Genomic DNA, 235,098 nt, shown 5'->3' on the forward strand with positions numbered 1-235,098 from the left:
CCCTGGATCTATTTCCAGGAATATCCTCCCTCAGCACAGCTGTAATGCTATCCCTTATAAAATATCCCTTATCAAAAATTGGTAAGGCCATTGTTAGAATATTGCGTGCAATTCTGGTCTCCTTCCTATCGAAAGGATATTGTGAAAATTGAAAGGGTTTAGAAAAGATTTACAAGGGTGTTGCCAGGGTTGGAGGGTCTGAGCTATAGGGAGAGGTTGAATAGGCTAGAGCTGTTTTCCCTGGATCGTCAGAGGCTGAGGGGTGACCTTATAGAGATTTATAAAATCATGAGGGGAATGGCTGGATAAATAGACAAAGTCTTTTTCCCTGGGGTGGGAGAGTCCAGACCTAGAGAGCATAGGTTTAGGGTGAGAGGGAAAAGATATAAAAGAGATCTAAGGGGTAACTTTTTCACGCAGAGGGTGGAGTGTGTATGGAATGAGCTGCCAGAGGAAGTGGTGGAGGCTGGTACAATTGCAACATTTAAAAGGCATCTGGGTGGGTATATGAATAGGAAGGGTTTGGAGGGATATGGGCCAGGTTGCCAGCAGGTGGGACCAGATTAGGTTGGAATATCTGGTCGACATGGATAAATTGGACTGAAGAGTCTGTTTCCGTGTTGTACACCTCTATAACTGTATGCATGAGAATGTTATTCATCTTGAGCCACTTCTCGCATGCACCCTTAGTATACCAAAGTATACTTCTGTCAGTTCCTTTATTTCCTGGTTAAGACATTTATATTTACTTTCTCAACCCAAGCTTTTTCTATTGCTTTCTTGTCATTCTCGAACTGAACTGCAATATCCACCGCCCACAGTCACTTGGTTTTTCTTAAATATTATGTCCAGTTTCCAAAACAATCCACCTGTGTCTTTTCGCCATGTTTCAATGATTGTCATCGAAGCATATTTATCGACATATTGATGTCATTTCATTACAACCTGATTGAGATGTTTTATCTGTGCCTTTCTAATAAATGGGCAGTTTCCAGAAATGTGAGCTAATGTTTCTAGTGAAGCCTCACATTTCTGACACTCTTTATACATGTCTGAGCATCTGCTTGATAGCGTAGTCCTCATGACGTATAGATTACACTGCAATAACCAGCTATTGATTAGCCTTGAAGGTTTGATGTCATACCATGTTTTGATTTGTGATCTTACAACTTTCATAATAATTGATCCCAGATCCCTACCCTTTTAGTTCCAACCATTTTATCAGTTCACACTCTATCCATGCCTTGTAGCTAGTCAGTAACCATGCTTTGTCAATATTTGTTCAAGACCAGCTTGATTTATGGACTGGGAGGATAGCAAGAAGATTTTTCCCAGAGTGGGGGATTAAATTACTCGGAGTCACGAGTTCAAGATGCGAGGAGAAAAGTTTAAAAGAGATATGCATGGAAAGTTTTTTATGCAGAGGGTGGTGGGTGCCTGGAACGCGTTGCCAGCGGAGGGAGGTTTGATAGTGTCATTTAAGATATATTTAGACAGATACATGAATGGGCAGGGAGCAGAGGGATACAGATCCTTAGAAAGTAGGCGACAGGTTTAGATAGAGGATCTAGATTGGCACAGGCTTAGAAGGCTGAAGGGCCTGTTCCTGTGCTGTAATTTTCTTTGTTCTATTGTAAGGTTATGCTTATCTTGCTCTTGAAAGGTCTCAATTTCCTGCAGGACCTTGAGCTTGCATAGTCTTTTCATTCTGTCCAAATTATTCTTTCGAAAGAACTGGAATGAAGCCTCTATCACTACGGCTGTGGATGCCTCAAGTGACTCCTATTTTCAAATAATTGCAGCCGGGATTTGAACTTCTAGTTTTGGCATACCTCGTCCCCCATCTCTGTTTCTAGCATATAGAAGACCATCAGTTGCTTATGGTGAGAGATGTAAAATATGTTTGGTTGAGTTATCGGATTATTAGATCCTGTTTACAAAGTGTTTTCTGGGAATGTTTCAATAAGGATCAAGTAGTAATACAACCTTGGGGAAATATGCATGCTTAAGAGTTCAGTCTTTTACATTGATCTAAGAGCGGCAGTTTCCAGGCTTTGAAAGTCAGTTCCTGAGCCTCTCTTCCTAATCTCCTGCAACACCTGCCCATAAGTCAATCCAGACTCCCAGGTCTCTCTCCGTTTCTCTGTTTTTCCTGGGGTAATATATTCAACTCTTAGCATTCGTGTTCTTTCTGCTATTACATGAAAAGGTCATCTCTTTATAAATAAAATGGAAGCCTTTAGTCTTAGAGACATTGATTGTGAGACCAGTGTTATCACAATCTGACTGGACAATTCTGAGATTTTTCTCCATTCACTCACAAGGGCAAGATCATCAGCGAAAGTCAAAACAAAACATTTAATCCTTTGATAATTAACTATCATGGCCACTCCTGAATTAACTTTCTCCAGGGCGCACAACTCCCAATCCAGCACAATGTTAAAGCATTTTGGAGATAGGGTGTCCCCTGCTTGACTCCAGTCTCAATTTTTATTGGATTATTTTTCAACCAGTTGCCTTCAATTACAGTTATATTATCTGTACATAAATCATTGATTAGCTGTATGAATTTTTTTCAACAGGCAGACACCTACAGTACTTTAGTGAGTAGTTTATGACTGACTGAGTCAAATGCCCTTGCAAGATCAACAAAAATAACTGTGAGATCCTTTCTGGGTTTTTCTTTTGGCGCCTTTCATAATATTTTCCATGTCTGTGGTGTTTTTGTTAAAATCTGGAGTCAAGCTAAAAAAAAAAACACTTCTGCCTAGGATTTATGTGAACTGCCTCATTTAATCTTTTAGCCATGATCTTTGTAAACTGGCGAAGTAGCATGGGTTCAATCATAATGGGCCTCCAGTAGTTAGTGACGTTTATCAAGCGCTCCTTATTCCTTTAGGACTCGGTAGTGTAAGATTGAGCAAGAATCCCCGGTATTAAAACATATGGACAAAACCCTGAATTTTTCACAGAGTCTTGGGCGTTCAAAACTTTTTATAACAGAAGTGAAAGCTGGAATGAGTCCAGCAGCCCGGGAATAGTGATTGCTGTCAGGGACTATTGGTTAGCCTGGAATCCCAATTTACAAATCCTCTCTAAAAGAACAATTGACCGAAGCCAAAAGACCCTAGCCTGAGACAGCTTTTTACACTTTGAACTTTTACACACAGCGCAGACAGTCTGGGGCCTACAGAGATTTTGAACATTCAAACTCGATCAAAATCTATTCATGCATACTATAACCATCAGAAGGCCAATTAACTTCAGAACAGAACATCAATTTATAACTGCCAGCCCTAATCTCACCTGAAATGGCCTTTTTCAACAACAAGCTTCTGCGTGAACATGTTGTGCCTGCCACACAATATGCTTAACTCCCATATCTAGCAAACAAACTGCGAGTTGACTCTTAATAATAACAAACAATAGTATTTATTTATTTAACACAATTAATATATAGCAACAATATACACGATAAACCAACAATTTATACTATAAATCTAATCAACTATCTTGTGCTTTAACTTAACTCTGGATGATCGTATACCATCACACTAGATCTTGGCCTTGATCCATGTGGTGGTCCCAGGGGTGTTTTCTCTTCACAGTGGTTGACCTCAAGTTACTGCCCTGAGGATGGTGTTGCAGCGATTCTTAGACTTAGTGGTTGTTCCAACCCTTTTGAGCGGGTCTTTAGTGTGCTCCAGTAGATCGATCAGGGCTCAATCACCCCGATTGATCAGACCCAAGCAGGCTTTGACGTATCAATGGCAGGGAGGTCCTTGGGCATCCATTCCTGGAGGTGTTAGGTGCACATAGGTCAGGTAGCCCTCTCCAAATAAGGGTGTGAGGCACCCCTGTCTAGCAAACAACTCAGGGTTCCGATTGTGCTAGGGATGGCATTCAGATTAATATATTCGGTTCAAATTCAAGTGTATATTATATTGTCTGCAGCTTACTGTCTGCAGCAGCAGCCTGTCTGGATTCTGCAGCATGTTTATTAGCACAGTCATTTTGGTCAAGGCTTCTCTCAAGTTCCCAGCATGCTTCATTTATTGTCTGTTTCTTGTAAATTCATCATTTTGAATGGCCCATCGACCACAAACATCTTCCCCACAGGTTTCCATCCCCAACAAGCAGCTTTGGAACCAAGAGCCACAGAGGCCGAACTGACAACAGGAAAGCCAAACCAACGGCCTCATCAGAACAAGAGACATCCAAGAGGGGGGGAGCCAACCACTATCCAAACAAGAGCCATGAGACACAGCCTGTTCTGAACCAAGAGAACCAATGGTAAGAACCTCAGCAACCAACCACGAACAACAAAATTAAAAACTGACAGTTTAAAAACAACCAACCACAAGTCCTCAGACACAACCTGGGGTGAAAACCAGGCCCACAAAACCAGCAGAGAGTAAAGATAACCACGTACTTATCCGACGCATCTAATATGCACCTTACCGCATCAGCAGACTCAACCCAAACTGAAAAGCCTTCGCAATCCAAAGTCTACATCGAGGATCTGGATATGGCAAGTGGGAACAGCCAGGCACACTTCAAAACCATGTTTCTCAATGGTGAGCTTAAACTCCCAAGATCCCATGTTTCTGACCTAGCTAGCAGGGAGGGGAAGGTGGGTGGTGACTGTGCATTGGGAGCCCAAGTGTAGGGATTCTCATTAAAGAGTCTGAAATTAAACACTGTTGTTTTCATGTGTGTGTCAGTAGGATAGAGTTTTAATATTGTTATTCTTGTTAATAGCATTTTTAAGGTATTACTGTTCTCTGTATAGTTGATTGTGTTAATTTCCTTGATTTATTGCATTACCGCGTTTCTGATTATAATTACCTTTTGTATTTTAAATAAATGCATATTCTTTTGCCCTGAAACATCTGTATACTACCTCTTCATTTCACATTCCCTAAATAAGTCCAGCATCCAGAACCAGGGGTCTTGAAGTGATTTGAACCGCTTAAAGATCAGAAAATAACTTATTGTAAACCAGAACTCTACAGCAGATACTATTCTTTATTTATATTCACACTCCTCCAAGTTCAAATTCATTTGCCACTTTCTGCACACCTAACAAGCCCATGAATATTTATTTATTTGTTCGTACTGAGGATCTCCATCAGTTATGTGCTTCTAAAAAGGGAATGCTTATTTTTGTTTGATGACACTTGAGCACCCTAGCTAGTTAATTAGAATCATAGAATTCCTAGAGTGCAGAAAGAGGTCATTTGGCCCATTGTGTCCGCACTGACCATCCAAAGAGCATCCCATTCAGACCCACTTCCCTTCTCATTCTCAGCAGGTCGTGAAGAAGGCTAATAGCATGCTGGCCTTCATAACAAGAGGGATTGAGTATAGAAGCAAAGAGGTGCTTCTGCAGCTGTACAGGGCCCTGGTGAGACCACACCTGGAGTACTGTGTACAGTTCTGGTCTCCAAATTTGAGGAAAGACATTCTGGCTATTGAGGGAGTGCAGCGTAGGTTCACGAGGTCAATTCCTGGAATGGCAGGATTGCCTTACACGGAAAGACTGAAGCGACTGGGCTTGTATACCCTTGAGTTTAGAAGACTGAGAGGGGATCTGATTGAAACGTATAGGCTTATGAAAGGATTGGACACTCTGGCAGGAGGGAACATATTTCCGTTGATGGGGGAGTGCCGAACCAGAGGACACAACTTAAAAATACGGGGTAGACCATTTAGGACAGAGATGAGGAGAAACTACTTCACCCAGAGAGTGGTGGCTGTGTGGAATGCTCTGCCCCAGAGGGCAGTGGAGGCCCAGTCTCTGGATTCTTTTAAGAAAGAATTGGATAGAGCTCTTAAAGATAGTGGAGTCAAGGGGTACGGAGATAAGGCTGGAACAGGATACTAATTAGGAATGATCAGCCATGATCATATTGAATGGCGGTGCAGGCTCGAAGGGCAGAATGGCCTACTCCTGCATCTATTGTCTATTGTCTATTGTCTATTGTCATTCCCATAATCCCCCACTTACCATGGCTAAATTTAACTACCCAGCACATCCCTGGAAACTACTAGGCAATTTAGCATAGCCATTTCACCTAACCTGCACATCTTTGGACTGTGAGAGAATTAAGACAAGGAATCTCCGGGGAATGTTCCAGTTTAATTCTATCACCTTTCATCAGAACCAGCCGACTTATAGCTGAAACTTTAAATTCATCTCTATTGCTGCTGTTCTTGGTTTTTGGGATGGGGGTCACAGATAAAGAAAGGCAAGATAGGTTAAGAATGCGAACTAGTACAGAATATAAAACAGTTAGGAAAAAGTTTTTAAAATATACAAAACCACGGTGGCTCAGTGTTTAGCACTGCTGCCTCACAGCACCAGGGTCCCAGGTTCGATTCCAGCCTTGGGTGACTATCTGTGTGGAATTTGCACATTCTCCCCGTGTCTGCATTGGTTTCCTCTCACAGTCCATAGATGTGCAGGGTAGGTAAATTGCACAAAGTGCTAGGTGCATTAGTCAGAGGGAAATGGATCTGGGTAGGTTACTCTTCAGAGGGTTGGTGTGGACTGGTTGGGCTGAAGGGCCTGTTTCCACACTGTAGAGAATCTAATCTAAAACAAAAAAGGGTGGCTAAAGTGGACATAGGTCTCTTGCAGGATGAGAAAGGGGAATTAATATTGGGTAATGCTGAAACAGCCGCGGCCTTGAATGACTATTTTGTGTCAGTCTTCACAGTAGAAGATGCGTCTGACATGTCAAAGAATGATGTTATGGATAAGATGGGAGGTGGAGACTTCAATTAAATTGTTATCCCTAAAGGGGGAGTGTTGAGCAAACTTGATGGTCTAAAGGTAGGTAAGTCCCCTGGTCCTCATGGAATGCATTCCAGGATGCTGAAAGAAATGGTGAAAGTTATAGTAGACGCATTAGTGGTAATTTATCAAAGTTCACTGGAGTCCGGGCAGGTCCCAGTGGACTGGATGACAGTGAATGTCATACTGCTATTTAAAAAAGATGTAGGAAAAAGCCAATAATTATAGGCTAGTTAGCTTAACATCTGCAGTTGGGAAAATGCTGGAGACTATCATTAAAGAAGAAATAATGAGACATCTGGATGGAAAGGGTTCCATCAGGCAGATGCAACATGGATTCAGTAGGGAAAGCTGTGTTTTACAAACTTACTGGAGCTCTTTGAGGATGTAACAAGTGTGGTGGATGGAGGGGAACAGGTGGATGTTATACACTTAGAATTCCAGAAGGCATTCAATAAGGTGCCGCATTAAAGACACATCCATAAGATAAGAATGCATGGAATTATGGAATATGTACAACCATGGATAGAGGACTGGTTAACCAATAGAAAGCAGTGAGTTGGGATAAATGGGTGTTTCTTTGGTTGGAGATCAGTGGAGAGTGGGGTGCTGCAATTGTTCATGATATATATAAATGGTTTGAAGACGAGATCGAGTGTAATGTATCCAAGTTTGCTGATGACACGAAATTGAGTGGAAAGGCAAACTGTGCAGAGGATGTAAAGGATCTGCAGAAGGGTCTGAGATTTAGATAGGTTAAGTGAGTGGGCAAGAGTCTGGCAGATGAAGTACAATGTTGGTAAATGTAAGGTTATCCACTTTGGAAGTAAAAATAGTAGGTCAGAGTATTATTTAAATGGTGAAAAATTGCAACATGCTGTTGTGCAGATGAACTCGTACATGAATCGCTACAAGTTCATTTACAGGTGCATTGGTAATCAGGAAGGCAAATGGAATATTGGCTTTCATTGCTGGAGGGATTGAATTTAACAGCAGGGAGGTTCTACTGCAATTGTGCAAGATGTTGGTGAGGCGCATCTGGAGTATTGTACACAGTCCTGGTCTCCTTACTTGAGGAGGCATATACTGGCTTTGTAGACAGTATAGAGGAGGTTCGCAAGGTTGATTCTGGAGATGAGGAGGTTACCCTATGAGGAGAGGTTGAGCTACCTGGGACTGTACTCGCTAGAATTTAGAAGAATGAGAGGGGATCTTACAGAAACATAAAATTATAAAAGGGATAGATAGGACAGAGGCAGGAAAGTTGTTTCCATTGGGGCTAGGGGACATGGCCTCAAGATTAGGGGGAGTAGGTTTAGGACAGAGGTGATGAGGAACTAACTGTTTTTCCCAGAGTAGTGAATATATGGAATTCTGTGCCAAAGGAAACAGCTTCACTAAAAATATTCAAGACACAGTTGGATGGGTTTTTGCATGGTAGGGGAATTAAGGGTTATGGGGATAATGCAAGTAGGAGGTGCTGAGACAATGGATGGATTAGCCATGATCTTAATGAAAGGCGGAGGAGGCGAGTCGGTCTCAAAAGGTTACTCCTGCTGCAAATATCACGAATTCCCAATTTTATTTTGATTTTCCATCAACTGGGGGATTGCAATCTGGCTGTGGCACCACAGCGCCGCCCGCGGATTCTGGAGGTATTGTCTTCCGATCTCCTGCGGTTCCTATTGGCTTCAGGCTGAGCCAATAGGAAGGACCCGTATTGAGGTGTGGCCGAGGCGGGTTTCCTGAATGTTGTCGGTTGCCGCCGCGGGCCGCCGAGCTGAGTTCGCTCGGGAATCAGCCTCGATTCGTTTGGACTCTCTTTCAGGGGTAAGTGGTGGAGCCTGTGTGACCTGGAGATGGGGAAGTGGCTGCCATCCCCCCCGGTTGTTGTGGAGAGGTTAGGGGGCCACCTCTATCGCGGGTGTGGATGTGTCTGGCCCGTCTGTCAACAAGCGGCCCTGAGAGCGCTGAGGAAGTCTTGTCCTCTTTAAAATCCTGGCGTACTTCATGCTGCATGATTACCTGCGGAGCTCCGGAACCGAAGTTTTGTTTTCTCGCCATTGGTTTCCGTCCAATTCTGCTTCTTAAACGGAGTTGGATTTGCCCCGCCCACGTATTTGACCTTTTGTTTTCTTGTCAAACTTCGGAAAATAGAAGTTAAAGCAGAAGTTGCATTCTAATGATTTATTCAATAATCCAAGATATTTTCCACGCATAGGACTATCCCAGTCCAAAGATGTGCAGGTCAGGTGAACTGGCCACGCTAAATTGCCCATAGTGTTAGGTAAAGGGGTAAATGGAGGGGAATGGGTGGGTTATGCTTCGGCGGGTCGGTGTGGACTTGTTGGGCCGAAGGGCCTGTTTCCACACTGTAAGTAATCTAATCTAAAACAATTCCCTACAAGGTTTGGAGGTGCTGATGTTGGACTGTGGTGCACAAAGTTAAAAATCACAACGCCAGGTTATAGTCCAACAGGTTTATTTGGAAGCACTAGCTTTTGGCTGACAACCACCTGATAAAGGAGCCGCCCTTTGAAAGCTAGTGCTCCCAAATAAACCTGTTGGACTATAACCTGGCGTTGTGATTTTTAACTTTGTATTCCCTACATGGTTTGCCTTTGACAGGCAAATGCATTTGGCCACATAACCTAGAAGTTTTGATGGGATAGGCTTTTGTCAACTGGAGTCTTCTTCAACATGGAGTGCCATAGATAGGATTTTGTTTTGCTGGGAGGTGGTGGTATCCCTGGAATGAGCTAGCCAGATCAAATAAGTCTACTTAAAATATCTGTTTTCAATAGCGAATTTCAAAATGTTCAAATAGATTGGTTTGATCAAAAATAGTAACAAATGGATGAAAAGAAAAAAAAAACATCTTATTGAAGTCAAGAATCATTGATAACTTTACATTCACCAGTGGACATTTTCAAATGGCAATCCCAACTGATCTATTTTAATAAATTGTAGCAATTTTGGTAAGTGCTTTTACTCCATCATGCTGTCTCCTCCTTTCATTGTCTCACCATCAGATCTACAAAACCACCCATCAGGAAAGTGCTTCAACGCAGTGCCAATATTTACAAATATGGAAATGCATGAATAAGGAATACTTGTGTTAACTTCACTTTTAAAAATGGTTTATGCTTCACTGAATTTATTGCTCAAGAATTTGATCCTCGTTTGTAATTGATGATAATAGAGCAGTGATAGGAGCTTGCAAATTACTTGTGTGCTCCTTGGATAGCAAAAGGAGCATCAACCAGGGTTTTCATTCTAATTGCTATCTTTTAACAACTAAGTTTTTCAAATAGATATTCGATGATGGCTAGATTGGGCTTGACAGTGCTTTCCTCGATGAATTACTTTTGCTAATATTCTCTATCTAAGCTGGCACCTTTGGATAATTGGTGTATAAGCTGCTATGCTGGATATTTTCTGATACCTGTCAGGGTGAGAGGGGAAAGAAATAAGAGACCTAAGGGGCAACTTTTTCATGCAGAGGGTGGTACGTGTATGGAATGAGCTGCCAGAGGATGTGGTGGAGGCTGGTACAATTGCAACATTTAAGAGGCATTTGGATGGGTACATGTATAGGAAGGGTTTGGAGGGATATGGGCCGAGTGCTGGCAGGTGGGATTAGATTGGGTTGGGATATCTGGTTGGCATGGACAGGTTGGACTGAAGGGTCTGTTTCCATGCTGTACATCTCTGACTCTTGTGTCCTGGAAAGGACTCTTCAGCCGAAGAATGTTCTCCTTAGAAGCCTAGATTCATTTGCTGCATTAAAGTGTGTATTTTTAAAACATACTGAATAATTCTTTAATTCATTTTTGATTCATAGGCTACATGTTGTAGAAAGTTTATTTTTGTAAAACACTTAAATTACATTTTCAAAACATAGTACATTCCATTTTAAAATTTTACAAATTTTAAAGTACAATTGAAGGACTGGAAATTCACAAATTTCATGGCTTCGTTAGAAATCATTGTAATTAAATCCAATGCTGTAGATAGTTATCAATGGCTCAAATTTTGAAGGAATTGCTATCTTGAAAGAGAATGTAGAGCTTTAACTTACTTGATTTGTTTTAGTGTTACCCTCTTTGATTTTGTTATTTAACATAAATCTCAACAATTAATCTGTCTGAGTGCTGGATAGCATAGTAGAACAATACATTAGCATTATTCAATAGTGCATTGTAACAATTTGAGTTTCAATTCCCCATTAATTTTGTCTCATTGCCTATGTGACACTTAAACTAGATTCTAATTTGCACCAAGTCCTAAATATTCATCACCCATCAGCCCTGTACTTGTTTATCTTCATTGACCCCCTTTCTGGCATCTACTCACCTTAATTTTAAAAATCTCTTGTTTTCAAACTTTTTTTGTAATCTCATCCTTTGGTCAACTCTAACTTCTTTTGCCCTAAGACCCTCTGAGAACTGTGTAGTCCTCCAATTCTGACCTTTTGGGAAACAATTAAAATTAACAGGTGCTCCTTTTGCTGTCTGGGTCCAAGACACACTTGCCTGAAAGTTTTAGATTATTGCAGAAGGCGCCACGGTGGCTCAGTGGTTAGCACTGCTGCCTCACAGCACCAGGGTCCCAGGTTCAGTTCCCACCTCAGGCAACCGTCTGTGTGGAGTTCTCCCCGTGTCTGCGTGGGTTTCCTCCAGGTGCTCCGGTTTCCTCCCACAGTCCAAAGATGTGCAAGTTAGGTGAATTGGCCATGCTAAATTACCCGTAGTGTTAGGGGTAAATGTAGGGGAATGTGTCTGGGTGGGTTGCTCTTCGGAGGTCAGTGTGGACATGTTGGCCCAAAGGGCCTGTCCCCACACTGTAGGGAATCTAATCTAATCTAATCCCAAAAAAAAATCCACACCGTGAAATTAACATACTGGCATTGGCAGTAGATTGCCTAGAATTGGCATGAATGGGTCATTTTCTGTTGGGCAAATGTAATAATTGTGCCACAGGGATCTTTGCTGGGGCCTCAACCGGTTACAATTTCTATAAATGATTTGGATGAATGAGTGAGGACATCGTTTCTACATTTGCTGATTATGTAAAGATATGTAAAAAAGTTGTCAATAGGTCACAAGGAGGCTGCAAAAGAGATAGAGTTTGAATTGATAAAGATCTGACAAATGGAGTATAATGTGGGAAAACGTGATAGGACATACAAGAATGGGCCCTTCGGCCTACGATGTTGTGCCGAACATGCCGGCAATTAAACTAAAATCCCTTCTGCCGGCCCTTGGTCCATGTACCTCCATTCCTTGAATATTCATGTTAAATACCACTATCATGTCTGCCTCCACCACCATCCCTGGCAGTGCCCTCCAGATTCCTATCATTCTGTGTGTAAAAGAAAAAAACAACTTGCCCCTCACATCTCCTTTGAATTTTCTCTCACCTTAAATGCATGCAATCTAATCAAGATAATAAATCAGCTCAGTTTGGTTGGTCACCTGAGTCATATAAAGTTTTGAATTGAACGTCTATTTGAACATTTGATCTGGTATTGTCCATCTTCTGGCAGGGAGAATTTAAAAAAGCAGGTTGCAGATTTGAGTGTCCTACTGCATCTATCACAAAAGGTTAGTATGCATGCAATGTAAATCATGTCTCTCAAACTTGATTGAGTTTTTTGAAGAAGTAACCAAGAGGATTGAGGGCAGAGTGGTAGATGTGATCTATGTGGGCTTCAATAAGGCATTCGACAAGGTTCCCCATGGGAGACTGGTGAGCAAGGTTAGATCTCATGGAATACAGGGAGACCTCACCATTTGGATACAGAACTGGCTCAAAGGTAGAAAACAGGGTGGTGGTGAAGGGTTGTTTTTCAGACTGGAGCCTGTGACCAGTGGAGTGCCACAAGGATCGTTGCTGGATCCACTACTTTTCATCATTTATATAGTTGATTTGGATGTGTGGGCATGAGGTATAGTTAGTAAGTTGCTGATGACACCAAAATTGGAGGTATAGTGGATAGCTCTTGAAAGTGGTGTTGCAGGTAGATAGGATAGTGAAGAAGGTGTTTGGTATGTTTTTCTTTATTGATCAGATTATTGAGTACAGGAGTTGGGAGGTCATGTTGCAGCTGTATAGGACACTGGTTAGGTTAGTGTTGGAATATTGTGTGCAATTCTGGTCTCCTTCCTATTGCAAAGATGTTGTGAAATTTGAAAGGATTCAGAAAAGATTTACAGGAATGTTGCCAGGGTTGGAGGATTTGAGCTACAGGGAGACGTTGAATAGGCTAGGGCTGTTTTCCCTGGAGGGTCAGAGGCTGAGGGGGTGACCTTAGAGGTTTATAAAATCATGAGGGGCATGGATAGGGTAAATAAGCAAAGTCTTTTCCCTGGGGTGGGGGAGTCCAGAACTAGAGGGCATAGGTTTAGGGTGAGAGGGAAAAGATATAAAAGAGATCTAAGGGGCAATGTTTTCAATCAGAGGGTGGTACGTGTATGGAATTAGCTGCCAGTGAAAGTGGTGGAAGCTAGTAGAATTGCAATATTTAAAAGGCATCTGAATGGGTATATGAATAGGAAGGTTTTGGAGAGGTATGGGCCAGGTGCTGGCAGGTGGGACTAGATTGGTTAGGATATCTGGTCGGCATGAACAAGTTGGACCGAAGGGTCTGTTTCCGTGCTGTATGTCTCTATGATTCTATAAGTGATTGGGAGAGGTAATAGAATGTTATTGTGGAATTGAATACAGACACAAGGCAATTATGCTCAGTTACATAAGGCATTGGTGAGGCCACATCTTAGTACCATGTATAGTATTGGTCTTATTTAAGTAAAGGTGTAAAACATTGGAAACAGTTCAGACAAAGTTTACTAGACTAGTATCTGGAATCAGTGAGTTGACTAATGTGGAAAATTTGGTCCGGCTAAGCTTGTATCTACTAAGGTTATGAAGAAGAAGTCATTTGATTAAAAGACATAAGATCCTAATGGGTCTGAACAGGTTGGATGTGGAAAGGATGTTTCTTCTCGTGGCAGATGGCGACAGAGTTGGGCTCCTCTCCAGAACTCATCCATTCCAACTGCTTTACTTTCATTTCTTCTTTTCTCGCTTATTCTCTATTTTTAGTCCTTTAGTCTTTAGAGCTCATTTGTCGCCTCGATGGCAGCGGCTGGCTGTCTTCAGTCGGCCATGAGGCAGCTGGTTGAAATTGGTGGCATTGCCCAATGCAGGAAAGCATGCCCAGCACAGGGGAGAGCGAAGTCTGGTGGGGAAAGCCCAGCTTGGAACGTTAGCAGGCCCATATCTTAAGAAAGGACTGTAATATTTGACTTTACCTTCATTTCTTTCATTTTTCCACGTTTACACTAACACTGTAGTGCTGAACTTTTTAAATTGTATCTTTATTTTTCTACTTCTGTAATAAAACGTGCGCTTAGGTATTTTGGATCTAATGGTGCAGTGTGTGGCGACGTTGTACGCTTTTCACTGTACTCTAAATGTAAGTGTAAACCTGTTCAAAAATTGAGTTGGTGATGAGAATTTTCGAATTTTTATGATCAAGGTATCTTCGAAAGGCAGTGAAAAAGATTATCGGAGTCGGCAGGAATGTTGTGTAATCAGATCAGCTATCGAATGGCCTACTCTTATTCCTAATTAATATTGATAAGATTACACATGGTTTATTCTTTATATTATGTTGAGCTTTGCTACGTTTTAATAATATCCACGCGACATACTACAGGCCGTTGCAGATTGTTCAAATCTTTAGTCATATTATTTGAGAAATGTTCACTCTTTCTCTCTCTCTCTCGATAGATGATTGAACTGCAGAGTTTCCCCAGTCCTTTCTATCTCAATCTGCTGTCTCCAGAAACTGCAGTATTTTTATTTTTGTGTTCGACTCTTAGTGGTTTACACATCGCAATACAATTGTCCTTCAGAAATAGCATACTAAATAAAACGTGGTCGGAATCCATTAAGGAATTGGGCCGAGGTAGAAGACTGCATCAGGCATTTGTTACACTTTTTCAGTCTTGGCAGTTGTTTCCTACTGATTCAAATTTACGTGAGCAGCAATCCGTGGAGAACGTGATGTTCATTGACTATAATGTTCTCTGATACAAGCTGTTCCCGCCTTTGTGAATGTACACTACGTGCACCGACGACTAATTCTCATGGCGGTTCCAAGATGTAAATAATCTGAAGGCTTCTGAGCCCACGTGAAATCATATCCCTTACTCAAGTATGGCTAAAATTAACCGTGCTTAGTTTACGACTAAATCTGTGCAATTCGGATACATTTTTTAAAACATAATGTAATCGACATGCTCGTTTGAGAGAGTGTGACAAATTTAAACTTTTTAATGTAAAAGACTATTCCACGTGTCAGTAAGAGTCGATCTTTCGAACATACTGGAGTGAAGTTAAGATTGGGTAAAATAATACATTCAGGGCTGTGAACTCATTTGTGAGTGAAGCAGTTGAACTTTTCCCCCAGTTGGCACTGTCCCAAAACGGGTTTACATTTTTTTAAGGCAATGTTTTGAATTTGTAATTAAATAAGCTTCAGTTCCCCCATCCTCTTTCCATTGCAGTGCCTCTCCCCACACTCCAGGGTGTAGTTCCTGTAGCTGAGGTTCTTCTTGACCCAGAGATTTATACGGCTGGGGGAAGGGGAGGGGACGGAATCTTCGTTGTGTGACATGCTCTCTGGCTCCTAACAGTGGCTACATAAGCCAATGTACCAGCCAATCCGTAAGGACAGCACACTGTTCATCCATACTAGTAACTTGTTTATATGGTTGCGGTACATGGGAATGCTGTATGCTTCGATTGTCCAGAATTATGACTTCAGTGGGTGATCATTTCATTGCAGATACTATGAAACTCCAGTGTGAAGTGGAAGTCATCAATCGGATGCTCCCGACCTTCGGTATGCGGAACAGAGGGAAAGGAAACAGAGCTGTTCTGTCTATAGGGAAACACCACGATCGGAGTATCAAAAACAACTCTTCAACCATTCATCTTTTGATCTGTACCTTAAAAGACAAAGCAGGCTGTAAATACAAGGTGAGATTTACAATATCGTACAAGTCAATCGAGTGCACTTTGCAAAGTATTCAGCTAACAAAATATATTTTCACAAAAAATTCTGCAGCTGAAAGAAAATATAGAGCAGTTTTTCACCAAATTCGTGGAAGAAGGAAAAGCAACTATCCGACTGAAAGAGCCTGCTGTGGATGTTTGTCTGAGTAAGGTATGTGCTGAATCTTTTATATAATTTTAATAAAATTTTAATTTGAATGTTTTACATTAGTGTTTGTTTCTTTTAAAAACCATTTGAGCACCTAGCTGTTTCTGTGGTAGATTCCTCTGTCCTCAGATGTATCAACTGTAAAATCTTTACTTGTATTCAAATACCTCCAAAACCTTGCTTCAACATACCACCTTTGTGTCCTATTTCATGCTCTTTTTGATTCTTTGCATATTGTTTTATTTCTATGCTACAGTAACTGATTCAGCCTTCAGGCAGTATGCACTCAAGAATTTTCTTCCTAAACGTCTTTTTACTTCTCCCACATTCCAAAATTTCTTGTGCCTTCCATTTTCTACTTTGTAAGTGAAAAATATAAATACATAAATGATTTGAATGCGAGCATAAGAGGTACAGTTAGTAAGTTTGCAGATGACACCAATATTGAAGGTGTAGTGGACAGTGAAGAGGGTTACCTTAGATTACAACAGGATCTTGACCAGATGGGCCAATGGGCTGAGAAGTGGCAGATGGTGTTTAATTCAGATAAATGCGAGGTGCTGCATTTTGGGAAAGCAAATCTTAGCAGGACTTAAACACTTAATGGTAAGGTCCTAGGGAGTGTTGCTGAACAAAGAGACCTTGGAGTGCAGGTTCATAGCTCCTTGAAAGTGGAGTTGCAGGTAGATAGGATAGTGAAGAAGGCATTTGGTATGCTTTCCTTTATTGGTCAGAGTATTGAGTACAGGCGATAGGTCATGTTGCAGCTGTACAGGACATTGGTTAGGCCACTGTTGGAATATTGCATGCAGTTTTGGTCTCCTTCCTATCGGAAAAATGTTGTGAAACTTGAAAGGGTTCAGAAAAGATTTACAAGGATGTTGCCAGGTTTGGAGGATCTGAGCTACAGGGAGAGGCTGAACAGGCTGGGGCTGTTTTCCCTGGAGTGTCGGAGGCTGAGGGATGACCTTATAGAGGTTTACAAAATTATGAGGGGCATGGATAAGATAAATAGGCACAGTCTTTTCCCTGGGGTCAGGGAGTCCAGAACTAAAGGGCATAAGTTTAGGGTGAGAGGGGAAAGATATAAAAGAGACCTGAGGGGCAACCTTTTCATGCAGAGGCTGGTACGTGTATGGAATGAGCTGCCAGAGGATGTGGTAGAGGCTCTTCAATTGCAACAATTTAAGAGGCATTTGGATGGGTATATGAATAGGAAGGGTTTGGAGGGATATGGGCTGGGTGCTGGCAGGTGGGACTGGATTGGGTTGGGATATCTGGACGGATTGGACTGAAGGGTCTGTTGCCATGCTGTACATCTCTGTGACTCTATGTGGCTGGGATGGTACCATCAAAGATTCAAGTTAGAATCCAGAGTCTTTAGCATGTAGTGTACATTGATACTGTAATAGGACAGTGCTACATTTTTGGTATCATCTCTCCTGTAAGATGTTAAACAGCGTCCATCTGCTGGAAGATAAAATATCCCATTGTACTGTTTGAAGAAGTGTAGAAAAGATCTGGTCAATGTTTATCCCTTGCCATTACCACTAGAATGCATTATTTCTTTATTATCTTGTTGCTTTTTAAGGAACTTTGCTGTGCATAATTTAGTTAATGCTTCCTACAGTGAGCATTGACTGTTTTCAACTTTGAAACTTTTTTCTGATTTTGACTTGATGCTTCATTGTCTCCATGATTCCAGCAAATATAATTTTAAAATATATTTATTAAAACTTCCAGCTCAGCACTGTCCCCAAGACTTGTCCTACATGCCTATCTTCTTTTATATGCTACTTTCTCCCCACCCCCCACCCTCCTCTCTCTTATCTCTCCACCCTTCAGACTCTCTGCCTGTATTCCTGATGAAGGGTTTTTGCCCGAAATGTCGATTTTACTGCTGCTCGGATGCTGCCTGAACTGCTGTGCTTTTCCAGCACCACGCTAATCTAGACTCCTTATCCAGTACCCATTGTCTACTTCTGTTTTGAGCTCCATTGGGTCTTCTGTTGGAACTGGTTACCGTAGCGGGCTTTGACAGAACTGTTCAACCTTCTTGTAATCCAATTGGCCATCTGGTTGAAAGCTGAGAGTCTTACCACTGAGGGACAGAGGTCCCAGTCTACACTAATATAATGGGGAGAAAGTGAGGACTGCAGATGCTGGAGATCAGAGCTGAAAATGTGTTGCTGGAAAAGCGCAGCAGGTCAGGCAGCATCCAAGGAGCAGGAGAATCGACGTTTCGGGCATAAGCCCTGAAGAAGAGCTGACGCCCGAAACGTCGATTCTCCTGTTCCTTGGATGCTGTCTGACCTGCGCTTTTCCAGCAACACATTTTCAGCTACACTAATATAATACCCATTGTAGGGTAGGCTTTTTTTGAGTCTGACTGCCAATTTTCCTTTAGCTCCCTCCCTTTAACTTTCTGCTTGAACATTCAATAAATTCAACAAATTGCTGCTTGATTTTTCCCTCCTTCCTGAAGCTATGCCACATTGATACCTGGTCAGAAATCACACAACACCAGGTTATACGCCAACAGGTTTATTTGAAATCGCAAGATTTCAGAGTGTAATCCTTTCAGGTGAAGTGAGAGGGAAGCACATAGAACACAGATTTTATGAGGAGAGAGATCAAGGACAGAGAGATCAAAAGGTCAGACAAACGGTGAGTGGAATGTGGAATAATAAATCTCTACAGGTGACCAAGGGTGTTTGTTAGTGTGAGTTAAGTGTCAAATGCTGAATAACAACTGAAGAGCTGACCTATAATCTGATTAAATGAGGCAGAGAGATAATTTAAAAATAAAGGGGTGCTGGAGACAAACAAAATGACTGGGATAACATGGAACACAAACAGAACCCACTGGAAAAGCTCAACTGGTCTGGCAGCAGAAAAACCAGAGGAAGGGTCATCGGACCCAAAATGTTAATTCTGATTTTGCTTCACAGATGAAATAACATGACAGATATAACAGTCTCATGCCGAGGGAAGGCTCTACCTTATTTAGTTTGTACAGCTTTGGATTATTTATTACTCTGGTTAGACTCTCTGCATGTTAGACTATCATGTTAGTCCTGTCAAATAAAAATCAAAAGAACTGTGGATGCTGTAAATCAGGAGCAAGGGCAGATGTTGCTGGGGTGGGAGTGGGTTGCCAGTGTTCAGCAGATCTGGCAGCATTTGTGAAGCAAAATCAATTAACATTTCGGGTCCGGTGACCCTCTGGTTTTTCTTCACAGATGCTGCTGGACTGGCTGGACTTTTCCAGCGGCTTCTGTTTGTGTTCCATGTTATTTTAGTCATTTGGTTTGTCTCCAGTATCATCTTATTTTTAATTTTTTGTAATTATTTCTCTGCCTCATTTAATCAGATTATAGGTCATCCCTTCAGTTGTTATTCAGCCATTGTACTTTACTCACCCCATCTAACACCCGTCTGGATTAGTGGTGCTGGAAGAGCACAGCAGTTCAGGCAGCATCCAAGGAGCTTTGAAATCACCTTGGTCACCTGTCAAGACTTACTTTTGATACTCCATTACACCATTTGTATGATCTCTTGATCTCTCTGCCCGTGAATTCTGTGTTCTGTGTGCATCCCTCTCACTTCACCTGACAAAGGGGCCACGCTGTGAAAGCTTGTGATTTCAAATAAACTGTTAGATTATAGCCTGGTGTTATGTGAATTCTGACTTTGTTCACCTCAGTCAACCAGCATCTCCACAACATTGGTACCTCAATGCGAGACTTGGCACTGAGATGTATCAATTTATTTGAAGTTGTGGTACTGTTATGATAAACACAGCTGATAAAGTCAGGGCTTTTCCATTCAAATGAAACCAATTTTTAACAGTGTAATCAGCCTTAATTACTATGTAACAATCTCTTTGCACTGAAAGTTAATTTTAAATGTGGAGTCTTAGTCCTTAAGACTTTTATTAGATATTTTTTAAAGTACAAGCATTCACTGTCTTCTACTCAACTATCTCTTAATCTCTTTTTTTTTACTTTTTCTCTCTCCATTTTCTGTACATTATACTTTGTTGAATTACACATGATGACTTGCACTTTAATTAAACCTGAGAGTTGTACTAAGGATTCTTCAATCTGATTGGTTAGGGAGAGACACCACTGCTTCCTGTATTCACCCTAATCCCACCCAAGCTCCATATTTCTTAATCCCTTTAGTCATAAGAGCTGTATCACAACTTTCTTGAAAACACAACATTTGGCCTCACCCACTTTGTGTTGCATAGTGAATTGCATAGGCTCACCATTTGCTGGGTCAAGAAATTTCTTCTTATTTCAGTCCTGACAAATTTACCCCTTAACCAGGTGTCATAGTTTAAAGCTCTGGACTCCCCCACCGATGAAAGCATGATTTCTGCATCCAACCTGTCTAATCCTGTTAGAATTTTTATAAGTTTTCTATGAGGTCCCTCCATCATTTTTCTAAACTTCAGTGACTACAATCCTGACTGATTCAATTGCTCTTCATGCCAGTCCTGCCATCCCAGGAATAAATTTGGTAGACCAAATTTTGCTGCACTCCCTGTAGCAAGAACATCCTTCCTCAGATAAGGATACCAAAGCTGCACACAATATTTTAGGTGTGTCCTGTATAATTGTTCTTGAACATCCTTGTTCCTGGACAAGAATCCTCTTGCTATGAAGGCCAACATACAGTTTGCCTTCATTGCTTGCTGTATTTGTGTGCTCGCTTTTAGTGACTGGTGCAAAGATCTCATTGAACATTCCCCTCTCTCAATTTCCAGGCATTCAAACACTAATGTGCCTTCCTATTGTTACTGCCAAATGGATAACCTCCCATTTATCTACAACATATTGCATCTACTATGCATTTGCTCACCCATTCTGTCCAAATCAAACTAAGATATCTGTATCCACCTCAACACAACCTTCCATGCAGCTGTGTTATCTACAAATTTTGAGAAATTACATTTACTTCCCTGTTCTAAATCATTAACATATTTCGTGAATAGCTTGAGTCCTGGCACCAGCCCCTGTGATATCCCACTAGTCACACCTGCATTCAAAAAAAGACCCATTTATTCGTGCTCTTGTTTCCTATCTGCTAACCAATTTTCTGTCCATCCCAATACACTACCCCAATCCCATGCAATTTAATTTTGCACATTAATTTCTATGTGGGATTTGAAAGATTCTGAGAATCTAAATAAACCACTTCCGCTACCTCCCCCAATCAATTCTACTCACAACGTCTTTGAAGAATTTTATTAGATTTGGTAAGCATAAGTTCCCTTCTGTAAATCCATGCCAACTGATTCTAAGCTGTTTTGTAAGTGCTCTGCTATAAAATCCTTTTTAATGGAATCTAGGTTCTTCCCCACTACCGATGTCACTCACTGACCTATAATTTTGTGATTTCTCTCTCCCTCCCTCTCTAAATAATGCTCCAGTATGTCGGAACTTTTCCAGAATCTAAAGAATCTTGGAAGATAACCTCATGCACCCACTATTTCTTGGGCCACTTCCTTAAATGCTATGGGATATAGATTATTAGGGCCTGGGGATTTAACAACGTTCAATGGCATCAATTTCTCTAGCACCATTTCTCTACTAATACAGTTTTACTTCAGTCCTTCCCTCTCACTAAACTGTTTCCCCATCATTTCTGGTATTATTAGTGTCCTCCATTTGTGAAAATAGAAGCGAAGTCTGAATTTAGCTCAGCAGCCATTTCTTTGTTCTGGATTATATATTCTCCTGTTTCTGACTATAAGGGATCTACGTTGGTTCAAACTTGTTGTTTTTTCTTTACGTACCTATTGAAATTTTCCAGTCAGTTCTAGTGTTCCCTGAAAGGCTACTTTATACTCTATTTTCCCCTTTTTATCAATTCCTCAGTCCTCCTTTGCCGACTTCTGAACAGTTCCCAATCCTCCAGACTATTGTTGGTTTTCTTGCCAATTTGTTTTTTTTTTTCATTTTTGCATCTCGCACTATTTCTAACTTTCTTTCTAAATCATGGTTTGGCCACCGTTCTCTTTGCACTCTTGTGCCAGACAGGAATAAACAATTTTTGTAGTTCAGTCATTTGCTCTTTGAATGTTTCCTATTGCCTATCCCCTGTCATTTCTTTCAGTAACATTTCTCGAGCCATCAGAGCCAACTCGTACCAGCATAGTTTCCCTTCAGATTCAGAGGGGAAAGTCTCAGAATCAGCTACCTTACTTTCATCTTGATGTGTTCTGTCATCCCCAAGGGGTGTCTCTCAAACACATTACCAATTATTCTTTTAATATTGTATAATACACAGTCTAAGATGGCCTGTTGTGTGCTTGATTCCTTGACTTGGGTTGGAAACAACTGTGCTCAGGTTAAGTAAGGATAGTTATAAAGAAATGAGGGGAGAGCTAGCTGGATTAGACTGGAGATTAGCAGCAAAGATGGTTGAGGAAGAATGGCAAATTCAGGGTTTGATAAAGATTTGTAGCTCAGGTGCCATGTGCCATTTGCCATAGTTGTGGGTATGTTCGCCTTCCCAGCTCAGCGATCATACCTACAACTATGGCAGAATGCCACATTCTTAAGAAAATAGTTTGTCTCACATCAAAGATATATTCTATTATAGAAGGAGGATTCTAGAAAGGAGATGAGCCAACAGAGAAATTAAGGATAGCATCAGATTGAAAGATGATGCAGTGGTTGGACCAGAGGTAGTCAACACCTGTCATGGCATGGACGAAGCAAACATCCTTGCAGTCCTTCAGTCGGACAATGACATGATTAAATAAGTGCTAGTGTCTGGGGTGTGTTGCTATGAGGTCTTGTAATTGACTCTTCACTTGATATGACTAGGCCATGCTCCAGGGCATTTTGACAGGAAAAAGATTCTGGTGTTTGCCTTTCCAGAGATTTGTCTCTCCCAACTCAACTGAACTCACCATGAAGAAACCTGTCCGGTTACTTAATGTCCTTTAGGGAAGAAAATCTATTATTCTTCCTGTTTTGGCCTACATATGTCTCCAGCTTTAAAGTAATGTAATTGACACTTATAATTAGGAATGGGCAATAAATGAATACATTTAAAAAATATTTTCCTTATTTCCCACTATATAAATAAGAAGTGGACATGAATGGGTATTAAACATTTTATGTTGTGTTGGTACAGAAAGCCTTGGATTTAATAATTTGTATTCTGAAAATAAGATGTGGATATGTTCAATAAAACACCAATGCCTGGATAAGGAAGCAAAAAAACACAGGCAGAGTTTTTGTTCATGATTTCTACTTTACTGTTGGATATATGGTTGAAATTTGAAATAGGCTGTGATGCACCCTGCAGCCATATGACTTGGAGGTGCAGGTGTTGGACTGGGGTGGGCAAGGTTAAAAATTGCACAACACCAGCTTATAACCTTCACAACCACCTGATGAAGGAGCGGCGCTCCGAAAGCCAGTGCTTCCATTTAAACCTGTTGGACTATAACCTGGTGTTGTGATTTTTAACTCTGCAGCCATGTAGACTTTTTAAACTTGTGATCTATGAAGAGTGACCACTTAGCTGAGTTACTGGTGTGTCATAAGCAATCACTGAATCTACAACAGCAAAAATGATCATCTAGAGAAGAATGGAGAGAATTCAGGTGAATAGTACTTAAGTTACTACGTCTGAATGTTAATTACTGTTGTAACTCCTAATAACATAACTCCAACATATTATATAATTCAAACTTTTGGCATTTATTTTCTGTTGTCAATTTCAATTATTGCAGTACATTTTTTGTCCTGAGGCAATGTCTGAATGTTTCAAAACACTGCTCACACATAACCTGCTTACTTATAACCTTATTACTGTTCACATACTATTGTGCCATAGATTAAATTCAGCTTTTCTGTTAACACATGATGAACTGAATAAATACCTGCTATATTACAGTAATGCTTAAAGTAGACTTTGAAGCAAGATGAATACTAAACAGATAACAAGTAATTTTGCTCTTAAACACTGACTATGAATGTCAGTTGTATTTTAATTATCTTAATGTAAATGTACAGAAAATCTCCTCTTAACAGTTATGATCTCTTCTTGTGACTTGGTGTTTGGTGTTATATGCTTCTAATGAAGAAAATAGTGAAATGATCTGCTATAGCTGGCACTCCTTTTCAGAAAGAAGGAAAATGTGAGGACTGCAGGTGCTGGAGACCAGAGTCTAGTGTGTATTGCTGGAAAAGCACATCAGGAATGAATGATAAAGGGCTCATGACCGAAACATCGATTTTCCTTCCCTTCAGGTGCTGCCTGACCTGCTGTGCTTTCCTAGCAGCACGCTCTCGACTCTTTCAGAAAGGTACATTCTAGCAAGGGGTGTTTTTAAAGATTGGTCACAGCTTTGCTTTCTAATAATAAGGGAGACTGAATGATAAACCCTTGACTGCAATATTACAGGAATGATCTGTTGGCTTCTAGGAGAAGATAGTACAGGACACCTCAGTATTTCATTTGATTTATTACTATTGTCACTGCGATACTGTGAAAAGTGCTGTTTTGTGTGCTTATCAGACAAATTATACCTTACATAAGTACATCAGGGTAATAGAATGCAGAATGTAGTATTACAGCTACAGAGAAGGTCCAGGGAAAGATCAACTCTAAAATATGAGAGGTCTGTTCATAAATCTGTTAACAATGGGTAGAAGTACGGGAAGATTGAAGTTCCAAACAAATAAAAATTGAAGATAACTTTTAAGTTATGACAGTGCACAGTAAACCGTTACGTTATTTCATCGTGTATTGATTTTTTTTTCTGTTTAACAGGCAGATGTCAATAATTTGAAGAACTTCCTTTCCACTTTAAGGCTGGCTCACCGAGGTAGTGAAATAGACACTATACCGTTGTCCAATCTGGCTCCAGTTAAGACCTCAGAAGTTGAAAAGCCAAAAGCCAAAATGGTAATCACATCTAGGAAAGATTATCCTCTTACCACAAACTTCCCTTACTCTCTCGAGTTTCTACAGGTGTCCTACTGCAAATTAGCACGTGTTGATATGCGAATGCTCTACCTTCGAAAACTGCAGAAGCTGGATCTTAGTAATAACCACATACGCAAACTTCCAGCCACCATTGGGGATCTTTCTTGTCTGTCTGAGCTTGTTTTGCATAATAACCACTTGGAAACATTCAGTATTGCATTGTGTACCTCCACATTGCAGAAATCTTTGCAGTTTTTGGATTTGAGCCACAACAGGTTGCGTGCATTGCCTATTCAGTTCTGTCAACTGCGAGAACTTGTACATCTAAAACTTGATGACAATGAGTTGCTCAGGCTCCCTTACAGGATTGGGCAGCTGACTAAACTACGCTTCTTCTCAGTAGCACGCAACAAATTGCCTTATCTTCCATGCGACTTCCAGAAGTTGTGCCTTGAGAATGTAGATCTATTCGGAAACCTTTTTGAACAACCTAGCCCTTTGGCTCCAATGATTCAGCTGCAGATTCCAATGACCCTATTGGAGATAGCAGCTAGAGCAACAGTAAATTACAGGTAAGAGATTTTAACTAAATAAATAGATGCAGTATTTAATAATGGCTTAAACCGAGCAGCAGTTAAGCTGACTTAAGATGAGTAGCATCTTCACTTAGTTTCAAGAATTTAATTCAGAGCTGACCATGTTGTTTCCCTTTAAACTTGGCCAAGTATTGTGGGAGCATACAAAGATTAAGTATTTCACACAGAAAAACAATAAATTATATAAATAGATGTGATTAGGTTGTTTAATTGCAGCTTAGTGATTTGCAGAATTCTATTACTTCTATGCTTCTGTCACCTCCAATGTTGATTCTGGGGGGAACAATACGCTGAAAGAACAGGTTGTAAGTTTGCTTGCTGAGCTGGTAGGTTTGATCTCAGACGTTTTGTCACCATGCTAGGTAACCTAATCAGGGAGTCTCCAGTGGAGCCTTTGTATTCTGTCCCACTTTCTATTTGTTTATCTTGATCTGTTAAGTGGGTGGTATCATTTCCAGTTCTTTTTCTCAGAGGTTAGTAAATGGGGTCCAAATTGATGTGTTATTGATGGAATTCTGGTTTGAATGCCAGGTCTCTAGGAATTCCTGTGCATGTCTCTGTTTAACCTGTCCTCTGAATGTGTTGTCCCAGTCAATGTGGTATATTCCTTCGTCTGTGTGTAAGCATACTGTTGATAGTTGATGTTTTTCGGTGGCTAGTTGGTGCTCACATATATCCTGGTGGCTAGTTTTCTGCCTGTCTGTCCAATGTAGTGTTTTTTGCAGAAGCAGTGACGCAGAGACTAGAACAAACAGCCCTCCCCAAGATCCAACTCAAGCTTTGGGTCTGACATATGGATGACACCTTTGTGGTTAAGAAACAGAACAAATCAGAGGAAACCTACAATTTCATTAACAACACCCTTACTTGCATAAACTTCTTCAAAGAGGAAGAGAACAAAACAGATTCCCCTTTCTAGATGTCACAGTGGAACAGTCAATGGAGAACTGCAGACCAGTGTCTACAGGAACACAACATACTCAGACCAGATACTCAACTGCAGGAGCAATCCTTCTAACACCCACAAAACAGAGCTGTATCAGGACATTATTTAAATAGGCCACAATACACTGCAGCATCCAGGAACTACGCGCAGCAGAAGAAAAATACCTATACAGCGTATTCAAGAACAATGGGTACCTGATAAACACCGTCCGCTGATTCTTAAACAAAAACTCAAACAAGAAGGCACAACATGCCTAGAAACTCTAGCCACACTGCCTTGCATCAAAAACATCCTTGAGATGGCTACCAGACTACTCTGACCTTTTAGCTTCATGGTAGCCCACAAACCTCCTACTACACTGAAACAGCTACTGATGAACCAAAAGCACACTGTACCAACAACCAGCAAATCAAATGTCATATACAAAATACCCTGCAGACAGACGGGCAGAAAACTAGCCACCCGAATACATGAGCACCAACTAGCCACCAAAAGACATGCGGAATATCCTTACGCACAGATAAAGAAGGACACCACTTTGACTGGGACAACACAATCATCCAAAGACAGGCTGAAGAGAGACATGCACAGAATTTCCTAGAGACCTGGCATTCAAACCAGAACTCCAACAATAAATGCATTAAATCCCATTTACCAACCTCTGAGGAAAAGAACCGGAAATGATATCCTACATCTTAACAGACCAAGGTACACAAATAGAAAGCGGGACAGAACACTAGTGCATCAATGGAGGGTCACTGATGATACCTAGCATGATGGTGAAACGTCTGAGAACAAACCCACCAGCTCAGCATGCATACTTAGAACCTGAACCTGAACCTCAACCTGAGCTACAAATCCTCTCAAAAATCGCAAACCATGAAAGAAGTTATTTTAATTGGCAATTTTAAATAAAAAGAATAGTCACTAAAAAGAATTTTGTCTTTGGGAAGTACTCGATAAATAAAAATGAACAAAGTCGTATTTAATATCCAGAGCAAATTTTATTCTATTTTACAACTTCTTTCAACTGAGATTTTCAAAAAAAAAACTAGTACTATGCTAAACCAAAAAATCTCCCACACAGTATCCTCTATCCAGAAGGCTGATTTTTATATTTTCAGGCTAGTTTTATAGATGTCAACAAATTTCAAAATACCTGTGACAGCTGTCTTGATGGTTGTACTTTTATTAATTTTTATTATTATTACTACCACCATCACCACCATAGCAAGTTATTTAACTTTGAACTATGGGGTGACAAGAGTTGATCATATTTGGAATTTTATTGATGTTTTTCAATGTGAGTGCATTCTTGTAGAGATCCTCAGGCAGAAGTTGGGATTTGAAGAAGTCTTTAGTTGAGTTTTGTATCCTTTTCTGACTAGTTTATTCCATCAGCCAAAGCCTGAGGGTCTACAGGACAAGCAAACTGTCTTCAGTGTCTCCATGGCTGAAATTGATCAATACAAAAACTAAACCTGAGAACATTCTTCTGATGGCATTGCCCAACTAAATGTGTCAGAGCTACCAGGTAGGCTCTTGACAAACTGAAAATGCATTTTTGCATTGAAAGAAACTAGTTTCTCCCTTGGCTAAAATGAATCCTATGTGACTAAGCGTGTGGACTTTTGACTGTTGGGGAAAGCTTAGACTCAAACCTAGACTTGAATGGGAATCTGACAGTCAAACTTGTTTTCAGATTTTGAGCTGTCTTTTAGGGTCTTTGCAAAAAAAAATCATTCAGAATGCAAAAATGGCATAATCTGATTCTTCAAACGTTTGCTAAACCAGGAGCTTTATGCATTCCATTATGTAAATAAAAATAACAAATTGTGGAAGCTTGGCGGAACTGTTTAATTTTTATTCATTTGCTATGTTGTCAATTATAGCCATCAGCAGAATTACCTGGAGTGGAGTCATTGTGGTTTAGAATGCATTCTGTCTTTTGACACTTGCTCATTGTGCATCTTGCACTTAAACTGTTTTACTGTCTCTTTTTTTCTTATAAACTAATGGCATTTTTTTTTACTTGTAAAGAATTGCTTATGGACCATGCATCCTTCCAGCCCATTTATGTCAGGACCTGGATTTGACTAAAACCTGTTTTTGCAGAAGACCTTGCTTGAACTCCTTCATTCAAGTGGTTGTAAATTTGAACTTGCATCAAGTCTCCCATACGGTGGTCCTTGTGGATAACATGGGTGGCACTGAAGCCCCAATTCTCTGTTATTTCTGTTCATTAACTTGCTACTCTGAGTTTCTTGACAAATATCACCAACGCAACAGATGATCAATGTGAAATATTGTAGCCAACTGGTGGATTGCAGAATATCTACCAAACATACTAATTTTAAATATTCATTGAGGATGAGCAAAAGCTTTGAGAATCTACACCTATTCAGCACTGGTGAATATTCCTATGGTGAGTGAAATAGAACAAAATGGATATTTTAGGAACACTACAAACAATTTGAACTCCAACTCCCATCAGTGACTGGAACAATACTTTTAACTTTAAGGTTTTTTTAAATTCCTGATTTTAAATTAATGTTCACTTGTTTGGGTAGTATATTTTATAAATTTGGAATACTTGCATTGTTTTGATAGGAAGAAGTACTTTAGCACTGTTTGTTTGCAATAATTATAAAAATTAAATTTGTAAACTGTATGTCTGTATGGATTAAGTTCTGCACAACTACAGTTAATACAAAGGAACATAACAGTATTCAGAGTATATAGACCATTTGGCAGTATTATTTTCTTAGGGCAATGTTTAAGCTTGAAGTTTTCAATTGTCTTTTTTAAATTTGACATTAACGTTTAAGGAATTTGTTGCAGTGTACTTAGCTTGTCATTTTATATTTAATAAAAATTAACTTAATTCAGTGTGTCCACTAGTATTACAGCAGATAGACCAATATTAAGGCCAAGTTCAATGTGACAAGTTCTGAGAAATTTTAGTTCCCTTTGTAGTTTTTGGATTTCATATCTGTTTTATCATAAATGATTTTCTATAAAGGGAAAGTGTGTTGCATCGTCCAACTTAAGTCTGTTAAAAGTTTACTCCTTGCAGTTGAGAGATCTGTTCTCAATAATTCAGATTTCTGGTCTGTCCAGTTTGACCAATACATGTAAGAATAATCATTTCACATTGTCATGTGACACAATTAATGGTTCTCTATATTTGACTTATTTTATCATCAACTCTGTCAACACTTCACAATTCCTAGATTTGAGCAAGTTACATGTCTGGAATGCAGTCTTTGGTCAGAAAATAATTCCTAATAAATTACATCTGCCATAAAGGACTCTGAATCTAATCTTCAGTCTTCGTTGTTTTGAGACTAGTGGTGATTTTATTCATTATATTTACTTTATTCATTAATTCCCGTGGAGCTGCAAAGTTGAATCTGAGTGTTATACTTTGGTGAAATGAAGTGGAGAAGTCGGGTGAATGCAATGACTGGACCAGGGTCTACAAAAGAATATTTTTTAGTAAGAGATATTAGAGTTGCTTCACTGTATGCTTAATAAGGAATTACTTTGAATGTGCTAAATATTATGTAGAATTGACTCAGCTGTCTGGTGCTCCTATTTAATGTTTGACTTAAATTCTTTTGTTGAATTCACTCAAAATGCAAGCTATTGACCTAAGTATGGGAAAACACCAGTCTGAGTGGAAGATCACTGCAGATAGGTGATTGCTAATTTAAAGGAGAAGAATGTTTGGCAGTAAAGATGAACAAAGTAGAAGTTCCTCACTGAATGGCTATTTAAAATTCTTTTGTGACACAACTACATTACGGACCACCTTGGGTTGGAAGTACAACTCAGTACTGAGTTATGAAAATTAGTTTATTAAAATACGTACTGGGCTCTGCTGGTCCAAGCTTTCACAGGTGTTCTCCTTCTCCTCCAAGATGGAACTATCTCTTAATATTTTAAGACTTGGAATAAAATTTGTGTTTGCTAAAGCACCTGTGATGTTTACTGAGAGACAATTTACCATTGAAAGATGCTATATGTAAACACATTATTTGTGTACATTGTTGTCTCCATAAAAACTCCTGCTGACAAATAAAACCCACACTAAATAATGCAGCATAACTTTAAAATAATATTTGTTTGTTTTCCTTCCCTTTATTCCAATGTTCTTCAATTATTCTCACTTGCACCATCTGCTTCTGTTTTACACTATTGGTAGAGGTGTTATTTTTGTTTTCCAATAGTGAAAACAGGAAACTTGATTTGTGTCCAACTTGTGCTGAAGCTTAGGGATGTTAGTGCTGGAATTATATTCTATGTTAGGAAGCCTCAGCAATGAGCTGTCACTTCAACAGATCCTGCTGGGGTACATCTTAAGAGACAAAAAAAACTGCAGATGCTGGAATCCTGAAGAAGGATTACATCCTCAACACTGACTTATCCACCTCCTGATGCTGCCTGGCTTGCCAGGATACATCTTAAAGCCTTAACAATAATATAGTAATGTGGCTAGGATCCAAGCTCAGATGATTACCGTCTGTTGCACTAACACTTCTTTCTTTTGCCATCCTCTGGTATGCCTGACTAAAATTGGCAGTTCGTCCTCAATTAGAGGCAACTTTGCATTGTAAGCCTGTATCCTCAGGGAATATAGTTGAGACTTTTAAATCAGAGTTTGAATTCTTAAAAAAAAAAAGCATGGATTATGAGGATAGATCTTTGCCTTACTTTTTTATATATTTTCTAATCAACATATTCAGAGATGCTGTTAAACACCTCTGGAGTAGGTGTGACTTGAACCTGAGTCTCCTAGCTCAGACATAGCAACATTACTACTGCACTACGTTATTCGACCTGTTATTTGCACATCTTTGGAGCAGCTGGGACTTGAAACTGGGCCTCCCTGTTTGGAGGTAGGGATACTAACAGTGCGCCTCAATAACCGCAGTCTTTGCTTTACTAGATACTTTTCTAATCAACCTGTAGGAGAGATATGACAGACCTTTGGAGCAGGTGGGAACTGAACCCAGATCTCTGGCCCCAGAGCTAGGGACAAGGTCCGAATCTTTGCCTTGTAAGACCAATAACATTTTTTTTAAACAGAATAAAGCTATTTGATGCATTGGAGCATAGCACATTTCACCTGTAATCCATCGGAGAGCAAAAATATTTCTAATATAGATACTCACTAGGCAAGATAAATAATAATTATGTTAAAATTGTAGTGAATATTGTTTTACACCTCAATGGCAGTGTTTTGAAACTGGGATAATTGCAAGCAGATATTAAAAATGAAAATGACATAGGATGAACTCAAACTTAACAAATCTGAACTTTACAGCTATACATAGTCAACTACAGAAGTGTAGCTGCCATCCAATATAAAATATTCCTTTTTGGTCAGATGGCTAGAGGAGGATAGCTCCTTCCTTCAGACAATTAATGCTAGTGGAAATATCAAGATAATTTATCAAGTAGTGAAGCAATCTATCCCAAATTCACCAAAACAACTGCACAATGTAAAGACTGGAATTGATTGGTACAAGTCATAATTATGCCCCACAGGTTTCACTGAATGATTAACTCCAGGAATAAAACCTGAAGGTCACCAGCGACTGGAAATTCAACTGGACTTACCACATTGGAGCAGTTCAGTGGCATTGGGTGCATGAAAACAATAACTATATTCATTTCCAAATTGCATATCATACTTAGGCATATATCACTGTAGTCTAGTTGTAATTGTGCCAGAATTCTCAAATTTCTTCATAGCGTCTTGGCAACGTTATCACCACATAGACTGCACCTGTGTAAGAATGGCAGGTGTCAACTTCTTAGAGCACTTTGAGATGCTGAGGTCAATAAAATCCTTACTATTGAATTGCACATTCATAAGCAGTAGAAGACCCTGAGAAATATTGTCAGCAGCAGCACCTAAAGAAAAGGTAAAGCTAACCTTCACAGAGGCAAATCATAGTCGTAGCCTGATGTGTGTGCCAAGCCAAGTTGTCAGCAATGCCTAAAGGACTCTGAAAGTAAAACAAGTAGCTAGTTATTTCATTACTTATCTTACTCTTGAGTGGTAAACTTTATTGGATTCTAAAGTTAGACACTCCTAGGTAGCAGTGACCGTGATTGAATTTTCTGTTTAGTGTGAGGGAAAGAGGACTGGGTCTGAGACCTGTTTTAAAATTTAAGATATAATGAAGGCTTGAAACTGGCTCAAGTGAGCTGACAAATTATTTTAAGGAATGGTTCAATTAAGATGCAATATTCGATACATAACGGGAAAGTTCACAATACATGTGCAAATTCCAAGGAATGGTTCTAGCAGCCATGATTAATTGGAAATGTTAAAATAGAAAACTAGACAAAATATTTTTTTAAATCAAAAAAATTAATGAGAATACAGTGCAAGAGAAATTTAGAAATATAAAAACAGTTTCTATAAATATTTAAAGACAGTTAATATAGCATTGATCCCATAGAAAGTCAGATTGGAAAATTAATAGTGGAAATTAGAAAATGACTGATTAATTGAATGGGTATTTTGTCAGTCTTCGTTGTAGAGAATACAAGCAACAAGAAGTAGTAATGAATCAGGAGATGCAAGGGAGGAACTCTGGGAAATCTGAATCACCATGCTGAGTAAATTGTTGGAGCTGTTGGACAAGTGCCCATGTCCTGATGGGCTACACTATAGGATCTTAAAAGAAGTAGTTATTGAGATTTGGTTTTAATTTTGCAAATGTATAATATATCTTCCTTGATTTGGGGATGATTATTTTCGATTGGAAGATGGCAAATGTAACTCATTTATTTAAAAAGGGAGAGAAACCGCAAATAGGAAACAACAGCCTGTTATCTTAATATCGCTCATAGAGAAAATATTGACGCTATTATTAAGTAAGGTCATTTACTTGAATTAATCTGTTGGAGTGCTTTGAGGAGGTAACATGTGAATAAAGGGGAACTGGTGGATGTACTGTACTTGGATTCCCAGAAGGAAATTTAAAAGATGCCACATCAAAGGTGGTTGTGTAGAGGGATAGAAGATTGCCTGGCTAACAGGAAGCAGAGAGTAAACATAAATCAGCCTTTTTCAAGTTAATAAAATATAATGAGTGATATACCACAGGGATCAGTGTTGAGGATTTTTATAATTTTTATAAGTGTTTATAATTTGCGTAAACACTTATAAAAATTATTGCAAGTGGAATTGAGCACAAAATTAGAGTAAGGGTATGCTTTACTTATATGCATTAGGAAGACAACATTCACAATACTGTGTATAGTATTGGTCAACCTATTTGAGATAGAATGCATTGGAAGTAGTCCAGAAAACATTTACTCGACTAACACTTGGAATGGACAGGTTGCCAGATGAGGAAACGGTGGACAGCCTAGATGTGTATTTGCTTCAGTTTATAAGAGTAAGAGACAAGTGAATTGTCTGAAATGCACACGCTGCCAAGACCTCTCAGAATCTCCTATGTGGAAAAGATGTATCTGCTAGTAGAATAATCTAGAACAAGGTGTCACTGTTTCAACATAAGGCACTACCCATTTAAAATGTTATGATGGGACGTGGTAAGGTGGGATAATGAAATCTGCCACAAGTTGGATTTTTTTTTAATTGCAGCACAAATTCAAGGGGCTAAGTGTTCCTAATTCCTAATTTGTCTGTTTATAGAAAACTAGAATTAAACAGCAATTTATTCCTCACTCAGAATTATTAAATACATCATGTGTGCCTAGACAACCAAAGGGAATATTTAATATTCATTCCCAATATAGTTTTCTTTGCCTGATAAGTGATCTACAAAGATGACACCAACAAAGTACTTTCATGCTTTCTGAAAGAACAAAATCCACCACAAAATTTGTATTGTGATGCTAACTAGACAAACTAGAATTTGCTCCGATTGTAGTTACTAGTGAACCACAGAATCCCTATAGTGCAGAAGGTTCAGGTCAGCCCATCGAGTCTGCACCAACCTTTTGAAGAGCATCCTATCCAGATTCCCTATCCCCACATTTACCATGGCTAATCCACCTAGCCTGCACATCTTTGGAATGTCCAGGAAATCAGAGCACCCAGCGGAAACCCATGCAGACACTGGGAGAATATATAAATTCCACACAGACACCCAAATGCTTAAACCTGATTTCAATGAATCCCTGCAATTACATTTCAGATGCATCTAATTATGCTTTTAAATAATGCTAATTAGGGACAAAATCCCATGTGACTGAGAACAAGGAAAAACTTGTGTAAAATGTTGACTTTGGCACTTGTATTCTGTACTGTTTAAATAGACTTGAAATGTGACAATGGGAAATATTTGTTTCTCCTATTAATTAGGACAGGTTAAATTGCTCTCATGGAAAAGTAGCATAGAAAGGATGGGCTAATAGTTGGTCTCTGTACTTTATCCATCTTATTATTACATGAAATAAAAAGGCTAGGAATGAATTCCTGGCTCAAGCAACAAGAAATGTAGGTAAATTAGAAAAGGGAAGTTAAATGCAGTAAAATCTTATACAACTAGACCAAAAAGAAAAAATAGGTTGTCCTCTGCAGAGAATGTAAATTAAAAATAATCTTCAAATACACATTCCTGTAACAGGGTTCTTGGGTTTCTGATTTGGAAGCTTTGTCATTGTAACAAAAATTATCAGGGTTATAGTTTATTCATCCAGTCTTGTGGGATCCTTAAAGGTGACAGATATTAAGACCATAAGACCGATGAGTAGAATTAGGCCATTCAGCCGATTGTGTGTGATCCGTTCATGGCTGACGTGTTTTTCAACCCCATTCCCCTGTCTTCTCCCCATAACCTTTGATTCCCTCATCAATCAAAAAGCTGTCTATCTCTATGTTAAATACACTAAATTACTTGGCCTCCGTGGCAATGCAAACTGAGCATTAACCACAGTCTGGCTGAAGAAATTCCTCATCTCAGTTCTAAAGAGTCATCCCTTTACTCTAAGGCTGTTCCCTCAGTTCATTGTTTCTCCTACAAAAAGAAAATTTCCACATGGACTGTATGTAAGCCTCTCAGTATCTTGTCAGTTTCAATCAGAATCCCCCCCGTCCTTCTAAAGTACAGATCCGGAGTCCTCAACCACTGCTCGTATGACAAGCCTTTCATCCCGGGTGTTATTCTTGCAAGCCTCCTCTGGAGCCCCTCCAACGCCAGGAATTCTTTCCCTAGATCCAGTGCCCAAAACTGCTTGATATTCCAAATGCGGTCTGACCAGAGGCCTTATATAGCCTCAGCAGTACATCTGTGTTCATGTATTCTGGCTGCCTGGAAATGAATGCTAAGATTGCATATACCTTCCTAACTGAAAATGTGTTGCTGGAAAAGCACAGCAGGTCAGGCAGCATCCAAGGAGCAGGAGAATTGACATTTCGGGCATGAGCCCTTCTTCATCTATTTGCTCCACCCTTCTGGCCGATCTATCACCTTCACCCCCACCTCCATCCATCTATTGCACTCTCAGCTACCTTCTCCCCAGCCCCCCATTTATCTCTCCACCCTTGAGGCTAAGAGCCTCATTCCTGATGAAGGGCTTTTGCCCGAATCATCGATTTTCCTGCTCCTCAGGTGCTGTCTGACCTGCGTGCTTTTCCAGCACTACTCTAATCTTGACTAACATCCACTCTATGTCAGCCTTTCAGTATCTTGCTACAATCAGACTCCTCCCCGCCTCGTTCCTGCATTGCTAAACACCAGGTAGTCAACCATCCAAGCTATAATTTGGAGATGCCGGTGTTGGACTGGGGTGTACAAAGTTAAAAAAAATCACACAACACCAGGTTATGGTCCAACAGGTTTAATTGGAAGCACACTAGCTTTCGGAGCGACGCTCCTTTATCACCTGATGAAGGAGCGTCGCTCCGAAAGCTAGTGTGCTTCCAATTAAACCTGTTGGACTATAACCTAGCATTGTGTGATTTTGATCTTTTGTTTTTGTGGCAGTGTATCAACAATCCCACACCGGAACACGCAGCCAAAGGAAACAGTCACAACTTCATCTTATGAAATCTTGCATACCCATATGAAAATCATCTCCATTTACAAGCTTTTAATTATAGCTACCAGATCAGTATCTGGTTCAGTACATTGTGATCAAAATCATAAGTGTTGGCGGAACACGGATGTCAAATCTGCAATGCTGGCTCACCCTAGGTAATTGGATATTGTTTTAAATGTTGACCTTTCTTCCCAACACGATTTTGGGAGGGACATTTTTTTTCTGCAGCACCAACAATTGTGCGTATTCACCATTTCTGTGTCTGCTGTGTTCGTGTTTATTGCGATTGATATCCTTCCTTTAGATAGAGGGAATACATTGCTGTTGCCCAACAATTGTGGAGAACAGTAAAACTGGTTAGTCAACTTCAAACCCAGTCAGCGAGGTGAGATTTCCGAGCGGACCGCGATTCATTGGTTCCCCCAACTGTAATTGAGATACAAAATAAAAACAGAAAAGGCAGTATCCCTGGAGAAGGAACCGACGTTAATGTTTCGGAGAGTCGGAGCATTCAAGATTATAGAGTGTTGCTGGAAAAGCGCAGCAGGTCAGGCAGCATCCGAGGACCAGGAGAATCGACGTTTCGGCCAAAAGCCCTTCATCAGGAATTTCCTGCTCCTCTGATGCTGCCTGATCTGCTGCGCTTTTCCTGCATCCCACTCTAATCTTGACTCGGCACATTTTGGCCCAGTTGACGGTAAGTTTGCCGACGAGCCGAACAAACCGCAGTAAACAGAAGGTGGGGGAGGGGAGGGGGGCGGAGCAGGCAGCTGACATCATCCGCCTGCGCCGCCAGGAAACTAACCAATAAGGGTCAGGCGGGGACAGTTGATGGACAGGCGGGCTGTCCAGTGGAAGCGTCCCGTGTGTGACAACGCACGCGCCTGGGTGGGTGCGGGAGGGAGGCCAATCGGGTGGGGGTAAAGGGGCGGGCTCTGGGTGACGGTTGGCAGATGTTGGAGAGAGCGAGGCCGCCGTCGGCAACGGCCGGGAGGGGGAGGCGAGGTGAGGTACCATGTCGGTGTCGGTTCAAATCGGGAGGCGGAGAGGAGAGCGGGGGCCGAGCACCATCGGATGACAGAGAAGGACGGGCCTGCCACCTCATACCCCACACCCTTCCCTCCAGGAAACGGATATCCTCCCCTTGGCCTGCTGCACCTCTGTCCGCTTTCTTCCGGGAGTCGTCCTCGCTGCCGGTGTCCCCCCCGGCCCGGAGTCTTCGACCTCGGTCTAAATTGTTGCGGCTGTGCCGGCTGGCAATGGTCCCGTGTAGGATCGCAGTGTGCCTGAAACTAGGCTGCTGAGAGTGCGGCCGATTTAACAGGGGGGGGGGGGGTGCTCGTTACCCCGCACCTTCACAGCCCGCCGGTCTGTATTGTGTAGTTTGTTATTGTCAGCAGCAGCTCCGCCGTCGGTCACGAAACCCGGGGCTCCGCCGCTTCCTCGACGGTCAGCATGAGGTTCCGCATTTACAAGAGGAAAGTGCTGCTGCTGGCTCTCGTCATGCTGCTCGCCGCCTTCGTCTTGTGGACCGGCGGAAAGCAGAGGAAGAACGAAGCCTTTCCGAGGGACGACCAAACTTCACGGAGCGGCGGGAAGGCGGGCGCCGGGAACCCGACCCGGAAAGTTTCCAACGAGTCGCAGGCGAGCAAGTTCGAAAAGCCCGAGGTCGACAACCTGACTCTGGTGTACCGCGGCATCGTTTTCCAGCTGAACTTTGACCAGACGATCAGAAACCAGGAGACCATCAAGACTCGGTCCCCAAATGATTTGGTGGTGGTGGTCCAAGTGCACAACAGACCGGAATACCTGCAGATCCTCGTCAACTCGCTCAGAAAAGCCAAAGGAATAGGGAACGTTCTGCTGATCTTCAGCCACGACTTCTGGTCCCCGCAGATCAACCAGATCGTAGCCAGCGTCGATTTTTGCCAAGTGTTACAAATATTTTTTCCATTCAGTATCCAGTTGTATCCCAACGAATTCCCTGGACACGATCCCAGAGATTGCCCTCGTGACATAAGCAAAGCGAATGCTTTCAAGCTGGGCTGTATCAATGCTGAGTATCAAGATTCATTTGGCCATTATCGAGAATCCAAATTTTGTCAGACCAAACATCACTGGTGGTGGAAGTTGCATTTTGTTTGGGAAAGAGTAAAAGTTTTGGAAGATCATAAGGGGTTAGTGCTTTTCATTGAAGAGGACCATTATTTATCACCTGATTTCTATCATGTCATGAAAAATATGTGGCGTCTGAAGACTGAAAGTTGCCCTGACTGTGACATATTGACCCTTGGTACATATACACGTGTCAGTGATTTCACAGATAAAGCCAGTAAAGTGGAAGTGAAAACCTGGCGATCAACAGAACACAACATGGGCATGGCTATGACTCGAGAGACATATCAAAAACTGATAGAGTGCACAGATGCTTTCTGTGAATATGATGACTACAACTGGGACTGGACATTACAGTATTTAACCGTATCCTGTCTGCCTCGGTATTGGAAAGTTATGGTCTGTGAGGCTCCTCGTATTTTCCATGCTGGCGATTGTGGCATGCATCACAAGAAAGCTTGCATGCCATCTGCTGAAGTTGCTAAAATTGACAAGATTATAAGTAGCAACATACAGCACTTGTTTCCAGAAACAATGGCAATAAGTGAAATATATCCTTTGGCTGCAATCGGCCCACATGTGAAGAATGGAGGTTGGGGAGATATTAGGGACCATGAACTTTGTGCAAGTTACCGCCGGCTACAGTAATTGTGATAAATCTCTATATAAGATCATGTCTTTAATAGTATTTAGTTTTCTTCTGTTATAAAAATACAACAATGGGATACAATCGTTGACTGTCACGATTAAAAATAAATGGCTAACTGATGGCTTGGTTAATAACTACACCCAAAAGAAAGACCCCAGATGATATCTGGTCTGTGATGAATTCGCCAATTTTTAGCTAAGGTTGCCGTAGGGGGGTGCTGCAATTGGGTTTGGCGTTCCCTGGGTTATGTAGAGGAAAGATCAGCCATGATGCTAATACCTGACTATCCAGTGACTACACTGAAAAATTTATTTTGACAATGCTGGATGAGGATAGATTAAGCTTCACTGTATACTGCTCTAAGTTTACTGACTGGGCCCACATTTGAAGAGTGCTAGAGAACTATTGGTGCCTGTAGATCTGTACACAGTCATAAATTACTGTCTTTACAAATAAGAGCAGCAGAATTTTGTTTTTGCTTAAAGAAAAATATGTCCTTGTAGCAAGAGTTACCATTTTCTTCATTAACTTTATATATGTTCTGGGTGACTGAAGAGAAAATGGTATAATGCAGCTATAAGAAGGCAAAGAAGCCAAAGGTGCTCATTTCATGTTATGGGTGTAACTTTTTAAGAATTCTGTTTTCATCATTCAGTTTATTTTACAGATGGGTCTTGTTTAGCTCAATATTGTCACTGCACTTAGTGTTTCAGTTAACAATAAGAAAATCCCATAGAAATATGCCTTAATGGGTGGTGTACGCGTGTCAGCCTGTTTATCACCTAAACTACTTCTGCCATCAGTACCAAACCTGCAGCAGGAAATATGAAGCTCAAAATGCTCCTTCCATATAATACCCAGAATTTTCAAAATTCAAATAAAATTATTATGAAAAAGTAATCAGCACTATTATTTCAAATTGTCATAAAAGAAAACACCCACAATGCAGCTGGCTGAAAATTTCACCCAACGTAAGTCTTGGTGACAATACTGTTCACTTAAAGCACAAATCTGTAATTATTTGAAACAGCAATGCAAATTTTCAGTTAAATATTTGCAGTGGCATTTAAGAAACCTGGCATGTATTCCCTTACCCCATTCACCTCAGTTGTTTGTCAGGCTCAGCTTACTTAACTGTTGTTGCTTCATGGCAGTTTGAGACACTGTTACATACCTGAAACTTTCCATTGTTCAAAGCAAATGCCTTGGTTGAATTTTAAAAAATATTTCCGTGTAAAACCGCCTCAAATAAAAGGAATAGAAAAGCAATTCTTTGTGAAAATGGAAGAGATATTTTACCAAAACGTACCTTCAATTTTTTTCTTAAGACTTTGGTTTACACTATTTTGCTTTTTAAGGACTTAAAAGTGTCCCCAAAAAAATGAATTATTATGATTTTAAACTATGCATGGGAGGAAACAACTATGAAGCATTTTTTTGATTTATGTGCGTGTGGATGTTATCAGCAAGACCAATCTTTGTTGCCCATCCCCAACTGCCTTTGAGAAAGTGACGAACTGTTGATGCTGTTTTCGATATGCCCATAGTGCTGTTAAGAGCTATAGGTTGTTTTCATATGAATATCTTTTATCCACATGGAAACTTAAGTAAACGTTTGTGTCATTCTAATGATATCACCTTTCAGAAGCACCTTGATTCAGCATGACTACATAAAACAACAGTAACCACAACTTTATTTTAAAAATTAGAAACCTGAGACTTGCGGTGCAATAGTCCAAGGCACTTTACAAGTGCCTTATTATATAAAATAGGGCAAGAAGCCAGAGATTTTATGTCAGACAACTAAAAGCTTTGTCAAAGAGGCATGTTTTATGGAATATTTTAAAGAGGGAAATGGAGGCTAAAGAGATGTGGAAGAGTATTCTGCCGCTCGAGGCCATGACACTGAAGGCATGGCCATCAATGGTGGAGCAAGTGGTGATGCAGATATGGCCAGAATTTGAACACAGAATCCGAACACAGAATCGGTACTTAAAAGAATTTTTGTTAAAAAGGTAATTTATTTGACAGAATTAATGACAGATTCTTTCTCTCATTCAGACTTTTAAACGTTTCTTTCCCTCTTTTATTTCAAAAACATTAAGCTTGATTTCATTCTAGATTAGGTTCCGTGTTTGTAGGTTAACCAAATTCACATCCTACATGTTTGCAAGGGGTATTGTTGGCATTTATTTGACTGCAGCATGTCCTCAGAATACTGAGTAGCATTATTTGCTTTCTCAACTGATGCTGAGGACACCTTAGATCAGACTTGAAACATTAGTCAATGTGATTTAATTAGTCTTGAGAATTATGTTTTTATACATACAGACAATCAATATTTATAAAATGCAAAATTCAGACTAAAAAGTACAAAGTTTAAATTCAATAAGGGAAGCATAGTCTGATAACCTGCAAGGAACAAAGACAGCAGTGAATCGTGGCGCTATAAATGTGTCAAAGTTCCTAATTCACGTCTCTACCTCTTTGGACTTTCCTGAACATTTCAATTTTAGAAAAATGTCGTTGTTTGATCTAGTCACTTTGTCAAAAAAAAAACTGAACACATCTACATTATCAATCTATATAAATGTTTTGGAATAAGAACATAGGTATGGTTTGTAGATAACACCAAAATTAGAGTACTGGACAGCGAAGAAGGTTACCTCAGAGTACAACGGGATCTTAATCAGGTGGGCCGAGGAGTAGTAGATGGAATTTAATTTAGATAAGTGTTACATTTTGGAAAGGCAAGTCAGGGCAGGACTTATACATTTAATAGTAAGACCTTGGAGTGCAAGTTGATAGCTCCTTGAAAGTGGAATTCCAGGTAGGTGAGTGTAGGTGGTGTTTGGTAAGCTTGCTTTTATTGGTCAGTGCATTGAGTACGGTTTGATTTGGGAGGTCATATTGTGGCTGTATAGGACATTGGTTAGGTTCCAATTGTACTGCATACAATTCTGGTAGTCTTGCTCTATGAAGGATGTTGTGAGACTTGAAAGAGTTCAGAAAAGATTTACAAGGACGTTGCCAGGGTTGGAGGGTTTGAGCTATTGAGAGAGGCTGAATGGTCTGAGGCTAATTTCCTTGGAGTATCAGAGGCTGAGGGGTGGCCTTGGAGGTTTATAAAATATTCGGGGGCATGGATAGGCTGAGTAGACAGGGTCTTTTCCCTGGGGTGGGGGAATCCAAAACTAGCGGGCACAGATTTAAAGTGAGAGAAGAAAGATTTTAAAAGCATCTGTGTTCATGTTGTACAACTCTATGGCTGAAAACCTGGACTAACATTTACTTGAACCCCTCCAAGATTAAAATGTGGAAGGACAGAAAAATAGTTAGATAATATATGTATTGAGTAAAAAGATTTTCTGGACGTCATTGATTTTTTCAACAGTTTCCATAAGCTCTTCTTCCTCTGTTCAATTATCTGTCATTGGCAATCAATGTCAGCAATTCAGGTCAAGGAAAGTAGTGGTCCAAGTGCTGACCCTCGGGACCTCCATTGTATTCCTTTCGCCCAATCTACATTCAACACTGCTTTGTCTCCTGTCACTCAGTCAACTTTATATTTATTTAGTCACTGCCCTTTTATTCCAATGGCATTGACGTTGTTGGCAAATCATGTCATTTTATTAGACTCCCGTAAGTCTGTGTGCCTCACATGCTCATCAATAACTTCATCAAAAAAAAATTAGTGGATTTCCTTAATTTATGCACACCTGTCCAAGTAACCTAATTTTGTCCAGGTCATTGTTTCTAAAATCTTTCTCACCATTCTTCGCACCCTTTCTTTTGAGAAGGACAAAAGATTTCCAATTTTTCTGTACCCTAAGTACAATTTTGCCCAGTGCACTCTTACTTCCTTCAGCATCCTGGGACGCATCGCATTCATATTTGATTATTTTTCAACTTTTATGTAGAACCAATCTTTCTAATACCTCCTCTAAGTGTTTACTTACTTCAATATCCATACTACCTCTTTTTTCACTATAATTTGGATAACTTCTTCTGTTGTAAAAAGTGCAATTAATGTACTTGAGATGAAAATGCTCAACTTAAAAGAATCACTTGACAATTGAGTGCACTGCAGGTGACTTATGAAATTGGTGCAATAGTCTCCTTCATCCAGAAGTCCAACAGCTCTTCCTCATTTATCCCAGACAAAATCTAATTTCCATATATTCAGATTCTTCAAATGTAATATTCTAAAAACTTCCAATTTTCAAATCTTTATTGCAGTCATTCCTCCCAACCTTTGAAATCTCTTCCAGTCAATTTGCCTGTGCCAAATTTCTACCCCTCCAGCCTTGAATTACTCTAGTCCATTTCCTTGTTTAATTCTAATTACTTCCAGCTTGAAGATTCCTCCCTAAAATACCTGTCTCCACCTTCCCTAGTACCCATCTGAAGCTCTTGTCAAACAGATAGAGGAGCAGCACGTGAAACCTGCAATTCATATTGGCAAGATTTAATCCATCAGAAGGTTGAAGAATAGTGTATGTAATTTCCCATGAGTATTTTTGTTTGTAACTCTTCAATTAAGGAACCAATAAGTTTGAATATTGATATTACTAAGAATATTGGTGGCAGTGTCTTTTAGCTCAAAGTGAATTGCTGTTTGAACATGCTTGTTTTCTTCTATGCATGTTGTAGCTGGAGCTTCAGATAGCAATGGGAGAGGCTGCAATTTTCGTTTTAGCATGGCATGCATTGAAAGGATTAAGGTTAATCATCACGTTTAGCTGAATTATGAATGACTTTCCATGGCCATCAAGTCTTGAGGTGGAACTCAGATCCACAGCTTCTGGTGCAGAGGTAGGGAAGATGCCCACTGCATTACTACTATAATCTTAAGATAACAGTGATCACAAACTCTCCAAAAAACAACAATTTTGGAATCACTTGATAATTTAATAATAAATTAGTTTTGGCATTGTAAATCCCTCGATCAGATGCAGAAATAACAATTTTAACAAACAAGATAAACAAAAATTATACTGTAAAGTTAATTGCAAGAGATGCAACAAAAACAGAAATGATAATACATAGCCGAAAAATCCAGCTGTTCCTGAGAAGTCTGCAGACTTAATTACAAATCACAAACTATGCTAGCAGTATGTCACAAGGATCAATGCTGGGTCCACTGCTTTCGTCATTTAAATTGAAGATTTGGATGTTAACATAGGAAGTACAATTAAGTAAGTCTGCAGCAAAAACGGAGCTGAAGTGGACAGTGAAGGTTATGTCCGAGTATAAGGGGATCTTATTCAGATGGGCCGATGAGTGGCAGACAGGGTTTAATTTAGATAAATATGAGGTGCTGCATTTTGGAAAGGCAAATCAGGGCAGGGCTTAGACACGTAATGGTAAGATCCTGGGGACTGTTGCTGAACAGAGACCTTGGAGTTCAGATTCATAGTTCCTTGAAAGTGGAGTTGCAAGTAGAGAGGATATGAAGGAGATGTTTGATATGCTTACCTTTATTGATCTTGCATTGAAGTTGGGAGGTCATATTGCAGCTGGACAGGACATTGGTTAGGCCAATATTGGAATATTGCTTGTAGTTCTGGTGGTCTTACTCTCGGAAGGATGTTGTGAAATTTGAAAGGGTTTAGAAAAGATTTACAAGGATGTTGCCAGGATTGGAGATATAGGGAGAGGCTGAATAGGCTGGGGCTTTTTCCTGTAGTGTTGGAAGCTGAGGTGTGATCTTATGGAGGTGTATAAAATCACTAGAGTAAATAGACAAGGTCTTTTCCCTGGGGTAGGGAATCCAAAACTTGAAGGCATAGGTTTAAGGTGATAGAGGCAAGATTTAAAAGAAGCCTAAGGGGCAATTTTTTCACACAGAGGGTGGTACATGTATGGAATAAGCTACCAAAGTGGTGGAGGCTAGTACAATTACATTTACAATTAAAATTACATGAGTATATGAATATCAAGGATTTAGAGGGATATAGGTCAAATGCTGGCAAATGGGACTTTATTTATTTAGAATATCTGGATAGCATAGATGAGTTGAACCAAAACGTCTGTTTCCGTGCTGTACATCTCTGACTCTATGGTCACAAATTGCCAGTTTGGCTGTTATTACATGGCCATAAGCTAAACAAAAATTAAAAGTTATTTTGTGATTTGGAATGCAATTTAAAATGCAAACTAACCTATACTAATGTATCACAGTTTTAAACTTCAGACACAATCTTGGTTCATTCAGACCCCTACAATGCCAAGCCTTAAATCAGGCACAATAAAGTTAAAGTTTCCCTTCTAACCATTTCAAACATTTCTTTAGTCTAGTTGATACAACTCCATACTTTGGAAATTGAATGCAGATTTTGTTTTATGGTCACTTATAATCTTAAAACTTTGGTCATTGGGATTGATTTCCTCAAGAATTTGCAGTGGAGCCGTAGTATTAATAAACTCGGGAGTGTTCTCATCTTTCTGGTTACTTGGAAGGTCATCTTCATCAAGTACATTATCATCTACTTCTGTACACTGTTTAAAATGTACTGATTTTTCACAGTTTACAAGTAGAGGTTCATCATTTATAGATAGTGGCTTGTCAACATATATTGTACTTGCGTGAGAGGGTGACATATTTGACTCGCTTTTCATTTTAACCTCACTAATAAGTTTACTCGCATTAAGAGAAGTCCAACAGTTACTGTGCGTCAATTGATTCATGTCATAATTTGGAACTTCATTATTTGTTCCTTCTCCTGCATTAGTTGTCTCCGAAAAATGATCAGTGCCTGCCATAGCAGCTAACTGGTATTTGTCATTAGATACAAATTCAACAGCATCATTTGCCAATGGTGTCTCTTCTTCCAATATTTTACCTTCTGCAATAGATTCAGAGAAACTGGTTTCTTCTGTCTGTTGTTGAACGTTTGCAGCATTACACGCTTCATTGTGGTTAACTCTGTCTGGTTTCAGAGAAAGTCCATGGGAACTGGTATTCTCACTCTCTTGTTGCTGAAATTATAAAAATCAACAATATTTAGAGTCATTGAGATGTACAGCATGGAAACAGACCCTTCGGTCCAACTCGGCCAGGCCGACCAGATATCCCAAGCTAAACTCATCCCACCTGCCAGCGCCCAGCCCATATCCCTCCAAACCCTTCCTATTCATATACCCATTCAGATGTTGCAAATGTACTTGTCTGAATTTTAAAAAAAATTAACATTAGTTGTAAAAAGAATCACATCACTGATCAATTTCTATTTACAAGGCCTCCAAACAAATGCCAATAAAAGGCTGCCAAGGATTTGGCAGATTTCAGTTTACATTGTAATGGTTCCTCGGTATGATATTGCTGTTTCTGTGGTTACTTCTGTTTGTTGGCTTTGAGGGAACTGTTTGATATGTAAGAATGATAGCACTAGACATCATTACAGCATAACAACATTACATTGCAATTTTAAATTTCCTCTGAGTGTTATCAAAAAACTCAAGTAGAATATAAATTTATCATTTTCAGTCTGAAGCAGATTCAACAGTCTTAGCTCTCAATTCCTCAATAATTTCAAAAATCTATCAAACAATGCACTAACAATTCAAGTTTTTAGTGTATGGATGTGGTTAGAGTAACTTTCAAAATAAAATTGCATACCTATTTGAAAAGGAAAACACTGCAGTGATAGAGGAAAGAAACAAAAGAGCGGGCTAATTGGACAATTCATTTATAGAGCTTGCATGAGGACAATGGACCAAAAGGCCTGTAAGATTCAATGATTTCACATCAAGTGGTGGTGGATGTCAGTTTCCTTACAGTGATGACTATGAAAAATTTAATTGAATGAAGAGTAGCAGGAAATGATTAATTCCAAATGCAGTATATCTAATACAGAAAGTTTAAAAATATCCAAGAGCAAGAGTGTAAAATAGTAAATAAATAAAATTAGCATGGAATCAAATGTGAGAGTTACACAAAGGAAGTTCCAGTTTTTAAAAAAAAATATTTGAACAATGAAAGTACTTATATAAGCTAAGTCTTGAACTATCTATCTAAACCTACTTTTTTTGGAACACAACAAAAATCTAAATTACAAACTAGAAAAGTAATAAACAGATCAAACTTATTAACCATGTGCAAACATACAAAGAGAAGTGAATTTCTGGTTTAACGGAGATTCATCATTTCCTCAAGATGTTTGGTTCAGAAGGTTCAACATTATTTTCTTAATTAAATTGAACAAATTTTATACAAAATATAAAATAGAAGAAATAACAGCCCCTCAAATCTACCCTGCCATTCTGTAAAATCATGGTTACTCTCCCTCAGTCCTGAACTCCTCTTGCATGCCAGCTGCTTAAAACCCTCAATATCTCAACATTTGAAAATCTATATTAAAAAAACCACTACAATTTAATTTGATCTACTTTTTAGTATACTAGTTTGGTTAGAGTAACAAGGATTTCTATCAAATGCAGTGTCTTTATGTGATAGGATAGTGAGCTGAATAGCTCCCTGACTCCTTTGCCATGCCATATAGAGATGTACAGCATGGAAACAGACCCTTTGGTCCAGCTCGTCCATGCCGACCAGATATCCCAACCCAATCTAATCCCACATGCCAGCACCTGGCCCATATCCCTCCAAACCCTTCCTATTCATATACCCAATATACTTGAAGTGAATTTCTGCCTCCAGATGATATATGGTTAAAAATATAACATTAGTTGGGGCAATAACTGTCTGCAGTTTTCCTTTGTTAAATGGTAAATAAAACAGCTCAATTCACTTTATACGTTCTTGCATTTGGATATTGGATATGCATTGATTTTACACTCAGCCACAATGTTCACTGCCAAATACATAAATCACTGCAGGCTAACACAGGAAGAATGCTCATTCTTCAGTAGAAATTTAAAAAACGGAAGTACAGTATTTGACAGAACATCATCTGGCGAAATAATAATTTTGAATCTTCTTACTTAACATACAACTTATTTCTGCTCTGTAAAGCACTGCCATGACTTTTCTGCAACATTTATCTCAATGGTTAAAAACAGACAGCTTGTGAATAATGTTCTGTTCTTGTTGAATCTTTAGATCTGGTTTTATATAACTCACCTTAGAATGAATAACAAGGCCACTTTCACTGATTTCCACAACATTAATTAAAGGATGTTTTTCTGGTAGCTCATTTGTGACTGGATCCTCCAAACTGGTACTCAAGAATTGATTGATATTTTCTGAAGTTACACACAGATTTTTCTAAATAAAAAGAACATTTCATGTTCACGCTTAATACAACATCAGACGAAACAAAATTATTTATGCACTTCTACAAATCGTGTTGATGAAACAAAACATAAATCATTCAAGCTTAATTCCTACAATACTACAGTATCTTTACAAAGTATCAACCTATATTAATAAGGATTTGGTACTGTCTTTTACTGGTATATAGTATAAATGAATAAAGAGCGCATATAAATTTAACTGGTCAATGTTTAAACCCAACAAACATTGAATCTTTCACTAAGTACACAGAGGCAACAAACTGATATTGTTCTAATAAACTGAGATCAAATTACTTTCAATGAACCAAGTGTCTTGAAATTTACATGTCCATTTGCATACTTGTAAATCTACAAGACAATAAGACATTGGCCTAATTTATGGTCCTTTCAGCCCATTAAGTCTGCTCTGCCATTCAAATGGCTGGTAAGTTTCTCAGTCAAAGAGTGTGGTGCTGGAAAAGCACGGCCGGTCAGGCAGCATCTGATGAGGTGACCCAAGGGGTCTGAGAGATAAATGGGGGGAGTGGTGAAGAGGTAGCTGGGAATGCGGTAGGTTAGCGTTGCTTAGTATGTGTGTCCCAGAGATGTTCTCTGAAACGTTCCGCAAGTTGGCGTCCTGTCTCCTCAATGTAGAGGAGACCACAGTGAGAGCAACAGACACAATAAATGACATATGTGGAAGTACAGTTAAATCTTTCTTGGATGGGGAAGGATCATTTGGAGCCAGGCGGAGGTGAGGAGGAAGTGTGGGCGTAGGTTTTGCACTTCTTGAAGTGGCAGGGGAAGATGCTAGGAATGAAGGGTGGGTTGGTGGGGGGCATGCACCTAACAAGGGAATTGTGGAGGGAATGGTCTCTCCAAAACACAGATAGGGGGTGGGGGGGGGGGGGGGGAGGGGAAGGAGAATATATCCCTAGTGGTGGGGTCTGTTTTTAGGTGGCAGAAATGGCAGAGAATGATGTATTGTATCCGGACATTAGTGGGGTAGAAGGTGAGAACCGGGAGGTTCTGTCCTTGTTGCAATTGGAGGGTGGGGTTCAAGGGTGGAGGAGCAGAAAGTGAAGGAGATCCGTTGGAGGGCATCGTTAACCACATGGGAGGGGAAATTGCAGTCTTTGAAGAACAAGGCCAGCTGGGATGTTTTATAGTGGAATTGGTCCTCAGGGGAGCAGATGCAGCAGAGGTGGAGGAGTTGGGAATAAGGGATAGCGTTTTTACAGGAGGCAGGGTGGGAGGAGTTGTAATCCAAGTAGCTGTAGAAGTTGGTGGGTTTGACATAGATGTCGGTGTTGAGCCGGTCGCTGGAAATGGACAGGTCCAGGAAGGAGAGGGAGGTGTCTGACATGGTCCAGGTGAACTTGAGGTCAGGGTGGAAGGTATTTGTGAAGTTGCTGAACTGTTAACTTCCTTGTGGGAGCACAAAGTGGTACAGATACAGTCACCAATGTAGCGGAGGAAAAGATGGGGAATGGTGTTGATGTAGTTACGCAAGACGGACTGGTCCACATACCTGACGAAGAGGCAGGCATAGCTGGGGCTCATGCAGGTGGTCTGGAGGAAGTGGGAGGATTCAAAGGAGGGGTTTCTCAACCCCATTCTCCCACTCTCTCCCCTTAAACCTTGATAATCAAGAACCTATCTATCTCTACCTTAAATAAAAATGACCTGGCCTCCACAGCATTCTGTGGCAATGAATTCCATCGAATCACCACTTTCTCACTGAAGAAGGTTCTCCTTCTCAGTTTTAAAGGCTCTTCCCTTTACTCTAAAAGGTTCCATTCCGGATGAAGGGCTTTTGCCCAAAACGTCGATTTTCCTGCTCCTCGGATGCTGCCTTTACTCTAAAGCCATGCCCATGGGTCCTAGTCTCTCCTACACATGGAAACATTTTCGCAACATTAACTCTGTCCAGGCTATTCAGTATTCTGTAAGTTTCAATTAGATTCCCCCCTCATCTTTCTAAACTCCATCAAGTATAGACCCAGAGTCCTCAAATGTTCTTCATATGTTTTGCCTTTCACTTCTGGGATCGTGAACCACATCTGGTCTCACTCCAGGACAAGTACATCCCTCCTGAGGTATGGGGCCCAAAATTGCTCACAATACTCATGTGGTCTGACTAGAAGCACATCCCTGTTTTTAATATTCTAGTCCTCTCAAAAGAATCTGCCTTCCGAACTACCAACTCAACCTGCAAGTTTATCTGAAGAGAATCCTGGACTAGAACTTCCAAGTCCCTTTGCACTTGAGATTTCTGAATTTTCTCCCCATTTGTGCATGGCCTCTCACTTTCCCACGTTGTATTCCATTTGTCACCTCTTTGCCCACTCTCCTAACCTGTTTATATCCTTCTGTAGCCTCCCTGCCTCCTCAATGCTCCCTATCCCTCTACCTTTGTATTATTTGCAAACTTAGCTAGAATGCCCTCAGTTCCTTCATCTAGATCATTAATATATATTATGTACAAGTGGGAAACTACTCAATCCCAACAACCATTTATAGTATATTTAAAAATATAATCAATTATGTGAGGTTTTTGCCATATAATTGTGTATGAGATTGTGCAGCATAATATGGGGATATTTTAAGATGGAAAGAAAGTATTCCTGAATCACTACAGCACTACTGCCTTTCCTAGTCAACAATTTTCTACGTAAGACATACCTGAATCCATTACACTGTATATAGCTCACAGTGTGGTCCACTTCAAACTGGAAACCCACTCAGCTCAAAATCTCTATTGCAGGTTTAACCTTTCTGTGATGACACATTGACTTCTCCCATTCCCATACCTTGATTTCTACAATACTGATATGTAAAAACTCAATTTTTTTTGTATCTTTGATTATGGACTGAAATGGGGAAAAGACAGTTTTAAAAAAAAAACAAGGATTGTGGGAGATTGTTGCATTCTATGAAAGCAAGCTACCAGCACTAATCAAATTGCTGTTTATGCTGTTATTTGGTCAACCAGTGGAAGGAGGTTTAGTTGCAGAAGAGCTAGAGCCAGGGAATGAGTTAAAAAATTAGGTTCAGCTAGCAACAAGTAGCTAATTGGCCTGTGGAATGATGAGCAGTTTGCTTATCAAAAACAATGTGATTGGTTAACTATCTGGAAAGTCAGTTTGTGGGTATAAACAATTGAACATCCATAAAGAAAGAAGCTGCCTTTGCAGTTAAAAAAAAAATGCCTGAAGAAAGCCTGCTTAATTTCCCTCACCAATTGCTGGGTGCTATGACTTTTAACCACAAAGTCACAGACCATATAATCTGTCAATCTGTCACACTCTGCCTCCCACAAGAACATTAAAGTATCTGAAGACAAAGAGGGATTGCCAAACAAGCCCGAGCAAGCCAAAAGGATTACCTCAGAGATCCCTGTGAATGAGGAATATTGAACTGCCTTCCCAATTTTCTCCTCCAACGGCAACACCCTTTTGTTTTATTTCTATAACTGCGTGTGTATATGAAGACTCTATAATAGGTATTAAAGTTTTAACTTGAGTTATATGTTTGCATTTCATAATTGTTTACTTCATCAGCACTGGGTCCAACCTGAAAATTCCCTTCCAAATGGGATTGTGGGTCTACCTACAGTGCAGCGATACAAGGAGGGCAACGAGGGACAGACAATAAATGGTCAACCAGCAATACCCACGTTTCAAAAAAATAAACTGGCTAAAAGGTGTATTCCAGCAGTACACAAGTTACTATATATGCTAAGCATACACAATGTTTGCAATGGGCAGGTGTTTTTGAAATCAACTTTCAATAGGTAAAGAGACAAAGATATTGCAATTTGCATTATTTCAGGGAACCCAGATCATCAGGGATATTTTTTGTAATTACCACACATCAGTTAAAGTTATGGCAAAGATATGACTAGATAAATGCTTTTCTAATATTGATGGTCCCTGGGAGAGCACTGTCCATCAAAGATTACTCAAGCAAAACAACAAGGCATTATTTACCTAAGAGACAGCTTACGTTATACCCAAGAGAACAAATCTCCAACAATGTTTTAAAATTCATTATGAATGTTCTTTTAGGGTATAGGAGATACCGGTTTGCTTTTCATGAACCTAATGATTACTTTGTCCCTAAAAACAAAAAGCAGTAGTATAATTTTCAAACGTTTTCAGTATTTGTTTCAGGAAAGTTACAAGAATGAACAGATGGAGGATGGGAAAAATTTCTGGCTGTAACAGCTGCTGGAGGTGATTTCCTTGAATTCCAGGAGCAGTAATTCGTGTTTTCTATGCTGTTGCATTGTTTTGGAACCTTGGGGGAAAAAAAAAGTCAAAACAACAGCAGTTTTAAAAGGGAGAAGAACAGACAAAGGAAGCACATGGTGAGGACAGTGCAGGAGAGAGAGAGAGAGAAAGAACTTGCACAGTTACTGCCTTTGCTGTTGAATTCATGTATCGCTGGACATCGGAGTGCATCTGGAAAAATTAAGAAACAGTGAAATTCACAACTAATCTTGGAGGAACCTGTTGGTCAAAGTTCACAACAGAATCAGATAAGTTAATTGTTGTTTTAAGTCTGTCCAATGGAAAGGTTGCAGTGGTGAGTACAGTAGGTTCTTTCTTGATTATGTGTTTTTGGAGATGTCTCTTCATTAAACTTAATATAGAAGCCATAACTATTAATTTAACCTGGTGCAGTGTTTTGTAGAGGAATAAGACGGTGTTATTTTCTGGGTCTATAGATTGTGAAGGTGCAAAAATGGCCTTCGCAGTGATATGTACTTCTTGTCAGGTGTGGGAGTTTAAAGAGAGTTTAAGGGTTACTGCGGATTATATCTGCCATAAATGCTGTTGGATGCGAATCTTATCAGATGGAATGGGAGATAGTGAGGAAAGAGATCAATCTGAGACTGGTACAGTTGAGAACAGAAATGAGTCAGTCAGGGCAGGCAGGGACAAGGTAGGACTAACAAATTAAACTGCATTTATTTCAATGCAAGGGGCCCAACAGGGAAGGCAGATGAACTCAGGGCATGGTGAGGAACATGGGACTGGGATATCATAGCAATTACAGAAACATGGCTCAGGAATGGGCAGGACTGGCAGCTTAATGTTCCAGGATACAAATGCTACAGGAAGGATAGAAAGGGAGGCAAGAGAGGGGGAGTGGCATTTTTGATAAGGGATAGCATTACAGCTGTGCTGAGGGAGGATATTCCCGGAAATGCATCTAGGGAAGTTATTTGGATGGAACTGAGAAATAATAAAGGGATGATCACCTTATTGGGATTGTATTATAGACCCCTATCCCCCCCCCCCAATAGTCAGAGGGAAATTGAGAAACATTTGTAAGGAGATCTCAGCTATCTGCAAGAATAATAGGGTGTTTATGGTAGGGGGTTTTAACTTTCCAAACATCGACTGAGACTGCCATAGTGTTAAAGGTTTAGATGGAGAGGAATTTCTTAAGTGTGGATGTATCTACTCGAGAAGGTGCAAAACTTTACCTACTCTTGGGAAGTAAGGCAGGGCAGGTGACTGAGGTGTCAGTGGGGGAGCACTTTAGGGGCCAGCGACCATAGTTCTATTCTTATGCAAAATACTCATTTAGTTTAATCAAGAGACATAGTTTTAAAATAGTGATGGAAAAGGATCAGGGCGGCACGTTGGCTTAGCGGTTAGCACTGCTGCCTCACAGCACCAGGGTCGCAGGTTTGATTCCAGCCTCGGGCGAATGTGTGGAGTTTGCACATTCTCCTCATGTCTGTGTGGGTTTCCTCCGGGTACTCTGGTTTCCTCCCACAGTCACAAAAATGTGCAGGTCAGGTGAATCGGCCATGCTAAATTGCCCATACTGTTAGCTGTATTAGTCAAAGGGAAATGGGTCTGAGTGTTTACTCAGGGTGAAAGGAAAGGCTGGTAGGTATAGGGAATGCTGGATGACTAAAGAAATTGAAGGTAAAAACAGGTTTGGTTAAGAAAAAGGAAGCATATGTCAAGTATAGACAGGATAGATTGAGTGAAACCTTAGAAGAGTATAAAGGAAGTAGGAGTATACTTAAGAGGGAAATCAGGAGGGAAAAAAGGGGACATGAGAGGTCTTTGGCAAATAGAATTAAGGAGAATCCAAAGGGTTTTTTACAAATATATTAAGGACAAAAGGGTAACTAGGGAGAGAATAGGGCCCCTCAAAGGCGGCCTGTGTGTGGAAAATGGGGGAGATACTAAATGAGTATTTTGCATCAGTATTTACTGTGGAAAAGGATATGGACGATATAGACTGTAGGGAAATAGATGGTGACATCTTACAAAGTGTCCAGATTACAGAGGAGGGAATGCTGGATGTCTTGAAACAGGTAAAGGTGGATAAATCCCTCGGACCTGATCAGATGTATCCAAGAACTCCATGGGAAGCTAGAGAAGTGATTGTTGGGCCTCTTGCTGAGATATTTGTATCATCGATAGTCACAGGTAAGATGCCCGAAGACTGGAGGTTGGCAAACGTGGTGCCACTGTTTAAGAAGGGCGGTAAAGACAAGCCAGGGAACTATAGACCGGTGAACCTGACCTCGGTGGTGGGCAAGTTGTTGGAGGGAATCCTGAGGGACAGGATGTACATGTATTTGGAAAGGCAAGGACTGATTAGGGATAGTCAACATGGCTTTGTGCGTGGAAAATCATGTCTCACAAACTTGATTGAGTTTTTTGAAGAAGTAACAAAGAAGATTGATGAGGGCAGAGCAGTAGATGTGATCTATATTGACTTCAGTAAGGCGTTCGACAAGGTTCCTCATGGGAGACTGATTAGCAAGGTAAGATCTCATGGAATACAGGGAGAACTAGCCATTTGGTTGGAGAACTGGCTCAAAGGTAGAAGACAGAGGGTGGTGGTGGTGGAGGGTTGTTTTTCAGACTGGAGGCCTGTGACCAGTGGAGTGCCACAAGGATCGGTGCTGGGTCCTCTACTTTTTGTCATTTACATAAATGATTTGGATGCGAGCATAAGAGGTACAGTTAGTACGTTTGCAGATAACACCAAAATTGGAGGTGAAGTGGACAGCGAAAAGGGTTACCTCAGACTACAACATCATCTGGACCAGATGGGTCAATGGGCTGAGAAGTGGCAGACAGAGTTTAATTCAGATAAATGCGAGGTCCTGCATTTTGGGAAAGCAAATCCTGGCAGGACCTATACACTTAATGGTAAGGTCCTAGGGAGTGTTGCTGAACAAAGAGACCTTGGAGTGCACGTTCATAGCTCCTTGAGAGTGGAGTCGCAAGTAGATAGGATAGTGAAGGCGGCGTTTGGTATGCTTTCCTTTATTGGTCAGAGTATGGAGTACAGGAGCTGGGAGGATATGTTGTGGCTGTACAGGACATTGGTTAGGCCACTGTTGGAATATTGTGTGCAATTCTGGTCTCCTTCCTATCGGAAAGATGTTGTGAAACTTGAAAGAGTTCAGAAAAGATTTACAAGGAAGTTGCCAGGGTTGGAGGATTTGAGCTATAGAGGGGCTGAACAGGCTGGAGCTGTTTTCCCTGGAATATCGGAGGCTGAGGGGTGACCTTATAGAGGTTTATAAAATTATGAGGGGTTTGGATAGGATAAATAGGCAAAATCTTTGCCCTGGGTTCGGGGAGTCCAGAACTAGAGGGCATAGGTTTAGGGCGAGAGGGGAAAGATATCAAATAGACCTAAGGGCCAACGTTTTGACGCAGAGGGTGGCGCGTGTGTGGAATGAGCTGCCAGAGGAGTGGTGGAGGCTGGTAAAATTACAACATTTAAGAGGCATTTGGATGGGTATATGAATAGGAAGGGTTTGGAGGGATATGGGCCGGGTGCTGGCAGGACTAGATTGGGTTGGGATATCTGGTCGGCATGGACGGGTTGGACCGAAGGGTCTGTTTCCGTACTGTACATCTCTACGACTCTATGAACAGACTAATTAGAGAAGGCAAAACAATTAATGTAGCAATTTTGAATATGGCAGGACATTTTTGGAATCAACAAAGTTACCTGCAAACAGTTGCATGATTCTCCAGCATGAAAGCTTTGCCACAAGCCTCGACACTCAGGTGACTTCATTAACACGACTGCAGCATTGTCTTTAGATATATTAACTACACTTTCTGTGGTGTCCAGCTGATGTTCTGGAGGAAATTGAACAATCAAAGAATATAAAACATCAGAGTCCTGAGTCCCAAATACAACCCTATAGTCATGAGTGTGAAGTACTGACTTGAAGCTTTCTTCATTAACATTTTGCACATGTAGTACGAATGTTATAGAGTCTTTATTTTGATGGTAATGGAAATCAGGACATACCGGTTCTGTTTTCTTTAAATTGTCACCATAGTAGACTGCAGTGTTTGCAGATGAATCTGCACCTACATCTACCTGTTCACCTGCAGAATGATTGCATACCTTTTCCAAAGTCCCAAGAGATTCTTTACCACTCATTGCAATAGCACCTTCTTTTACAACATTTTCCTGTTCTTCAGGATCTACCTCTGAAACAAGTTTGGAAGTAGCAATTACATCATTTGGTTTTCCTAAAGTATTATTATTAGCAGTTGACTCTGTAAAGGTTTTGCTTTCGCTCAGTTTGAACTGTTTATTGTTCTCAGATTGTACCAAATTGGAAACCTGCAAGGTGCTAAATTCAAATTCATTTTCTGGTTTCACACCATCACCAAAATGCCCTCCATTTTGTTGATGTGAATGTCCTTCAAGCTGACAATCTGATTTACAAAGTAACTGGCCACTCTCTGTGGACTCATTCTTGGTTTGTTTAAAGTCACCAGCAGGAAACTGTCCCACTTCTAGGGCTTGCCTCATAGGTAGCACAGGCAAAGTAACCACAAGCTGCCTCTTAGATTTGTTAAACATAGCTGACCCCAGATTTTCATCTACTGGATAAGGTAGATGCAAATCAAGCTTGTAAGCTGGTTTCTGTGACTCCAAACTTAAAAATTGTTCAGTTACATCTAAACAAGCATTCTCAGCAGACTTAAGCAAAGGGAGGTCGATAGCAATCACCAGCTCTTTAGGTCTGGTGGTGGAAGCAGCTTCACGAGCATATCGGTAATCTTGCATATCAATATGTGACCTGTGAATAATGGAGTATTTGGGTTGAGTAGATTTGCTGTCTTGTGATTTTGTATTCTTGTCCTTCATTGCAGATTCTGAACTTTTGCTTGTTGTTTTAGACTTTGTGTCATGCCCAGAGGGAGTTTCTGACTTTAGGGAACCAAAGGGATAAGGAAACTGTAAAGGGTCATCATCATCTGGAGGCTTCTTGGGAACACCAGGAATAGGTTTTCGAATGACAGCAGCCTCGGGCATTCCCTTGTAATTTACTTTTAAAGTTTTAACATTTCTTGAATCTAGTTTGGCATTTAGTTGCTTCTCTATCACTTCAATTGAAGTTTGATCTACCATTGTTTTGAACTTCTTGTTTTTATTCGCCATGTACAAAGTGTCTGGATGAAACACCACATCATATATCATGTGTTTTCTGCCACCTTTATCCAGATCTTCTCTCCCCGGCGCCAGACTGTATGGAAGAGACCAATGTTGTCCGACCGTCCCGTTGGCACCCTTTTCAGCTTTGCAAAAGGGTTTATGTATCAGGTCGTTGCTGCAGACGTTGATGAAACATTTCTGGTCCCCGTTAACGCTGGTTTTGAGGACATAACCAGGTTTGGGATGCACGAACTTAATGTCCATGCCCCTCTCTTTTTCGAGTTGAGTGATTTCCTCTTCGTACTTTTTCTTATTTTCCGGACTGGAAATTTCCTCCGCGTATTCGCACAGCATTTTTCTAAACTTTTCATCTTTAAACGCTGTGGAAAAGCGCTCCACTTCGTCCCGGGTCAAGTCCAACTCCTCGAGTTTCGAAAAAGACGCCATGTTATAGGTCTACATCCGCCGTCGCAGACATTTGACGTCAACACCGCACGAAAGTTTGGTCATTCTTTACCTTACTCTCCCCTTTATCCAACTCTGAAGGTATTATGTTTGACTTTGTTTAGTAACTTGTTTTAAAGAACGGTTGAAGTTAGCGTCTTTTTATACTTAGGGGATGTAGTACGTTGGGTATCTACGTGATGCGTACTATATGGCGGATTTAGGTAGGAATCAACCCGACGTGATGTGTCCTGTTTGCCAAGGAGATGTCTTCAAAACCCAAACACAGACCAGGTCTCAACGTTGCTTTGTTTATAATCCTATTGTTAGCATGTTGTAAATAAAATTTCGGTCGTTATTATGCAACTATTTCCGGCAGCTGGAAATTGCCGAGGCAAATAGTTTCACTAGTGACCCTGCTGGTAGGTTCTTTTAAGTTAAGAAGCCAAGTTGAACAAGAACATGTCTCAGGAGCATAATTATATGGATGCTGGATCTCCAACTTTAGCTGCTTATCAACTTTCAACGACAATTTATCTCAAGTAGTTAGCTGTTGATGTCAAGCATTAGAAACGACCAGTTTTCCTACTCTCAAATGTCAAAGTTTGGATATAACTCTAGACTGTCAGTTGGATTAATGTGAAGGCAGTGTAAAAAGGGTACAGAAGTGATTTACAATAATTGTCCTCTGGTTCAAACATCTCACTTACATACTTGTACTAAATAAGCTGGAGGTGTTCTTATTAAAAATAGAAGATTGTGAGGGGATTTGATGTGTTCAAACTGTGATGTGGAGGTCCTAGTGTTGGACTAGGATGGACAAAGTCAGAAGTCACATGACACCAAATTATGGTCCAATAGGTTTCTTCAAAATCACAAGCTTTTGGAGCACTGCTCCTTCGTCAGGCACAGAATTTATAAGCAGAGAGATAATAGCAAGATAATTCCAGGCAATTAAGAGTGTCAAAAGACTTAAGTATAAAGTCTTTTGACACTCTTAATTGCACGGAATTATTTTGCCATTACCTCTCCACTTATAAATTATGTGCCTTTGCGCTTCCTCCACTTCACCTGACAAAAGGAGCAGTGTTCTGAAACTTGTGATTTTAGATAAATCTGCTGGACTATAATCTCGTGCCATGTGACTTCTGACTGTTCATATGAGTCAGGACAGAGAAGATAACATCAACTTATTTGTTGAAGTATTTTTAACATAATAAAATGGCCCAATACACTTCAGAGGAGCACTGTAAAACAAAGTACATCAGTGAAGTCCACAAAAAGTTATTAGATGAAGTGACAACAGGGGTCAGTTTTATATAGTGTCTTAAAGAAGGAAAATCTTAAAGTTGCAAAGTAGGTTGAGAAGCAAAGAGGTGTGGAGAAAATATCCTAAAGCTTAGGACCTAGGCAATTTTAGATGCTAACCCCAATGGTGGAGCAACTGCAATTGAGAGTGCACAATACAATAGAATTAGAAGAGCAAGGACATGAAGGGAATCTGCAAAGCAGGACAAGAATGTTTTAGAACGTTGTTGTTCGGCAGTTTTGGATGCATGTCACAAGCACAGAATAGGAAGACTGAACGTGATGCCACTTGTTGCCCCTAGGTAGCAGCAAACATAAAATTGAATTTTACATTCAAGGATAAAGATAGTTTTAATTGAAAGTGTAGGAGAAATTAGCCCAATAACTTAGAGATCACAAAGCACAGTTCAAAGTGAAATTAACAAAGAGTTTATTAGTGAGGCAATATTGCGGAAGAGAAATTGACTAAGCTGAAACAGCACAGACAGTCTGTCCAGGTAGCGGAAAATACTCTTCCTCAAGCTGAGGATGAAGCCAGGTTTGATAGGAATCTTGTACAATTAGTTTAATTAAAATGGGGAAAGATACAATGTATTTGGAAATTGAGTAATCCAATTACAATGATGATAATTGAAAAACAGTTGTCAGAAGAATGCCCTGATTGTCCAAAAGCCACAACACATAGGAGTGGAAGCTACGCCATTCAACCCATTGAGTCCACTCCACCATTTAATCATGGCTGATGGGCATTTCAATTCCATTTACCCACATTCTCCCTGTAGCCCTTAATTCCTTGCGAGATCAAGAATTTATCAATGTCTGCCTCAAAGACACCCAACGTCCCGGCCTCCACTGCTCTCCATGGCAATGAATTCCATAGGCCCACCACTCTCTGGCTGAAGAAATGTCTCTTCATTTCTGTTCTAAATTTACCTATTCTAAATCTAAGGCTGTGCCCACAGGTCCTAGTTTCCCCACCTAACGGAAACAAATTTCCAGCATCCACCCTTTCTAAGCCATGCATTATCTTGTAAGTTTCTATTCGATCTCCCCTCAATCCTCTAAACTCTAATGAATACAATCCCAGGATCCTCAGTCATTCATTGTATGTTAGGTCTACCATTCCAGGAACCTCCACTGGACACGCTCCAGTGCAAGTATGTCCTTCCTGAGGCGTGAGGCTCAAAATTGGACACGGTATTCCAAATGGGGCCTAATTAGAGCTTTGTAAAGTCTCAGAAGCACTTTGCTGCTTTTATATTCCAGCTCTCTTGAGATAAGTGACAACATTACAATTACTTCCTTAACCTGCAAATCAACCTTTAGAGAATCCAAAGATGTGCAGGTTAGGTGAATTGGCCATGCTAAATTGCCCATAGTGTTAGGTAAGGGGTAGATGTAGATGTAGGGGTATGGGTGGGTTACGCTTCGGCGAGGCGGTGTGGACTTGTTGGGCCGAAGGGCCTGTTTCCGCACTGTAAGTAATCTAATCTAATCTAATCTAATCTAATCCTGGACTAGCACTCTCAGATACCTTCGTAATAGTCAATACAATGTAACATCCTGACAGTATCAATGAGTTTTTGATGGGATCAGGAGATTTCAGCTCACTTTACACGTAGGTGAGAATGTCTCTTTTGAAACAGTAAGGTGATTTGGAGATGCCGGTGTTGGACTGGGATGAACAAAGTTAAAAATCACACAACACCATAGTCCAACAAGTTTAATTGGAAGCATTAGTTTTCAGAGCGCGACTCCTTCATCAGATGGTTGTGGAGTTCACAATTGTAAGACACAGAATTTATAGCAAAAGTTTACTGTGATGTAACTGAAATTATACATTGAAAAGTACCTTGACTGTTTGAGTTTCTCATCTGTTAGAATGAGCATGATAGTTTCACTTCTTTCATATGTAAATCACAAGACTTTTTTAAAAAGTTACATTCTCAGGTTAACTGTAACAATTGGTGTCAGCCCAGATAAGATGTAGATGTTGAAGATGTTAGCCCCCTGTGTTCTGTTGTCTGTGCCATAATGTTTAGACGGATTCTAATCTATAAAATGAGGTAACAGAGTCTTACATGGATTCATGCAGTTTTTGAGCAAAGTACAATGTAACACTGCAATTACAAATTCACCCCACAAACGTATATGTGTATGTGTGCATGTGGGTTTTTGTGTGTGTTTGTCTGTCTGGGTTGGGGAGTTGTGAGTGTGAGTGAGAGTGTATATGTGTGTGTGAGTGTAAAGTGTCTAAGTCTGTGAGGGGATGCATGTGTGAGTGTGTGTATGTGTCTGTAGGAGTGTGTGTGTCTGGGGTGAGGGGGTTGTGAGTGTCTGTGGGAGAGTGTATCTGTGTATGTGAGTATAAAGTGTCTAAGTCTGTGAGAGGATGCATGTGTGAGTGTGGTAGTGTGTGTGTCTGTAGAAGTGTGTGAGTGCCTGTGTGTGTGTGTTTACGTGTATGTTTAGGAGTTTCTATGTGTGTATAGTGCAATGGTGGTCACCTGTAGTGTGACATGAACTCAAGGTCCTGGTTGAGGCTCTCTCTATGGATATGGAACTTAGCTATCTGCTCGGCCACTTTTTGCTGCTGCCTGTCCCGAAGTCCGCCGTGGAGGATGGTCACCCGAAGGTCCAAGGTCGAATGTTCTGGACCACTGAAGTGTTCCCTAACTGGGAGGGAACACTCCTTTCTGTTGATTGTTGTGCGATGCTCATTCATCTGTTGCTATAGCCTTTGCTCGCTTTCACCAATGTACCATGCCACAGGGCATCCTTGCCTGCAGCATATGAGATAGACAACATTGGCTGAGTCGCATAAGTACCTGCCACATACATGGTGGGAGGTGTCCCCATGTGTAATGGTGGTATCCATGTCCACACTCTGGCACGTCTTGCAGCGCCTACTGTGACAGGGTTGTATGGAGCTGTCCTGAAAGCCGGGCAGCTTGCTACAAACAATGATCTGTTTGAGGTTTGGCGGTTGTTTAAAGACGAGCAGTGGAGGTGTGGGGAAGGTCTTGGCGAGGTGCTCATCATTAAGAATGTGTTGCAAGTCACGAAGAACTTGAAACAGTAAGGTGCTTCCATTGTTCCTGTCCTGGGTGCAAGGTCCTTGGTGGTGCCTCTCCACCTGACCTGTTCTTTGTGTGGCTTTGGTATTGCTGTGTTTGAGACTACCCACAGGGCTTTGAGACAGCTGTGGTGACCAGGTATTGTGAGTGTGTTTTGGGAAGTGTATTCCCTTGTCTGCGAGTATTGCCTGGTTTCACTTGCCAGACTGTGTGCTCACTGCTGAGGCATTCTGGGTGTTTCTGGTAAAGTTTGGCCAAGTTTGCTTTCCTATGTTCTGTGTGGGCCTATTATGGGTAGGCAGGGTGGCAGATCTTTTCCCACAGAAAGAAAAAAGCATATTGTTATGCAAAGAAAGGTGGCAGATCAGAAGATAAGACAGATATTTAAAAACACAAAAGAATGATTAAAAAAAATTAAGAACATAATTATAGAGTACAAGAGAAAGCCAGTCAGAAATATTGAATCACAAAGGAAGAGTTTCTATAGATACTTCAATGAGAAAATAATGAGACTGTTTGTCCTATAACAATTTAGACTAGACAATAAGGAAATGTCAGATGAAGTGAACAGATATTTTGCATCTACCTTCAATATAGAAGATACAAGAATTAACCCAGAAGTAGCAATACATCAGGAAATGGAAGGGAGTGAGGTCAAAGGAAAATCAATCACCAGAGAAGCGATGCTGAGTAAATTGTTGGGATTGCAGGCTTAAAATGTCCAGGCTCTCATGGGACTTCACTCTAGAGTCGAGATAACTGATGTATTTGGTTTTAATTTTCCAAACTCTCTTCGTTCAAAAATAGTCCCATTAGCAAAAGGGAGCAAAAAGGAAGAAACAAAGCAGGAAACTACAATCCAGTTGGCTTAATATCAGTCATAGGAAAAATGATAGAAGCTATAAGAGTTCAACCTGGACAAGTGTGAAGTCATTCACTTTGAAATGTTGAATTTGATTGCAGAATACAGGTTAAAGGCAGGATTCTTGGCAATGTGGAGGAAGAGAGAGATCTTAGAGTCCAGGTCCATAGATCCCTCAAAGTTGTGACCCAAGATGATAGAGTTGTTAAGAACCATTGGGTGTATGGTGCGTTGGCTTTCCTTAGCAGGGGGATTGAGCTTAAGAGCAGATACATTATGCTGCAGCTCTATAAGAGGCCTGGTTAGACCACATTTGGAATTTGTTTGTTCAGTTTTGGTCATCTCATTACAGGAAAGATATGGAAGCTTTAGAGAGGCTGCTGAGGAGTTTATCAGGATACTGCCTGGTCCGGAAGGCATGTCTTATGAGGAAAGGTTGAGGGGGCGAGGGCTTTTCTCATTGGAGCAAAGAAGGATGAGAGGTGACTTGATAGAGGTGTTTAAGATGATGAGAGGCATAGACCTAGTGGATAGCCAGAGACTTCTTCTGTGGTGAAAATGTCTATCATGAGGGGGCATAGTTTTAAGGGGAGTGGAGGAGGGTTTAGGGGAGATGTCTGAGGTACGTTCGTTACACAGACATTGGTGGGTTCATGAAATGCACTGCCAGCAGTCATAGTAGAGTCAGGTACATTAGGGACATACTTAGATAGGCATATGGAAGTTAATAGAATGAAGGGTAAGTAGGTTAGTGTGATACTTGCATAGGATAAAAGGTCAGCACAACATCAAGGGCTGAAGGGCCTGTACTGTGCTATGTTCTATTATTAAAGGAAGGCAATTGTATAAGTTTAAGGTCATCAGGCAGAATTAGTACAACAAGGGAAATAATTGACCAATCTATTTTCGGATGTAACACTTGACATGGATAAAAGGGAACTGGTAGATGTACTGTACTTAGATTTCCAGAAGGTATTTAATAATCTGTCACATCAAAGGTTATTGTGGAAAATAAGAGGTGTGGTAGTTCATATTGGTTCACTAACAGGAAATACAGGCATAAATGAGTCCTTTCCAAGTTGCAGGAGGTAACAAGCAGTGTGCCATAGGGATGTGTGCTGCGATCTCAACTGTTTGCAATTTATATAAATGATTTACATGAAGGTTGGGAGGATATGATTGTCAAATTTTCTGATGTCAAAGATTTAGGAAAATAAGTTGTGAAGAATACACAAGGCTATAAAAATATATAGATAGGTTAAATGCATGGGCAAAAATCTGGCAAATGGGAGTATAATGTGCATGAATCATGAAACATTAGAATGCATGTACAGTAAATAATTGGGCAAGCTAACAGAACATTATTCATTGTCCCAGAGGACCATTGGGTTTGTGTGTGTGTGTGAGAGAGAGAGAGAGAGAGAGAGAGGTGGTGAGTTTAACCAGAGGGTCACCACACCTCAGGTGAGGAGCAAGGGTGAGAAGGGAGAAAATTCATGGTAACCTGAACCATTGCAGGAATTGAACCAGTGCTGGTTGCATCACTGTGCATTGCAAACTAGCCCAACTGAGCTAACTGACCTCTCATCAAGTGATATTTGCAAAGGGATAATCTGTTGACTAATATTCTATGTGGGTTCCCCACCATGACCACTTGACTCCTGGTATTACAGCCTTGTAAACATGGACAAAAGGGATGATGCTCAGAGTGACAATGAGGGTGACTGGTTAATATAAAATAAACACAACATGGAATGGAATACAGAAGCAGAGAGGTTGTGTTTCAGTTATATGGAGCACTCGTGAGACAGTATCTGGAGTACTATGCAGCCCCGTACTTTCACTTAAGGGATGATGTACATGTATTTGAGGCAATTCTGAGATGACTTTTCTTATGAGGAAAGGTTGGACAGGTTAAGTTTTTATCCATTGGAGTTTAGAAGAGTAAGAGGTAACTTGATTGAAATACAGAACATCCTGAGGGTCTTGAAAAGGTAGATGTGGAGAGGATGTTTCCTCTTATGGGAGAATCTAGGACTAGGTCACTGTTTAATAATCAGGGGTAACCCATTCAAAACAGAAATGAGGCCAAAAAAAATTTGAGGGATGCAACTCTTTGGAACACTCTCCCTGAAAAGTGTTCCAAAAGGAACAGAAGCAGAGTCCTTGAATATTTTAAAATCAGAGGTACATAGATTCTTGTTAGGCAAGGGTGTGAAAGGTTATCACGGATAGACAGGAATTTGAATTGAAATTATAATCAAATCAGCCATGATTTTATTGAATGGCAGAGCAGGTTCAAAAGGGCTACATGGCCTACAACAAGTCCTAATTCACATGTTCATGAGTAAATGTATGTGTGGTCAACTTTGGGTGACCAAGTAGAATGCAGGAAACCAATAAGGAATAAACTGCAATATCCCCTGTCTCGAGGTAATGAAGAAATGAATGAGGGTTTCAGTAGGAGATGAGCTCAGGTAAAAATGAAGTGGGGCAAATATTTATCCCCGCTAACAATTCTGAGTATCCTTTTCCCATCGCAGCAACATTAAGATACCTGAAGTATATTATAACAATAAATTGAAAGGTGTGTCACACAGGTTTTCTGTAATTGTACAGAATGTAAAAAATACAAGTTTAATAAATTCTGATAAGATAAGTCTAGACTTAAAAAAGAATAGTTCTTATAAAGGGACATACTTACAAATTTTAGTTTATTATCAATCTTTCGAAAAAATATGGATCGTTATTAACTAAACCAGACAGACATTCTAAGTTTAATTTATAAACAAAATCTCCAATATAGATATGTACAAATAAACAAGAAATGATCAAAAATAGAAAAGACATTAATGTGCAAATCTAAGTCTTCAATATCCAGTCTCTTCTAAGTTTTCAAATTTCGCAATCAAAGATTCTGAAGTTTACTGAAATGGAAGAAAAATATAATCAGTATCTTTATAAGAATTATAAGAAACTAATTTCTCGATCGATTGAAATGCTAAGTAAAACTAATACACTTTTGGAACAAATTTTAACAAAAACATTTTTTATATCAAGGAATCTAAACATAATTGTGAATTCTTAAAGAGACTTTTAAACAAATATTTAATTTCTGTCTCCTGACATATCCTGAGATATAGTTTAGAGGTTTGTCCATTACCTGTCCTCCACAGTTCTATTTGAGGGGTAGTATACCTTGAAGCAGAACCCACTTCGAGGAAATGAGCCCTAAAACAAAGAAGTAAAATTTCTATTAAAAGATATACAATTAATACTATAGCTCCTGCCACTGCACCAAATTGGGTGTACATGCTTAGCTGGCACCCACTACAACCAACAGCACATGCAGTCTCTTCCACAGGTAACCACACTGTTGTTATGTTCATTGTCAGATTCTGCTTATGATAACAAACAAAAATTAAAAGAAAAAGCAGAAAGGAAAAAAAAGATGCATTACAAATGACAACAGATGCAGGTGAGAAATTTGAAAGAACCTGAAGGCAGTTTGGTCAATTAGTATCGTGCTCAAACATTAATTAAAACAACACTTTTACATTGAATTCTGAAAACTCACTAAAGTTATTGGAAAGAAACGTGAACATTTTTAAGAGAGCTATATAGATTAGTTATTTTGCTTACATTAGATCAGTTTACAATATAATAAAACTTTGATGTAGTGGTTCTTACAGGATTGATGCAAATACAATCTGTATGGACGATGTTGAATGGATCGTATTTGTCAGCAAACACAATCAAGTCAGGTACCGGGTATACAGAAAGAGCATAATCATAGGCCCAGTAAACTGGACTAACGAACAGTGGGAGTGGTGTTAGATGTCCTTGTGCAATGATGGTCTTGACAAACTACCAAGAAAATTGAAGGAAAAATGTTAGTGAACGGATCTTTTACAATCACAGAAAACCTTGACAATGACGTAATATATATTTAAAAAACTAGTTTATAGGAAAAATAACTGCACATTAGCTCATCAGTTACTAAAAGATTCTTGTTGAGCCTACAGCCAAAGATTAGATTTCCCACCTAAGTGGTAAAGAGTCACTAATGAAGCTTTGAAAAATAAAGTTACAAGTTAAAGGGTGAACAGATAGATAAAAAGTACACACAAAAAGTCCAATATCAGGTTACATTTTATGTATAGAAAGTTTATGACTAATAGTTTTAATGAATGAGATACAGTAGGAAGGAAACGCTTACTTGGACACTGCAGCAGGCTTTTTTAATCTTACAAAGAGATATTACTATAATATTGTTATGCTTTCTTGTCAAAGATTTTTTTAAAAATAGTTTAAGTAGCTAATTAATGTATGGAACATCAAAACAGTTGGTGCAGTTTGCAATTTGCAAAAATAAATAATATGCAGTGGGGATGTGGGGAGGTCTGTAGACCTGTAGGTAGAATGGTTCCTGAAGTCAAATAGCGTTACAAAAGAGAAAAATATTCTGTGAAAGGCACTTGGTGTTTACTTGTGCTAACTTCAAGGTCAACAACAAAGAAAATGCTACCTGTTCAAACAAGTATAGTAAAATTTATGGGAAAGCCAAAAAAATTTTCACCGGAGCTGCCACCCTGCGGCAATTAGAAAAGGGTATAAAGCATGTAGACATACAACTAGGAAAGAAATAAAGAGGATTCCTCCACAGGAGAGGCAAGCTGCAGATATTCACTATATTTTATTCATATGATTGCCCCAGAACTTAATACACACTTTGGTCACTAGCACTGGAAATTTTCAAGTTTTAAATTTAGAACCAGGTTCAATGTTGTACCACCATTTTAGTAAAATTTACAAATGAAAATATCTGCAATAAACTTTCAATCCAGTTTTGTTAAAGTGTTGATGAGGTCAAACTTACATAATCAAAGTACTTCCTTGCTTCTTTTAAGGACAAGGATTTTAATGTTGCAAATACTAGTTTTCTGATTAAATAAATTATTTACAGTTTGTATTTAATGGATTTTAGCCCAGATTGCCATAAACTGATTACAATAAAGGGATAATTTAATTTGAATTATGTTACTACATAAAATTTAACCATTAGGTTCTAGTGCACAATAGTTAGGAAGCTTACATTTATGAAGAAATATGCTAGTGTGTGCCCTTGACAGAGCAATAGCATTGAGCCATCAAATCGCTGTTCCAGACATGATGTGATGTAACATGTCAACTGACCACTACACTATGACATCTACCAGAAATGCATCTATTGACGGATGTCAGAAAGAAACAGTATTTTGCTTGGTCACTGATAGCTGATTCAGTGCTCACTGACTTCAGATCATTTTAAAAACAATACTGGAGACTGGCTGATTCATAGAGAATACTACCCAAAAATTAAACATGCTCTTCAGTAAAAGGTAGAGGAAAGATTTAATACCCCCCTCAACTGAATTCTTTGCTGCAAATGGCCTTTAAAAAAGGTAAGAAGTTTGCTGTGAGAAAATGAAAATATTATTGAATGCATATGATTAATGATTTATTTATTTTCTATCAGTTCACATCAGTATAAGCTTTTTAGAGAATTATGTAAAATCTTAAGCACATAACCAAACTATTCAATCCCAATGAATTCTGATAGTGTTCATGTTGCCCATGAGCCTCCTCCTACTTTAATTTTACACATCCGTATTCATCAAGATTTCTATTATTTTTAGACTTTAGACTACAACGATTACAGGTTAGTTCTATGAGAATATCAAACAGAAAATAAGAGGATCAGCTGGCTATGCGGCCCATTGAACCTGGTCTGCCATTCAATACATCAAGGCTGATCCTTTATCTCCATACCCCTTGACACCTTTAGCTTCTGGAAATCTGTTATTTCTTTTTTAAATGTATTCAGTTACTTTGCTTTCACAGTCTTCATGGGTTCACCACAGCGTGAAGGAAATTTTTAAACATCCCAGTCTAAAATTGCCTCCCACTTACCTGGAGACCATGACCTCTTGATCTGGAACCCCATGCCTCCACATTCTCCATCACATTTAGAGATGGACAATAAATGCTGGCCTAACCAGCAAAGCCCACATCCCATGCACATGTTTTTTTAAAAATTGGCAACAAATAGAACATTTGAGTATGCCAGCATACTCTGGTAAGAAATAAAACAAGGAAAGTGACACTCTGAATCATGGCAGAATTACAAATGTCATCCAACAGTAATGGCTGATAACACTGAACCAGAACATAAATAATTTTGTATAAAAATCCAAAAACTAATTAACAGTTACTCACGTGGTTTGGAATATCCAAATTGCTGCTAGGAAAACGAATACAATTTCTGCACATCTTATTGACCAAATCTTCACGAAAAATGATGATTTCCTGTGTACAATATTGAATCCTAACAATAATAAGCACAGAAAAATAATGTTTATCTGTTTTGAAGAAAACTAGAATGTGCTCTCAATAATGTGGCCAGTGAACTGTGAAATGATCAATTGTATTGAACATTTACCTGCAGGGATTTGTAGTAAATACAGAAAATGGAATCCTCTTGCTAAACTCTTCTGTGATATAGTCAGCAAGCGGAGGTCTTTAAACAAATAAAAATAAAATGATAAAAAGTTTCTGCAATTGGTTCTCTATAAAACCAATTTTACGTAATCTAACAACAGTGATTTTGCTTCTTTGTGTATTCAGAAGAATCTTAGTGTTTTGATAGAAAACCACACTTAAAAATTTGTATTGGGAACATTTCAAGAATGTAAAATTGCTCGAATACCTTTCATGACCCTGAATACTACAAGGTACATGGAGCAAAAAGTCAAATACTACCAAGAAATGATGGTGAGCATATCATTTGATATTAGACTCATAGGGTTAGAGCTGACTAAAATGACTAGGAGGTCAAAAACCGATAACAATGGAATTATTTCATTTAGTCCCATCATGACTCAAAGCTGATGAATGGGAAATAGTAGGAATTGTACTGTTGGGAAACCAAGTCCAATGGAAGTGGACACCATTAATTTTAAAAACAGAAGGAATACACTAAGAACTAGTGATTACCTGGGTAAGATAGAACCGGGACCAGGATCGTCAGGGCCAGGAACAAAAACAAAGCGGCTACTGCAAAACAAAAGAACATATTCAGATTCTATTATCAAGCATAACGTAGTGAAAAAAAATACAGGTTGTTCTGCTATAATGTGTGTTTCATTAGCGAGAATTCGCTATAACAGTTGACGAATTGAGGACACTGTTTCTAAAGTGCAAAGTTTTAAAGCATGTATTGGTTATAACACTATTCCAGCCTTATTACTTTAAATGGTACTGCTATTACACAATTTTCTTATAGCATGGGATTGCATGAGAACGGAACTACCGTATTATAGCAGAACTGACTGTATCTTCGGAATTTTTTGAAGGATGACTTTTTTTTAAAAAGTCACACGATGCAAAAATATTCTACATTGTATTAAATGAAATGTTTTACACTGAATAGTAAAGAAGGATCTTTATTCTAATTTTTCCGTAATATAAAATGATGCTGGGATGTACTTTGTTTGAAAGTCATTTAGCTGGAATCTACCAACTATGAGTTTTCAAAGTCCAAAGTTGCCATTGCTAAATTTCTTATGGAAAGCCTAACAACTTCCAGCCCTATATCTTCACACATCATTGCCTTTCAGAATAACATTTAATGCCAAAATTCTCATCCATTTCTTTTGTACTTCCAGACTTTTAATATTTCAAAATATTATCTAAACTGGAGAACTGCCATCCTACAACCTTCATAAATTTCAGCCTAAAACCACACCTCTCATATCATAAATGACACAAAAGCTTATTTCCATATCACCTCAGTGCTCACTGACCTTTTGGTTGGCTCCTGAATTTAAGATACTCATCCTTGTGCACAGTGATTAATGTTTGACACAAGGACATAAATTGTTAGGTCTGTAGTCAGGTGATGAAAGATTGAACAAGGTAACTCAAATAAATCTATCAAATTTTACAGAATTCAAAAAGAAAGTGAAATTTAGAGGATGAAACATCAAATCTGTCAAAACTAATGTTTTGAAGATGAATATTTTGATGATTTGCTTCCTCCATTATTTTAACAAGAATAACTACATTCTACTAATGGGCTGATTGTAGGTTTAAAGCACTTACTTTTTATGGATATTCGGATATTCACAGATAATATCTGCAAGTGTTTTCAGAGATTCTGAAAATGTGATAAGATCAAATTAAAAATCAAGCTGGAGTTCTAAACAAGTCAATTAAAAGCTTATAAAAATTGTATCTCACCTATTAGAGACTTTATTTGGTTGTTTCCATAGGGAGCAGAGGAAAAATTGCCACAGAAGATGAAGCAAGTGGGCGGCATGGAAGAATAACCTGCAGAGCACACAGTGTAACTATATGTGGTCTACACCATGACTACAGCAATGTTTAATGCAAATGTATACATATCAAAACTGTACATTTTAATTGACTATATGCTGGAACAGTCAGTTGAAGTAAATTATAAACTTCTATTCAACTTCCTTTGTCACCATTTCTTAAATTGAGATAACCAATCAATATGTATTAAAACAAAACTATTACATTATAAGCCAGCAGACTTTATGTCAGCAAGCATACTGGTTTCAAGGAAGGTTATAACTCGGTCTTCTTGCGCCCCCCCCCACCCAGCAACCAATACTCAGGTTTCCAAAAACATTACAAACAAGAAAAACAGTAAAGTGGAGAAAGAAACTGTGTGAATATTGGTTAAGGGCAGGATTGGGATTAATTTCCAACTTTATGAGTTTAGATAAATTCAGCACCCAATGACAAGTGGAATTCTATATAATGTGGTAAACTATAATCATGTTTCACAGGTTGGCGCAACATCGAGGGCTGAACAACCTGTACTGCGCTGTAATGTTCCATGTTCTGTGTGATTAAATGAATGCAGTAAATATATTACCTGAAAACATCATATGAAGTTTTTCAAGTACTTCCACCTGGTCCAGCCATAAATCAGAGACAAAAACAAACATGGCATCTTCATTTTCTTCCTCCAATTGCTTTAATTTTGATGAAGATTTCACTGACGTAGCAGAGGGACCGCCAAAAAAGTTAATGTTGCCATAATAAGATCTATGAGACAAAGCATGAAAAGTTTCAAGGTCCTTAAGTATAAGCAATTGAGTAACCTTGAATACCAAGAACCATAATCCTACGTCAGCAATTTGAACTTCTAATTAACACAAGTTTTCTTCTAAACTGTCAAATGCCAATTTATGAACAGGAAGAATGCTCCAGTTTATTTTCACTATTTATAAATTTAGTTAATAGATTTAAAACAATTCACACAAAGCAGTTTAGTAAATTAGAGTCACAGAGATGTACAGCACAGAAACAGACCCTTCGGTCCAATCCTTCCATGCCGACCAGATATGCCAACCCAATCTAATCCCACCTGCCAGCACCTGGCCCATATCCCTCCAAACCGTTCCTATTCATATACCCATTCAGATGCCTTTTAAATGTTGCAATTGTACTAGCCTCCACCGCTTCCTCTGGCAGCTCATTCCATACATATACCACCCTCTGCATGAAAATGTTGCCCCTTAGGTCTCTTTTATATCTTTCTCCTCTCACCCTAAACCTATGCCCTCCAGTGCTGGACTACCCCACCCCAGGGAAAAGACTTTGTCTATTTATTCTATCCATGCCCTTCATAATTTTATTAACCTCTATAAGCACACTCCTCAGCCTCTAAGGTTCCAGGGAAAACAGCCCCAGCCTATTCAACCTCTCCCTATAACTCAAATCCTCCAACCCTGGCAACATCCTTGTTAAATTTTTCTGAACGCTTTCAAGCGTTACAATATCCTTCCAATAGAAAGGAGACCAAAATTGCAAGCAATATTCCAGAAGAAGATATAGACTGTAGGGAAATAGATGGTGACAACTTGCAAAATGTCCATATTACAGAGGAGGAAGTGCTGGATGTCTTGAAATGGGTAAAGGTGGATAAATCCCCAGGATCTGATCAGGTGTACCTGAGAACTCTGTGGGAAGCCAGAGAACTGATTGCTGGGCCTCTTGTTGAGATATTTGTATCATCGATAGTCTCATGTGAGGTGCCACTGTTTAAGGGTGGTAAGGACAAGCCAGGGAACTATAGACCAGTGAGCCTGACCTCGGTGGTGGGCAAGTTGTTGGAGGGAATCCTGAGGGACAGGATGTACATGTATTTGGAAAGGCAAGGACTGATTAGGGATAGTCAAAATGACTTTGTGCGTGGAAAATCATGTCTCACAAACTTGTTTGAGTTTTTTGAAGAAGTAATAAAGAGGATTGATGAGGACAGAGCAGTAAATGTGAACAATATGGACTTTAGCAAGGAGTTCGACAAGGTTCCCCATGGGAGACTTATTAACAAGGTTAGATCTCATAGAATACAGGGAGAACTAGCCATTTGGATACAGAACTGGCTCAAAGGTAGAAGACAGCGGGTGGTGGTGGAGGGTTGTTTCTCACACTGGAGGCCTGTGACCAGTGGAGTGTCACAAGGAGCAATGCTGGGTCCTCTACTTTTTGACATTTACATAAATGATTTGGATGCGAGCATAAGAGGTACAGTCAGTAAGTTTGCAGATGACACCAAAATTGGAGGTGAAGTGGACAGCGAAGAGGGTTACCTCAGATTACAACAGGATCTTGACCAAATGGGCCAATGGGCTGAGAAGTGGCAGATAGATTTTAATACAGATAAATGCGAGGTGCTGCATTTTGGGAAAGCATATCTTAGCAGGACTTATACACTTAATGGTAAGGTCCTACGGAGTTTTGCTGAACAAAGAGACCTTGGAGTGCACGCTCATAGCTCCTTGAAAGTGGAGTCGCAGGTATATAGGATAGTGAAGAAGGCATTTGGGTATGCTTTCCTTTATTGGTCAGAGTATTGAGTACAGGAGTTGGGAGGTGTTGTTGCGGCTGTACAGGACATTGGTTCGGCTTAAGATTTGCTTTCCCAAAATGCAGCACTTCGCATTTATCTGTATCAAACTCCATCTGCCACTTCTCATATCAAATGCCAGCAAACTTCCTTGAAACAGATACTTATCAGAAAATAACGTGGTGAAAATTACCTTGTAATGCTGGAAGGTTCAGTGGGTGGAAAACCAAACCCATTGACATGAAAAACTCCATCTTCGTACCATCCTGAAAAAGGATTCTAATAATAACTGCCATTTACAGAGTTTATACTGATCATTACAAAAGAAGGTTTTATGAACAATACATCAAACTGAATAATCAGATTCTGTCTTGTCTGGCCAACATTCATCCATCAATCTAAAATACGGATTATTTGGTCACCAGTTACTATCTGAGGAACTTTGCTGTGCACAAGTTGTCTGTCACTTTTCCACTCAACAGGGACTACCTTTTAGAAGTACTTATTTGGTCGATGGTACTTTGGGATATTCTGAAGGTACAAAATATACCATATAAGTGCAAGTTTTTGCTTTATTGCAATAGCTTTGTGATAAATAGTCATGATTGGGGTTCAGGCTGTGCTACTATAATGACAGCAAGGTTCAAATTGACCATCACTTAAGCAGAACTATTAAAATTCAAGAACAAAGGTGATTTATGATGCACATCTAAAAGCGCATCACACCAGTTATTAATAATTTAATAACCTATTATTATGGATGGAAAAACAGAGAAGGCTCATAAAGCAATGACCTTTGATGACAGAAACACATGAAAGTTGCTGCAAGCATTGTGGAGATAAAACAAATTCTTCATTACCTTCTGCAAGAACGAAGCAAGATTCTGTATATAAGCCACTATGAAACTGGTGCTTTCTGGTTAAAGAAATTCAGGATAAATTACAGAAATGCCCTTTAATACCGGTGGAAAATGATTTTTTAAACACAAAGCTTTGATCATCTGAAAGAGAAACTGAACTTATTTCTTTTAAAAAAGGGAATATGTAATAAAAAAGCAAGTTGCTTCAGGTCATAATTGTGTTTGTGATGTGCTTAATGCAAAAGAGTTTCAATCATCATGAAGAACAATTCTCCATTGGTTCTGGGGCCAAACATTTTATGCAGTTGATCTGAAAAATGGAGCAGTACAAAAATGGAGCTTTTCATGTCTTTTGCATATATTTTCTTTCTTTTCATTCTCAAGAAAACCCATACTCTTGTTAACATTTGTAATTCCATTCTAAGAGTACTAACCCTCCAGGTTCACACCATTTAAATGTTTCCTCTTAGTTCCTTCAAATTGTGTATCACAGAATTGTCACAATGCTGAAGCAAAGCATTTGGCCCAATTTATCTGCACTCATTCTTCAAGTGAGCATCATCATTTTGTATCATCCTCCCTCTCTTCACCCATAAATCACTATAGTCTTATGCTTCACTTCATGCTCAGTTGGTGCCATTTAGTATTACTGCACAAACTACCACTCCAACTTTTAATAAAAATCTTATGAAAGATTTTATAAAAATAGAATTCCTTCACTCTTGTTTGTTTTTCATTCTCTCTTTATGCTATCTTTACATCTACTTTAAATTTATCAGTTGAATGAGATTATACTTCACTTTTCATGTGAATGCGATTTAAACTGATTTGGAGATGCCGGTGTTGGACTGGGGTGTACAAAGTTAAAAATCACACAACATCAGGTTATAGTCTAACAGGTTTAATTGGAAGCACACTAGCCTTCAGTGCGATGCTCCTTCATCAGGTGACAGTGGAGGGCTCGATCGTAATACAGAATTTATAACAAAACTTTGCAGTGTGATGTAACTGAAAAATTGATTGTCTGTATCTCCTTTCATCTGTTCGAATACAGTGATAGTTTCACTTCTTTCATGTGTAAATCACAAAGCCCTTTTTTTTAAAGTTGCATTCTCGGGTTAGCTGTTAACAATGGTGATAGCTAGACAATGTGTTGAAGTTGAAGATTTAAACTGCGTAGGTGAAACACAAAAGGATATAGCTTTACTAAGATTGAGTTGAACAGTTCCAGTTGGATCTTCAAGAAAGAATTTTCCCTGAAACGGTAAATATAATTAAGTGATCATTCAGCATTATCAACATTGAAAAAAAGCTCCATTTCAGATTTTGGTTGCACTGGACTCATTTACAGAGTCATGGAGTCCAACCAGTCCACACCGACCATGTTGCCAGGCTAAACTAGTCACATCTGCCTGTGCAGATCTATATTCCTCCAAACCGTTCCTATTCATGAACTTATCCAAGTAATCATTCCTATTCATGAACATATCCAAGTAACATTTAAGCCTTCATCCACCATTTTCTCACAGTTTATTCCTAAACAAACCACTCTTGTGTTAAAATGTTACCTCTCGTGCCCTTAATCTTTCTCTTCTCATTTTAAAAATATTTCCCTCTAATAAACTTTGCTTTGCAAAGGGTTCAGTGGAGATTTACTAGAATATTGTCTGGTTAGGAGAGATGGTCTTATGAGAAAAGGTTGAAAGACTTGAGGTTGTTTATGTCAGAGAGAAGAAGGTTGAGCGATGACTTAATGGAGACATATAAGATAATCAGAGGGTTAGATAGGGTGGACAGTGAGAGCCTTTTTCCTCTGATGGTGATGGCTAGCATGAAGGGACATAGCTTTAAATTGAGGGGTGATGAACATAGGAAAGATGTCAGAGGTAGTTTCTTTACTCAGAGAGTAGTAGGGGCGTGGAACACACTGTCTGCAACAGTAGTAGGCTTACCAACTTTAAGGGCATTTAAATGGTCATTGGATAAACATATGGATGAAAATGGAATAGTGTAGGATAGATGGACTTCAGATTAGTTCCACAGGTCAGTGTAACTTTGAGGGCCGAAGAACCTGTACTGTAATGATTTATGTTCTAATTTTGGACTCCCTCAACCGAGGGAAAAGACCCTTGTCATTCACCTTATTTTGATTCTGATAATTTTAAAACATTGACAAAAAGTGGCAAGCAATAGTGATAAATATTAGAATTTTCTCTTAAATCTGTTATGGACTAGGCCAGACCCCTCAAAACACTTTAAGAAGGTGGCCCAGACCCTTACTTATTCCTTTTAGGCAGATGTAAAGTGGATATTCCAGGAGTGATGCAGCCTGTCAAACCATTCAGTTTTAAACAAAACAGAATTTTAACACTATGGATGAAACTCAAATAAAAGAAAACAGGATTTAAAATAACTTATTTGATAACCCAACCAGCTCTATCACAACTTAACAAAGCTGTTCCAATTCCTGCAACATCCCATAAACACTCCTCTTGGCAAAAGGTACATTCCAACACAGGTTCTTAAAGGCAGGAGAGATGTCAGAGAAAAAGTTCAGACAAGACCTCTACTGAAGCATGGAACCTCTTTTCACTGTAGCTGCTTCTCTAGGTCCCCACCAGTCATTTTTCACTGCTTGCTAAAACAAAAGCTAGAAAAAAAACTCAATTGGGAGGACTGGCCACTCCCCTGTCATTGTCCAAAGTAACCATTTCCAGACAAATCAGCACCTCTGTCTTTATGATGCCTCTTGAAAACAAAAACAAGGACAACATAACCTTATTAAAGGGGAAACAGCATCACAAATCCTCCTTTCCCACCCCATGGTGGGGATACAATATTAGAAGGTATCAATCCCACCACTAATGCATCATACCTTTTGTACCCATGAAGTGAATGTTTACCTGAGAATCACAAGAGTGAACTTAAACCACTTCTTACATATAATGCACAATTCCAGCAGATGTGATTTGGAGACACCGGTATTGGACTGGGGTGTACAAAGTTAAAAATCACACAACATCAGGTTATAGTCCAACAGGTTTAATTGGAAGCATTAGCTTTCGGAGATTGCTCCTTCATCGGGTGATTGTGACGATGACAATCACCTAATGAAGGAGCAGCGCTCTGAAAGCTAGTGCTTCCAAATAAACCTGTTGGACTATAACCTGGTGTTGTGCGATATTTAATTAAATTCCAGCAGAGGTTAATTAATTAATTTATTTATTTATTAATCTGCAGGAACCCTACTCAACTTGAGATGCTGAAGAAAACAGCATGGTTTCCACCAGCAAAGTTTGAAAGTTAATATATGCCAAATACCTGGGAGCCCATTACCTTGTACAGTTCGATCTCACATCATTTACTAAGTATTTTAAGCAACTTCATTGCGATTTCATACAAAATATCCAAGTTCCACTGCATCAATTCAAAATTGAAAATGTGGGTAAAATTCAGAAACATCCATACCAGATTTCACTATACAAGCAATGCAATGGTCAGTTTTTCAAGTGCACAATTAATTTACCACTCATACCTACCCTACCCTTGTTCATTTTCTGGCTCTCAGAATACTGGCAGGGCAAAACTGCTGTATTTCAGTATAACCTGGAGCCATAGTTGAGGTAACAAACTCTTGATTACTAAGCTTACCTCTTTCAGTTGTGTTATCATCCCCAGAACAATGACTTCTCCAACCTTTGATGTGCTGCCAAGGAGCATTTCTATAGTTTTTAGCTAAAACAATAAAGAAAGTATGAAAGCTCAACAATACAGCTATAATACATCTTCTTCCTTACTCTGTATTGTGGAATTACTTGAAGGCCATCTCTCCTAGTAGTTTAAACTTGTTTTACATTAATTGAATTTGATTTACTGCAAAATGCCACCTCAATATTGCCTTGCCAAATTTATCAATTGAGGTAGCAGAAATTGCAGAATAATGTCATCATTCTCAAATTACTATATCTGTTTTCTTCATAGATGCTGGAAAGGATCAATAATTATCTGTCAGCCCACCTAATGCAAGATCATTGGTTCGTGGTAATCATGTGAAAGTAAACACGTTTTAAAAATTACCAGCATTCTTTGTTAAGTGAATTCTTTATGGCATACAATCCTAAACTGAATATTGTTATATATGGCCTCCCCCCTGAAAAAGGGAAGCTCCCTGGTTCCCATCTCAGGATCCTACCCAAGATGGTGGTTAACTGAAGATGGGGTGTTAAATGTTCCAATGCCATTTTCATGTTGCTCCCACCCTGTTTATGCCAGAAATGTGCAAAAAAATGGCAAAATAGATTGAGAAAAATTATAGAGACAGACAAACAGAAACATTTTTAAGAAACTTAAAATTTGTTTGCCTTTTGTCCATGGGAGGTAACATAGTCCAACTGACAAAGACAATTGTATTTGAAAGACAACTGTTGACAAACATTTGGCACCTTACTTGAAATTTATTTCTGTTCTCATCAGGATGTGATCCTGTCACAGGAGGTGTAAATAATTCATGTCTATGAGTTCGCTGTAAAATAAAGTATTAATATATGAGACAATTCATTTATCAATTCTGCAGATACCCAAAAATTGAAAAAAGTTCTGAATTTGGATACCACCTCCATAAATACAACTTATGTTAAATGGAATTCGGTAACTCTTCCCAAGTCTCTCCCCAAGAATTAGTATAAGCAAAATAAGCCATTTTGCTTTCTCTGGGTTATATGATTCTACATAGTGAATCTAACCATTCCTTTGAGATATCAAACTTATTAAATGATGCTGGTATTGTATAGCTATTCAGAATTTGTATGAGAATGCTAAAATATCTACAACTTGCTTTGTCAAAGTAACTTTGTTTATATATGCACAAAACAGATTTAAAACAAATACCGTTCAGGCCAAAATATGTTGCTGCAATGAATAGCGTCATTCTGTAAAACGTGGCTCCCTCAATAATAAATCACATTTTTCCTGTTATCCATAATCAATAAAGTCTTTATAAAACTGAAGAAAGTTGAATCCACTCTGCAATTATGATTTTACATTTAACCGAAATATGTTCTATGGTCAAATGTTTCCCATAAATTTTCAAAGTGTGGGGGCCAAGAAAGTTAGATGGCAACCAACACATCATTCATTTTTTCTTTGTTTTTTTTTTACAAGCAGTGCCCTTCACATCAAAGGGCAATGCTGTGTGAACTCCTCTGTTAATTTTTTTTAAACTATCGTTTTTTTTTTCTTTTTTTCCCTTTAATTTAATAACCCCTACACTACTGCCTAACTGCGGTAGTGCTTATTTTTTCCCCAGCACCCATGTGTGTGCAGATGTGAGACACCCAACACATCATTCACACGGGTGAGATAACTCAACTGATTGGTTCCTTAGTTAATTTTTAGCAATCAAGACCTCAGCACTGATTACCTGAATCATCAGTTGCCAATTCTGGATTCCAAAGTCTGGCAATCAAGGCCTACTCCTTAGGAGATCCAGCAGCCAGAAGGCAAGATAGATTTTTACTCTTTTCATGGAGTGGGGTTTTACAGGCCACTCACTGATACCATCTCTACCTCCAACTGCCACCAGACTGAGGCAATTGGAGATCCTCCATCACTTAACTTGGCAATCAGAATGCCATGGCTTCCCAAACAGGAAACAAGCCACCTTTCTCACTTGTGAAGGTGGCAGGTGACTGGGGAGGTGGCTTGTTGAGACCCTTAAGTGGCTATTAATTGACTACTTAAGGGCCTTAATTGCCTGTGCATTGAGAAAATCGCCAATGGACCTTATTGCCCAGCACCTAACTACAGAAGTAGCAAGAAAGGGTTGAATTTCTGTCCAGGCCACATGCCCAATTATATCTCCTCCTCGCTAATTCCAGATTGACAAGTCAGGCCCTATTTTTTTAAGTGAGATAAAGAATAAATTGCCATACTGAACCTGGAACTTACATAATGATTATTTGGAGTTCTCTATCCTTTTATGCACATGCATCACCTTCCAAAAAGTACTAGGACCGTACACATTGAAATTATTTGTTTTCAAATTATGTTCAACCCAAAATTACAAAAAAAAGGCAAGTAATGAAATAAAAGATTTCCACTTGAAACATGGTCAAGATTTATTTTTGTCTTTCCTTTACCTGTTGCATAATAGTGTAGCGTTCACAAAATAGTTCAGCTTTGTTTCGCGATGTTCCAAACAGACAAGGTGCACTGCGATCTGTCATTGCAAGACTACGGTACACAAACAAGGTTTTACTTAAACTGCATTTCATTAAATAAACCCATTTATTTTGCATATGATTTTCCAAACTCACAACGAAAATAACAATCTGGTGCACAGGAACACCTGGTGATGAAATGAACCAAATTAGCATGTCAATACTTTACATTCCATTCTTATCCACCAGTTTGCTTTATTTATTGCTTTTGAAAACACTTCTGTGATTACGTAAGAGTTGGATTCAACCAGTAAAACTACACATTTTAGTTTTCATCTTATATGAATGTTTAATATCTTTCCTCATGGTATCAGGTTGTATTAGCTATTACAATATTCTTATCTTCCTATGCTGGTGTAAGACATCAGAACCTACACTGGAGATATGCAACAAAGAGAAAACGTCACAGCTTATTAGTTCATTGCATTTGAAATTAATGAGACTGAATCTAGACTTTGTGACAGTGATGAGTTAAAATACAAAGTTCCAAGAGCAATTGAGATGCTTAATTTTCACAGTGAATGAAAGATCGAAATTATTCCTTTTAAAATACAAAACTATGCCACTGTGATATTGTATCTCAGGAATGATCAACACCTTTGTATCCTATGTAACCTGAAAGAGGCCAGCTGGAGGTGAACAGGATACGTAGAATCATACAATCCCTACAGTGTGGAAGCAGGCCTTTCGGCCCATCGAGATAACACCAACCTTCCAAAGAACTTCACACCAAGACCCCCTACCTGAAGCCCTGCATTTCCCATGACTAATCCACCTAGCCTGTCCATTCCTGGACACAATGGGCAATTTAGCATGGCCAATCCACCTACACTAAGAATCTTTGACAAACAAAGGCAGCAAAGGATATTTTCAAGAAATAATAGCTGAACATGTGAAAGAAAAATGGAAGTTATGATAAGTTATCTACTGACAAATATTCCAGTGGTTTATCAAATGTCGTAGTTCCACTACAAAGCCCATAAAAATTATAATAAATCTGAACCTTAAAAGTACAATATTTCCAACATACGTCACATAAATACAAAATCATGAACTGTTCAATTGTCCCAATAAACAGAATTAGTAAAACTCACGGTAAAAATTTCTTCCTTTCTGAATTGTAGATATAACGAGGAACATCAAATGCACCAATTATGTTGAAGACATGTTCTCTATCAATATAAATGAACAATTATCAATACTAAATTAGTGAAAGATACACCTCCGCATTTTGCCATTATAATTGATCAAACAGATGAAAGCAACATAAATCTTCAGTAATGACTAGCTGTGGCCTTGCGAAAAAAAAAGGTAGTACTCTGTTCCTCTTCTATTCATTTATAATTTACTTAATCTGTGATATTTAATTTTATATGCTTCATGCAACAGTTCGTTGTATTTTTGTTTTTCACTGAAACGTTTTTCCTCTTACAATGGCATGAATGCCAGAAGTTAATGCTGGGACAAAAAGTATCGCAATTTCCCCCATTCATTAGCTAGGCATCTGATGTGCATGGAAAATCTCACCACATTTTAAGATACTATGTCAACCATTTGATTGAGATATTCATACAGTTTGTCTTTAATGACAAGGCAATCACAATTGCCAAGGTGTTGACAGGGTATCTTCATTGTGCATGAGATGCATTTATATTGTTGACCTCGCACCAATCTTCACTTAGAATGTGTACTGGAGGCACACTTTAGTGAAAACAGAGATTGGGAATGAAAGGCTGGGTCAAGAGGTGAATTTAGGGAAAGATTGAGGATGAGAAGCAAGATCAAAGAACTCTGGAGTCATGATAAAAGAAACAAATTTTACATGTGTGCACTGGGTTATTATAGCCCCAATTAACATGTAACTAAATTTGAGGATAATGGAAATCTTAAAATATGAGTGAATGGATATTCCCCACATTAAAAATATTGGACTTTTGTTTAATAGGTGCAGAAATGTGCCATTTCCAAGGTTTTTATCAGCATACATAAAAGCTGAAAACTTAGTGAGATCGCCATCCACAATATCTGGTCAATCTAACATATAAATCTTTAATTTGACCTACATAGTTTCATCACAAGTCTGACTGCACTCCTGGACTGCTGCCTCCACCATTGATTGCTCTATCATGTTGCAGTTCACTGAAAAGTAAAAACACACAAATCAAACAGCTCTCTTTGTGTTAAATTGTTTCTACTTTTAACAACTAACTCTGGATTTTAAACAGGTATCGAACACACATGAATCCCTATCATCTGGGTAAAGAACTCCAATGTAAACTATTGCAAAATCTACAACTTCAAAATGCTGATGACCACAACCTAAGCTCACAACAAGTTATTTACCTGTCACTCCTGAAATTACTGACCTACACTGACTCCTGATCCAGAAATGTTTGTTTTGAAATTCCTATCTGATTCTGTAAATCCCTCCATTGCTGCACTACTCCTGAGCTCTATAATCTTCTTTGAGATCTCTGCACCCCTCCAATTCTGGCTTAATGTGCATCTCTGATTTTAATTACCCATCACTGGTGACTGTGCCTTCAGCTGCCTGGGCCGAAACTCTTAACGCTAATCTCCTTACTCTCCTCTTTCAAGATGCTTGTTAAAATGTGCCTCATTGACAACTATTTACTTATCTATCCTAATATTTCATATATGGCCTGGTATCAAATTTAGTCTGATAAAATTCCTACAAAGCATGTCATAACATTAAAAATGCCATTCAGCCCTCAAGCCTGCTCTTCCATTCAATATGATCATAAACGATCTGAATTCCTCAAATCTACTTTCCTGCCATTTTCCTGTAACCCATGATTCCCCAAGTGATTTATTTCAGCCTTAAATATACACAAGTGAACCTTCTCTGAACTGCATCTAATGAAATGTTTTTTCCTTAAATGAGGAGACCAAAACCGATCACAGTTCTCCAGATGTAGTCTCATCAGCACAGTTGACATTCTCATCCTTATACTCCAACCCCCTTGAAATAAGGGCCAACATTCCATTACAGGCACACAATACTTCCCAGTTAGTACTCAACCAACTTAGCAGGTCTGGCTTAGGGCAGGTTGTTAGAGCCTCAACACTGGATTTCCCAAGTGGGTGCAGGGAAACTATTAGAATCCAACCATTTGCCTACCCTGTTTTCACAAGTAAAATCCTAGTACAGGTGCATGGAATCCAAAAACAACTCTGGGCCAAAGGCACAGATATCCCTCCCAACAATGCCCCAGAAATCTACCACAGTTATTGCATGCAGCAGAATATTCTTCCCTTCACAAAGTTGATGCTGAAGATTGAACACTGTACTACACACAACTTGAAGCTGATTAACAATAGATTTCTGGGCCTTAATTGCTACAATTTTAACTAAGTACTTACATGGCTGTTTTTCAACTGCATCAATGATACGTTCAATTGCATCTTCAAGGTTCAACTCGTCGACTGTCTCAAGAACATTCACGAGAAATTTTGCAGCATTACTGGTCAGAGAGAAATAAAACAGATGGCTTTGAATCTCTTGTAAAGTATTATATAATGCCATGGTTTGTTGTAGTAGGAAACATTTGTTTAGAAAGCAAAAATGAGGAATTTATCCATGACATATGCCACTAATTTCCTTTTAAAAGGTTATTGTAAGTCAACAAACCTTCAAAACAAAAAAGGCATAAGTGAGGGTAGTGTGGTAGATGTGATCTACATGAACTTCAGTAAGGCATTCAACAAGGTTCCTTATGGTAGACTGCAAGTTTAGATCACACGGAATACAGGGAGAACTGGATATTGGATATAAACCGGCTCAAAGATAGAAGACAGAGGGTGATTTTTGCTTTTCGGACTGCAGGCCTTTGACCAGTGGTGCGCCATTAGGACCGGTGCTGGATCCACTGCTTTTCGTCATTTATAAAAATGATTTCGACGTGAACATAGTAGGTATGGTTAGTGAGTTTGCACATGACACCAAAACTGGAGGTGTAGTGGAAAATGATGAAGGTTACCTCAGAATACAATAGCATCTTGATCAGATGGGCCAATGGGCCAAGGCAGAGAGAATTTAAATTAGATAAATGTTAGGTGCTGCATATTGAAAAGGCAAATCAGACCGGGATTTATACACTTAATCATAAGGTCCTGGGGAGTGTCACTGAACAAAGAGACCTTGGAATGCAGGTTCATAGTTCTTTGAAAGTGAAGGTGCAGATTGATAGGACAGTTTGGTATGTTTGCCTTTATTGGTAAGTGCACTGAGCATAGGAGTTGGGAAGTCATGTTGCAGCTGTACAGGACATTGGTTATGCCACAATTGGAATCCTGCGTGCAATTCTGGTCTCCCTACTATAGGAAGGATGTTGCAAAACTTGGAAGTGTTTAGAAAAGATTTACAAGGATGCTATCAGGGTTGGAGGATTTGAGCTATGGGAGAGGTTGAGTGGACTTGGTCTATTTTCCCTGGAGCATTGAACGCTGAAGCGTAACCTACTAGAAGTTTATAAAATCATGAGGGGCATGGAATAGGGTAAATAGACAAGGTCTTTTCCCTAGGGAAAGGTGAGTCCAAAACTAGAGGCCATAGATTTAAGGTGAGAGGGGAAAGAATTAAAAGGGATCTAAGGAGCAGCTTTTTCATACAAAGGGTTGTGCATGTATGGAATGAGCTGCCAGAGGAAGTGGTGGGGGCTGGTACAATTACAACGTTTAAAAGGTATCTGGATGGGTATATTAATCGGAAGGCTTTAAAAGGGATATGGGTGAAGTGCTGGCAAATAGGACTAGATTAATTTAGGATATCTGGTTGGCAGGGACAAGTTGGACCAAATGGTCTGTTTAAGTGGCCTCCGAGCGCTCAAGAAAAGTAGTCTTCAGACATACATTGGGCATGCACAATTGTGGTTCCTAACAAGAATTCTCCCTCAAACGTCAGAACCCAAAAGGTGCAGCAAAATGGCATTCACCAGGTAATTTTACCCTAACCCTTATGATGGAGATCAGAAACTAAGCAAAACGGAAAATCATCCTGTTGCTTTCCATTTTGCATCACTTTGGTACCTCCAGAGTACGTTTCAGTTTCCTGAACACAAGGTTATGATCTTGGTAGAGATCAGGAACTATTAAAAATAAGTGCACATTGATTCTTTTCATTGTCATTGCAGAGGACAGGAAGAGAAATTCCAAATAAAAGTAAATTCTTTGCTATATATTTTTCTTTAAATTCTATATCTTTTGAAAATGGACAGCCTTGCTGAACTCATAAAATAGCTGAAACTGACCACATGATCATACTTTCAGAAGCTTCTGAACTTCCTGCTAAAGCTGTCACAACAGACATGAAGAGAACTCATCAGCCTCCAGCTGGCTATGCACAAAGAAAGGCATCAGTATCCATTTTAACTTAATGGGTGAAAATGCTTTTCCATTAACCTCTTTACCTTGCAAGGAAACTCTGATGAAGAAAGTAAAGCAACACTGTTTGCTTAAATGCCCTTGTAATTAATCCACTGTGAGGGTCATCAATACCTGAAAAAGAAGTCTCCATTTTCCTGCAAGAAGGAAAACTACCAGGACCAGCTTACTGAGAAATTCTGATTGGATACGAATGTGGATGATGCCCAGATCTTGTAGTATATGCATATGGATTGCTTCCATATTTGAGGAGTTGTGAATGGGAGTAAAAATTGCACAAACATCAGTAAACATCCACATTTCTGACCTTGTGAAAGAGAGAAGGCCATTATGAAGTAGCTGCAAATGGTTAAGCAAATGACACTACGATGAGGAACTCCTGCAAGTGTCCTGAAGCGGAGATGATTGGACACAAACAGTCACAAACACCTTCCTTCTCATTAGGTATCACTCCAATCAGTGAGGAATTGTTTCCCTTAATTCCCATTCATGTAATTTTTCATTTGCTTGTACAGAACTTGAATATTGCTTAAAAAAAGATAATTTTGTCAAAATATTTTATCCAACACTTGACAGATCATATCCTTTCAGCTGTTCACAACAAATAAAGCACTGACTGTGATTAGATTAGATTACTTACAGTGTGGAAACAGGCCCTTCGGCCCAACAAGTCCACACCGCACCGCCGAAGCGCAACCCACCCATACCCCTACATCTACATCTACCCCTTACCTAACACTACGGGCAATTTAGCATAGCCAATCCACCTGACCTGCACATCTTTGGACTGTGGGAGGAAACCGGAGCACCCAGAGGAAACCCACGCAGACACAGGGAGAACGTGCAAACTCCACACAGTCAGTCGCCTGAGGCGGGAATTGAACCCGGGTCTCTGGCGCTGTGAGGCAGCAGTGCTAACCACTGTGCCACCGTGCTTAACCATTTTTGTAAAACTCAAAACAGAGTCCAACCACAGACACAACTGGAATAAGATTATTTAGCAAATGCTGTCCAAAGTGTGCATATAATTACGTTGAGAACCACTAACATTTTTTTAATTGGGTCCATGGTGTGGTACATTTGATCATACTGAAAGCTACACATGTTAATAAATAGGGCCATGTTTAATGTGGACAGAAATACAATGCATACACATTACTCCAGTTGCAATATAATGATTTGTCAGTTTATTTCTCAGGACAATGCCTTAGAATATAGAACATAACAGCACAGAACAGGCCCTTTGGCCCACGATGTTGTGTCGAGATTTAATCCTAATATCAACTTAACCGTCGCACCCCTCAACTCACTGCTATCCATGTGCATGTCCAGCAGTCGCTTAAATGTCCCAAATGACTCTGCTTCCACCAACACAGCTGGCAACGCATTCCATGTATTCACATCTCTCTGCGTAAAGATTTTTTTTAAGCAGAGGATGGTTGACAAGAGTCAACCTGTCAGGTTTAAAATTTAAACAAAGCTTGGCAATTAACCATCAGTCACCATCTAAGTGGTGCATTCTCCATGTAATGCCTCTACCAATCAGAGGTATCGGTGTTGGACCAGGGTGGACGAGGTCAGAAGTCACACCTCATAAGAACAGGATACGATGCTAAACTTATCAATTACAATTCCAATGTGTCACAGCGAAAAACCGCAATGACCTCCTCAGAAGACAGACACAGGACACAATTGATAGAATACCCTTCACCACCCTGTACTTCCCTGGAGCACAGAAACTATGTCATGCTCTTCACACCTTCAACATGTCATCGATAAAACATCTTGCCAAGATCATCCCTACGCCTCCACTTCTCGCCTTCAAACAAGCGCCAAACCTTAACCCAACCATCATTCACAGTAAACTGTCCAGCCTTCAGGACAACATTGACTACAACACCACACAACCCTGCCACGGCAGCCTCTGCAAGACATGTCAGATCATTGATATGGATACTATCATTACATGTGGGACACCATCCATCACGTCAGTGGCAGATACTCATGTGACTCAGCCAATGCTGTCTACCTCTTACACTGCATGCAAGGATGCCCTGAGGCATGGTATGTTGGCGAGACCATGCAAGATGTTATGACAATGGATGAATGGACACAACTCAATAATTGCCAGACAAGAATGTTCCTCCTAGTTGGAGAACACTTCAATGGTTAAGGACATTCAGTATCCGATCTCCAGGTGGGCTTCGAAATACACAACAACGCAGAATAATTGAAGTGCAGTCAGTTATCCAACTTATACACGTGGGTCCTTGGATAGATATTTGAAAGGCAAGAAGGATAATCCTGGGGACTACAAACTAATAAGTGCTACGTCTGTGGTGGGCAAATTATTGGAGAGGACTTTTAGGGACAGGATTAATGATTATTTGGTAAAGCATAACTTGATTAGAGATAGTCAGCATGGCTTTGTGAGGGGCAGGTCTTGCTTCACAAACCCTATTGAATTCTTTGATGATGTGACAAAACACTGTGGTGAAGGTAGAGCAATGGGTGTGTTGTACATGGATTTTAGCAAAATGTTTGATAAGATTCCCCACAGTAGACTTATTCAAAACGTTAGGAGGCATAGGATACAGGAAAATCTGGCTGTCCCGATACAGTATTGGCTGGCCAGAGAATTCAGAGGATGGTAGTAGATGGAATGTATTCAGGTTCTGGGACCTCTGCTCTTTGTGATTTTTATAAATGAGTTAGATGAGGAAATGGAAGGGTGAGTGAGTACGTTTGCTGATGACACAATTGTTGGTGTAACTCTCTCTCTCTCAGAATTATCTTTTGATGTTCTTTCCTCCTGGATTGGAGATCTGCATGTGAGATAATCTTCTCTCAGAATTTGCCTTTTGCCAAGGCTGTGTGTATGCGATGTTACAATATTGGAACAGTTTCTGTTTAGTAGTAAAATAATCTATTATGCTGTTAAATTTTCCAGTTCCTCTTTCTTCAGTTGCATTTTAACTATCGTGTTTGAATAAATTGTGTTTTGCTTAACGTCATGTAGTTTGACTAATCGGATTGCATCTGGTGCACAGCACCTCACATTTACCTTTTCTGAATAGGTTAAGGTCTGGGTTACCTTCTTAATATATTTTGAGGGGATGTGGTCTGGTCCATAACACTGTCATCTCATAAACATCAATGTGAAAGAAAGAAGATATCGAAAGGAAGTTGAGGACCAGAAGAAGCTGGAGGCACATGTTCCAGGATCACTTAAGGTGGAAGGGCAAGTTGAAAAAGTGACAAATAAGGCAGAATTTGAAACCTGAGTTTAGAAATTGAGGCGTTTGGTAGAAAAAGCAAGGAGGTTATGGTGAAGCGTTCTTCCCCCAAGTCATCAAGCTCCTTAGCACGGTATGATAGGGCTCTTTTCGACCTGAAATTCCTTACATGACTTCAAATTGCTGCTAGAACATTCTTCTGTTATACTGTAACTTGCATGCTTTTCACTTCTTACGCACTTTATGCCATCCTATGTATGATCGTGTCGTTTGTGCTGTCCATGTAGCACCTTGGTCCAGTTATATACAGTAGCAATGACAAATAAAATCTACTCAACTCTACTCTAACTCAGCTGCAACTGGAGTTTTCTGACTGCTTCTGGACACTGCACTTTAGGAAAGATCTTGGGTTCATGTCACGCTACATGTAACCTCACCATACTGTCCTGTATCTGTATGGTGTTTGTTTCCAACACCATCTTACTTTTAATTTTTTGTAATTATCTCTGCCTCAATTAATCGGATTGTAGGTCATCCCTTCACTTGCTATTCAGCTGTTGACACTTTGCACACACTGTCTGACCCTTATGATCACCAGCAGAGAATTCCTATTCAGCCTGTCAACACTCCATTCACAATATTTATATGATCTTTTGATCTCTCTACCCATAAATTTTGGTGCCTGTCTTCACTCCACCTAACATCGGGGCAATGCTGCAAAAGCTTGTGATTTCAAATAAACCTGTTGGACTATTACCATGTGTCATGTGACTTCTGATCTCTACCAATCAAAATCCACTTATCCACAAAGTCTTCTCATATAGGACAAATCTTGTTTTATTTTTACGTTGATAATTCTTGCAAATTGTCCTGACGAGTGCAAATTAAAAAGTGTAAACAAATTGTATCTTTTTCAGCAATACTCAAGTTCATTTTATTAAGTCATACATAGTCAAATGCTGCTTTCACGTCCTGAACAATGACTCTTTTGCCCAGCTTTTTTGTTTACATGCAGATCAAGACTGTGATAAGATCTGGTGACAAGTAGCCCTCATGAAACCCAAACCAGGGGTCAATAAGTAGATTATTGTATGACAGCACTGTCACCAATACCTTCCATGACTTTGCTGAATTACCCTTGTTTCATTTTTAGATTTATGCACCTTCCTGACACAATTACTGTTAGGGAGCCTGACAACTACTCCCACCCATGTTTCCTGTTCCTTGTTGGTTCTGAGCTTTGCCCAAACTGATTTTCCATGATGATTTTTCAAAGTTGTGATTTTTATCTTCCCTTAAATATCTTGTTTCTTGCCCTTTATTTTAAGGGTATATCTGTCGAAATACCATACTTAAATTTCCAGAAGATTTTTAATAAAGTATCACATCAAACGCTATTGTGGAAAAGAAAAGCTCATGCTGTAGTAGGAAACACATTGGGCAGTGGTCAACCAGAAAGATTGTAAAGTCACCCTCACCAGATAACCAGCTTCATGTTAACAACTCATTTGCCTTTTCTGATTCCAGCTAAAAATCTTGTTAAAAAAACTCATGGGGTTCAATTGAGAAAAATGGGTAGATGAGGGTAGTGTGCTAGAAATCACGCCCTGTTATTCCCATAGTAGTCACAACAGTTAATGAAATCATGCCAAAAATGTATCTATGTTTTTTAAAGACCTTGTTGATCGAAAGCACAGACCAGGTTTCTGTACATAATAAGAATTACCATTTATTACAAATAAATATTCTTTAGCCACAGGTAAACAGTCAAGAACAGGACATAAAATTCCAGTAGTTAAAACGTTAACCTCCATCACCCCTTCATAAAACATCCTTGGCACCACAAAAACCGACAGACACAAAGAAAATTGTGTTGTGTGGACTGTTAAACTGGCAAGGCAGTTTACTGGACTCTCTCCATTTGGAGGTGTTTAAGATAGACACATGTACAGTTAGAGAATAGAGGAATACGGACTATGTGCAGGCAGATGAGATTAGTTTAGAAAAGTACCATGGTCAGCACAAAAATGGGAGGCCAAAGGGCACGTTGCTGGGATGTACTGTTCTGTGTTTCACCGGATTCCGCTGAGATGATCCTTTAAGACATGCCAAAACTTGTCATGTAGCAATCTCTCCCTTCTACAGGTACTTTCACTTGCTTGCAAGAGGCACAGAGCAACTGACTCATAACTCAAAGCCTCTAATTTATTGGTTAAAAGCAATAACTGACAGTAATTGGTGAGGGACAATACACTGGCTTTCTTCAGGCTTGAGGTTTTTTTTCAACTGCAAAGATGAAGACAGCATCTTCCTTCCACAGGTTCAAATGCACCTATCTTGTTTACATTCACAAGGTGCTTACCTGCCTGGGAGCAAATCATACAGTTGTTGACAGGAAGAAGGCTTTTGTCATTGACAACTGGTCACCACTTCTCAGATCAATTAATTGTTGTCAGTCAAATCTCCTTTGTACACACTCCCTGGTTCCCTTTCATCTGCATCTAAACTTCCTCACTGGTTGATCAAACAACAATGTAAACATCATTTACAAAAAGCGCTGGTACTTATCTTTTAAAAGGTTCAGCAGTCCCTTCTGCAGTCCTTGGTTTTTAAAAACCCCTTTCCCCATTTCTGTCCACAAAGGACAGAAAAATAAAAAATATACAATCTTTACAGTAGCGTGATGACTAGAGCTCCATAAAAGAGTTAGGCAGGAAAGTGCCTCAACATCAAGGCACCAGGCTTTTAGCATCAGGAACAATTAAAAATTGGGCACTGCGCAACTATGGGGGCGATGACCATGGAAGAATGAGCCTGAAAAAGAATGGTGTGCAGTCAAGACTGTCATATCCCAGTGGGTTTGTGTGAAGGCACCAACAGTCAGCCACCAGGGAGGCATGTCCAAGCTGTTATCTGGTTTAGGACTCAACAGGTCTCTACATTTGAACCTACACCTGAAAGATTTCTTTGGTATGCCCACCCTGTTCCAAGTGGGTCCTTAATTGGTTTAATTGGCTACCTTTTGCTACCCAGACAGGTAACTGGTGTTGCAACCCTGCCTGCAGCAAAAGTGTTCAAAGTTAGAAACATGTTGAGTGAGCTATTTCCAGAATTTACTCCAAGCCTTACCTCTGGTCCCACATCCTCAAGGCCAGAAACTTTCAGGCACAACTATTTCAATATTTGGAACTAGACTCCCTTCTTTTTGTCCCTCATAAACTTCAGTTCATCGAAAGCTCTGCTTGGTACCCTACCCTACACCATCTCACTCATTGGTGCTTGCAAACCTAATTCCAAATTACTCTCATTAGACTCTTAAGCTTTGAACTGATGAAAAAAAATCCTTGTCTTTAAATATCTTTATGGCTTTAACGTTCTGTATGCTTGTAGCCTTTTCTTGCCTCACATTGTCCAAAACTTTTGTTGCATTCCTCAGATTTTGGCTTACACAGTGCCCTTACAAGCTCTCTCAGTTGTTTCTGTGCTGATGGGGGCTAATGCCTGAAACCTCAACTCTCCTGCTCCTGAGAAGCTGCCTGACTTGTTTCCAGCGCTACACTTTATCACCTCTGTACTGTATGATATTCTGCAATGGCCCCCTCAGATCATTCCTTCGGATCCTCCTTTGGAAACTATCTTTGAACAACCTTTTAGACTTTCCTCTGACTTTTCTCTATTTTAATCTGAGTACGTATTAGTCTGATTTTAGTCTAAAACAATTTTTCTCCGTGTTTAAGGCCTCCTCATAAATATAAATTGTTGAATAGTTTTCAGCATGCAGAGATCTCGTATTTGAGAAATGACTGCAAAAAATATAAAATAATGTACCACGGAAGAGTCTGACTTGTGAACTCGCAAAAATCTTTCACCAAAATCAAGCCAAGTTCATTATTACACGTATTACTTAAGAGACTTACTTATGGGTTCCATACCTATAGGAAGGGCCTCAACCGGGATCTTGGGCTCATGTCACACTACAGGTAACCACCATTGCACTATACACACACAGACACTCCTTTACACACACATACACATGGACACACATATACACACTCACACACACCCTTACAGACACACACACTCCCACATGCATCCTCCCAGAGCCTTAGACCACTCTACACTCATGCGCACACATATACACTCTGTCTCACAGACACTCACAACTCCCCCCCAGACACACACACACACACTCCCACACGTACCCCCTCACAGACTTAAGACATTCTACACTTGCATACTTACACATATACACTCTCTCTCACACTCACAACCCACCAACACAGACAGACACAAAGACCCACATGCACACATATACATATATTTTGTGGGGTGAATTTGTACTTGCAGAGTTCCATTGAAGTTTGCTCAGAAACTGCATGAATTCTTGCAAAACTCTGTTATCTCACTTTTTAGATTAGAATCGATCTAAACATCATGGCATAGACAGAGAACACAGGGGGCTAACACCTTCAACATATTGTCCAGCTAACACCAATTGTTACAGTTAACCTGAGAATGCAACTTTTTTAAAAAAGTTTTGTCATTTACACATGAAAGAAGTGAAACTATCATGGTATTTGAACAGATGAAAGACTCAACAGACAATCAAGGTATTTTTCAATGTATAATTTCAGTTACATCACACTGTAAATTTTTGCTCTAAATTCTGTGCCTTACAATTGTGCCTTACCTGATGAAGGAGCAGTGCTCCAAAAGCTAGTGCACTTTCAATTAAACCTGTTGGACTATAACCTGGTGATTTTTAACTTTGTACACCCCAGTCCAACAGCGGCATCTCTAAATCATACTTAAGAGACAGTAGTGATATAATGTATTTTATATATGAACATACAGGTATGGTATACAGCTTTAGACTAACCGACATAGAAACAGGTTAAGCGAACCATTTTAACAAATACCAGCTAACACTAACTAATGAAGAACATTTGAAGCCAACCAATGTTAGTGTTAGCTTCTAATTTTTTAAGATTACTTACAGTGTGGAAACAGGCTCTTTAGCCCAACAAGTCCACACCGAAGCGCAACCCACCCAGACCCATTCCCCTACATATATCCCTTCACCAAACACTGCGGTCAGTTTAGCATGACCAATTCACCTAACCTGCAGTTTTTGGACTGTGGGAGGAAACTCCACACAGTCAGTCGCCTGAGGTGGGAATTGAACCCGGGTCTCTGGCGCTGTGAGGCAGCAGTGCCACCTAATATTCTCCAATTAAAGTAGTTGGTTTTGAAATCACTGACTTCCTACTTACGATCTCAAGATTAACCCGTGCATTTTAAAAGCAGCTGAAACTTTGTTCTTCACTTTAGTCGCCATCCTGCCCTTTTGGCGCCAAAACGCAGCTTCGTCACAGAACAGAACGTAACGTAACCAGACTCTGAGAATAGCGCCAACCTACTCATTCACAAAAAGAAACTGCTGTCACCTGTCAGACAGCCACCGCTTACAACTGCAATCACCTCGATTGACAGATATCATCAGCCACCACCACTTTAGTCGGCGCTCACTGAGGTCTTAAATCTGCATCTGTATTCAAATAGAGAAGGACGATGCGGGTATAGAAATCAGGGAGGGAGACTGTGATGTACTTGAACAAATTAGCATTGAGAGAGATGAGATATTAGCATTTTTACTAGACTTGAAAGTGGATAAAATCCCCGACGCAAATGGGCTGTATCCCAGGTCGGAGGCAAAGGAGGAGATTGCAGGGGCCCTGACATTAATTTTCAAATCTACTTTGGCCACAGGAGGGGTCCCAGAAGATTGGAGGAAAGCCAATGTGGTACTACTACTCAAGATGGACGGAAAGGATAAACCAGGAAACTGCACACTATTGAGTCTAATATCTGTGGTAGTGGAAACAAATTCTAAGGGATAAACTTAATCTTTACTTGGAGAGGCATGGATTAATCAAGGATAGTAAGAATGGTTTTGTCTAGTGAAAATCATGTTGAATAAGTTTGATTGAATTTCTGAGGAGTAAGTGCAGATGAAGGCAGAACAGTCATAGAGATGTGCAGCACGTTAACAGACCCTTCAGTCGAACTCGTCCATGCCGACCAAATATCCCAACCCAATCTAGTCCCACCTGCCAGCACCAGGCCCATATCCTTCCAAATCCTTCTTATTCATATACCCATCCAGATGCCTTTTAAATGTTGCAATTTACCAGCCTCCCTCACTTCCTCTGACAGACCATTTACACACGCACCACCCTCTGCATGAAAAAGTTGCCCCGTAGGTATCTTTTATATCTTTTCCCTTTCAACCTAAACCTATGCCCTCTAGGTCTGGACTCACTGACCCCAGGGAAAAGACCTTGTCTATTTACCCTATCCATGCCCCTCATGATTTTATAAATCTCTATAAGGTCACCCCTCAGCCTCCGACGCTCGAGGGAAACAGCCCCAGCCTATTCAACCTCTCCCTATAGCTCAAATCCTCCAACCCTGTCCACATTCTTGTAAATCTTTTCTGAGCCCTTTCAAGCTTCACAACATCTTTCCGATAGGAAGGAGACCAGAATTGCACACAATATTCCAAAAGTGGCCTAACTAATGTCCTGTCCAGCCACAATATGAATTCCCAAATCTTGTACTCAATACTCTGACCAATAAAGGAAAGCATAATAAATGCCTTCTGCGCTATCCTATCTACCTGCAACTCCACTTTCAAGGAACTATGAACCTGTACTCCAAGGTCTCTTTGTTCAGCAACACTCCCTAGGACCTTACCATTAAGTGTATACATCCTGCTAAGATTTGCTTTCCCAAAATGCAGGACCTTGCATTTATCTCAATGTATTCTACATGGACTTCAGGAAGACTTATGACAAGGTATCCATGTGGTAGACGGGTTATGAAGCTAAGAGTCTGTGAGATCCAGAGCAATTTGGCAAATTTGATCCAAAATTGGCCTTGTGGCATGAGCAGAAAGTGACGATCGAAGGGTATTTTTGTTGCTGGAAGCCTGTGTCTAGTGGTGTACACATAGGACTCAGTGCTTGGTCACTTGCTATTTATGTACTAAAAACAAATGCAGGAGACATTATCAGTAAGTTTACAGATGACATGAAAATTGGTGGTGTGGTAAATAGCGAGAAGGAAAGCCTCAGACTACAGCATGATATGGATGGGTAGTTCAAATGGCTGATCAGTGGTAAATAGACTTTAATCCTGAAAAGTATGAAATGATGTATTCTGGGAGGACTAATAAGGAAAGGGAGGACACATTGAATAGTAGGATCCTAGGAAGTACAGTGGATCAGAGGGACCTTAAAGTGTACACACACAGATCCTTGAAGGCAGCAGGACAGACAGATAAAGTGCTTAAGAATGCACATGGAATACAGCCTTTATTAGTTTGTAGTAGTGCATGGAGTACAGTTGCAGTTAAGGTGCCACACTATAGTAACAATGATATTACTCGGTGTGGACTTGTTGGGCCGAAGGGCCTGTTTCCACGCTGTAATGTAATGTAATCTAATCTAATCTAATAGATTCACCACGATGTTGCCTGGGCTGGGGTGATGCAGCTATATAGAAAAACTAGGTAGGTTGAGAAAAATAATAGAAATTTCTGGAGAAACTCAGCAGATCTGGCAGCATTTATGGACAAAAAGCAGCATTAACATTTCATGCCCAGTAACCTTTTTTCAGAACTGTTATGAAGAATTTGTTTTTGTTTTAGATTTCCAGCGTTAAAGATAAAAGGGTAACTAGGGAGAGAATAGGGCCCCTCAAAGATCAGCAAGGCAGCCTTTGTGTGGAGCAGCAGAAAATGGGGGAGAGACTATATGAGTATTTTGCATCAGTATTTACTGTGGAAAAGGATATGGAAGATATAAATTGTAGGGAAATAGATGGTGACATCTTGCAAAATGTCCATATTACAGAGGAGGAAGTGCTGGATGTCTTGAAATGCATAAAGGTAGATAAATCCCCAATACCTGATCAGGTGTACCCTAGAGCTCTGTGGGAAGCTAGAGAATTGATTGCTGGGCCTCTTGCTGAGATATTTGTATCATCGATAGTCACAGATGAAGTGCCGGAAGACTGGAGGTTGGCAAACGTGGTGCCACTGTTTAAGAAGGGCAGTAAAGACAAGCCAGGGAACTATAGACCAGTGAGCCTGACCTCAGTGGCGGGCAAGTTGTTGGAGAGAATCCTGAGGGACAGGATGTACATGTATTTGGAAAGGCAAGCACTGATTAGGGATAGTCACCATGACTTTATGCGTGGGAAATCATGTCTCACAAATTTGATTGAGTTTTTTGAGGAAGTAACAAAGAGGATTGATGAGGGCAGAGCGGTAGATGTGATCTATATGGACTTCAGTAAGGCATTCGACAAGGTTCCCCATGGGAAACTGATTAGCAAGGTTAGATCTCATGGAATACAGGGAGAACTAGCCATTTGGTTGGAGAACTGGCTCAAAGGGAGAAGACAGAGGGTGGTGGTGGTGGAGAGTTGTTTTTCAGACTGGAGGCTTATGACTAGTGGAGTGCCACAAGGATCGGTGCTGGGCCCCCTACTTTTTGTCATTTACATAAATTATTTTGATGTGAGCATAAGAGGTACAGTTAGTAAGTTTGCAGATGACACCAAAATTGGAGATGTAGTGGACAGCGAAGAGGGTTACCTCAGATTATAACAGGATCTGGACCAGATGGGCTAATGGGCTGAGACGTGGCAGATGGAGTTTAATTCAGATAAATGCGAGGTTCTGCATTTTGGGAAAGCAAATCTTAGCAGGACTTACACACTTAATGGTAAGGTCCTAGGGAGTGTTGCTGAACCAAGAGTCCTTGGAGTGCAGGTTCATAGCTCCTTGAATGTGGAGTCGCAGGTAGGTAGGATAGTGAAGAAGGCGTTTGGTATGCTTTCCTTTATTGGTCAGAGTACTGAGTACAGGAGTTGGGAGGTCATGTTGTGGCTGTACAGGACACTGGTTAGGCCACTGTTGGAATATTGCGTGCAATTTCCGAAAGATGTCGTGAAACTTTATAGGGTTCAGTAAAGATTTACAAGGATGTTGCCAGGGTTGGAGGATTTGAGCTAAAGGGAGAGACTGAACAGGTTGGGGCCGTTTTCCCTGGAGCATCGGAGGCTGTGGGGTGACGTTATAGAGGTTTACAAAATTATGAGGGGCATGAATAGGATAAATAGACAAAGTCTTTTCCCTGGGGTCGGGGAGTCCAGAACTAGGTTTAGGGTGTGAGGGGAAAGATATAAAGGAGACCTACAGGGCCACTTTTTCACACAGAGGGTGGTACATGTATGGAATGAGCTGCCAGAGGGAGTGGTGGAGGCTGGTACAATTGCAACATTTAAGAGGCATTTGAATGAGTGTATGAATAGGAAGGGTTTGACCATAAGACCATAAGACATACGAGTGGAAGTAAGGCCATTCGGCCCATCGAGTCTACTCCGCCATTCAATCATGGCTGATGGGCATTTCAACTCCACTTACACATCGCCCTCAATTCCTTGTGACATCAAGAATTTATCAATCTCTGCCTTGAAGACATTTAGCGCCCCGGCCTCCACTGCACTCCGCGGCAACGAATTCCACAGGCCCACCACTCTCTGGCTGAAGAAATGTCTCCACATTTCTGTTCTGAATTTACCCCCTCTATTTCTAAGGCTGTGTCCATGGGTCCTAGTCTCCTCACCTAACAGAAACAATTTCCTAGTGTCCACCCTTTCCAAGCCATGTATTATCTTGTAAGTTTCTGTTAGATCTCCCCTTAATCTTCTAAACTCCAATGAATACAATCCCAGGATCCTCAGCTGTTCCTCGTATGTTAGACCTACCAATCCAGGGATCATCTGTGTGAATCTCTGCTGGACACGCTCCAGTGCCATATGTCCCTCCTTGAGGTGTGGGGACCAAAACTGGACACAGTACTCCAAATGGGGCCTATACAGAGCTTTATAAAGTCTCAGTAGCACAACAGTGTTTTTATATTCCAACCCTCTTGAGATAAATGACAACATTGACGCTTTCTTAATCACGGACTCAACCTGCATGTTTACCTTGAGAGAATCCTCGACTAGCACTCCCAGATCCCTTTGTACTTTGGTTTTATGAATTTTCTCACTATTTAGAAAGTAGTCCATGCTTGTATTCTTTTTTCCAAAGTGCAAGACCTTGCATTTGTTCACATTGAATTCCATCAGCCATTTCCTGGACCACTCTCCCAAACTGTCTAGGTCCTTCTGCAGCCTCCCCACTTCCTCAGTACTACCTGCCTGTCCACCTAACTTCGTATCATTGGCAAACTTCACTAGAATGCCCCAAGTCCCTTCATCCAGATCATTAATATATAACGTGAACAGCTGTGGCCCCAACACTAAACCCTGCGGGATACCACTTTTCACCGGCTGCCATTCCGAAAAAGAACCTTTTATCCCAACTCTCTGCCTTCTGTCAGACAGCCAATTCTCAATCCATACCAGTAGCTCACCTCGAACACCATGGGCCCTCACCTTACTCAGCAGCCTCCTGTGTGGCACCTTATCAAAGGCCTTTTGGAAGTCTAGATAGACCACATCCTCTGGATTTCCCTGGTCTAACCTTCTTGTCACCTCTTCAAAGAATTCCAACAGGTTTGTCAGGCACGACCTCCCCTTACTAAATCCATGTTGACTTGTTCTAATCCGACCCTGCTCTTCCAAGAATTTAGAAACCTCATCCTTAATGATGGATTCTAGAATTTTACCAACAACCGAGGTTAGGCTAATTGGCCTATAATTTTCCATCTTTTGTCTTGATCCTTTTTTGAACAAGGGGGTTACAACAGCGATCTTCCAATCATCCGGGACTTCCCCTGACTCCAGTGACTTTTGAAAGATCTCAACCAACGCCTCCGCTATTTCCTCAGCCACCTCTCTCAGAACTCTAGGATGTAGCCCATTGGGGCCAGGAGATTTATCAATTTTAAGACCTTTTAGCTTTTCTAGCACTTCCTCTTTTGTAATGGCAACTATACTCAACTCAGCCCCCTGATTCCCTTTAATTGTTGGGATATTACTCATGTCTTCCACTGTGAAGACTGACGCAAAGTACTTATTAAGTTCTCCAGCTATTTCCTTATCTCCCATCACTAGCCTTCCAGCATCAGTTTGAAGTGGCCTAATGTCTACTTTTGTCTATCGTTTGTTTCTTATGTATTGAAAGAAACTTTTACTATCATTTCTAATATTACTGGCTAGCCTACCTTCATATTTGATCCTCTCCTTCCTTATTTCTCTCTTTGTTATCCTCTGTTTGTTTTTGTAGCCTTCCCAATCTTCTGATTTCCCAGTGCTCTTGGCCACTTTATAGGATCTCTCTTTTTCTTCAATACATTTCCTGACTTCCTTTGTCAGCCATGGCTGTCTAATCCCTCCCCGGATAATCTTTCTTTTCTTGGGGATGAACCTCTGTACAGTGTCCTCAATTATACCCACAAACTCCTGCCATTTTTGTTTTACTGTCTTCCCGCTAGGCTCTGCTTCCAGTCTATTTTCATCAGTTCCTCTCTCATGCCCTCACAATTACCTTTATTTAACTGTAACACCATCACATCCGATTTTGCCTTCTCTCTTTCAAACTGCAGACTGAACTCTACCATATTATGATTGCTGCTTCCGAAGTGTTCCCTTACTTTAAGATTTTTTATAAAGTCTGGTTCATTACATAGCACTAGGTCCAGAATAGCCTGCTCCCTTGTCGGCTCCATGACAAGCTTTTCCAAAAAGCCATCCTGTAAGCATTCCATGAATTCACTTTCTTTGGATCCACTGGCAACATTATTTACCCAGTCCACCTACATATTGAAGTTTCCCATGATCACCGTGACCTTGCCTTTCTGACATGCCTTCTCTATTTCCCGGTACATGTTGCGCCCCTGGTCCTGACCACTGTTAGGAAGTCTGTACATAACTCCCATTATGGTTTTTTTTGCTTTTGTGGTTCCTCAGTTCCACCCACACAGACTCCACATCATCCGACGCTATGTCATTCAGTGCCATAGATTTAATTTTGTTCTTAACTAACAAGGTAACCCGCCCCCTCTGCCCGCCTCCCTGTCTTTTCGATAAGTTGAAAATCCTTGGATGTTTAACTGCCAGTCCTGACCCCACTGCAACCACGTCTCTGTGATGCCTACCACATCATAATCATTCACGATGATCTGTGCCATTAGTTCATCTGCTTTGTTACGAATGCTACGAGCATTCTGGTAAAGTGCCTTAATGCTAGCTTTCTTATCATTAGAGATATTGGAAGTCATAAGATGTCCTAAGTTATCCTTCCTTTTTGCTGCATTCCCAGTCTGCCTCAAGTTTAAATCCGCCTGGACACATGCTATCCTGCTGCTTATCTTTCCATTTAACTCCATACTCCCTGTCGCTTTCACTTTCCCTTCCCCCCAACTCAGAAGTTTAAAGTCCTACTGACTACCCTATTTATCCTCTTCGCTAGAAGATCGGTACCTGATTGGTTCAGGTGGAGACCGTCCAACAGTACAGATACCCCCCCCCCCATGGTTCCAAAACTGATGCCAATGCCCCTTGAAGTGGAATCCCTCTTTCCCATTCAGTTTTGGAGGGAAATGGGCTGGGTGCTGGTGGGTGGGACTAGATTAGGTTGGGGTATCTGGTCGACATGGATGGGTCTGTTTCCATGCTGTACATCTCTATGACTCTATTTACACTTTGTCTTGTTCTAGATAAGCTGGGTTTGTTTTCCCTAAAGCAAAGAAGCCTGAGAGTGAATCTGACTAAGGAATACAAAGTGTTGAGGGGTAGAACAGGATAGATAGGAAGAAATGTTTCCTTTGAGTAGGAGGATTAATAACAGGGCACACAGTTTTTTGGTAAGGAGTAGGAGTTTTGGGGGGAATTTGAGGAAGAACCTTTTCATCCAGAGGGCTGTGAGTATCTGGAACTCACTGAGTGAAAGGGTGATCAAGGCAGGAACTGTCAAAACATTTATGAAGTATTTAGATGCCATTGCATACAAGAATATGGGCCAAGTGTTGGAAATAGAATTATAATAAATAGAGAATTGGATTCTGGGTAATCCAAGATGGAGGATGGGAAAAATTTATGGCTGTAACAGGCTGCTCCTTTTTCGAGATATTTTAGGTGTTGGAGGTGATTTCCTCAAATTCCAGGAGCAGCAATTATTGTTTTATATGCTGTTGCATTGTTTTGGAATTTTTGGTTCCAAAAAATTGGCATTTTTAAAAGGGAGAGGAACAGACAAAGGCAGTACATGGGCAGGTACATGAGGGACACAGAGGGTAGAGAGACAGAGAGAGAAAGAAACCCACACTGCTAACTGGCACAGCAGTGAACCTGGGCAGTTACTGCCTTTGCTGTTGAATTCATGTATGGCTGGACATCGGAGTGCGTCTAGGAAAATTAACAGTGAAATTCACAACTGATCTTGGACCAGCTGCCAGGGGAAGTGGTGAAGGCTCATATAATTGCAGCATTTAAGAAGTATCTTGGTGGATATATGAATACGAAGGGTTTGGAGGGACATGGGCCAGATGCTGGAAAGTGGGGCTAGATTGGGTTGGGATATCTGGTCGGCATGGACAAGTTGGATCAAGAGTCTGTTTCCATACTGTACATCTCTATGACTCTATGAGATGTTAATGACCTGAGTGAACATGATGGACTCAAGGACCTCCTTCCACATCGTAAAATCACTGAATCATCGTTCACAGTAGCAATAGCAATTCCGGCAGTCAGACAATCACTCCTCAGACAGGCACCGTCCACAGTAACAGCAGACACGCTGACAGACAATTACTGTTGTGTAGCAACAAAACGCCCAGGAAACAGAGGGATGCCGTCTGCAGCAACACCAACAAAGACTTTACCTGACAAAGTCTTCTATTACCCATCTTACACGACAACCACTAATAGTCCATCATCCACCTTCATTTCATGTTTATTTTTCATGTTTGGGAAATGGAGTGGTCAACATTGACATTTAAAGTCATAGTCATAGAGATGTACAACATGGAAACAGACCCTTCGGTCCAACCCATCCATGCCGAACAGATATCCTAACCCAATCTAGTCTCACCTGCCAGCATCCGGCCCATATACCTCCAAACCCTTCCGATTCATATACCCATCCAAACGCCTCTTAAATGTTGCAATTGTACCAGCCTCCTCCACTTCCTCTGGCAGCTCATTCCATACACGTACCAGACTCTGCGTGAAAAAGTTGCCCTTTAGGTCTCTTTTATATCTTTCCCCTCTCACCCTAAACCTATGCCCTCTAGTTCTGGACTCCCTGACCCCAGGGAAAAGACTTTGTCTATTTATCCTATCCATGCCCTTCATAATTTTGTAAACCTCTATAAGGTCACCCCTCAGTCTCCGATGCTCCAGGGAGAACAGCCCCAGCCTGTTCAGCCTCTCCCTGTAGCTCAGATCGTCCAACCCTGGCAACATCCTTGTAAATCTTTTCTGAACCCTTTAAAGTTTCACGACATCTTTCAGATAGGAAGGAGACCAGGATTGCACGCAATATTCCAACAGTGGCCTAACCAATGTCCTGTACAGCTGCAACAAGACCTCCCAACTCCTGTACTCAATACTCTGACCAATAAAGGAAAGCATACCAAACGCCTTCTTCACTATCCTACCTACCTGTGACTCCACTTTCAAGGAGCTATGAACCTGCACTCCAAGGTCTCTTTGTTCAGCAACACTCCCTAGGACCTTACCATTAAGTGTATAAGTCCTGCTAAGATTTGCTTTCCCAAAATGCAGCACCTCGCATTTCTCTGAATTAAACTCCATCTGCCACGTCTCAGCCCATGAGCCCATCTGGTCCAGATCCTGTTGTAATCTGAGGTAACCCTCTTCGCTGTCCACTTCACCTCCAATTTTGGTGTCATCTGCAAACTTACTAACTGTACTTCTTATGCTTGCATCCAAATCATTTATGTAAATGACAAAAAGTAGAGGGCCCAGCGCCAATCCTTGTGGCACTCCACTGGTCACAGGCCTCCAGTCTGAATACAACCCTCCACCACCACCAGTTGAGCCAGTTCTGTATCCAAATGGCTAGTTCTCCCTGTATTCCATGAGATCTAATCTTGCTAATCAGTCTCCCATGAGGAACCTTGTCGAACACTTTATTGAAGTCCATATAGATCACATCTACTGCTCTACCCTCATCAATCCTCTTTGTTACTTCCTCAAAAAACTCAATCAAGTTTGTGAGACACGATTTCCCACACACAAAGCCATGTTGACTATCCCGAATCAGTCCTTGCCTTTCCAAATACATGTACATCCTGTCCCTCAGGATTCTCTCCAACAACTTGCCCGCCACTGAGGTCAGGCTCACCGGTCTATAGTTCCCTGGCTTGTCTTTACCGCCATTCTTAAACAGTGGTACCACGTTTGCCAACCTCCAGTCTTCTGGCACCGCCCCTGTGACTATCGATGATACAAATATCTCAGCAAGAGGCCTAGCAATCACTTCTCTGGCTTCCCACAGAGTTCTCGGGTTCACTTGATCAGGTCCTGGGGATTTATCCACTTTTAACCGTTTCAAGACATCCAGCACTTCCTCCTCTGTAATATGGACATTTTGCAAGATGTCACCATCTATTTCCCTACAATTTATATCTTCCATATCCTTTTCCACAGTAAATACTGATGCAAAATACTCATTTAGTATCTCCCCCATTTTATATTAGATTTATGTTGATGTGGCGTGCAAAATACTTCATGCAAGATACAACAGATCTATTTCATTGACGCAAATAAATTACAAACCAATGAGGGAAATTATTGTATAATAAAGAATACATATGACTATTAAATTTAATAATCAGCTTCAAAACAAAAAGTAATGATGTGAAGCTGCAGAAGTTCCTTCCTCAAGCTCAATCACTAGGTCAGTATAAAAAGACCGGATTAGTGGTGCTGGAAGAGCACAGCAGTTCAGGCAGCATCCAACGAGCAGCGAAATCGACGTTTCGGTCAAAAGCCCTTCATCAGGAATAAAAGCAGTGAGCCTGAAGCGTGGAGAGATAAGCTAGAGGAGGGTGGGGGTGGGGAGAGAGTAGCATAGAGTACAATGGGTGAGTGGGGGAGGAGATGAAGGTGATAGGTCAAGGAGGAGAGGGTGGAGTGGATAGGTGGAAAAGAAGATAGGCAGGTCGAACAAGTCCGGACAAGTCAAGGAGACAGTGCTGAGCTGGAGGTTTGAAACTAGGATGAGGTGGGGGAAGGGGAAATGAGGAAGCTGTTGAAGTCCACATTGATGCCCTGGGGTTGAAGTGTTCCCAGGCGGAAGATGAGGCGTTCTTCCTCCAGGCGTCTGGTGGTGAGGGAGCGGCGGTGAAGGAGGCCCAGGACCTCCATGTCCTTGGCAGACTTGTCAGTGTCAAGTCGGTCGTCACTAATGGAGATGGAGAGGTCCAGGAAGGGGAGCGAGGCGTCAGAGATGGTCCAGGTAAATTTAAGGTCAGGGTGGAATGTGTTGGTGAAGTTGATGAATTGCTCAACCTCCTCGCGGGAGCACGAGGTGGCGCCAATGCAGTCATGAAATGTTGGGCCACGGGGCGGTTTGGTTGATTGGTGCGGGTGTCTCGGAGATGTTCCCTAAAGCGCTCTGCTAGGAGGTGCCCAGTCTCCCCAATGTAGAGGAGACCACATCGGGAGCAACGGATACAATAAATGATATTAGTGGATGTGCAGGTAAAACTTTGATGCATGTGGAAGGCTCCTTTAGGGCCTTGGATAGAGGTGAGGGAGGAGGTGTGGGCACAGGTTTTACAGTTCCTGCGGTGGCAGGGGAAAGTGCCAGAATGAGAGGGTGGGTCGTAGGGGGGTGTGGACCTGACCAGGTCGACATGGAGGGAACGGTCTTTGCGGAAGGCAGAAAGGGGTGGGGAGGGAAATATATCCCTGGTGGTGGGGTCTTTTTGGAGGTGGCGGTAATGTCGGCAGATGATTTGGTTTATGCGAAGGTTTGTAGGGTGGAAGGTGAGCACCAGGGGCGTTCTGTCCTTGTTACGGTTGGAGGGGTGGGGTCTGAGGGCGGAGGTGCAGGATGTGGACGAGATGCGTTGGAAGGCATCTTTAACCACGTGGGAAGGGAAATTGCGGTCTCTAAAGAAGGAGGCCATCTGGTGTGTTATATGGTGGAACTGGTCCTCCTGGGAGCAGATACGGCGGAGGCGGAGAAATTGGGAATACGGGATGGCATTTTTGCAAGAGATAGGGTGGGAAGAGGTGTAATCCAGGTAGCTATGGGAGTCGGTGGGTTTGTAAAAAATGTCAGTGTCAAGTCGGTCGTCACTAATGGAGATGGAGAGGTCCAGGAAGGGGAGCGAGGTGTCAGAGATGGTCCAGGTAAATTTAAGGTCAGGGTGGAATGTGTTGGTGAAGTTGATGAATTGCTCAACCTCCTCGCGGGAGCACGAGGTGGCGCCAATGCAGTCATCAATGTAGCGGAGGAAGAGGTGGGGAGTGGTGCCAGTGTAATTACGGAAGATCAACTGTTCTACATAGACAACAAAGAGACAGGCATAGCTGGGGCCCATACGTGTGCCCATGGCTACGCCTTTGGTCTGGAGGAAGTGGGAGGATTCAAAGGAGAAATTGTTAAGGGTGAGGACCAGTTCGGCCAAACGAATGAGAGTGTCAGTGGAAGGGTACTGTTGGGGACGTCTGGAGAGGAAAAAACGGAGGTCTTGGAGGCCTTGGTCATGGCGGATGGAGGTGTAGAGGGATTGGATATCCATGGTGAAGATGAGGCGTTGGGGGCCGGGGAAACGGAAGTCTTGGAGGAGGTGGAGAGCATGGGTGGTGTCTCGAACGTACGTGGGGAGTTCCTGGACTAGGGGGGATAGGACAGTGTCAATGTAGGTCGACCAGGGTGGTCAGGCTTGTGGATCTTGGGAAGGTGGTAGAACCAGGCAGTGCAGGGTTCCCGGACTATGAGGTTCGAAGCTGTGGGTGGGAGATCTCCTGAGGTGATGAGGTTCTGTATGGTCTGGGAGATGATGGTTTGGTGATGGGGGATGGGGTCATGGTTGAGGGAGCAGTAGGAAGAGGTGTCCTCGAGTTGGCGTTTGGCTATAAAAAGACCACTAACCCTGAAACAAAAGAATACGCCAATAGCACAGATACTTTAATGATCTCCTGAAAGGTTTCCTGAATATCCCTGTCAACTCATGGGAGCACCTAACCCGTTATCGACTAACATGGGGTTGAATTGAGACGACATTGAACACGTCCGAGATTTTATCCGGAATATGCGAGGAGACAAGTTCGAAAGGTCAGCACAAACCTCCGAGAAATTCTGCTACGTGTCCCTCCAGTCACCAGCTTCCCCACATATGACACTATCTGCAGGTTATGAACTAAACTAGCCATATGGAAGCAAATCCTTGATCCTAAGGGACTGCCTAAGAACATATATTATCAAAACATATGTTGTATTATTATTGGAGCAATAACAACATAAAAATAGGAAATGCATTTCTGCATTCAGCGGCATGCACAGGCATAAGTCATGTTTCTGTAATTATAAGCAGCTGATGCTGCCGCTGCAGTATTTAGAGACGCTTGGTTTCCCGGATCGATCGTCTTCCCTGTTGCCTATTGCCCGGATGGAGTAGAGGCGCGGAAATGGCCGATTCCGGCATTAACTGGGTGGCGGAGGAGAGAAGCGGCCATTGTGCGGTTTTGGTTGGGAACCATCTATATGTGTGGGGTGGTTATGTGGTAAGTTTATGTTGGTTGGCGAGCAGAGTCCAGCTTGGATCGTGTTACCCTTTGCCCAGAGTCTCTGTCCTGTCCCTTTCATATCTTCATCTGTTCGGCCTTTGTAGACTCGAATCCAAGGCGAGTATCACCTCGTAACCTCCATTCTCGGGCCAGGTTTATGATTATTAGTCTCTGGTTCGCGAAATGGTTGGGTACGGGTTTGAATTGTGTGAAGGTGGGAAATCAAATAGCCCCTGCCTGATGAAGGGCTTTTGCCCGAAACGTCGATTTCGAAGCTCCTCGGATGCTTCCTGAACTGCTGTGCTCTTCCAGCACTACTAATCCACAATCTGGTTTCCAGCATCTGCACTCATTGTTTTTACCTTGCATTGGGTTCAGACGTCACTTAAATGTCGCCCTGCAACATGACCGCTTCTGTTGTTCAGGCTCCAGCATATATACAGTAACTTGCTCCTGACCACTTCTGTTGTTGTACACTTGGTCGCTTCAATTTTTGGAAAGGTTTGAAGTGTTTACAGAACAGCGCATCGCAATTTGCCCTTTATTTTGGGCCACAATCTAATGATATGAATGAGGGAGCAGAATGGGGGTTGAGGGGGAGGGAAATAATTGAAGCGGGATGTGGGAGGGTTGAGTGGATGTGGAGGGGAGCGATGCGGCGGGGAGAAGGCACTGTCAATAATTGGGCCAAAATGCAAGTCCCGATAAATCATGAAGGCAGATGGGTTAATGTACCAACAAGAACTTACCAGTTGTTAATTTATTTTTATTTGTTTTCAATGACTTTCTCCACACTTCTTGCTGCTTTTCAGATTTTTTTGGTGTCTCATGTCTCGGAGAAATAGAATATAATAACGTATTATTGAAACAATTGACATTGCGTTGTAAAACGTACGTATAACATACCTCTAAAGCCACAAGCATTGTAAAAGTTAATCACTTCTAACTTTTTTTTACAAATAAAGATCACTATTATTAAGTGGAGGATTATATAAACTTATCTGGTTTCTGTGATTTGGGGAAAAAACCCACCATATTACAACGACAATGTTGGTTAGAGCTTGGACAATCATCTGTAGAGTCCGTTATTTGTATAGTATCTTGAAGGAAAGTTAATATGGAAAATGTATTTCTTGCTCCATAAGAATTACTATCTGATCACAATTCATGCAACCAACCCATAAAATCATTTTTGTTTCTGAATGAAACAGTGCAGAACCGATTGTAGCATTGTGAGTGTAAAGAAGTCTACACATTTTTAAAATGTTGACTGCATGACAGTATTCCATTAACTAAGCTTTACAGACTAATTTGCACCAGCTATACTAAGACAAAACTTTGCCTTTTAATAAGTATGTTTACCATGCATATTTTCTCCTTTAGTCACTTGGCATTCCCCATAGCTGCCCTATGTGACAGTCTTTATGCTACAAATAACAACATGAGAAATGTTTTGGAGTGAGATGGATGTGAGCAGGGCAATTAAGTGAATTGATAGAGAGGAAAAGAGACATTGGGGACTAACGGGAATTATGCTTGTCAACTATTTGCATGCTGTGATAGTGTTTGGAACTTCTTCCTAATTCAGGGTTTCTAAATCAGTAAAAAGATAGTTTCAGCTTTACACACAAACTTCAGAGTGCTTTACCTGCTACAGATTTAAAAACTTTTATGCTGCATACTGCATCATTCCTTGGTTTCTGCAGTCTTTGATCAGAAGGAGTTGTGGCTTAGGTGAAAATTAGCAGAAGGGACTCTTGTGGTGCTGTGAAAGTGTCTGCTCCTATAAGCCAGGAGGCCTTGGTTCAATCCCACCTGCTCAGTGGTATGTAATAACATCTCTGAACAACTTGATAAACCAAAGTAGCAGATGTCTGGTTCATCTCATGAACAGAAAGGTGACATATTTGCTTGTATTCTTTTTTACAATTGTTAGTTAAAACAACCTTTTATTAAATTGCATTTTTCAGCATTATTAATAATTTGGAATGTATGCCAACCATCCATCACAAAAGTCAACCTTTATGGATGATGTGTAGTGACAAGTTCAAACATCCTAACAGTTGTGGCAACAACACCTACTACTACAGTTCTGCTTTTAAGGTGAATGCAATTCCATTTCTAATGAACCTTGCAGTGTGGAGGGGCCTTTTTCCTTTACTCTGCACTCAGGCTGGTGTCTGGGGTTTGCTGAGTACAGTGGTGGTCTCACTCTCGAGCAAGCTCTGAAACTTAAATCCTGGAATGCCATAATAGGGCAACTCCCCTGGAGAGACAGCGCTGAACAGAACTCACTTTATAGAATGTGAATGTAGGTTTGCTTGTTGAGCTGGAAGGTTCATTTCCAAACATTTCGTCACCTTACTAGGTAACATCTTCAGTGGGCCTCAGTGAAGCATTACTGATAATTCCTGCTTTCTATTGAAATGTTTGGGTTTCTTTGGGTTGGTGATGTCATGTCTTGTGGTGATGTCACTTCCTGTGTTTTTTTTCTCAGGGGGTGGTAGATGGGGTCTTACTCGATGTGTTTGTGTTTGTTGATAGAGTTCCAGTTGGAATGTCATGCTTCTAGGAGTTCTCATGTGGGTCTTTGGCTTCTCCTAAGATGGATGTGTTGTCTAAAGAGGAGGAAAACAACAACAAACTGCCATTCCTAGATGTCACAGTAGTGCAAATAGCCAATGGGGAACTTCAAATCTGTATCTACAGGAAAACAACACATACGACTAAATATGAACTACAGAAGCAATCATCCCAATATCCATAAACTAAGCTGCATCAGAACATTATTTCAATGAGCCAACACACTGCAGAGCAGTGGAAAATCACATATACCGTGTATTCAAAATGAATGGGTACCCAATGAACACGGTCTGCCAATTTCTCAGCAATAAACCCAAACAAGCAGACAAAACCTGTCCAGAAACCATAGCCACTCTCCCCTACATCAAAGACATCTCAGAAATGACTGACTGCCAGACTACTCAGACCTCTTGGCATCTTAGTAGTCCACAAATCCACCAACATGCTAATAATGAACTATTACAGACAATAAGCAAAACTCATGTCATTTACAAAATTCTCTGCAAGGACTGTATTAAACACTACAGAAAACTAGCCACCAGGATACAAGAACACCAACCAGCCACAAAGACATGATCCACTCTCACTACTATCCTTACATGCGGATGAGGAAGGACACCACTTTGATTGGGACAACACATCCATCTTAGGAGAAGCCAAACAAAGACCCGCACGAGAATTCCTAAAAGCATAGAGTTCCAGTTGGAATGCTATCAATAAACACATTGAGTTAGATCCCATCTACCGCCTGCTGAGAAAAAGAACAGGAAGTGACTTCACCACAGGAAATGATATCACCAACCCAACCATTTCAATAGAAAGCAGCAATTATCAGCAGTGTATCGTCTGAAGCCCACTGGAAGATGTTTTGTCACTCTACTAAGTAACATCTGGAAATGAGCCTTCCAGCTCAGCGAGCAAACCTACATCCAGAACCTCAATCTGAGCTACAAATCTTCTCAACTCTGTTTATAGCTTAACCAGAAAGTCGGAACTTATCTCCATACAATAATTGCGACTGCCATCAATACCTGGGTGATTACCTCTCGTCGGTGGGACAACGACCATCTAGTACTTACCCACTTGGGCAGTACCCCCAAGAGAGAGAGATCAAACAGCTTATCCTGACCAGCAATCGCCCAGATCACCATTCGGTTCTTGACACTGGAATTTTAGTGTAGGATCTGCTGTGATCTCAGCCAGAATTGGTGTACCCATAAGGAGCATAGATGGACTCCAATGAGTTCAAAATTACCAATGAGCTTTATTACAGAAGAAAATTCAACTTTCCCAATACTTCAATGAAACTTTTACTCTATGCTATGATCTTAAAAAAAAAAAAAAATTGCTGTACATATCTATGATTCTACAGAGTGGAGACAACGTAAATCTTTAACCTTGCACAATTTACAGGGTACTTGTATTTTAAGGACTACACAACCACCCACCCCCTATGCCTAACCAACTACTCCAAAGTACGGCTATCCCAGGCCTGAAAAGGGTTCTCACAGTCTCCAAGGAACTTGCTGCTTATCTGGTGGAGCTCCCTCTCTGCCCTGGATGTTTTGAGACTTCTGAAGTCACAGACAGTGTCAATATCTTCAGCCCCAAAGTATTGGTGTCCAGAGACTCGGCGAGGAGAGTGAAAAAGAAAATCTGTTAGCTGGCCCTGCTGCCCTTTGTCCCCTTGTGATTCCAAAGTATCGGCCAGCTCCACCCCTCGGGTAATTACATTTCACAAAGCATCTCTGGTGATTGCTGAGGTTGGTTTGATCTCATCATTCGTGGAAACAAAAGGGTCGATACTGTCCCAAATTTACTTGACTGAAGTTTTGATGACTTCATGGAGCTTCCCAAACTGTTTTCATATTAGAGTCATTATTCCCATTAACTAGATAGGTTCCATTGTTCACAGTTTCAAGGATCTTTAGTATTTTTATGCTTGTCCCTTGCTCCGATGTCTGGCGGGTGCTGTTGTGTTGGTTGAGTTTTCTTATACCTCTGACTATCTCAGTCCCTAGAAAAAGGTCTGTCCTTATTCGGACAGGCCTGCTGGGGAATCCTGCCTGCAAAGATGCTAGGTTGACAGTTTTTCACATGGCCATTTTCTTTCAGTCTTTCATTTTTAAAACTGGTGATTGCCCTGAAACCGATATGAACACTAATAAATAGTGGAAGGATAGTTACACTGCTATAGTTATTAAATGTTTAAACTTTAGGGAACTATTGATTTTAAATTTCTAGGTAAATCCTTATTTTTAATGTCTGGATTTAGGGTTAAATTTAAAAGTTAGTTTTTTTTTTTTATAACACGTTAGTTAATATAATCATAATTTGCTCACTGAGGTGGTTTGAGAGACTGAATTGGTTTTAAATCTCAGATTTCTGGAAATTAATTCAATTAAAATGTTAAAATTCAAAAATTCTTCACTGGAGCTCAGTATTTGAGAAGTTTTTAGCTCAGGTTGTGGGTGAGGTTATTGACTTGCTGAGCTAGTAAGTTTGGTCACAGATGTCTTGTCACCATTCTAAGTAACATCAGTGTGCATCTGGTGAAGCATTTTTGTGTGTGTGTGTGTGTGTGTGTGGTGCAGCTGGATTGGTGGTTCTGTTTCTTTAGTGGCTGATATATGGGGTCCAACTTTACATGTTTGCTAATGGAGTTTTTGTTTGAGTATGGGATTCCAGGAATTCCTGTGCATGTCTCTGTTTGATTTGTCCTAGGAGAGATACATTGTTCCAGTTGAATTTGTGTCCTTCATTGTCCGTGTGTATGGATCCAAGTGATAGCTAGCAAGTTGTATCCAATTGACAAGCTCTCCTTCATTTCCATGTGATCTTATTTTACGGATTTTAGTCTACCATGTGGAAGTTTGTTAAAGGTTTTACTAAAATCCAAGTTTTTAAAAAAAAGTCTACAGCTCTGCCCTCATCAATCTTTTCAGCTACTTTATTTAAAAACTCGATCAATCAAGTTGGTGAGACATGAGATTTTCCTTGCACAGGTGATCCCTGATGTCTATATCTAATATGATTTTTTTTTTATTCTTTACTAGAACTTCAGTCTTTAATCATCCATTGTTCCTAAATCATACCAGTTATTACCTTTTCACTCTGACAGGAACATAATGCTTCTGTACTCTCATTTTCACCCTTTTGAATTGGGTAACTGGAGAGAATCTATTACCAGTCACCAGATGACACTGATTTTTTTATATAATTTGCAAAGAAGCAAATGTGGTATGTGAGAAATATTTTTTACACAGCAAGTGCTTAGTGCATTCCAAATGCTATGTGGAAGTGTGGCAGAGGCAGGATCATTCAAGTGATTAAAGATGACATTAGATGATCATTTGAATAGGAAAAATGTGTACATTACTGGAAGAAAAGGCAGAAGAATGGCATTGAGTCACAATGCTTATTCAGACAGCTGGTGCAGATGTGAATGGTCAAAGGCCTTCTGCATCATAACAGTTCTGTGATTGTCCATAGTATAAAGAATTGCCAGTGTTTGTTGATGAATGGGATGCCAATCAAATGGGGTGTTTTGTCATGTGTGCTGTCTTTAGAGCTGCATTCATCAAGTGAGCTGGAGTGTCTTCTATCAGCATGCCTAACTTGTGCCTTAGATGTGGACAGGAGGTCAGCAATTCCCTGCAGAAATCCCAACAAATTTGACCTGGGCAAAAATATATTTGCCAGTGATGTTCTATATTAATATTGTACCTTTTTTTTTAATGTAAGCAACAACTGCCACGTAGAAAGGCAATAATGTTGGAACTTGATATGGCAGAAGATTGCTTTTTACTGGGAAGTTATGAAAAATTGGCCTCTTTCAATTTTCATTTCCTAAAAGGGGTAACTTAAATTGAGATTTAGTACATTGGATCATTGTGGCCCTTTTGTGAACACTTAAATTGCAGTCTGGCCTTGCATACCAAAAGTAGTGCGCGAGCCAGGATATAACCATCTTTGTTGCCAACCAAAACAACCGTGCATTTTCTATTGGTTGCTTTCTCCTTCTTTCCCTTCCCCGGCCATTGTTGTTTTTCGAGCAGACTTTTCGAAACTGAAAGTGTACCATGAAGGTTAGAAGAAACTGATGGTGACGTACCAAGGAGCACACCACACGCCCAATTTTAAACTCCAACGGCTACCACGGCAGCGCGTGCGGTCTCCGTCACTGTTGTGACGTCCCATGAGCAACTGTGCGGCCGGTACCTGATTGGCTCGGGTACTGAAAGGGAACGGGCTGAGGGTGCTGATTGGCCAGGCGGTGTACTGCGAGGCAACCGCATGTGATTGGGTGTGGGTGTCACGGAGACAGGCGTCGAGAGTGGGACTAGCAGAAAAAACGACGCCGGAAGGTTGACTTGAGGGGAAAATGGCTGAATCCCAGTATTGGTCACGGAGAATACAAGAAAACCACCACCACGCGGTTTTTAACGACGGATTTCTTTATGTGTGGGGTGGCTACGTGGTAAGTGCCATTTTACTGATCCAGTAAAGCCGTGTTTGCGCCTTGAGAAAGCGCGGGACTGCTCAACGCCCAGTATTTTACAACTAATGTTCCAATATATTTCAATATAATCTGGATTATATTGGATTAAACATTGGATTAAATACTGGATTAAACATTCTTTCAGCTGGTCAAATAGTTGGAACCTTAAAATCAGGGTTGTTGGGTTACACATGACCAAATTGTTAAATTGCCACGTTAGCCTCTATTAAGATACACGGATCTTATTTTGTACCACCTGCTCTTGGAAGAAATGAACCTGACAACTATCGTGTGTTGTTTGATCTAGGTCCCCGATTTTGGGAAATGTGTGATGCCACCATCCTAACCTATTAAATTTCTGTTCTCAGTCGTCATGTTGGATGAATTATTAAATGAGGCATATCAGATTGTGAACCACCGCGGACCTCTGCTAGAAGAGGTGTTGATTTGGGGGGTGGGGGTGACAAATAAAAGACGGAAAAAAATCGTCATTTCAGGATCATTTTGGCAATACTTTACATATAATGAGTTGTAGATTTAAGTTCATTCAGGATCTTATTACTTGAGTCACTAGTAAATACCAAATATCTTAAGGTAAATGGTATAATTCAGAAGAAAATAGATTTTGGTGTGTTTAGAAAGTTACCTTTCAGGATGTTGAAATAGTTAATGCAGTTGAGCCTCTTTGTGATGTCATGAAAGGTGAGTTGTTACAATTACATTGTAGAGTAATGTAAATACCAAAAATGATTTTGTTTCATGTAAATTTAGCAATTGGTAATACATGCAGTTCTTGGATAATATTGATTTGAATAGTAAAAGGACACTCATTAACATAACACCTTAGCCTCAGCACAAACTGAAGTGCTTTACAGCTGGTGCAGTATTAGATGAGTGAGGAAGGTAGAGGAATCCTGCAGTCAGGAATAGAGGAGCCTCAGCTGTTGACCTTGTCTAACAAGTATGAGGTACTTGCTTCCTATGTGGATGAGCAAGAGGGCTGCAGGGAGGAAGAGCCAACTAACCACTAAGCCTTGTACGGGAGGTCATTCAAGAGGGGGGAGCAAAAAGACAAGTGGCAGTTTTAGCGGACTCTATAATCAGAGGAATAGATAGTATCCTTTTGTAAGCAGATCGATAGCCTTGTATGGTGAGTCTGGTGCAAGGATAAGTGATATCTCTGACTGGAGAGGGAGGATCCAGTTATTGTATTGTACTGTACATGGGCAAGACTAGGAAAGTTAACCTGTTTGGGGATTATCGGGAGCTAGGAGCCAAATTAAAGAACAGGTACTCAAGGTTTATAATCTCTGGGTTACTGCCCGAGCCACATGCAAATTGACACCAGGATAGAAGAATAAGGGAAGTAAATATTTGGCTAAAAGAGTAGTGTGAGTAAGAGAGGTTCCTTTTCATGGGGTGCTGGCATTTGTATTGGGACAGGAGGGATCTATATGTCTCACCTGAACCAAGCTGAGACCAATGTTTAAGCAAAAAAGGGGTAAATATGCTGGTCAACAGGACTTTAAACTAGAAGTGGAGAAGAGAAGGCTAAAACTCTTGTCTTCTCTTATGGTCTTATGATGGAAGTGAATATACTGTAGAAATTTGCTTTTTATTAAAATAAATCTTTGGCAAGTTGACAGAGAATTTAAAAATATGACAGTTATCACCATAAAAAACTTATGTTTATTCTCTGTAACCACTATGTTTGAATAAAGCTGTCATTTATTCAAAGATTATCAACTAAGTGACAAAATGTCTAATTAATCTATCTTGTCCCTGTTTTTTTATTTTAACTGTTGGCATAGGGTTGCCAACCTTCCAGAGCAACTTTGTGGACCTGCAATACATGCTTCATTGCATATCTGATTGTCCTTGCTCAGCCTAAAGAAAGTCTTCTAAGCTAGAAGCCACTCATTATTGAGAACCATATGACCATAAGAAATAGGAACAGAAGTAGGCTATTTGGCTCCTCATAGAACAATACAGCAAAGGAACCACTCCCTTCAGCCCACCATGTCTGCATCAATCACATAGCCATGCAAAACTAATCCCTTGAGCCAATCAGTAGCATCATGGCTGGTCTGACCATTTTCATGTCCACTTTGCTGCCTTCGTACTGGGATCAGTCTAGTGAACCTTCTCTGAACTGTCTCTAATGAAATATCTTCTCTTAAATAAGGGAATCCAAGATTTGCTCACAGTACTCCAGATGTGGTCTCACCAGCTCTTTGTATAGTAGTGGTAAGATTTCCATAATCTTATACTCTAACCCCCTTGAAATAGGGGCCAGCATTCTATTAGTCTTCCTGTTTACCTGCTGAATCTGTGTACCAGTTTTCTGTTTTGTACATAAATACCCCAAAGTGCCTGTGTGTTGCAGCTTTTTGCAGTTGCTCTCCATTTCAGTAATACTGTGGTTTTGTCTTCCCTTCCAAATTGAACAACTTTGCATTTTCTCATATTCTACTCCATTTCCTAACTTTTTTTTTTTTTCACAACTTCCTTAACCTAAAAATGTCTCTGAAAATTTGTTTGTATCCCTCTTGTACCTGACTTTCCACATTCTTGTGTCATAAGTTTGGCTTCATAACATTTGCTTCATTCCTCCAAGTCATTTAAACTATTATTCTGAACATTTTTAGATCCCAGCACTGATGCCTGTCGACCCCCACTAAGCCTGGGTCACCAACCTGACAAAGAATCGCTTATTTCTCTTTCCTCCTCCTCCCCCCCCCCCCCAAGGCTGTTTTCTGCCCATGATGCAGTTCTCTATCCATGCTAATATACTGCTTCCAACACCACGGGCTCTTAGAGGTAACTTGTTGAATGCCTTCTGGAAGCAGGGTGGACAAAGGGATGATAGAAATGCTTTTTTTTAATGGCTGAACAGTGCAAACCATTGTTTTTGCTGAGCCCTTTGATGAAAGAAGACACTGCTTCATATATGGCTTAAAGTTACATTAGAACAAGATGGAAGGAGACATTCATGTTGATTTGAACTTTCAAAGTAGCACTTGGAATGGGCATGGCTGATTACATGCCACAAGATCCAACTGCTCATGGGTGCAACAGAGCTAACATTCCAACCTCTTATCACAAAATTGTGAGCTTCAAATGTTAACTCTGTTTCTCTTTTTAGACCGGAGTATTTCCTGTTGTAGGAATATGACGTTTTATTTTTTTTGACAACATTTCAGAGAATGGGCAGCACTCTGGGGTGGTATGGTGGATCACAACGCTGAGGACATGAGTTTGATTCTCCCCTCTGGTGACTGTGCAAAGTCCACACAGACAGACCTTGTCCCCATGTCTACGTGGGTTTATTCCAGATGCTCCAAAGCTGTGCAAATTAGGTGGATTGGCCATGCTAAATTACCCCGTAGTTCCAGGGATGTGCAGGTTAGGTGCATAGCTGTGAGAAATGGAGGGTTACAGGGATAGGGTGAGGGGATTGGTCTGGTGGGATACTCTTCAGAGACTGCGTGGATGGGTTGGGCCAAATGGCCTGATTTCATATTGTAGGCATTGTATTTTTTTTAAATCTGAAAATAGAAGTTACCACTTATTACCACAAATGAGCTGAATGTTGGACATTTTTGTTATTTTATGACAGGTAAAATAAAAAGTCCAAGATAAGATTGACAATCCAATGCTAACATTGTCAACCTTCCAGGATTGTTCACGAATTAGAGATTAATCTCATGAACAGAGGAGTTTTGTGAATCTGCAACATATGCATTCATTAAGCATCTGTCTGATTGTCCTTGCTCAGCCTAAACATATGTTTCTCTACTCCAGTAGAAGGGGTTCTTATCAGTTACAACAGTTTTTTAAAAAAAAATTGCGATTCTTTAGGAATTTTATTAACTGGAACTAAACGATGCATTTTGAGTGAATAAAGTGTTGTGCTAAAAAGATTGTCAAAAGATGTAATACCAGAACTAATACGTATTGTATTTAACACTTTTTCTGAATATCTCCGAAAAGAATATCCATAAACATTTTAAGTTTGAGAACTTAAAGCCTATGTGTGTGAAATATCATTGAGTGGGAAAACATTTCTGTTGGGAAAATTTTAAGGATTTCTAGAACAGGACATTCATGAGAAATACTTTTCTAAGAAGGATATTATCAAGCTGGAGAAGGTTCAGAAGAGGTGTGGTGTGTGGCAGTGCCCCGCACCCCTGTTCTATATCTGTCGGCCAGGTACCCTGATTCAACCAGTTCCACAGCTGCAAACAATGCACTCGCTGTATGAGGTCCACCTGGCAGACCTCTCTATGACCACGACATCCCTCCCTCTCTAAGACGTTGGCGAGATAGTATGTCTGGTGCCCAGGATTGGATACAGAAACAGCCGTGTTGGTTGGTTAGGTTGGTTCTTCATTTTTCAATGCATCTACAGCTCCTCTGAGGCATTTTAGCACCAGGTCAGGTTTTTTCAATTCTGCCTCGAATACATGCACAGTAGCTTACCTCTTGCGCCTGGAACACCTCAGAAGAAATTAATTGTCTTCTTTTAGGTAGCAAAGATATCCGTCGCGTCCTTCTCAGATTCGGAGACACCTTAAATGCTTGACAGAGAGGAAGAGCACATGGCTTCCAGAACAGTTGGAAAGGCTGTTGAAGAGCTGGGTCGAGAGTGTCTGTTGACTCTGATCTCCAGCATCTGCAGTCCTTCCTTTTCTCCCTGTTGAGGAACTGGGCCCATTTTGCTCCCACCGGTTGTGACTTGGCAGCTTTCATTTGGTTCAAATGCTTGTTCAGGTCTGTCCCACCTACCTGAACTTCATACATCACTGGACCTGACCTTGCGCTGACCATGCCTCATACCCACACAGGGCCGTTCCTTCACCAAACTTGGGTCCCCGAAGTAAAATGTCTCTGTCTGACTTAGCGGAGTCTTGTGCCCAGCATTGGCATGTGACATCTTCCTCATGCCTGTCTGGAAGATCAGAATTAACCTGATGCAGTGTCTTCTCCCCATTAGCAATGTTAGGGCTATCCCTGTAGTTGCATGTGGGGTAATCCTATAATCAAATAGGAACCAGGAACGTTTGGTATCTCGTGAAGCTTTAGGCTGTTTCTTTAAGCCTGCCTTTAATGTTTGGACTGTTCTTTCTACCAGACCATTTCACTCTAGGAAATATTCATATTCCATGCTAGTAAATGATGGCCCAATATCTGTGACCAACTGTTAGGGGTGTCTATATATTGTAAAAGATGCATGCAGTTTTTCTATCATTCCCATGTTTGACGAATGAACTCTGTGCACATCTAGCCACTTTGTGTGTGTCCACAATGTCTAAGAACACTAAGTCCATGAAAGAACCTGCACAGTCCACATTTAACTGAGTCTGGGGTTTACCTGGTCGTTCCTATGAACCTTGGGGGAGCTACTGGCAGTAATTTTTGTCATTGTTGGCTTTCTGGGCACTGCTCCATTAACACGGCTGTTTCTGTATCCAATCCTGGGCACCAGACATACTATCTCGCCAACGTCTTAATTTTCGAACACCTCAATGTCCTTTTGTAGAGTATCTGATGGCAATCTTTCCATGGGAAACAAGTGTGACTTATCCCATAATATGTCATTCTGTAGTGTGATCTAGTCTGGCCTGGCCCAATTTCTGGTTGTGACAGCCCTTTGGTTTTTTTCCCCACTATCTTCACTACCAGCTGTTTCCGTTTTGCCAGGATCAGACCTTTCTGCATCCAATGTCTGATATTGTCAGCTGTGTCTGGAAGCATGTCAAAAAAATTTAAAAGCATTATGGACTCTTCCAATGGCAGTACCACAAGTTGTGCATCAACCAGGAGGAGATGGTTCAATGCATTTACATTTGCTACTTGGCCTCCCAACTGTGTTCCAACTTGTAATTAAACACGTAGAATTCTGTGATGGACTCAAATTCTGCCTGAAGTTATGGGTGGCACTGCCTTGTCCTCTTCAAATCGAGATAGGGGTTTTTAATCTGTTATTATTACTTTGTCCTCACACTACTGCCTCTTAGTGGAGCAACGTGTGTGTGTAAGTGTCGCAAAAAGTGTGTAAATCTTTACTTGTATTCCACCACCAGGAAGAAAGGGGACACCCGAGTGGCCAATGACAAGCCGTGCCCTTCACTCCTGTTTTATATCTGTCAGCCGTAAAGATATTGGTGGAACTTTCTGACTCCAAATATGAACGGCAAACCTTCCTTCTCTATCTAGGTGTTTTTACATTCCGTATTAGTTGAAGTTCTGGATGCATACACTCAATTGAGCATTCTTCTCCATTGGGCCTCCTATGAGCTAATGCCAACCTGGTGCAGTATGGGGAGGCATTGCATCTCAATAGTAGATCTTGTTTGTTTGTTCATTGCACTCAAGGTTATGGCCTGGTTATGGGACCACTAAGGCTGACCTTCCTTTAAGAGTTGATACACATGTGCCAGGTTGGAGGATAAGTTATGTATGAACTTTCCATAATTCAGCAGCCCAAGACTTAATCTTCAGTAGATGGGAGTCGGTACACCTTTGATTCCCCTCACTTCAACTTCTAACTGGGTACCTGATCTTGACTGCTCTGTAGCCCAAATAGGTCATTTGGAACACCCGGAACACACCTTTATTCCCTTCTAAGACGCAAGTCCACTTAGGAGGAACAACTAAGGACTCTGTCTGAATTATCTAAGTGCTGTTTATTGATCTTTCTTGTTGTTAGCATGTCATCAAGTTAAATGGCCTCTGGGGTAAACCTTGTAAAATATCCTCCATCACCCGCTTAAAAAATTGCACAGGCTAACAATACCTGAAAGGGAACCTTGTATGTTAGTACAAATCCTCATGAGTATTTATTGTAGCATACCTCTGGGAATCCTCAACTAACCATAATTGCAAGTACGTATAACTCATGTTTAGCTTCATGAAGGACAGTCCCCTTGTCAGCTTTGTGTAAATCCTCTGCAAGGGATTGGGTATTTTTCCAGCTGTGAAAAAGTGGCTTACCATTTGTTTAAAATCCCTACATTCTGCAATCTGACCGGTTTGATGATTCCTTCACTTTCTAGCTGTCTGATTTCTACCTCTGCCATTTGCCTACATGCAAAAAATAATGGACAGGCCTTGCAGACTCATGGAATTGCTTCTTGGTCAACATGCAAGGTGGGCTTGACATTTTTGATAGTCTCTAGATCCTCCTGAAGAACCTCTGGGTATTTAATTAGGACTTCACTCAGGCAGCCATAGTCTCAACACTTTTTTTGACTAGAAAATCTAGGTGAATCATTCTTATCCCTCACTAGGAAAACACCCATGTGGTGAATCTTTCTCAAGCATTTCACTGCATCAAGCTTGGGCCCAAACCTTTTACTGCAATGGTAACTGAACCAGCTGCTTATGAGACTAGAATCAAAATTATACCCTTAATTTATAAGGATTCCGCAGTATAGGTTCTTAGTCTATCCGAGGTCTTGGGAAAACTCGAGGGTTGTAGTGTAGAGCGTAGCTTGGTAAAGACTGCTTCTGCAATCACTGTTGCAGCTGCACTGGTATGAACCTCCATTAGAACCAGGTGACCACTTAGCCAGGCATTTATTTTGATAGGTTCTGGTTTGGATGTGGCTAAGCAAGTTAACTGTTCCAAACCAGATGTAGGTGGTTTCCAGGTAGTACACACTGCTGGATACCGGTCAGTGAGTTCTCGTACTCGATTGCTGTCTCAAGTCCACATATCAGCAGCAATTACAATGGCTTGCTGGCCCAGATCATGGGGAAAATTTTAACCATTTGGCTGAGGCTTGGCTTTTCTTGGGGTTTTGCTATGGGCTGACCTAGAATTCCTCTGTTCAGGATACATCCCAAGTGAGGCTATGCAATTGCCTTCATTCAAGTGGTCTTCCCCAAGCTGAGTCAGACTGGCGAGGGTGTCCATTTACATTTGAATACAATGCAACTTATATGCTCTACTTATTGCATTTTAAAATTATAAAGCCAGTTGTGGTTCCTGTTTGAAATCTAGTTGGGTGTCAGCCAGCAGGTGCTTTTGCATAGTTACATCATTACTTCCACGTACCAAATTGGTGTCTCAGCATCGCATTAAGAGGGGAACAGTGTGGTGCTCAGTGGTTAGCACTGCTGCCTTACAGTGCCAGTCACCTGGGCTCCATTCCAGCCTCAGGTGACTGGCTGCATTGAGGTTGCACGTTTGGTGTCTGCATGGGTTTCCTCCGGGTATTCTGGTTTTTTTTTCCCCAGAGATGTGTATGTTAGGTGGATTGGCCATGCTAAATAGCACATAGTGTCCAGGGATGTGTAGGCTAGGTGGATTAGCCTTGGCAAGTGCAGTGTTACAGAGATAGGGTTGGGGAATGGGGTGCTCTTGGGAGTGCCAGTGTGGACTTGATGGGCTAAATGGTCTGCTTTCATACTATAAGGATTCAATGATTCTAAGGGTTAAACTAAAGTCACATGCCTCCACCACTTGCCTTAACCTAGTCAAAAATCCTGATACTGATTGCCCTGGTTCTCAAATTACCAAGTAAAATCGATAGCATCTCAATTAGAGGATGGTTGAAGTTGTTATATTTCTTGACTAAATTAGTCAGTTTTTGAAAGAATTTAGTATCTGGTGGCTGAGGCAAAATTAATCTTCTAATAACTGCAGGTCTTATAAGCTGTCAGAAGAATTACTCATTGGGGTAGGTGAAAAAAAAATCAGTCATTTGGCCTGATAAAACAATGCATTCTTTCCACATACTGGGCCTAGTCTTTGGCAAAATAGAATGAGTCAGGCTTCCCAAATTATACATGTTGCCAGAAATACTTGCCGCAGCTCAAAGACCACTGTTGTGAGTGAATTTCTTTAAGAGTGTATTTTTCTCTTGCTGCCAGTGAAATAATTCCAGGGTCAAGTATCTCATTTCCTTTGTTTACTTACGGAGAATCCACAACACTAAGAGCAAACAGAATAAATGACACTTGTTCTTATATCAGCCAGGGCTCTCTGATTGGGGCTTTAATCTGGTCCAGTCTGGGAACTCTTATTCTGAGGTCCACCTTTTATAACAATCACAGTACCCCCCACTTTCCTTCATTACTCAATGAAGAATCATTTATGAAGCTTTAAGCTAGTTATCTCCTGTTAAGAGGTTTGACAAGAATAATGCAGTTGATGTGAAATGCGTGGACTTGCTCTGATGTTTGACAGAGTGCCATACAACAGAATTGAGGTCATTCTATAAAACAAGACAGCAGCTTTGTAGGTAGAATATTGACTATGTAATGGGAAACCGAGTAATAGTCAATGGATATTTTTTGAGCTTGATGAAAGGTGTAGTGGAGTTCCAAAAAGGTTGGTATTGGGACCTTTTGTTTTCCTGATGGTATGTAAATAATCTGGATCTCTGTGTGCTGGGGACAACTTCAAAGTTTCCAGATGACTAGTTGTCAGTGACATCTTATAGAAAAGATGTGAATGCATTGGAGAGAGTGTAGAAGATTTACAAGAATGTTTGCAGGAATAAGAAACTTTAGTTATATAGAAATTAGGACTGCTCTTCTTTGAGCGAAGACGACTGAGGTGAGGTTTAAAAATTTTTTTTTTTTCACAGAACGAATGGTTAGGGTTTGGGAGTGAGGCATTAAGGAGGACTTTGGATGATTATTTGGGTGGAAATCATGTTAAAGAGAATGAAGGGAAAGCATGAGATTGACTCTGACTCTGTAATAGGGCTTGTTTGAAAAGCCACTGTGGTCATGAAGGCAGAATGGCTACCTTCAATAATTCTGTGAATAGGTCAGTTTGTTTATAATATTTTGTAATGATCATATGTAGATTTTCTTTCATTTCTCCAACTATTCTTTAAACTTAAGATAATCCTTTGAAATATCTTTAAATGTTTTATTTTTGTGTTTTGAGCATTATTTGATCCTGGTATCTAATGGTAATCGTGTGATAAGAATCTTGGAATACCATCTTTTATCAGTTGGATGCTTCAGATTTTATGATTCCAATAAATTTGTAGTTATAAGAGTCATTCAGCATGGAAAGAGACCTGACAGTCCAACTAGTCCATGCTGATTAGGCATCCCAATCTGATCATTTGCCAGCATTTGGCCCATAGCTCTTTTCAACTCCATATATCTATCCAGATGCCTTTTTTAAACGTTGTAATTGTATCCACTTGCTGTGGCATCTTATTCCATATATACACCAACTTTTCTTTTTGCGTAAAAATATACTGCCCCTTCAATCCCTTTAAAACTTTCCCCTCTGACTTTGACTTTTTGACTTTAATCCTATGCCCTCTAGTTCTGGACTCCCATCCGGCCCGCCCCCTCCCTCAGGGAAAAGACCTTTGTCTATTCACCCTCTCAATGCCCTTCATGATTTAATAAACCTCTACAAGCAGTTTCCAATGCTCTGGGGGGAAAAGCCTGTTCAGTGTATCTCTATAGCTCAAACCCACCAGTCGCCTCAAAGTCCTTTGAAATCTTTTCTGAACCCATTCAAGTTTAACAACAACATTCCTATAGCAGAGTGACCAATTGTATGCAATACTCCAAATTTGGTCTTACCAATGTTCTATATAACCACAACATGATATCCCAATTCCTGTACTCAAATGTTTTGACCAATGAAAGCAAGCATGCCAAATACCACCTTGACTACTCAACCTGCAACTCCACTCTGTGTAGGAACAATGCCCCTGCACTCCTCGGTCTCTTTTTTTTTGTTCAGTAATGCTAACCAGGGTCCTTAACAAAGTGCATCAACTCACATTTATCTCAATTAAATTCCATCTGCCACTCCTTGGACCATTAGCTCATCTGATCAAAGTCCTGTTGTACTCTTGGATAATCTTCACTGTCCACTAGAACATCTATTTTGGTTTGTCTGCAAACTTTCTAGCTATACCTTCTATATTCACATCCAAACCATTGAAATACTTGACAAAAGGCAGTGGACCCAGCACTGATCCTTGTGGCACTCCACTGGCCACATTGTACACTCTGATAAACAACCCTCCACTATTGCCCCCTCTGTCCTACCGTCAAGCCAATTTTCTATCCATTTGGATCCCCCAAGAGCTATGTCATCTAACCTTATTAGCCATTCTACCATGCAGAACCTTGTTGAACGCTTTGCTGAAGTCCATATGGACAATGTCTATCTCTCTGCCCGTTTCAGTCTTCTTGGTCACCTCTTCAAAAATCTCAATCAAGCTAGTGAGACACTATTTTGCACGCCAAAGCCATGCTGACTATCCCTAATTGGTCTTTGCCTTTCTAACTGCACGTAAAAACTGCCCCCTCAGAATTCCCTGCAACAACTTGCCCAACACTGTCCAGCTCACCGGTTTATAGTTCCCTGGCTTTTCCTTACATTATAAATAATGGTACCACATTAGCCAACCTCTAGTTTTCTGGTAGCTCATCCATGGTTTTCAACACAAATATTTTAGCAAGAGGCTCAACATTCTCTTCCCAAGCTTGCCACAAAGTTCTGGGATTTAACTACTTTTTAAATGCACTTTAAGACCTCCAGCACCATTTTTTTTTAACGTGAACTCTTTTGAGATATCACTCTTTATTTCGTCAGGTTCCCTAGCTTCTGTGTCTTCCACAGTAAATACTGATGCAAAATATTTACTTCGTATTCCACACATGGATGGCCAATTGATTTTTAAGGGGTCCTATTTTCTCCCCAGTTGCTTTCTTGCCCTTAATGTATTAATAGAATCTCTTGAATTGAATTAGCTTTATTGTCAGACTTGCTCAAATAAGTACAATGAAATGTTTACAGCTGCTGCGTTAGTGTCATCTTTGGTACAAAGGTATCTAGGTACAGATACTGAAGATTAAATTCTTAGAAAACAAAAAAAGTTAGAAAAGTAAAGAAATAAATAATCCGACATTATAATCACACTTCTATTTTTCTAAATTATTTCTAAGAACTTCAGAATAGCAATCTTTCTGACCCCGTTCATGCTGGCACCTAGCCTCCAGGGAGAGCTCCACTGTCTTGCCATCACTTGCACCGGATCCACCAACGTAGTTGTTGCTCAGCTTTGGACACTATCTTTTTTTGCTACTGAACCAAACTGTCCCCGCAACCAAGAAACCCTGGTGCTGCTGCAAGGCTGTTGCTAGGCTACGAGTCCCACTTCAGCTTCAGTTGACATCACAATCTTGAAGAGTCTGTTGCTGCTGGCGCCGCCATTCCTGATCGGTGGAGGAGGTTTGCTGTCACTGGCCCTGAATACCGGGGGTTACATCTTGCTGCTGTTGCTGCTCCTGCTGGCCCCAGTGTTGGGAGAATGACCATGCTGCTGCTGCCACCATTCGCCCTGAACTTTAGATTCTCCTTAACCCTATCGCATTCTCTTTTTGCCCTCCTGATTTCCTTCTTGAGTATACTGCTACTGCCCTTCTACTGTTATAGGGATTCACTTGATTCCAACTGTCTTTTCCTAAAATATGCCTCCTTTTTTCTTGATCAACACCTCATATCTCGCGTCACCCAGCATTCCCTACACCTACCAGCCCTGTCTTTCACTCTAATAGGAACATACTATCTCACTCTTAAAGGTTTCCCACTTCCCATCAGTCCCTTTTTACCTGCAAATCGCTTCCCCTACAATTTTTGAAACTCCTCTTTAATATGATTAAAAATTGACCTTTCTCTGGTTTTAGAACTTTAACTTTTTGATCCATTCTGTCCTTTTCCCTAACTGTTAAAACTAATAGAATTGTGATCACTTATCCCAAATTGTTCCCCAAGTTTCACCTCCAGTCACTTGCCCTGCCTTATTTACCAAGAAAAGGTCAAGTATTGCTCCATCTCTGGTAGGTGCATCCTATATTTTCTGAGCCACCGCACCATGGTGCCTGTATTGATGACAGAAGTCTTAGCTAAGTAAAAATTAAGGTAGAGTTCATCTCCGATCAGTTGGGGGAAGTTGATTTGAGGAAGACCTCCATGTCAGGATAAGACCTGGAGACTGCCATGCCAGGCTGAGACTGCACTGTTTGGGTAGATGCTTCCTCTATGCTTGGTCCCGGCCAGGAGAAGATGCCTTTAAATTTTTTTTCATTTTTTGAACTTGGCAAATGATTCCCCCACTTAATTCTTTTTAAGAGCAAATTTTGTTGCATCCTTCATCTCCAGATTTTGGATGATTAATGCAAATATTGCAAAATTGATTTTGCTGTATTTGAAAAAGTCTACAGGAAGATGTATGATATTTTATTTTCTCTTTCAGACATATGAAAATAACGAAGTTTACTTACCAAATGATGAAATCTGGGTTTATGAAATAGAAAGTGGTGTATGGTAAGTAATATTTTACTGCTGACAAAACTATAACCTTGGAAATGCAATTTTTCATTTAGTGGTGTGAATGCAACTGCTGTTTGCTCATTACTTAATACAGTAGATTTATTGCAGCACAATGCCATGTGAGTTTTCTTGATTATTCTTTCACAGGATGTGGGCAGTAATAGCAAGTCTGACATTTTTGTTGCGCATCCGTAATTGCCTTTTGAAGTGAACAGTAGTGGTTGTGGGTTTGAAAAATGTTGGCTTAAAAAGCCTTAGTGAATTTCTGCAGTGCATCTTGTATATAGAACACACTGCTGATAGTGTGCTGCTGTGGTGGAGGGAGTAAATGTTTGTGACTATGGTGCCAGTCAAGATGGCTAGCCTGTCCTGGATGGTGTTCTTGTGTTGTTGTAACTTCACTCATCCTGACAAGTGGGCAGTGTTCCATGACATTACTAGCTTGTGCCTTCTACATGGGAGACATCTTTTGGGAGTAAAGAGGTGCGGTGTTTGCTGTTGGATGCATAGCCTCTGACCTGCTGTTGTAGCCACTGTATTCACATGACAGACTAGAAACTGAACTGGACAAATGGTAACTCCCAGGATGTTGAGAATGGAGGATTGAGCAACAGTAATACATTGAAAGTCAAGAGGCAATGTTTTGATTATTTCTTGTTAGAGATGGATATTTTCTGGCACTTGTATTGTGAATATTACTTGCCACTTGGCAGCCCAGGCCTTGATGTTGTGGGCTGATGGCGGGGAGGTCATTGATAAAGCATTTGAAGATTGTTGTTCTAAGGCACTCCCATGGGAACTCCTGCAGTCATGTCTTGGAACTAAGCCAACTGACCTTCAGCAGCGACAATCATCATCCTCTGTGCGAGTTATGACTCCACCCAGTGGAAAGTTTTTCGTCATTTCTCATTGACTCTAGTTTGTTTGACCTCCCTTGATGCCATGCTCCATGAAGTATTACTTGTTTGGTTCCTAACTTGCTGTACTGCTCTACATACTGATCAGATGTAACAACATTTATTGAAAATATAATCTTATAGATATCACAACATCATTCAACTTCTTCATATAAGACAGGATGTAGTTGTGGAGAGGTGTTTCTGTGACAAGAACCGTGACCAGTGGTGTTCTGCAAGGATCCGTTCTGGGACCTCTCTTGATTGTAAGATACATAAATGATTTGGATGAAAAGCTAGGTGAATTGATTTAAGTTTTGAAGATGACATGAAAACTGGGCATAGTAAGGCAGGTTGTCAAAGACTACCACAGGATATAGATCAGTTGGAAAGTTGGGCAGAGAATTGGCAGATGAAGTTTAATCTCAACATGTGTTAAGTGATGCATTTTGGAAGGTCAAATGCAAGAGAAGTGTAAAATAAATGGCCTTGGGATCATTAATATGCAGGGCCATCTTAGGGTGCCAAGTCCATACCTCCCTGAAAATGGCAACACAAGTGGATAAGACAGTAAAGAAGGAATGTAGCATGCTTGTCTTCACCTCTCAGGGTACTGAGTATAAAAAGTTAGCAAGTCATGTATAAGATATTAGGTGTGTTGTGTCCAGTTCTGATTGCCATGCTGTAGGAAGATTGTGGAAGGTTTGGCGAGGGTGCAAAAGAGATTTGCCAGGAGTGGAGTGTTTTCTCTATAATAAGAGGTTGGACAAACATGGATTGTTTTTGAGAAACTTGGAGGCTGAAGGGTGACCTGATTTTTAAGTATATATAGTTATGTGAGGCATGGATAGTGTAGATAATTCCACCTTGGGGGGGGGGGGGGGGGGGGGGGGAAAGACTCTTGACTATCAAATACTAGAGGGGATTGGTTTAACGTGAGAGGGAAAAGTTTAAAGGAAATGTGAAGTAAGTTTTTTTTAAAACACATTGTGATGGATACCTAGAGTGATCTGCCAATGGCGGTGATAGAAGCAGATATGTTAGCAAAGTTTAAGAGGCAAATAGGCAGACACATGGACAGGCAGAGAGTAGAGGGATATGGACCATGTGCAGGCAGATAGGATTAGGTTAGAATTGTTATGAAGATGAGTGTACTGTACCCTTTTTTTTTAAAGAGTTAAAAGCTAGCAGAACTACCTGACAGCAGAGTGTTCTGGACAAGATATAATGTAACATGTGGTTCAGTAGCTAGGGTAGCTGGTTGCCTGGAAACGACAAAACCGATTTGAATTAGGCCCAACAGTTTAAATTATACCCCCCCAAAAAAACCCAAAATTTCAATAAGTTTGAATTTAGTATGCTGACAACCTTTAAAAGCCAATGACACAATCCAATGCTTTGGGGGTATACAACTGGAAGAATTGAGCACTTGGGAGGAAAACTGCCAAGCCGCCAGCATCTGCAGACGACTTAGAGAATAGCTTTCTTTAAAAATACCTTTTATCAATCAGTGACTTGTGAAACACAAATCCCTAAGAGGAAAAGAAGATTAGACACCTGGCTGGTTTTGAAAACTGATCTTAATTGGTGGGTTTTATCAGAATAGTATTATAGAAGGGAAGGTTAGAGGAAGGAGTTGTAAATAGTTGTTAGTTAATTATACTCTGTGAGACTTTAAGAAATGAAGTTGTTAATTTTTACTTTAAATAGTTCTTGGCCTCTCAAATTTTTGCACATTACTGCACTGGATAAGTCTTGTGTTGCTGGTTTAAATTTAAGCATGATGGTTTACCCCGTATCTTAATAGTTTGGGAGCACATCGTCGGGATTTGAACTGGTTTAGACAGATTTTGAGGGTACGAAAGTTCCCAGCAGATTTAAACACTTGCAAGTTAGTGTCCTAGATTTAAATAAAATTATAGGTGAGACAATTTGTTTAATTTTGGTGACTTGTGGTTGGTTTAGATTAAAAATGTGAGAAATGGCTTTGAAAATTGCTAAAGAGGTTCAGGGATTTGTAAAAGATTCTCAAATTTGCCAAAAAAGTTGTGGAAAGAAAAATGCTATACTTATGGCATTGGCAAAGAAATTAGAAATCGACAAGTGCAGTAGAGGTAGAAAACCTTAAATTACAATGGAGGAAAATGGAGTTAGTAGATAGAGGGAGAGATTGAAAGAGAATTCGAACTTGAAGTTGTGACTTAGTCAGCAAAGTCAAGTTAACATGAAGGATATTAAAAGAGAAGGTAGTGATATGTATAAGTGTCAAAATTCTGCCACATTTTGTTGAAAAAGATGTTGAAGTTTTCTTTTATTTCATTTAAAAAATTGACTCAAGCTGCTGGAGTGGTTTGAGGACTTATGGGTAATGCTAGTTCAGACTAAACTGGTAGGCAGTGACTTATTTGCTGCACTGTCAGATGAGGTGACAAGCGATTATTGAAGAGGTTAAACAGGTTATTTTAAATGCTTATGAATTGGTACTAGAAGCATAGAACATAGAAAAATACAGCGCAGTATTGGCCCTCGATGTTGCGCCAATCCAAGCCCACCTAAACCTATACTAGCCCACTATCCTCCATATGCCTATCCAATGCCCGTTTAAATGCCCATAAAGAGGGAGAGTCCACCACTGCTACTGGCAGGGCATTCCATGAACTCATGACTCGCTGAGTAAAGAATCTACCCCTAACATCTGTCCTATATCTACCACCCCTTAATTTAAAGCTATGCCCTCTCGTAATAGCTGACTCCATACGTGGAAAAAGGTTCTCATGGTCAACCCTATCTAAACCCCTAATCATCTTGTACACCTCTATCAAGTCACCCCTAAACCTTCTTTTCTCCAATGAAAACAGCCCCAAGTGCCTCAGCCTTTCCTCATACGATCTTCCTACCATACCAGGCAACATCCTGGTAAACCTCCTCTGCACCCATTCCAGTGCCTCCACATCCTTCCGATAGTATGGTGACCAAAACTGCACACAATACTCCAGATGCGGCCGCACCAGTCTTATACAACTGCAACATGACCTCAGGACTCCGGAACTCAATTCCTCTACCAATAAAAGCCAGTACGCCATATGCCGCCTTCACTGCACTATTTACCTGGGTGGCAACTTTCAGAGATCTGTGTACATGGACACCAAGATCCCTCTGCTCATCCACACTACCAAGTATCTGACCATTAGCCCAGTACCCCATCTTTTTGTTACTCATGCCATAGTGAATCACCTCACACTTACCCACATTGAACTCCATTTGCCACCTTTCTGCCCAGCTCTGCAGCTTATCTATATCCCGCTGTAACCTGACACATCCTTCCTCACTGTCAACAACTCCACCAACTTTCATATCATCCACAAACTTGCTCACCCAACCTTCTAGCCCCTCCTCCAGGTCATTTATAAATGACAAACAGCAATGGTCCCAAAACAGATCCTTGCGGAACACCGCTAGTAACTGCACTCCAAGATGAACCTTTACCATCAACTACTACCCTCTGTCTTCTTCCAGCCAGCCAATTCCTAATCCAAACCTCCAACTCACCCTCCATGCCATACCTCCGTATTTTCTTTGCAGTAGCCTACCGTGGGGAACCTTATCAAACGCCTTACTAAAATCCATATACACCACATCTACCGCTTTACCCTCGTCCACCTCCTTAGCCACCTTCTCAAAGAATTCAATAAGGTTTGTGAGGCACGACCTGCCCTTCACAAAACCATGCTGACTATCCTTGATCACATTTTTCCTATCCAGATGTTCATAAATCTTATCCCTTACAATTCTCTCTAAGACTTTGCCCACAACAGAAGTGAGGCTCACCGGCCTATAGTTACTAGGGTTATCCCTACTCCCCTTCTTAAACATGGGAACCACATTTGCTATCCTCCAGTCTTCTGGCACTATTCCTGTAGACAACGTGGACGTAAAAATCAAGGCCAATGGCTCTACAATCTCCTCCCTTGCTTCCCAGAAATCCTAGGATAAATGCCATCAGGCCCAGGGGACTTATCTATTTTCACCTTTTCCAGAATTTCCAACACCTCTTCCCTACATACCTCAAAGCCGTCCATTCTAATTAATTGTGACTCAGTATTCACATCGGCAACAATGTCCTGTTCCTGAGTGAATACTGATGAAAAGTATTCATTCAGTGTCTCCCCAGCGTCTTCAGCCTCCACACGCAACTTCCCACTACTATCCTTGACTGGACCTATTCCTACCCTAGTCATTCTTTTATTCCTGACATACCTATAGAAAGCCTTTGGGTTTTCCCTAATCCTACCAACCAAGGACCTTTCATGTCCCCTCCTGGCTGCTCTTAGCTCTCTCTTCAGATCCTTCCTGGCTACCTTTTAACTCTCAATCGCCCCAATTGAACCTTCATGCCTCATCTTTACATAGGCCGCCCTCTTCCCTTTAACAAGGGATTCCAATTCCTTATTAAACCACGGCTCCCTCACACGACCCTTTCCTCCCTGCCTGACAGGTACATACTTATCAATGACACAATAGTTGCTCCTTGAACAAGCTCCACATATCAATTGCGCCCTTGCCTTGACGCCTACTTTTCCAAGCCACGAATCCTAAGTCATGCCTCACTGCATCATAATTTCCCTGTCTCCAACTATAACTCTTGCCCTGCAATGCACACTTATCCCTCTCCATCACTAGAGTAATTGTGGTCACTGTCCCCAAAGTGCTCACCTACCTCCAATTCCAACACCTGGCCTAGTTCGTTACCCAGAACCAAATCCAGTATGGCCTCGCCTCTTGTTGGCCTGTCTACATATTGTGTCAGGAAACCCTCCTGCATACATTGGATAAACACCGACCCATCTAATGAACTCGAGCTATAGCTTTCCCAATCAATATCAGGAAAGTTAAAGTCCCCCATAACAACCACCCTATTACTTTCACTCTTCTCCTGAATCATCCTCGCAATCCTTTCTTCTACGTCTCTAGGACTATTAGGAGGCCTGCAAAAAACTCCTAACAGGGTGACCTCACCTTTCCTATTCCTAACCTCAGCCCAAACTATCTCAGATGGCGAGTCTTCATCCATCATCCTTTCCACTACTATAAACTATCTTTGACAAGCAATGCCACACCTCCCCCTCTTTTACCCCCACCTCGGACCCAACTAAAACATTTAAACCCTGGAACCTGCAACAGCCAATCCTGTCCCTGTTCTACTCTTGTCTCTAATAGCCACAACATCGAAATCCCAGGTACCAACCCACGCTGCAAGTTCATGTAGACATGGGTTCAGAAACACGAAGGAACCAGGTCAGACTTGTGTTGAGTTTAAAAGAATTAAATATTGTCATTTTGATCGATGGATGCGTGCTTTGAAAATAGATAGGACCTTTTTGAGGCTCTGAGATTATTCTGCTGGAGGAATTTAAAAATTCACTTCCACAGATGGTAAGAATTCATGGAGGAACAAAGTTTAGAAAATGAGTAGACGTTGGTGCGTAAGACAAGCTTCTGCTGAGAATTTCGTCCTGCAAGGGATAGAAGTTTGGAGAAGAGGATATCTTGCGCTACAAAACCAAGAGTAGAGCACTGGTAAGAATTTACCACAGGATTAAAAAAGAAGCCCAAGAGGATGAAAACTAGATGAAAGGCCTCACTTGTTTCCACTGTGGTAAAGTGGGGTACATCAAGTCACAGTGCTGGTAGTTAAAGAAAGGCACGGTGTGTGGGAAAAGATGCAGTTTTTTAAAAAAAAAGCTAAGCCAATAGCATTAGTTAAGGTAGTAGAGGAGGCTCCAAGAAGAGCTGAGGGGCTGCAAGAGAGTACACCGCCTAAGCAGGGGCTGGGTATGGAGTTTAATACCTGATCTCAGCAAAGTATTCATCTCTGAGTAAAGTTTACTCAGAACAGAGGGAGAAGGAAAAGAAGTTATAATTTTGAGACACAGTCGCTGATAGTAACCAGTTGCTGATAGTAACGGATGAGCTAATATACACTCGTTCCGATCTCTTACCGGAGAGTGTGATACTTGTTGGATGGAGGGACAGAAATTTATCGTTCCCCTATGTAAGATCAGGCTGGAGTGCCAGCACAAGACTGGGGAAGTTACATTGGGAGTGATTTGACAACGTGTCAGTTCCAGGAATTCAATTTGTTCTTGGGAATGCTTTGGCAGGATCCAATGTGGAAGTGACACCCTTTATTGTGGACAAGCCCAAGGACGACCAAGGAACCGAGGAGTTAAAACAGAAATTCCTGGTATTTTCCCAGACTGTGGTAACCAAATCCCACAATCATAAGTCACTGCACAAAGCAGAAAATAAGGGAAAGATTAAAGGAGTTGAGGTTCAGTTAGCGGATACCCTGTTTGAAGTTTTGGTGTTGGAAAAACCTGAACAGGCAGAGAATCAGACCAAAGTGTTTACTCCTGAAAGACTAAGATTTGCAACAGCAAGACAAGACGATTAAAAAATATGTGAATGCGTACGCCAAAAAGGAAGCAGTGAATATTTTGGAGGGTTACTATTTGAAAGATGGAAATGGAGACCATGGCAGGTTAGTGCAGAGAAGAAATGGGCCGAAGTGCAACAGATTGTGTTCCAGGTAGCATACAGACAGGAAGTGTTATCAGTAGCACATGAACTACCTGTAGGAGGTCACTTTAGGGGTATGAAAGACTCTGGCTTAGGAACAAAAACATTTTTATTGGCATGGAATGCACAAGGATGTAGTTAACTTTTGCCATACGTGTCACGCATGCTAAGTGGTAGGGAAGCCACAGGCACGAATAAAACACGCACCTTTGTTGCCTGTTCTCACATTGAAGGACCTCTCACGTGGGTTACAATTGATTTGTGTAGGCCGATTCCTGAGAACTTAAATTGGGGACCAGTATTTGTTAACCATAATGGATGTGTCCACCTGATTTTCTGAGGCAATTCCATTACTGAATATCAAGGCAAAAAAGGTGGTAGAGGAGTTAGTAGCTTTTTTCATGCAATATGGGCATCCCAGAGAGACTCAGTTGGACCAAGGGTTAAATTTTACTGCTAGGCTGTTTTGAGGTGGTTATGGGTAGCTTAGGTACACAACACTTCTAAATCCAGTGTGTACTATCCTGAATCCCACAAGCTCCAGAAGGTGGCATCAGATCTCGAAGACCATATTGAGGGCATACTGTCAGGACTACCTCACTGATTGGGATAAAGGTATCCCATTTGTATTGTTTACCATTAGAGATGCCCCAAATGAATCTATTCAGTTCAGTCCTTTCGAGTTAATATTTGGGCATAAAGTGAGAGACCCTTTGAAATGAAAGAAAAATTGACAGGACCAGAGTCTGAGATGTCATACTTAGATTATGTATCGGAGGTGTGGGAGATGTAAATCAAGGAGGTGAGTTAGGTAAACAGCATCTAAAAAGGGCACAGTGCAGAATGAAGCAGGTAATAGATAAAAGCACTGAGATTCTGATGTTTTCCTGAGGGGATGACTTGTTCGTACTATTACCAGTGATAGGAGATCCCTTCCAGGCCAGGTTTAGTGGTCCCTATCAAATTGAGAAAAAGTTGAGTCAGATGAACTATTTAGTGAAGATGCCAGATAGGGGAAAATTTAAGTATCGGCTATGTCATGTGAACATGTATAAAGACGGTCTCAACAAGAGAGAGAACCGAAGAAACAGGTGTTAGCTACTGTCCCGCAGAGTGAGGCATCAAATCCAAATGTGGATTTTAATGTGCCTCAAAATAGATTTAAAAAATGAAGGAGTCCTTGAGGAGCGGGATTGGTTCGTAATTTATTTGAGGAGCATAGAACACAGCTGTAAGATTTGTTACTACAGTACAAGGACATATGTAAGAATCAGGTGGGGATGACTAATGCTACTGTACACGAAGTAGACAAAGGGAATACTGCTCTGATAAAACAGCACCCCTATCTGCTTAATCCTTTCTAAGCCAGAGTGGTCCAGATGGAGGTCAAGGCCATGCTCGATGCAGACATAATTGAACCAAGCCAGTGCGAGTGGAGATCGCCGATCAGCTTAGTTCCCCAACCAGACAGGACTCAACAATTCTAGTGAATTATCGGAAGGTCAGCGCTGTTACAAAATCGAACTCCTATCCAATTCCTAGATTGGTACACTGTACCAAGAAAGTTGGACAAGCCAGTTACATCACCAAGTTGGACTTAATGCGTGGTTACTGGCATGTACCTTAGACGGCGTAACTAAATTTCTGCGTTTGTAACCCAAAATAGGGTATATCAGTTCAAAGTGCCCTGTGAAGAACACACCTGCCCCATTCCAAAGACTCGTGAACAGTTGTGGCTGGGTTAATAAACTGTGCAGTCTATTTGGACAATGTAGTGATCTTTAAGACCTGGAAAATCACATGGTACAGTTAGCAGAACTCTTGTAGTAGTTTCAAGAAGCAAAACTGGTGATAAATTGAAAAAACTGAATTCGCCAAAGCAGAGATTATGTTTTTGGGACATAACATGGAAAGTTGACCCCACTGAACACAGACTAAGGCCTTTGAGGAATTCCCATGACTAACCTCCTAAGAAAGAGGTGCTTCGATTCTTAGGACTCAGTGGATTCTATCGGAGGGTTCTTGCAAACTTCAGCAGTGTGGTGGCACTGTTATCTGATCTGCTGAAGAAGAACACGAAGTTTTGGTGGATAGAACCATGCCAAGAGGTATTTTACCATTTGAAATCTATGAACTACCAAACCAGTTTTAGCTACACCAAACTTTTCAAAACCTTTTTTTTTAAAGTTACCAACAATGCTAGTGACATTGGAGTTGGAGCTGCACTCGTACAAGAAGTTGAGGGTGGAATCGAACTGTCATCCCCCAGAACAAAGACTCGCAGAGCCTCAAATTTCGCCACTAGGGGACTTTAATCCCTATCTCACTTGACTTCTCATGGGGGCTCAAACCCCACTTAAACACAGAGCTCATATCCTAGCGCAGCGAGGAGGACTTGAACCTCAAATTAACCCACCCAGGGAACTGTCCACCTATACTGCGTGGAGGGCTCTAACTTCAATTACACACCCCTCCCCAAGACAGCGTAGAGGACTGAAACCTGTTTATCAGCACAATTGCGAAACTGTGTCTCTCAACTGAACTAATTATCCCTGTTCGAAGAGTCCATAGAATAGAGAGTAATCGAGCGAGGGGACTGTCTCTGGCATACAGGAATATCAAGAGGGACCAAAGTTTAAAATCTTGTGTGTCCGTCTGTCTCGAGACACCGATGTTTCAGGCGACTGCTGACACAGTCTGATCGTAACTGTTCATGTGGATCCTGCCAACCTGGTCAATATTGTTGTCCCATTCCCCCTTTAGTCAAAGCAAAATGCTCAGACATAGTATGGTTTTACCTCCATCTTTATTCCAGGCCGTGGAGGAAGAGAGAACAATCGCCCATGTGCAAAGACATGAATTCACGGTCTTCTCTCTCAAACAGCAGGGAGGAGCATCCAGACAAAGCAACGTACACATTGATTGATTGGGTGACCGTTACAATCAGCGAGTGTCAATAACAAAGGCTAAGCTATCTGCTATTACACAATGAATGTTCTTAATCTTAACTGGCTTCACATAATAAATACTTCTCACCTCACCTTGTTAACCTGACTCTACATCTTTAAATGCTTCCAATATTGTTAAATGACTACATAATGAATGCTTTTCCATCTTGTTAATCCATTACCCTTGCCTCCAGCACCTTATTGTTAACTGCAAGTCTTATCTGATCTGAGTCATGTTCAGCTGAACCTTTTGTTTCACAAACTCAAAACTTAACTCTTTCCCTACCTGTTCATACCCTGTACACATTCTCAAAGGAGCCTGAACAAAGCTGGAATCAATGGAAATCGAGACAAACACTGTTGGTTGGAGTCAGACTTGGCATGTAGGATAATGGTTTTGGCTGTGGAGGTCAGTCGTCTCACTTAAGGACATCTCTGCAGGAGTTCCAGTATCGTGTCCTAGGTCCAACCACTTTCAGTTTGTTCTTCAAGGGCAGTCCCTCTATCATAAGGTCAGGTGTAATCCTCAATGATTGCATAGTATTCAGCACCATTTGCAATTCCGCCACTACTGAGGCAGTCAATGTTCAAATGCAACAAAACCTCAGGTGGGGGATTCCAACACATGGGTTTAAGGTAAGGGGGGGAAAAGTTAAAAAGCATCTGAGGGATATCCTTTCCACACAGAATGTGATGCATATGTGGAATGGGCTGCCAGGGTAATTGGTGATGGTAGGTACATTATAACATTTTAAAAGAAAGATATATGAATAGAGAGGGTTTAGAGGGATATGGGCTAAATGTTGATAAATGGATCTGGGTCAGATTGGGATGCCTGATCAGCGTAGACAAGTTGGACTAAAGGATCTATTTCCACGCTGTATAAATGAGTCTATGGCCTGGACAATCTCCACCTTGGACTGACAAGTTGTAATTAAGTTAATGCCACGCAAATGTCAGGCAATGACTGTGTTTTGAAGAAGAGACGATTGAACCACTAACACTTAACGTTCAATATGTTACCATTACTGAATCCCCCACAACTGGTATTCTGGGGTTACCATTAATCAAACTCATCTGGACCCTCCATATAAACACAGGGGCTGGGAACACTGCAGTCAGTAACTTGCTTCCTCCAGACTTCCCAGAGACTGTCCATCATCTACAAGGCTCAGGTCAAGAGTGTGATGGAATACTCCTTACTTGCCTGAATGAGTGCAGTTCCAACAACACTCCAGAAGCTTGACTCCATCCTGGACAAAGCAGCCTGCTTGCTTAGCACCATCCACAAACATCCACTCTCCCCACCACTGATGCTCAACACCAGAAGTGTATACATCTACAAGATTCTCTGCAGAAAGTTGCCAAAAATCCTTTGACAAGACCTTCCAAACCCCTGACCACTTGCGTTTGGTGGTTTTCTCATGTATCTGGCCAGTGTCCTTCTAAATACAAGTTCCCCTCCAACCCCACTGACCATCCTTACTTGGAAACATTTCACCATTCCTTCAGTTGTTGAGTCAAAATCCTGGAATTTCCCCTCAAATGGACAATAGCTGTTCAAAAAGGCAGCTCCCCACCAGCTGATCAAGGGCAACTAGTAATAGGCAATAAATATTGACCAATCAGTGGCATCGAGGTCCCATGAGTGAATCGAAAAAGGAAATTGTTTAACTAACTTACTGGAGTTCTTGGAGAAGCAACTTGTTCTGTGAATAAAGGGAACCAGTGAATGTGTTGTACTTGAGTAGGAATAAAATGTCTTTTTCAGGCTGGCAGAATATCACAAGTGATGTGTGCCACAGAGTTTGAAACCTCAATTCTTTGCATGTTTATATAAATGATTTGGATGAAGGGATCAAACATAAGGTAGCTACATTTGCTGATGACACATTGATAGTGGAGAAAGCAAGTTGTGAAGAGGATATAAAAAGCCTACAAAGGCATATAGATACATTTAGTTGAGTAAACAAAAACCTGGCAAATGGAGTATAATGTGGGTAAGTGAAAACTTGTCAATTTTGATTGAAAGAATTAAAAAGCATATTATCTAAATGGTGAGATGTTGCAGAGTTTTGTGACAAAAATCTTAGTGTCCCTTGTTCATGAATCGCAGAAAGTTAATATTCAGGTTCAGCAGTCAGTCAAGAAAGCTAATAGAATGTTATGTTTTATTGCAAGGGGGAATTGAATGAAAGGAGGGAGGTTATCAAAGGCATTAGTGAGAACATTGTGGAGTACTAGCAATGTGTTTGAAGCACATTGAGGGTGCACTCGATTAATAACTAGAATCAGCGGACTATCTTGTGAGGGAAGGCTGGGCCTGTATTCTTTAGAGTTTGGAAGAGCCACAAGTTGAAAAGTCAAATATCCTGAGAGTACTTGATCAGGTCGATGTGGAAAAGTTGTTTCCTGTTGTGGGAGAATCTCGATCTAGGGGTCATAGTTTAAAAATAAAATAGATAAACCCTTAAGTCAAATGAAGAAAAAGGATTCTCTCAGATGTTGACTAATTGGAATTCCCTTCCTCTAAAAGCAGTGGATGCAGAAACTTTAAATATCTTTAAAACAGGGGTAGATAGAGTTTTGATTGTCAAGTTGATGAAAAATAATCGCTGATACACAGGAATGTAGAGTTCAAATCAAAATTGGATCACCGAAATCGTGTTTACTGGAGGAACATACTCTAAGGGCTGAGTGACCTCCTTTTGTTCCTGGTTTGTATGACATTTATCCCTAAAACTCTAGCTGCCTTTGATGCTGTTGATATTATTTGCTTAACATTTTTGAACATGTGCTCTATGTAAAAGGCACTGAAATACTAGAAGCAAAATGATAATCGGCTTTTGCGGTGTAACATACATTCTACAAAAACTGAAAAATAGATACTTCCAATTTAAAGCACCACATTTTTTGTGAACCTGTTTTTAAAATCAACCTGTTCAAAGATGCAGTAAATACTCTGGAGCAGGGAGAATCTGGATCTCTTAGTCCAGCAGAAGGTATACTCCCACTGCATCACAATAGCCCTCCTTTGAAAGGTCAAGATACTTTCTAATCCAACCTGTTAAGAGATGTTATTGCACACAGTTAGAAGCTGGAGGTGAGACATTAACCCAGGCCCACTGGTTCAGGGGTATGGACACGATCATTGCACAACAAGGGGCTTTCTCCTTTTAAGGGTCATCGCAAAGAAATAAGTTATTTTTCCTAATCAGCCTGTTCAGAGACATTATAACATGCCACTAGAGCAGGTGGAACTTGAACCGAGGCCTCTTGGTTCAGGGTTATGGACACTACCACTGTGCCACAACAGCTTTCCTTAAGTGCCACAATCTTCAGAGAACATTGACGCTTATTGGACTTTGTAGATGAGACCTGGGTTCAGAGGCTCTTGTCTCCCCTCCCTAACTCCATTTTGATTTAGTGATCTCCCTCTCCTCCTACCTCTCTTATTTCTTTGTGTTATTACTTTGCCCTTCAATGGGCTCTGCCATATAGTGAACAGTTGGAAACACAGGTGCTGTTAATGTTGGGTAGTACATGAAAGTTGACATAAGTGATCTGGCAATGGATATAGCTCTTCAGATGTAATATTAGATGTAATTTGATTAATTGGAAAACTGATTTAGTGGTGGAGGATAATAGGTGAAAAGTACTGAACTAACTCAGCTGGTATTCTATCACCAAGTCACTCTTTACTTATACATGCATTGTACTTGATAGTGGTCCAGCTTCCTGTGAATGAACAGAACCACTGATAGTCCTGTTTTTTTTTATTTTATTAAACAGTACAGTATTTACAGCTACTAATGTTTACAGATCAATAGCAAATTTATAAGGGAGAGAAGACAAAGCCAGACCTCAAACCCCACCGTTTAACCAGTTTTCGGGGAAATAAGGACAAACCTGAAGTCCCATACAAGACAATCCAATTAGATAAGAGGCAGTGCATAGAATACAGATCTCTTCTTTTTCTCTCCACCCACCCCCACCCCACCCCCACCCGCCCCCACCCCCCCACCCCACCCCTGCTCCAGAGTATTTACTGCATCTTTGAACAGGTTGATTTTATGGTGCAGAGATCATGTCTCTTAACAAAATCAGAAATTGCTGGTGCAACTTGGCTGGTCTGGCAATGTCTTTGGGGGAAGCAGAGTTAATGTTTCGAGTATGATGTTTCACCATCAGACCTGATAGCTGCTAGGAAAAAGTGGTATTTCTCCTGAAGGTTGGGGGTTGGTGGGATGTGAGTGGATAGTGGAGATGGAGCCCAGAGAGAAATATGAAAGGGTCACGTGAGTTATTGATAATAGGCAATGACAAAAAACAAGCTGAATAAGTGATCATGAGATGAAAGTAGGGGTAGGCTGTGCTGAAAGCAAGTATGTAACATGATAATAAACCTGAGAGTGGGTACGAATAGAATTAGAATTAGGTTTTATTGTCTTGTGTACTCCAGTACAGGAAATGAAAAATATACAATGTCGCTACGCACAGTGCCATCTTAGATAAAAAGTACCTAGCTACAAATCTTAGGTACTAAAATAGATTAAGTACAAAATTAGAGAAATAAAAAAAACTAAAAGCTCTACATTACAGTTCTTCACACTATAAATGAGGAAAATTAAGAAATAAAGTTAAAAGAATAACACTATGGTCCTTCCATAATGCAGTCACTCCACACTGGAGGGTTTCCACCAGGCTGTGCTGAACTAACCAGGGTCACAGGCTGCTGACTGCCATCTGTGACAGGCCGACCTCACCAGGCCTCAATTCCCCCAGTTCAGGGCTCCAGCCGCCAACAGCCGGCTGTCCTGGTCCACTCTCCCACCATTGTCTGGCCTATTCTGCTCTGGGAGAAAGTGAGGACTGCAGATGCCCGAAACGTCGATTCTCCTGTTCCTTGGATGCTGTCTGACCTGCTGCACTTTTCCAGCAACACATTTTCAGCTCTGATCTCCAGCATCTGCAGTCCTCACTTTCTCCTCGAAGATTTGTAATAAAGCCCTTGTAAATCTTTGAAAGTCTTTTCTCCCTAGTTCAAGATATGTATATTGGTCTGTTTAAACAACTTTCCTGTTCTTTTATTGTACACCCCTAATATTGAAGTAAGGAATACTGTGTACCTATCCTGCAACCTTTTAGTAACTAACATCTAGATACCCAGATCTGAGCTGCACACCTTTAAATTATAGCCTTTGTTTTGTAGTGTTTCTCCATGTTCTTTCTACTAAAATGCAATGCTTCATAACTTATGTGATTAGGGAATAAATAAAGCTGGGCATCATAAAGAAAAGCAGGTATTTTTATGGTATTTTTATGTCCATTTCAGAGGAGATGCAGAGAGGCATTTTAACAACTCAGCTGGTACAGAAGTGTCAGCATAGATTGAACCTTCAACTTGCTGAAGTGCACACTAAATCTATGAGCTTCTCCTCACTCAAGGATGAACTGTTATCAATCATTGCGGTTCTCTTTCAGGTGACTCAGCAGGCCAATCATGGATCCATAGGTCTTTTGATTTTGAAGGAATTTTTGAATGCTCCCATCAAGCCAATGTTTTTACTTGAGTGGACTGTGGTCATTCACCTTTCAGCTGCAGTTGTCAGGAAAATCAATGAAGAAATAAAATAGAAAGTACCACTAAAAGCAATTTTGTAATTTGATAACTTTTTTTATGGAGGTGCACTATAATAATCAAGTTACGCACCTTATGTTAATCTTCAGGTGGTTTAGTTGATCCAGATTTGAGCTAAATAGCTTACATTGTGTAGTTGAGCTTGGATAATTATTTGTGATGTATTGAAAATATCCTGCCTATGTTCCTGTAATACAGGCAGAGGAAACCAATGAAAGGAGAACTTCCTCGTCCTATGTCAGGAAGCTGTGCAGCTTGTCTGAATGGTATCATGTACATTTTCGGAGGATATGATGACCTAGGATATAGTAATGAAGTATGTTATGTTTTTCAAATGTTTTTATTCAATTTATCATGTTTTATGCCTAACTTTGCTAAATGTGTTATCTTTAGTCAACAGCACAGCACCCACACAAAGTATCAATAAATAATGAAAATCAGGTTTAATGTTTCTTCTCATTGTTACTTTTAGGTTTGAAGATAATGCCGTAACCCCTAGCACTGATTTTTTTATTTGAGCTGTATTGTAGAATAGACTAAATTTGATATTACATCGACCTTCCTTTCTTCCCTTTGTCTCAATTTGTTGTCCGGTCCTTCCTGTTTTAAATGTGTTGAACCATGCTCATATACTTTAACCAACCCTTGGCAGAAATGTAGTACTTCTCTAAATGTTCTTCATCTGTGAATCTGTTAACCAATGCCAACAGGCTTCATAACTATGGTCTAGATATCCATATATACGTACTTTCTATCAGTGACCCCCTGGGATACTGTTCAGCAGGAGGACCTCTTGTAAATTACTTTTCTCCCCGACCAACATTTCTGATACCAGTTATAATGATTATGCTACTTTTACTGAAAATTTACTAATTCTGTTGTAAACCAGGGATCAACTCTCCAATGATTCCAATCTATTTTTGTCAGAATTGTATCAGATTGCTTATTTTACACAAAAATGTTTTAAAAGAATTAGTGCTGCAAAAAATGTTTACTAAGAATGTAATAAAATGTAACAAGAAATTGTGAACTGATTTCTGTAAATTTGACAGTTTAGAGAAACAGTCTTTTAACTTTGTTTTTGTTTTATTGATTTTTGTCCCATATTTTTAACCCAAAGTTATATTAGACAGTAAAGTTAAAGTCTGCAGTTGAGTAACTCATCTGACTTGCTCTTTTCACCTGTTGGGACAGGCTTAGCCCATAATTCCCATTGTATGCAACGAAGATGGGAATTTAATTAATTTAGATCAAATGCATGCTGAAAAGCTACCTTTTAATTTAAAAAAATGTTCTAACTTATGATTGAGTTAAATCATAACTATTTTTAAGTGGGAGTCTAAAACGATCTAAGAATACGGTACAAGTAATTTAAGAATGAGGTGAGGAGAGATTTATTCACCCAGAGAATGGTGAGCATGTAGAATTCACTACCACAACGTAGTCTGGGCCAATATTTTGTGATTTGAAGGAGGAATTGGATAACACTGGGACTAAGGGGATTGAAGAATACAGGAGAAAAGCAGGAATAGGCTTGTTCATCATGAATGGCAGAGCATGCTTGAAGAACAAAATGGTTTACTCCTGCTCCTATTTTCAATGTTTCTCTTTGAAAAGTTAAAAAATCACACAACACCAGGTTATAGTCCAACAGGTTTAATTGGAAGCTCTAGCTTTCAGAGCGCCGCTCCTTCATCAGGTGATTGTGAAGGAGCAGCACTCCGAAAGCTAGTGCTTCCAATTAAACCTGTTGAGTTATAACCCTGGTGTTGTGTGATTTTTAACTTTGTACATCCCAGTCCAACACCGGCATCTCCAAATCATGTCTATTTGAAAAGACCATCATAATGTACACCATAACAAGCATCTGTTGCATCTCTAATAGTTAGGAGAGTTGTATATGACCTTCTTCATTTCCAAAACTGTTTTCAGTACCACATTCTACACCGGGTTCATTGAAAGTACCCTGAGCAGCTGCATCACTGCCTGGTTCAGGAATTACACCGTCTCAGATTGTAAGAACCTACAACGGATAGTGAGGACAGCTGAGAAGATCATCGTGGTCTCTCTTCCCTCCATTACAGATATTTACACCACACACACTCAATCTCCCAAGGCCAACAGCATTGTGGATGACCCCAACATCCTTAATTCAAATTCTTCTTCCTCCTGCCATGTGGCAGAAGATACCAGAGCATTCAGTCTCTCACGGCCAGACTGTGCAATAGTTTCTTCCCCCAAGCCATCAGACTCCTTAACACTGTATGATCACACTCAATTCCATTTGCAATTTTCAGACAACTTTTTGAATTGCTGCTAAAATAATGTTTTATCAATGATCATTCATTGTTACATTGTAGTTTGTCCACCACTGTGCCTTTTGTCTGTCTTACATGTTTTGCACTTTCTATGCATTTTAATGCTGCCCTGTATATGACTGTACTCTCATGTCGTCTGTGTTCATATAGCACCCTGGTCCTGGAGGAACGCTGTCTTGTTTTTATTGTACCAGCTGTATATGGTAAAACAACAAATAAAGCTACTCTACTCTAAGATCATTTTTCTTATCTTTTCATAACTAAAAGCAATTAGTAAGTTTTCCACCGAGGACCACAGTTTTCCCTCCCCCTTGATCAACAGTGCCCTTAACTGCATCCTCCATTTCCTGCATCTCTGCCCTCAAACAAACCCACCCCCCAACCGCAACAAGGATAGAATCCCCACAGTCCTCACTCTATCCCACTAATTTCCAAGTCCAACACATCATCCTCCACCACTTGCACTGTGATCCCACCACAAAAATGATATTTTCGCAGGGACCGTTCCCTCTGCGACTCCCTCGTTAGGTTCACACGCCCCAGTAACCCCTCTTCCACACCTGGCACCTTCCTCTGCAGCCAGAAGAGCTGCAAAACCTGCCCATGCACCTCCCCTCTCACCTCTGTCCAAGGCCCCAAGGAATCATTCCAAATCTGGCAGAGATTCATTTGCATTTTCTCTAATATGTTTTATTGCATCTTTGCTCCCAATATGATCTTCTGTACGTTGGAGAGGTCGAGCGCAAACACAGGAACCAATTTAGGGAACATTTATGGTCCATCATCTCCAATCAATCCCACCTTCTGATTGCCAGCCATTTCAACACCCTCTTCAACTCACCTGACAAAATGTCCATCCCAGACCTTGTCCACCATCAAAATAAGACCATACACAAACTGGAGAAAGAACACCTCATCTTCTGCCTCGGGAGTTTACAACCATACAGGCTTAACATAGAACTCCCCAGATTCCAAATTTCTTCATCCTCCCACCTCATCCCAGGCCCAGCTGTCCTTCTCCATCCCACCCCTTAACCTGACCCAACCTGTCCACCTTCCTTCCCACCTATTCGTGCCACCCTTACCACTGACCAATCCATGTACCTCATTCCTGCTACCACCCATCTTTCCCCCAGCCCCACCCACCTCCCTCTATTTATTTCTCAGCACCCTTCCCCAACCCCAATCCTGATGAAAGGTTCCAACCTGTAACATTGACTCCCCTTCTCCTGTGATGCTGCTTGACCTGCTGGCTTTTTCCAGCTCCACTCTGACTCACCAGTTTTCATTTGCTCCACTATTTTTCACCAACCAGCTAGGCAGTTGATCTGTTCAAAGTTTTCTCTCTAATTCTGAATATCCCATAGTTAACCAGCTTGCCAATCTTGGAATTACACTGAAGTGATTCCATATTGTCACACAAGAAAGAAAATGAGTGTTTTGATGAATAATTTGTTAAAATGTTCTTTTGTAAAAAGATATGAGAGTTAAATTACTCTTTTCTATTTGGAATAACATTTACTACTACAATTACATGATCATTAATTTTTAAAAATATTTTAAACAGCTGTATTGTGTTAATTTGCAAGTGAAAGATGAAATATTTACTTGGAAGAAACTCAATAATTACCAAGGAAATCCTCCTACTCCAAGAGACAAACTTTCATGCTGGGTATATAAAGACAAGTGAGTTACTAAACTTTGTATTGCATAACAATGTTCCAATCTTTCTAATTAAGGTTACCTTTTAGAAATCACAATATGGAATTTTATAGTCCTAAATGTCCCAAATTTTATGTGAATAAATGTTTGTGAAATAAATATTGGTCAGAGCATTGAGAAAACCTCTGCATCTCGGGCATCTGTGCCCCCCCGCCCCCCGGCATGGTTGGCACGAGAAAACAGCCTGCCTGTGCTGATTCTGAGCCAGAAGCCGAGAATTCCTGAACCCTACCCATTGAAAGGGAGGCCGTGACGTACGTAGCATTAACTCAAAGGCTCAGTGGTTAGCACTGCTGCCTTACAGCGCCAGGGAACCGGGTTCGATTCCAACCTCGGGCGTCTGTCTGGGTGGAGTTTGCGCATTATCTCCATGTCTGCGTGGGTTTCCTCCAGATGCTCCGGTGTCCTCCCACAGTCCCAAAATGTGCAGGGTGGGTTGGCCATGCTAAATTGTTCTGTAGTGTCCGGGGATGTGCAGGTTAGGGTTATGTAACTTTGGGTGGATTGGCCATGCTAGGTTGTCCCTTAGTGTCCAGGGATGTGCAGGTCAGGTGCATTAGTCAGGGGTAAATGTCGAGTAATGGGGATTGGGTCTGGGTGGGAGACTCTTTGGAGGGTCGGTGTGGACTTGTTGGGCTTGTTTCCACACTGTAGGGATTCTAAGAGGGTTTGGATAGACCCTCAGTGTAATGTCACAACAAATAGACACCATCTTCAACGTTTGTGTAAAGATTTGTAGCCCAGGTGCCAGTTGTCGTGGCTGTGGGTATGTTCGCTGAGCTGGGAAGTTGATTTGCAGACGTTTCATCACAGGACAGCAGACAATCTCTAGAAGTATGGCACTCAGCCACAGACTCCATCAACAAGCACATTGACCTAGACCCAATATACGGGCCGCTTCAACAAACAACTGGAACTGGCAACAAGAGGCAGCAGAAACAGAACCAAATAAATTCCAGAAGACACAGTATAGCAGCGCTTCAAAGGAGGCTCCAGAGCACTGAAGATGTCACCTAGACAGCAGACAAAACGTCTGCAAATCACCTTCCCAGTTCAGCGAACATACTCACAATCACAAGACATCATCTCCTTATATGGTACATCCTCAGTACTGCAAAAAACGGCAGTCAAGTTTGTGTTAATTTATGTCTCTGGAATAAACCCACAGCCGACTTAATTGGGCAAAGGTGCTACTGAATTACAGGTGACAGGGCAAAGGACAACTAATTTTGTATCAGAATTTTACCCACTGAACAACTGTTATACTTTTTTGTTCCTCCATCTATTAAAGTTATAATGTACAATACATTTGCTGGACTAATTTTTATAATGTTCATGTTGACCTTTTCACTAATTTACCAGGGAGTTCTTCGTCACTTTCAGCAACTTCTAAAGTTATTTGTAGCTTGAATGGAACTTCATAGTATTGTAATAATGAGCTACTATTGTAAACTAAAATTAGCAATTGTTGTTGTATTAAAAAAAACTAATTTCTGACAGGTTGATTTTTTTTGGCGGCTATGGATGCAAGAAAATCAGTGAATTAAATGATTCATTTGACGTGAATGAAGCTTCCTGGGTAAGATACTGTCCTTTCTAATTACAACTTCATCTATCTAGTTTTTCATATCTATTTCTGCACCATTTATTACCCAATAGAAATTCTGTGACTGGGGATACTGTTTTAATCACATATTTAACTGAAAATGTCTTACATGTAATACAGGTAAATGTTCTTAAGATATACATTTTCTTAAACATCTATGACCATTTTGATGCAAAGCCTTCAAGTCTTTTTACAAAAAAATTTTGGATTTCTTCAATGTGGCACACCTTCATGCAGGTTGATTGCATCCAGTTTATTGCCCAGCAGTTGTAAGTGGTACTTTGACTTCATCAGAGTGTCCAGGGATAGCATGTGGCAGGCACTATCCAATTTCTTCTTGAAGCTATCATCCAATCTAATGTACAGCACGACTTACCTTGTTGCTGCTGAGTGCTAATAAGGAGTGGACTGAAGCAATGCAGGACTTGGGCCTGGCACCACATGTTGAGCTGCAGCTGTTTGGAACTTTTTTACCAGACTCCAATGTAAATCCTTTTCACAGTGTTATAACTACCTCATTTCTAACTCATTCTCAGACAGTCTAAGTAATGCTACTGCTTCCCTTTTAATTCTCTTTTCTACAACAACACTTTTTATTAACTGCGTAAGATTTGTACCTAGGTACATTGGCTCCATTAAATGTAAAACTTTTCACTATACTCCTATATTGCTGTATTGGAGTACAAGTGACAATAAAGAATATTCTGTTCTATTCTATTGCTGTTTATTTTTTGTCATTGTGTTTAAAAATTTGAAACCTCCCCACAGCATTTATTTACAGCATGGCGTGAGTGACTTGAGAGGGGAAGCTAGCACTTGAGACCCAGTTTAGAAATAAGGGCTTCCCAGACTGAGGTAAAGAGGATTGTTAAATAACATTGTTAATAAAGGGAAGTTTTTTTCCTTGGAGAGCTTTGGACTTGGGTCATTGAGTATATTCAAAGTGGAATGAGACAGAGTGTTGCTCTAAGGGAGACCAGAGAAGTCCAAACAAGTTCAGAGAACCGTGGATGACCAGAGGTATTCAAAATATGATGAGAAAGATAAAAAAGGCTTTTAGCAGGTATAAGGGGAACAAATCAGCAGAGGCATTAGTGGAGTACAGAAAGTGGAGAGTGAAGTTAAGTAAACAGCTAGGAAAGCAAAGAGGAGATATGAGAAAGCTCTGGCTGGTAAAAGTAAGGAAAATCCCAAGGTATTATAAGTTTATTAATGGGAAGAGGATAATGAGGGCAAGAGTATGTCCCTTTAGGGACCAAGGGAGCAGGCTGTGGGTGGAGCTAAAGGACACTGGTAGAATGTTGAATTAGTACTTCATATCCATCCTCACCCAAGAGAATGAGGGTGAAGCTATGGAACCCAGTGGAAGAGACTAAAGGGTGGTTGAGCAAATTGACGTAGGAAAGAATAAGATAATCCAGGTATTGGCAGGCTAAAAAGTGAACACATCTCTAGGTCTAGATGAATTGTGTCCTTCACTGCTGTGGGAGGCAAGGGAGGAGATTGTAGGCACTGACCTAAATATTTTATTCCTCTCTGACCATAGGGGTTGTGCCAAAGGACCGGAGAACTTCTAATGTGGTTCTGATATTTAAGAAGGGTTGTGGAGAGAGGCCAGAGAACGTGAGACCAAATGAGTCTCACGTCAGTCGTAGAGTAACTATTGGAAAAAAATTCTAAATGAGAGCACCTGTCTCCATTTGGAAAGGCAAGGCTTGATCAGGAAGAGTCAGCGTGGTTTTGTCAATAGGAAGTCATGACTAACAAATTTGATTGAATTTTTTGAAGAGTTGACCAGATCTATAGAAGAGGATAGTGCAGTTGATGTAGTTTGTAGGGATTTCATTAAAGCCTTTCACAAGATGCCACTTAGGAGGCTCATCGAGAAGGCAAATGCACATTGGATAAAGGGTAATTTGATAGTGAATTCAAAATTGGCTCATCTGTAGGAGAAAGAGGGTGATGACAGAAGATTTTAGTGACAGGAAGCCAGTAGCATACCATGAGGATCTGTGCTGAGTCCCCTCTTATTCATTTTTATATAATTGACATAGATGACTGTGTGTGGGAGGTTGGATAAGTAAATTTGTGGATGACGTAAAGATTGGTAGGGTGATTAACAGTGAGGTTGACTGTCTTGGGCTACAACAAGATAAAAACGGCATTGTCAAATTGGCAGATAAGTGGCATAAGGAATTCAACTCTGAAAAGTTGATACACTTTGGAGTATTTTGAAAAGGAAGTATTCAGGAATGGTATGACACTAGGAAGTTCTGTAGAATAAAGATATCTTGGAGTGTTTGTCCATAAACATTTGAAGATGGAAGGGAACGTTAGTAGGGTGGTGAAAAAGGCACATGGGACTCTTGCCTTTATCAATCAAGGCATAGATTACAAAGGCCGGGAAGTCATGTTGGAGTTGTGTAGAACTTTGCTGAGATCAGAGCTATGAGTAGTGTGCACTTTTGGTCACCATTTTACAGGAAGAATGTGGTTAAACTTGAAGGGCTGCTAAGGAGATTCACCAGGATGCTGCCTGGGGTGGAAACTTAAGTTATGAGGATATGTTGGATGGACTTGGGAAGTTTTGGGATTAGAAGAGACTAAGGGGTGATCTGATTTGAGGTTTACAAGGGGCATTGACAGACTGGAGAGCGCTTGGTATGTAATAACATTCAAGGCTTTAGGCCAAGTGGTGCTAAATGGGATTAGTTGGAAGGTCAGGTGTTTCTCACATGTTAGTGCAGACTTGATGGGCCGAAGGACCTTTTCAGTACTGTGTGATTCTGAGTCCAAGGTTATGAGGGCAAGGAGGAAAGTGGAATTAATGCCAGAATCAGTTCAGCCATGATCTTGAATGGTGGAGGAGTTGAATGCCCCAATTTGTTTTAAAAAATGATCTAATGAATGTTCAGATTTTGCAAACTGCTGATCTTGCTTTGAAAAGCTTCTCATTACTATTAGCCATTGTTGCTCCATGCATAATGTATTGTGGCTACAACATTGTTGCCATTGCCACATCTGTGGCTAGGTAGTGTTCTACTGGACAATATTGTTATAAGTACATGGAAAATGCCTGAATCAGAACCAAGAGTGTCTTAAACAGTTCACAATCTGTGCTACATTTCCGCCAAACATTATTTGACAGAATCACTTGCGAGTTGTTTGTGATCTGAATAGATTCTACAACGTATTTGAAAGATAATAAATGAACTGGTTATCATTGCTGACTTAAAACTCCAGGTTTTTTGAATATTTTGTTTATGGATTGTAAATCATCTGAATTGGACCTTGTTGCCATTCTATCTTCCTGTCCAGCCTATTTTTATGCTGTATGAAACAAAGCTTTTCTTTAGAGCACCAGTCGCTTCTACTGTCCAAAACTTGCTATTAGTATTAGATGTGTCCATAAGAGGTTTATTTCTTGTATCATTTCAACACTGATAGTTGTTAGTATAATATAGTGAATTTATCCCCTTTAATATTAGACTGATTCACTTTACACAGCAAGGTGTTTCCAATTAAATTGATCAGCATACAGTGACAAGAGACCGCAACTGCACATGAAAAGGAAGAAATTTCCTTCCTAATGAACTTCAGTCAACTCCTGTTACTTGTAGTCTGCGAAGAGAATTTGACTGTTAATGGATTAGTAGGGCATATTTTGCTATACGGTGCAAAGAATCCTCTTTGGTGTAGGTACAACCCATCTCTACAATTTGCAGAAATTCTGGAATTCCCCTCCCTAACTGCATTATGGGGGTATCTACACCAAATAGACTGTCGTAGGTTCAAGGCAGCTCGCCATCACCTTACCAAGGGCGATTACTGAGACCTAATAAATGCTGTCCAGACAGCAAAGCCCACGAGTTAAGATCCAAATCAACAGAAAGAATAAGTGCTTCATAAACTGCAAATGAGAGAGTGCGGGAAACTCAGCTTCATAAAACAACATGAGAGGGAGCAGGTACAGCAACTGCAGAAACACTGCAAGATTGTGTTCAGGGATAATACTTCCTGGAACAGTGTATGCGGCAGTGGACAGCTCACAGCTAGCTGAGCCTGGGGTTCTGTCTATCTGTCAATTTGAGATTATAAAAGAAAGCTGATGTTGCAGGGAAACAGATGAGTGATTGTATGTCAGTATTTTGTTTAGTTGTCTTCCAAAACAATGATAACTTATTTGTAATTGTAAGATTTTACTTAGTGTTGGTAATTTTTTTTAGATTAGATTACTTATAGTGTGGAAACAGGCCCTTCGGCCCAACAAGTCCACACCAACCTGTCACCCACCCAGACCCATTCCCCTACATTTATCCCTTCACCTAACACCACAGGCAATTTAGCATGGCCAATTCACCTAACCTGCACATTTTTTTTTTGGACTGTGGGAGGAAACCAGAGCACCCGGAGGAAACCCGGGCAAACACAGGGAGAATGTGCAAACTCCACACAGTCAGTCACACGAAGCAGGAATTGAACCTGGGTCTCTGGCGCTGTGAGGCAACAGTGCTAACCACTGTGCCACCATGCCGCCCTGTAATAAAACTATTGAATGTGTAAGGGTTATTAATTTTAAATTAACACAAAATAAAGACATCAAGGGGGTGAAATACTGCAGCAGCAGAATGTGGAGGCTTCTGAATGCACCTATCATCCAGGATAAACATCTGCCATGTCTGGCCGCAAGAACTTTGGCTTAGAGGTTATGAGCTGGAGGCTGAGCTACAGACACTGAAAGGTCATGGAGGGAGAAAATTACTTGTATGTTTTGTTCCAGAAGGGAGTCACACCCCTTAGTCTTTTGATTTGGTCAATAATCAGGGACAGGAAGTCTGACTTCAAATGGGGCAGTTTAGAGGAATGAAATGGTGGGAGTGCAGGAGCCTTAGCCCTTGCAATTGTCCAACAGACTTAAGGTTCTTGCTCTCTGTATGGATGAAAGCAGGGGTGGCAGAGTAAATTAGCAAACTGTCCATGGCACCATGGTACAGGAAGTCATTCAAATAGGAGCAGTGATTAGAAACGCAAATGGTCGTATGGAACTACATATTCAGAGGAATACAAGTTATGCACTAGAATATAAATGTTTCTGAGGAGTCTGAATCCATTGGTTTTAGTGAGAGCTTAATTTAAACACATTCTTAAATCTCAGCATTAATTGCTGGCCCCCTATACTAGTACAATGAATTCTCACCCAGTCAGCCTTTAATCAATATATCTATCATGTTCCTTCATTCTTTTAGGTTTCAGGCATCCCGTTGGACCTGATAACAATTGACATAGGTTTCTACCTGATGATGGGCTTTTGCCTGAAACGTCGATTTTCCTTCTTCTCGGATGCTGCCTGACCTGCTCTGTTTTTCCAGCACCACTCTAATTTTGACTCTGATATCCAGCATCTGCAGTCCTCACTTTCGCCTATAGGTTTCTGCAGCTGAGTGTGAATGTCCAGGTGGCTATGCTGCCTGCCTGAAGCCAAGATATGGGTTATCTGTTCAGGCTGGAGAGGAACTTACACTGGAAGGTAGAGGAACCAGTGTTTGTAGTCTGTATAGAGATTAAAAGACATGGGTAGAACTGGGGAAGAAAAAAGATTTTTCTGAGAGTGATAGTGATTTACATATAGAACATTGAATGGTCCATTTACAGATATGCTTTTAATGCTATTCACAAAATAATTTTGGATGAAGACCTGAAATTTATAACAATGTTTGATATCTTTGTCATATTTGATTAGGAGTTTTTTTTTCAGGAAGAAGAGATGTTCTGGGGGTGGAATTATGACATCCATGTCTTTGACCCCAACTTAAACATCTGGTACCAGCCAACAACTAGAGTAAGTTGAAATTTGTAGGATGACCACTTTGTTATCCCAGATTTTATGCTGCATGATTGATAAGTAAATTCAAATTTTAAAATGATTGTAAAAGCTATGGTTAAGTATGTATTACCTTGCTTTACAGTCGTAATATTGATCTTCTAAGTTGTGTACAGTTGTAAAAGTGCATGTATGAAGGGGTCCTTTATATCCACTTTATCCTTTTTGCATGATGAGCCAATTTCAATATTTTGTTCATTCATTCTGACTCAGTCAAGGGCGTGCTGAATGAAGATCAGAAAGATGTGCTTTAGCACAAAATGAAGCAAAATAAAAAGCAATGTCAAATGAATAAATAGTTGCTTTTTGCAAAAGAAATTAATAAAAATGATAATGAATAAAACCAAGTCACAGAGCTATTGATAAAATTGTCTTTGTCTTTTTGCTTAACAAGCAGAGCCAGGAAGACAGACTAGCCCTCCCCACGTTTGTCAATTTTTACAATTGAGTAATTGGAGAAGCTGTGAAAGCAGCAAAACAAGTTTTCTCATTCCACCCTGCCTGAACTTCTATCTGCCCCCATAAGACGCTTCCTGTTGTTATTCTTACATTTGGCAATTGTCATTTAGTAGGCCAATGCCTGTACAGGAAAGTGAGAGAGAGGAAGAGTGCAGCCAAAGATGAAGAAGAATGCAACTTGGCTGTGAAAATAAAGAGACCTTGGAGTGCAGGTTCATAGTTCCTTGACAGTTGAGTTGCAGAGAGATAGGATAATGAAGAAGGCGTTTGGTATGCTTTTCTTTATTGGTCAGCTCATGTTGCGGCTGTACAGGACATTGGTTAAGCCACTTTTGGAATATTGTATGCAATTCTGGTCGTCTTCCTATTGGAAGGATGTTGTGAAACTTGAAAAGGTTCAGAAAAAATTTACAAGGATGTTGCCAGGGTTGGAGGATTTGAGCTATAGGGAGCAGTTGAATAGCCGAGGGCTGTTTTCTCTGGAGCATCAGAGGCTGAGAGGTGACATTTTAGAGGTTCATAAAATCATAAGGGGCACGGATAGGATAAATAGACAAAGTCTTTTCCTAGGGTGGGGGAGTCCAGAACTAGAGGGCATAAATTTAGGGTGAGAGGGGAAAGATACAAAAGAGACCTAAGAAGTAACTTTTTCATGCAGAGGATGGTACGTGTATGGAAGTGGTGGAGTCCAGTACAATTGCAACATTTAAAAGGCACATGGATGGGTATATGAATTGGAAGGGTTTGGAGGGGTGGCAGGTGGGACTAGATTGGATTGGGATATCTGGTCAGCATGGACAAGTTGGAACGAAGGGTCTGTTTCCGTGGTGTACATCTCTATGACTGTATGACTTTAAAACAAAGCATGACATTTCACTTTCACATGGTTTGTTCCTGCTCCAATCACATGATGGGCTACCTGGCAAACTCCTCAGTAGCAAGCACAGGATAGTAATGGCTTATATATGGAGGACAGCAGCTCTGTGCAGATCTGTCACTTCCAGTTAGTGATACTTTGATCTGTGAGTCTGCAGGCCTCCGAGAGCCATAGCAGACTAGGTTCTGGTACATGGACCTTATGCTGGACAACTCACCTTTAGACTCTTGTTATCAAAATTCTTTTGTTGAAGTACCCCTCTTTTCAAATGAATAGTAATCATGGAACCTCCCCATCTAAATTATAATACACGTATGTCCAGGTTTTGAGTATCATATTGTATCACGGTGCCCTTCCTTTTATTTTTAAACCCCCCCTGCCACCATGAACAAAATGGAATGTATCTGGCATCTGTTATCAGATTGTTTATCAGTGATCTTTCTTTCGCTCTCAGCAATTATTCTTGTGTGCCCTTGGCTCTCAGGTGAGGCAGTTAGTCAGCACTGCCCAGGTAAGCTCCTTACTTTGCTATTGCCTCCAGTTGTGACTGATTTGTATACAACTTGACTATTTTTTCAAACCTCTTTGCAACATCTCCTGGAACAAACTGATATATAGAGTTTCTCAATCACTTGCATGTGTTTTCCTCAGATTAGCCTTCATTCTGAAGATGAGTTTTGCTTCACAGATATGGCTACACAATTTTACTCTCATGCACTAATTTTAGTAAAATATGCTTCATTATTTAGTTTTTATAAAAATATTTGCTGTGATTTTGACATACTTGAATGTGTACTGTTTTATAGGGAATACCTCCTCGCCCTCGAGCAGCACATGCATGTGCCACACTGGGAAATAAAGGATTTTTATTTGGAGGAAGAATACTGGTGAGTTGTTTATCTATACTTCTAACTGAAAAACAATGTTAAAAACACTGATGCCTCTATTAAGGCTAAATCACAGACAGTATAGTGAAAGGTGAATTTTTTATGAAGCAAAATTGTACAGGTATATGTTTATCATAAATAGTCAGAATTTGTATTTGGTAATATTTAGTATATGTACATTTTAAAAGGTCTTGTTGATAGGTAGCAATGATCTTTTTTTTTCTCTTGGCAAAATAGTACTGTACCATGGAGGTTTTTTTTAAAATTTGTTCATGGAATATGAGTGTCACTGACTAGGCTAGCATTTATTGCCCATTCTTAATTTGAAGGGTAGTTAAGAGTCAACTACATTGTTGTTAGTCTGTAGTCATATGAAGCCAAACCAGATGATGGTGACAGATTTCACTCCCAAGCATTGTGTGCATGAGTTTCACTGAGCTTCATTAAATAAAAACAAATCAAAACATGATCTATCAAGTCAGATCTGACCTTTGAGATCTGACTTGTCCAGTAATATCAGTTGGAATCAACACTGAAAACTTCTTCCAGTTGTACCAATGGAATGAAACCCCTTGCTGCTAACCTCAAAAATCTCTTCTACAAATTATGCAAGATCATTTGTCCCTATGTCTGATAGATCCTGGAGATGAGATTTTAACTTATTCAAAATTCACCCAATTACACAGTGTTAAATTCAGGCCTTGGATATTCTCCCAAACTGTTTGAAACCCTGTGACTGAGTGATCCTAAGCCCAACCTCTTCCCCCAGTGTTCCTGGATTCCATACCTTCCTCATTCTAAAGATCCAAAACTTCACGTTATGCTGAAATTCAAATGCGCAGGATATTTATCAAAGCTACTCAACAGTTTTCAAGAAATGCCTAAAGGGAAAGGAAAATTTCGAAAATCCAATGTAATAACTCAAAGCACAGAAATGCTCAATAGGTTTGTGTTCTTTGGAGGAAAAAGGGATAAAGGACAAAGGTGAATTGACTACTATGTCTTTGCCACTACTTTCCTCACAGGATCATTCATTTAATCAACTTAATCATTGCTAATAAATTACTTGTGGCTCTATTAAGTTCTTTGGTATGTTTATTAGCCATCATTTATTAATTCATTTCTGTACTTCATTTGATATACTTGTGATTGCTGTATATAAATTTATTCACTGATGTTTGCTGGTCCGCTAACTTATTTGAATTTGCTTGGTATAGTAGCTATGTCTTAAATCATTGTTGCTGAAGTTTCGATTTATGGCACCCATTGTAGTTTGCTAAGCCAATAATTTCTAGATAGTTACAACATTAAATTCACAGAATTATTTTGCCATCTGTGGGCCCTGATGCATGTGGTCGGTGTTGATTTCTTTAGGTTCAAATTCCCTGTTATGCATCATCAAAAAATACATTTCACTAATTTTTACTATTACTCTTTTAATTACTATTGTAAATACTTGTGTTATATATTTTTTATTTTGTAGACTATTTAAAAACACAACATGTGGGACTCCCAGTGTGTAACTTGATAGGAGCTTGAGTAATAAAATTGAAAAACTGTATGTCAGCATATAATTCTGGAGCAAGAATGTCACCATTTCTTAATTGATTTCTCTTCACACGGATCCAATATAGATCCATTTATATTGTCTCATATGTCTGTTGAGTATTGCCACGGTAGATAAGTTGAGATTTCTTTAAATGTGTGGACAAACCACAAATTAGATACTTCTGTTGATGTGTAAAATATATCACTGCTTGATTTCCAGGAAACGAGAATTAATGATTTGCACTGCTTGAACTTAGATACGTGGACTTGGTCAGGAGAGTAAGTAGTTTTGTTTTCTATATAAATATGTAGATTATGTGTAAGCAGTAGTCCACCTTTTCCCTTGATTAATGTTTCTCCTAGTGACTTGTTAATGTTGAAAATCTGTTGACCTTCTATTTGGAAACCTTCCCACCATTGTCTGACAGGGAAGAACTACTAGTTTTTATATAGAACCCTTAGCATAAGACATCTCTGAAGTGCTTTATGGAGGCATTATAAAGCAAAATTTGATGGCCAGCCATATACGGCAGTGCTAGGATAAATGGCCAATAATCAGAGTCATAGAACTATACAGCATGGAAACAGAACCTTCAGTCCAACTCATTCAAGCTGACCAGATTTCCTAAATTAATCTAGATCAATTTGCCAGTATTTGGCCCGTATCCCTCTAAGGAATTCCGATTCATGTAATCATCTAGATGCCTTTTAAATGTTGTAATTGTACAGCCTTCACCATTTCCTCTGGCAACTCATTCCATAAATGCATCATCCTCTGCATGAAAACATTGCCACTTGGGTCCCTTTTTAAATCTTTCCCCTCTCCCCCTAAACCTATGCCCTCTAGTTTTGGACTTCCCCATTCTGAGGAAAATAACTTCCCTATTTACCCTATCCATGCCCCTCATGATTTTATAAACCTCTATAAAGTCATCCCTCAGCCTTTGATGCTTCAGGGAAAATAGCCCCAGCCTGTTCAGCCTCTCCTTATAGCTCAAAATCTCCAACCCTGACAACAACCCTGTAAATTATTTCTGAACCCTTTCAAGTTTCAAAACATCCTTCCTATAGCAGGGAGACCAGAATTACACACAGTAGTCCAAAAGTGGCCCACCCAATGTCCTGCAATATGACCTCCCAACTCCTATACTCATTGCACTGACCAATAAAGGCAAATATACCAAATGTCCTCTTCACTATCCTATCTACCTTGGACTCTACTTTCCAGAACACTGAACCTCTCCAGGGTCTCTTTGTTCAGCAACGCTCCCTAGGATGTTACCATGAAGTGCATAAGCCCTGCCCTGAATTGCCTTTCCAAAATGCAGCACCTCACATTTATATAAATTAAACTCCATCTCCCAGTCCTCAACCCATTGGCCCATCTGACCAAGATGTGGTTGCGCTCAGAGGTAGCTTTCATCACTGTCCACTGCACCTCCAATTTTGGTGTCATGTGCAAACTTCCTAACCATTCCTGCTACGTTCATATCTAACTCATTTATATAAATGATGAAAAGCGGTGGACCTAGCACCAATCCTTGCAGCACCCTGCTGGTCACTGGCCTCCAATCTGGAAACCAACTCTCCACCACCACCTTCTTTCTTCCATCTTGGTCAAAAATAGGTGACCTTTGGTCAAAGAGGTGAATGTAAGTAGTGTCATGAGCAGGGTAAACACAAAAAGGATGTTCCTGAAAGCAGAAACAGGGTACTGAGCTGGATGATTGGCCGTGATCACATTGAAGGGCCAAATGGCCCGCATGAGATCCTATTTTCTATGTCACAAAGGAGGGAAGAGAGATGAAGAGGAAATTCTGTGGTTTGGGGTTTTGGCAGTTGCTAACACTGGAGCACTTGGTCAGAGATACTGAAGAGAAGCACAACTTGAAAGATTGTGGGTTTGGAGGAATTTACAGATGGAGTGGATGAGACACTGGAAAGATTTGAAAATGAGAATTTCAAAATTGATTGTTGCTTATTTATAAATTGATACAAGTCAATGAGCATAGGGTTAATTAGTGAACAGGACTTGTACAAGTTGGCACATAGGCAGTAGACTTTGGATGACCTAAGATTAATGGAGGGTACCTGTAGCAGACTTTCAAGCATTGCATTGGGATGGTCAGATCTACAGGTAACAAAAACATGGATGAGGAATGCAGGAATGGAGTCAGGTAATGTTATAAAGATAGATATAGGCAGCCTGAGAGATGATAGAGCTGTGATTGAAGACTTATCCATGTATTTTATTCAGCTCCTTTACTCTTAGTCATGATTTTTTAAAAAACTTAGTAATCTCCTTTTTGAACATCTTTTACTGTCATTCAGTTTATCATTTTGTCCAACCAGTTAGTCTTGGTTAAATCCACTTTGTTCCGACCGAAATGAAGTGGTTTTAGATCCAACAACTTCATCTTGGATTCTCCTGAATTAGTTTCATTTCCAGCAGACAATCACCAGAGGAAAAATTTGATTAGTTGATAATTCAGGATAGAATCAGTAAATACTTACATGTAAACTAATAAATGATGGTCAGTTTAAAAGACACGTTATGTTTGATTTAACTGAATTTATATGACAGAGAGTTTAAACAATATGGACATATGTGCAGATTTTCAAAAAATGTTTGAAATGTTGCCATAGAAATCACAGGTGTTTGGTGTAAAATTGGATTAAATGACCCTTTGAGCCTCTTCCACCATTGAATCACAATGGCAGATCTGGCTCATGAATACAAAGAAAACGCTCTTACATTGGTAAAAGATAAATGGAAGCAATAAGTGCAGAGGTGTAACTGAATGCTTCTCAGATTTGAGTGATGGAATCCTCATTTCTATTTTTATAAATGTTTGAATTGAGACACAAGCAAACTAATTAGGGGTCATGCCAAACTGAGGAAAATTTAGTGAAAATTTTGATTAGTGGAGTAGGTACATAAGTAGTTCAGCGCAGAAGAGCATGAATTTTGTTACATTTTGATGGAAAATATAATAATAATGAATAAATAATTATCAAATTCTAAAACTTTTAACTGAAAGTTATTAATTGACTTCATGAAGATTATTTCTCATGTAAAAACTTTTCATAAAGGTTACATGCTTCCAAGTACTGAGTTTTACTGGACAAAGTTCTTCAAAACCACAAAATCTCGCTAAAGATTGCTTGCTTTTAATTAGTGAAGATGCTTCAAAATGTATAATTTTGTTTTATCAGTTTGAGATCTGAAGTGTATATTGTTTCCTGTACTATTTCCAGTACTTTACTTGAATGAATAAGAGTTTAGTGTTCACTATCTGGCACACTGTCCAAGAACCTTTGTGCATTAAATTATGTTTTAATTCAGAGGATTGATAACTTTGGAAGGGATCTTCTACATTTGGCTTTCAGAAAAGTGTTTGGGGTGAGCCGCAGTCAAAATAGTTGCTGTAGTGAGAAAACATGCACAGTTATTGGAACATAACCTATCTCCTTTTTAAAAAAAATAAATTAAGATTCATAAATCACAGCAAATGTCACGTCTTTCATAAAGATGAATAAAATTTCATCATTTGTACAAGGTAAATGCATGTTTAATACTTTGGAAAGACACTTATTTGTGTGGTTTTTGAATAAGGAGCAGATAGATATAAAATTACTGTTTTTTTCCTACCCTGTATCTTATCTTTAGAATTACTATTAAAGGAGTACGTCCACAGGGTCGTTCATGGCACACTTTGACTCCTGTGACAGATGATCAGCTTTTCCTTTTTGGGGGATTAAGTGCAGAAAGTCAACCTCTTAGTAAGTATGCACATTTGTTTTCCTTTGTACAGAAGATATGACTACAGCCACACCCTTTTTTCTTGGAAAAGTGTTGTTGGCTACGTTTCTTTTTCTCCATTTTCATTTTCTCTTTTAAGCTACACTTCTATTGTAGTGACAGTCCAACCAAGTCTAAAATCCCCTGAAGTATTTTTCCCTCTCCCTGCAATCCCTGATATATCCCCAACCCTCATTCTCCCCTCTCCATGATCCTACTTTCCACAGTGCTGATAGCTCCTCTTTTTCCTCCCTGCCCATTTGTAATGTCTTCGTTCTGTACTCAAACTTTGTTCCACAATTATCCATGATTTTCCAACTCTTAACTTTGGGGCTCAGACCAATCTACTCTCAGTTGTTCGTAGATGGTATTGCTTATTTTATGTGGATGCATCATAAATTGGGGAGGGTGACAGCACTGCTGGGAAAATATATTGTACTGAAATATCCTCGGCCATTCATTCCTGGAGAACTTTGGGCAACCCTGTCAGTCCATCATTTTGAAGCTTAGAGCATTGAGATGGATTAGAGAGACTGCTGATGATTTGCGACAAGAAATGTAAGGAGCCCTCTTAACGTGATTTTAAAAAGCATATTGCATGTTTGTGCAAAACAAGTGTCTGTTATTAATATTCTTGGATAAATAATAAAGCTTGTACTTAGATATACAGCATAGAAACAGGCCTTTTGGCCCAACCATTTGATATATATTTTATTCAAGCCTCCTTTCTTATTTAAAATTATAGTCATAACCATTTAGTCCTTTCTTCTTCATGCTTGCCTAGTTTTCCCTTGAATGTTTCAATACTATTTGCTTAAAACATCACCTGTTGTCACGAGTTCTACGTTGTTACCACCCTGGATGAATTCCGTATTGGATTTCTTAATGATTATCTTGTATTGACAAGTGGAAATATTCTCTCTGTATCCACTCCATCAAACCATTCATCATTTTTAAAAACCTCTCAATCTTTTCTTAGGAGAAGGAACAAAAGTAGGCCACTCAGCCCTTTGAGCCTGCTCTGCCATTTAATAAGATCGTGGCTGATCCAATGTTAACCTCCAGCCTATATTACTGTATACTGTCAGTAATCTTTAATCCCATTAGAAATAAAGAATCTATTTACCTCCCCTGAGCAAGGGAATTCTAGAGACTGTCAACATTCTGAGAAAAAATAAAATCTTTATCTCTGTCCAAATGGGTGACAACTTACTTTTAAACTGTGACCCTCCAGTTCCAGATTCTTCCACAAGAGGAAACATCCTTTGCAGTCAAATCCCCTCAGGATGTTATATGTTTCAATTAAATTCCCTCTCTTCTAAATTTCAGAGGATACAAGGGTAGACTATCGAGCCTTTCCTCAAGGAGGCCCACTCAAGCAGGTATTAGTCTGGTAAACCTGCTCTGAACTGCTTCCAACAGATTAACGTGCTTCCATTGGTACATTGATCACTGCAGATGTGGTCTCACCAATATCCTTTAAAACTGAAGTGTAACACCTCTATTTTTACATTCAGTTTCCCTCATAATAAAACCTAACATTCCACTAGCTTTCCTGATTACTTGCTGTACCTGCGCACTAACCTTCTGTGATTCATGCATTAAGACACCCACATTTCTCTGCACCTCCGAGGTCTACAACTTGTCACCATATGGATAATCACTTTTTTAACCTTTGGTTCAGATGCCCAATCTTTCGATCTTTTCCAGATATGCATACCCAATCATTTACTTGTAAATCTTCATTGTATCTAAATATGGTGACCAGAACTGTATGAAATAAGGGAAGTCCTCACTTAAAGTAATGGTTGCCTTCATGAAAATCACAACTTTGTGAAACATTCTTAAGTGAAGCATTTTTTTCCCATGGGAATCAATATTAAAGCAGTAAGTTACATTTCTATGGACATGTTTGCTTGAGGGTAAAAAAAAATATACAGGTTGAAACATCATATTGCACATGTGTAAATTGCATATTCCAGCTGAAGTAACTTTCAAAGTAAGCTAAATCACTAAATATAAAAGTAACACTGCCATTCGGTACTTATGGATTTTTCCCAGCAAACCACAAATTGTAGGCATTTAGGAAAGTACACCATTTCAATCAGGAACAAAGTAACCTTTAAAAAGCAAAGAAATATGGTGTAACTTATTTACCAGTAATATGAAAATTAAATTCGCCTGAAGTTTTAATCAAGTAAGTTTCATCTTTTGGCAGAAATTGGTCAGAACTGCCTACTAGTGAAGAGAGGTTATTGACAGGGGCAAGGGCAGAGGGGCTGATTGTGAAAGGAAAAACATCGGGAATTTTTTTGAGAACAGGCATGCTACACTCTAAGGCAATAAGAAATAATATTGAACTGAAATTCAACATTTTTCCAAGAGGTGACCAGGTTGTAGATGAGGGCAGTGCATTTGATGTAGTCTACTTGGATATCAGCAAGGCTTTTGAGAAGGTCCTGCTTCGGAGACTGATAGCAAAGGTAAGAACCCATAGGATCCGAGGAAATTTGGCTAATTGGATGCAAAATTGCTGAGTAGCAGGAAGCAGAGGTGATTGTTGAGGGTGTTTTTGTAACTGGAAGTCTGTGTCCAGTGAGTTTCTGTAGGGTCATTGTTGGGCCTTTACTATTTGTGGTATAAAAGATTTAGACCAGAATGTACGCGAGTTGATCAGTAAATTCTGAAAGTAGGAAAATTGATAGGGCAGTAAATAGGAACAACCTTAAGTTACAGGAGGATATGGACAATCTGATCATATGGACTGATCAGTGGCAAATAGAATTCAATCCAGGTAAGTGTGAGGTGATGTACTTGGGCAGGACAGACATGGCAAGGGAATACATGATGAACAGTAGGACCCTAGGAAGCGCTGAGGATCAGAGGGACCTTGTGCTTGTACACTTGTCATTTAAGGTAGCAGGACAGGTAGATAAAATGGTTAAGGAGGCACATGGGATTCTTATCTTCATTAGCTGAGACATAGAGTTTAAGATCAAGGGGGTGTTGCTGAAAACTGCATAGAGTATTGTGTGCTGTTCTATAATGTGGATTCCAGGAAGGATTTGATAGTGAGTTTTAATTGTGAAGAGAGATTGGATAGACTGGGATTGTTTTCCTTAGAACAGAGGAGACTGATGGAGGAAGCGTGTTTGAGCTATATAAAGTTATGAGGCTTAGACAAAGTACATAGGAAGGAACCTTTTCCCCTTGGTGGAGAGATCCAATAACCAGGGGACATAGATTTAAGGTAAAGTGCAAGACATGTAGAGGGGATGTGAGGAAACTTCTTTTCAGTCGAATGGTGATGGAAATCTGGAACTCACTAAGGGTAATGCAAATGGCATGATGGCTCAGTAGTTAGCACTGCTATTTCACAGCACCAGGGACCTGGGTCCGATTCCATCGTCGTGCAACTGTATGGTGTTTACACATTCTCCCTTTGTCTGCATGGATTTCTTCCAAGTGCTCTGGTTTCCTCCCACAGTCCAAAAATGTGCAGTTTTGATGGATTGGCCATGGGAAATGCAGGATAACAGGAATAGGGTAGGGTGTGGGCCTGAGTGGGATACTCTTCAGAGGGCCAATATGGGCATGATGGAACCTTCCCCACTGAAGATTCTGTTCTAGAAGCAGAAACTCTCATAACATTTATGTATTTAGATGTGCACTTGTGATGCCAAGATAAAGTGGGCGGCACGGTGGCACAGTGGTTAGCAGTGCTGCCTCATAGCAACAGGGTCCCAGGTTCAATTCCAGCCTTGGACAACTATCTGTGTGGAGTTTGCACATTCTCCCCTTGTCTACGTGGGTTTCTCCGGGTGCTCCGGTTTACTCCCGCAGTCCAAAAGTGTGCAGGTCAGGTGAATTGGCCATGCCAAATTGCCCGTAGTATTAGGTGAAGGGGTAAATGTAGGGGAATGGGTGTGGGTGGGTTGCACTTTGGGGGGTCGGTGTGGACTTGTTGGGCCGAAGGGCCGGTTTCCACACTGTAAGGAATTTAAGTAGTCTAATCCAAACAAGTCTATTGGATAAGGGCTGGAAAATGGGTTTGGAATAGTTAGGTAGTTGTTTTTGACTGGTGCAGACTTGATGCAGACAATCCCCTCTCCTCCGTCTCTGGACTTGACCGGAGCCTTTCCTGACCGCCAGACCTTCCACACACCCTGACCTACCCTAAACAGCTCCATCACTTGCTTGGCCCTCTTGTCTCCCCACCTGGTACCTTACATACCTGTCAACCTATCTACCTGATACTCTACTTATCTAGATTATATGGCACTGTAAACTCTCACCTAAAGCATGTACTTACCCTTTCACAGGCGCTGACAAAGTTAATGTCTGTGATGTTCGACTTTTAAATCACAGAATATGGTAACTGATTGGTGTAGTTTGTCTTCTCCTGACTACTGCACTACAAGGAGTTTCTCAGAATGAAATTATAGCTTCATGTTTCTGAAAAAGCCCCAATCAGAATCTCCTGTTAGAAATGCACAACTCTTTCATCATGTAAAAAAGGAGCAAAATGTCAATATCCATGTGATTACCACTCCTCAGACAATCCAGCCCAAAGCTAATGTAAACATGTATATGTTAGGAAACTTACTAGCATTAAGCTAATTACCTTTTATATGTTATTAAAATTTTTACAATATATGAAGAAAATTAGAAATCTCATTCAGAAATTCAAATGAAGTATGAGAAAAAAATCTCTTTGGAGAGTAGCATTTATTACTGTGTTGTTAATTCATCAGTTGCTGCATGATTTTCTGTTTAAGAATAAGACTGAAAATTATATGGATTTATGAACCATTAGATAAACAGTATTTGAAATGTAGTGGACCAGTTCTGGAATGATGGGATCTATAGAAAACAGCTGATTGACATTTAATAGAGTAGGTAAAATGGTTCTGATGTTTAGGTTTGTTCAGTTTTCCATGAGTCAGCCACAGGCTTTCTAGAGTTTTACATTGAACTTGGTTGCCTTCTTTGCTAGAAAATGGACCCCCACAGAACACACCCTCGGTGGAGAGAGCAACTTCTAGATAGGCAAGAGTTATTTCTGTGTTCTGTACTATGAACTGGCACTCATGAAGTAATGGTTTATTAGGTTTTTAGGTATGAGACCTTTTTGTATTTAATAACAAGTTGCTGATTTGTATTTTGCAAACACCACCTGATTTGAGCAATTCAGTTGATTTTACAGTTGTGTGTTAGTTGGTAGCTGTCTTTGCCTTAGAATATGGGATTTCAGGACTAGGGGTGACATTTTTAAGGTGAGAGGAGAAAGAATTAAAAAAGACCATGAGGCGCAATTTTTTTATACAGGGTGGTTCGCATGTGGAATGGACTTCCTGAGGAAGTGATGGATCTGGGTATAATTACAATGTTTAAAAGTGGCTATACAAGATTAAATTAGATTACTTAGGGTGTGGAAACAGGCCCTTCAGCCCAACAAGTCCACACCGACGCGCAACCCACCCAGACCCATTCCCCTACATTTACCCCTGCCCCTAACACTATGGGCAATTTAATATGGCCAATTCACCTAACCTGCACATTTTTGGACTGTGGGAGGCAACCGGAGCACCTGGAGGAAACCACGCAGACACAGGGAGAATGTGCAAACTCCACACAGTCAGTCGCCTGAGGTGGGAATTGAACCTGGGTCCCTGGCGCTGTGAGGCAGCAGTGCTAGCCACTGTGCCACCGTGCTGCCCACACGTTTAACTTAAAGATGTTTAACTTAACCTTTTAAGAGAATTTTAGTGCAATATATGATGTCCAGCACATTCAACCCATCCAATCCAGTCACCATTTATCCTTCAGTCAAACCTTCTCTCATTCTTCCTTACCTACCTTATTCGTGTAACCATGTAATCCCTTCTACCTTGTATGCAAATGTAGCTTTCCTGAAAACTGTTCTTTTCATCCTTTTCCTGATGAGTATAAACTTGCACCGTTGCACATTATTTATGATTGAATGGTCTGATCAGAAACTGATTATATGTACTACACAGACGTACATGCATACATACCCCCACTCTGCAGCCATAGCATCCTTGTTGTGGAGGAAGACCCATCTCCTGCAGCTGTCCCGTATTCGTATTGCAACTTCAACAGTCCATGCAGCACCAGAGCTTTGGTAGTTGGCACTGCCAGGACTGTGTAGGTGGGCCCATGAAGGAGGCCTCATGGATCCTGGGGTGAGTAATTCACAGGTATTGGGCCTGGAGCCTTTCTCCACCTGAGGGAGGGATGAGTAGGAAGAAAGGAGGAGTGCTGTTGTCTTGGGGAAATCCCCAGTGGGTATACGCTGCCCTCCAAAGATGGTAAGACAGTACCCTTCATACTTTCATGCTGTTTTTGATAAGTGTTGGTCACTCTTGCCTGACTGTCCATGCAAACCATTTTATGGTGTACGTAGGATAATACTAGAGTCAGTGATCTTTCAACAAGCTTAATTGAATTGTAATTGTTTATGTGCAGTATGCTGACACTGATATTTGCAGCCGCTTACCCTCCATATTATTCAGCAGCTTGTTCTAAGGTGAGCTTGTGGATAGGTGGGAAGGTGGTGGACACGACACCATTATGTGCTCCTCTACCAAAGGTACACCTGAAGAAGAATAAATATTCAACCCCTTTAATTGTATGTGAAATATAATTCTCAGTTAAACAACAACCATTGCACCGGAATGTAGGTAATCTATCATTATTCCAGTTCCAGTTATAAATTATTAATAGCAGTGATGACTTCAGCTTTAAGTCAGAAGTAACGTTCCTTATTTCTTCCAGGTGATGCATGGATTTACAATGTTGGAGCTGCAGAATGGAGGCAATTAGAACACTGCCCTAGAAATAGACCAAGGTAAAAACAAGCCGCTTAGAGTTTCTACTGAAGAATATAACATTGTTTATACTGCACATAAACAATATTCAGTATCTTCTATTATTTAATAAGATTTTTTCAGATTTAGCCATATTTCAATATTTAGGCAGTGGACAGGTACAAGACGACAATGAAGGTAACATTTATGTCAATTTATATATATGTTGTAACAAGTGGGCAATTTTATTTATATCCTCAATCATCTGCAGAATCTCTAACACTAAAGGTGCACTGACCAGTTCTAAATTGTTTGAAGTACAGAATCAGTTTTTAAATAGGAATTATAATAATTTAACTAACCTAATTTGGGAAAAAAGCCTAATTAAAAAATAAATTAATTTGGAAAAGAAACTATAGAGATACTGCTAATATAAAACAACACATCTAATTAGAGTACTAGTATGTAATGCTGCACTATTTAACTTGCACCTGCAATTATCTGCAAGGCAAGTTCACAATTTCTGTGTCATTTTAGAATTCGGTGAAAAATGGCTTGATACTTCCCCACAGGGAAGAATTGAAAATAGGAAGGTTTTTACCTCCACCTGCACTTACAACAATTACAGAAGTCTGTTCCAGACTATATTGTCCTATTTTGGAAAAAATCAGTTACTAGGTGCTGAGGTAGGTGATGCAAGAAAACCAAATGCATATACTCCTAAGAATTATGCTCAACATTTGCTTCAGAATCCTGTTTCATTAATATTGTTAACTAAACTGCAAGTTTACAAAGCTTGCTTAGCAGAAACGTAATTACTTGAAATAGTTGAGGAAAAAGTGCAACAAAGATAATTTCTAAACCATAAAATATGTCAAATGATAGGTGCATCTATCTCCTATAGGTCAGAAAAAACTATCTTTTCTGGAACTGAAAAAATACAGGATTAGTCTAAATTTGTGGTTTTCTAAATTTATGGATGGTTTATAAAGAATAAGGGGAGATGATCAGTGCCCCTTTCAAGTGCTAGACTAATGTCAGATATTCTTTTAAAGAAAATAAGGCAAGAGCAAAAGTAAAATGAACATGTTCAATTTAAATCTATTTAGCTTCAGGCTTTTTTCAATGAATTAATTTTGATTTAATTTAACTTTCTTTAATCCAACTTTTTTTCATTTGAGATTAATCAGTTAACCACTATTTTGACTAATTCACTTGCAGCATTTATCAGATTCCTTGCTGTGATACTGTGATTGGGTGTCTGGACACAGTCTGTATTTTCTTCTGTGTGTCTCACACTGAAGTCCATCTCATACTTGTGTGAAGAAATAGTGAGCAAATGCTTCCCACAGAAGAAAACAAATCTGAATGAGATTCGTTATCCAACTATTATTGCATGTTTTACAAATTTTTCATGGTAACATTGGTTAAGCCTTAGAACAAGCTGCTGAATTTCCCTTTGTTAGAAACCATGCATGATTGATTTTTGACTGAATTCTTGGAATAAATAGAGGAATATCTGCAAAACTTGCATTTTGTTTTGACTAGATGGTTATTTTTGTTTCCGTTATCCATTTACTAATCCATTAATCTGTTGTTTCTAATCTTAAAACACTTAATCTGAGGATAAATAAATTGAAGCATATTTCTCGCATCAGAAACAACTTTCCTAAGGTAGAGAAATTTGAAGTAATGCAAATTTCCTCTTTATACAAGGAATTCAACATTTAGTCATAATCCCAAACAGCATCTGTTTATTTTGTTTAGAAAATCAATATGGGAAAAGTTATCATTGCATTAAAAATATTGTTTTTAAAAAGTATTAATTTGCATTAATTTAGAAATATATTTATTTTGGTGTTAAATGCGAGAGATAATGCTATTTGACCTTTTTAAGTCATTGGAACAAAAGAAATGTAGCATTTCTCCCAGTACTGCTTTTACATTTCCCTCCCATCTGCCAACTACAGTTTAGATTAGACTGCATGAGCTGCTTTAGTACTGAAGAAGATGATATAGTTTTGTAGTTGGTCATGTATATAGTGAAACATTTTTGTCAACGTTTGCTACATGATAATGTTAAATGAAATTTCAGATTATAATGTTTTTCAGTGCTAAAAATCAGTTAACTTAGCAACCAGTTACAAATCTACTTCATCTTTGAGTTAGGAGCAGCAAAAGTGATTGAGGAGATTTTCACGATATTACTAGAAACATTTGAAGGAACCAAAGTTACTACATGTTATTTTAATATATTAATATGTCGCAAATACTTATAAAACATATATAAATTAAATAATGATCAGGGCATGAGTTTGAAGCTGAATGCCTTCACAATAATTCCTTAATCTTGATGAAAATTTTTGATTCCTGTTTTACTTTTTTATAACGACCTGAATAATCTATTAATGGGAGAATGACTGTTTCTGTACAATCATCCACTAGTAAGCTTATGTGAATAGGTATCTTTGAAATGTTCAATTTCTGAGAATACCATTTCATTTTAGCAGTTAATTATGTATCATCTTAACAAAAACACATTCTCCCATTTTCCAATCAGAGGAATTTATTTATGCAGAATGATATAGTAGATTAAGACCATGTCAAAAATATCCAAATGCTTAATACTGGTGCAAAATGCATGCTTTAAATTAATTTGCGAGTATGAAAAAAAAGCCTGATTTTGCCCTGAAAAATTTGCATTAAATAGTTGTTTGCAGATTGGGTGCTTAAATTAGAGCAGTACTTGATGAACTGTACATATTTCTGCAGTATGATGTTTGTATCTTTATTAACATTGATACAGGGTGTTGTTTGCTTTGATAGTTTTAATAATTACTTTTGTATGTACTGTACTGTTGAGTATTTTTACATTGTGGTTTGGCTTTTATTAAAAATTCCCGTCTTATTATATGAATGAATAATTGCAACATTCTGTAATAGAATTTATACTAGGTACAGCAGTGACATTTTGCACCGTTTTAGATTAGCAGCTACCAAGCGTAATAGAGCACTGTTACAGTCTGTACAAAAAAAACATCAGGTTGCAAGCTAGGATTTCAACAAGCTCGAGTCAGGAAAGTCTACTCCATGTTCTACGATGAAGCAGACCAGGCAGGAGTTTACCAGCAGCAAGTCATGAGACAAAGGTTTTGATGAGGTGAGGAAAGCAAAGGCAGATGCAGAGTGCAGGGCAAGGAAATGTAGACTGCTTCGTAGATCACTACAAGGTGGGAAAAATTATAATAGTAAATATGTGTAGTTAATGTAGGGTGATTGTTGTAGCAGATCAGTTAAGTGCACTGCATGCTTTCGGATTATATTACATGGTTATATTGCTTAGATTACTTTACATTGCCAGATTATTAGAAAAAATGAATTGTACAGGCTTCACTAGATCTTATAAAAACCAAAAGAACTGCGGATGCTGGAAATCAGATCAAAAACAAAATTGCTGGAAAAGCTCAGCAGATCTGGCAGCATCTATGGAGTGGAATAAGAATTAATGTTTCAGGTCCAGTGATCCTTCCTCAGAACTGAGCATTTCCAGCAATTTCTGTTTTTGTCACTTGATCTAATGTTGAATATAGAAAGTTTCATATTGCTAGATTTAGTTTGTAATAAGAAAGGAATGTCGTAAATGTATCTTTCCCCTTTTAGAATCCTTAATTTAAAGCTTTATGTAAATATCAAAAATGTGTTTGAAAACAGTTGTTTTGGGAGTAAAGGTGTTAAAACTTGAATCTATTATATTATATATCCTCAGAATGCCAAATTCAGCTTTAGAATATTTAAAGTTGGACAATCATGTCACATGATTCAGACGGACGGGATTTTATTCTGTTTTACGTTACAACTGGAAAAATAGCCTGATTCGGTAGAACTACATTATTTGCTGATTCCTCACAAATTAAGGGCATGTTTTGTACTATGATGGGGCAAATTCATATAAAATATCCTAGAAAGGATTTTATAACCAAAATTAACATAATTTTCCTCTCCACATAATTATTCTCATGTACAATTTGCTATTTTTGCTTTCCAGTTAAGAAGTATTGTAGTAATGAATCAGTTCTTACTGGTTTTGCCATTTATCCTCGCCTTTGTAAATGTTTATTCTACATCAGGTTTAAAATTTAGAATCTATTAGAAAGATCCTTTTGTTACAGCCGAGTTTATTTTCTCCATTGTGATTCCTATAATTAAAAACAGTTAAATTTCTGGGCAATACTGAAGAACCAAAACCTTTCAGTTCAGTAAAGTCATCCAATCTTGAAATAATGACATTGGTTCCATATAAAAACAGCAGAATTTAGACAGGTACTGAATGTAGAACCTCCTTTTTTTAGTCTGTTTGTCATAATGGCATCATGTCTAAAGGGTTAACACGAGTTACCTTTTCGGAGAATTAAGTCTGCATCTACTTCACATGCTCACATGGAATTGATAAAAATCGCCTACAAGAACTTCCCAAGAATGCAAGTGTGCTCCACCAACTGATATTTGGTGCTAATATCTGAAGTGGTGTTGCTGTGTTGGATCTAATGTACCAGTTCTAACAATACACAGTATTGGTTGGAGGCTCTGGTTATAATCTCAAATCTTAAGGAATTTATAGGAAAAAAATCTTCTGTTTGTAAGAGTAGTGTTGGTAACAGTTGCAGCCCTCTGTTACAAAGAGAACTGTGAAGAAAATGAATATGTGGGATCTATCATTAAAATTCTGAAACATATGTTCAGTTTTTCTGTTAAAACAGCTCTCTGAAGCTATATTGTAAGGGAATAATTTGTTTTTTGAAAAAAGAAAATTACTGTTCCCGAATTTAATTTATTCTTTTCTCCCTAATCTTCTGAAGTTCTAAGCTATCTCAATATTTCATTCTTTCAACAATATCAGCCTAGGCTGTAAAGGGTGTCTTAGGGAAGTTAGATCATGCCCTCATCCAAATTCACACTCTTTTACATTGATTAAATGGTGACCAAAAGTGAAAACTGAAGCTGATTAATTTCACTCCCTAGGCAAGTGTTGAGGCCAGCTGGAGCACATTTGGTGTACCTATTAGAATTTTTTTAAAAACCTGATAGAGATATTCTAAGTTATAAATAAGCTCATTTTAATTTTGATCTTGTAAACTGATTTGCCTACTACATTTATTCAAAGTGAGCATTACCATATTATCAAAATGGAATTTTGAAGGTCCTTATGGAGGTGAATGGGAACATGAGAGGCCATCAGGCTGCTTATAAATTTAATTATTATGTACCACTTCAGTTATTACTTCTGTTGGTGTTCTGCAGGAAGCCTGTGTCTGAAAATTATTTTGGGTATGGTGGGTTAGAATACATTGAGAGAAACAGTTTAGATTCTAATTATTTTTTCTCTTCCCAAGGCTTCTCCTGTATGGTATGTTATAATACCTAGGTCTTCCCATTCTGCATTTACTCAGAGTCATACGGCACAGAAATAGACCAATTTGTCCATGCTGACCAAGTTTACCAAATTAAACTAGTCCTACTTGCCTGCATTTGACCCATCTAACTCTAAACCTTTTCTATTCATGTACTTATCCAAATGCTTTTTAAATGTTGTAACTATACCTGAATCTACCATTGCTCCAGACAGCTCATTGCACAAACGAACCCCGCTCTTTGAAAAAGTTGTGGCTCAGGTCCCTTTTAGATCCTCTCACCTTAAAAATATGCCCCATACTTTTGAACTTACCCATCCTAGGGAAAAGATGTTTTGTTATCCACCTTCCCTAAGTCCCTCATCATTTTATAAACCTCTAAGATCACCCCTCAACTTCTATGCTTGTGAAAAAGATCCAAGCCTATCCTTTTAACTCACTCTGCAGGTACAGCAATACTGTGGTAAATCTTTTCTGAACCCTTTCCAATTTAATAATATCCTTCCTGTAACAGAGTGACTAGAACTGTACACAGTACTCCAAAAATGGCCTCAACAACATCCTCAATCTAATTATATCACCTTTCTGAAATACCAAAAAGTGTGAAACATTTTGATATGTCAATTTCAGGGGGAAAAATATCTTACAGCAGATATATTCATGAATACGGTTTAGTCCACTTGATTATTCACTTCATTAAAAAAACTGAAAATGGTGTTACTAAATGAACATAAACAAAAACAACTGACAAAGCTAGAAAAATGTCAAACTTTTTGATTGATCATAAGATGTGGGAGCAGAAATAGGCCAATCAGCTTGAGCCATTAAATGAAATAATGGCTGATCTGATAACCCTCAACTCCACTTTCCTGTCTTTTCTCCATAAGCATTCATTTCTTTATTGATTAAAAATTTGTCTATCTCAGCCTTGGAGATACCACAGTTGGAGGATTGTGTGCAGTTTTGGTTTCTTTACCTAAGAAAGGATATACTTGCCACAGAGAGTTCAGCAGAGTGTCACCCGGATGATAGTGGGGATGTTATGACTGTCCTATGAGAAGAGATTGGGTTCTTTTTTCACTAGAGTTTAGAAGCATGAAAGGGGAACTCTTAGACACTTCAAATTCTAACAAGGCTGGCAGGGACGATGATCCCCTTGTTGGGCGTTGAGAATCAGGGATTCACGGTCACAGGATATAGGGTAAGCCATATGGAACTGACATAAGGAAAACTTTCTTCTACAAAGGATAGTAACTTTGTGGAATTTTGCACTACATAAGATTGTGGGGGCCAATTCACTGAGTACATTCAAAAATAGATATATGTTTAGACTTTAAAGGCACCAAGAGGTATGAGGAGAATGTGGGAATATGGCATTGAGATGGATGATCAGCCATAATTGTATTAAATTGGCACAGCAGACTCTAAAGGGCCGAATGGCCTACTCCTACTTCTAGTTTCTGTGTTCCTTTTTGCAACAAAGAATTCCACAGATTCACTATTCTCTGAGAGAAGAAATTGCTTCTCCTCATCTCTGTCTTAAATGGCTGACTGCTTATCTGAGACTATGCCTTCTGGACCTAGACTCATCCACAAGTTTGTTTCTTGACAACCTGACTATAACATGCTTAATAAATAAATTTGTAACAAACATACAGGATCTGAACATTATCTGCCTAGCTATGTGTTACTTAGCTAGCCTAGCTTCTTTGGGACACTGAGTCACTTCTACAGAAAGGTTTTCTCTCTCGTGCCATTATAATACCAGTTGGCTTTTCTCAACATTAATTTCAGTGCTCTTAATAACTTTTTCCAAGTCACTATTCTCATATATACTACTTCAGAGTCTTCTGGAAGTTTCTTGCAGTGGCCAGAGTGCTGTTTTTTTCCAAAGACGGTCAGCATTTATTCATATCTGCTATTTACAACAGACACTATCAGAAATCATTTTTTTAAATGATGGAATGTGGCACCAACTGTGGTTGAAGCTCAGGATTGTTGTGGTCAAGCAATTAAATTTGCAAACACCTCTTAAGACCACATTTCTATTAGCTCCCAGAAACTACCATCAAGCAGATCACACTACTCTGCCATGAACATGTATGGCTTGGAATTTCGAGAAAAATACTGAAATTAATTTCAAACTGAATACATTTGGGCATTTAATTCCTTTTGAGACCAAAGTGTATTTACACTCCTTGACTGTTGAAAACCCGTTTACTTCTCATTTTTCCAATATATTTTAATTCCTTCAAGTCAAAAGTCAATACAACAAACAGTTTAAACTAAGATACCCCTTTCAAAGCAGCCAAAAAATATCAAAAATCCTATCTACTTCCAGACCTGATTTAAAAAAGCTTTATTAATCAAACAAACCAATCTTAGTTGATGGCAACTTTTGGAGAAAAATAGTACCTTTATCCACTCACTGGTTCTGACTTCATTCTTTTGGTCTTAGTTACTTGTTAAAATAACCTTGAACCAAGTGCTGGGAATTGTGTCATGTAAAGTAACATGGATTTTCTTCTACTGCATCACATGCCGTTTTTTGGACAAAGTACTTCCGTGCAGATCCCCAGACACACTCGAACCAATGCAGTGAGAAATCTAATATGCAGCATAATAGATTTCAAAGCAAGGAATGTTATTTTTAGACTTTAATTGAGTTTTTTTTATTTGCTTTCCCAAGCACTTGGTCTCTTACCTCACTGTCATTCATAGTTTCTCATTCTGTACTGAAGGACTTGTTCTGAATTGAAATATGAATTATTTTCTCTTGTTGGTATTTGCAGTAGAGGGTAAATGTTCTTTGGCCTTTCTGGTTTAATTTGCTGGTTAGAATATAGTATACTGTAGTATATTGGAATATTTATTTGTGAAGGAAAATAGCTGTAATTGTTGCATTGTGCATATTGGAACCAGAGTTGATGGCAGGTTAATATAACAGCAGCCTTTAAAGCAGAGCTTCCTAAACTGTGGATTGGTACCTGCACCCGAGCTGTCAGCTGATATTGTGGAGTTGCGAGCTCCCAAGTCAACAGTGGCTGCTTTGGAGCGTCGACAGAATGTTAATACTTTATGGCCTCTTTTAACTCATTTTTCTAATAGCGAATTGGCTAAATGGCTGATCCTTGAGGCTTGAATACTGTTTTGGTGGACCACTGTAAGGGTTTGAGTGGCGCAGTTCAGTGTCCTGGATTAAGAGACTTGGATTCAAGTCCCATCTCTGATCAGGGCGATTAGAAAATATCTCCTGTCCTGTATTGGTTTGGCAGCTTGTGGTGATTGTTCTGCTGGTCTGCATATTGCAAGGGATTTACTCCTTGGATAAATCCAGCAGAATAGGCTTAAATGTTGAGAATTATTGGGTCTCTCATGCTGTCTATGGCTACTAGATTTTTGTCTAGGAAGGAAGGTGAAAAATGTCCAGCATGGCTATTTCCCTTTCTGAAACTGGTCCAACATTTTCCTCGAGAGAGCAATAGACATTGTGTGCCAATAAAGGTGCTGCTTGTTCATTATATTTCTGAGTCATCACAAATTCTGCTGCAACCAGAAGTTGTGGGATTCCATCTATACATTTTCCCATGTTTTTGTGGTCTATGTCTCATTCAAGCTTCTTCGTGGCTTTTGAACTACATTTCGAAATGAAAGAAGAAGATAAATCTGTTGTGTGCAATATGCATTTTGGGACTTAGGAGTACTTGAACATGAGTGTGATATTAAAGAAGTCTTTAGCTTTAGAGCTTATTTAAAATAATTAACAAAAGCTTCAGAACCTAAGATGTGTTGACAGCCAGCTTTAACAGTTTTGATTTTCTGTATCCATTTCCTCACCTTATTTGAGAAAATGTCTTCAAGATCTGGTTTAAGAAACAACAAAAATTTTAGATTCTTAATGGACAATGAACCTTCAGACCTAATCTTCTGAGGTCAAATGTTGACTGAACTTAGTTGTCTTTTGCAGGATGCACCTGTGATGAATGCTAAATGGACAATTTTGATTAAAGTGGTGATTTTCCTTTTTTACATAACCCCCGAGAGGCTAACTCTCTTAATATTGTAAACAGAGTGTGGACAGTTCTCCCATCTTTGATCAAAAGAACTAAAGATAGCAACTAGTGGGTTCTTTTGTGGCTGTAAGAGGATTTATTCATTTACAATCAAACTAAAATTCCTTCAAGGTGTGAACAACGCTGATTATTTTAGACATACTGCATGTTGCTATGTGGCAGTTACTTTCTTGTTAAAACTATCAAAAAAGTTAAAGGTGAGTAACTTCTGCTCACTTCTTTAAAACACTGAACTTCCCAGTCAAAATTCAAAATGTTTTATCTCATCATGAAAGGTAATGTTCTGTTAATTTTTTAACACAACGCTAAAACTGAGAAACAGATGTGGGGAATATGTGTTCAGAATTTTGAGAATTTACCTGGGCTACAGATTTCACATTGAGTGTTTGGAGAATGCAGAAAATTCTTGGATAAAGTGAAATGTGGAGGTTAAATATTTATCTGAGAAAATTCCCATTAATATTTGACTATTTTTATTCATTCTTTTGGAAAGTTATTATTTTATGGCTGAAATGAAGAAATATTCGTTAACACTGCCTGCTTCCATCTTAAAAATGCTTAAAATGTCAAAAATAATTTGCAGGACATGAAGCAAATTAAACATTGTTTTGGATCTTGAAACATCAATGAATTAAATAATTACTTCTGTAACTATTGTACAGTAATATATTTAATGTTGAAAAACTCTGTAGGTTGTGGCATACAGCCTGCCTAGGAAAGGAGCATGAAGTGATGGTGTTTGGTGGGAGCAAGGATGATTTACTTTCCTATGATTCTGTAAGTATGACAAAATAATTGATTTTTTCCAGATTTTTCGCTTTTAATATAATGCAGGTAAAAGGGGGAGAAAAAAATGTATACCATGGTGGTACAGATGACTTCCAGTTGTGCAACAGCTACTGAGATACCTTAAACCCTCGGTGTTAGAATTCTGGGTGTTCCTCATTGTTGATAATTGTTTGATCCAAATTCACAACTACATGAGTAAAAGGGAAATACTACAAATGCTGGTGATTGAAATACAAACAATGTTTGGCAAATCATACCAATATAAAAGTTAGAAGCAGGAGTACATTACTCCGCTTCTCATGGCTGCTCTCTCATTCAATAATCCAGTTTTCTGCCTACTCCCAATTACCTGTCATCATCTTGTTATCAAAATCAGCGCACGTAATGAGAAGACAGATTATGATGTTTTAGGTGGCTACACTTTTATTAGAACTTTAATAAATGCTACATTACCTGCCGTATTTTTCCATTTTAATTTAAAATCACCTCCTGAGGATATATCCATTGTGGATAATTCTTGGATTAAGAAATTCAAACGAAAAAATTGACCAACCAAGAAAACCCTCTTAACTTTTTAACCATGAAAGGGATTTTAAGAAAATGTCATTGCCCTTATTTAACATACAAACATAGTTGGCTATTAAAGCTAGGTGAGACAGTTTGCGGATCGTTACAGTTTACAGTGTACCAGATTTGGAAACAATGAGCAAAATTTCTTATCCTAAGTATTACACCTCACTGGGGTAGCAAGCTGGAAACCTGCCATTCCCAGAATCATGGTGGATAAAGACTTTACAAATGTTCACAAAATTCCCCAAATTTACCTGTCTTTTGTAAGACGAAAGTTTACAGAAATTACACACCAGGTTCTGTACTTAATACAAATAAAGAGCTACAAGTAAACAATTATGAATCATTGACATTTAATTTTACTAATTAAAATTCTAATCCCCTTGAAAAAATGTTTGTGCACAGGAGAATTTTTATATCTGTCTATGTAGTGTGTGGAGGAAAAGATTGTGAAGGCAATTCAGTGGTCGCTGTTCACAGAATTTGCTGAGATTAGCGTCCTTGCTTGTCAGGACCTACAGCGTCTGAAACTTTCTTCGCTAGATAGTTTTACCTGTTTGCAGAAAGCACAGGGTGACTGGCTAACATTGTCTGACTTATTAAGAGCCACAGCTTACAGCAACCGAGGAGGCAAAATAATCTGATTTCCTTCAGATTTGAAGTTTTTTTTACTGCGAAGGAAAGGAAAGTTCCTTGTTTTTCCAGATGTTCAATGGCTTTTACCTAAGCATTCACACCCAGAAGCTGTTCAGTTACTTGGAAGACAATCACATTGTATTTAGCAGGCAGAAGGCCATTGTCATTGACAACTGGTTACCACTTCACAGACCAATCAGCTTTTTGTTGCTGACCAAATCTCCATGTAAACACATTCCCTGACTCCAGCTCATTTGTCGTAGCCATGCCCATTGCTTGAACAAACTACGATGCAAATAGCACTTAAAATGAAAATTCTCTTCTGTTGTAGATAGTCATTGCCTGGCATTTGTGTGCTGTGAATGTTACTTGCCACTTGTTAGCCCAAAGCTGATTGTCCAAGTTTTGCTGATCTGAAAAGTTGTGAATGGTTCTGAAAATTGTGCATTCATCAATGAACAGCCCTGCTTATGACCTTATGATGAAAGGATGTTCATTGGTGATGTAACGGAAGATGGTTGGGCTGAGGGACTCCTGCACATATCCTAGAGCTGTGATGAATGACTTCCAACAAACACATAGAGGAAGGAATATGGACATAATGATTGAACAGCTAGTGAGAGTAGGGGAGGAATACTCACTCATTTCAGGCAAAGAGCTGATTGAGAAAAGTAAATCAGGTTATTAGCAAATTAGCAATAACCTGAACACTGACACTCAGTTTGAGTTCTCCCAGGGCCACTCATATCCTGACCTAATCACAGCCTTGGTTCAAACATGGACAAAAGAGCTGAATTCTGGAAGTGAGGTGAAAGTGGCAGCCCTTGACATCAAGAATGCATTTGACCAATGTTGCATCAGAGAGCTGTAGCAAAACTGGAATTAATGGGGATGAGAGGACAAGCTCTCTGCTGACTGGATTCATACCTGTCAATAGGACAATGGGTTATGATGATAGAAGTCAGTCATCTGAGCTCCAGGATATCTCAGCGAGTTTTGAGAGGATTTGTAGCTCAGGTTGAGGTTCTGGATGTTTGACACCACTTTGACTGGGACAACACATCCATCCTAGAACAAGCCAAACAAAGACACGCTTGAGAATTCCTAGAAGCATGGCATTCCAACCAGAACTCTTATCAATAAACACATTGAGTTAGACCCCGTCAACCACCCCGAGAAAAAGAACAGGAAGTGACTTCACCACAGGAAATGACATCACTGACCCAAGAAAACCCGAACAATTAAATAGAAAGCAGGAATTATCAGCAATGCTTCATTTGAGGCCCACTGAAAATGTTACCTAGTAGGTGACGAAACATCTGGAAATGAACCTTGTAGCTTAGCGAGCAAACCTACATCCAGATTCAGGACATCTCAGCAGGGGTTTGTCAGGATAGTGACCGAGGCCCAATCATTTTCATTTGTTTCATGAATGATCTTCCTGCCATCACAAGGTCAGAAGTGGGATATTTGCTGATGATTAGTGCTGAACATTGTCCATCCACTCTCCTAGATACTGAAGAAGTTGATGTGCAAATGCAACAATAACTGAACAATATCCTGGCTTGGCTGAAAAGTAGCAAGTAACATTCAAGCCACTCTAATGCCAGGAAATAACCATCTCCAGTAAGAGACAATCTAATCATCATCCCATAACAGTCATGTTGCCGTCACTGAATCCCCCACTATCAACATCCTGGGAGTTATCATTGACACTTAGTAGCCGCAGTATATATTATCAGCAAGGTATATTGCAAAATTCCTCAAAGGTCCTTAGATGGCATCTTCCAAGCCCACAACCACTTCCATTTAGAAGCACAAGCACATCTGTGTATGCCCCTCAGGTCTCTCACCATCCTAATTGGAAATATATTGATGTTGCTTCACTAATGTTGGGTCAAAATCCTGGAATTCTCTTCCTAACTGCACTGACAGTCTACGTGCAGCACATGGACTGCAGCGGTTCAAGAAAGCAGCTGACCACGACCTTGGGATGGGCAATAGCCTATGTCCCATGAGTGAATTTTTAAAAAAATCAATTGGATTCAGAATAGGTACACAAATCATGTAGTAAGAAAACAATGTTGTGGATTAATGCAATATTATTGCTTGCAAATTAGTTTTTAATTGTTAGAAATGGAAAACAATTTTTGTCTGGTTCACTGAAATTTTCAACCACTGACTTGCACCCTGGTTTATTTGGTCATCTAAGTTAAATAAAGAATTTTGTTTGGATTTCATCTTGGAAATCTGTGAAACAAATCAATTTGAAGTAAGTTTCTAAATAGCAAAATAATACATCTTTAGGCTTCAAAACCAGACTTTTGTTTTTTTTTTGCAATCCTATATTTTTTAGTAACTTCTTCAAACAAAATTGTGTAACTATACAGACTATAATTGTAATCCAATTTATTTCTGTCGCAAAAAAGAATCGTATTGGACTTGAAACATGAACTGTGTTTCTCATTGTTAAATGTGCTAAGTTTCTCCAGCATTTTGTTTTCATTTCAAATTTTTACCATCTCCAGTATTTTACTTTCATCTCAAACTAAGCATTTAGTTTAGATAATATTTGGGGAAGTTAGAACAAATTTGAATAATCAGCTTAAATAAAAATGTAGCATTTATTTATGCTTTCATTAATATATTAGGCAATGTAGTTTTCTAAATTGTTGTTAGTGCACATCAATGGATAGTGGTGTGTTATCTGTTTTTCTGCTTTTTTTAAAACTAGGGTCACTGTAATGATGTGCTTATCTTTCAAACACAACCCTATTCACTTTTCAGGTAAATGTTAAAATTTCCTTTGACTTTACATTTTATTTGTAAGTTTATCCGTAGTTAATGTTAACCATTGTCTAATTTGAAAACTAGTAAATTATGGTCTTTATTGTTATTTCAAGGCATGTCAACATTGAGTGTGAGAGAAGATAGCTTAGAATTTTAATTTGAACAAACACATTGAAATGTTGAGTAGTTTACTGACCTATTGTATATATTAGTTAAAATTTTAGGATATCTAATAAAATTAAGGAAGGTAGTAAGAAATTCTTGAGCGCAACAACTGTGGGTACAAAATTTCAGAATCTGGTGCTGAAGTCAGTGGATGATTTGAATAACTTCAGGCCCTAGATCTGGATAGTAGTAGTGTTGTGACTTTGTCTCTGTGGAACAACTGATCACAGAAATTGAAATTTACAACCTTATAAACTTTTGTCCTGAGCAGTCCGAAAGCTGTCTTATGTTTCTCCTCTGTTCATGACTCCTCAAAATTGGTGGGATAAATGTTGCAGACACCCTAAAATGCTTCAGCACACCTTCAGTCTGAGTTTGTTTATTGGCAATGAGATTTGTTTTTAAGATCAGCATTAGGCCCAGTCAGTGAATTTCTCTGACTCTCATATTTAGTGGCTTTATGTAATAGAACATGTGGATGTGATCCAGAACCTCAGCACCTGTTTGGAATCTCACACTCCATTAATTGCAGAACTTTGTCATGCTGCTGCTAATTGATAGGGAAGATGTGAACCGGGAGGCTTAAAAATATATTGTACTTATCAGTTTTGTTCACCTATTTCAGAGCTGATGATTACAATAACAGCTTGAAATTAATATTTGTTACTTCTATGATCACTGGCAGTGGGTGCAGGGGTTTGACTCTGGATTTGCTTTCAGTATAGCTATAACAATCACTACCTGTTGTGAATCAAATTCTGAAATCATTGGACCTTTGGTAGCCATGGAAATTCATGTTTCTGCTTATCTACTGCACTGTAGAAATTCTGGTGATGTGTGCAATCCCAGATCTGTTTGTCTATTCATTGCCTTTCTATTTACACCAAAAGGGTTATTATTTCTAGCAGCCCATTTTAGGAGACTGCATGCAGTCACAGATATTTTCTAATCAACCTGTTGAGAAATATTATTACATGCCTCATTCTGTACTAAGTATGTAATAAGACCAATAAACTTTAGATCAGGAAGTTGACATGCAAAAATGAGTAGAAATCTGGCATTATATGTTGACTCAATTTTTTTTTACTTGAGTATGCACTTTTCACCTAAAGATCAAGCATTACTGACTGGAGAATGCACCACTCTGTTGGAGTAAACTCAGTGCTTTGTATTGTTCTAAAATTGGTAGCTGGTTTTCATTTGATCCATACACTCTAGCTTCAGTCCAACAATGCATATTCCCTGTTTGTACTCATGAACCTAATTGTTTTGGATTCGGTTCATTTGCTTAATGTCAGCATGTGTCAGACAAGGATTACCAGTTTGCATTTGTCAATATGTGGTCAGTTTACAGGATGAGATACTTTCTGTGGAGCTTCTAGCAATGACTGCAGTTGAAGGAGCAGGGACTCTGTTTTAAAGCAAAGTTTTCACAAGCACTTTAAGGCATAGCAAGCACAAATATCATTCTGTTTTCCCTCATGGCTATAAAGTCAGAGAGGTCTGTGAGAACTGGCCAATGAAGTGGATTTCACAATTGCTGGAATGAAGTCCAGTGAAGTGATCAGAAGTGGTAACATTGAGGATTACATTGTGATCTTATATTTGCACAATTATCAATGCTATTGTATTTCCCCCAGCCAAACTTACTTTGTACACCTTTCTGTGGTTTGTAATTAGACTGCATTGTAGACTTTGTATCATTTTGTTTGATCAGCATCAAAGTTTTAGCACAAACCTTGATACGCAAACGCCAATAATTATTTCTGTGCAAAGAATGACACACATGCATGATATATATCTGAAGCATGTGGTCATGAGTATGGTGCTGGAAAAGTACAGTAGGTCAGGCAGCATCCAAGAAACAGGGGAATTGACGTTTCAGGCATAAGCCCTTCATCAGGAATTAGGCTTGTGGGCCAGGAGGGTGCTGAGAGATAAATGGGAGGGGGCGGTGGGGCTGGGGGAAGGTAGCTGGGAATGTGATAGGTAGATGAAGTTGGGGATGAAAGTGAAAAGTCAGAAACGAGGGTGGAGTGGTTAGGTGGGAAGGAAGATGGACAAGAGGGCGATGCCGAGTCGGAGGTTTGGGACTGGGATAAGTTGGGGGGAGGGGAAATAAGGAAACTGATAAAATCCACATCGATCCCATGTAGTTGCAGGGTTCCAAGGCAGAAGATGAGGCATTCTTCCTCCAGGTGCTGGGTGATTAGGGTTTGGCGATGGAGGAGGCCCAGGACCTGCATATCCTTGGTGGAGTGGACGGGGCAGTTGAAGTGTTCAGCCATGGGGTGGTGAGGTTGGTTGGTGCGAGTGTCCCAGAGATGTTCTCTGAAACGATCTGCAAGTAGGCATCCTGTTTCTCCGATGTAGAGGAGATCACATCGGGTACAACAGATACAGGAGATGGCGTGTGTGGAAGTACAGGTAAATTTCATTTTGGATGTGGAAGGATCCTTTGGGGCCTTAGATGGAGGTGAGGGGGGAGGTGTGGGTCGAGGTTTTGCTCTTCTTGTGGTGGCAGGGAAAGGTGCCGGGAATTTGGTGTGGGCTGCTAGAGGGAATGGATCTGAAACGCAGATGGGGTGGGTAGGGAACTATATCGAATGTCGGTTGGGAGTACCTGGCCTAAGGGAGACAGGATGGTGTCAAGGTATGCAGCGATGAGGGGCAGGAGCAGGTTCAGACAATGGCATCAACCAATTCCATGCCCCATGGTTGAACATTTCAACTCCCCCTTCCACTCCACCAAGGGCATGGAGGTCCTGGGCCTCCTCCATTGCCAAACCCTAATCACCCAGCGCCTGGAGGAAGAATCTTCCTCTTGGGGCCCTGCCATCACACAGGAACAACGTTTATTTCACCAGCTTCCTCATTTCCCCTACCCCCTCCCATTTATCTCTCCGCACTGCCCCTCATACCCCTCTTCGGCCCACAAGCCTCATTCCTGATAAAGGGCTTTTGCCCCAAAACTTCAATTCGCCTGCTCCTTGGATGCTACCTGACCTGCATCACACTCTCGACTCTGATCTCCAGCTGCAGTCCTCACTTTCTCCTAGTGTGAAGCATATACCTGTCTTCTGAAATTGGACAAAAAAAATTAAGTGCGTTAGTATATACGTTGCAATGTCTGTTCTGCTATTTGATAGATAATTCTACTTTTGTAGGAAAAGCAGCAGCACATAATGAGAGAGAGAAAAAAAAATAGGAGGCAGATAGGCCAAATCATCTTGCCATTTTTAAGGGCAATCCACTTAAATACATGAACAGGACTTTGTAAAGTAGACATGAAATAAGACTTGGCTCTAGATCATAGGTGAAATTTAGTGATAGTTTGAGCAGACTGGATTATGCATCACCCTAATGAGTGAGGGTGCATCTATAAAATCTAAAAAATGCACTGTGCCACACTGCTTTTAATTACCAAATTTTCATGTAGATACCAGATAATCGATGTGAAGGCTTAGTTATGCTGGGTGATGCATTTTCTTTTCTTTTGTAGGTTGTGCTTAGACTGCATTGCAAAAAATTCCACAGTTTTGCAAAATCAACTTCCATGGTTACCTCATCAACTGTTTTCTCAAGTGCAGAAGAAAATCACTTTCTGGGTTTCAGCTGGACACCAAGAGAAATAACAATGTATTTTAAACTGCAAGTTTAATTCAAGAAGGTTTGCGTACATAACATTTAATGATGTATTTCACAATATACATCATTGCAATGAGCAAATGTAATATTTGAAATGTACAAACCCAAATTGGGTTGATTATAAACGTGATTGTTGTTCTGTTGTACAATATTTTATTCAGTTTTGTAGACTAATTAACATAGCTACTATGTTAATACATTTTATATCATTCTGGAACTAGATTTGGAAATAAATTGTTTCATGTACAAACCAATAGTGATGGCTTTTTTTAAAACGTAAACCGAGACCTCTTATATTATATTCCAAGACAAATGAAGATTTTAGGTAAGTACCGAGTCTCCATTTTTATACTCGCTGTTATGGTCCAGATCTAATTCTTATTATTAGATTAGATTACTTACAGTGTGAAAACAGGCCCTTTGGCCTAACAAGTCCACACCAACCCGCCGAAGCGCAACCCACCCGTACTCCTACATTTACCCTTATTTGTTCACAGATTTAGATTATTCTCACCGACACAAGATCAATTAATGCACTACAATGGTTTTTGTGGCTATTACCAAATCCCTTTTCTTTAATATATTGGTCCTAAATACGTACCTTTCAGACTTGGAGGCTTGTAACCAGTGGTGCGCCACGTGGATTGGTGCTGGGTCCACTGCTTTTCATCATTTTTGTAAATGATTTGAATGTGAGCAGAGGAGGTATAATTGGTAAGTTTGCAGGTGACACCAAAATCAGAGGTTTAGTGGACAGTGAAGAAGGTTACCTCAGAGTACAACGTGATCTTGATTATATGGACCAATGAGCCGAGGCGTGGCAGATAGAGTTTAATTTAGATAAATGTGAGATGCTGCATCTTGCAAAGGCAAATCAGGGCAGGATTTATATACTTCATGGTAAGGTCCTAGGGAGTGTTGCTGAACAAAGAGACCTTGGAGGACAGATTAGTAATTCCTTGAAAATGGAGTCGCAGGTAGACAGGACAGTGAAGAAGATATTTGGTAAGCTTGCCTTTACTGGTCAGAATATTGAGTAAAGGAGTTGGAAGGTCATGTTGTGCTGTACAGGATATTGGTTTGGTCACTTTTGGAATATTGCGTATAATTCTGGTCTCCCTCCTATCAGAAGGTTGTTGTGAAGCTTGAAAAGATTCAGAAAGGATTTACAAGGGTGTTGCCAGGTTTGGAGGATTTGAGCTATGGGGAGAAGCTGAACAGGCTGGGGCTGTTTTCCCTGGAACGTCGGAGGCTGAGGGATGACCTTATAGAGATTTATAAAATCTTGAGGGGCATGGATAGGATAAATAGACATGCTCTTTTCCCTGGGGTGAGGGAGTCCAAACTAGAAGGTGTAGGTTTAGGGTGAGAGGGTAAAGATTTAAAAGGGACCTAAAGGGCAACTATTTCACATAGAAGGTGGTGTATGTATGGAATGAGCTGCCAGAGGAAATGGTGGAGGCTGGTACAATTACAACATTTAAAAGACATCTGGATGGGTATATGAATAGGAAGGGTTTGGAGAGTCGATAAGCGTGGCAATGGAAAAGCACAGCAGGTCAGGCAGTATCCAAGGAGCAGGAGAGTTGATGTTTTGGCTATAAGCCCTTTTCAGGAATGTGGGATATGGGCCAAATTCTGGCAAATGGGACTAGATTGGGCGAGGATTATTGGTCAATATGGATGAGTTGGACCAAAGGGTCTGTTTCTGTGCTGTACATCTCTTTGACTTTAATTGTTATTGATTGTAAATACAAACTAATATCTTTATTAATGCTGACTAAATTTGAGTAAAAACTATTAGCCATGCTAGGAGACTTGTTTCATTATTTCACCTTAATTCATTTGAAGTATTGTGCATTCCTTTGTCGTTTATGTTTCATTGCATTTTTAGATTCAATATGTTCCTATTTAGTTTTAATCTTTATGAATTGTTTACTGTTCTTATTTCAGACTGACATGAAGTGCATTGATTCTGTGCTGCAAAATATTTAGGGAGCAAATTCCTTTCATGGTTTAAGTGTTAGAATATTTCAAACTATTCTTTACACTTGTTGCAGAAGTATCTCTTCACCAATTCAGTTGCAATCATTAGGAGCCATATAAATGCTCAATTCCCTTTTCTGAATAGTTGATATGCTCCCAGAATGTAATAATTCAATGAACATTTGTCACCACATTGCATGATTATTTTCTGTTCTGGTGGGTAAGTGAATGTGAGGAATGTTGGCTCAGTTATGTTAGCCACATAAGAGCTTCAACCCACCAGTGGCTTGAATCCAATTTGAGAAAAGTTTGGGTAGGTTAGCAAGTAAATGACTACGAGAAGGTCTGCAGTTCACCCTATGAGCTGGCTCTGAGCTAGCTGGGTTAGTGTCATGTACTATGCCTGTGTAAATAAAGGATCACTGTGATGGCCTTGTGGAATTATTTCAGAGGCCATTCAACTTGAGATCAGTTCAAAAATCATAAACAAAAAACAATAAGCAGAATAAATGAGAATATGAGAACACTGATACTCCAGTTTGTATCTATTAGCTGTAGATCCCTGATTGTCCAGGTTATTAGCCCCAATAAGGAACTCATACTTTGAGATCCACTATCTGACATTGTTCCAATCACTACATTGTGCAATTTATGCTTTTGCTTTACTAGACTATCCCATTATGTAAAGTGAACTAGAAATGTTGGCCAGGACCATCATGTGTGAAAGTGGTAGGCAACTGAAAGTCCAAGTCATTTTTGCAGAACACTTATGTTCTGTCCATAAAGCAGTTACCCAGTCTGTTCCTCTCCCAATGCAGAGGACACCGAGTTATGAGCAGTGAAATAGACTAGATTGACCAAATCGGAGGAGAATAATCTCTACTTCACTTGGAAGGTGTCTGGACCCTTGGATAGGGAGAAGGAAAACGGGTAAGCTTTGCAACTTTTTCAATTAAATGGGCAGTTGGTGTGTGGGAGTTGTTTGGAGTGAATCGGAATGACCTGGAGGGAATGTTCCTTGCAAAATGATGCTTAGGTGGGGAAGGAAATATGTGCCTGGTGGTGGCAGAAATGGCAGCTAACGATCCTTTTGAATGTAAAGGCTGAGAGGGTGGAAAATGAGGACTATGGGACCCTCTTGCTGTTGTCGGAGCGAAGAGGCCCACTTTCCCACTCTTGTATCACGAGGCTTGAATTCCTCCATAAACAGGATCAAATTACACCTGGGCAGTGGGGGAAACAAACTTCTCTCGCTTATCTGAAAGCGAAACAAAATGCTGGAAATCCCAGCGGGTTCGGTACCATCCACGGACAGAAAACATGCTAACGCTTCGATTCTAGATGACTGTTTGTCAGAGATCCCCCTCAGGTTTGTTTACTCACAAACCCCAACCCAATCCAACCGTGTGTGTTTTGCTGCTGCAATTAAAAGGTCTTCCTCAGCTGTGGTCATGTGACCGGAAATCTTCGACGCAACTTCCGACATCCCGCGTCCCTGTTGGAGTTTGTAAACAAGCGGCGGCAGCGAGAATGCGGTCATAGGTAGACGGCTGGGGGGTACTGAGCCTGAGCCTGGGCCTGGAGTGTGAGGGAGGCTCGGCAGTTTATGGAGAGGTCTGCGGGATCTCTTTTACTGGCTTAGCCCGGTACTGGAGGCCGCTGCTCACTGGGATATGCAGCGGAACGTATGTCGGCGTTAGGCCCTTCAGTTAGTTTGAAATTCTGTGCCAGTGCAGATTGCTCACAACTGCAGTATTTTGCTTTTATTCGGGGAATGTGTTTGATTCATGCGGATCTCACCCTTGTTACGCAGACTGCCTAATTATCTCCAATGTGTGAATGGACTTTATATCCTGATGGCTAAATGTAGCAATATCTACTAGTTAGTGATGTAATACATTAATAATTCAATTGGTTATTTACTTTTAATTGCAATACTTTTTTAGATATTCTATTATTCAGGTTGTAATAAGCTTTGTGACTTTTTTCCACTTACTGAAAGCTTATTTGGGGCCAGGTGGAAAGTGCACTCAGTGAAGTTACATTGAAGTCAAATGTTGACTATTTTTTGTCTAGAAATTGTGAAACATGGCAAATGAAAATGAAGATTTGAATGACGGCCTACCTGTGGTAAATGAAGAAGAAGAAGAAGAAGGAAATGCTCTTGATTATCACCAGAATAGGATGCCACTCCCAACTTTTTACGATTTGGTACCAGAAGAACGTAGTGGCCATGTAGCTGTAGCATATGAAAGTTATATGTATATCTTAGGTGGTTACAAGGTAAGATGGTACAGATTACATGAGTTGTTCATGTAAATTTTATGAATTTATGTTCTATTTTCTTTGGATGACTCAGTACCAAATGACTGTTGTCTTTAAAACCTCTGCAAAAAAAAATCTTCAGGGAGTCCTGAACATATTTACTTAAAATAGTGACAGCACAAAATGAAGCTGTTCAACTCATTGTGTTTGTGTCAGTGTCTGCTGTCTCAGGTAATTCAGTCAGTTCCATTTTGACTTTGTCCCATTGTGCAGCAAGTTTATTTCACGTGTGCCTATGCAATTTCCTTTAGGAGTCATTGACAATTGCTGCTTCCACCATGTATGTAGGTGACAAGTTGAAGGTCATTACCATTTGCTCTGTTTAAAAGAACTTCCTTACATTTCCTAATATCTCTTGCCAGAAGCCATAATCTATGTCCTCTCATCCTTTATCATCGGCTAATGGGAACATTGTCTGCTTTATCTTAACCTGGCATAATTTTGTCCATTTTATGATATGCTTGCTCAACTCCTTTTGCTCCAAGGAGAAAGCTCCAACATCTCTGACCAAAGCTTGTAGCTAAATTTCCTCATCCTTGAGCTAGTCTGGTAAATAACTCTTTCTAAAGACTTCCACATCCTTCCTAAAATATGCGCAATAACTAGGTAAAGTACTGTACTATTGGTCTGCAAATGTCTGCATTGCTGTTCTGCTTTTGAATTCATTGCCTCTACTTATGAAACCTGAGTTCCCATTTGCTTTGTTAACTAATCTTTCAGCGTGCCCTGCAAGCTTCAAAGATCTTTGTTCATGATTCCTTACTGTTCCTATGAACTCTTTCTAAGTTAAGTAAATGTTGCCTCTTGCTTCCCCTTCTCCAAAATCAAACTTATTTCCCAAATCAAATTGCATCTGCCCTTTATTGAGGCAGAAGTGAGGACTGCAGTTGCTGGAGATCAGAGTTAAAAGTGTGGTGCTGGAAAAGCACAGCAGGTCAGGCAGCATCCAATGAGCAGAAGAGTTGATGTTTTGGGCATAAGGCCCCATTACTGATTAAGGGCTTCTGCCCGAAATGTCGACTTTCCTGCTCGTCGGACGCTGCCTGACTTGCTGTGCTTTTCCAGCACCACACTCTCGACTCTGCCCTTAGCTGCCTATTTTGCTAGTCCATGTCCTGTTGCTGTTGATTAGTATCATTCTTATTGTTTACCTCGCTTCTCAAATTTAATATCATGACAGATTTTGAAATTTTACTGCTTTCCAATATACACATTCTTTATGTATCAACTAAAAAAAGTGGTCTAGAACAGACCTTTGGGTAAATCTACTGTTTACTAATCTCCACTGCGAAAAAAAATCCATTTATCACTAGTTGCTTTTTGACCTTAAGCTAAATTTTATTTCAAGCTGACACTGATCCTCATTCTGAGACTATCAATTTTGTTCACCAGACTTTAATGTTACACTTTGTCAAATACAGTCTTAAAATACATATCACAGGCATTCCAAAATATAGATCATCATTCCTGATTTGATTTATTATAACCATATGTACCAGAATTCGGTGAAAAGTATTATATTGCATACTAACCAGACGAATCATACATTGCATAAGTACATCAGGTTAATAGAACAGAATGCAGAATATAGTATTACAGCTACAAAGAAGCTGCAGAGAAAGTGGCATGGTGGCTCACTCCCGTTGTCCTAATGTGCCGATTAGGTGGAATGGGAAATGCAGGATTACAAGGATAGGGTAGGTGTTGAGAGTCCAGATGGGATGCTATTTCGAGGGTTGGTGTAGACGTGATGGGCCTGCTTCCACACTGTAGAGATCTATGAAAGTAAAATCTTTAATCAAATAGGTCAGGATTTTTATCAAATTGAAATGGGACTGTAAAATCACAGTAAAAGATGTATCTTAATTACTTTGTGTCACTGTTGTCTTATTACTTTTTACGAATTATTTTACTTTTTGTTTTTCAGAATGCTGCAGTTCAAGGCTACAATGATTTCTATTTGCCAAGAGAAGAACTTTGGATCTACAATATGGAAACTGGAAGATGGTATGAGCAGTGTTTTTCTCTACATTTGGCATGTTGACATTAAAAAGAAATGAAATAATTCACACAAATGGTTTGTTGTGATTTAATGTCTTAGAGTGCATAGATAAATATGACATGACACAACCTTTTACAAGAGTCTGGTAATGTCTGGTAATCCTTTTGGCTTGATAGCCAACACAAATCGGCCCCCAAGTGAGATTGTTTTCTGTGTGTGTTCACTTCTCAAAATGTCACTTTCTGCGACCAAGCAAATGAAAGATTAATACCTGCAGTCACTGGAGTTAGATTTTCTGATAGTATCAATGTAAGGTGTGAACATGGAGCCTGCGGACTAGCAAGTCTCCAATTACATTGTTCAGTTTTTGTGTCTTTGGTCAGCCGTAACCAAGGCAGCTGCTTCTGTTTATCATGTTCATAGAGCTAGGTTAATGCATTCATCTGAATTCTCTTTTACATTCGTCTTTATCTCTTTGGCTGTAAAGATGCTGAACGTTATAGATCTATAGGACATTGCACCTAAATGTGACAATATTGTAGAAATAACATTTTCTTCTTTTTTGACCTCCATGGCATTAATAAACTTAGTCAAATATGTGCACATGCCCATCAACTTGTTCATACCATTCTGCAAAATGTTGTGCTCTTTGAGATTAGTCCTTGAGCTGAGGAATTCTTGAGGCTGTATATATGTATTTCACAGTGCTTGTCTGCATCCCAAACAACTTACTCACTTTCTTGATATAACGCTACAGGATGGATTATAGGATTTCCCAAGCCTTCCGTATGACCCCTTGGTCAGCTGTTGCAGAAAAATTGTACAATATATCTTGTTAACATTTCCTTTTAGTTGTCCAGTACTGCTGATCATCGATGATCATTGATTCAAGTATCAGGGTCTGAAAGAGCATTATTGAGAGTACATTAATGATGTCACACAGACTTGGGTAGGGTAACCGTTTAGGATCTCTGAGGAGTAAATGTAACAATTCCTGACATGCTCATACAGGTGCACAGTCCTTTATCTGAAATGCTCGGGACCAGCTGGTTTTCGGAATTCAGAATTTTTTGAATTTCAGAGTAAGTGGCAGTTTGGTGAAATTTTAAATCTTACTGGAGGAGCATACCCGCTAAGTAAAATGGGGCCTCTAAACAGAATTGAGGCCTGCTGATGCTGGACCACACCCCCCACATCACATCTGAGTGATGCATTGAGTGGGCGTCAACTTGGGTTAACTGTTTGCACGCCAAGCAACCTTGTTAATGAGAAAAAACTTCACAAAAATACCTTCAGACTTTGGAGCTTTTCGGATTTCAGGATTTCAGATAAAGGATTGTCTATCTGTATAATTTGATAGTGACTTAACAATATTACTTAGCTATCCTCCAAAAAACGCACGTTTCTAAAAACAGGAGTCCATTCACATTAGATTATCAAGAAGTGATTTTCCTCTACCATACTTAGCCAAGAAGACCCTGTTGATCTCTTTCTGAAAGTGGATGGCAGCATGGCAGAAAGTGGAGTGACTGACTACCTATACACATCTGCTAACTCAGTTTTTCTATCGAACTGGTTAGCAAGAACATTGTTCCGTTTATTGTATGCTTCTGGCTGCCCAACAAATAGTCTACTTCCTACTGCAATCCTTAGGAAGGGGTTACCCTCTCAATGGTGTCAAGTTTAAGGTTGAGCGCTTCTGATCATAAAAAATGAAGGTCAGTTAGGGTTCCTTCTGTTTGGTATAGACATAAATGCCTTCCATTGTTCTACAATCCAGGTCTGGATATTATCTGGGTCCCACCATAAGGTCTGCAAAGGATTAATTAATGCTGCTAAATGCTATAGAATTGACTTTTTAAAAAAAACATTGCCACTGTGCTACAAAAGCCTGTAAATGTTGCCAGTGTCCCTATCCCTGGATTGGGAGTCCCATGTGCTCCAGGCTGATTAGAAAAATAGCAAAAAAGTAGAGACAGTCTCTTCTCTGGTGAGAAAACTGGTGGGGTTTAAAAAGTCTACTATTCCTTGTGTGAGGTGACTCATGGCATTAAGAAAGAAGCGTGACTGTAGCAGTCCAAGAAAACAGTGACAATTGGAGTTTAGTATTAGAATTGCACTCACATATGCAGTGACAGTGTTAGTCCTGTAAGACTTGATGTCTTACAGAGACCATTGATTGCTCAGAAACTTTAGTTTCAAATTAGTGGATGTAGTTTACAGCCAAAACTTTAGTTGTGGGATCATACTCTTAACGAGCTTACATTTAAACAGCCTCAAAATCTCATCTCCACCACTTTATTCACCCGACCAACTTACCTTTGATTCTTGTTGCTGTTTTACATGCAAGATGTTATTTATTAGGATATTCTATTGTATTTATCCTACTTATAGGAGACACTAGCTTTAGGCAGAGACTCCTATGGATATAGGTTTGCTCACTGAGCTGGAAGGTTCATTTTCAGACCTTTCATCACCATATTAGGTAACATCATCAGTGAGCCTCCGGATGAAGCCCTGGTGGTACGGCCCACTTTCTATTTGTGTTTAGGTTTCCTTCGGTTGGTGATGTCATTTCCTATGGTGATGTCATTTCCTGTTCTCTTTCTTAGGGGATGGTAAATGGGATCCAAGTCAATGTGTTTGTTGATAGAGTTCCTGTTGGATGCCTTGTAGGAATTCTTGTCAGTGTCTGTGCTTGACTTGTCCTCTGGATGTGTTGTCCCAGTCAAAGTGGTGTCCTTCCTCATCTGTATGTAAGGATACTAGTGAGAGTGAGTCATGTCTTTTTGTGGCTAGTTGATGTTCATGTATCCTGATGGCATGTTTTCTGCTTGTTTGACCAATGTAGCGTTACAGTTCTTGCAAGGTATTTTGTAAATTACATTAGTTTTGTTGTCTGCATGGGGTCTTTCAAGTTCATTAGCTGCTGTTTTAGTGTGTTGGGGAGGGTGGCTAGGATTTCTGGATATGTTTAGTTTGGGTTTGTTGGCAGACTGTGTTCATTGGCTATCCGTTCTTTTTGATTACACTGTATAGGTGATTTTTCCTCTGCTCTTCGTAGTTCCTCTGCTGCAGTGTGTGGAGGCTCATTGAAATAATGTTCACATGCAGCTTCGTTTGTGGGTGTTGGGATGATTGCTTCTGAAGTTCAGTGTTTGGTCTGTATGTGGTGTTTTCCTGGAGATGCTGGTTTGAAGTTCCCCATTGGCTGTTTGCTGTACTGCAACATCTAGGAATGGCAGTTTGTTGTTGTTTTCCTCCTGTATAGTGAATTTTATGCCAGTAAGAATATTATTGATGGTCTTGAAGGTTTCCTCTAATTTGTTTCGTTTAGTAATGACAAAGGTGTCATCTACGTAGTGGACCCAAGGTTTGGGTTGGATGGTTGGCAGAGCTGTTTGAGTCTCTGCATTACCGCCTCTGCTAAGAACCCTGATGTCAGAGATCCCATGCATGTTCCATTGGTTTGTCTGTAGGTTTTGTTGTTGAAGGTGGAGTGCGTGGTAAGGCATAGGTCCACTAGCTCATCAATACTGTCCTTGCTGATGAAGTTGGTGGTGTTTGGTGTATGTGTCTTTGGTTCTTCTAATAGTGTAGCCATTGTTTCCTTGGCCAGGTTGATGTTGATGGATATGAACAGGGCTGTTACGTCAAAGGATACCATTATTTCACCCTTTTGTGTCTTGGTGTCTTTGGTCTTCAGGAATTCTTGGGTAGCATGGATGGAATAGCGTTAGTCTTCTACTAAGTGTTTTTGTCTTTGATATAGCTCCTTGGCTAATCTGTAAGTTGGTATTCCAGGTAGCGAGACTATGGGTCAGAGAGTATTATGCACCAGACCAATTTTATTACTTTTTTCTCCCCACTTAGAAAAATCACTTTTCTTGCAATTTGCTAAGCATTTAAGGGTCATTGTCTTTAGGGAGGTTTTACTGAGCAGCAAATTGGACAATTAATTCTTTTAGATACTATGTGGTGAACTTCAAAAGTTGGCTCTACCACATATAACAGAAAACCCCAAAATTAGTCTCCGTTTGAAGCATACATGTGAACTTATCAGCTAATCTCAGTAGATACAGCCAGGAAAGTCACTCTTAGCTTTTCCCTTTCCTAAAACACACCAACTGAAATCAGTCAAGTCAATTTTCAGTACTTTCTTAAATAATGCTGGAGACTGTAGAAGTTGTAAGGTTGAAGACTTTTTTCACCATGACTGTTATAGCAGCCTGGGAAAAAAAGTCAGCTGAGTATCCCATTGGGTCTTTGTTTTGTGGAATTTCATAGTTGAAGATGCACAGCATGTGAAGAGGTAGCTACTTGAGCTAGTTTCTCAGGCACGGGCATTCGTGAGAAACTTCATGAAGAGAGGAAGAGGAAGAAATGGCTACATGATCTTCAGTAGACACAATGACAGTATAGACAAAGAATAAAAATTGGTAACATCTGCTTTAATAAACAATTTTAAAAAACGTAACTATTTTCAGACAAAATATTTAATTTCCTACAGGAAGAAGAAGTACACAGAAGGTGATGTTCCTAAGTCCATGTCAGGAAGTTGTGCTGCTTGTGTGGATGGAGTACTATATCTGTTTGGAGGACATCATGTAAGAGGGAATACTAATGAGGTAACAGCTTTGGACTGTTGAGCAAACATTCTAATATAGTTAACTATAAAGTTGTTAGATTGTAACCTTTTTTTTTTTGAAAACTGACTTGTCAAATGCTTAAATGCAGATATTTATAAAACCATTGTTGATGTTGATTAATTCCATCCCTCTCATTGTCAGCAGTCTCCTTCCATGCCTTAACTATCGGCGATTTGACTTTTCCACTGCTGTCCTGGCTGGTCTCCCGGACTCTACCTGCCTTGCACTTGATGTGGAGGTGCGGTGTGAGACAGGGATGGTCAAAGTCAGAAGTCACATGACCCCAGGTTATAGTCCAACAGGTTTATTTAAAATCTGAAGCTTTTGGGGCACTGCTCCTTTGTCACTTTGCTTGATGAAGTGAAAATAAACCTGTTGGATTATAACCTGATGTTGTGTGACATGACTTTTGCCTTATGCTTGAAGTTATTAAAAATTCTGCTGCCCTTGTCTTAACTCTCAGCAAGTTTTGATCCTTGTTCTCACTGATCTACCTTGGCTACTGATCAAGCAATGTCTTGATTTTAAAGTTCTCATCATTGTTTCTAAAATTCCTCTTGCCTTGCTTATCTTTGCAATCTCAAGCCCTACTGAGACATCAGTGTTTCTTTTTAGTTCTGATTTGTTATGCATTCCCGATTTCTAACTGGGCCATGACCTAAGTACAGGAAATAACAGCAGCCCCGTTAACACTGCAAATTCCTCTGTCAAAATTGGTTGAGTCCTAAAGAATGTAGTTACTAGACTCTGTTTATGACAGCTGGTGAAAGAACCAGAAGGAGTCAAAAGCACACCGGATCTCATCCTCAACAGTCTGCCTGCTGGTGATGCATATGTTAAGGAGTAAAAATTGCATGGTCCTTGTGGAAACAAAGTCTATTGAGAATACCCTCCATCACATTGTGTTGCATTGCCATCATAGGATAGATTTCAAACCAACCATCAATAAATGCTCTTTGAACAGCCTGACATCACCTACACCCTCATGGCCTGACTTTAGAAATGGTACCTCTGCTTTGCCTCAAACCACTCTGTTCCAATACAGCTACTACACTGAGATCGACTCAACAATGTTCAAAATTGTCCAGAGAAGCTAGACAAATCTAAGTGGCTGTCAGTCTATTCTTGGTGATGGAGAGGCCATCAACACTGCTATTAAGCAGCATTGCTTACCAACAACCTGTTCCCTGATGCTTTGTTTAGATTCTGTTGGGGCACTCAGCTGAATCATTTGCAATTGGGGAATGGGAAGCTGTTTGTTGATTGGAGTCATACCTAGCACAAATAAAGATGGCTGTGGTTGTTGGAGTTCAGAGATCTCAGTAACTAATTGCAGGAATTCCTTGGAATAGTGACCTGTGCTCAAAATCATTAGCTGCTTCATCAATGACAGTCCTTCTATCATAGATCAGAAGTGGCAATGTGCAACTTTCAGCAAAACAATATTCAGTACCATTCATGACTCAGGTGGATATAGGCTGCTTCACTAAGTGCAGAAAGATCTGGACAGTGGCCAGGCTTAGGCTGACAAGTGGCAAATTAATTTGGTGCCACACAAGTGCCAGGCAATGACAATGTCTGACAAGTGTCAATCTCATAGTCTCTTAATATTTCATTGCATTGCCAACTCTGAATCACCCATTGTCAACATCCTGGGTGACCATTGACCAGAAACCGAACTGGCCATATATTTTGTTGCTACAAGAGCAGATCAGAGAGGCGAGAAATCCTGCAATGAGTAGTGCATGTGATGACTCAAAACTCTGTCCGTTATTAACATGGCCCAAATTATTGTGATGGAATACTTGCCTGGATGAATGCAGCTCCAACATCAGTTGAGAGGTTTGACATCATCCAGGACGAAGTGGTTGGCTGATTTGGCACCATATCCACAAATACATATTCCCTGCACCATCAATGCACAGTGGCAGTACTGTGTACCATCTAAACCTACACTGTGAAATTCACAAAGCTCCACATAGAGCACTTTCCTAAACCAGGATCATTACCATGTAGATACAACAGTGAAGAAGGCACAACAACACACCACCTTCCTCAGGCGGCTCAGGAAATTTGGCATTTCCATAAGGACCATCACCAAATCTTACAGATTTACTATTGAAAGCATGCTATCCAGGTGCATAACAGCCTCGTATGGCAACTGCTGAACCCAGGACCGTAAAACAACGGAAGGTTGTGTGTACGACCCAGACCATCACAGAAGCCACCCTTCCATCCATGGACTCTGTTTACATGGCTTGTTCCAGTGGAAAGGCTCCTAACATCATCAAAGACCTAGTACACCCGGTAATGTTCTCTTGCAATCTCTTTTGTCAGGCAGAAGATACAGGAGCTTGAACTCTCACACCAGAAGGTTCAGGAACAGCTGTTTCTTGGCTGTTCTTAGACTGGTGAATGGACTTTCTCGCCTCATAATGTAGATCTTGCTAACCTTGATCTTGCCTAGTGTACACCCTGTGTAACACAAGCCTCAGTTTTTTTTTTCACCCTATAATCTGCACCTCCTTGCTTACTATAATCTGCCTGTACTACTCGTAAACAAAGCTTTTCCCTGTACTTGGGTACACATAACAATAAATAAATTAAATTTAGAAAGACAAGGGAAGCAGGTACATAGGAATGTTATCATCTTCACCTGTAAGTTACTCTTCATGCTAACTTGGAAATGTATTATCTCTATTTCAATGTTGCTGGGCCCTCCTCAACAGCTTTTTGGGTCTACCTACTGTCTACAAAATGTACTGCAATAGTTCAAGGAGACAACTCATTGCCACCACCACCTTAACAGTAGCTAGGGATGGAAAATGAGTCTTGGACCATCCAATGAAGCACACCCACTATGGATGAGTTTCTAAAACAAAAATTACTGTGTCTTCGGTTGTCTTGACTCACAAAGCTCTTGAAATTACTTCTCATACCTGTCCACCTGTTTTTGTTTTCTCATTGACGATATTTCTTGAAATCTATAGTTTTGACCATACTTTTAGCCATTAATTTAATATCTCCTTTGTTAATACTTTTTGTCATTGGTTATAATGGGTATCAAAATTGAATTAAGTTGTTTCCTCTTTGCTGCTTGTAATGCATAGTAAATGTGTCGTTTTTGAAAAATGGCATTTGTCTTGTGGATTTGTGAAACCAGTAATGTTTAAAAACCTTACTTTTTTCATCTCAAATATTTCTCCTATTGGTGGTAGGGGCACAATTTTTTCCCCCATCTTTTAAATCATCCTGTGCAAGTTGTAGTAAGCTTTCAACTTGAAATGCTGCAATTCCTATGATGGGTGCTGCATATCATTTGAAGGGAGATCAATGTAATGTAATTTGGAAATACATAAGCAGAGTCGGCATGGCTTCATGAAGGGAAAGTCATGCCTCACAAATTTACCAAGATTCTTTTGAGGAGGTAACTAGCAGGATAGATAAAAGGGGAAGCAGTGGATGTAATTAATTTGGATTTTTAGAAACTGTTTGATAAGATGCTAAACATTAGATCATTTAAGACAAGAGCCCATGGTCCTGGAGGTAGTCTATTAGCCTGGAAAGAAGATTAGCTAACAGATAGAAGGTGAGTTGGGATAAGTGGGGCTTTTTTATGATGGCAACCTGTCTCTAATGGAACGCCACAGGGATCAGTGCAGAGACCACAACTATTTACAATATATCTGAATGGTATGGCTGAGGAATATGAACAGCCAAGTTTGCAAATGATGTGGGAAAGCAAGTAGTGAAGACAGCAGTCTAAGATGAATAGAGACAGGCAAAAACTTGGTTAGATGGGACATAATATGGAAAGATTTGAGGTTTAGCAGGAGTAGAGGAGGTGAATATGTCCTATAAATGGACGGTGTGTGGGGCTTGTTTTCTGATGTGGCGTGTGATACATCAAAATGACCATCTAAGCCTCCTGTGTTAACTAAAATTCAGCTACTAGAATTCTCCAAATAAAAGGACAATGTAAATTATTTTGGTGCAGGTGTACAGGACTTCTCGGGGGTTTCCAATGTGGAGTAAGACACACCAAACTGATCGCTGTGAGCTCTTGCATTGATTAGACCAATGAAAATTTAGCTACTCTGTTCCCCCAATTAAATAGAATTTTTTTGTCAATCTCTTAGCTATGAGAGTACTGTACTTGGAATAGTGCCAAGAACTGAAATAGTTTAGGGGGGGCAATAATCAATTTGTAAATTTGAAGTGCAGAAAACTGGGAAAAGAGTATCTCCTTTACTTCTCCTATATAAGTCTCTTTTCAATCAATACTTGAAGAAAATGGAGCATACTTGAAGTAGTCTTCCAGTTGGCCATAGAGAAAGTTTCTGCAAGCAGAGTAATATCTGTGACAACAGCCTGAGACTGTACAGCACTGATGCTGCTGTGGCAACTGATCTTCATGTTTCAAGTGTGGATGATATGCCAATTTCTACTGGCCTGTTCTTGACTATGGCCATGATGAGTCGGGATTGTGGTGCTAGAAAAACACAGCCAGTCAGCTTCCGAGGAGCAGGAGAATCGACATTTTGGGCATAAGCCCTTCATTCCCAATGCTTTGCAAGCATCACATTCTCAACTCTGATCTCCAGCATCTGCAGTCCTCACTTTCTCCTGTGGCCATGATGAGAGCTGCTTCTGTGAGGCATCACTGGATACTAATCCCAGTAACTGGTCACAATAAGTGATCCCTGACACTCATCTGAGCAACCATGCTAATGGCTCCCATTCAGTGTAAAAATCAACACTACAACTTTGGTGCAATGGACCAACAGGTCAACTAATTATTTAATGGAGAAAGAGGCTACAGGACAGGGGATATGGGATTCTTTGTGCATGAATCCCAAAAACCTAGCATCCGAGTTCATTGAGTAATTGGAAGGCAAATGGAATGTTAGCTTGGGAATGGAGTTTTTAAAAACTAAGGAGCAAGTTTTATCAAATACCTTGCAAACACTAGGAAGAAAAATAAAAGTTATGATGGTGAACAAGAAGAAAGATTTGCATTCGAATCCTATCGGAAAGAAGAGCAGAACTTCAAGGTGGGCGTACCTCAAACAGAAGTAGCTGTGGATTACACACGAAACTGAAACAAAGAACTGCAAGTGCATGAGACCAGGACTAACTCTTTTGTTTTATTATTAAAGTAAGAAAGTTTTGCTAAAACTGTACATAGTGCTGGACAGACTACAGTTGGAATACTGAGAGTTGTTTGGGCCCTTTTCCAGGGGAAGATATTCTGGCATTGGAGGAAGTCCAGAGGAGGTTCACTAGGCTGTACCAGGTATTGAGGAAGTTTTTTATTTTATGAGTAGAGTTTGATTAGTTTAGGCCAGTACTCATTGCAGCTCAGAAGAATGAGAGGTGATCTTATTGATCCATGCAGGATTCTTAAGGGACTTGGCAAGGTAGATTTGGAAAGGTATTTCCCTTTATGGTCGAGGTCCAAAGGGTATATCTCAGAAAAAAGACATTGTACATTTAAGACACAATTTGAAGAGGGATTTCTTCTGAGGGTAGTGATTCTATGGAATTCTTTACAGCACAGAGTTGTTGAGACTGTGCTAAATTTAATCAAAGCTAAGGTGAAGAGATTTTTAATTAGGTACGGAGATAAAGTGGAGTTGAGGATTATCAATTCAACCATGATCTTGGTGGATGGCAGAAAAGACATGGTGGGCTGAAAGGATCAGAGTTAGGCCAGATTCTTATGGTGGTTCTGACAATGAAAAAAGAAAGATGATACGTGCGCAAGTCAGTGTGTGACTGAAAGCAAAGTTGATGGTTTTTCCAAAATGATACTGATCATGTTGTCTTCTGTGGTTGAAGTCACAGGTAAAATGGTGTTGTTGGCAAAACCCTTAGTACAGTATGTTCTGTAGATAGCTGTTTTGTTACTAGAAGCACAGAGATCACTTGGCATTAATGTTGTATCACTAATTCAATATAATTATGCAACATCACTTTAGCAATTAATTAGAATTACATCTTTCCTAATAAGAAATTATGATTGGGGATGTTTAAGAATTCTGCACACAGGCTGAATAGACATTTTACCTCCATCTATTTCCCTTTCATATTATTGTCCAACAACCCACTTAGCCAAAATATGTTTGAGGTTGATTAAGAGAATTCAATTATTCTAGTGAGTTCTGAGCTCAATCCTGAACAGCCTAGCCTTAAAATTAAGGTCATACCCCTTGCCTGGATTTAGTATTTACCAGCTGAAAATGTGTTGCTGGAAAAGCGCAGCAGGTCAGGCAGCATTCAAGGAGAAGGAGAATCGACGTTTTGGGCATGAGCCCTTCAGGAATTAGTCACCCTACAATACATTAACACTATTAATAACTGAAGTTGGAACCTCCAGTGTAACAAATCTGCTGTTAGTGATATTTTTTTTTAATGTTCATTCATGTGATATCAACTTTGATTAGTCAGCCCCTGGAGTTTGCTGTGTCATTTAAAACAGTTGTGGCTGATTTCATCTTTGTCTCATCTTCCTTTTCCTGTCCATTCTCCATAGCCCTTTAACTCATCACTAATGAAAAATCTGGCCATCTCCTCAAATTTACTCAATGTCCCACTTGCACCACATTCTGGGACAGTGCATTCCACATGTCATGCTCATTTGAGAGAAGTAATTTCTCCTCATCTCTTGTTTTTAATCTGCCAGCCCTTATTTTAAAGCTTTGACTTCTCATTTCCAATTGTCCTGAAGAGAAAACATCCTTGCTAGATCAATTTTGTCAATCCTCTTTAGTATCTTATATACCTTGATTAGACCTCCCATTCTTCAAAACGCAAGAATATAGACCTAAACTGCTCAATCTGTCTTCTGGAATCAATCAAGTAAATCTCCTCAACTGCCTCCAATGTAGCTACATCTCACCTCCAGTAAGGGGACCAAAATTGAACACAATACTTCTCCCTAATTTCCGTGGAGGAGATAATGTTGAAATTCTATCTTTAACTGCTACAGTTCTTTGGGTTTCTGAGTGCTGTTAGGAAAGCAGTTCCAGGGTTTTCAGTCTGTGACGGTGAAGTAACAACAATATAGTTCCAAGTCAGGATGGTGTGTGACTTAGGGTGCTTTTGCAGGTGGTGATGTTCCTATGTTTCTTTCATCCCTCCCTTCCAGATGGTAGATAATGCACATTTGGAAAGGGCAGTCAAAAGAGCCTTGGTGAGTTACTGCAATGAATCATGTAGATATGTATGCGCTGCTGCCACTGTGAATTGGTGGTGAACGGAGTAAATGCTGAAGGTGGTGGATATAGTGCCAGTCAAGCAGGATGACTTGTCCTGGAGGCAGCCTGCTTGATTAGTATTTTTTGGACATGCACTCATTCAGGCATGTGGAGAGTGTGGTCAGATTACCAGCAGCAGCAGAAATGTCTTTGAGACTGGTTAGGAGCTACAATGCTGCATGCTGGGAACCTTGGTCATGATAGTTTAAATCTGAACTTGGTTAAAGCTGCAGCCAGAACTGTATACTGTCACCTGCAGCTTCCTGTGTTATAAAGTCATAAAAGCTTACAACATAGAAACAGTGCTTCAGTTCAACTTGACCAGATCTCCCAAACTAATGTAATCCCGTTTGCCAGTATTTGGCCCAAACCCTTCATATTCAGATGCCTTTTAAATATTGTAATTATACCCACTTTCACCACTCCCTATGCCAGCCCATTCCATACTTGCTGCACCCTCTGTGTGGAAAAAGTTACCCCTCAGTCTTTTTTAAATCTTTCCCCTCTCACCTTTAGATCCAGATTCCCCCACTCTAGGAAAAAGACTTTGGCTATTCACTCTATTCCTATCCCTCATGACCTTATAAACCTTTCTTTTTAAGATCACCTCTTAGTCTCCGAAACTCCAGGGAGTAAATCCCCTCAGCCTCTCTGAGCTCAAACCTCCAGTCCTGGCACCCTCTCAAGTTTAACAACATCATTCCAAAGCAGGGTAACTAGAATTGAATATAATATTTCAAAAGTGGCCTCAATGTCCTATATAGCCACAATAACATGACATCCCAACTCCCATATTCAAAGCACTAATCAATGAAGGCAAGTGCATCAAACACCACCTCCACAGCCCTGTGACTCAACTTTCAAGGAACTGTGCACCTAGGTCCCTTTGTTTGACAACACTCCTCATAGTCCTGCCATTAAGTGTAAAAGTCCTGCTCTGGTTTGCCTTACCAAAATGCAATACCATCTGTTGGTCCTCAGCCTGTTGTACTCCGTGGTAACTTTCTTTGCTGTTCTCTACGCAATCAATTTTGGTGTCGTCTGCAAACTTGCTAACCATACTTCCTATATTGAAGTCATTTGTATAAATGACAAAAAGCAATGGACCCAGCACTGATCCTTGAGGCATATCACTGGTCACAGACTCCAGTTCAAAACACAATCTTCCACCACCATCCTCTGTCTCCTTCCTTCAAGCCAATTTTGTATCCAATTAGATAGCTCTTCCTGGATTCCATGTGATCTAACTGTGCTAACCAGTCTACCATATGGAACCCTGTCAAACACCTTGCTGAAGTCCATATAGACAACATCTGCTGCTCTGCTTTCTTCAATTTTCTGTGTCCCTTTTGAAAATTCACTAAATTAGTGAGATTAAGTAAGGGAGGTTTTATGGCTGTCGGACTGGCACCATATTACCTAATGGACCATGGAATGTGTCATTTACAACTTAATGTAAACATTTAGGAGTTGATTACCAGTAAACTCCATTAGCTGGGATTGAATGTTGTGATCAGGGTTACACACAGGGCGTCAAGTTTCAATAGTACTTTCTTATTGAACTGGCTGTAGGGTGGATATATTATGGTAGAGGTCCCATGACTACATCAAGCCAGGAGGCAAATTAATATAGGATTGCATTTCTATCCCAAGCATCTCCCTTTTATACAGAAACAAAGGATGCATTATCCATTGCACCGTGAGAGTTACCTGCTATGCGTACAACTGTTTTCATACACTCGCAGTTTGTTATTCTTGTTAGTCTTGCACATGCATTGTGTACACAATCTTTAGTTTATGTTGGCGCTTCATGGTGCTTGTTGTCATTGGCTGTTTATCTGGATATGCTACTTGGGAGTGTTGTTTTTGTGCCATCTGTTGCCATGGTAACTGTGGTTCTGTTTCCATTTTTTGGGTGCTGTGAACCTCTGGGACTTGGTGTATGCAGATTGTGAGTTTACATCTTGTTTAGCCACTTGTAGTGAAGGAACAACTTCTGTAGTTGTGTATATCTCTCCACTATTTTAATGATATATCTGTCCTTTGTTTCCACCGTATGTGATCAAGATGACCACTGCTCTATGTAGATCTCTTTTTGCTCCTTGCGATTTCACCTTCTTCATTTTTTCACGTCATCGTGACATCCGTTCCTTTTTTGCTCTGAGAAGAGAAATTTGGTTGTGGTGTGTTATTAATCTTCCTATTGGTCTATTTTCCATTTCTGCACCCTGTCTTACATGCTTCTGTCCTAAATTTGCTTGATTTTTTTTCCAAGAACAGCTTCTTCCCTACTATTAGACTTCTGAATGGACCTTTTCAGATTTCAAGCCTAATGTTGATTTTGCTTTTGTGTACATTCTTTTTAGCCATAACTTTGTATTCTTCGCTCTGTTCAGTCACCCTATAATCTTTGTATGGTATGAAATGCCTGTACTGCACACAAAACAAAACTTCATTATACATGTGTCAATAGTATATCAAATCAAATGGATTCATTTCGTGATTTTCACTAACATCTGCGCTTTCCCATGTGACTGTGGGAAGTGATGTATGGTGTTTAAATTTTCCAATCCTTTATGAAGTGACTGACTTTACTTATGAATGGAAAGCCATTGTCACATTCCACAACTTCACCTGTAATAATTGAAGTCAGCTAGTTTATTCTAAAGTCCATGGCAATTAAAATCGTCAGTTTCTGCCAGAACGTAAAGGTTTACTCCAGCTTCATTCATACTATGTCTGGACTGTCATGTGTCCTCCAAAAAAGCTTGAAATTGTGCCTAAAATTATGGAAGGAAATATTTTTATAACTTGGTGTCTTTGATCTTTCTCCAGTTCTACATTCTGAACTTAGGAGCCAAAGACACAGTACTGCACTGGGAGAGAATAAAAGATTTTAAGGGGGTGCCACCATCACCCAAAGACAAGCTTGGATGTTGGGTATATAAGAACAAGTAAGTATGCAATTACTTCTAATGCAATATTGCTTCGTGAACAGCAACTATTGGCATAGGCTAACACAGGTGATTGCACAGAGTGTCTATAGGTTTTAACTACTGTTTTATCATGCTCATGTCATTTCTCCAGTTTCCTAATTCCACCCCCCCCCCCCCACCTTGTCTCAGTCAAATCCCTCAAACTCGGCACAGCCTTCCTAACCTGCAATCTTCTTCCTGACATCTCCGCCCCCACCCCCACACCGGCCTATCACCCTCACCTTGACCTCCTTCCACCTATCGCATTTCCAATGCCCCTCCCCCAAGTCCCTCCTCCCTACCTTTTATCTTCGCCTGCTGGGCGCACTTTCCTCATTCCTGAAGAAGGGCTTATGCCCGAAATGTCTATTCTCCTGTTTCTTTGCTGCCTGACCTACTGCGCTTTTCCAGCAACACATTTTCTACTCTGATCTCCAGCATCTGCAGTCCTCACTTTCTCCTCATGTCAGACTTTGCTGGACGATTTTCAATTGTTGCTTATGTTTTTTTAAAATCAAGAATATTTAAACCACATTTGTGACAAAAAAGATTAATTTTTAAACTTCAGTTTTACTTTTTAAGTAGTTTAACACAAATGAAAGGAAATCTAATGACTCTGCATTTTTGATTTCAACCTATTTTTACACTTTTAAAAATTATTTTCAAATGAAAATTTAAGCTTGACCTATCAAAGCGTGAACTGTAGAGCCGGAGAATAGGCAGCTGTTGACATTAGGCCCCTATTCCATTGAGCTCATGGAAAGCTATAGCTAGATTGATATGCTTAAAGTTTACCTATTAAGCACTGCATTTGAAGAGAACCAGAACAATTTATTTATTGATTCAGTTAGGTTCTAATTAATAAATAAAGTTTCATTCTTTTCACCTTAACTTTACAAATGTATTTTTCCACATCCACAGTAAATTCTATTATTAACTTTTCACTACAGATTAATTTTCTTTGGTGGCTATGGTTACCAACCTAGAGAACAGTATCATGGATCATTTGAATTTGACGAATCATCATTTTGGGTCAGTAATTCTCTATATATTATTTTACCTTATGTGAACAAATACAAAGATAATGAGAATGAATTGAGTGTTTTTTTTCTCCAGAATGCAAGTCATCCAAGAGGCTGGAACAATCATGTCCACTTCATTGACCTTGAAACTTTTACATGGTATCAACCTATTACAAAGGTATTAATACTTTTATATTGTGCTGCTCAAGAAATGGGTTTGGCTTTTCTGTGTTGTACTACTTTTCACTTAAGTGATGACTTTTCGTTTCTTTTGTGTGTAATTTTGATTTGGATAATTTTACCAGAATATAGTACTCCTTCAAATAATAGAATTTAATGATGAGATATATTGTGCTGTTGCAACCAACAGGGAAAACCACCTTCACCTAGAGCAGCTCATGCTTGTACTACAATTGGGAACCGAGGCTATGTGTTTGGAGGAAGGTATCAGGTATGTTATTTGATTTTCTGCACATGTAAAACGTTTTTCACTACTTCAGTAATACTTGTAATAGCATCCTAAATGTTGCATTTAGTGAAATTATAGTGTTTCTGAAGAAACTGCTTTGTGCAATTTTAATCTGACGATGACATAATCATTTTAACCTTATGGGAACTCTGTTTCCTAAGAATTAACCTTTAAACTATTGTATTATCTAAATCTTTATACAGTTTATTTATAATTATGTATAGTGCATAGGAAGAACAGAAAAATCAGGATAGCCATTATAACTATTTCTGTAGCTTTTCTTGTTCAAATAATTATTTAGGATAAGGTATTATAAGTGATGATAGTTATATCTCTTGCTTGAAGCACAATCAGGCACTATCAGATGAGGCCTGAAAGGACAAGATGTGGAGTATATATCCCACCATCAGAAAATAATTTAGTTCCCTTGACTGTTTGGCTTCATCAGCTTTCTTGCCTTGCCATTTTTTTGCAAGATAATCAACCTGTTCTATAGAGAAAGAAGTTACAAAGTATGGAAACTAACAGTAACTTTAGAATGATTAAATCTTTGAATACAAATGACATTTGTTTTACATAAGTAGTGTCTAATGTTTATGAAAGGTCATGCCTATAACAAATATCAAAATGCTTCCAACAATCAATCTTGCATTACCTGTCAGCTACAAATCAATATTTTCATGTACTTTTTTTTTGCACTATCTCTACCAAAGGATGCCAGAACCAACGACCTCTATTACCTTGACTTGGATACTTGGGAATGGAATGAAGTGTATGTTACAGATTTGATACATTTTTTTTCATGATTATGAATTGCTGAATTAAGAACTCCCATTTCCTTTTTACCTTTCTCTCAACCTCTGATAAATTTGCAAGGAATTTCTTTAGCACTGAATGTAAATGGATTTTGGCTGCCATTCCCCATGTCCAACTTGTTGAAATGACTATTTTCATTTATGAATATTAATAACTTATTCAAACCTGTAGAGCATCTCAGCCAAGCCTGATGATTGCATATCTGAGACCCACATTGGACTTTGGGTGTGACGTTTCTTGATGTAACTGTGTATGAATCCAATTCGTGACTTCTGGAATGGTGGCAATAGTTATCGGACTGTAACTACAACAGAGAAAAGCCAACAATACAGATGAGGATTCAACTGAAACCTCAATACTCTGTGATTTTACTTAAAAACAGGAGTAACAAACATTTTCACCAATCAAAATCCGTTTAAGACCATAAGACATAGGAGTGGAAGTAAGGCCATTCGGCCCATCAAGTCCACTCCGCATTTGATTCTTCCTAAATGATACCAAATGACTTTGTTAAATTTGATATGTCATTTTTTAAAATTACTGCATGAGTAAGCAGATGAGTAACTCTGACATCTGCCACTGTCTGTTTAAAGTCAGTTGTCCAAACGTGTATGGCAATAAGCTGTAATAAATATTGTTTTTATTTTGTAATTTTTATCGCTTAAGTCCCCACACTTCGTGTTAAATTGTCTTTATTCAAATGCTAATAAACCTGGCTGGAAATAAGTTTTGTTTCCAAGATTTGTAGTTTTTCTTTTTAGTTTTTGCCATACTAATCTTAAATAAAAACAACTTCCCAAGGCTTATGTTTATATCATCATTGCTAGTCACAAATGTAGTTCCTCCTCTTTCTTCATTTTTGTGACAACAATGAAACATGTAAGACAATATGTGATATCACCAGGCCAAGCTGGTAATTCATGTGATTTTTTTTTCCTGTGGTTGAGATTTGGTATATGCAGTGTTGTATACAGGAATGGAGTTTTTAGGCTATCCATGAATCAACACACTTCCATCAGGAACATTTGTCTATCACTCAAAACTTTTATTTGCTAGGGTACAATCTCCTGATCAGATTCCTGTTGGCCGTTCTTGGCATTCACTTACTACAATCTCAAATGACCATCTGTTCCTTTTTGGAGGTTTCACCACAGACAAACAACCGTTAAGTATGTTTCAACTCTTGTTTTGTTGCATAAATAATTTAGTATCAGAATTTAGCTTGCTTTTCATATATGATTGTCAAGATGATGTTATTTCCCATTGTGTATCCTACTCTAGGTATTTGTGCTTGTGCTATTACATATTAAATGTATATTTTAAATTTTTCTGGAAATTATTTGTTAAGGATTTAAATATCTGCATTAAAGTCTTTAATCTAGTGTCAAAAATTGCACTTGATAAAGAATTATCTCACTCTTAAAAATATTCACATTACACAATACCATATTTAATGAATATTTCACCTTGATGACAAGGTTACAGAGTAATTTAGTCAATTTCCCAATGACACAAAGGATAAAAGTTTTTCTAATGGACTAAGAATGGAAATAGACTAAAATTAGCAGTATAATTATTTCTGAAAAATATGTAAGGGGCTGTATCAAGATTTCACAATTGATCGCACATTATCATTTTGTTTTTCAGGTGATGCTTGGATATACAGTGTGAGCACGAATGAATGGTTAAAAGTAGAGCACCAATATTCAGACAAACCAAGGTAAGCAGCATAAATTGACAACCGAAAGTTTTCTTGTGAATTTTGTGTTGGTCAGATAATGATTGACTATTATTATTTAAGGCCATAAGACATAGGAGAGGAAGTAAGGCCATTTAGTCATTGAGTCCACTCCGCCATTTAATCATAGCTGGGCATTTCAAATCTACTTACCTGCTCTCTCTCAGTAGCCCTTAATTCCTTGCAAGATCAAGAATCAGTCTCTGCCTTGTAGACATTTTAATGTCCCGGCCTCCACTGCGCTCTGTGGCAATGAATTCCACAGGCCCACCACTCTCTGGCTGAAGAAGTGTCTCCTTATTTCCATTCTAAATTGACCCCCTCTAATTTTAAGGCCGTGCCCACCTGTCCTAGTATTCCCGTCAAATGGAAACAACTTTCCAACGCCTACCCTTTCTAAACCACGCATTATCTTGTAAGGTTCGATTAGATCTCCCCTCAACTTTCTAATCTCTAATGAATACTATCCCAGGATCCTCAGCCATTCATCTTATGTTAGGCCTAGGGATCATCCGTGTGAATCTCTGCTAGACCCACTCCATTGCCAGTATGTCCTTTGAGATGTGGGGCCCAAAATTGGACACAGTATTCTAAATGTGACCTAACTAGAGCTTTATAAAGTCTCAGAAGCATGTTGCTGCTTTTATATTCCAGTCCTCTTGAGATAAATGACAGCATTATTTTCGCTTTCTTAATCATGGACTCAACCTGCAATTTAACTTTCAGACAATCCTGGACGAGCACTCCCAGATCCCTTTGTACTTTGGCTTTATGAATTTTCTCACTATTTAGAAAATAGTCCACACCTATATTCTCTTTTGCAAAGTGCATGACCTCACATTTGCTCACATTGTATTTCATCAACCATTTCCTGGACCACACTTCTAAACTGTAAATCTTTCTGCAGCTCCCCCCCCCCCCCCCCCCCCTCCCTCCCCTCAATACTACCTGCTTGTCCACCTAACTTCGTATCATTGGCAAACTTTGCCAGAATGCCCCCAGTCCCATTGTCCAGGTCATTAATTTATAAAGTGAACAGCTGCGGCCCCAACGCTGAACCCTGCAGACCCCACCTGTCACTGGTGCCCATTCCAAAAAAAAAAAACTTTTTTAATCCCAACTCTCTGGCTGTCTGACTGAAGGTAATCTTCAATCTATGCCAGTAGCTCACCTTGAACACAGTGTACCCTCATCTTTCTTAGCTTCCCGTGAGGCACCTTTTCAAAGGCCTTTTGGAAGTCTAGATAGATAACATCCACTGGATTTCCCTGGTCCAACCTACTTGATACCTCTTCAAAGAATTCTAAACCGGTTTGTCAGGAAAACCTTCCCTTACTAAATCTATGCTGACTTGTTCTAATCATAGTCTGCACTTCCAAGAATTTAGAAATCTCATCCTTCATGATGTATTCTAGAATTTTACATCCTTCATGATGTATTCTAGAATTTTACCTACAACAGAGGTTAGACTAATTGGCCTGTAATTTTCCATCTTTTGTCGTGATCCTTTCCTGAGCAAGGGGGTTACAACAGCAATTTTCTAATCGTCTGGGACTTTCCCTGACTTTAGTGATTTTTGAAAGATCACAACTAATGCATTTGCTATTTCCTCAGCCCCTTCCTCAGAACTCTAGGATGTAGCCCATTGGGGACAGGAGATTTATCAACTTTTAGACCTTTTTTGCTTTTCTAGCACGTTCTTTTGTAATGGCTACCGTACTCCACTCTATCCCCTGACTCTCCATAATTGTTGGGATATTACTCATGTCTTCCACTGAAGACTGATGCAAAATATTTACTAAGTTTTTTAGCTATTTCCTTATCTCCCATCACTAACCTTCCAGCATCCGACTCCAGTGCCAGGATATTCTTTCTTAGATAAGGCCCAAAATTGTTCACAGCACTCAGGATGTTGTGAAACTTGAAAGGGTTCAGAAAAGATTTACAAGGACGTTGCCAGGTTTGGAGGGCTTAAACTACAGGGAGACGCTAGGGCTATTTTCCCTGGAGTGTCGGAGGCGGAGGGGTGAGCTTCTAGAGTTTTATAAAATCATGAGGGGCATGAATTGGGTAAATAGGCAAGGTTGTTTCCTGTGGTGGTGTGCAAAACTATAGGGCATGAGTTTAGAGTGAAAGGGAGAAGATGCACAAGGGACCGAAGGGGCAACATTTTCACGCAGAGTGTGGTGAGTGTACGGAATGAGCTGTCAGAGGAAGTGGTGGAACCTGGTACCATTACAGCATTTAAAAGGCATCTTTGGATGTCTGAATAAGAAGGGTTTAGAGGAATATAGGTCAAGTGCTGGCAAATGGGACTAGATTTATTTAGGATATCTTGTTGGCATAGACAAGTTGAACTGAAGGGTCTTTTTCTGTGCTGTAGATGTCTATGACTCTGTGATATGTTCTGTTAATGCCTTGCATAAGTTTAGCAAAACCTCTTTGCTTTTATACTCCACTCGCTTTGAAATAAAAGCCAATATTCCATTTGCATTCCCTATTACCTGCTGAACTTTGATGCTAGTATTCTTGAGATGTTTCATGGACAAGCATTCCCAAATCTTTCTGCTCTGTAGCTTTCTACAGTCTTGCATCATTTAAATAATATTCAGCTCCTCTTTTCTTCCTGCAATAACCTCACATTTCCCACATTATATTCAATCTGCCAACTTCTTGCCTGCTCGTTTAACCTGTCTATATTCCTCTGCCAACAAGTTTTTCTAGTTCAAAGTCAATGTTTTGGGCAGCATTATGTTAGCCTGCATTTACCTGTATCAATAGAGGCAAGTCCACTAATGCAACGAGGGGTACGTCGGCTTCCAAGAGATCAATTGTGTTAGGGGATTCTGTAATCTGAGGTACAGACAGACGTTTCTGTGGCCAGCAGAGAAAAAGCAGAATGGTGTGTTGCTTCCCTGGTGCCAGGATCAAGGATGTCTCAGAGAGGGTGCAGAATGTTCTCACGGGGGAGAGGGGCCAGCAGGAGGTCATTGTCCACATTGGAACCAACGACATAGGAAGGGAAAAGGTTGAGACTCTGAAGGGAGATTACAGAGAGTTAGGTAGAATTTTTAATAAGGAGGTCCTCAAGGGTAGTAATATCTGGATTAGTCCCAGTGCTACGAGCTAGTGAGGGCAGGAATAGGAGGATAGAGCAAATGAATGCATGGCTGAGGAGCTGGTGTATGGGAGAAGGATTCACATTTTTGGATTATTGGAATCTCTTTTGGAGTAGAAGTGACCTGTACAAGAAGGATGGATTGCACCCAAATTGGAAGGGTACTAATATACTGGTGGGGGGGAGGGGACCCAGGAAGATAGTGAGGAAAGAGATCAATCTGAGACTGGTACAGCTGAGAACAGAAGTGAGTCAAACAAGTCAGGGCAGGTCGAGACAAGGTAGGACTAATAAATTAAACTGCATTTATTTCAATGCAAGGGGCCTAACAGGGAAGGCAGATGAACTCAGGGCATGGTTAGAAACATGGGACTGGGATATCATAGCAATTACAGAAACATGGCTCAGGGATGGGCAGGACTGGAAGCTTAATGTTCCAGGATACAAATGCTACAGGAAGGATAGAAAGGGAGGCAAAAGAGGAGTGATAGCCGTGCTAAGGGAGGATATTCCCGGAAATACATCCAGGGAAGTTATTTGGGTGGAACTGAGAAATAAGAAAGGGATGATTACCTTATTGGGATTGTATTATAGATGCCTCCCCCCCCCCCCCCCCCAATAGTCAGAGGGAAATTGAGAAACAAACTTGTAAGGAGATCTCAGCTATCTGTAAGAATAATAGGGTGGTTATGGTAGAGGATTTTAACTTTCCAAGCATCAACTGGGACTGCCATAGTGTTAAAGGTTTAGATGGAGAGGAATTTCTTAAGTGTGTACAAGACAATTTTCTGATTCAGTATGTGGATGTACCTACTAGAGAAGGTGCAAAACTTGACCTCCTCTTGGGAAATAAGTCAGGGCAGGTGACTGAGGTGTCAGTGGGGGATCACTTTGGGGTCAGTGACCATAATTCTATTCTATTAAAATAGTGATGGAAAAGGATAGACCAGATCTAAAAGTTGAAGTTCTAAATTGGAAAAAGGCCAATTTTGACGGTATTAGGCAAGAACTTTCAAAAGTTGATTTGGGGGCAGATGTTCGCAGGTAAAGGGACAGCTGGAAAGTGGGAAGCCTTCAGAAATGAGCTAACAAGAATCCAGAGAAAGTATATTCCTGTCAGGGTGAAAGGGAAGGTTGGCAACTATAGGGAATACTGGATGACTAAAGAAATTGAGGGTTTGGTTAAGAAAAAGAAGGAAGCATATGTCAGGTACAGACAGGATAGATCGAGTGAATCCTTAGAGTATAAAGAAAGTAGGAATATACTTGAGGGAAATCAGGAGGGCAAAACGGGGACATGAGATAGCTTTGGCAAATAGAATTAAGGAGAATCCAAAGGGGTTTTACAAATATATTAAGGACAGAAGGGTAACTAGGGAGAGAATAGAGCCCCTCAAAGATCAGCAAGGCGGCCTTTGTGTGGAGCCACAGAAAATGGGGGAGATAATAAATGAATATTTTGCATCAGTATTTACTGTGGAAAAGGATATGGAAGATATAGACTGTAGGGAAATAGATGGTGACATCTTGCAAAATATCCAGATTGCAGAGGAGGAAGTGCTGGATGTCTTGAAATGGTTAAAGGTGGATAATTCCCCAGGACCTGATCAGGTGTACCCGAGGACTCTGTGGGAAGCTGGAGAAGTGATTGCTGGGCCTCTTGCTGAGATACTTGTATCATCGATAGTCACAGGTGAGGTGCCGGAAGACTGGAGGTTGGCAAACGTGGTGCCACTGTTTAAGAAGGGCGGTAAGGACAAGCCAGGGAACTATAGGCCAGTGAGCCTGACCTCGGTGGTGGGCAAGTTGTTGGAGGGAATCCTGAGGGACAGGATGTACATGTATTTGGAAAGGCAAGGACTGATTCGGGATAGTCAACATGGCTTTGTGCGTGGGAAATCATATCTCACAAACTTGATTGAGGTTTTTGATGAAGTAACAAAAAAGATTGATGAGGGCAGAGCAGTAGATGTGATCTATGTGGACTTAAGGCGTTCGACAAGGTTCCCAATGGGAGACTGATTAGCAAGATTAGATCTCACGGAATACAGGGAGAACTGGCCATTTGGATACAGAACTGGCTCAAAGGTAGAAGACAGAGGGTGGTGGTGGAGGGTAGTTTTTCAGACTGGAGGCCTGTGACCAGTGGAGTGCCACAAGGATCGGTGCTGGGCCCTCTATTTGTCATTTACATAAATGATTTGGATGCGAGCATAAGAGGTACAGTTAGTAAGTTTGCAGATGACACCAAAATTGGAGGTGTAGTGGACAGCGAAGACTGTTACCTCAGATTACAACAGGATCTGGACCAGATGGGCTCATGGGCTGAGAAGTGGTAGCTGGAGTTTAATTCAGATAAATGTGAGGTGCTGCACTTTGGGGAAAGCAAATCATAGCTGGACTTATATATTTCATGGTAAGGTCCTAGGGAGTGTTGCTGAACAAAGAGACCTTGGAGTGCAGGTTCATAGCTCCTCGAAAGTGGAGTCGCAGGTAGATAGGATAGTGAAGGTGGCGTTTGGTATACTTTCCTTTGTTGGTCAGAGTATGGAGTACAGGAGTTAGGAGGTCATGTTGTGGCTATACAGGACATTGGTTAGGCCACTGTTGGAATATTGCGTGCAATTCTGGTCTCCTTCCTATCGGAAAGATGTTGTTAAACTTGAAAGGGTTCAGAAAAGATTTACAAGGATGTTGCCAGGGTTGGATGATCTCTGCTACAGGGAGAGGCTGAACAGGCTGGGGCTGTTTTCCCTGGAGCTTTGGAGGCTGAGGGGTGACCTTATAGAGGTTTACAAAATCATGAGGGGCATGGATAGGATAAATAGGCAAAGTCTTTTCCCTGGGGTCTGGGAGTCCAGAACTAGAGGGCATAGGTTTAGGGTGAGAGGGGAAAGATATAAAAGAGACCTAAGGGGCAACTTTTTCACGCAGAGGATGGTATGTGTATGGAATGAGCTGCCAGAGGATGTGGTGGAGGCTAGTACAATTGCAACAATTAAGAGGCATTTGGATGAGTATATTAATAAGAAGGGTTTGGAGAGAGATGGGCCATGCGCTGGCAGGTGGAACTAGATTGGGTTGGGATATCTGGTCGGCATGGACGGGTTGGACCGAAGGGTCTGTTTCCATGCTGTGACTCTATGACAGTCCCAGATGTTGATGTTAGGTTGGAATCCTACCCTCTTGTGACTTTCCCAAAGATGGTTATGGGTTTGGCTAGAAATTTCCTGATCACGGTGGAAATGAGATCTTTTCAAGGTGGCACCCTGCGATTGGGTTACGCTTTACAATGTATCACAGGATCAATGAAGCCAAGTTGTTTATTGAATGACATTTGTTACTTCTGCTAGAAATTTTTAATATTAAATTTACTTCAAAACAATTGAAGCTCTCTCTATCAAATTACATTTGTCATTGAAGGATTTTTTTCTTATAAGTGTATTGCCTTGGCTTTCTCCCTAAATTTTCAGCAACCTCCAATCTGTGGTGTGGTCTGCTATCACGAGGGATTGATGTCCCTAGATTGGAACCAACCAGTCTAATTGCTTATTGGGCTCAATAGCTCATGGTTTAGCATATTTGTGGTCTTCCTGATGAGAGGAAATCAATCTATGATCTCTTCACCTACCCTCTTTCTCACATCTTGGAAGCTGAATAAAATGGTTATTAACAATAGCAATGCCCTATTAGCAAAGGAGGTACAGGGTTCATGTAGTACTTAGATATACTGGGTATATTTTTTTTGAAGGATAGATTCTGTACTGCCTAACTGCTTCAATCTGTTGAGAATTTTTGCCAAGTGCCATATAAGGACTTTTGTTTCTGTAACTTTAAAAGCACCTTATCCAAACATTGGGAGATGATGTTTATTGCTTCCTGTGATAGTGAAAGTAAAATATAGCTTGTGGTTGGTCCATAATTCTTTCAAGCAACATTACTGATTAAGTAACATTTTTTCACAAAGAACTGAATAATATTATGCTACTTTAATTATCTGTCTTCAGGCTTTGGCACTCTGCTTGTACAAGCGACGAAGCAGAAGTGATTGTTTTTGGTGGATGTGCTAACAACTTACTGGCTCATCAACAAGCTGTAAGTGTCCTTTTTTTTTGCAGTCTGTTAAACAATGCTCTGCTATTCTCGTTAAGACAATAAGACACAAGTAGAGTTGGGCACTTAACCCATCTGAGTCTTCCTCCATTCTAGGAGATTATAGCTGATCTGATTATCCTCAACTCTGTTTTCCTTCCATTTCCCATAATTCTTGATTTTTACTAATTTAAAAAAGAAGTCTATCTCAGCCTTGAATAAACTTAATTACTGAGCCTCAACAGCTTTCTGTGGTCAAGAATTCCAGATTCACTACCATCTGAGAGAAGAAATTTCTCCTTCTGTGTATTAAATGTGTAACCCCTCGAGTCCGAGACTCTCCCACAAGGGAAACCATCATTCCCCATCTGCCCTTAAGTCCCTTAAGACTTTCTTTTAATGTTTCAATGAGATTTCCTCTCATTCTTTTAAGTTCCAATGATTAAATACCATTTGCTGAGTGAGCGTATTGAGGTATAAGTTCAGCAAAAGTCATGGTTGTGTAATATAATGGTTCTGCAAGGACTAACTTTGGAGACTGCACTAAGCTTCACCCATGTTGGTGCCATGTGGGCACGAGCAGTGATGACAGAGTATCTGAGGATCTTGTTGACTGGAAACCTATATCCTAGATCTTCCAGTCGTCTGAATCACCAAGTTTTTTACTGAAGTAACTTGTACCTGATCCCTATCATGCAATAAACTGCATCCTGTTCAAGATAAGAGCTTCTTATTGAGACCTTATTGTTGATAGTAACCACCCCTAACCTTAAACTGCCAGTGATTGGCATCCCAGAATATACAACATCCAGAATACAATAACTCTTTTACTCTCATGGAGCCCTGCAGCTTCACATCAGAAGGTAAGTTTTTGGAGGACACAACTCCAATCTATTTAAAACCAAACTTCCTTATTTGCATCTTCACAATTTAAATGAATTTCACATGTAAGTGAATTTTAAAAAAAAAAAATTAGTCTTCTGAAATGAAAAATGCATTATAGTGAGTTATGAAGTGCCCATATCTTTATAAAAGCATAATCTGTTACTAATATTTTACTGGGCTAAAAATTACAATAAGTTTCCTTCAGCTTTAGACAGGTTAAACATGCTGTACAAGAGTGTAGGAGAAAGTGAGGACTGCAGATGCTGGAGATCAGAGCTGAAAATCCAGCAACACATTTTCAGCTCTGTACAAGAGAGTAGCTGATTAATTAATTTGGTAAATCATTTCCTGCACTGTAGCCATGAAAAGTATGAATATAGAGCCTCTATGTAGGTTTCAGCGTCTAATATTTATTTGGATGGAAATGTTGTGCAGGAACGGAGGAAAGGCAGGTGATTGGCACCGAGTAATAGAACAGATGCAAATGTAATCAGCCACATGGCCCCCTCCTATGCCATGACTGTTCTGCGATTCTGTGATTTCATGGTAAATGAGTAAAATGAAGTGTTAAGGAATTTAAAAAAAATCTCCATACTCATTTGTTTAACTTCACTGCCCAGAACTTAGTTTCTGCTTCAATGCAGCAGAAGATATTGCTAGTGAGTAAGTAGCAAGTTACTTTACCCATAATAAGTAGCCTTATGGTCTTATACTAGTAGGAATTTTGGTTCCTCAGAATAATATAGTCAAGACAAGTCAGTGGCACAGGGACAAAACAGCTGTACAGGAGCTGAGGAAGAAGAATAATGGAAGAATAGTGCTTCTAGAAGCATAGATATGAAGAACAGGAGCAGGCCATCCAGTCCTTCAAGCCTGCTCTACTGTTCAATATGATTGTGGCTTATCCTCTATCTCAATGCCATTATACCCAGTTTTGGATGTAGGTTTGCTCACTGAGCTGGAAGGTTCATTTTCAGATGTTTCATCACCATACTAGGTAACCTCTTCAGTGAGCCTCCCGATGAAGCACTGCTGATGATTCCTGCTTTCTAATTATATGTTTGGGTTTCTTTTGGTTGGTGATGTCATTTCCTGTTTTTTCTCTGGGGTGGTAAATGGGGTCCAAGTCAATGTGTTTGTTGATTGAATTCCTGTTGGAATGCCATGCTTCTTGGAATTCTCGTGTGAGTCTCTGTTTGGCTTGTCCTAGGATGGCTGTGTTGTCCCAGTTGAAGTGGTGTCCTTCCTAGTAGTATGTAGGGATACTAGTGAGAGGGTCATGTCGTTTTGTGGCTAGTTGAAGCTCATATGTCCTGGTGGCTAGTTTTCTGCCTGTTTGTCCAATGTAGTGTTTGTCCTTGCACGGTATTTTGAAAATAACATTAGTTTTGTTGATTAGTGTGAACATCACCACAAGAAATTACATCACCAACCCAAAGAAACCCAAACACATAAGTAGACATCAGGAATCATCACTAGTACTTGTCCAGAGGCTCACTGAAGATATTATCTAGTATGGTAACAAAATGTCTAAAAATGAACCTTCCAGCTCAGCGTGCAAACCTACATCCAGAACCTCAACCTGAGCTTACAAATCTTCTCAAAACCCACTAATACCCAGTTTCTTCTAAAACCCCAGGATGCCTTTTAAAATCTGTCAGTGGCTTGGCCTCCTCAGCCTTCTGTGGAGATTCACTACCATTTTGTCATCTCAATCCTAAATGGTGCTCCCCGGGGTCTGTGTGCCCAGGTTTGTTTCTCCAACTAGAGGAAACATCCTCTCTGCACCTAGTCTGTCCAGTCCTGTTAGAATTTTATATGTTTCATAAACTGTTTAGTGAATACAGGCCCAGTTGAACCAATCTTTCCTCAGTGGATAGTCCTGCCATTCTTTATTTAAGGGGAGAGACAGGCCTTTTTATTTTTTTTGCAGCCCCAAACATGATAGTATGTTGTTTCCCTGGTGCTAGGATCAAGACTTCCACATCACTTTCTTCCACCAGAAGAATGTCCTGAAGGCATAAACAGCCAAAGGTCATAGTCCAAGTTAGGAAAGGAGGTCCTGAAAGCAAATTTCAGAGAACGAGGAAGATTGAAAAGCAATTATCTCACAATTACTACCAGTCCCATGTGCTCGTGAGCACAGAGACAGAATTAAGCAATTGAACATGTGGCTGAAAAATTAGTGCAAGAAGGGTATCAAATTTGAGGTATTGGTACCAGTTCTAGGGCAGATGATACTTATCCCAGGATGAAGAAGTTGCATTTTGGCAGGACAAGAGCTGACATCCTTGCAGGGAAGTTTTGTGGGAAAATGGTGCTGTTTGGAATGATTGTCGGTAGAATGGAAACTCGAATACAAATTTATTGTCACATGTACTTTTACATTAAAAATACAGTGAAAACATTTATAATTTACCCCACAGTGGCACCTCTAATGACAGAAGTCATATTTAATAATGAAATTAAAGTAAAATAAAAACAAAAGTTCATCACAGTCTAGTTAATGGCTCCTGGGCTTGAAGCAATAGTTTTTAAAAAAAAAACTGAAGATGCAGCCAGGACGAGACCACCCAGCTGGGTCACTGGAATGTTGAGCCAGAAGCCCCTGCTGAAGATGACCACCATGGTGGGCCAAAATCACCTGCCAGGCTGCTGGAGTACCTGGAAGTTGAAGATGAAGGAGACCATCACACTGGGGGATAAGCCATGCCAGGCTGAGAATGCTTTTCTCCTCCTCCAGTTTCCTGGGCCACAGCTTACCTTGCCAGTCATGGTTGAGGGATTTATTCTGGCACCTGTCCTTTGCTTCCCGCAAGACTCTGCACTGGAGTAGAGCCATGTTCGGCACGTCCTAGCATTTTTGCTGCTGCTGCCGCCGGAGGCTGCCTCTTTCATTCTCTACTCTACAAGCTTAAAGAGAAAAAAAAAGGGGGGGGAGACAAAAAGTAAAAGAACAAAAGCAAATAGAGGAGAAAAAAAAAGCTGACGGGAGCAGATGATCCCTGGTTCAGACCACCTACTCCACCCCCATCTTGAATTCACCCTTGAGAGGGATCTCTGATTCAGGGGAAACATTAGTAAAAGGAGGGAGCAAGACAATAATAATGAGCAACTTCAATTTGCATAGATTGGATTAACAGGTCAGCACTTATGCTCTGGACAATGAATTTCTGGAGTGTACGAAATGGGTTTTGGGTCCAGTATAATGAAAAGCCAACTCGGGACTGGGCTAGTTTGCATTTGGTATTGTGTAATATTAAAGGGATAATTCAACCTTGCTATAAAGGGGCTCTGGGAATTAGAGACCATGATATAATATTACATGGTGTTTGAATGAAACTAGGGTGTTAAAGTTTGAGCAATAAAAACTGTACGAGTATGAATGGAAAGCTGGCTGGCATCTATTGGGAAGATAAACAAAAGGATTTGACAGTAGACAGGTAAGGGCTGAGGGGAAACCAGTGTTTAAAGAAATATTACAAGGTGTATAACAAATTTATGACATTCTTTTAATTTCCAGAGCCCCAGAGCAAGGTTGAATTCTCCCTTTTTTTTCCTTCAAGGCACAGTCACCTAAAAGGGAAAGGTGAATGGTTAACAAAATTAGTATAAGATTGCATTAGATTGAAGGAAGTGGTTGAGGGATTTATTCTGGCACCTGTTCTTCTCTCCTCGTGAGACTCTGCCAGAATGCCAGAAATAGTACATAAATAGCCTGAGCATTGAGTACAAGAAAGTGCTCAGACTAAGTAAACTGAAAGGCCTACTCCAGTTCCGACAGAACGTCAACTAATTCACCCCTGCAAGTAGCAATCTATTTCAGCACCATTGGATACAACAGAGTTTGTTTTTATTTCCAGTACAAATTGTTCCATATACAAATATTCTGGCTGTACTAACTGGTATCAAACTACTATCCAGACATACTGTCACACTAGTCCTTTGCCAGTGTTTTAAGACTCCATGTGTAAAGCAGGTTAGGTTATATGACTATCTGCAAATTTTTTTTTCCAGTGCAGGTCAAGCTAAATGTAATGGAGAATCTGAGTACTTTATAATTAATCTTTAAGAATATTAAGTTGAAAATTATTCAAAATTATTGGCATCAGTGGCCTTGAGAAGGAATGGTCTCTGCATTTTTTAAAATGTGGTGCAGCAGGTCACTTAGCAATTATTTGGTTCTTTTTAAAAAAAAATGATATGGACCTCGTAGGTAGTCTTGCAAACCTTTTACAGTCTTATTTGGAAATTTAAACAAGTGATATTAGAATTGTTACAATTGGTCATAAATGCTTCCTTTACTATCCATGTAGTTTAAATTATTTCAGAATCCTGTCTGCTATATCTAAATTTCTGTTACTTTTCTGCAGGCCCATAGTAATGACATCCTTATCTTCTCTGTGCAGCCAAAGTCACTTGTCAGGTAAGGCCATGATTTTGTTCATAAACAGTTGCCATGTATAGTGGGTATAGTGAATTAGAACACTAGTATTCATCTTTGAGTCTCTTTTTTTTCATATGAATTAAAGTCCAGACCAGACTGGAGTTAAAATGGCTACAAGGATCTCTCTCTTAGGTTACTAATTAGTGCTGAAATCAATCTTAGAGGTTGCTCTAGTAAAATGCAAGAACTGTTGCTTTCCAGTTTGAAGCTGAAACATGAACGGGTAACTTAAAAAGTAGCTTTGTTCCTACTATTATTTTTAGCAGCACTGATATGTAAATGTGTCCATATCAGTATTACCTGAGTAAAAAGGAAGCAAAATAAATTGATCCCAGTTAGATCTTTTGATGAAAAATTACTAACATTATAATTGACTTCTCCAGAATCCAATGATTTTTGGAAAATTACAACTAATTCATCTATTGTCTCTAACTACCACTTTTAGGATCCTGGGATATAAGCCATAAGAGCCAGGAACTTATCTGCCTTTAACACCATTAGTTTCTCTTAACACTTTTTTTTTCTGGTACTTAGTTCCTCACCTTTTGTTTTAGTGTTAATGGAATGTTTGAAGTATAGTCCACCATAAAGACTGATGCAAATCATGTTTACTCCTGCTGTTTCCTTGTTTTTTAGACCATCTCCCAGATTCATTTTCTAAGATGCCTATGTTCGCTTGTCTTCCTTTTTCATATATTTAAAGAAGCTCTTATTGTCAGTTTTCAAATTCCTTGCAAGTCTATGCTTGTAGTTTATTTTCTGTCTTTAGCTTTTTAGTTCTCCTTTGCTGAATGCTGCATTTATCACAGTCTTTGGGGCTGTCACTGATTTTGGTCTCCATATGGGTTTTTCCTTTCAACTTAATATTCTCAATTTGCTGAATAGCTATGGTTGGTTTATCCATCATTTTAAATATATCCTCCTTGCAGGGATATATTTTTGCTGAGAGTCATTAATTGTCTCCTTAAATGTCTGCTACTGCTTGCTTAGTCATTCCTACTAATCTATCCACTCAGTTTACTTGACCTAACTATTCTTATTTCACTGTAATTCCTTTATTTAAGTTAAACAGTTGTTTCTGACTTGGGGGATCTTTTTCTGAGGTCCTATTCTAAACACTTCTAATTACCATCTCCAGATCCATGCTATCCTGCTGTCTGGCTGTCTCCATGAATCTATCCCTAAATACACTCTACAACAATGAATTCAGTTACCCTTTCCAATTTGATTAATTTCAACATAATTTATAGGTGGTTTTAATCTTATGACACTATATTCTTTTATACCCTATTGTTGATTTATAGCCTTTCCCACAAAATTACTACTGTTTGGGGGTCTGTACAGTACTAATGACTTATTTTTTCTAGCTGTTTTTCACCTCTGCCCAAATGCATCATCCAAGCCTCTAGAACCTCTCAATGTCCTTATTTCATTTCTAAATGGTCCCCATTGTCCGTCTATCCCCCTCATTTCTCCATAATGTCAAGTTCCCAGTTTTAATTTTTTGTAGTCACGTACGCAAGCTTTGTTTTGTGAGCAGTACAGGCAGATCGTGTGGGTGGCACGGTGGTTAGCACTGCTGCCTCACAGCACTAGAGACCCGGGTTCAATTCCACCTCAGGTGACTCTCTGTGTGGAGTTTGCACGTTCTCCCCGTGTCTTTGTGGGTTTCCTCCGGGTGCTCTGGTTTCCTCCCACAATCCAAAACAAAAATGTGCAGGTTAGGTGAATTGGCCATGCAAAATTGCCCGTAGTGTTAGGTGAAGGGGTAAATGTAGGAGAATGGGTCTGGGTAGGTTACGCTTCGGCGGGTCGCTGTGGACTTGTTGGGCCGAAGGGCCTGTTTCCACACTGTAGGTAATCTAATCATAGCAAACAAGGACATACTGATCATAGGGTGCTCGGACAGAGCAAGGCATGCAAAGTTCCGATTGCACAGGAGGTGCACAAAGCAAACTCAACATTATTTGAAATTAAATAGGTCCATTCAGCAGTCAAATAACAGCAGGGAAGAAGCTGTTCTTGAACATATTAGTGCATGTGTTTAAGCTTCTGCCTACCTGACCGAAGTGTTTGGAAGAGAGCATTACTGGGGTGGGAGCGATCTTTCATGATGTCAGCAGCCTTTCTGCGGCAACTGGAAGTGTAAATGGAGTCCATGGAGGGGGGAGCGGTTGGCTTCCGTGATGGTCTGGGCTGTGCACACAACTTTCCATAGTTTCTTATTGTCTTGGGCAGAGCAGTTGCCATACCAGACCACTAAGCACCTAGATAGAATGCTTTCTATAGTGCATCTGTAAGACCTGGTGAGGGTGCTTCTGGCCATGCCAACTTTCTTAAGCCGCCTGAAAAAGCAGCAGCATGAGTTTTATTGACCGTCGCATCTACATGGGAGGTCCAGGACAGATTGTCAATTATCGTCACTCCTAGGAATTAGACGTGCTCAACCTTCTCCACCTCGGCTCTGTTGACCTCCTGTTTCTTCCAGAAGTCAATGATCAGTTCTTTTGTTTTGCCAACATTGAAAGATGATTATCATTGAACCATGACACCAGGCACTCATCTCCTTTTATTTATCTCAAAGCGTGCCATCAGTTTGTCTGCCTTATTCCAAATGCTTTGTGTATTAAGGTACAAATCCTTTGAGTTTCCTACACTTTGTGGTTCCTTGGGTACAATATGGCATTCACAGACTGTCCCTTCTTTTTATTTTCTGATAATAATCAACCCCATCCCTAGCAATTCTACTTTCTTCTTTATCTTTGATTTATACTTTTCCATGCAACTGAACCCACTCTCCCCACTATTTAGCGTAAAGCCCTAGTTGAGATTTGTCAGGACTGTGGACCCAGCATGATTTAGGTAGACCCAATCCCATTGTTCATCCTACTGATGCCAATGTCCCAATAATTTGATCCTGTTTCTCCCACACCAATCTTTTGAGTCACAGGTAAACCCTGTTAACTCTGTGCTAATTTCTTCATGGCTAAGATAGTAATCTGGAGATAATTACCATTTTAGTTCTGCTTTTTCATTTAGCCTCTAGCTGCTCATATTCCCTCAGTAGAACCTCTTTCCTGTTTCTGCATATATCGCTAGTACCTATGTGGGCTATGCAAACTGGATCTTGCCCCTTCCACTCCAAGGTTCAGGGAGAGCCTTCTGTCCTGGCCCCAGAGAACAGTGTCTATTCTCCTGACTATACTAACCTCAAATAGAAAAATGTTTCACTTTTTTCTCCACTCTTTTGGCTCCCTGTGCTATGGTCAGTTTTTTCATCCTTCCTCCAGCCCCCATTCTCATACACACAAGGAGCAAGAATCTCAAACTTGTTAGACAAACTCAAACGTTAGAGCTGCTTCACTACCTCCTGGATCTCTCTAGTAGTCTTGCTGGTAGTCATATCATCCTGTCCCTGACCACTAACTGAATTCAAGGGTGTAACTGCCTCCTGAAACACTGTTTCAGGTAACTCTTTCACCCTGACTGCTGTGTCGCAGTGTTCAAAGCTCGGACTCCAACTCATGAACTGAGATAGAGGTCCTCAACCAAATAGTGGCCACATCTGTAGGAACATCTATGAACCACAATGGGGTCCACCAGATCTTATATCATGCAGGTACAAAAAAATCATCTGGCCCTACTGCTGTTTTTATAACTTAGTTCTTAATTCGTTTTTAAAAATTTCCTCCAGTTTTTGTTTTGTAATCTGTAAATATTTCTATTCAATCTGAAAGTGACCTATAATATTGTCAAATTAGCAGCAATTACCAACCAGTGAACTTCATTTTTCCTGTGAAAGTACTGTTTTGCGCTGAGCCCCCAATCGTGGGCTTCAATTTATTCTCTTAAAAAATATGAACTTTAAAAAAAAGCAAAAACCTCTTTCCCCCACACTGAATTCCCACATTGCCTCCAAAATACATACGCAAGCTGTCTCACTCCAGACATGATGGCTCCTTCGTTACAATGGAAAGTTTACTGAACAGCCCCTTTCTTAAATAGGGCTGAGGTGAGGCTGAGATCACTCTCACTTAGTTAAGATTCAATAGTAATTAACACCTGTTAAAGCTGTGATCAGGTTTCAGGTGATTGACTGATCACTATCCCTCAGTCAGCTACCTTATTAACCTTTCCACTAGACTACTGCATGTTAAACTTTTAAAATGGAGGAGGAGAAGAAATGTTTACCAAACCTATTCCCATGCTGCCGCCAGAATCCCTGAGCTGTATACTCTGGATGTGATATCTCCTTCCTGACCATTCAAAGCTTACTGTTGGAATCAATTATTGAGGTAGTGCATTTTGGAAATCATAATCTAATCAAGCAGTCACTGTCTGGCTTCGTGGAATCTTATTGGAATTTTGAGGAAGTCTGAACCAGAGTCTAAAGAGTGGGGATAAATGTGTTGTATCTGGACTTTAGGAAGGTGTTAAAAAAAGGGAGTTCACAAAAGTTCTTAATAAGATAAGAGCCCATCACATTGGAGGTGGTATATTAGCATGAATGGAGAATTGGCTCATGGGCAGGAAACAAGTGGGAATAACGGGTTTTTATTAAACTGGTTGGTGACTTGTGACTTTCCACAGAGATATTGTATACAGTGTGATGCCAGCAATGATATGTTAAAGATGGTGCTGCTGTACATTGTGTGAACGAATATTGGTCAACTTCAACATCCCATTCCACCCAAACACAATTCCCTGCATCTTTTTAGTAAAATAGAAAACTACCTGGCAGTCATCCTTTATATTATATGTTAAAATTTTATGAATTATTTGGTATGTTTTTTCAAAGTGCTGATTGAATTGTTACATTTGTGGGATGAAGTTAATGAAAGACTGAAATAAAACTTACAAAAAAAAACTTTAGTATGGAGAATAATTTCTATACTTTTCAATTGATTTTTGTATTATTTTCATCCCTCAGACTTTGTCTAGAGGCAGTGATCCACTATAAAGAAATGTTGGCCAATATATGGGACTGTCTTCCAAAACATCTGCTGCTTAGTATTAATCAACGAGCTGGGAGTAGTAACACATCTGGATCATGAATTCTGAACACAATTACTGTTTTAGCAATCAAAGTGTGATTTAGTTATTCTTTGTTCTACCAGTCAAAAATACTGGTTTGTGACAAGGTATGGGCAAGGTGCAGAGAAGCATGACACTTGTTTATTTTTATTGGTACCTGCATGATTTGCTTGTACTGTATGTATAGAAATCTTATTGTTTTTAATAAATGTGAAGCAAAGAAAACTAGTTTACTTTAAACATCTAAGTGTGTTATCAACTTCAAAATAATGCTCCGTTTGATATGCTGAACCTTATCTACCTGAAACAACTTTTTTCATTCAGCTATTAAGAAATAAACAGGTGCATTTTCAATAAAGGGCAAAGAATTTCATGAAATCCATCCTTCATGATTTGTCATTTCAGGATAAGTTATACATGAAATTAGTATTGGCATCGCAAGTGCTAGGTAATAACAAGCCATCAATGTTGATTCCCACATTATCCTAGGAGTCACTAGGTGGGGCAGCGGGGGGAGGAGAATATAACATTACACAACTGAAAACCATAGTGGCAATGAATACTGAAATCAGAGGCAAAAGTAGGAGTGAGGAAGAGTATGGCAACTAATGTCACTAATCCAAAGAAGTGAGTATGAGATTGATTCAGGACCAAAAAGACAAATGTTTGGAAGCTGAGTGTACATTTGAAGTATTTAAATATTTCTTCCATTCTACCTTGAATAAAAATTACTTTTCTGGATTTGTACCTGAGCTGTTTGACTGATCAACCAAGTGCCACTGCTCTAAACTTAGACAAAATGTTTCATTTTGCTATGCAAATCAGTTTGATTTTTACTGCTCACACTTTTGGCATCATTAATCCACACTAAGCTTCAGCTATTCATGAAGGGTTATAATAAACAATCAATGCTTTTCTTGTTTGGAAAGGCAGCTTGACTGTTTCTTTTCACTAAGGAATTTGAACATTTTACCAAATTACAAATCACACAACACCTGCTGAAAGAGCGGTGCTCTGAAACCTAGTGCTTTCAATTTAACCTGTTGGACTATAACCTGGTGTTGTGATTTGTAACTTTGTACACCCCAGTCCAACACTGGCATCTCCAAAATCAGAACATTTTACCATATTTGTGGAAAGAGAAACTGAGTCACTAATTGGTGCTAGTTTCAAATAAAATGATCTGTCAAATCTTTGTGTATCCATCCACGTAAGTACAACAAACTCATCTGCCACAGTTAATGTTCTGCTCACCACGTAGAGAGATTGAGAAAGGTACTCATTGTACTTCGTATCAGGAAATTATGCATTGAATAGTTTTGTGATGAGCCAATTAAAATGGGTTGAACATAACGAATACAACTTTTTTACAGTTGAAAAAAAACCTAATTTTAGAACTGATCTTTGTTATTGTAGGACACGCATGAAATTGCTGAGGGGGCCAGCACAGGATAGCAGTGCTCATGTGTATTGTTCCTAACATTTTTCTGTAAGTAGAGGAGTACTGACCCACAGCTATTTTTCTGATGATGTCCTTAAAGTTTCATCTTCTATATCTTAGTAAGAAAATACTAAAACTTTCAAAATAAAACTTAGAGCATCAGAATCTTACTGCAAGGTTTAATTATAATCCATTCTACTTTACTTTTCAAAAAAAAAATGAAACAACTGACAGGGAGACTCATCCAGTTAAGAATTTGCCACATTGCTGTCTTCAATTATAGACTGATAAGTTGAACAATATGACAAGGTATGGCCACCCAGGCAACTAGTTTCTTCATGTGCTGCTGATTTCTAGAGGAGGCCGGAAGAACACAGCAGGTCAGGTGATAGCAGGAGATGAAGTCAATGTTTTGTGTGAAACACTTGGTCTCTAACTGACTTATAGAGGACAAGTTTGCTCACGAGTGAGCCATCCATTCTTAAAAAGGATTTCAGAATGCTCGAAGGTAGAAGGCCAAGGGTGGTGTTGGAGAATTGCCAATCAGACTGGAGGCCTGTGACCAGCAGTTTGCTGCAACCGCTGATTTTTATCTTTTATATAAATGATTGGGATGTGAATAGAGGAGGTATTGAAAGAGTTCGGAAAAGATTTACAAGGATGGTGCAAGGGTTGGAGGTTTTGAGCTATAGGGAGAGGCTGAATAGGTTGGGGCTTTTTTCCCCCAGAGTGTCAAAGTCTGAGGGGTGACCTTAGAGGTTTATAAAATCATGAGGGGCATGAATAGGATAAATAGAAAAGGTCTTTTCCCTGGAATGGGGGAGTCCAGAACTAGAGGGCATAGTTTAGGGTGTGAGGGGAAAAATATGGAAGGGACAACTTTTTCACACAGATAGTGGTGTCTGTATGGAATGAGCTGCCAGAGGAAGTGATACAATTACAGCACTTAAAAGGCATCTGGATGGGTATACGAATAGGAAGGGTTAAGAGGATATGGGCCAAGTGCTGGCAAATGGGACTCGATTAACTTGGGATATCTGGCAACTTGGACCGAATTGTCTATTTCTGTGCTGTACATCTCTATGACTCTAAGTCAATAATTTAAAGTAAGTTGGTCAAGAAGAAATAGGTAGAATTTCCCAGCAATGTTTCCTACATGTTTTGTACCTAGCCTGTTTGCAATATTAGAGGCTGAAAGCAGCATGCAGTACA

General features: G+C 40.0%; 6 protein-coding genes and 1 long non-coding RNA gene across 11 annotated transcripts; 5 read left to right on the forward strand and 2 right to left on the reverse strand.

The window, feature by feature from the left end:
• Positions 1-8,513: 8,513 nt before the first annotated feature.
• On the forward strand, positions 8,514-30,644 carry lrr1 (leucine rich repeat protein 1). Of its 2 annotated transcripts, XM_072568470.1 has the most exons (5): positions 8,514-8,629; positions 15,657-15,850; positions 15,939-16,037; positions 24,837-25,564; positions 28,575-30,644. In XM_072568470.1, exons 2-5 carry the CDS (start codon positions 15,662-15,664, stop codon positions 28,825-28,827), a joined length of 1,269 nt encoding a protein of 422 aa, XP_072424571.1. In that variant the 5' UTR covers positions 8,514-8,629; positions 15,657-15,661; the 3' UTR covers positions 28,828-30,644. The 2 variants fall into 2 exon arrangements, with proteins under 2 accessions (XP_072424571.1, XP_072424570.1); XM_072568469.1 differs by lacking the exon at positions 8,514-8,629 and having other exon boundaries at positions 15,551-15,850.
• A 6,859-nt stretch (positions 30,645-37,503) lies between these two features.
• mgat2 (alpha-1,6-mannosyl-glycoprotein 2-beta-N-acetylglucosaminyltransferase) lies at positions 37,504-40,599 on the forward strand. Its single transcript, XM_072568471.1, has one exon. The coding sequence runs from the start codon at positions 38,022-38,024 to the stop codon at positions 39,327-39,329; it is 1,308 nt and encodes a 435-aa protein (XP_072424572.1). The 5' UTR covers positions 37,504-38,021; the 3' UTR covers positions 39,330-40,599.
• A 3,636-nt stretch (positions 40,600-44,235) lies between these two features.
• On the reverse strand, positions 44,236-58,505 carry LOC140476219 (protein kintoun-like). The gene is made up of 3 exons (XM_072568472.1): positions 56,575-58,505; positions 48,416-48,559; positions 44,236-46,311 (listed from the first exon to the last, which is right to left on the reverse strand). The coding sequence occupies exons 1-3, from the start codon at positions 58,468-58,470 to the stop codon at positions 45,622-45,624; spliced, it is 2,730 nt and encodes a 909-aa protein (XP_072424573.1). The 5' UTR covers positions 58,471-58,505; the 3' UTR covers positions 44,236-45,621.
• On the forward strand, positions 58,495-80,472 carry LOC140476221 (uncharacterized). Its single transcript, XR_011960433.1, has 3 exons — positions 58,495-58,569; positions 72,027-72,100; positions 79,480-80,472. It is a non-coding gene; the product is annotated as an uncharacterized lncRNA (long non-coding RNA).
• Positions 66,412-95,742, reverse strand: pole2 (polymerase (DNA directed), epsilon 2). Its single transcript, XM_072568474.1, has 19 exons — positions 95,629-95,742; positions 85,101-85,201; positions 83,780-83,855; positions 82,811-82,888; positions 81,636-81,729; positions 79,946-80,020; positions 79,150-79,233; positions 76,698-76,754; positions 75,499-75,547; positions 74,832-74,904; positions 72,659-72,831; positions 71,995-72,084; positions 71,857-71,911; positions 70,750-70,809; positions 70,196-70,273; positions 69,973-70,081; positions 67,405-67,581; positions 66,878-66,945; positions 66,412-66,641 (listed from the first exon to the last, which is right to left on the reverse strand). Exons 1-19 carry the CDS (start codon positions 95,691-95,693, stop codon positions 66,623-66,625), a joined length of 1,581 nt encoding a protein of 526 aa, XP_072424575.1. The 5' UTR covers positions 95,694-95,742; the 3' UTR covers positions 66,412-66,622.
• Positions 95,743-108,573: 12,831 nt separating this feature from the next.
• Positions 108,574-189,878, forward strand: LOC140476222 (kelch domain-containing protein 1). Of its 3 annotated transcripts, XM_072568476.1 has the most exons (14): positions 109,016-109,138; positions 115,783-116,204; positions 129,479-129,549; positions 145,818-145,935; positions 149,505-149,623; positions 151,160-151,238; positions 157,021-157,104; positions 159,289-159,369; positions 161,138-161,196; positions 164,588-164,700; positions 171,518-171,590; positions 181,723-181,807; positions 185,760-185,812; positions 189,483-189,878. In XM_072568476.1, the coding sequence occupies exons 2-14, from the start codon at positions 116,109-116,111 to the stop codon at positions 189,613-189,615; spliced, it is 1,164 nt and encodes a 387-aa protein (XP_072424577.1). In that variant the 5' UTR covers positions 109,016-109,138; positions 115,783-116,108; the 3' UTR covers positions 189,616-189,878. The 3 variants fall into 3 exon arrangements, with proteins under 3 accessions (XP_072424578.1, XP_072424576.1, XP_072424577.1); XM_072568475.1 differs by lacking the exon at positions 115,783-116,204 and having other exon boundaries at positions 108,582-109,138; XM_072568477.1 differs by lacking the exons at positions 115,783-116,204; positions 185,760-185,812 and having other exon boundaries at positions 108,574-109,138.
• A 3,175-nt stretch (positions 189,879-193,053) lies between these two features.
• Positions 193,054-232,823, forward strand: klhdc2 (kelch domain containing 2). Of its 2 annotated transcripts, none has more exons than XM_072568480.1 (14): positions 193,054-193,156; positions 193,691-193,897; positions 195,867-195,946; positions 200,452-200,569; positions 210,685-210,803; positions 211,775-211,856; positions 211,941-212,024; positions 212,217-212,297; positions 213,029-213,087; positions 214,188-214,300; positions 214,779-214,851; positions 221,995-222,082; positions 227,338-227,390; positions 232,342-232,823. In XM_072568480.1, exons 2-14 carry the CDS (start codon positions 193,703-193,705, stop codon positions 232,463-232,465), a joined length of 1,269 nt encoding a protein of 422 aa, XP_072424581.1. In that variant the 5' UTR covers positions 193,054-193,156; positions 193,691-193,702; the 3' UTR covers positions 232,466-232,823. The 2 variants fall into 2 exon arrangements, with proteins under 2 accessions (XP_072424581.1, XP_072424583.1); XM_072568482.1 differs by lacking the exon at positions 193,054-193,156 and adding an exon at positions 193,164-193,299.
• The last annotated feature ends 2,275 nt before the right edge of the window (positions 232,824-235,098 follow it).

The sequence above is a fragment of the Chiloscyllium punctatum genome, chromosome 4 (assembly GCF_047496795.1).
Source record: "Chiloscyllium punctatum isolate Juve2018m chromosome 4, sChiPun1.3, whole genome shotgun sequence".
Taxonomy (NCBI): domain Eukaryota; kingdom Metazoa; phylum Chordata; class Chondrichthyes; order Orectolobiformes; family Hemiscylliidae; genus Chiloscyllium; species Chiloscyllium punctatum.

Bases quoted from the DNA above. Each gene is read 5' to 3' on its own strand.
- pole2 (XM_072568474.1), bottom strand. From the start codon at position 95,693: ATGGCGACTAAAGTGAAGAACAAAGTTTCAGCTGCTTTTAAAATGCAC. The intron at 83,856-85,100 runs GTAAGTACTTAG...TTTACTTTTCAG, and splicing joins TGCAGTTGAAAAACAGCCAT to TGAACTGCAACATGATAGAG. The intron at 79,234-79,945 runs GTAAGGTGCCAA...TTATTGTTTTAG, and splicing joins AGAACAGAAATAAATTTCAA to CTAAAAACTATAGAAATGCT.
- mgat2 (XM_072568471.1), top strand. From the start codon at position 38,022: ATGAGGTTCCGCATTTACAAGAGGAAAGTGCTGCTGCTGGCTCTCGTC.
- lrr1 (XM_072568469.1), top strand. From the start codon at position 15,605: ATGCTTCGATTGTCCAGAATTATGACTTCAGTGGGTGATCATTTCATT. The intron at 15,851-15,938 runs GTGAGATTTACA...AAAATTCTGCAG, and splicing joins AAGCAGGCTGTAAATACAAG to CTGAAAGAAAATATAGAGCA. The intron at 16,038-24,836 runs GTATGTGCTGAA...TCTGTTTAACAG, and splicing joins TGGATGTTTGTCTGAGTAAG to GCAGATGTCAATAATTTGAA.
- LOC140476222 (XM_072568475.1), top strand. From the start codon at position 109,043: ATGGCCGATTCCGGCATTAACTGGGTGGCGGAGGAGAGAAGCGGCCAT. The intron at 109,139-129,478 runs GTAAGTTTATGT...TTTCTCTTTCAG, and splicing joins ATGTGTGGGGTGGTTATGTG to ACATATGAAAATAACGAAGT. The intron at 151,239-157,020 runs GTAAGATACTGT...TTTTTTTTTCAG, and splicing joins ACGTGAATGAAGCTTCCTGG to GAAGAAGAGATGTTCTGGGG.
- LOC140476219 (XM_072568472.1), bottom strand. From the start codon at position 58,470: ATGGCGTCTTTTTCGAAACTCGAGGAGTTGGACTTGACCCGGGACGAA. The intron at 48,560-56,574 runs GTAACTTTGTTG...CTTTTTATTTAG, and splicing joins AATCATGCAACTGTTTGCAG to AAAAATCTGTGTGTAACTTC. The intron at 46,312-48,415 runs GTGAGTTATATA...TTATAATTTCAG, and splicing joins GCCTTGTTATTCATTCTAAG to CAACAAGAGAGTGAGAATAC.
- klhdc2 (XM_072568480.1), top strand. From the start codon at position 193,703: ATGGCAAATGAAAATGAAGATTTGAATGACGGCCTACCTGTGGTAAAT. The intron at 193,898-195,866 runs GTAAGATGGTAC...TTTGTTTTTCAG, and splicing joins ATATCTTAGGTGGTTACAAG to AATGCTGCAGTTCAAGGCTA. The intron at 210,804-211,774 runs GTAAGTATGCAA...TTTTCACTACAG, and splicing joins TGTTGGGTATATAAGAACAA to ATTAATTTTCTTTGGTGGCT.